The following is a 237,864-nucleotide window of genomic DNA, read 5'->3' on the forward strand; positions in this document are numbered from 1 at the left end:
GTGCTTGCATATTTGTACAGCTGTGTATGTTTATACCCACCAATGTATGTGTGCCCACGCATTCTCAACATAAAAGTGTGTGTGTGTGTGTGTGTGTGTGTGTGTGTGTGTGTGTGTGTGTGTGTGTGTGTGTGTGTGTGTGTGTGTGTGTGTGTGTGTGTGTGTGTGTGTGTGTGTGTGTGTGTGTGTGTGTGTGTGTGTGTGTGTGTGTGTGTGAGAGAGACAGAGAAAAAGCAGGAGGAAGAGAGAGGGAATAGGTTTGTGAGAGTGTGTGCATGTGAGCGTGTCAGAATCAGGGAGAGAGAGACATTGTGTGGGTGGGACACGTTTTGACAAAGTTCCCCATTTTTCAGAAATAATCACTTGTTCCCGTTACAGAGACAGAGGCGTGTGACTCTGGGGCTGCTGAGAAGGCAAAGCCATAAAAAAAAAAAAACAACTCTCTCTCTATCTCTCTCTGTTTCTGTATCCCTCTCTCACTCCTGGAGCATCCAACCCTTGTCCTTGTGGCTGCTAACGAGGGGGTGCGGCTGTCACTGGAGGCGTCGGGGCTAAATTACCATATTAATTAGCTCATCCTTTGACCGACAAACACAGAGCTGAAATGTCACCACACTCACATTGGCCATAGGAAACACAATTAGTGGAAGTCATTATTGTTTTAGCAATGCCCTGTGTTTCTCACTCCATTTCCTGCATCCTCCGTTCCTCCCACTCGTCAGCTCCTTCTGCTCTCTCACTCTCTCTCCTGTCTCTGTTGTTGACCCGTACAAGTCTTCCGTCTTGTTTGCACTGCAAAGCTTACATAGGAACTATGTAAGCATATGGGGTCATTTGGTGGAAGCGTTTGTGTCAGTCATGAACGTGCCGCTCAGGCGTGACACCAAGCTGCAGTAGTTGACTTCACTCACAAAACTCTAGAACATCAGTTTCGCTTCCACATACTAATGATGTCACGCTGAACAAAACTGCAGGGATTTCTATTATGATGGTCATGGGTTAACCAGGCAGTCTGACCGCTCCCTGAGCGTCCTCACATCTCTGCATCATTCATGCGTTTTAGTTCTTTAGTATGCAAGGCCTATAATACTTGTATTATAGATCCTGTTTCTATATGAAAATGTTGCTTTGTAGCTCCCAGAAATTGACACTGATCAACTTATAAACCGAAATCTCTTAGAAATATGACTTTGCACTCAGATAGACATGGTTGATCTGTTCATGCCACCTCGAACAATTCATATTTTGTGGCGTCTACCCATTGATTCAAAGCTATCAACTATGCAAAACTGTAAGGGGCGAATGGTAAATATGCAAGGTAGTGATCCAATATTTTGCATGTTCTCCCTTTGCCTGTGTGAGTTCCCTTCAGGTCCTCCAACTTCCTCCAACTTCCTCCAACAGTCCAAATGCATGTTAAGGTTATTTGGTGACTCTTAATAGCCCACAGGTGAGAGTCCTTGCCCAGTGTATCAGATGAGTTACATCGCTTTCATACTCTCTCATAATTCTGTGAAATGTATGGATGGGAAAGTTTTTGTGTTGTCTCTCCATCCATTTATTGGGATTTTCTTTTGTCCGTCAACCACGCACATAAGAAATATAAGGGGTAAAAAGACAAAATGAAGATCTGTATGCTCTCTGTATTTTAGTGAACCCGAATAACTTGCAGAGACAATACCATGTGTGCGCCATATGTATATTCCTTTTGATCCAGAAAACTGTATCATACTGCAGCACACATGCTCAGCACTACTCCTCCTTTGAATCGCTATTCATGTCTTTGTGTAATCTTTGTGCACACATCTGATGAATAAATAAAAGTAGAGGGGACTGAACGACCCAGACACCCTTCTGCATAGATGTGACCCTGGACTGCTGCCTTTGTGTTCTTGCATGCTCTAAGATTGCTTCAATGCTGTCCAGATATCAGTGCCTTCGCATGCATGATATCTTAAGGTAACCTTGGAGCTTCCCATGCATGCCTGCAGGCATGTCAGGGTACATGTGTGGATGCATTTATGTTGTATGTATGTGCTATATGGTATATAAAAGATTAGGTAGTCTAGATGGAACTACAGTCTGAATGAAGTAGTTTGTCTGTAGTTCCAGTTTAATCTCCTACAGCCAGACCAGAACTCTCATTTAAGTAATGGATCTGTGGAGCAATTCAGACACAAAAAAGGTGGGTAGACACAAGTGGTGCCGCAGTGGGCTGCCATTGTGATGTGGACAAATTTAATAACTCGATGGAGAATTTGTTGATACTCACAGGTGCCATTCCCAGAGATGGGTGACTTTTTGGCTCCCGACTGGTTTTAAAAAGATGTCCTCAAGTAAGCTGGATGTAAAGGAGGTGGAACTTGTCCTGCCCTTTTTTCTGTCGCTATGTACTGTGCTGTCTCCTCCAGTTATCAGCAATGTGATCTCCTGCTCCGCTTAGGTGAGTTTCATCTCTCAGAAGCAGCAACAGTTGAAATAAACTCTCTTGGCGGAACTCATCTCACCTTTATCAACATATTATCATATACAACTGATTTAGGTTAGAATTTTTTTTTTTTTTTTTTTTTTTTTTTTTCAAAACCACATGACATTGAACTTGATGTTCTGCTATCTAATTATGCACAACATTGTTGTTTGTGATAACTGATAATCTTGTTAGGAAAAGACTAAAGAATAAGCATTGTCTAAATTTATCACAAAAAAAACAAAGGTAAGGGTGTTTCTTTACTTTGTAAAATGAACCTGCCTTTTCATAATGTTAGCCTACTCGCTCACACTAATGAGGCCGCCAAGGCACCGCAGTAACTTTGTCTAACCTGGCACTTTGTTTATCACTTGTCTACTTTTAGGCTGCTTGCATTTCATACCCATTATGACCCTAACCCTTTAATTTAGCAACGTTCTGTGTGTTCCCAGATCGCAGCAATTACTTTGACAGGAGCAACGGTATTATTAGGAATGACAGATGAATCTATGAATATAAGACCCAGGTTACACTAAACTAGAATTAGGCCAACGCTCCCAGTTGCTGTTGCTTTGGAAAATCCAGAACTGTAGATGCTACGGTTCATTGATGAAATTAATAGGTACTGATAATGAATGTTTAATTCATGAGTGAATCTCATCATATGTAGGCAGTCATGTATAATGTGATGTGTTTATGCCGGTTTGTGTGTGAGATTGCGCTCCGGCTCTCCTGGGGCCCGTCACTTGGGGGCCCACCAGCGTAAGAAGTGGGTCAGTCCCTTTGCGCTGAGCGGCAAGACTCAAGCAGTGACAGGTCTATGAGAAGCGCAGAGACAGAGTATCAGTAAAGGGGCCCCCTGTGATTCGGAGGCTGCAGTGCATGTAGCAGTCTAGGCTTCCACCAGAAATGTACAGCTTGTGTGCAGCATATCCACGCCGTGCGCTGCGTACATGGGTGGACTGTGCAGCAAGATAATCAGATGTGTTATTTGTATGGGGTGACAGCGAGGCATCTCACATAATATCTGAGAAAGCCATCTTTGACCTTGAATCTCGCTTTCATGCTGCTGCACTTGATGACTTGTCACATGTGGTCTGATTTAGATGTGTTTTGAAGGGCAGGCCAGGGCTGAGGGAGAGTGAACTCCTCAAAACAACAGACAGTGATGTATCAAAATGAGAAATATTTTATGAGGCAATAAAAGTTAATTGTGTGCCTGGTTTGCCAATCATATTGAACCTATTTAGATTTGTTAATATGCACACAAACATACAATTTCATATTGTAGTCTATGCCGATTTGTCACCTAAAAAACTCGTTTGTTTGTTTGTTTGTTTGTTTGGTTTTTTTTTTTTTAAGGTTACCGGATACAGAGTGATTTCACTTAGAGTAAATACAAAGCAAATCTGATACCACAGTTCTGTAAAGCTCTGAGTTTTGGTGCTTGCTTTGATTTCGTTTGCACAGTGGGGGTGTTCTTCTTTTCTTCTCTTCTTTCCTCTCCATCCCTAATAGTAGATGCCGTTAGAAGTCTTCTCCCATGGGAAAAATGCGACAGATCCCACATTGTTCATTGTTGTTTTTCTCTTCAAAAAAAAAAATCATCATGATGTGGGCTGATGGGAGAAAATGGAATTACAAAGATCACATTTTCTTCTCTGTGATCTGAGGTGCTAGTAGCGAGTTTTGGCAAGTTGGTGTGCGATGTGGTGGTGGTGGTGGTGGGGTGACAGGGTTTGCATGAATGTGAGAGCATGGGAGGGGGAGACGTAAAAAGTAGTCTATATAAGAAAAGGGGACAGAGAGAACAACACGGATAAAAGAGAGGGATACATTGATGTGACGCTTGAGGGTTTGAGATGCATAAAGGGAGGAGTTGCTCCGTGCCGGGAGAGTGGGCTGTATATTTACCGCAAAGAAGCTCCCTCCAGGGCTTTCCAGGGCTTGTCCCCATCACTACCTCAGCTCCTGCGCGTACCCTCCAGCTAAGCGCCCCAGTTACGCTCCACCCATCCAGGGAAGACAGCAGAGATACAGAAAAACAGAGACAGAGAGGGACTCTCCTCGGATAGCCCTTGGCCATGTTCTCTTCTGCCTCTGTCTGGAGCCAAAAATGGGGGGGGGGGGAACCACGTAGCACTACTGCCTCAGCACCAAAGGAAAATAAGCAGACTCCTAATGCCACAGAAGTGCTTATTAAATCCCAGGCAGCCTTGCAATTGTGCCGCGCAGCCAGTAGCAATAAGAAATTGTTTGCTGTTGGTTTATTCACCCTGCCTCCCTCTTATTCCACATGCTTTCTTAACCTCCTCCAAATCAGCCTGGACTTTTTGTTTTCTCCCTCTCGTTCTCCCCCTCCCTCTTTTTATCTTGCTGTTTGCGAGAAATGACGTGTGGCTGAGGCAAAAACACGGGACATGACAGCCAAGCAGCAAAAACATGCAGATGTGACAGTACGAGAGGGCCACTGGAGGGCACAAAGAAGGAGGGAGTATTAGGGAGAGAAAATGACAGGCACAAACAGAAAATCTGATAGAACCAAGACAAGACATTGCAGAAAAAAATATTGTGCAGGAGGGAAAGCGAGAGAGCCTGAGGGATGAAATATTTGAAATGGTGAAGGAGATTGTTAGTGTAGAGAGTGTGAGGGAGGGAGGGAGGGTTGGGGTACACTGTGAACAGCAGATTGTGGGGGCGCATGTTGTCGAGGTGGCCCCGGTCCCTGGTGCCCTCCTGTTTCATGGCTCTCACAGCCTGTCAGTGAAAACAGCCCAGCCATGTAGACAGCTGTGCTCAGGAGGCTGCGGGGGCGAGAGGAGAGAGCAGAGGAGAGGACCTTTGTTTTCCATTTTGCTCCTCATCTCCATCAATGTCCTCATTTTTATCCCAGCTCACTCCCTATGCCTTCCACCCAAAATCTCTGGCTTCTGCCATGTTTATCCTCCTTATCCAAAAAAAGTACCAGAAAAAGCACCTGAACGCTTGGTTAATGTTCAACAGCCTATTTGTTTAGTGAGTGTTTTGCCATTGTCTGTCAAATCAAACCATGTTGACTAAAATGTCTTCCTTCTTTTTCTGTGCCCCAAATTAATCCTGTTTATTGATACAGTAGTACATTTTGGAGAAATTAATATGTGTGTGTGTGTGTGTGTGTGTGTGTGTGTGTTCATATTCATATTGTCACATTAGAGAAGAAATTGTGCAGAGGGGTAAACGGACAGAACAACTGAGCTGCCATCTCCACTTGCTTGAAATCAATCACAGGTTTGCTCAAGTGATTTTTATTGGCCCTAAAAAGTCCTAGCCCACAGGCTAATGGGAAAGAATCATCTTCACTCCCACAAACAATACATCTCCCAATGTGGGGACTTAAAAGAATTTGACAGCTTGTCATCCAGAATGTCTCTGCGTTAGTCCCTGTTTGTGTTCATGTCCTCTACATCAGAGGGATCGCACAGATCAATGCCTCTCCTTTTCCTTTGAAGGGACAAGGACTGTTCCTAAGGTTGCACCCCCCCCCCCCCAATACCCTCTTCATCCCTCACGAAGGCCTCCATTCACCTCCCCGTCTCCCTCCGCCTCCTCCACGGCTCCCCCCTGCCCTTCCTGCCATCATGGCCTTGTTTATGAGCCTCTCCCCTGGAAGGACAGGTTAATAAAGGACCTAGCTCAGCTCAGGCCCGCCTGTTTCCTATTCGCTCCCTAATAAGACATATCATCTGCTGCCTTACTGGCTGCTTGCCAGTGGCAAAGCTCTCCCCAAAAGGTAGTCTGGTCCGCTGTGTGAGTGTGTATGTACTTTGAGTGTCGGCCCTATGGTAGCCTTGATGTATCAAAAAGCTGAATAAACATGTATTTCAGGAAACAGTTCTTATTATTCTTATTCTTATTTTTTATCATTTAAAAATAGTCATCATCTGTGATTGCATTGGTTAATATAACCAAACCTGCCAATGCCATAAGAGAGAGCATGTGTCCAGGGTGAGGGGAGGGTTTCTTAGCTTTTAACTTCACTTCTTGTGATTTCCAATCAGATTATTTAGAGGTGTATAGCCTTTCTAGTTATGTCTTTTATTGTGTACGTGCATGTGATTGCTTTTTCTGATCAGTTTCTGTTTTATTCTGTTTGTTTCTCATGTTTTCTGATACATTGTGTCTTTTGCCTCAGAGCCACCACACTGATGCCGACAATTAAAGACAGAAGAAGAAAACCAATGAAAGTAGCTCCCAGTGCACAAGGTTACCCTGTAAATCAGCTCCCAAGGACAACATAACAACCTCCTGAAAACACTGAAACACAAGGACTGTGATCTTTTTACTGGGGGACAAATGAAAGGCAGGAACTGGAGGAATGAGGAGCCAGGCCTGGTCCGTAATGCAGCGGCTTTGGGTTGTTTAAATCACCTTGACTGGACCGAGCTCTAAAAATGAGCCAGCTCCATCCTGTCCGGAGGGAGACCAAGGAGACTTGGTATCCAGTAAACAATGTCCGCCTCGCCCTCAGGAACCCTACCAGGGAGAGGAAACTGCAGGTCCTTTGGGGCTTTAACTCTGACCCCCCCTCCCTGATGAAATATGGGCCCTGCCCTGTGGTGTAAACTTGTTTGAACTTGAGTCCCTTATGGGCAAGGGCGTGTGTACGTTTTTCATCATGCCTTTGTGTGCGTTTCTGTGCACTTGCATCACTTGGGACTCATGGAGTACAGCTATGTGATCGCAAATAACTCCGAAAAATAATGACTCTTGCCGAAAAACATGTTTTTGAGAGAACGAGGTGTTTTGAATGAGGTTCTGCACCATTTGAAATAATAGCCTTAATATGGTTTAGGTTCCAAACTCATTACGTGCATAAGGATAAATTATTAACACCCAAGTTTATGGATTTTGCAACTAAGGGAATTAAATTGAAAATTTCAGAAAAACAGAGAGCTCGTGTTACTTTTGTTCTCTCCTGTGTTAATTATTAATCTATGCAATTACGAGTCTGCTAAGAGACTTTTATTAATAATTGTACTTTATTTATAATCTTCCCATCTGTGTGTTTTTGCTAAAGAAATGAGTGAAAAGCAGAGGGTGTGAGGAGTTGTGAGAAATGTTTACACAATATGTCGTTGATACTTTAATGAACGTGGTAGGAAATGGTCAGTGTGTAACACCGACTTGTGCTTTATGTTTGATGTGATCCAGGGTGGGGGTGGGTGGGGGTGGGTGGGGGTGATGGATCGCGTGTGCTAAATGATCTTTACCATACAGCCCAAGATGTTTCTACTCGGTGGAAAGATTTATTCCCTTTGAACAGCTGTGTATGGAGGTGAATTGTGAAATTTTGCAAGGACTCTAAGGGTAAATTGTGCTCCGTGATTGTGTGAACAGCATGAATAATGTATAAGCAAGCCTTCATTTCCTCTCATTTCCTACTTTCCCAGAGATATTCTGGGATACTCTAAGAAAGTAGGTAGGTAAAATAGGTTGCCACTTCGTGCCTAAGCATGGTGTCTATGTTTTTACCTCGTGAAGAAAGTGACTTTTGGAAGGAAACGTTTCTCCATCCGAATATACAACTAGTAATGAGGTATTTCTACATGTTGTGATGCCTCAATAATGGACAGCAGTACAGAAGTGGCGTTGGTGTTCAGTATAAATAAACAGATCCACATGAACACACAGGCAGGATTTAAATTTCTCCTCTTCCCTTCAATTCCTCCTGCTGCGGCTGTTAGTTGAGGTAATTTAGTGTCGTCTCTGTTTCCATGGCACATCAGAAATGCACGCTGTCTTTGTACAAATTGATCTGTAGAATGTCCCTCACGCTGTGCCTGGTGTTCCCCTAATTGACAATGCATGCGTTTCCATTTCTGCTCTTTTAAATTTCAAATGATGGATGAGGAAGAAGGCTGCCTCTCTGAGAATGCAAAAAGCACCTTTAGTCTGCGGATGACGGCGACAAGTGTCGTAACCTAGCAACCAGGGAGTCGCTGAGCGAGAGGGCACATGCACAAAAAGAGAGAGAGAGAAAGCCCTTATACTGATTCTAGTTTATTCATGCCTTTGTTTGACCAGCTATTTCAGGACCTTTTGAGCATTTCCCTCTCACCCAAGGATTCATTTATTTTTAGCAGCATTCCCAGCTTCCTGCCTTTTCTCTGTGCTTGCCTCATGGGTGAACACTGCTTAACCCTTTTTCTATTTCTGATGTGCTGCCTGCATCTGCTGCTCAGAACCACATGGGAGGATGGATTTGTGGGGAAAAGGGGAAAGGGAGGATGGTCATGGTGTGTGTGTGTGTGTGTGAGCTTAGGAAGCGGGGAGGAGAGATGGGAGGAAAGAGGATGCGGGAGGAGAAGAGACAGAGGGAGTGTTTTCCATCTGTTTTTTTGGCTGAATGTGTTCTTTTTGTTTGAGGCCATCATGCCGGGCAACATGTTTTGTTTTGTTTTTTTGTTTTTTTTTTGTTTTGTTTGTTTTTTGTTTTTTTGTGTGTGTGTGTTTTTTTTAACCATCTGGACTATTGCCTATTACAGATCATTTCCTTTGTTTTTACTAAATTTGTGCGAGCTGTGCACCCACAGCCGTATTGAACTTCACAACTCTAATGTGTATCGTCCTGTTTTTCGCAAACACACTGATTGTCGTTGTCAGTTACTTTACTTCGACGAAAGCCACTCGTTTAGTTTTCAGTCATATTGCAGTGGTTTGTGCAATTCTGAGTAACTCCACTAAATCAATAAAATTGAAGACATCATTCCAACTTTCCCCACTTTGTCTTTGGGACGGATCCATGAGCCCATTTGCTCTTATAAATCTTTAAAAGGCTCCTGTGCACTGTCACTCATAGGCTTGGCATTTTAAAAACACAAAATCATGCCAAATCTGTGATGTAATTTTTTTATGCCCCATGTCCCGACTTTTCATCCTCCGTCTCTTATATTGCATTACATTACCCACGATCACCTGACAGCTTTATTATTAGGTGTGATATGCTACTATTGATTAATGTTCCCTGGGGCTGATGACCTGAGATGAGGAGAGAGCTACAGCAGTTTGATAAACTCACTTATTTCTAAAATCATTGCCCCCGTAGTTGTTTTCAGAATAGATGCCCCCCCCCACCAACACTGACTAATGTGACATACTTTCCAAGACTGATATTAATAGACAATCTAGACACTAACCCTTTAAAAGCAGGCCACAAAAACTACTGCAGTTTAAAAAACATCATTTACTCCAAATGCGGGTGGCTATTTTTTAAGTTTATGGCAAATGTGAAATGTATTGGTGAGTATTTTTAGCAATGCATGTGGGAAAGAATAACAACATACAGTACGAGTGTCCCCTGGTGCAAAACAAACAAGGCTCACTATGATTTTTTTGGACAACAATGGAAGTCTGAAGCTTTTGTTGACACAGTTTGGTAGTTTTGTTTTTTTTTTTTAATCTTTAATCTTGTTTACATATGTTAATTTTCAGTGTGTCCAAAACTAAATATGAGGGTCACGGAAGCCATCAAATACACTAAAAACATTAAGTTTAGAAGCTATATACTCTACAACTGCATGTATTTGACTTAGTAGTCATATTTTCCTGCTCGTTGTGTTTATACAAGGAATTATCTTGCCCTGATGTCTCCTCTTAATCACCCTTCTCTCATGGCTGTGCCTCGTTCTCTCTGCTCCTGAATTTACATAGTCAAAGCTGTGATCATTTCCATGAGGGTGGAGGTATGGCTCATCTCAGTCTGAAGCACTGCACCGCTGCAGTCTGTGGGAAACGATAGGGGAAAAATAAATGAGGAAATCATACAGGGGTGCTCAGTGGCTGACATGTAGCTCTCTAGTGGCAATGTGATTTTACTGTCATTGGCTGGAGAAAGGTCAAAGCAAAGGCGCATTGAAATGGGGGAATAAATAGGCAAGCATACTGCAGTGCATTGGGAGAGCAGGCCTGCCAATGAAGTCCCAATCTATTCCCCTCACGCTCCCTCTTCACTCCCATTACAGACCTCATCAGCATCAAATCCCCACTAGCAGCAGCAGCAGCAGCAGCAGCAGCATGCCCTCCCCGACATATACAATATGGTACTGTGCACACACACACACACACACACACACACACACACACACACACAACCCATTTGCAGGCTGTGCTAAAAGGAGGCTATTTGTTTAAATCTTCTGGGCACTCTGTGAAACACTGTATATGCATTTGTGGGTGCATGTCAACAATCACCTCTAACTCTAACCTACAAACATCCAGTCAGATTGTCCACCACTTTCCATGGTGATCATTACCGACAGGCTGCAATCAACAATCTGAGCTGAGCTGACAGACTGGCATCATCCTCCAAACTACCATCCTTTTTAGTTTAACGTTTATTATTTGTCATGTATGTTTTTAGTGCGCATCATTGTAGCAGACTTCACACTGGCATTTTTGAACAAAGTGTGTATTTAAAGGGGACACGACAGGAAGGAAAAGCCGCTTTTCCGAAAATGTAATTGTTGGATGTTTGCCATGTGATGATGAGTTGCAAGGGGGTCGTTGTTTATTAACCACTACATCACTGCCCTCTCTCTGCCCCCCCCCCATGCTCTCCTCCTCCGCACAACGCCCCATTTCCAGGGCTGATACCTTTGCTACATCCACCCCCACCAGCACCACCTCCTCCACCTCGCAGTTTCTAAAACCCTTCTCTGTCCACCTCAGCTCAGCTCAGCTAACATGACAGGCCAGGCAGATGATGATAAATGCAGAGGAGGAAAAGCAATTACTGGATCAGTTAGGTGTAGTAGGGAGTGCTCAGGGCACTCATTACCAGCAGACTGTAGAGTTCAGGATGCGCACACTCACACACTCTCACACAATCACACACACACACCTTTACAGGATTAGATGCATCAACAGTAAGCATTAGTGTCCGAGTTACATATGTCAAACTGTTTCTTTTTGTTTGATACCTTCATTCATCAAGATGTATAAAATCAACAGATCTTTCATTTTTCATTGAACGCTGCAGCCGCAAACCTAAAGAACATGTTCTAATGATAACAAAAATATGACCGAGAGTGGAAAGCAAACGACAAGTACACTGTTACACATGCACATCATGAATAGGTTAATATCTTTCCGGCCGTAATGTGGCGTGCATTTGTTGACGTGAGCTATAGAGCAGTGTGACGTGCCATCTGCACACCTGTCAAAGCAGAGGAAGACATGTATAGAATATAAGACAACAAGGATAAGGTAGTCCTGGTGATTGACAGTTTCACTGAGGTTGTCATAGGGACAGCTGCAGTCCTTGCTGTCCCCTGAGGAGCATGTAGAAACACTAATAATAAGGGAGAGACATATACACACATAGTGGGAAAGAGAGAGAGACTGAGGAAAAAGGAAGGGATGATTTTGTATTTACCCTGAACACACAGACACACACACACACAAGCACACACTCAGCAGCAGTTGCCCAGGCTGTGTGTGTATGTGAGTGGTGGGCGGTGAGATCGCAGGTCAGGCCCACGCAGTCCCCATTCAGCTGTACAGTGAGCAGCACACACTATCTACACAGGGGCCAGAATGGCAGACGGAACAAAGAGGAGCTCATTTGTGCACGCGCAACAGAAACGTGCACACACACAGATTTACACATGCATCAACTCGCACATGCAACCAGGCTCCTCCCTGTGCCAAAAAATCCACCCCGGTGCCCAGCAGCTTCGCAGCACTGCTGCCCCCTCTCAGTCAAACACATGACCATTAGAGCTTCATCACAAAATCTCATCTCTAAATGTTAGTAAAGTCAATAAAGGTACAAAACAGGATGTTATAAATGAAGTCCTTTTCACTCTGTAACTGTAAAGTTTTTATTAACCTATGATTTTTGCAAGGGGAGGAAGAAATTAAACACTAGCTCACTTTATGAAGAGTTACTGCTCAAGGGCATATTCATTCATTCATTCGAGGGATGCTGGAGCCAATCCCAGCTCGCACTGGGCAAAGAGTGGGGTCACCCTGGACAGGTCAGCAGTCCATCACACAGAAAGACAGATGAACAACCGCTCACACCCTACAGAACCTCAATGTGATGTCTTTGGATTGGGGGGAGGAAACCAATGCAAGCACGGGGAGAACATGCAAACAGCACACAGAAGGGCCCCAGGCCCGGGAACCGAACCCGCAACGTTCTTGTTGTGAGGCAACAGCGTTAGCCACTATGCCGCCTTGCTGCCCAGGCCATATTCCCCAAAAAAAAAAAAAAAAAAAAAAAAGAAAATTCCAGCCACAATTACATAAGAGTCCATGGGTCATAATTGTGGGTTTCCTTTACCACTTCACACAGTAAACATGTGATTATGAAAACGGCTTGATTCTGTTGGACATCTAATCACTGGTTGCATTGTGGTTCACCGTGATATCACTTTCCTTAACCTTAACTGTCAGGCGAGGTGTGTGTTTGACTTTGATAATGGGCATGTTTGGTTATTCGGCTTGCAGGGGCATTTTGTCACATGTCTGACCACATTTAGACTGGACAGGATGTTCTAAACAAGTTCATGCTTGAGTGCCGCTGGGAGAGGATGATGTAGTGGCACTGTAGGTGGCAGAGATACACAAAGTCTCAAAGTGTGTTTGTGTGTGTGTGTGTGTGTGTGTGTGTGTGTGTGTGTGTGTGTGTGTGTGTGTGTGTTTTTTTTCTTCTTCTTCTTCTTCTTTTTTTTTTTTTATGCGTGTGTGTGCATCAGCACCAGAGTGAATGTTTGTGTATATGGGCGAGTGGGGGTGGCAGGGCTATAATCTGCTCCAAACTGCTTGCGGGCAGAGGCGAGGTGGGCGAGACAGTGATACAGAAAGAGAGCAAGGGAAGGAAAGAGCGAGGTGGGGGTTGGGGAGTTGGGGGGGGGGGGGGGTGTTGAGGACAAGCAAGGAAGAAATGAGTTGGCAAGAGAGAAAGAAGAAGTACAAAAGAGATGAGAAATAAGGAAAGATGGAAGGAGAAGTTGAGGTGACTTGAGAGCAGCGTGGCTTTGTAGGGCTCACGGATGCTCTACAGCTACTGTACCAACTGTCCTCACTCCTCTCCCACCCATTGTCAGGCCCGGGCTCCGTGGGCGCTGGCAAGGCAGCTAATTCCTCTGACATTTATGCCGCTTTCTCAGCCCTCCGGTGACGCAAGCCTGGACGCAGCCTCAGTCAGTGCGCACAATGGCCTCAGGTGGAAGAGAGATGGTGGATGGTGCGGACCAATGAGGTGCCAAAGAGCAGGCCTTTAAAAACAGTCTCTGTGCCAAGGTCCTGCATATTATGTTATATTATACAGTATGTTTTGAATAAAATAGGATTAGTGTGGGTGGAGGAGTACGAAAAGAAAACAGTGTGGAGGAAAAGAGCAAAAGAAACTCAAGAAGAAGAAGAAGAAGAAGAAGAAGAAGAGGTGGAGAGGGAAAGATAAATTTGGTAAGAATCGGATAATGTGAGGAATTTTGAATTTTTCTCTCTTCACTGCCAAAATGCGCTCTTGGGATTCAAAGAAAGAATTTCATGAATTCTGTTACCAACATCAATGTCGAATTTCAGAAATACCCTAGCAACTTTTTTTTTTTTTTTTTTTTAGGAGTTTGGCTTGTTGTTCACCTTAACTGACATCACTACGCAGCTCCGAATCCCTCGCTGCTTTGTAACCTCCTCACTGATGTACATGACTTCTAGCGGCTTTGATAAAACTACAATTTATCCATCGCTTTTGTTCTTGACCCTGAGACTCACTGCTGATGTCAAGGTTACAAACATGCCAACAACTACAAGGCAAACTATCAACAGCTGCTGCTCATATGTGGATATGGGCAAAACGACAGTGATGGAAGCAGAATTAAGGTGCAGAGAATGTAGTAAGTTTAAACTTGATCAGTAGTGGGGAAAAAAAATCAATTAAAGTGGATCCAGATATCCGAGATAAACTTTTCACATTAATGAGGCCTTATCTAATATAGCCAGAAACACTGAAACTGCACTACGCTCCTTCTCCAGACACATTTTAATCTATGTCTTTTTTTTTTTGTCTAACATGGTTTCCCCATATTAAATCTATCCGGGTTGACAAACAACTTTCATGATGTTTTGCTTGAAGACATGTCAGCACAGTTAACAGTTATTTGTACATATTGTTTGTTCGGTTGTGACTGGCAGCAGCTGACACAGTGTCGCTACATATAATGCAAACTCTCACTCGGGTTTATTTTGCCCCAATGCCCGTTACTGCAAGTTGACAGGGTTAGTTTCTGAATTTACAGAAGTTCCTAAGTTTTGGTGATTCGGATTCACAGTCGTGGTGATGGCTTCGTTTGGTCACATGGGAAAAAAAAAAAAAAAAAAATCATATATACAACAAATCAGCCAATCGACAAAATGTAAAGAATCTTTATCAATTAGAAAATGTGCTGCAAATACTCGAACAAAAATACAAATACTTTACTTTTATTGTTAACTGGAAACACTCCTGCTGTGTTGTGGGTTCTGTATTTTTGTGTTGTTTGATTGCGTTGTGAGAACTTGCAATGCATGTGTGCATGCTTCCACGCTAAGGTACAGCGGGGTAGCTGGTTAAATAAATCCCTTTCTAGGTTGTGCTATAAATCCCGTCCTTGTGATTAAAAAAAAAAAAGGGGTATCATTCAGCAGAAATCCAAAACACACTGGCTTTTCCATGATACTGTGAGAGTGAAATTTCAGCCAGGAAGTGTAGCACCCAGCTAGCAAAAGATCAGAGGGGTGGCAGCTCACCATCTGTGGGCAGATCACTTGGTCATTAGCAGGTCCTGGTCGGCCCTTTATTGGCATGCCGCTCAGAAAGTGGTTGAAACGTGATTATTGGAGTTTCATGACAGTAAATTTACTTCATAGAGCATAAGCTTGTGGTATTTTAAAAGTTTGTTTTTGTTTGTTTGTTTGTTTGTTTGTTTTTTCCCCCCAAATTCATTTTAATTTGGTTCCTCTAGAGCTTCAGGACAGACTACTCGGTAAAAACCCTTGAAAAGTGAAATGACTTTACAGTGTTGTACATCAATTTAATAGCAAGGTGCTACGGTGGCAATGATAGCTTGTCCACTTTAGCAATATTATTGGAAATGATAGGGCTCCTGCGAGTTTCGATGTATTTGCGTACGTGCGTATTGTGCATTTGTTTATGTATTTCACAGGATGTGCATCAGGACAGCTGTGATACCGGATACTTTCACTATGCGCTGTGCGTGCGCTGCTCCTGTGGGCAATGTGCTGGACATAAACACATTTACATGCTACGTGGGTTGGTAGCCTGTTCCACAGTAGCTATGAAGGCAGCGTTTGCAGACGTGCTTTGACAGGATGTAAACACCAGATGCCAGGTCTGGTCTTACTTTAACTATTTCCCATGAAGAGAGCTGGAAACACGAGGTCATCACATTTAAGTCCGCTGTAAACTATTAAACATGACTTCATCATAGTGATATTGCCTTCCGTTGTTAGCGTGCAGGTGTCAACACATAAATGGAGTCATAATCTGTCCCCTCATATGTCAGAAGGAGCAAATAGCAGGAATATTGTTTAACTGTGTTTCTGCTCAGTGCACTCTCTCATAGTCATATAACAGGCAGAGCCCTGTCTCTTTAGATAGCAGCCTGGGGCTCACACTCTGTTGACTTTTTCAACAGTGCCTCATCTTAGCCTCCATTTGCTCCCCCCCCCCCCCCCCTTCACATCTGAGCTTCTCTCTCTGCATCCCTCCTTGTACTCTGCAGGGACACGCTGATAGATATAATTGTCAGGATACTCACATAGCCCGAGGGAACAAACTAATGCACACACAAACAGAGACACTCATTACTTCCTTACATAACTCACGTAACATGTACTTCACATTAAACAAAGTGGAATGCACGTCAGTGGCATGGTGGCACCAAACGTGACGTGTGAATCCATCTACTGATATGACGGCCCCAAGAAAAATCCAAACCTCCTGTCATTCCTGAATTGCCTTTGCAAATGACTGTAAAGTAAATGCAAATATCTCTTTGTGGGTTTTAACGCTTGCAGCTTCGGCATGCAAATGATAGATGGGATCCATTCTTGAGCAGTGGGCTGCTTTGTTGATATTCAGTTCTCTCTTTTTCTCCCTTTTCATTCAGACCTGCATTGAACACAGTTCAGAAAGGCAAGTGTCTCTCCCTTCACTTGTCACCAAGTAAAATGTTGTTGTTGTTGTTTGTTTTTTTTTTTTTTAATCCTTCTCTCTGATGTTATATCTTTGTTTCTGCTAAGGGTTTGGTTCAAAGAGAGTTCATGGTTGTAGCAGAAAAGACCTGCACGGATCGTATCTCCGGTTGGAGGAGGCTGACATTCACCAGAGAGCTCACAGCGAGATGTAAGATTGATCGACCATCATTTTAGCCCTGTCACTGATGTCTACTCCAAATAAGCGTGGTGTTTTGTGTTTTGTTGCTTTATGGCCCACTTGTATGAAATGAAATGTCATTTGTATGTCTAATGCTTACTCTCTGCCTGCTCTCTCTGTCTGTCTCTGTCCCCACCTCACACATGCTGTAGATAAAAAACATACACACACGCTGACTGGATATAGGCGCGGCTTCCGCATTAAAGAAGTGAAGATTGAAGACAAAGTCATTATGACTGAGGTGCAATCTGTGAGCCCCCCCCACACACACACACACACACACTACCATCACCACCACCCTTGCAGCCTCCAGTGCTCACCCGGATAGATCTAAATGATATTGACAGTTGAATAAATTTTCTGCATGAAATCATGTCAGCTCGAGCATGCTGTCCCTGTACTCCACACCCCTCACCCTCCTCTCCTCTCTCCTCTATAGCCCACTGGAGTGCTAAATAATTACATTACTTTCCAGAGGCTAATTTGACTGAAAGCAGTGATTCTGGTCCCATAGCACCATAGCTGTTTTCATATATTAAATATTGGTATTGGTTACTCTTGTACCGATATTGTGTGTGTTTGACATTGATAATCAAGCTTTTGGACTGTGCTGCTTCAGGGTTAATAGCGCGGTGGGTGATGACTGTCATCATCAGATATTAAGATAATTATCAAGTGACCTTGCCCATATGGATGTGTGATTTGCAACCAGTATTGAAGGAATCATCAAACACGGAAAAAGAGCCAATGTGGGAGTTCATTAATAAAACTTTATCTGGGTAAAAATACTGGTGATGCCATCGAATAGAGCAAAAGCCGACAGGACATGTAGTTCAAAATTGGAGTTCCCAGGGTCTAAATACAGAATCAACACACTGAAAGTCTATAACGTTTGTCACAAAAAAAAAACAAAACAAAACATGGACATATCAAAGCATGTAGCAAATAAGAAAAACTCCCTAGAACAACAGCAATACACACTGAAAGTAGTAACAGTAAACACAAAGCCATCTGGAAAGCAAGTAAATGGGGCAATGTTATAACTATTTCCTAAAATGACAATGCTATATTCATGGTGATGCTTAATGTCTCATCCCTACTGAATGTACACTTATAAGAAATCCATTCATCATGATCTGCCTGCAAATAGAGATACTTATGCGGCATATAGCCTTTATGTCTGTTCTGATCCTCTAATACTCTATTTAATCCTCAAGACCTGTTGCCCATAAAGCTACAGTCATTTATCACTTCATCAAGTCTTTTATGTGTTTAATGACATTACAATTACAGAATTAACACGTTGTGTAATCGTGTTTGTTTGCTGTTGATTAATGCTTTGACCTTTACATGTCTACTGACTACAGTTCAATGGAGAGCTTGGCCGCAGTTTCTTAAGACGGGTTTATGGCCGTTTTGGTGGAGGACACGCTGCCGTCTGCGAGTGATGTTGTGTAACTGTGCTGGGACTGACTGCTCTTTCCACTGCTGGATTTTCTGCCCCCTGGTATTTGAAACAGCGAATGTCTGACTTCTATGACTACAAGACTTTATTCTCTTGATTGTGTGTGTGTGTGTGTGTGCGGAGGGGTGGGATCTAACAGAATAATAAAAGAGCAGTTACATCATGTAAGAAAAAGACAGAATGCTTTCTCTTCGCCTGCAGACTTTCAGTCAAAACAAGGCACTATTGGACTGCTTTGTCTGTGTCTCACAATTCATGGCTGTCTCAATGTGTTTCCCATTTAAGAGTGGCTGTGTCCCTTTTCACTGTTAGGTCATTATCACATCAAAATTAAACTCTACCCCAAGTTTTTTTTTTCTAGTATATTGTCTTATCTTCTGGGAAGAGTTGTGTTGTGTGAGACAGGAAGTACAAGGATCAGAGAACAGACAAAGGTCATTGGCTGCAGGGTTAAGGCAACATGGGTTAAGTAGTGTTAAAGCTTCCTCTCCCTGAAAAGCCCTTTAATCATGAAGAGGACAAACAACTCACTTAAACGCACACACATTCAGTAAGACTCACACAAACACACACAAACAGAGTTTGCTGATGACACAGTCATGGGTCACCCTGAGGGATAAATGCTGATAATGATAAAAACAGTGCTTCCTCAACACTATTCTGGAAAAGCACACACACACACACATATGTTACCACAGATATAAATAAGGTCTTCGTCTGTGTGGCGCATAAGTCGTATTTTTAGGAACCAAAATCGTGTTCTCAGAATCTAATGTGTTTTCCAGTTTGAAGCGCAGACACACATTTCCACTTCCCCCATCGCTCAACATTGTTCCATCTCGCTGCCATTACCCCTGACCCCGGCACTCAAAGTAGTTTTACCCAAATTTCTCTGTCTCCCTCATCTCATCTCCGCTCCCTTGGCAGCTGTGTCAACACCCACAGGCCTCTAGCCTTAAACAAACCTTCCACACAGCCATTGTACGCTGTGCCACTCCCCTCGCACAGCTCCAGGAAGGCTGCGCTGACAACTCTATAAATGCTGGCAGTCAGTCCCTGAACAACATTGATTTTGTTCCAATCAATCCAGAGAGATTGCAACGCATGGTAAATGACACAGCCTGTGTGCGATAGCATACGTCCCAGTTTTAATTGTTGCTGGGCAGACTCGACTGGCCCCGATGCTGGGTTAGTCCCGTGAGAGTTACGACGTCCGTTCGCCGGAGCTCCGTGGGAGGCCCAGCTGTTGGCCATACCTCAGCTCCGACTGGACAAACTTGATCTCTAGCCAACAAACTTGGCCTATCACCATTATTATTCAATCACAGTCCAGTGCTAATTCTGAGAAAAAAACGTCTACTCTCTCTTCCTGCAAATGAAATGAGATTATCAGTAGCACTCTTGCATCTGTCTGTTAAATTAAGAAAGGCACAAACAGAGTTGAGCTAGTTTAAAGGCTGGAGACGGGGGAATGCAGCTATCTGCCCTAAGAAAGGCAAAAATCTGCCTTTCAGTAGCTAAAAAGGTCACTCATTAAAATATATCAAGTTGGCTACAGCTTGATATTTAACAGATGCAAGAGTGCATCGATCAATGTTTTCATCTAACTCTCAGCCAGATAGGATATATCCTAAAGTGTCAGTCTTTTCCTTTAATTGTTACATACGTCATTTTTCAAGGCACCACCGTTTCCGTCTCCACCTATGAGCTTTTGATTGCTAACATAAATTGATTTTGCAGGCTCTTGTTGGTTGAGGATATGCACGGTCAAGGAACTGCTGTGACTGTTATTCTAGCTGTCAGGCTTTGTTTACCTTTCATTTGAACATTTTCCTGTCTCTCATTCCTAAGTTTTGTATGTTTTCCCTTCACCCCGCCTGTTATTTTGTGTCATAACAAAGTAAGTTATATTCCCTCCTCCGATATTCTTCTCATCCTCCCTCCTTCTGGTTGATTTTGCTGTTTATGTTTCCACTCTATCATTCTCTTCCCCTCAGATGAAACAGAGATGGGACAAGGCCTGCTACTCTGTGCTGTAAGTCTGGTGTGTGAAGGTGTGTTTCAGCGTGTGGTTTGATTTTTGGCCCTGGCATGTTTCACGAAATATGTCAGGAGAAGTGTGAACTAGTTGCGTGACGTCTGCTGATGCAGGTCTGTGTGTTTGCGTCTACACACGGGCTGCATCATGCTGCATTTTATCAGTCTTAATCTTTATGGACACAGATTGTGAGAGGGTGGGTGGTTAGGGGGAGTCTTGTGCTGACAGGCAGCCTGCTGCCTCCTGACTGTAGAAAAATATTAATGTACCAGCAAGCAAGAGCACTGCCAGCGCTCTCTCTCTCACTCTGTGTCAGTCCATGCCTGATTGCTGGGAAAGACTTCTAGACTTTTATGAGTTTTGCTGCTGGACCTGCCGCAGGCTTGGCTTAAGGCCCTGCTAGTGATCAGAGTAGCATAGCAGCACTCACACTGGGGCACGCACACACACACACACACTTACTCAGTGGTGTAAATGTATCTGCTAAAAAAATTAAAATAAAAAGGTGAATCGTGTGTACTTGTCCACGTTTTCCTCACTGGGAATTCTCAGTGACTGGGGTGATGATGTGCTGTGCCGTTGACTCTCTACAGGAGGTCACCGGACACTGGAGCGGTGAGACCGAGTGAGAGAAATCCTGCAGGCGGCCTGAACAGCCTCGGGCCAGCAGACTGGGGATTTTGCCACACGTGAGTGGGCTGCCTGGTGCAGCAAAGGCCACTGGGAGCAGGTGTGACGTACTGCTGAGAATCCAGTACGTAATCATATACGACAGCAGACCCGGTCAGGGATAATAAAGATAAACATTTGCTCTTCAGGTTACTTCCTGAGCCTGGTGCTAAATTTGGACTGCTGACTGGCAAGAAGCGTCTCAGCCAACCTAACCAACCTGTGGCTTCGGGCCATTTCCTATTAGCTTTGACCTTTTCTCCTGCACTCCCTCACTCCCTCGCTCTCTCTCTCTCTCTCTCTCTCTCTCTCTCTCTCTCTCTCACTCCGTCTCGATTTTATGTTGCATTACCAGAGAAAATACAGACGGAGCCATACTTTATTAAAACAATGCGTGCACACGATTGAATTGAAAATGTGGAGAAGAAAAGATCAAGAGAAGATATCATAAGAAAGGCGTGAGAAAAGGCTGGTTTGATGTGACGGTTGTGTTGTAACAGCAGCAGAACAGGAAGAGGAGACAGGTACTGTCCCCACTGGTAAAGAGCGCTCACTGCCCTTTTGTGTTTGGTTCAGAGGAGTAGAAGTAACTGCTGACCACATCAACCACAGCCCTTTAACTCATAGCGCAAGCACTTTCTGTTTGACCTTCACATTAGAGTGGTTTTAAACTGATGTCTGGAGTCCAGACAAGAAAAGGGAGGAGAGAAGAAAAAGGTAGACTACAATTGTACTTTTCAGAGGACAAAAGCTTGACTTGGTGACAGTATTCTTTTAAAGTATGATACAGTATAATTTCCCACAGAGTCGTTTTTCTCGTGCTTCCATTTGGACTAAGTGACTGAAAATAACTTTTAAACATATACACAATTATGAGGGAATCTAAAGAAAATCTAAATCCAATTTCGGCTACTTTGGGTGTCCCACTAGAAGGGGTCAAGCTAAAACTACTGTGACATTACCACTATGTCAACAACTGCCTATGTGCAAAGGTTAAAAAAGCAAGGCAGCCAGCAGAGACTCCAGGATGTTTCTGCTTACAGCGGAGAAATTGTCCAGTTTGGTTTTTTTTTTTTACTTACCAGACTATACCAAGCGAACTAAATTCGCTACCACTAACTCTTCAACTTAAATGGTTTCGTATTTAGAATCGTCATTTTTGCACTTAAATAAAAATACCATATTAGCTAATCATCTTGTCTCCACTACTTCCTGTCTTTATGCTAAGCTATGTTAACAGATGGCAGTAACTTGATATTTGCCATGTAGACATGAAAGCAGTGTCCACCTAACTCAGCATGAAACTGCTCATTTCCTAAAAAGGTGAACTTTAAGCAAGTTTCAACTTGCACAGAGTAAAACCTAAAGGTGAAATCTAAGTTTCATTTCATTTCCTTTGTTGAGTATTTTTATGACTCCCTCGGACACTTTAAGTAATTTATTTCTGCCTATCTAGTTTCTGTGTTGGCTCAATCCTCAGTCCTGGAGATTTAAATAACAGACCCTAAATTCATTCACAACTGACAGACTGACAGAAACACAAGAAACTTTTCTGATGTCTTTCTTTTTCAGTTGAACCAAAAACATTTTGCAACTTAGTGACGAGGCGAAATTTGAACCTTTTAAGTTTTATTTAACTATAATCATCAAATTGATTTAAGATTGATACTAACTTCAATCACCACACACTGTGGCACGTATACACATGAGACACACATGCACATACATGTATACTTCACTAGAGGTAAATCTTTAATGATCCCTGGAATTAATGCTGCAATAAATGACTCTGGCCTGGTCATAAAAATGTATAAATGGCCAATTTAAATTAGCCTTGCTCTGACTGTTTAGCTCACGTGATGCTTGTCTGGTCTTTCCTACGGTGCACCTTGTCCTTCTGTGGTGTTTTAATGTCCCGCTGGCTTTGACAGGGCTGCCTCTCCTCACCTCTGACTGTGTGCATTTGCTAAACACTGGCCTGGGACTGATTAGCTTCCCTTCCTCTGCTCTGGCTGTCTCTGTATATGTCTGCTGATGTTGTTTAGAAGAGTACAGACCACTTCAAATTATCCTCAGTGTGGAATAGAGTGCTGCAACACATTCTTACTTGTCACTTTTTAGCAAAACACACAAGCAGAGTGCCTATTCTCTGTCTCCACATGGAGTTTGCAGTGTGGGCAGAGGGTGATGAATACAATGGAGATAAAATATAGGAGAGGAGAGAGGGGGAGTGGGGATGAAGGAGAGTGCGTGGGTGAGCAGATAGGACTGGAGATGAGGGGGAGGGGGGCAGGTTAAGTTGGTGCCTACACAGGGCTCTATCCCACAGGCTCTCTCCTGTCTCCCACGCCTGGCCCCTCTAACCTGGTCTAGCTTCTGTTTAATGTCTGGCTCTGTCACACCTCAGCCCACTCCCTAGAGATCTGCATGTCTGTGGAGTAAAGTACATTTCAAACTGTTTCTCCAAAGAAAAAAACATGAGAGAAGATGTCAGCGTGGATTTTTTTTTTTTGGGGGGGGCGGGGGCTTTCATCTCTCAAGCAACTTTTGCTTGGTTTCAGCCTATGGGCTGGCTTTTTTTTTTTTTTTAGATCTTGCATTTGAAAATATCACTTTAGCTCAGCTCATTTAACTTAACCTCTTGCGTGGTCAAAGTATTCACAAATAGTCACAGGATTGTTCTTTTAATTAACTTTAATTATCTTTAATGGTGTGTGAATGAATGTGAAGTTACATTTAATGCAGAAAGGGAATGTGTGATTGTGTGGTTGACCACATTAAAGCAATGTAACAGGAAAAATGTTCTATTTTATTTTTTTCGTTCTCTCCACGAAAGGTCAGAGTGCAGCACCAAACGAACATCTGAAAAGCCTTCAGGGATACAATCAATGCTCATACTTATACGGCCTAATAAATTAGTCAGAAACACTCGCATCAAGGAATTCACCATTCATAGAAAATGATTATGTAATTGCATTTGTTGGACAGGAAGCTCTCAAAGTATTAGCAGGAGAGTTACCATGGTTCCGATGAAAAGAGTCATAATCACAAACACAAAATCTTAAATTATTCCATCCATTTTATGTACTGTTAACTAAGCAGGGTTTTTGGGGGTCAACTGATACTGGTTCAAGCCCCAGTCCATCTCAGGGCTGACAAACAGAGACAAGTAATTATTCAAACTCATATGAACGCCACTCAAAAGGGGGTTCAAACCCAGAACTGAACAGTACACCAAATGCAGCGCCATGTTACAGCTTTTGATACAGAGGATTTCAACATGACGGCAGCATGAACATTTTATGTTCCAGTTGTCACTGACAGTATTGTCTTTTTACGGTGGTCTCATCTGTAAAATGTCCTGAAAATGAATTATAGTTGTTACGTTGATACAAATGTACATCTTGTAAACCGGTTAAAACTCTGGGTTGAGGTGCTTGCATTGCAGTTTCAATAAGTACAGTCTGCCTCATCTCACCTGTAGGCCTGCTGAATGTCTGTAAACCCGCTGAACGCTAACACAGCGGCCTGGACGGGATTTTCAGTCTAAATGGTGCGTTCCCTCCTCCCTGCTCATTATTTCCTTGCGTTGGCCAAGAAACAGGTAATACTTTATCAGCTGCTGGTCTACATAATCACTGAGATATTCAGATCCACATGAGGGCTGAATGAGCAGATTAATAATATTGACAAATCCTAATTAGCGTCATGCTGAATCAAATGATTAATGTGAACAGTTGTTAAGGAGGCAGTGTGTCTCCAAATAGACCCAGAGGCTAGATAATACAGTAATAGCCTATGACTCACGCTTTCACCGTTTTAGAAGAAGACAGAGAGAGAAATAAAGAAGGAATGACAGAAAAGTAAGAAAGTGGGGGAACGAGAGAGAGAGTATGGGCTTTGTGTCACTTGACTGTTGTCTGCCTGCCTTCCTGCCTGACTCCCCCCAATGTTTTTACACCTTGAGTTTTAAGCAGCGATGGGATTAGTTTGTAGGATTGTTGGCTCGCATTGTGTGCTGAGAGGATAGGCAGTGAAATCCCTTTTTCAGGCACCACTACTTATCCTTGTCCCTGTGTTGTCTCTTTCAAACAGAAGCGCCTTGCTCTACATGCATGTAATCTAGGTGACAAGAGAGAGTGAAAGGAGAATTGAATGTGTACGAAGGGAGTGAAAATGGGACAGCTGACAGGGGGGCGAACACAGAGGGGTTTGAGAAATAGAGTTGGGAAGGAAAGGGGGGAAGGAGCAGGGCTTAATGTGGGCTGACTTTGGTATACAGGTAGCCCCCCTTTTCTTTGGTTCATTTGAAAGTGGGGTACAGGCCCATAACATGAGCACAGTGCATTTATGTCTGACATCAGCATGTGAATAATTCATCCTCAACTTCATGCCTGAATTATTGACGTCTTAAAGAATACAGAAAGAGGCTGCAGAAAACAGCAGTCTAGAGGGAAGGAGCATGATGCAAGCTGCAGAAAAGAATTATGGTTTCATCACTATTTACTGTTTAATTTCCAAAGCAGTTATTCTGCAAATGAAAAATGTGACACTGAATAAGATAAAAAAAAAAAGTGCTTACTAGCATAAAAACAAAAGTGGTGGTTTAATATATTTTGTAATTAAGTGGCTAAATTGCAAAGCAATAACATTTCAGGCGATGTACATGTGCTAAATGAATACTGCATATGTCTGGCGCAGGAGAAGCTTTAGTATCTGAGAGAGCAGAAAGAAAAGCTGGCCTTGATACAGCATACACAAGCAATGTCAATACCACTACTAAACTACTGCATACTAACATAGTATTGCTCATATATTTAATATAGCTATTAAATTAGAAATTTTACAACTGTAATACCGCTGTCAGCAGTGTTTGGAAACGACAGGATGGTTTCCTTTTGGATTGATTTGCTGCAGATATCAGTGAAAAACCGATGAAATCCCACTCTGTCATACTTTGTCCTGAACAAACGTTAACCTTCTATGGGGACGAAACAAGCAGAAAAAAAATGGTAAACCACCTAAATATAAGCATGTTAATGTCATTATGAGCATGTTTCCATTTTGACATTAGCTTCTTTTTTCTTAGTCACAGTACTGGAGCTGTCTCAATATCATCACCAAAGTGTTTTCATATTTGCTGCATCTCCTTGAATTGAGCTACAGGACAAAAGTGTATTTAGATAGTATACTCAGATCAATAACATTTTTCAGACACCCTCATTGAATTGAACGCTGAGAAATTGGGATACTACGGTTGAAAATATAGAAACTGGTAAAACGATAAATGGATGGCTGGGATCTACCAAAAGTCAGTGATTCTTATTACAGAACTGAATAGAACTGAGTAAAAAGACCACCCATTTCTCTCTCTGTGTCTTTTGTTTACTTTGTTATCCCCCTTCTGCAGCACCCTGAATGATAACGTGTGAGTGCTTACGTACATCTTTCTGTGGGTGTAACTGTGTGTATATATGTGTGTGTGTGTGTGTGTGTGTGATGGCTGTGCAGCTTTCTCGGGGAGGCACGGGGCCCAGACACTTGGAATCATTTAGTGAGAATTTCGAGTGTGGGAGGAGAGGAATGTTTGCCCAGATAAAAGAAAGAAAAGTGAAAGAAAAACAGAGCAAAGAGAGGGGGTGGAGAGTGCAAGAGATAGACACAGATATAGACAGAGAGAGGGCAGGCTTGGAGAGTGTGGCAGGTGAGGAAGGGGTGGAAGGAAGATAGGGTGGTGGTGGATGGGGGGGGTCGATCTCAGATGTTCCACCTGAGAGAGAGAGAGATTTGGAGTGGAGGAAGACAGGCTCGAGTCGAAGACGGGGGTGAAAACGATGGCACAGAGTGGGAAACAAAACGCAGGAAGGGAGGCAAAAGGCAGCGATCTAAACCGAATGACAGACAGTGGGAGCAGCAGAGAAAGACACAGAAGAGAAAGGCTGAGAAAAAAGTACAGGCTGCCCACTCCTTACCTACTGTTCTCCATTAAGCTGATTCTTTCAAATGGCTCTTGCAGGTCTCGCTTAGGGGGAACATCTATTCCTATCACAATGCTGCCTACACACACCTCGCAGTGACAGGAAGAGCGGTAGAGAGAGAAGAAAGGGGGGATGGGGGGGTGATACGAGTAGAAATCAAGGATGACTTTAAAAAAAAAAAAAAAAGAAGTAGTACAAAAAGAATGGAGGGGGCGTGTCAAGGTAGAAGCCAACAGCACCATGTATCTCTTTTCTTATTGGTGATAAAGAAGGAAATCGGTACACAGATGAGTGACAAATTACAGGAAAGATCTGTGTAAATGAATGGAATAACCAACAAATGCACATACAGCAGCACTATATGGTGCAATTAAGCATTTAACATTCAATCTGGCTCTCTTTGGCATGTGTAAAAATGCTGAGCCGGCACGGATATTTCCCGTTTTTCATGAAAACGGCAAGAGAAAGAGATCTAAGGGTCTTTGAAACAGGGTTCATTCTTAAAGCGCAGATGGCAAGAGAGTCACACAGACTCAGCTGGCTGGTGTTTTAATAGGTGACACCTGCATTTAGATCTACAGAGGTGACTTGAATGCTCTTACATTAGTGAAATGCGTGAGGAAAAAGGGAAAAAAAAAATAAAGTGTTCTTCGAGTGGCTGAGAATGGCGATGCATTTTGCTGCTATGGTTTATTTCCTCTTATCCGCCCCCCTGACACACACACACACACAAACAGAAAAAAAGTATCTTTCCAAGCAGGAGTGGTCTAATCGAGAATGACAACACCCCGTTTATGAACCAAAAGGGCGTCATTAAAGAGTTCGATGAACATGAAAATGATATGAATCATATGTGAAAGCTACCAGATCACAACCTAACCAAACAACTTTGGGAGTTTTTAGTCACCAAATGAGGAAATGTCTTTTAGAAGAATGGTGTCCATCCGTCCGCCACCACGTGGAGAAGTAATGCTAAGGGACACTCAAGCGTTGCTGGCGGCAGTCGGTCGTCAAACGCTTTCACATGTCCTTTGTTCTCATTACATTTGTCGTCTGTCTGTAGATGCTATAAGCTTGTTTTCCTACTGCAGTGACTCTGTGCTGATAAAACAGCTACCATAAACACTCCTCCCTTTTGATTTATATTGTTTTCCAGCCAGTTGCACACCAATTTTTATTACTTTTTTTTTTTTTTTTGTTATATCCATGTATACAAACTTTTGTAACCTCTGTCTTTATTTTTTCACTGTTCACAAATATACCCTCCCACATTCCCTCCTCGTGCTTCCGGTCTCTGTTCCTTTGCCTGATCTGTGCCAAAGCTATCAGCCCTGTGTGAGCATTCTTCACTGTGTGTGTGTGTGTGTGTGTGTGTGTGTGAGAGTGAGAGAGAGGGAGGGAAAGAGAGAGAGGACGATTGAGAGTCTATGTGCATCTGTAGGTGTGTGTTTGGGTGTGCATGGTTGTGTGTCTGCAGAGTAGTCCGACAATTCCCACGGAATACAAATGACTTTCCAGTCATTTTGAGGGAAGTTGGATTGCCAGTGACAGCCTGGAGGATGGGTGTCAAGATGGCACTTTCAATAATCAGAATGATAGAAAACATAAGCCTTCAAGTCAATTTAAATTCTGATTTAGTTTAGTTCGTTTTGTTTTTCTGTCAACACAAAGACAACAAAACTGGATATATATATAAAAAAAAAAAAAAACAAAAAAAAAAACATTTCCTCCGGCTCTGCCTACATGCAAGTTGAAAAAGCAAAACGATTTGATGAAAAGTGTCTATCCATGCAAATCTGCAATTGGCCTCCTGACCCAGTTGATGAGCTATGTAGTTTAGTTGGAAGGGGTATGCACTGAAAACAACACCAAATCAGCAACAATTGTTCACTATCGACAAGGACCAATCCCTTGCCAGCCCCATGCCTGCAGGTCAAGACGATTGCCATCCAAAATCAATCCCAGAGAGCAACACGGGCATCTGTACGCCCGTTCCTCGATCTTCAAGGGAATAATATGCGCAGCTACGAATTAAAAAATTTAATGGCAAATGAGAGTTCAGCTGATGGACGTGAGGAGCTATTGACCAGCTGAGGTCACAGAATGAACTGGGCCAAGCTGACCCCCACGGTTCCTGGCGATGAGGCGGGCACGTTCAATCTCACTTGACCCACTCAGCTTTGACCCTTGGCCCTTCGCATAGCTTCCCCCCAGTGCGCGCCCTCACCTTCCAGGATCAATAGCTCTTGACCATCGCCTCAGGCCTTTGGTGAGAGTGCTGAGGGCAATGGAGGACGGTGGAAGCTGACCTCCAAAGACAGGGCCACTAACCAAAGATGATGTCAGAGATTTGTACTGAAATTAGATCTGATGGTGGTGAGGGGGGGGGATTGAAATGTAAATGGCTATTTAAATTTGGAGTGCATCAAAGCAAAGCAAATATAATCCTTTTTCTGAATATCACCCCCAACTATTCACGAGATAGCAGGGACATTTTTGACTGCAGACTGCCAAACTTCCAACGAGAAACCTGAACTCAATGAAAAGAATCCTCTCAAACCCTCCCAATCTATTTGTGTCATACATGGATACTTCCCGCTTCACTTCAAACTAGTTTGCCCCATTTTGAGCCTTATTTATTGTGGTTTTGTTGTGTAGTTTAACAAGTCAGATCACTAATCCTCTTATGCTAGAATGGTGTAGCAGTGTGGCATCTCCAAGTTGAGCTTCCCTGCATTCTAATCAGCAAGGTAAAGTTCTTTGATCTCGAGTTGAAAAAGCTTCCCTAGTTTCTGCTTTAGAGATGATACTGTGCATGGTAGCGGCTTTGGGGTCTAAAATCCCCCCTCGCATTTGCTTTGCTGTTGCCACAGACTGGTATTAGGCTACTTACAAAAACAGCCTCCTCAATCCTTATTCCCCATATGACTATTTCCAGCCTCATTTTAAAGTTAGGCTCAAACCTCTGGATTTCGACACACAGAGGATCACACTGGCGAAAAACGCACACACACGAGCAACTACATAGTCAGCCCCAGTGGGTGTTAGAGAGATATGCTGAGGGTGTTATAATAGCAGTGAGTCATCAGCAACATAGCACAACAGAACACCAAAGGCCTTCTTCCTTTTGAATGCATTGTGTCTGTGCAAGTAAGCTAAACAATAAAAGAACTAAAGCAACTCATAGCAGGTGGTGTAAGTGAGTCTAGCTTTGAAAGCACAAGTAGCACATGAATGGTCTTGAAAAGTTGAATTGAGCCGCATTCACGACACACTCGGGAGTTTTACTCCTATGGCCTGACGTCTGGTAAGACCACTAGCTTCTAGAGTTAACAAACGATAACAAATTACAGGCAGATATTCAAAGCACTGAATATCAGACACATGGACGGCAACTGAACTCACCCTGAAACAACACTGGTGAATCAAGCAGACCCTCCCCCCGACATCACTTTGAGCAAAATGCAGCAAGTAAGTGAAACATAACTTGCCAATCCTTCAATGGCATAAAGAAATCTGTGTCAAATACAGAGATGTTGCAAGTTCTGCACAATATTCTAAAAAAATTCTCCAGACTACAGTAAAACGGATGGAGACAATCACACAAAAATTTCCTCAAGGCGTCTCTTTTAAAACAATTTCATTCTCATTACTGAAGGCAGTGACTACAGATAAGCTTCTTGCTGACTACAAATTTTAGAAATTGAGTTACTGCAGTGTTTCCTGGTGTAAGACCATCTGTGTAACTATATCTATATCTATATATATATATAAAAAAAAAAAAAAAACACAGTTAGTTTTCAGTGTTAAAGCAGTAAATGTCTTCGGTATTTCCTACAAATGTATGTTGTATTGCGCCTGGCAGACTTGCAGTTTTTATATCAGCTTCTGTCTTTGGACGCATTTTATTTGCTGTGCATATGTTGTCATGTTGGCAAATGTGCGCTTTTGAATTTCTTGTGTTGACATTAAGTTGAGTTGACAAAATATTAAAGCGACTGCCTTAGTTTGCGTGTTCTTACGTTGCAGTGCATGAAGCTTGCTCCACCACGATACTGATTTCTTATTTTTCGACTATGTTTTAGCATTTTATGCCCTGACTGTCGCCTACCGTAAAGCCTCGGTGATTTCTGGTCTATAGCACTGGTTTCATGCACTCATTGTAATGTAAATGCAGTTTTATTCTGCTGAATCTGTCTCAGGGCTGATATATAATACTGATAGTCATACAGTCTGTAGTTTTCGGGAGCAGATGTGATAATCATAATCATAATATCTGTCTACTAACTTTACTTATGAGGTACCCATGGAGCTACTTGTGTAGTTTATAGGCTGCAATTATCCCTCAATGTTGGTTTATTGGATTCCCTGTACCTGTCATGTTGCTAAGATTAGCACAAGAAATCAAAGTCCAAAAGATAATGAGCTTGCCCCCATTGAATACTGTCAGACAACAAAAGCCTCAACTGTCACACATAAAGACCGCTTATGCACACAGTTACAACTGATTGTGAGTTGTGTATAGTCTTATAAAACTTGTGTCCAACAAAGCCAGATCACTCTGTTGCAACAGCCAACGATTATTGTGAAAGACGGGTGCTAAAGTCTGGCCGGGAGCCGATTCATCCCTGACGGTTCCAGGTACAAGTGTATAACCTTCTGTGTGCGTTTGTGTAAGCGAGCATGCATGTCTGTTCACTCATTTCCCATTTCTCATATCGCACGTCTGTGGTTTCACAGACAGCAGGGCCCATCTCACAAGAGCTGAGGCATGACTCAGACCTACGCATACTTGTGGCTGGCAGCTGTGACTCAGAAAGGAAGGCGAAGGGAGGGGAGGGAAGGGAAGAGGAAAAGGGAAGGGATTCGACTTGTTTGCAGAAACAGAAAGAAGTGGAGGGTTGTCAGAGATCCCACTCACCCGGGGATGCAGAGATGAGCAGCTGGCCATGAATACATGAGTGGCAGCATCACTTGACATGCGCGATGCATGCACGCAATCCACTCATACGCATATGCAGACGCACAGGAGCAGCTGAAAATAGCAAAACAGAGGCCTTCCACAACATCTGCTAATTATCTAGCAGAAAGCAGGCCTGGGCCCAGGATCAGAGTAGTCCCAGCTGTGGTCTTGGACTCGAGGATGGCACTGATAGAAATGGAAAGTGAGCGAGAGAAATAGAGAGAGAATGGTGAGAAAATTTGTCAATAACAGACAAAGGGCTTCAAAACAAGCAAACTGGCTCCCAGTGTGACAGGCACATAGATCAGTCTGTCATAAACACATAGATTTATTTTATCCATATGTGCCGCAGAGAAACAACCAGGCCCCCAGCCTTCCAACAGCATTGGCAGGAATCACAATATCCTTGACAGTCAGTCAGTTTGCCCACCTTCCCTCCATCTCTGCGCCTCTCTCCCTCCCTTTGGTCTCCTCTACACTCAGAAAAAGAAAGACAAACTCATTTCCATACAAATGGAGTGAGAGCCTGCAGCCCAGGGACCCTGTGGAATTGCAAATTTTTCATCTTTGCCTGGGAGCCTCGCGCTATTACTCCTTGTCCATTATCCCCTCTCTTTCATTCTTTCTCTACTTTCACTTTCTTTCTCTTCTTTGCTCTCATACATACTCACCCCTGCTATCCACCCCCACCATCTAGCTATCATTTGGTCTTCTAAATCATCCATCTGACATGAAAAAACATCCTCTCACAATTTATTTTTTACAGCATGACAGCTATTCACTTCTCCAACTGTACAGTCAAAAAAAATAACTTCACTATAGAGCCACACTTAAGTCTCAGGTCGAGACGACGGCGCTGTTTTTTTTTTTTTTTTTTTTTTTTTTACGTGATTTTCAGTGAATACTGTCCCGACTTTCAAGCGCTGTAGCTCAGCCAGAAAGCAACTGCTGTTTTTCTTTCAACTTCTACTTCTGTCTTCCTCTTCCTGCAGCATCCCTCCATCCTTACCTCCTTCAGAGCATCTGCCCGGTGCCCACATTCTTGGGCACACATGGTGTCCAGCAGCTGCCAGGTCAGCATAGGTGCTGGAACGCAGATTGCCTGGCGCTGGCCTCCTACCCAGGCGAGCTGCCAGTTGTGGACACGGAGACAGCAGGGAGGAGCTGCAGAGGGTAGAGGATTTGACAGACTTTATATGGCGCACTGTGCTCGCTGCATTCTCCAATTCTTCCCCCGGTGATCAAAAGTGAGGGAAAGCATGCGGAGCTGAATTGCCAGATATATCGTCTGTACATGGATGGTAATTGCCAAATGAGTGTCACGTTGCCGGATTGGAATCATTCAATTAACATTAAAATTTAAATTTGACATTTTAGCTGCCATGGAGATATTGATGCGGGCACTGAACCTGCAAATCTCCAAAGCATTTAATATTCCATTTCTGTTCGAGCTTGCCAAATTTTCATCTAGCATAGAAAACTTATAGTTGCTGTCTGGTATTTTCTGCCTGCTCTACATTTTATTCTCCAGAAGAACATCCTGGCTGGGAAATAGGGAGTCCTTTACTTGGCGGATATCTACAAGTATACAAAGGAGAGCTGAGGGAGGACAGGCTAGGCCCCAGATGGACAGTGTGTAATGTTGTTAGCTATAGTTAGCCAATTTAGTCACACTGCCAGCAGCTCTCATTACATGATCTAATTCTCTATCTCTAGCTCCCTTCCCCTCATATTTCTCCAGCACACACACATACACGCCCACGCAGGCCAGAGAAGATGGAGGGAGACCCAGGAGGTGAAAGACAGACAGACAAGTGTGTGTGTGTGTGTGGATGCAGACAGAGGTGGTGGACCTGCAGCAGCACCAGTGTGCATTTAGGAGGTTACACAGGGAACTTCTACTTTTTCAGCAAGAGAAAGGACTCAAACTTGAATGAAGATATTAATAATTCAATATCAGATTTCTCAAAGAAAACTGGTTTTCTGAAACGAAAAAGCAAAAATCAATGCCGCCTCTCTCTCTCGCTCTCTCTCTCTCTCTGTGTCCATCTTTCCACATCCCTTCATGCATGCATGGAGGAGAAAGCAAAAGCAGGGGGAAGGAGAGGATCAGCGTATGTGTGCACCCCAGTGTGTGGGAGCTTCTGTTGGTTCTCCTCTGTCTGTCGTTCTAGCAGGGTGGACATCAGCTTCGTGACCGCCATCCCGTGCTGTTACTCAGAGAATCCCCTGGAGGCAAGAGCGCCGCCTCAGCCTCGCCACCTCCAGACTGGGTCAAAGTAAGAGGAGACACCGTGCTGAAGGAGGCGCAAATCCCAGCAGGGGTACTGGGGGGGGGGGGCACTCATGCACAAGTGCAGGTTCGTGCACACCCATCTGAGTACACTGTCACTTAACAAAAGCCCTTGCTGTGAGGCAAACAGGCTGCTCATGCCGTCGAACAAAGCGGTTCTGTTTATGTGGTCATGTGTCCATTATAAGGCTGCTGCCTTGAGTTTACCAGCGTACAGCACGAGCTAATTACCACCTCAGTTTGAAACTGTGACTGTGTCTGTTTAAGAATGCCAGATATGCCACTGTGTCTGTGCTTGTAGTTGTTGTTTTTCTAATACACACATATATATATATATATATCCAGAACACCAACCTGTCTTAGTTCATTGCCTCTCCCACTTAACCCACAGAGACACAAATGTAAAAATAAAACCAAAATCTGTCATCTCCCTCTTCATTTTTACTCAGCGGTCACATGGATGGCTTGTCAGACTTTTCTCCTCAGTAATTTTCAGCTGGGGAGTTTGGAGCGAGACTGTGTGGGCAGCCGAGTTTACTAATGTTTTTAGAAACACTTGCCTCGCAAGGGTAGTTGGTCGGGACAATTTTGGCTCCATTGGGGAATCTGCAAATCAGGCAAACAAATCAGAGGATAATTTTATACATTTATTGAGGATATATATATACAAGTTTAAAAAGAAATTTGACTGAGCCTTATGGAAATTGTCATCCAAAGTCTGATGGACATTTTGCATTTTGCCCGAGAGGTGTTAATTAAACTCATACAGTGGTTTCATTGTGACTACAAAAACAAATTAACAGTTGTACAGGATGCAGAATAAGTCAGAGACAAGTTACATCAAAGCTCATACTTTAAGTTCATTTGGTTTTGTAATGTATACAACTAGAGGTTTACACTGTAAATGTGTGTGCTTTAACTCACATAACCTTCATATGTATATCATACTGCCATTGCATTGCTTATTATTATTGTATACATTACTTTAACTGTGTATCTTGTTTTATGTCTGTCCATTGTTTTTTACATTGCAAAACTTGTTTTAGGATGGCCTTGCTCTAAATAGCATTTCCTTCAGAAACAAAGGTTTAAATGAATGAATATTTATAAATCCCATTTCATATTAGAAAGCACCTGATGACTAATTGAAATACTTAGCCTTGCACAGGAAAATGGGTTACATTAGGTGTCCTTCATTGATGAGTTCAATGAGTTGCTTCTGAATATTTAGAAGAGTTGAACTGTAGTTAAAAATGTGTAGACAAGCTTATGCCCATAAAAACATCAAGGTTGAGGTTGACTCGCGTGCCCAAGGTGAATTTTTGCAATAACCATCTAATCACTGGGTTTAAAAACTAAATACATCCTCCAGTATCCTGTGTTTCTATATTTCTTTATTAAGCAACTTTAAGGTTCAAAGACAATCTAAAATAGGAATACAGAGCAGAACGGACCTCTGGAAGCAGGAGCTCCTCCTTCCTGTTATTTATTCCACTGCTCAGATAAACGAGGAGAGAGAAGAGAGAGTTTTGTTGTTTCAAACAGCTATGGTGACAAATTAACTTTTTTCTTTACTCTGTGTGGTGCTGACTTGTCCTTATTTGGTGGAACACCAATCCTCGGGGAGATAAGAAGCCGCACAAACCGACTTCCTGTGATTGTAGAGGACAAATGATGGGGCCTTGCGTGTTTGTGTGTGGGTGGCACATCTGGCACTGGAAGCTAATAGTCTGTGTGCCTGTGTGTTTCTGTCTTTTTGCACATGCCAACAGGGACATGGAGCTGCTTCTTTGCATCACATTGTCTTTTAGACTATATCTCCTAGGAAATATCTATATTAGCACTCTTTTACAAAAACGCGAACATTCCTGCGCACACACAACTCCAAAATTTGTTCCATGTGTGTGCTTGACATGTTGTGAGCCATGGAGGAGGTTCTGCTACCCTGCCACAGCCGCCGTGTCATGCAGACATATTCAGAATAGAACAAATCATTACACTATATTCTCTGTAATAAATTAATGGGTTGAGGTAACCCAAGGCAAGGTAATACAAGGTTAATAATGTGCTGTTATTCCCCACTGGCAGAAATAAACAATCTCCTCTGTTTATTTGCCTTCGCTACACTCCCACGAGAAGCCAGAAACAGCAGGACAGAGGCGTCGAAAGAGGGAAATGGAGGGAGAAAAAAAAAAAAAAGGATAGTGAGATGAGGATATATGACAAATAGATGATGCTCCATTCCCAATCTGACACCCACCTACCCCCTCCTGCCATGTCCTTCTTTGCGCTGCAGAGGAAAATTAAAACATGTTGACCCACGTGCTCTCCCTTCCCTTTTTCCGTCCCCCACATCGGGCCGTCTCTCTCTGTTTATCTGTCCTCCTTTCTCTCTCTTCTTCCCACTCTCCTGGTCATCGCAGGGGTCAGGGTGGGAGTCACGACGCGCTCTGAGATGAACCCCCCATCACTATCTGTCATTCATCACATCCCACAATTGACAGCTGCCTCTACCCACTCACACTTTCACCTCTGCATTATTCAGGGAAAACAATGTGTTGCGTGTGACTGTGATATACCAAAAACGCTCATTCTTCAAAGACTATTAAAGCAACTCCTCGCTGTGTTCACCGTAACACATAATGTTTGTACGGAAATAAAAGCTACAGACAATTTTTTTTCTGATACACACAGCTGCCGACAGTGACTGTCAAGCCAGTATTTAAAATCAATAGCATTTCATCTATTGGGTCTGAGGAGTGGAGGAAAAAGGTGTTTTTAAAAAGGCCAATAATAGAGTCCAGTGTATTGATGTTAACACTCATTTATCTGCATTGTGAGTATAGCTTAAACTAGGTAGTTGTGCCCATTTGACGATCTCCTTGGTTGCCATGTGGTAACCATGTAGAAGTGAGCTCCAGCGCTTGACCACAACAACTCTGCGGATGCATTTTTGTACGTGTGAGTGTGTGAGGATCCAACATATAGTTCTTAATTAGCAACCTCTCCAGAGTTAATTACACAAACAGGAAGGCAACCTGCTGATAGAGCACATAGCTTTCTATCTTCTTGATGGGAGAAGGTTTAAAAAAAAAAAAAAAAAGAGAGAGAGAGAGAGAGAGAGAGAAAGAGCCGTTGTCCTTGTTTTCCTGTGAGGATGTACAGTATTTCGTAACTTCTGTGGGAGCCGTGTGTGTCCTCATTATCATGCAGCAACACACCAAGAGCAGAGAGGGGAGATGGATTACAAACTTGTCACGTTTTATTGCGAGAGATGGTGTTCCTTCATCGTGACAGTTCTCCCTGCGGTGACATTCAGGCCCCCACAGCCATCATCCAATGATCTCACCGACCACACACACACACACACACACACACACACTTTCTCACCTGCCATGTCAAAACCTCAATGCTCTTCCTGAATAGACAATTCTTAGAATAATGCGTACTTTAAGCAGAAACCTGGTATGCATGAAAAGCCCACACATAAATGCTAAGACCTGCCCGCACACACACACACACACACACACACACACAAACACACACGCAAATACTCAGCCGAAAGGGGGACTGATCACTGCACATGCAACCCCTGTCACCTGTACCGCGGAACAGGACTGATAATGTGAGAGTAGGAGGTAGAGGCCGGAGATATAGAGCAGAGTGAGCAGCTGTGCAAGAGCCAGATAGGAGGTGAAGTAGCTAAAAACAGAGTTCACATGCGAGGCGAGCCTGTCAGAAGAACTACTAAAGCCCACCACAGGGACTTACTAACTAGGTCACCCAGGACCTTTGGGGGTCTGCGTGAGCACTGCACTTTTCAAAGAGAGGCCAACTTCTCTCCATTAAGGTAGAATAGAGGAGTTTGGGATCCATCATGTCCACCTTAATCTCCACCAGGGGAATGCTCATTATGCGATATCTACCGCCATGATTTATTTATTTATTTATTTTTTCATTTCCCCAGGTAAATATTTATTTTCACCCCGGACCGCTCTTTTGTGCTGCGTGTGCAACGCTAAAATGAGGTCAACATATCCCTATTGATTCCTTTCAAAGGGCTACACTTCTCTGTACAAGCCATTACAACGCTGTGTGTTTAAACTGAAGCAACCTATATTCATGAAAATGTGCATTAAGTCGTTAGTAATTAATACTAATTGTTTCGCTATGAACAAATTGTGTGTCCCATTTTTCAAGACTATTCCAGTAATGGATGAAATGGGAGGGAAAAATAGTTAAAGAAGATTATTGTCTTTGCTACATGAACGCTGGGTTCTTGTTTTTATTTCAAGTCCTTTTCTTTGTTTTGGTTAGACAGCTGTGGCTCTCCAACTGTCACAGCAAATCATCACAGGTTTTCTCAAGCGTAGATAAAGCGAGACGATATGCAAGTTGGAGATTTGTAGTTTAAAGCAATATTATGTCATAAATCTGCTGAAAATGTCATTTATCTTGATTTCAAAGACGGTTTTGCATCACAAGATAGATCATTTAACCAGCTTTCAGTTTAGCAACACTAAAATCCAAAACATAAAAAAGTCTTTGAACCAATAGCATATCTCATTTTGGACACTTTACCCTCCCACAAGAAAATATCAGGGATCATGGTGTTTTATTAGTCCAATGATGATAAAAAGACCACATATCTGCTGAATTATTGGCCCATTGGTCACAAGCAATATAAATTTCTAAGATCGTGAGAACATTCTTCCCATAGTTATACCATTATTCACATGGTGCATAATAGTTTTCCACTTGATGTATGTATTTTTCCTCATTTGATATTTAAGGGTATTTAGAAGTATTTAATTCTTCTGATTCTAAATTCCCATGAGCTGAGGTTGTCGTTTCTAAGGGTAGTGAGACTAGATGAATTAGGTAGCATGTATCACGGATTTATATATATAGATAAACACTCTTTTGAGCAGTGATAGCTTGTGCCTTTCTTGTAGGAAACATGATCTAATAACTGAAAACTGTTTTTCTGATGTGCAACTGAAACCTTTGCTCTGGCCTGTGAAAGGCCTGACAGACGCCGTTGGATGGTCCTGGTTCTGGGCAACGTCATCAACATAAAAGCGTATTGGGATTGACCAGATGGTGATTACGGTGTCTGGCTCCATCGCGGTGTTTTATTGACAACTGCATATTTTGTTTCTTTTCTTTTTTGTATGTGTGTATCCTGCGCATTCAATGCAAGTTAACACGTCGTACACTTCATTCTGCATTTGTCTAATGCCGTGATACAACATTTCAAAGATCATGATTGTGGCACTTGCATTGCAATCTCTACTTCAAATTAGATCTAACACGTGTTATGCTATGCTGAGTATGTATGAATCAATAACGTGACAAAAACGAGACACGGACTTGACAGGGTTGCATACCAACTGATAAAGTGGCAAGGAAATAAAGACTAAAGACCGTTATCAGCGCTGAGGAGGAAAGAGAAAGCATGTGTGTGTGTGTGTGTGTGTGTGTGGATAAATGCAGTTTTGCTTCTCATACCTATGTGCACACATCAGTGGTGCTTCAGCTTTGGCTCACAGTTGTGACAGAAGTGCTTAAAGTTCTTGGCTGAGAGACACTGTAATCAAACCAACACCCAAAGCCCACACAAAGTAAGTAGAGGGGCCAGCAGGCCGCACACGCATGCTTGTGCATGTGATTGCACACATCTTCATACAAAAGTTCATACCAACACTCGCTTCCTCATGCAGGGTAACCTATGATCTCAGATGGCTCCGAGCACTTTCCGGCAGCCTTTAATTGTGCTCCCTGTTTTTCTCAGTTCACAAAACTCCAGACACCCACAGCCTCTTTGCTGCCTACCTTATTAATAATCCCTTTTCTCCACTTTAAGACATCATGCAGCCGCTTTATCAGCTATAGCGCTTGTGAGTCAATTCATTACGTCTTCCTTTTGTCTCGGGCTCATTATCTCAGCACTGCGTGTCCAACGTCCAGCCTGTTTGCATACACACCGCGCACAGGTCAGTTCCATATGGGGGTTAGGATTAGGGTTAGCCAAGGACATGAATTAGATCCATGATGAATCCAGGATGATTCATTCGTCATGGCTTTTCATCACACACTCATAAGTGTATGTGCACAAACACGCACGCACACATTAAATACATAAAAGGAATACATGTATGTATGTATTCATTCGGTGCACCCACACACATTTCAGGACTCAAAGACTTCTTGCCAGATGTCAAATGCCTTTTATGCTTTTAATATGTAGGCTGTGGCTGTTGATGTTTTTATTCAATTTGACTACACTTGGACTCTACAGTTGACACTCGGTCCATTCAAAGGCTAGTACAGGGTGCAGAAGCGTCGTCACAAGAGAGTCCCCTTTCACGAAGCCTACCCGAATTTTACGGTTTTCTGTCATTTTGTGTGGTCTGGAGCCAGTACAGTAATTCCATATGTGTCAGCAAAGAAGGAATTCAGTGTGGGTGATTGTAAAACATAATTGCTTGAGCATAAAACCTCAACTTCCCTCAATTCCCTGAATGTGAATACTGGATGACACATGACATCCAGTATTCAAACACCACCCCCCCCCTTACAACCCCAACCTCCTTTAACCACCTTGTCAATTAGACTCAGTTTTGGATGGAGAGGCATCTGTTTTGATCATTTCAATTTCTGTACCAGAGCCAATTAGAATGTAAAGACACACCCATATGATTCGTTTCATGGAAACACGACTCGTAAGAGTTATTCATGTTGGCACACGAGAAAGGCATTTTTAGAAGAGCGATAATATGCATAATTCATCTAAACAACAGACCCTATATCCCCTGAGAAGAAGAGCGTCTGTTTATATTAATATGCATGATCCTGAACATTTTCAATGGCTAGTAAAAACATGCATAGATTTGTATGACAAAACTGTGCGTATGCGCACTGGAGGCAAGTCAGGGCCAGTAAAAGTAGTCTATCCTGTTATGTGTGTCCGAGCTTTTCTCTGCCTGGAGGCCTCTGCACTTTGTCACTCACAGCTCCTCTGGTTACGACCTGGCCCCTCACGGAGGTCTCTGGGCCCCACTGGCTAAATTAGTTTCAGCAGCACCAGGAACCAGAACTGCAGGCCCCTAACCTCTCTTTGGATTACAGAACTCTAACCCTTGTTTCTGTCATGGCCTCCCAAGGCCTTTGAAGTTGTTCATGGCTTTTCCTTCCTCACGTCACCTAACTCTGAATGAATTATCTACCCCCACCTCTGCCCTTTACCAGCCTTCTCTCCTACTCACCCTCTTTTTCTGCTATCTCACCACTCCTCCTCGTCCTCTTTTCCATCTCTCTGCCTCCAGGGTGAGGTCCCCCCCCTCCTGTTTTGCTCTCTCCCTTGGCTTCCTCCCACTCCTCTGGCCTCTATCCCTCTCCCTCTGACTTTGCTCCTCATCCTTTGTCTCTTCAACCCTAAAGGCACCTCTCCTGTCGTCTCCCAATCCACCTCCTGTCTCCATCTTCATCGTTTTTTTCCTCCAGTCTTCTTTTTGATCCTCCTTTAGCACTCTAACATCACTCCTGTTCTCCTCAAAATCCGTCTCCTCTCCCACTCTTTTTCCCAGCCTCTCACATCATCTTATTTCCATCTTCTTCCCCTCTTCACCTAATTTTCTTTTTACCCACTCTCTTTTCTTCTCTTTTCCATATTCCTCCCCCTTCCTTCCTTTCTTCACCCCTCCCATCCTCCTTTGGACTTTGTCCCCAGGGCTTTTTGCGTGCCTTACACATTCCTTTGCACTGACTGGCTGTGTTTACATTGACATCTCCTATTCTGTGTGTGTGGACCACAGCACCACAAACTGAACAGCACAGAAGCACACACGGATGCACGATAACCAAGTTCATTAACCCTCTTTTCTCCCCCTCCACAGAAAATAAATGAAAGTAAGAGCAAATAAAGCGTGTGAATAAATCAGATGGGAGGGAAGAGAAATAAATGCTTCACAATAAGTATCACATAAATAGCGCCCTGTTTTACTTCTTTTGTTCTGGGACCCTTTGACTTCTTCCTCCACTAATTACACTTGCAGGAGGCAGTGGGCATTTTTCATCAACGCCCAACCCCATCAGGCCACAGCTGCAAATAAGAAATTGTTCTTAATCTATTTTGCCTGATTAAATAAAGGTTAAATAAAAATAAAATAAAAATCAACATGCAAGGGACAACAGCATAGTTGGAAGTTTAAATGGAATTGAAACACATTAAAGTAGATTATGCCAGCAGAGGTTACAGAGTAAAGTCAAGAGCTGCCAAACTGTAATAGCGCCCTTAATCATATACCACCTGATCCTGCAAAGTGAGAGCACGGGAGGCACAGCCCAGATTCATTGATAAATAAATGCAGCCAAGTGGATCTTTTTATAGCCACGACAGCCAGAGGACAATATGTAGCCATGTGAGCTATGTTTATTTTATTAAACAGAGCATGAGGGAGAACAAGGTAGCTTGGACCGGGGGTGTGGAATAGAACGAGACAAAGGACAATGACGAGCCAAGAGAACGAGGGAGAGGTAAAGAGGGAGTGAACAGGAGGGAGCATTAACAGTTGATCTATCATAAGGTCATCTTTTTCCGCTGCGTGCACGTCACCTGTGCATTGCCTGCCAAAGGACAGTCAGTACATTCAAATGTCACTGTCGACTGCTTGTAATGTGTAACGCCACATTCGCCCAACCGCAAACACATGCTTATGTGTCATGTAAAAACACAAGTGTAGCAGAGAGCGATTGCGCGTTCTTTCCAAGCCCTGCCCAGTCCGTTTCAGGTATGGAGTTATGCAAGATGCTCCTAGCCGATCCACCTCCTCTTTCTAAGTGCAGCCATATTAGGATGTTATTTCTCCTTCATGACATTCTCTACTCTGTGTGTGTCACCATATTCTGCCCCGCATTATTCTTGTATTCACATGTCAGTCTGGCTTAATGTGACTTATTATTTGCTGAAATAATACTCCATTGTGGACAAGTCTCAGATATTGAATGGGATGACACATTAACAACTGGCTTTATCGCTAATCTGCTATTGTTTATTGTGTTAGAATAGACGACATTCATGATTCAGAGCAGCTTGATTAAACCCAGTGTGTATGGGTTAAACACAGGCGGGACCAATCAACGGCCCTTCCTCAGAGTGCCCTGTTTCATCTTGTGTTGCTCCTTCCTTTGCTGACTGATCCTCCAGTGTATCTATGTGAACGCATGTGTGCTGACATGTCCGGCCTTCATGCCAGGTCACAGTTATTTGCCAGGCGGATTGGAAGGTGTTGCAAATGGATAAAGAACATTCAAGTGGTGAATCATTTCGACTTTACCGGCACATACGCCTTCACTTCCAGTAAGGATCTGTAGCAGCACGCCCGCCTCTTCCTCAGGCCTCCATGAAAATCGACGTCCGTGCCAATGGCTCTAGAACTGCCCAACAAGGAGTTAACACCTCAGATGGAGAGACAGAGTGGTGGGAGGAGTGGGAGGAGAGGGAAGAGGATGGTGTGAAGGAGAAAAGGAGTGGCTGGCAGTCGCAAAGGTGGTGAGCTCAGGACTGTGGAATCAGGAACTGCTCTTTGCTCTTTACTCTGCAACGCCCCTGCACTGCCGCCACCGCAACACCCACACCTCCACCCATGCTCTCCTTCCAAACAACCTCTGCCCCACTCTGGTCTAGCTGGAATGCCGACGTTCACCCCCACCCACTTACCCTCCGTGCTTCTCACCCCTCCTTCTCTTGCAAAAGATTGGGAGTAATAAAGGGAAAGCAGCGTCCCCTGTTACAAGATGTGGCTTTGTTTGACCAGCAGTCTTTCTGTAAACGTGAATCACGCCTGTATCAAAAGTCTTTAGAAAAAATAAAAGAAAAATAAATAAAAGAAAACACAGCTATCTACAAATTTACCCTCTGTGCTGTCTTGGTGTACTTGAGCAGAAGTGCCCCAGTCAACTAAAAATATCTCTCCAAGCAGCAAAAGGAAAGTCTGATTCTGCACAAGGCTCTATTAAAGCCCACGGATTCAGAAGCACAGACCTCTGTCTGATTCCAGTGAGGATCATTTCTGCCTCTAGATTTGGAGTTTTTACTGATTGAGAACAGAAAAAAAAAAAATCATGCTCTCTGTTAGGGCAGAGTCCAGTAAAAGCAATTTGTGCAAATTTGTATCCAGGGAAAATGGCTTCGTGGTGGGCGTCTTGAAAAATATGACTCTTTAGCTTCAAAAGAACGAAATGTGTTCCTGCTCTTACATGAACACATGGTCAAATTGTTGTAATATCTGAGTCATACATTCTCTCTATATGGTTCAGGAAAAAGGCATCATGCATCTTTCATCTGTCAGTTTCCTTTTGCAGCTTAGCTCTCACACAAGGTCGGTCCAGTTAACCTCCCCCCCCGAGTTCAGACACTTCAGGCATGGCTGGCATGAAGTACTCATCAACAAATTTGTCACAATCTATCTTTGGTGATAACAGAGCATAGACACTGTCTGTCTCCTGTTCCAGAATATGAGTCACTCGGCCATACTGTATGAATAAAAGCCTTGTGTTTTTCTGATAGCAGAACATTTCCAGTTGGCTTTTTAAAGTGTGAGGTGGCAAATGTTTCTGATAAAGATGAAGATAAAGATGTTTATTTGATGGAGTAGCTTATTAACAAAAAAAAAAAAAAGAAAGAAAAAAAAAAGCCTTTCCTTTGAAAGAAGTTCAGGGCTTGTTTGTTGTAGCTAGGTCAACAGAAAGAGGAATGGTTTGGGGCTTAGAGGAGGATGAAAGGAAGAAATAGGGCGGTAGCTGGCACATCTGTCATCCATTTGGGGTGGGAAGGAGAGGAGAGGCTTTCCGCTTACCTGTGCACCGTCAGCCCAGGAGGGGCGGCGAGGACATTTGTCATGGACCCGGGGAGTAAATAGTCAGGAAACAAACCACCATCTGTCTGGACCCATTGATTTTCACATGAAAAGCAAATACATCCATTCTGTTTGTGCTGCCTTCGAGCCCTGTGTCTGCCTGTTGGGCGGGCGAAGGGTTCAAGTTTACCTTTCGACATCAACGTTCATTTGATAATGCTTATATATGACTGAACCTCCAGCCTGGTGACTCCCTTCTGTTAGGTGCCACCGGCTTCAAAGAGGAGCACACAAAAACAGTTTGAGCCATAGTGAGTCACCATAGAGAGATTTGGCCTTGTCAGAATGGCGACATGTAGGCGAAGTAAGCAGTTAGCATGTCTGCTCTTTATAACAATGAACAATAGAAAGTGGTAGCTGCGGGTAGACAGCATGACACGAACGGGGGGACATAACAGCGATGGTCAAGGATGCAGCTGCTCACATCCTGCATTTTCTGTGGCCCCTTTTGAAAGGGCCGGCTTCCTTTCATCTCAAAGCAACGTCCATTCACATCTGCAACATGCCTGCAAGTGCATTTGGAGGAGAAAAGACAGAAAGAGCAAGATGCAGCAATTGATCCCGTGGCAGAGAGAGAGGGAGCTTTAATGTCTTGTGTCACCACCACCTGCCTCCTCTTATGAAATCTCTTCATGTTCCACCCACTGAGTTTCCAATCCTCCATTCTGCCCTTGAACAGACACTAATTCAACCACCGAATCTAATCCCTAATGTAAAGACCTGATAAATTCCTTTCACTGCTACCGTGTAAATGTTTATCATTAAATGTGGGGTATTCACCAAATTATCACTGAGGGGCGTAATGACTTTTTATGAGGTCTGACTAAGGTTTGTGGGTAGATAACCTCACAAAGAGCACCTAGGTGCTCACTGTGTGTATTATACTCCCTATTTGGCTTTGATCGTTTTGGCATTTTGCTGCAGACACTTTAGATATACAGCTGCTGAAACCAAAATGTCATCCCTCTTTCTGTACAACCGCTGGAGAGAGGGCCTTTTCATTTAGGGGGTGAATTTGAAACAGCTCTAACCTTTCATCAACAATGCTGCCACTTTAAGCTGTGGAATTCCTAATTCAATGAAAGGCGTACCAAGGCACCTGCTTTCATCAGAGCGAAGGTCCTTTGAGAAAGTCTCTCCGGAAAGAAAGAGGAGAGACAGAGACATTGCAACTTGTTGACAATACTGGGACGTCATCCAAAAAAAAAAAAAAAAAAAGAAAAAAACAAAAAAAGAGAAACAAACACCTAAAGGTTTGCAATGTCATGTGGCAGAAACAGGTTTCTATTCAGAGTGATTACAAAACATATAACACAGCGACAAAGACAAACACATGAACGTACAAAATATTCGGATCACGGTGCTGTTATGGGGATAATAATAATGACAAAGCGCGCCATCCCATTAGATAATCATATTCATGTTACACATGTGGGTGCATGTGTCCACGTGTGTCTACTCTTGTTTTGTTCCCATGCCCTTTCCTGATTCCATGTCAGACCCCACCTGTTCCAAGTAAAAGACAGAGAGAAAAACCCTCCGCCACACAGTCAACCCCCCCCCCCCCACTCTTCAAATGGCCTCCTCTGCATCGTGGGCCAGCATGATGTATCTGTGCTGGCTTTTGTTGTTGTGTTCCCGTCCCTGCTCATGCCTTGTCTTATTGTTACACACGCTGTCTGGGGACAAAACCCTCAAGGTCTATTTATTATTACCATCCCACTTAAAGATTTTTTTTTTTTTGTTTGTTTTAGTCTTTCCTCGTCTCTTTTGATTGTCTTCATTCGGTTCCCCACCCCTCCCCTCCCTCTGTATACCCCATTTCTGCCTCTTACAGCCTCCTCCTTCTCCTCCCTCTCACCGCATTCCTTGGTGAGTGGGTGGAAAGTTCAATGGGGATGTGGGATCCCAGAACGGGGGGGGGGTGGTTGCCGCTCACCAGACCACTGTATGTGTGCAAACCAGGGGTTTCTTATCACCCAGTCTGATCTCCTTCCCTGCGGAGCCAAAAGTCAGCAGGACCCTTTTCTCCCACATAGTGTCAGCAGTGTAAGAGACAGCTTGGTGGTGTGGAGTCTGTTGAGAGGGTCCAAAATATCCATCAAGTTATCACATTTAAAGGACTACGACTCTCAGCATTTACAATAAACAGGAGAAACCTTGTGCTCCCTGTTATATTGTTATAGCTCGAATACTAGAATTGTTATGGTTCCTCTTTATCACCTACTCACTGCTGATCCCCTCATCAACACGGGCTTCAGACACAGTCCTGACAACGCTTAGTGAGAGAAGGACCTCTGCTGGATTTGTCTCAATACTACAGTCCTCTAGTTATTTGAAGAGGGGGAGGGGGTTGAGTGTCAGTTTTGTTGAATGCACTCTCAGACTGACTATAAAACTAAAAAATAAAAAATAAAACAAAATATTTTGGACTTTGGCGTAGGACAGGACGAAGTAGACAGACAGCTCATCCTTTTAAATGCTGTTTATTTTGTCACTGTAACACTTGATTGCTTCACTTCATGCACTTTGAAAGCAGAAACCGAAACGGTTGGGCAGTGTTGACAAGTCAATCCCAGCGACTTACATAACCTTTCGGTGGTGACAAACCCATAACTATTTTGTTTGTGGCCTTCTCTACCCTTTCGTGTCAATATTTACCTGACGTTCCGTCTTATCTTTGTTGTGCTGCAAGCAGACAAACTGGTTATAGAAGCGGCTCTGAGCCGTGGGCTGCAAGTGTAGGAGACACACAGGAAGTGGTGGGCGACCAGCAAACTGTATTTCCCCTTCCTGTCTATGTCCTCCCTCCCTGCTTGCCTGGCCTTTGGCTATTAATGTAACTCCGAGCTACCCACCATACACCCACATAGCTACTGGGAGCTGTTGTGCACAAGATACCACAAACATACATGGATACACACACGCATGCACGAACCAACAACGTATGCAGGCCCAGCAGCAGATGCCCAGTGATATCAGTGTAAATAATTAGTAGTTAAACAGGCAAGCAGCATATTAGCCTGCAAAGAAAGCCACACAAAGCGTATAGTACGTAGAATGCAACCTCATCACTGGGTGTGATGTAAAACCGTCCTCCTCCCCCCCCCCCCCCCCCCGCCACCGCCACCAGGTGCATAGACAACAGACAGCAGGGTGCAATTAGATACGTTCCCATCACTCAATCATGATGTCTGTTGCAGCCAAGGAGGAGCTGACGTACAGTGGGAAAATATCGGCCGTGTGATAACAGGGTTGCCCATACAAACAGCCAGTCGCATTACAGATGTACTGTCACAGTTCACTGTGAAGGAAAATATTGCTCATTCCCGTTTGTTACTCCACCCCCCCCTCCTTCGCGTTGGTCTGATTACTCTGAAAGTGGGTTCAAAAGTGGGCTGACACATTTGGTGCTTCATTTGTGCACTTTCAATCTCTCCATCTTTTCCTGTCTTTCTTCAATTTACCACTTACCCACATGGCACAGCCTACACACGCACACACACACGCAAACACACACACATACCCATGATCCATGTTTCCATTACAGTCCTTATCTCCTCCCCCTGGTCATCCAACTCATCTGTGAGAACAGAAAGAACACACACTGGCATGAATCACAGTGAATCATGCAGCCCAAATAGCATCCAAAGAGAGGTGTTGCATTTAACCAGGACACAGGCTATTTATTATGGCCTGGGCGTGCACGTTCTCATTATAGGCCATGGAGGATCCTGACAATGGTCAGGCAGATGAGGGGGTAGTGACTCTCTTTAAATGTCACCGGCAATGTATCGTCTTATCTACAGTCAGTGTCAGACTGTTTGAATACAATATTTAGAGCAGGGTGAATAAACTGGAATAGAAGGTAAGAAAAGATCTTTTATGCAGCACAATGATGTGCAGACGACGGCACATAGAGACTCACGGGCATAACTGTGTAGATTTTTTTTTTTTTGATTCAGTTCTGTAGTCAAGGGCTTCATGGTGAGTCCACTAAAGTGATCAGCAGCTACCGTGCTGATTTAAAGTCGTCTTCAGAAGGTTTAGAATTCAGCGTTTTGATTGAGAAAAAAAAAAACACTAATAACATCAGCATGACGAGAACACATCTTTCCAATGCAGACCTCTGCTAATAAGCTTGTTAAAGTCTGATTAGTAATAACAATTAGGCTGAAAATAAATCAACATAATTATCATATTAAATACATTAGCTGCTGGGGAATAATGGATTCATTTGACAAACACTGAATTCTTCTGCTTTTTTTTTTTTTTTTTGGCTTGTTCTCTCTCCCCATATGTCAATCATGCTCCGTCCATCGATCAGGACAGGGTTGGGTGCAGGCTCTTGAGTCTGTGGAAAGCCAACATTCAGATAACACTGTGCCTGCACTGGACGCTGTGAGACTGGTAACACGCTGAACCCTGCCCTCAACATGGCCAAGCAGCAAGGCTGAAACAGCTTCGGGGAGCAATAAGCAGCTCAACAGTTCCACCAGCCAGGCAGCTGACCAGAATCCGGAGCTCCTCAAAACCTTGGTTGCAAATCAACGCTGGCCTTTACAAGCCCCCATGAAACACACAAAGTGTGAGTATAGGATGCAAAACAGTCTTTCTTCTCTTGCAGTGGAAGAGGGAGAGGAGAAGAAAGGAGGGGCAATTTCATTATCAACCAACATGTAGGCTCATGCCACACGGCTTTACCCAATCAACCGTTGTCATGGTAGCAACTTGTCACGTCATCCGCGTCTCACCTTGAATGAATGGAGACCTGTGGGTGTTACGAGCAGCTGGGGACACACCCACAGCAACCTGGGTTTCTGTTTTGTGACTGTGTGTTTGATGCAAATGTGACTGCGTTCTTACGGTGATGACAAGCAAAGCTGGCCTTCTCTTAGACCTTGTTGTCAACACGGGGATAGCAACGACAGCAATCAACAGCTGCTCCTTCATCTGAAAACCTCTGTGCTTATCCCTCCTTTTATCAAGGAGCCCTTTCAGTGGTTAGTCAAATGCAGTCACACATCTTGGCCTGCAGGTTATCACCATTCATTTGTGTGTAAGTTCATTAATAGAATCTGCATTTACAAACTCTTAGCAGTAGGGTCAAAATTGCTGCTGAAAAAGACCCTTGGTGTCTGCGCTGCTTTTGTGTAATCCTGTTCAATAGCCATTGACATGAGCACACGGGTAATTTATACTACTTTCCTATGGGAACAAAAAAAAAAAACTGTCTTTATTTATTTTATAGTTTCCAAACCAGAAGGCCTGGATAAACAGTCAGGAACGTCACATGCGGCGCGCTCGGTCTCTTACATTCTGTTCAGGCAATGAGACAGTACAAAGATGTGAAGTACGGACTGAGGAAAGCCATCACAACCCTAACGCAGGCAGATGTGGCAAAGCCTCCAGCACATCACAGACTACAGGCCCGTCAGCTCTACAGGCAGCCTACCGGATGACCTCAACACTTTTTACACACGCTTTGAGACCTCCAGCCACAGCACAGACAGGCCGGAGGAACAGAAGTGTGTGAAATGCAGGACTCTGTCTTTCCCAATGCCATCACACTCCTAAACAAGAGTTAATAACTGCATTGACTGCCTCGCGTAAGAGTCAGGCAACTAACCCTACACTACATTTCGCACACGCCATAATCTTGGATGTTTCATTTTGCACACAGAGCTGATAGCTTATATGTCAGCTTGTTCCATTTAATCTATTGTATTTTAGTACTATTGCTGTTTTTGAGATTTCCTGTTTTTATTCTTTTTTTTTTTTTTTAATCTGTTTATTAAATTTTTTTTTATTCTATTTATCTATTTTCTACATATGGGCACATTCATTGTGGACAAAAAAAAAAAAAAAAATCCAAAAATGTTTGTACAGGAAAACGTGTTTCTTTATTGTACATGTGACAATAAATACTTTGAATCTTGACTCGTTATTGTGACGGTTCTCTGCCACGGTTCAGTTAGACATCTTTTTCATGCTTTGCCCCCTGAAGTGCTCTGTGTCTCTTGAGTGTTTATAGAATAGATTCAAAATAATTTTGTGTGAATGTGAATGTGTGTGTGTGTGTGTGTGTGCACGCACATCTGTCTACACATTTAAGTGTGCTGAGGTGATGATGAAGGGAGCGGAGGAAAGAAAGGCATAGCAGGTTTCCATGACAACAGCTTTTTATTTTCACTTCCTCAATGATGTTGAAGAATATGGATAGACAGATAGATAGATGGATAGATGGATAGATTTTGAATTATTCGAACAGACAGACTTGCAGGCTGGGAAGTCTGGGCAGATGGAGGTGGAAGAAGGCACTAGAGTCTCATGCCTGCTTGCTTTGTCTAGAACAGAATGTCCTCTTTGTATACACCCCCCCCCCCCCCTTGTTGGATGACAAGTAACCAACAACTTGCTCGCAGTCATCGTGAAACACCTTATGAATAATAATAATTCATTTTATTTACACAGCGTTTTCAGCGAGTACTCAGAGAGATTCTTCATAAATTAAAAATGATTACAGAAAACAACACAACAAAGCACATGGCACACAACATTAATCACTGGTAGATATGTGCAGTCTTGGTTGTGTTTGGGGAGAGGGTGCAGGAGGGAGCGGGCGGCTATGGAAAGTGCTCTGAAGAGCAGGTTGGAAAAATAAGAGGGGGGCCTGGCTATGGAGGACTTGGTGAGGGAAGGGGGTGGGACCTTGGAGTCATTGAAGGTTTTGGAAGACCAAATATACTGGAAGTGTTCAGACTTTAGACTATGGATACAAAGAATACAATGGCAGTGTCACGGTCAGGATAGTCTGTTCTCTGAGATGAAAAAGTACACCACAGTTTCAGCAGAGGAAAAGAGTGATAGATAGTTTTACAGGTGGAGAAAGAAAGTTGCAGTGATTTGATTGGCATGACGTTTGATGGAGACAGGATGCAGATGTGATGTGGTGCATTGGAGACGATGTAGTTTGAGGTACTCTGCCTGCATCTGTGATTTCATGTAGTTGGTCTGGCCTTTTTTAATGCTGTTGCCTGTTTGGGAGATATGAAAAAGGATGGTTGGGGCTGATAGGGTTAAAAGCTGCAGGTATACGGAGGATGAGGATGCTCAGATGACCAGTTTTTGAGGAGAAAGAAAACGGTATGTCTAAACTATCTGGTAAGACGCTCAAGTGCAAATGGAACAACAGGAAACTCATGCATGCCTAAACAAGCACAGTGGGTTGGTGTTGGTGTGATTGCATGCTTCAGATGTAAATGATCTGCCAGCCTGTCCATGACTTTTGCAAAAAAAAAAAAAAAAGGAGACGAGACGGTGCTGCTGAGGTGAAACATAAGTAAATATATCACACGCACACAGTAGTTATTGAAATGATCTGGTTTCCTGATCATGAGAACATCACAGGACCTGTGACTGAAACCTGTTGTTGCCCTTTTTTAGCTCGATACGGAGGCTACACGAATCTGACGCCCACCTGTGACAGCGGAGCAAGGTAGCCTAAAAATACAGTTACTATGCATCTGCAACAAACCAAAATGTGACTGATGCGTGCATGGTTGCACCCGATGAAAAGCGTCTCATTTTAATCAAAGCCCCTATATGCTTCATTATTTTAGAATACTTTCTCAAATAGTTATTATGTAGTGCTGAAACTCCATTCCAATCCCACATCCTCTGTGGGAGTTGGAGTAGAGACGATCGATATAGTCACTACTCATCCTCAGGATACTCAGATTAACCAGATATCCAATGTAATCAGAACACAAAATCACAAAGACAAACACAGCGACGCACAATGAATACAGTGACATGCATTCTTTATCACTTCGCTCACAGCACCGTTTTACTCCCTCAGCAACAATTTTGGCAACGTTCACATGCACACATCCGTGCGCGCACACTGATAGACTGTCTATCTGTGTGGGGAATGACTCACCTCCTCCACCTGGAGTAGAGCCAAGCCTTTCTCGCCTCCTCCCCCTTCATCTGTGTGAGCCCTTCACTTCACTCACTCCAGCTCCACTATGGAAGCATTTCAATCATTCAAATTAGCTGTAATCACAGCCAAAGGCATAGAGTGGGAATGGCAGCACGTCACTCTGCATACTTGAGAACACTTAATACATCGATTTTATATTGAGCACGCTGTGTTTGAAAAAGGGGAGCTGGGGAGGAAATAAATAAGCTCTCAAGGCCAAGCCTTGTCTGCCATGCATGCTTCTGAGGCAAAGGATGGAAGCAGGGATGAGAGGACTAGCTTTATAATGAGCAGTGCAAAGACTCCTTTCAGTCTTCAGCTCTGACATGTGAGGAGCAGCGCATCAGTGGCACCAGCTGCAGTCTTCACATAAAGACACAAATTATCGGCCCGTTAATGGGCAGCTTAGCCTTGAGTATTCAGCCTCCAACACCATCCTCTAAAAGAGGGGAGCACGGGATCAATCGCTGCCTCCTCGGACATGCAGTAAAACACGGGATGCATCTCATCTTCATCTCAGCCTCTTACTCTCCCTATTTTTTTTTATTTTTTATTTTTTTTCTTTCAATCCATACTGGTCCCTGGCGACTCATACTAGGAGACTCCTACACACGCTCCTCCCACACCTTTTCTCTCCCCCACACACCGCCCTCAGAACCACTATCTGTCCACCTCCACAGTCGGCTTGTGGACAAACCCAGAATAACAATGTGATCTTGCCTCTTAAAGGCACACAGGCAGCATTTTGCATCATAATGTTTCAGTCCAGGACGTGCAACATTACCTGTGTGGTATGTCCAACACTGATATCGGGGGAGAGTGAATGACACCAGCCCCTCATAGACATCACCTGTGCACATACTTGTTCTGGAATATATTCCAATGAGCAATAATTGATATTATGCACAAAAATGAATAATTATAGATGAATAATCATCTGAGACAGACAAAGCAGGCGTCACAGTCTCATTCCACCAGTAAAGCATCAAAAACACAGAGCCTTTGCAAAGCTGTTGCTCTGAAATCGCAATTAACACCGAACGGAGAGTCAAGTGCAGGACACAGCACTTGCATGCTGCAAGTCAATGAACCTCTCAGAGGAGGTGCTGGTCCAGACTTGCATGAGGAAGCCTGCTGTAGGTTTGTTTAGAGCACCCCCCTCTGTCTTTTCAACTGCTTTTATCAATTAAAATGCTACTCCTCAAAGACAAGGCCAAAAGAAAAAGGAAAAAGAAAAAACTAAGACATTAACTGTCTGGGAAATATAGAGAAGTAAGTCTATACAGAAGTACCTACCAGACAAATTATTCCTGAATTGACTAATGAATAGATTTTTTTTTTTTTTTTTTGGCTTGTCAGGCTGACAGATGCACAAACAGGTCAAATCAACAGGTCTGCAGCAGAAATACAATACAGTAGACACAATGCATTTTTTTTCTACTTGACATAAACAACATTTGCACTTTCTTCTATTTATGTTTATGCTTTTCAAATCTCTCAGCAGGTTCTCACCTGACTGAAGCTTTCAGTGAAGCTTACCACAATGGAAAATGGTGGTGTTGCACAGGAAGCCAGGGGGTGCATTTGTGTGTGGGAGGTGCTGAGGCAGAAAAAGGATAGTTCAGAAGTTAAAGTGCTTACTGCAGCAGTATCTTTGTCTATTTTTAACCTGATAGTAGTAACTTTCCAGTCATAATTGCCTCCAGCATGCACATTTGGTCTGGAGATAGTCCAGGAAGACAGTTTCAAAACAGCATATTGAAAATATCTGTCATCAAACTTTTCTTCTGTAATAAACATAGATAAGAAGAAATTCTCATAATCTTCGGGGTCGATGCGCCTTTCTAGCTTTAAATTCTTGACAATTTACCTTTCATTAAATTCATCCTATTTCTCCACTAATATTCCTGCCCTTACTTCTTCAATACTGAAAGTGAATATTATAAGCTTTGCTGCACCTGGTTTAGGCAAAACTGAATCGGTAAACAGTGTTGACTAATAGAACACTATTTGACCTCAACTACCCTGCAAACTGCATGCAAGAGCAAAGGGCGTAATGACTGATTATGTCAAGATTCAGTGCTGCCATCTAGTGAACCAGAGTGGCATAAGCCATTTGGTGCAGTTCATCTTCAAAAACTCCTCTCATACCCCAGATTAACTTCTGCAACAAGCCCAAACAATCAAAACCTTGTTCTTACATGTCAAAACATGCAGTCAGTCATTTCAAAAACGGTCACCAGTGTATGAAAGGTATTTGAATAAAAACCTTACTGGAAAATTGGGGAATATAAATCAAATCTGACAAGACAATGAAATGTGATTAATGTCTTTGGAAATCTAAATAATAATTCAAATAATGCTATGAAGTAATTAGCACTAACTAAGGGAAACAAAATGATAAATGTGGAATGAGGCACTTGAAAAAAAGACACTTTATGGTGAAAGTATTATGAACTATAAGAAGATACGGGTCAGTGGCCAACGCCCTGCGGCAGCATTTTCACGTTGTTCAGACATTAGGACAAAAAGGAACCCCAAAGTAAAATAGGCTTGCATGTTTCTTGCAGACAATCAAGAGACAGATAAATGAAACGGTAAATAAATAATAGCAGAAGTCACAGACGTCTCATGAACTTCACAGAAATTAAACCAGTAGCAGCTCTGTGTAAAAAAAAATCTATCCTATCCTATCCCGGGAATGCTTCATGAAAATTTACCAAAGTGAGTTTCTAGAAAGTTACCTGTAGAAATGCTCAGTTAAGGTCTAACCTTTTTGGTGGGAAAAAACTTTGGAACAAAACCCAGATGTGCTGGGAATCAAACCAACGGCCTTTCTATTGTAACGCTAGAGTACTTACTATTTTACCAGCCTCTCTAACATTTAAATTGTGTCACCAGAAAGTTCCTCAATGTAACAAAAGTAAAAGCACTTTTTATGGCACAATCACCCAATAAAGAGCTTTATGCTTCCCACGGACCAGTTTAGCACATCACTGCAAGTGCTTAAACGATCTGCCATATAGTACTTGCTCAATAAATGCAGTAAAAAGCGCAAAATTCCCCTCTGAACCGTGGTGCAGTTCAGGTGTACAAGATGGAACAGCTGATGATTGAATGCACTTTGTTATATCTGCAGTGCTTGTGCCTCTGGGCCTTTTTCCATGAACTCAAAACTTGTCACAGCAGGATGAGTGCAGGTGTAACAAATAACGTTAATTATGGTTGTATTCCATTTTAGGTGAGCTACTTTCATGGTGTGCGTGCATGTGTGTGTGTGTGTCTGTGTGTAGGCCCAGAGGCGCAGCTTATCAGGACACCACACAATGAAATGGAACAGAGCCATCTCTAAGATTACTACCTCCACCTGCGCCCATGACTGCCAAGACAAGACAAAATGTCTGCTGGGAAAAACAGGCTGGTGACATATAAATTCAGTCTATTCCGTGTAAGAGAAGAAGTTGTGGATTTTATTTATGCTATCAAGGCTGCAAGGCAGCTTAATGGCCGTATGGTTCAAATGGTGTTTGGTATTTTTTAAGTCTACATTTGGAGTTTTACGGGAAACATAAAACTATAGTTCTTGTATCTATATTACACATACCTTCTTTTTTCTCACTTCTCTGTGCCTCCTTTCATTTCTATGTGTGAAATCGTGAGGTGAGACTGTACAGAAATGAGGTACAAAAACGGTAGGAGGAGGATACAGGAGTTGCGGAGGAGGGGGATGGAAGGAAAACCAAGTGTAATAGCAATTAGTAACATTTTCAATGGAGGCATGTTATATATAATGTATATTGGTTTGTTTTTGGGTTGTTTGTTTTTTTTTTTTTTTTGCCCTACATGGTTTGTTCCCTCCCTTTGTCTTCACCATACCCACATTGGAAGTTCCCCGAAAACACTGCCACTGTCAGAGGGGGGACGAGCAGAAGCACAGGAAGGTCATCACTGACTTTGTGGACTGCTGTGAGTGTAACCACCTCCAGCTTCCTTTACAATAAACAAACAGAGATTGTGCCAGTGAATATCCAGGGTTTGGATATTGAAATGGTTGAATCATACAAACAGTGTTCGCCTCAGCAATGAACTGGGCTGGTCTCCAGTCCATCCAATCACATCACATCACTACTGAGCTCCTTTTCTCCTTATTTCTGTATGAATCCACGTTAAATGTGTTAGTCTGCTCTTTTTACCTTTTGTTTCGGGAAAGCAAAATGACCTTATTTAATGCCAACATTTATTAAACGAACATGGAAAGTAAATACTTGATTGAGTTTTGAACTTGCAGTTGAAGCCCTGAGAAAAGAATCATTTTATGTATGAAAACAAGGCCTGAGAGGTGAGCGACCCCCTTTGATGGGCTGTTTTCACGGATTTCGTCACGTTTGCTTTTGTAATACTTTTATCCACATGAGGCTAAAATGCATCGGCGCCTGAGAATTAAAAAGACTGAAAGCATTCCTGAATTTCCTCGGTCTTGAACACATGCTGAAATCAAGTTAGATATTAAAAAGATCAGAAATAGTGAAACTGGAAAAAAAAAGAAAAAAAAAGTAATCTTGCCAGAAATATTAAGTCTTTCAGGACTCGTATCGATTAATAGACATTTGAAGCAGCAAACATCTTAATACACTTTGGCAACAAGAAGGCATTGCTGTCTTTTTTGTAGGTTGGTCATTTTCAAATAGAGAAGAAGCAACAATTTATTGTTTCAAAAAATAGTACAGGACAAAATTATTTGATTTAGTCTGAAAGAGGAGATGCATGAAGCACTCATGCATTAAAACATGTAATAATGTCTTTGCTTCCTCCTGACACCATCAAAGTAAAGCACGTTTTGATTAACCCTGTCTAAAGCATTTGGTAACTCAGCCTGCAATGCAATGTTGTACAACAGCTGTGGGGGGGAAAAAAAAAAAAAAAAAAAATCATTCATGAATCATATATTTTCTGCGCTCTCCAATGTCGAAGTGATCCACTCCTCATACGGAGGTATTTTAGTGAAGCAGTAGATTTTTGATCCATCCAGGTTCAGTTCACCAGAGGCAGACACCACCCCGTAGGCCTTTCCATCTTCACACACCAACGGGCCGCCGGAGTCTCCCTGCAAGCACAGACACAGCTCGCAGTCCTCGAGATGACACAGTGCAGGCTCGTGTGTGTCATGTTTCATAAATACACATACCTCAGCCGGCCCGCTCTCTCCTTTAGAGCAGTACAACTTTTCCGTAACGCACCACTCGTTGTGAATGAGCGTTACATTGACTTCCATGAGTTGAAGGGTCATCAGCCTGCTGTTTTTGTCGCTTCTACCCCAGCCAGAAACTGAACAGGCTTGTGGCAGAGATCCATCGTCTTGGTCTGCGAAGGTGATGGGTCTCACATTTTTGCTGAATTGGGCCTTGGACTTCAACTTCAGAGACAGAGAGAGATTAAAATATACTAAATATAAATATATAGTATTTATGTATACGCAGGAACGTACTGGTCCTTTTGAAGACATTCATTAGTTTTTATTCACAAATTGAGACATGATTAAAGATGAACAAAAACAGGCAAATATCTACCACAAATGCACACTGTTCTGTGTTACCTTGATAAGCATTATGTCATTTTTCAAATCAGTTGCACTATAGTCTTCATGTGGAAATGCCTGTTCTGCAGATATCTTTTGGATAGCTTTGCCACGGACATTGTGAAGTCCTAGTGAGACTGTATAGGACCTGAGATGACAAAATTGAAAGTGAAGTTACATGGGAGCTAATGTGGTGTCCATTAAAATGTGAACCTTGAAAATAAAAAAAAAAACAAAACAAAACACAGCAAAATTCAATTTATAGTATATTATATTCAATTTAAAGCTTATCAATACATCAGGAAGTCTATCTTTCAAAGTATGAGCCCAACTTAACATGTTCACAATTCCTGAAATTTCAGTTAACACTGTGCTACCTACTCGGCCTGGCAGTGGGCTGCAGTCATGACAAAATTCTCGTTCAGAAGGAAGCCACCACAGTGTCTTGTTCTCCCATCCTTCGAGTGTTGCTCCAAAAGCACCATGTACGGTCTGCTGTGGGGCGTGACCTCATGGCCTCCGAAGATTTTCCCTGTGTACACTTGGAAAAAAATCCTTCCAGATCAATTATTATAAATGTGTACTGTGATTTTCAATTTCAAATGAACGCCTTCATATGGACATGGAGACTTACCTTGACAATCAAGAGTCAGTGCAAGTATCAATATCACCAAGTTACAGTGGAAGAGCATGGTGAGATGGAGGTCACGGTTCAGCTGAAGAACGGTGGCACATATCGCCAACAAGCTCGGGTTTTATAGACTTCTGTGTATTCAGCGGAAAAGGAAATGCTCTGTGACTCACTTGGGGCCTCTGCATTTAATTCTGAATCTCCTATCTCTGATGGGGATCTGTAGTTATTCTGTTTTTCTGTTTTAATAGACCTACCTCACATAAAAAAAATAGGGTCAGGGATCCAAATAACGTTTTGAGTTAGCTCTGTTCATATGAGCAGAGCTTTAACTACCTAAGCTCTAAAAAGCAGGTACTCCAGTACTTCACCTGAAAAAAAAAAAGATGACTTTTGGTCGTAATGGGGTGATATTTACAATTTTAGCCAAATAATGGAGTATTTTGTTAAGCTGGGTTTGTGACAGGTGCTTTGCAGCCTGTAGAAATCTCCTGTTCGTAATACTGATGTGCAGTGGCAGAAGACAAAAAAAACCAACTTGACTGCAGCCAATCAGTATCCTCACTGTATACACAGCAATGATGAATTCGCGACCGATTTAGCTGCATACTATAACTGCTCCCACCCAAACCCTTTACCTCCCTAGCCTACCTGCCCCTGCGTGAGCCACATCGTCTTTATCCACCTCCTCTACAATCCTTTCACATGCATCCAACAGCCGTGCACGTTTTTACTTCTCCCAGTATAACTTATTTTAATTCTCTGTCTTGGTCCTGCAGTTCTGCCTTAGACCTTTAATTTCCATTCAAATGATTGTAATTTAATTGTCGGTATTTCCTGAGACGATCTTGAATTTCTGTTCACTTTGTGGTTCAGCACATCACTTTGAACTGATCTTGCACTGTTAATCTTGTTTTTAATTAACAGGAAGTGCTGATTATATCTCACACCATTTCCTCTGTCTGAGCTGTGAAACAGCAGCATATCGAGCCCATGGCTATCTCTATGTGAGATCTAGTTTTCAGTGAAATGTATTCAGGGAACAAAATTAACCCTCTTTGCTTCAACACTAAGAAGCAGAACACCTTTTAAATGGGAAAACTGACTCAATGTAGGCTTGCATTGCTCACAGTAAGTGCTTCATATAAAAAGTTGAGAAGTTTTGCCAACTTTTTCGACAGAGGTTCATTGATATTTTTATATATTTATTTATTTTTGTTATATTGTTGATATGGAAAGACCGGCCATAGAATTATGTCATGCTTATTAGAAACATTCATGTGTGAAGTTTGTACAATTTCTTAATTTCTCCCAATTTTGGCTCAAATTAGCCAAAGACAAGAACTTGTGAAGAAATATGGAGAGTTGTTTATTTAATTATTGTGAGAATGGAACGAGATCGACTCTTCGACTCTAGTTAACCTTGCGGGATGATGTGGAAGGTGTGATTAAGTTGGCCAGACAAGGAGCGGCATCAGCGGACAAAGATGCACAAGTAAATTTAGAGGGAAATGTCATGTAAGGATGGGAATCGAGGGTGATGCTTAGAAATTCAGGCTGGATCATGAAGGCTCGAGGTCCCATGAAGGTGCTGAATGGCTGACACCTCCATTTCCTGGGGATATGAATGTGAAGGTTTGTCTCCATGTGGCAGCTCTGTGATAGACCTACTGAGCAATGAGCTCTGCTTTGGGTCCTGGCATCCTTTTCTGTGAAGGGAAAAAAAAATGAGGCTCCTGTAAAAATAATTTTCAAGTATTACCTACTCATTTCCATTTGATTTAACATCTTGTTTGAGGGTTTTGCATACCTTTCATTTGCCAGACGGTGCGAATGCGCCGTGTGTGACAGTGGAGAAACATCACATCTGGAAGTGTCAAGTTGTGGGTGTAGACTCAGAGCACAGGGCCGTTTCTTATCAGGAATTATTCTCAGAAGAGACTGATATTAGCTTCAAGTGCAGATGCTTGAAAGACAGATGATATTCATTTCATTACGTACTTTGGTGTAACGCAATGAGGAACCTGGATGAGGGATTTAGCTGTTTTTACGGGATTTTGACGGACCCTGGAAGCAAAGTCTGTCTTCTTGCCAAAGAGCTTCCCGGTTGCAGAATAAATTTGATGTGAAGTGAGCAGACATCACGCTGCAGTTTCGTATTATTTTATACAGCTTGTGCTGAAGCACGTCTGTCACATCTGTCTCCATTTGGGTTGTCTTGTCCTTATGAATTTTTTGTCATTGTCTAATTTAGAAAAAAATTATGTATATATATTATCCACATCCTCTGCAGAATTTTTGTTTTGTTTGGGAGCAACCACTTGACCTTTGGCTGTCTTAATGTGACTATGTTGGTAAAACATCTTCAATCTGATGTTGTGGGACACTGACTTTGATGCTCCTTGCTCAAAGGGGGAAAAAAAAAAAAAAAAAAATCAGGGAGACAAAAGAAGAGAATCAAATCCACAACTTATTCCAAGGTTGTTTGCTCCTGCCCTGCACCAAGTTACCATACATGGAGGACAAAAAGGTTTTTGAATTCCAGCTAGATTTCGTCAGACAAGTGTGGTTAAAAAAAAAAAAATGCTCACTGCATCAAATTACCACCCCCAGAAATTTGCCCAGAAGTGATAGGTGGTGGGTTTGTTGACTAAATTATTCATTTCATAAATGATAGTGAGGCACTAATGCTCCAGGCCTTTTCTGATTACCTCTCCTGAGCACAGACCACCTCCCTCTCCCACACAAGCATGAACCACTTGTTGCATAAACACAATTTACTCACAAGGAGCCAGTGTGGTGTGGGTTATTTTTTATTTTTTTTTTGGGGGGGGGGTTGTTTAAATTCATATTCAAACTGACTGCAGAGACAGAAATTGGTTAGAGGCCAAGAATTTGTTTCAAACGATGACACAAAAAAAACAAACAAAAACAAAAGCTGTGAAAAGCCACAATTTTATTCAGGAGCGAATAGCATATTGTTATATTCCAGATTTCAAGTCATACCTACTGAATGGCTTCTTTAAAGGTTTACAAACTAAACATAATTTCCATCTTCCATGATGTTATCAATCCACTCTCTGTACTGGGGAATCATTGTGTAACAATAAGTGAAATGGGTGGGGATGTCTGTGCGGTTGGATTCGCGGATTCGAGCAGCAGCCACCACGCCGTACGCCCTTCCATCTTCACAGACCAACGGACCACCAGAGTCTCCCTGGATGAGCACATGCAGCTTTTGGTTTCAACAACAGTGGTTCAATCATCAATAATGGCCAACGTGCTTTCGTACGTACCCTGCCTGGTCCAGCTTCTCCCTCAGAGCAGTACAACCTTTTCCCTGGACACTCCTCACTCTCAATGAGTGTTACATCGGCTTCCATGAGCACAAGAGTCATAAGATTACTGTTTCTATTACTTCTCCCCCAGCCAGAAACTGTACACGACTTTGGGAGAAAGTCTTCTTGACCTGCGAGACTAATGGGTCCCACTTTGTCATTGAAATGGGCCTTGGACTTCAACTTGAGGAACAGGGGGGAAAGAAAAAAAGGATATCAATCCACTAATTGTCCAGTGTTTACATTTGCCTGTTTAAGACAATTCTTGCTCACTTGTTGACCAACATTTATAAATCGAATATTTCAGGTGTCATTTTGAGCAATACATTCACAGGTTAATGCAAATAATAATAAAAACAGACAGTTGGGTTTTGTTACCTTGAGGAGCATTATGTCATTTTTTAATTTGTCCTGCTGATAATTATAATGTGGAATTTTTTTTTCCACATGTCTGTGCTGCACTTCTTCACTTCTCCGGATGTTGTGAAGTCCTAAAAGCACTGTGTAGTTCCTGAAATGACGAGGAAAAAAAAAAAAAAAAGATGAGGGAGAGGGGGTAAACCACATCTTGGTCAGAGCGTCGCATCCACAAAAATAATGAAAACATCTTGAGGTCCATCCACCATTGCCAAGTTACAAGTCTCGTAAGAACTAGATAACATAAGGTGTGCTAAACTTACTCGGCTTGGCAGTGGGCTGCAGTCATCACATAATCCTCATTTAGAAGGAATCCACCACAGTGTTGTTCTTTACCACCCTCCATGTGCATCTTCAAAAGCACCATGTAGGGCCTGCTGTGGGGAAGAACCTCATGGCCTCCAATGATGTTTGCTGCATACACTGGTTGCATTACATTCAAACAATATTATCATTCTGCACGATCACGTCTAAGATTACTTTTGTTCAAGTTGTTTTTGGTGCATTTACATTATTGAGTATCTACAAAATTCAGGCATTCCATTTTTTACCCACCACTTCTTTGTCATCAGGTGCTGCCAGCTTTTTAATTTTGATAAATTTATATCAAGATACTTCATTGTTGTAATTATCAGCTGTATCAACAGACAGCAACATGTGTGACTTGAATTTACTGGTTGATCCTCCAATAATTTAATAGTTTTTTTATGCATTACTAGTTTCACCATTTTTACCTATCTATAAAAGTATAAAAAGAGTAAAACTTACCTTGACTGTCAAGAATCAGTGCAAGCATTAAAATGGCCAGTTCACGTTGGAAAAACATGGTGAGGTGGAGATCACAGCCCAGCTGAATGAGCAATGAGCAGTGGTTCTGCACGCGGGCAAGTTCTGCCTTTAAAGCATCTCGCAGTGAAAAGGAAGTATTTGTACAGCATACATATGCAAATTAGGTGGCTTTGCAGCACTTTCATGAGGAGGGGCATCAATCACATATATCCAGGAAATCAGAAATTTGACATATTCCTGAAATTTGACTATGAAATATGAAATTATTGGCAGTTATTGGCACTTATTTCTGTGAACATTCTTGTCCTCGGCGAGTCCTGTGAGAATGATGTTGCACAGCAATGCTGCCATTTACTCAGCTGGTGATAGCGACGTTTGCTGAAATATTTCCCAATATTAACATCAGCAAATCGCCTCACTGTTTGTCATTTGTAACTGTCACTGATGAAAACAAGATATGCAGCGTTTTGTAAGATTAATGCACCCCCCCCTCCTTGGTTGGTTGGCCAGAGCTACACTGTTTTCAACCGCAGACTGAATATAAAAAAAAAAATTGACTGCAGGACTGAAAAATGAATCAGAAAAACTTTCGACTAATTCACAGGGGAAAGAAAAAACAACAACAACAACAAAAAAAAACAAACAAACTCCACTGGCTGTGAAAATTATCGAACTCATTAGGAGAAGAGCAGCATCACAATCGGGTCAAATTCTTTGCTCAGCTCCACTTTCTAGTCCCAATTTAGTTTCTACAGGATCCTTCATTTGCAGCAGTTTATTCCTCTGCTTCACTAAATTCCTGACTAATCTCCTGATGTGCATGCTTTTTCATCAACTTGCAAATAGTGCATGAGTGCAATAGTGCTTTCACTACTGTAATGTCAGCGCAACAGCAGTGGATGCATGGTTAACTTTAAATCAGGGCCCAGAGTCCATCACACACTTACGATTCAGAGTTATCTTTCATGTTTTCTTGTCCTTTGTGAAACGTAGCAAAAGCAAGTGTTTAATTAAAGAAAATAATTTCTCACCATTACTTAGATGTAACGTGGTTTCCTTCTCCCTGAAAATGATGACACGGAGCCTGCAAGGAAAGCCTAATAAATGGTCCTAATCTATTCTAATCATCTCGGCTGCTCTGTGTATGAGATCAATATGTGGGTGCATCCTGCAGAGGCAGGAGCTAACAGCACTACTGAAGATTATTAAAATATGTTAAATAATATAACCCAAAAGACACAATAAAATGTAAAAAAAAAAAACAAAAAAAAAACACACACACACAACAAACAAACAGTTGGTTCAATTGTAAACAGTTAAAGGCCAGTTCAAAGCCACAAACTCAAGACAAAACAGAAGTTTGCCATGCAGGGGCATTAGGGCAACTCAAACGACAAGAATAAACCTCAGACACCAGGACAACAGGCTCAGCCACAGACACCAGTATGACCAAGCAGACCAGCAAACAACAAACAAACCACAGCAAATGTGCACCAAACAGTTGCAAAGCCCTTCAATCAAGCATCAGTTTTCCTCAAACAACCTTTTCAAAGCACCACCTACCTCAGAGTCCGAGGGAGAGGGGACCGTGTAGCAGCCAGCAAGCACAGAAAGCAAGAAGGGAGCCATCTTGCCACAGGTGCTTCAATTACCCTCCGACTCACCGGGGGGCGGGGCCAGGGAGGAGCTGACCTGGTTCTGCGGGGGTACGTTCACAGGCAACCTGAACAGTGTTCCTACTACATGTGGTCTGACCAAACACCTAATGATTTTCGTTGTGGTGAAACTGTGTCCTGATTGGACCTCACTGTGTGGTCAGGAACTCCACGTTGAAGAGGTAAGCCATGGATGAGGGATTTGTTTGTTCAGCTGCGGCCTTCCCACCTCTTGCCACCTCAACCTTAACTTGGCACGAACTGTTCACCATTTGTATTTCGTTGACAGCTGCTAGTATAATGTTTGAGGTGATTCAAAGAACGCCTTGTGCATTGACTCTGTCTTGTTTCTTTATTTTAAATTTTTTCTGTTCTTCGCCTCAGGATAAGCTGCAGAGTGTAATTGTGGGCTCCACTTCCCCCCCGTGTAGTGTGGTAGGCCGACTGGTGGTGGTCCCTGAGTGTTTGTGTGTTGTGTGTTGCAGGGTAAGTTGCAGTGACGATTGCACTGTAGGTTGCGAAGTTAAAAATAACAGGCTGCTCATGGGGGGGGGGGGGGTTGTGAGAGAATCTCCCCATTATAAGCACCCTGCTTATTTATTCTGCGCCACTCCACTAGAGTGTCATACTTTTAAATAAACATTTATTGCTGCGAGTTGAGTACGCACTTCTTCCCTTCCTGCCCTCCTTCAACCTGTAAATTTGTGCTGTGTCCTCACGTATTATGTTTGGGTCGATGAGGATCCCTGTGTTTACACTGTTACTGGCCTCCCATTCTGTGTCTGGTCATGCTCATATTGGGGGGGGTTTGTGTGTTTTTTAAATATGTTTTTTTTATTCCACAACCTTGATGTGGCTAAAACCCAAGTTTCCAAAATTTTGGCGCTCCTTAGTTCGATCTTTTACTTTAAATTGGTCGAGGGATAGGATCACCACAATCACACGAGCTGCTGGTTAGGGACTCAATTCTTTTGTAAGGTTTTTTTGTTGCATGCAACTTGAGGGAGACATTAGCCGAGCCTTGTCTGTGTTTAATGCTTTCTATCACACTCGCTGCAGGTCATCTCTTAACAACTGATGATTAAGATCACAAATGCAGATCTGATGAGTATTCCTACAGTTTTCCGAGGTTGCAAAAGCATCAGATTGACACTGTCTTCATCGCTTCATTTTTGCTTTCACGTCTGCAGCACTCACCGACAAAAATGGAGCGCTGCACATTATGATCACGTCTTAAATCTTGCAGTTGTGGGGAAAGCTTTTCATTTTAATTCTCTACAACGCACATAAAAACCACACCACCAGAAGTCTGCCTAAAAACACTCATGCAGAAGCGACTGAACCAGTAAGAATCATAACAACCACAACCTCAGAGACCACGGAAACTTTGATCCAGTAGTTTCCTGACAGTAACAAAGATTATCATGCTGCCTGTGTTCAAGAAGGCTTTTCAGTGGTTTATTGGCTGAAAACTACATTTTATGATGAAATGTCAATATGTGGATCTGTTATAGTGGCTATGTGTTCCATCCGCACAGTCAGTATTTTCAACAGCGGGTGATTGTTCTGGGTGTTGTCTGAGTGGATATCGCTTGTTCACATCTGTCTGAATTGCTCTTGTATCGTTTAACTTGTTTGTACTTGTACAGATTGTATCACAAATCATTTCCTTTGGCTTAGTCCTGAAACAGCAATTTATCACAGCTCGGTCTTCTCTCATTCTGTAAGATCACATTTTCTGTTCAATATGTGCAGGGAACAAAGTGTACAGATTTAGGTTTGGGTCGTACCAAACAAACTTAGAGGAGGCTTCATTCGAAACGGATCATTTCTAAAAGAAAATACAAGATGGGAATGCATTAGTACATGATATGTTCGTCATATATGAACAGCCTCAAGTCTACAATTCAAATTTTTATTTTGCACTTTAAGTTGTCATAACAGACTTATTCAAATTCACTGTGTTTGTCTTAGCTTGCAGAGAGAGAAGATTTACTGGATTTACTAAAATGACTACATAGAAACAGAAGTTAATCTAAAGAGAAAATACGTCACAAACACAACATATGAACAAAAAGTGTCAGATTGATCGGTGCAGATTGATATAAGATAAATTGCTTCAATTTTCATCTATAACATATATGAGACATACAAGCATAATCCAGTTTCTATGTTTTGGAATCCTAATATATGAATGTCGAAGCCGTCCACCTTGAAACAGTCTCAAACTGGAAAACAGCACCCTGTTTCCTTTTTCGCAGACTAACGGACAACCAAAGTCTTCCTGGAGGGACATACACAATTTGTAGTGACTGCTTGAGCAACAAATGTTCTTACGTGTAACTGCATCAGCTGGTACGGTCCCTCCCTCAGTGCAGTACAAATTTTTCTTGGTCACGGTCAGTGAGTGTTGCATTGACATCCATAAGCACAGGAGACATATAATTAATGTGTGAATGAATTCCTCCTCAACTAGAGATTATACATGATTTTGGCAGAGAGCCTACATCATCTTGGCCTCCGAGAGCAATGGGCCTCCCATTTTTGTTGAAGTGGGCCTTAGATTTCAGCCGGAGGATCAAGGAGAGAGATATGAAACTATAATATCAGATCACATGCATTTATTGTCAAGTGATATGAATGCATATATTTCCAGTCATATAGATATTCATATACTTCATATTCATATTCTTCATATTCAGTGAGTTCAGTATTATTGAGCGTAACTCTTAATTGCACCCCTTTTCTTACCTTAAGGATCATTAAGCTCTCTTCCAATATATTACAGCATTGCAGTCTTTTTGGGAGAGTTTTTCATCCACCGCTAGAAGCTGTATGTCTTCACCTCCAAATACTTGATCAAGCCCTAGTAAGACTATGTAGGACCTGAAAATATGAGAGGAAGGAGAAGAGTTTGTTGCAGTCAGCAGGAAGGAAATGTTTGTGTAACCTACATATACGCACCATGTGAACCTCATTTTTAGAATATGAGAAATCCTAGATGATACCAAGTTTTTCATTCTTCAGATAGTGTGTGTGTGGGTGGGGGGTCCCGTCTCTGTAGCAGGGTCTGGTCTCTGGGGGGGGCTCCGGCCTCTGTCTAGTCTCTTCTTTAGACGGGTCCCATCTCTGTAGAAGGGTTCGGTCTCTGGGGGGGGGGGCTCGGGCTCTGTCTAGTCTTGTAAATTTTATGGATGCCTTTTGATAGAGCAAAAATAACAATAATTTAATACAGTTGCACAGTCTTTATGAGTCTCATGACTCATCTTTCATTTTTAGAGAGATTAATAAAAAAAAAAATTCAAAGACACATTCTTCAGTGTCGTATTACCATCTGACCTGTACTTATGCTGTTTATCTTGTTTTTAATTAACAGGAAGGGCAAATGATATCACAAGTTGTGTTGAGTTGTGAAACAGGAGTCTGTCACCTCTTGGCTATCTTACTTTTTTTGTTTGTTTGTTTGTTTTTTTTTTAATGTCATACTGAGGTGAAAGCTTATTCCCAAACCAAAACTACACCATATAAGAAGAGCAATGTGCTTACTGAAAATGCAGGTAACACTGGGAGAAATGATGTTGAAGGTCGAGAGCGGATTCGATGAGTTGTGTTGAATCGGGACCAAATATGTGAGTGAGACTCGGAGCGAGTGACCTGTCTCAGAGAAGCTTTATTACTTCCTCAGGGTGCTAAAACAACAGCTGGGCCGTGGGTTAGTACCACCACTGCGCTAAAGCGTATGAAGCTGAAGCTTCTCTGTGCTCTCCCCCTCCCTGTCAATTCATTCATTCAATCATCTTCCAACGTCTACCCGTTTTCGTGGGGGGTGTTGAAAGGCGGGGTACGCCCTGGACAGGTCGCCATCGCAGGGGCCAACGTGCATGTCTTTGGACGGTGGGAGGAAACTGGAGTACCCAGCGGAAACCCACGCAAGCACGTCAAAACTCTGCGTGCTGATATTCCTTTGGTGGAGGTAAATTTGTCAGTTGATTTGAATTTGGACTGAACTGTGAATCCATTTGCTTTTCTACAACCTCTTAATGGAAAACAAAGGCAGCGTCAGGAGTCTCAGTGGCTTTTATCGCTATAGTGGATTTAACGCCTAATCAATCTGGAAACTGGAACTGAACCGTGCTTTGATAAGTGCAAGGCGACGAGAGATGCAGAGCTGTAACATCAGAGGTTTCTAAAATTGCACTGACAGGGCCTGTTGAGCAACAGTGAACAGTGAACCTCTTGTCGTTGCATTAATACACTCTGTTCACGGGGAGGCGATGTTGTCCATTTTCTTTGGTTTGACTCATGTGAAAACTGTTCATGGGCACTGTGAAAACATGATGAGAGAGCAACAGTTTGTCGCTTCAAATAGCAGAGAATACACCTGGAACTTGGTTTGCCTACAAAAACTGGGATATTTTGAGAATCGGTACAGAAAATAATTATGTTTAGTAGGAGACTTTCATCAGTTACCATCTTACCATCCTGTTGTTGCATTAATAAACTGTGCTCACAAGGAGGCAGTGTTGTCCTTTTATTTTGCTTTATTTTATTCAATCCTAAACTGAGATGTGCATTCATTTGCGAGGCTTTCCATTTATTTGATTAAAAACGTATTTTAATTAAAGCTGTCATTAGCATCAGAAGCATTTCAATCATCAAAATTCTGCTGTCGTATGCAAATAAAATTGAAATACATGTACAGAAGTTTAACGTTGGGTCCTGTAATTTTTCATGTTTTTGTTTCCATCAAAAACTTTATCCAGCTTTTCTCTGCAGATATTTTAGCATAGCAGTATCGTATTGGTTGTGTTTGGTGGTAGTTGTGGGACACCACCCCATACGCCTTCCCATCTTCACAGACCAATGGACTGCCAGAGTCTCCCTGGAGGACACAAAGACAGTGTGCAGTGATGTTTCGACCACAGTGATTCAGTTTGTTAGCGCATTCTTACGAACTATGTTCCAGAAATGTACGTACTTTACCAGGTCCAGCCTCTCCCTCAGAGCAGTACAACTTCCTCATGGCACACTCCTTATTTTCAATGAGTGTTACATTGGTTTCCAGGAGACAAGGAGACATATAGTTACTGCTTTTCTTAAATCTCCCCCAGCCGGAGACAATACATGATTTTGGCAAAGAGCCATCGTCTTCGTCTGCGAGATCAATGGGTTTCACGTGTTCATTGAATTGGGCCTTGGTCTTTAACTTCAGGAAGAAGGAAGAGAAACAAAAGCAATACTGAAATATCTATTCACTCAGTGATGTGAATGTGTGCAATTCAAATGAGCATTGAGGAGGGAAATAATGATAAAAAGAATTCTATGAATAAATTAATAGAAGCCAGTCTTGTTTATAACGTTGAAGGTTTCTTACCCTAAGCAGCATCAAATCATTAATTAACTCGTCTTCATCATAGTCTTTGTGGGGGAACTTTTCTTCCACAGATATGCGCTGTATGTTGGTTTGGTTGTGGAAGTTGTGAAGTCCCAGTAAGACTGTATAGGACCTGAAACATCAAAATTTAATGTAACAGAGAAAAAACAAAGCTGTACGGGCGTAAACTGTTTAATTTATTGGTCATAGCATTGCGTTCATTAACATTAACAATATTTCAATATTTAAATATTAAGTAGTAAACTTACTTGGCTTGGCAGTGTGCTGCAGTCATCACAAAATTCTCATTCAGAAGGAATCCACCACAGTGTTGTTTCGTCCCATCCTTCATGTGCTCCTCCAAAAGCACCATGTATGGCCTGCTGTGGGGCACGGCCTCATGGCCTCCAAAGATGTGTGCTGCATCCGCTGGGGGGAAAAAAAAGATAACCATTGATCTCATTGAGATTCTTTAATGTAAACGCCCCAACTGATCACAAACTAATACCTGGTGTATTGCAGTCTCATATTTGTTCTGTAACGATGTGGATAAAAAGGTAAATGCGAAAATGCTGCTTACCTTGGCCCTGAAAATTCAGCGCAAGTATTAGTACGGCCAGTTGGAAAAACATGGTGAGATCAGAATCCAGAGATGAGATGCTGAAGAGAGAATGACATCTGTCACCTACAAGTCAAGTCTTTAAATGCTTCCTTTGCAGAGGGAAGGAGGGGTTTGTGTACTTTGCTTATGCAGATAACTTTGAACCAGACTTAGAGGGGTGGGGGCTCTTTGGCTTTCAGAGCAGTAGTAAAATTTACATTTTCATTCTCTTAAGTCTACATAATATGCAATGAAACATTATAGTTGAGCTCAGAATTGTGCACCAATGACACCAACTCACTGAGTAGATGAGTAAGAGCAGTTTATCATACCTTGCAGATATTTCATGTCACTGAAAATGCCTTTTTATCAAAGATGTTCGGCTCTAATTGACATATCTGTAAATTTTGATGGAACTATTGCAAGCTTGAGCATTAGCCAGTGCAGTTTAGATACAAATAAAGAAAGGCAGCACACAGGGCTGTCCTTGTGGTTAGTGTTTGCAGCTTTGAAGATCTCTTGGTGTTTCGCGTTGTGACTTTCGCAGAGGAGCCCCTGTGTCTGTCACGCAGCTGCAGAGGTTACATTGTTGGGCTGTTATCACTTCGTAAGGCAAAGCGTTAAAACAGGATGTGCTTGAAAATGTGGCTCACGGAGCGCTGAAATGTGAACATTATGCTACTCAAGGAATGAAGAAGTCATCAGGATTTTGTTGGATGGAGTAAGAGATCAGGCGGGCAAGCACACTGCGTTTTTATAAACCTGCCTTATGGTGAAAATAATATTCCACTCATTCTTCTTTTGTTCTTCTGCTTCTTCTTTTAAGTCGGGAACCCAAATACAAGATTTTTTTTTTATTTTATTAGAGAAATGTAAAACACATCAAATGCACTGATAACATTAATACATGCCTCGTGATTTCTGCAGACCTATTTGTTCCAGTTTGGCAAAGAATTAAGGAAAATACACCTGTGAGGTGCCGACCGCTGGATTATTTTACCGACCAATAAGGGATAAGGAGGGAATCTGGAGGTTCGCTCAGGACAACGAAAAGGCAAATAGTTGTGGCTATAACCTGTTCCCCGTTTTACAGTCAAGGGTGAAAGTATGCAGCTTACAGACTACGAGCAGAGATATGTCCGTTACATAATTTCCTCAGTCTAGACTTAAGAATGTCCCCCTAACAGCTTAAGCTTTAGTCTTGTTGCGATTGTTTTGAATGATGCACAAACAGAGTCATCATGCGTGAAAGAAAGGAAGAACATGAGGTGTGGAAGGATGGAGCGGGGATGGAAAAGAGGACCTTCTGGTTGAACACCTTTACCTTTCGTCTGTCATGAGGACTACCAGGCTGAAAGAACCAATTAGTTCGGCCAACAAAGAAAGAGATAATGTCACACAAATACGTAATAAGAATCGCATCCCACAATATTCAAAAATTTGACGTAACATGGGTCCATAGTGGAAGCCCGCCTCAATCAGTAGTATAATGCAAATGACGTGGTGCAAAAATGAGCATGAATAACAGTCAGTGAGAGTTCAGTGCAGTGCAGGCCTGGAGGAGGAAACAGTTTCTGAGTCTTCATGGACCGAAAGCTTCAGCCTGAGGGGAGCAGCTAGTGAGTTATGCAGTCTCATGTCATCTCTGTTCTTGCAGAATCACATTTTGACACATATATGACTAATGAGTTGATTCGTATCACAATCATGTGAGAAATGTGACTTTCCATTTTAAACAATTATTCATTTATACTTTTTCCAGATGTGTATACATACACTGCTTATGTGCTCCTTCTGTTGGATTGAGGCCCAAAGTGTGTGTATGTGTGTGTTGTGGTCCAGCGTTCTGGATGTCGAAGCTGCCCACAGGAAGGGACAAGTCTCGATTCCAGGACAGCATCTCAGTTTCTGTGATGCTAAAACGTCAACACTGTCAGGAAATATTACTCTGTTTCCCGATAAAAGTACAACAGCAAGACGGCCTTCTCCCCGTACATGATTTAGGGGAACTGCTCAGACAGCAAAGTTCACTGGCGTCAAAGGATTATTGTGAACTTCCACAAAAACACACCATGTGTCTTCATTAACACTCTTCCTCTTTGGTTTTTATATATGAATCCTGATAATGCCTGATCTTAAAACTGCTTTTATGAGTTCAGTGTTGCACAATAACTCAAGCTACTGCCCGCAGAGCTCAATCACACTGCACGCATGTACTTAGAAAGCAGATTTTGCTGCGTGAATTCTATTTGCTCTTTATCTTCACTTTAATTCAGAGGAAACATTTTCATTTTGTAATTTTGGCTGCACCAAGTCAAAATACAACTTTTTTTTCCTTTTCTTGATGCAAATTTCCTCAATTTTTTTTCTTCATAGCTTTAATCAGGAGGTCTGAGGACTGTGGGTTTGTTCAACTAGTGCCATGACTCAATACTTAGATTTAATCAAACAATTAATCAGTATTAGTGTAGCTGATAAATAGGCAACAACATCCTCCCAAGGTTTATAATCAGACCTCCTGCTGTATGCTCTAAGGCCTCATTATTTAAACATTCATTCAAGATTTCAAGCATTATTTTCACAGTTGGAAATATTATATGACACAGATAGGCAGAGCTGGAAGTTGGTGTCTGGAGAGATTTTACAAGAAGTCTGAAAGTATTCTCGGACGCACCTGTTATTTCAATAAAAGATTTTTCTTCCAAAGCTGGCTGTGAGTGTTTCTGCTCATTTAAAGTTGCTTATGTGCTATTCAAATTAACTGTGACAGACATTGCATAATGAAAACATCCAACAAACCGGAGGAGGATGTAGAATTCAGGGGTCATGTTTAGTTTGCCGGGATCTCAAATGACTCGACATACGGTCTGTAAATGTATTTTGGGTTGAGTGCAGCTTTCACCATACTGACAAATCAGAAATAAAGAAGTGCGGTGAAGGACCTGATTACAAACAGCCTCGTTTCATGCTTTCTTTTCACTTTGTCTAAATTAACCCACACAAAGCTGTGGTTTCTAATGTGTGCTACCTTCAGTCATAACCTGCAGTTTATTTGACTTTATTGGCACAAGCTAAGAGAAAAGTGTTGTTACCCAACCTGATAGTTTTCATATGCATGTGTGTTAGTGCTGTTGGTGGCCACGGGACACATTTCTTGTCTTGGGATCTTACTTAATCTCTGTGGCAGATTTATACACATTTATATTATTAGATGAAGAAGAGGAAAATAAGAAAACGCCCATCTCTGTAATGCAAACACATTTCTCAGAAAAGACTTCTGACGTGTGAGTCTTACCGCTTTTATGAAAGCGAAAAAGATTAGACCTTGTCACTCAGATTTACATGTCCTTATGTCGCTTTATCATGCATCAGCTCATCTGACAGCCTGCTCCGTGGTCTATATATATATATATATACATGTTCTTCTCAAGCAGCCTTTAGCCAGCCAATACACTTTTAGTTTTCTCCTCAGTTTTAAAGTCATGCATAGTTTGTTCCATACTTCTTTCCCAGACTGAAATTCTGTTCATATATCAAAGCCGGCCAGTGTGGCTGCGTAGTCCAGTCACAATATTGACCTAAACAATGAAAATGGGAACAGGCAGACAGTTAATGACTATATGTAATTGCCACGGCAAGCCATGTGTTCTTCTTGTGAACATTGAGCTCCTGCTCAAGTAACGTGGACTGTAAAAAAAAAACGAGAAAGAAAGGAGACCAATCATTTCACTGAGCCTCAAATGACATAAATTATGTCAGCTCTACGGGTGTTTTTCTGCTCCGCTTGACCCGTTTCAATCCAAAAAACATATGGTGACTCTTCTCATCAGCCATGGGATTCATATTTAGATGTATCAGATTTAAACTAAAATAATAAGAGGATGGGAATTTTTCTCCTTCCCCAACTTTTTCTCTGTTGAAGAATGACGTTTTCCCAATAAAACTGTTTTGGCCTCGCTTTTTACGCAAGACAAACAATATCAGTGGCTCGCTAAACAGCCTCACAAAAATTATGAACTTGTGAAGAGGACACAGGACAGTCAATATCGACGAGGAGTCTAATCAATGGGCAGTTATTACATGGCATTGGGTGCCAATTGTCCCTCACACACCTACTGTGCAAACACACAGCACACACTTTGTATGCATGCAAACAGAAAACCTTTGTCTCGCCATCAGTTTATCCGTCTCAGATCCCATGTTCTGACCACAGAGCGTTTCTGGAAGACAAACGTGTCGGCTGAATATTGTGGAAACAAAAACAAACCTTTGAAATGGTGCTGTATAGGTTTTCAGTGCGGTGCAAAATAGCTCTGTAAGCAGGCAACATAATGACTAATACATCAGCCCTTTTTACTGAGGGCACACTAGGGGTCAGATGCAATTAAAAGGAATAGTAAGCTGATATTAGACATCCCCTTTAGCACGATACGACTGCAGGAAAAGTACAGGATTGAAGTGCCAGATGTGGACATCAGGGGTCTGAGGATGTCATATTGGGTCATGGTATTCACTATATTTCACTTCAGCATTTCTATTTTTATGTTGTTTCATGAGCAGATTTTTTCTTGTCTCTCTCCTTCTGTGTTCCGTATCTAACAGTGAAGCGAGAAAACACTTGGAAAAGTTGGCATTACGGGGAAGACTGCTGTGTGGAGGAACTGGATGACAGCTTCCTCCTTTGATCTTAAGTGTCATCATCCTCTAAGCCAAAAATCTCCGTCAGTGAAATTAACAAGATGCCTTTTTGCTTGTTTCTCACCGCTTCTGATTTCAAGTGCAAGAATGAATTCAAGCAGTGTGTTTCGAACGTGAGATTAGATGTTCCCACCGTACCAGATGTGTTTTCCTTCTTATCTGTAGTTTAGACGTGACTCAGTTGGTGCACTTGACGTGTTGCTCAGTCCTCCCCTGCAATGTTTTTTTAGACAGACTATTCAGGAATGTTGCCCCATATCTCCCATCATCTAGTTGTGCGAAGCCAGAATACCTGTGAGTGAAGCTCAGTCACCAAAATTTTCAGTGCCAAGGCTCCCTTTTATACAGGAAACCCTAAAAGAGACTGGGCCCACCAAGATGGAAAAGGACGCTGGAATTCTGTGTATTTAGCAGTCATTGTGTGGCTAAAAGAAAAGCAGGAATCTAGATATATAGTGGACAGAAACGATGAGAGAGAGAGAACAATGGACTGCGTATCTTCAAAGTGGCCTGCCTTGGGGTGGAAGAAGAGTCAGACAGTCTGTGTTTGTCATTAAGTTCGGTTGGGGTTTTTGTTGTCTTTTTTTTTTTTATATATATTCTGATGGAGAAAACAGATGAGCACTCCTTATCTGACGCGCTCTGACAGCAGTGAGGAGACGGGAGGGGGGATCAGTGTGCTTGTGGGTGCTTTGTTTTTTTCTTTCACGTGTTGTTTTGATACTAACATTTGGCTCATTTTCTCCCATAGACCACCCTGGCCTGCGAGAAATATGCTCAAATGTTTTCTGCTTCATTGGTCTGCAGAACAATAACACAGTAATGGGCTTCTGTGTACATTGCATACATTGCCAGATCTGCATCCCTCTAACCTACTGCAGAAATTTGGCCTGCTCAATAGCGGAGCCATGAATAATTTTACTGTCTTCATATCAGAATGACCTGTATTCTTGTTTTACTTTGTTTTACTTCTGTACAGCAAAGCCAATGTAACTGCTTTCTTTTTGATTTAAGAGCTGGCTGCCGTGACATGAACATTTCAGTCCCTCACTAATGGCTCCTCTATGTCACGGTCACACCTGCTGGTTGCTGACCCAGCTCTGACTCCTTGGGGTTCGCTAAATCAAAGCCGTTTGGAGCAACTGTTGAAAACGCAAAGAGGAATAATCAGGAGGGTGCACGGTGACGATGATGAAGAGCCTTCATCTGATGGAGAGACAGGTAATGGTTTGGGACACCTGAGGTGCTGGAGATGACCGTTACAGCAGGTATCGCATTCCCATCATTCCCAAGACACGGGGCCCTGTTTGCCTTTTAGCTCACATTTCAACGTACATTGACGATTGTGAAGTTGTTGATCACATCTCACGGTTGTGATCTTTCTCTCTAATCTGACTATTTAGGTAACATTTTGCTGCGATGGCGGATTGTCAAGATTACTGATACAGTTGGGGAAAGAGCAATAAGCCACAGGGTGTTGACACATATCTTTGTTTTGTTTTCTTTTTTTGCAGACACAGCTAGTATTCTGCAGGGGCGGAAGTTATGCCTAACTTTGTTTTTATGTAATGTGTGAGAAATTGTACCTGTATGATTTTGTGTGTGTGTGTGTGTGTTGAGATAAATTGTTACTTTTCTAAATATAACCGACACTCAATGAGTATGTTCCAACTATTCACAAGTTACGAGAACTACAACATCTGAAAAGATTTATTTTGTCCTCCTGTATTTCTTGGGTTTCACGTGCTTAAAGGATGAACAACAACTTGTTTTGCCACAGTGATTCATGTCTGAAATTTTTGGTTTTCCTTTCAAGGTGTCTGAGATTTCGTACTCAAGGCCACTCGTGGTCTAGCAGGACCTGTTGTGAAATAAAGCAAGTTATGGCTGAGATCAGATCCAACACCAGTGAGGGAGGAATCGTGAATGTATTATTGTTAAACTCCTCAAACGAACACATAGAAAAGTCATGATAATGTGTCAAAATGAAGGAAAACAATCTTAATACCCAACTGCACAGTTTTTGAACACTGTAGGATTTTTATGACTCTTGCATGCTGCTCCACAGTGTTTTCTTAAAAAAAAAAAGTTCATTTTGTACCATTTCAGCTGCATAAGAAGCAGACTCTGTGGAACAGAAGAGGAAGCAGTCAGGACTGCAATGTAGCATTTTGAGAAAAGCAGACAAGCTTGAATTCACCTCTTTTAAATTATGCATAGTTGCAAAAATCTTCAAAAATTAGACGAGATTCAGCAAAACCATACAGGAATTCCTTTTTAACCTGGGTGAAATGGAAATCTCTTATAACTCACATTTGCTGAAGTAATTTCAGTGTTTTGCATTTAGCTCAGGTCTTTTTCATCCACTCACATTTTACCCCTCTGAATACTTCCGAGAAATTGAACTAAAGAGAGTTTAAGATGAGCATGCATGAAGCCAAGTATCAAGGTCAGATGCTGCAGTCAACTGTAACTGTGATCAAGGACTCCAGCAACAAAAAAGTTGTTGTATAAAAAACCTCATGTCACTTTGAATTGCTTTCATATCTATTCACTGCGTTCATTAAAGGAAGTATTGATGAATATCATAAACCACTTCCTCTCCTGAGTTGGTGAGATGGAGTATAGGTGCCCTTTTTATCTTTCTGTTGTTGAGACATTGATATCAACTTTCTATATTTAGGGACCAGAATGGCTGTTCTTTTGTTCTCTTCAGTTACTTTCGAAGTTTTGAGCAGGCCAATCACCGGATCGCTGGCCCTCCAGATATCAGACTGGAAACACACTCAGCACCTCATCAAGTATTCCACTGTGGCTCTAACGCTCCCAGCTCACACTGAAAGGAAAGTCAGAAAGACATGGAGGACTCCCTGGGTAATACACAGGTTATTCCAGCCAGCTAGCTCCTGCCCTGACCTAGTTTTTTAGCGAGTGCAATTTATTGTGGTCGGTAGATCTGAAGTGAAACATAGGAACATGTGGATGACAAGAGGTGTCCAAGATCGGAGCAGATTGTGAGGCTCCAGATGTTGAGTAAATTCAGCAAAACAGTGCAAATCACTGTTTTACCAGCTGCTCCGTGCAATGAATAAGGGCTAATTGAAGAAGCCAGTCATTTAATGTCTGAAAACTCGTTACATCCATGACACGTTTACACAGCAGTGCATTAGGAATCTGATCAGGTTTGTTTCCAAGGAGACGATTTTGCACCACAGTGACAACCATGGTCTTATCTGCCCAGATGAAATATAGTTGAATGCTGGAGTGTTTATTAAGAATGAGATATTCTATATTCGTTGTAAAGTTGTCATACATCAAAATGCTCTCAGCTGCGTTTATGGAAAATTATACACATAAAAAGCAAGACCAATAGCAGGAGGAGAGTGAAAGAAAAGTGGCCCAACGAAGGTCACATCATCGTTTGTTGTGATTGCAACAAAGAAATGGATTCTCATACATCAGTGCATTCAGTCAGGGTCTAACAAATGCTGCACTCTACAAATGTAGCGCAGAATAAACAAAGGATGATCAACAAAAAGTGGCTTTCAGTGCACATTTTCTATTCTATTCTGTGGAAATAACTTTGATAGGATTGGAGTTGGATTAAGGCATCTGTATTTTCTTCAGTATGATGTAGGAGTATGGGGGCTAGCTATGGCTACACATGGTATTGGACACACTGAAGATTTGACTCAGTTCAGTGACTTCCAACTGGTGGGCCAGAGCCAGAGAAGACATATTTATCAAAGTACCAAAAGGGAGTATTTGGCCTCCATATTATGGGCTGGATATAGAGTCCAAAAATCTTTAAAATGTTTGAAAGAGTTAGAAATGGTTGGGTACTTGACCGCGAAGTTATCTGATGCTAACCTCTATCGCAATGTACCAGAGGGTTGCTTGAGATGCATGGATGTGATCTTAGCATACAATGCTGCATTTCAACGCTACCGCAAAGATGTGAGTGATAAGAATGCTTACGTTTTGCAAAAGCAGCATTGCTTGCACATTTGGAGAGTTGCAGATGCATTTGATGACTGGTTATTTGGAAAGTAGAAAACTGGTTTGATATTGAGCTGCTGATGTCATATACAGTCACAAGAGCAAACAATTTTTCAATTGATGCAGCTATTTTCTGTTGTTATGAAGGAGGAAAGTTCGCATGCTTACATAATATGACAAGTTTAAGAAGGTTTGAGCTTCTTAAACTAGCATGTGGTTTTGAAGATTATTAAACTTGAGTGCAGTGTTGCAGTCGTATGTGTGATTGCGCCGATACGGGATATTGCTGTGATCAGCAACCTTTCAGTTCATAAAACCGAAAGTAGATGCATTCAGGATTCATTTAGCAGGGAAAAGAATGTATTTGTCAAACGTATTCCTCTTCGTGTGAAGACTAAGATGCAGCAAAAACCATTAACATGTGTAATTTCACTTCATGAGGCCTTTCTGGATGTTCACTTTACCAGATGGATGGGTTCCCCTTTACAAATCAATCCCTCCCCTCCCTGTACCATAAGTCCTATGTGCTTTTATACCCACTGAGGCGGCCTGGCTGGAGAGGCCGTTAGCCTGAGCGCTGTGATGTGGTCTGGAGCTGGAGGCCAATGCAAATTTCATCTTTCCTTTCATGGTCTATCAAATGGCCTTTTTATAGAGCTGAACTTTCTTTTCTTAAATCCATACATTCATCTTAAACATAAGATTGATAGACGTGTCCAGTTTTGTGTTGTTTCCCTGACCTTTTTATCGTCTCCTCTGGCCGTGACCACCCTCTCTGGTGGAAACTGGGGAACTCGTTAGATCTACTGATGCAGGCCTATAATTATAGCACAATTTCTTTGCTCCTGTTGATCTCTGGAGCAAGGTCACAACGTGGGAGGTATCTTTCAGCAAATACTTTTTTCTTTTTTTGTAATCTGTCCCTAACATAACACAGGACAAGCACACATGAATTAAATTTTTGTTTACTTTGCTAGAAAGCCTTTGGCCTCCATCTGTCTTGTTCCAGACTGTAATACTCTTTCAAAAAACTGAGTGTCTGCTTCTGAGGGCCAGGGAGTACAGTGTGTCTCTTTAAGAGCGCTGCTATGGATCATGCAGATCAGTGAGGCTTGAAGTAAAACTGAGACTTAGTTTGATTCAGAGATTGAATCTGCAGCAATGGTCAGTCCTGTCGATGGAAACAGTTGGGAACAGACTTAATGGCTCCATGGGCCACTTTCAAAAGCAATGTTCCATGGGCCCTGGTTACCAATATTTTCTGGTCCAAACTTTGATCCAAATGTGTTTTTGAGCTTGAATCCGTGCATCAGTGAATGTGCCAGCTCTGCTTCTTTTGCAAACTGCCATCACTCGGAAGATTGTGTTTTTGTGGGCTTATTTTTGAAGTGCCTTTTATTTGCCTCAAAACTAAAAAAATATTTTACTTTACATTTCATTTGGCTAATTGACCGCCATGGCTCTCACAGCATGACAAATAGTGGGTTTTCAGCTTGGTGGAGTCCGACTTTGTCTATCGTTGGTCTTTGTGTGACTGAGGAGTGAGTGTGTAGTAGTTGATGTTGTTCAATGGGTTTGGTATGTACACATCTGCAGACTTCTTTTGTCAGTGTTGTAAGGCGGTCAGGTTTGCATGCTTCTTCTTTCTTTCCACTATCATCTTCTCTATGTGTGTGTGCACGCTAAGTCTTTGTGGCTCAGTAATCACTCAGGAGGCCGCTACGCTAATGGAATCAGTCCACCACTTTGGTCCAGATGTCTATATCTCAGCCAGAATTGGCTGGATTGTCATGAAATTTGATTCCCAGTAGGTCCGTCCAACTGACTTTGTTTCCTTCAGCACTCTCTTGAGATTTAGGTTTTTGCCTTGAAATAAAACATTTCCAGAATTATTGACGTTGCAAAATACTCTGCAAGACCAGATATTTTGGTTAAAATGGTTACCCAACGTAAAAAGTAATCAATTAAAAACCCAAACTCACATGAGTAGAATCTGAGATCATTGAAGCTCTGTCAAGTACTGTTTTTACGACACTGCTACTGGTTCACCGCACTTCGCCACTTTGTGGCAACCTGACAGCTGCTTTTAGTTCCTCCAGTCAACACAATACTGTATATCAACATAAACCATATGGCATACTGTAAAAACATCATCTTAGGCACATCTTGATGGGTCGAGCCTGCATTTTCAGATTGTGAACTCTTGCCTCCTCGGTCCTCAGATGCTGCCTCCTGTAACAGTCCGTCTGCTGAGCTGGGAACCTTGAGGACCAAGACGTATTGTGTCTGGATATAATCAGGACTGAAGACATGAAGGAAGGAATGTCTGATCTCTCCTGCAGACATGTATGCCGTGGAGGTGAGGGGTGGGGGGGGGGGTGGACTTTACAGAGAGTGACTCAGTGACCTTTGCTCTCTCCTGAGCACAATTAAATGATGTATTTCCTCAACAAAGTAGCTAGAGGAAAACATTCTAAGGTTTAAAATGTGTGCAGGTCAAATAAGGTGCAGTTCAGTCTCAGTCTCGCTCAGCTCTGCCCCCCTGCAAGTCAGACTGTTTCCAAATACCTCACCTCACCAGAAATTACAGTGGCTGTACAAAATCACTGCAGATCGCATGTATTCTGTCAGATTACTTCTCCAGAACAGCTCCCTGCATCTAAATGGGAGTACTAACCTTTATCCATGAGAAATGACCTGAGCGAGAAACATTAAGAATGACAAAGTGAATTTGGAGAGAGATCTGTGTTGAGAAATTGAAAAAGCAGAATTCATTCATCCATCCATTCATCTTCTACCACTTATTCATTTATGGTTAGCAGGTGGTGCTGGAGCCAATCCCAGCTCGAGGCGAGGACGGGGTACACCCTGGACAGGTCGCCAGTCCATCACAGGGCCAACACACAGAGGTAGATAGAGACCAACAACCACTCACACTCAGAGCTACAGACAATTTAGAGTCAACAATAAACCTCCCAGGAAGGAAGGAAGGAAGGAGGAAACCCGTTAACATTGTGATACAAAGCAAAGAGTGATCTCAACTACACTTAACAAGATCCTGCTGCGGCCTCCTTTGTAACCAAGTTTAAAGATCATCAGATTGTGGGCAGACTACGGACTTGGCTCTGTAGTGTGAGGCTAACCCCCCAGTTGATGAAAAAAATTGCCAACAATGCCAGCTGGGGAATCTCAACCCAGGAAGTGAACAGCAAAAACCCAACAACCAGCGTCACACAAAAGTTCTTACTGTCTCAGTTCAAGGAATAATTTCATTTACCAAAGAGCATACATGGATACAAGAATACATGTCATATTTGTTCTTTTAACATTTTTTTTTTTTTTCAGTTTCAGATTTTTATGAGATTGAATTTTGTAAATGCAAAATATATACTGCTATTTTCACTTTCCATATATATGATATACAAAAATCATTATTAGCGACATATAGCAAGAACAGGCCAGCCGCTTGCTGCTATACATAATCTTGCTCAACTTGTCATCTCCATTTTTTTTTTACATAAGAGGGATGTGAATTATGGGTTATTCCCAAAAGCAAAGTCAGCAGCATTGCAGACTTACATAAAATGCACATAAAGAGCTAAAGAGGTTTATGAAAGCATTCTGGACCACTTATCGTTTTCACAGTGGGACAGCACTGAGCCTTATGAGCTTATGGGGAATCCAGGTCTGCTAGTCTGCGAGGGCAGACGCTGGGACTGGACTGAGGAGCCAGTTGTGGCTTTAGTTTCCTGTCCACTAAACATCAAAGTTGGGTCTGGATTTGCATTTGAAATGACATAACTACATCACAGCTGTCCATGTTCCGCAGTTATAGAAGCACATCAAGCCACAAGCAATCAATAGTGTTGCCTTCAGATTTGGAGCTCATATTAATTAGGCCATTTATATCAGCGCACTAAAAGAAGAAGCACCTGATCCACAACATTTGTCAGAAGAAGGAGCAAAGCGAGCAGGTAGGGGTGTTTTGAGTTTGGCTGAAGTATTTGGTGAGCTAATATAACCACACTTGCTGGAGAGCAGGTCCTCCATCCATCCTTGGCGGATGAGTTAAGAGACTTTTGAGGGTGGTTGTTGGGTTGTGGACAAGATGAGGCCTATGATGGATGGTTCCACTCTCAGCCTACAGTAAGATCTCATCTGAGCCAGACTTTCTCCACACCAGAATTTGCCCCATACAAATAGTAACACTGTCCACTGTTTGGAGTACACACCAGTAAGTCAACGAAATTTATGGACAGCGCAATACTCCTGTGATCACTTTGGCCCCCTCATCACTGGCTACAGCTTTGTTTATTAATCCCATCCAGTCTGCTGATTCAAATGTTCCACAATACATCATTTCTGTAATGATTTGTTTTCCTCTAATAGCTAAAATCACCTGGAGCTCATTTTGTGAGATCCGAAGTATATGCACAGCAGGTTTTCTCACCTTTCAGCGAGCCAAAGCTAAGCTGTTGGTGATGACTGTCATGTTGCTGGTGCTACCTCAAACGTGCGGGCTGCCCATTTTACTGTACGGCTCTTTGGCGGATCTATTTCGCAACATCAGGACTCCACCCTGGAATAAAGTAATACTTGGCGTCATTGTTGAAAATAAACACCTTTGGGGATTTTCCAGTCCAAGCAGGCTGTGTGAGCAGAGGCTGCATGACTCAAACCTACCTGTGATAATCAACATGCTGAAATATTCCCAGCTGTGTTTCACTGCTAGTTGTTAGGGTCAGGTTATCCTGGTATTTCTATAGAAATGCTGTAATGGTTCAAATCTGTTAAACTGTTGCTGACGGGAACTCAAAGTCATTAATTGTTTAATCGTTCATGTTCAATAGATGTTATTTGGTAGAGGTGAAAAAGTTATGCTTTGATTGAAAACTACGTTTGAGTATTATTTTATGAGATTAGACAATAGTCTCATTTGGGCCAGCTTTGAGATACACTGAGATTTTGCTGAGGTTTCATTTTGTCAGATAAGCAGAAAAAACATATTTCAGAATTCGGTCAATTATCTCCAGTTTCTTTACACTGGCGTTCATTATTTTTCAGTTTAGTTTTGCTGACACCCAACATCAGACAAGCCGCAGTAGCATTCTTTCTCCCTGTCCATGACACATTTTCACAGCGTTAGTCCTCACATCTGCGCTCACGCTGCAGCCTTACATGAGTCGGTAACTCAGAGTCAGGAATCAGAACAAGTGGCCTCTGTTATGCATCAGTCCAGTCTAGACAACCCGAATTACTTGCAGGCTCAACTGCCAGCAGCATTATTAATGGCACAACAAAGCGATGGAGACAAAGTGAATAAAGTTGAAAAAAATAAAAATCATCATATAGGCATTTTTGTTTTTTGCAATTTGTTAAATTGACAAATTTGCAAATGCTGCGCAACTCAACTTTAATGCCACCAGAAAGATCTGTTTTATGCCATTGTGATAAGTCTAGTAATTCATCGTTGATCATGACAGAATGCTGACTTTTATATAAATGCATCAGTTATGAGATAGATAGGATTATCTATGTTTATAAGACTTGAAGTTATATCTCTCTCTCAGCTTTTGTCATGATTAGGTGCTGCTGACTTAAAGGGAAACTTGAGTGAGACACAAAAGAACCCAGTTGCTCTGCAGGCTCAATATCTAAAATGCTGGCAGAGATACGGAGTTCACAAACAATTTGTAATAATGCTAAGGAACTGCACTGTGGAAAAAAAATAAAACCTCAGCCTGACAAAATGGAGCCAAATACCTGTCTGGAGCTCTGAGCAGTATGGACTCCGCCATGAAAGAACAATAAAGGGCTTTATAACTGATAATTGAGAAATCGTTTTGAACTATTTGCACTGAGCATAAAAAAAGCAATGTTCCACATTCACTCCACGCTTCAGGGGTCAGCACTCTGCAGTTTAAGTTCAGCCGGCCACCATAATAGCTCAGAGAAAGGGCAGAGTTCATGTCAGAGACTGACCCCTAATCACGGAAGAGGAAGGCATTTTCTGGGTTTATTCATCACGAAGCAGATATTAATGACGAGCAGCAGCCAGTGTGGGCTCAACGAATCTGCGGGGAGGTGTAAAAGGATAGATGTTTGCTATGAATCACCGTGTTGTTTCTGGGAGTAATATCCGCTCATTTATTATCTGATGACAATCAGTCATTAGGCTGTACGGGAGCCCGGAGGCAGAGCGCGCCGCTCGGCGTTACGACGTCCGCGTCCGGCTGCAGCTGTGACTCCGGGAATATTTTCACAGATCGGAAAAGAAGTAAATTGAAACGCAATCCGAACAGCACTTCATCTCTCTCTATATATATATCTCTTTAATGGCTACTGGCTCCGGGGATGGAGAGGGAAACGCGGCAGGCGCTTCATGGAGACTCATCGGTCCGGCCTCGGAGCTTTCCAAGAAGCGCTGCCGCCTCATGTACTCCTCCCTCGGCTACGACTCCGATGTCTGCCTCTTCTTTGTCAAGGGGGAGTTTTTCGCCATGGATGCCCGCTGCTCGCACTCCGGTAAAGCCACAACCTCTCCACAACCCCAAATCCAGCGTCTGCTGGATTCACCCCTTTGGCTGAAATCACGCACAGTCCAATCGTGTTTGGCACGAATGATAAATAAGGCTGCAAGACGCAGCGGCGGAAGGATGCTAAGGGAAAATAGATCCGGTCGTAATTACATCTGTCGGTGTAAACAAACCAAAGTGGGACGATCTGAGTGATGATGTTGGCCAAACATGAAAAAATAAAAAGCATAATCATGTTATGCTAAGTTAAAAAAAAAAAAAAAACATTTTCCTAAAGGAAACACAAAACGAAGTCATTTATTTGGAGAAATAACAGTGGTTTTCTTACCCCCCCACATCAGGCGGTCCACTGTGTGAAGGGGACATTGAGGAGGCTGATGGAGTCCTACAGGTTTTCTGTCCCTGGCACGACTACGACTTTGACCTCAGGACTGGAAAGTCGGCGACCTCATTGCAGGTTAGTCCTGAAACACTGTGTGTTGTTTTTTGTTTCGTTACACCGTTCAGTATTAAAATGTCTCTCTGTGTTGATTCAGATGATACAAATTTTTGTATGTGCTCGTTGAAAAACATTCACACCCGTCTTCTGCAATTCTGCTCTAAAGACATCCATTGAAGACATTTTTTTCTGGGTCCGCCTGACTTTAAATGATGGCTTTATAATATGTGATATGAAAACGTAATTGTGCACCCAATCTGTGGACTACAGCTCAGCGTTGATGTGAACAATCGCCAAATCGTCTACGTTTATGGGCTCAGACGTGTTTCTTTCCTCTTCTGCTGTTTGAATGAACGCATCAATGAACAGTCCAAAGAAGAGCTTCACTTTCCACCGACATAACACAACATCATCCTCTTCTCCATTAATCCTTTTTCAGTCGCAGTTTGTGTTTTTTGAAGATCGCTATGGTGAAACACAAAAAACATTTAGCCATTTAAGTCTTTACAGGATGATTTAGCGTCCTTTTCAGCGTGCACAACGTATGCTTATAATTTGTACGTTGATTTCTCACTGTTTACGCAGCAGGCCTCTTCTCAGACCTCCACCTCTTCTGTATTTGTTTGATTGTTCCAGCAACAAGTGTATGAAGTCAAACTGGAGGACGGCAATGTGTTCGTGAAACACGCCAACCACCTCTCCTTATTGCCTTTTCCAGCAGATCAGAGACACTAAAACACTCGGCTGCTTCATTCTTCGGCCCATGGTAAGACCTCAGATCGCTTGATTATGGCACTTCCTGTCTGTAGTGAGCTCACTTGGACAATTTTTTAGGCTTGGTCTACAAAGCCCAGGCTATCGAATACATTCCTGAGCCGTCATTTTCTCAGAGTTGTTTCTGCTTTGATAGCTGTGAACTCAGGTTCATATCAAGACGACTGTCTGAAAAAGCCATGACATCATGAAATAGTTTTTACTTGTTGCCTTGCCAGGTAGAGACTCATCACACTGAGCTTAGAGGGCTGTCGGTTCCACCAGACAGTGGTAAATATGCAAAGTCTCAGCAGATGTTATAAAACCCACCAGCATATTTTATTGTTGGCAGTTTAAAGTTATTGTCTATTCATAATTTTTTACATTTGTGAACTCCTAAACATAATGTCATTAAATATGATGGAATGATTACAAAGTGAATTTTCCTCTCAACCCACAGCCAGGTTTGCAGCATCTTCCATCCCACCATCACATCTTTTGTTGAAAGTTAGTTTCTTAGGTTGATCTGAACATTTTTCTTCTCGTACTTATGGGATGAATATGCAAAATAAAGTCTCAGATGTCATGTAATATGCTCAGTCCAGTGCTGCTGAAGTGGTACAATTGAAACAGCATATAAATAAAAGAAATAGTAGAGTGCAGTTGGAGTTGAAGCGAGCTATCTTAATGTTTTAAAAAGACGAAGAGAACTTTAGTATGTGGTGTAGTATCCACTTCCAAAAATGAAAACTACTGACTAAGCAATTCATGTCTCATATTAAAGTATAAAGCTCCTACTTTTTTCATGTGAGGACTCAGCATGTATCAATAAAGAGGTGAGGTTAAATGACAGTGTATTTTAACCACTGCTAAACTAAACCATCTTGTATTCATAAGTACTTTTGGTAGTTTTAGTTGCCCTCAACAACCATTTCCTGCTGTCTGAAACTTTTTAACCCACAGACAAGAAATAACACTTGCTGAGTTTTGGTCTTTGGATAAATTTAGACACTTATTCCAGTGATGTCATGCAACAGAAACTCCTGTTGAGGATTTAAGTTTCTGGATGGATTTTTAACCTAAATGGAATTCCAGCAAAAAGGAACATCCATGAATGGCACTGCAGTTAGGACCGGTGGCAGTCGCGGTGCTAGAACGTCTCCATCAGCATTTTTCTCAATTCATGGCCTGGGCACAGACGGGTTTGTCCGCTGCTGACGCAATGGGATTTAAAAGACATGGTTAGCAAGGCGCCGGAGGAAGGTTCGCAACATGAAATGCACCATTGACTGAAGAAAAATGTGTTTTTCTAACTCTGTGTGTGCACTGATGCAAGCATGTTTTCTTTCTTCTTTAATGGTGAGAGCGGTCACTCGCTGTATTTTCTGTCAGCTCCACTTTTTGGCAGGCTCACAGAGCCCGGTCCAGAAGGTGTCGGTGACAGTGTGGCACAACAGTGCTGTGTTCCCTGTTGTGCAACTTTATTACAACAATCACTCCTCTGCCAAAAAAAAAAAAAAAAAATCTGTTAGGAGCTGCAGAGGTCTCACTGTGTGCATTATAACTCATCACCTGCAGGGAAATGCGGACACGTAATGGCGACGCAGCTATTTTGTGTCAGTAGAAAAGTTAAAGTAAATATTGTTCAGGATTCCAAAGAAGCCAGGAATGGTCTGTACAATTTTACATGGTGCCATAACATCCTCATGTCCCAAATCTGATTTAAAAAAAAAAAAAAAAAAACATCCACATCAGACTTCTCTTTACATTTTTTCCCTATGATCAGCCAATTTTAATCCATTGTTTATCCATCTGGTCATTTAGTCATTTTTTGAAGAGCGCTGTGGTGAAAAAATGTTGAAAATATCAGAAAAATGCAGACATTGTAGCTATTGGTTGGGCTAGTATAAGTTGTAAGCAGTATTACTGCTGTACACTGTACATTGTGATTTTATTCAAGCACGAAAAGTCTGTTTGTATAAATTATTTTGTAATTTATGAATCATAAAAAATTTATTTTGGCACCTTCGTAAATGTGTAACTGCATTTTTTTTTCAGTGTCTGTTGGGTGTTTGATACTACTCAGGAAAGAACATAAATCAAAACTTTACACAAAATCGTTTATTTACAGTTTCTTGTTCATCCAGTTATAGTAGATTTCACAAAATACACAATTTACACATTAAAAACTTAATTCAGAGATCGGCATCACCATGCAATAGTTATGCTTTCAGAAGGAAGTATCAAGAGTTTGTGTATGTAATTTCACAGGAGCACAATGGCAAATATACAACTGTCTTCTTAAACTCCAACAAGCGATGGAAAAACACAAGGAGGACCTCTTGAATAAATTATAATCTCCCAGAGACCAGCTGGACTGTGCAGAGGAGAAAATGTATGAATCTGTTCATGCTTGTATTATTATAAAATTCCTTGTGGCGCCTTTTGGATTGAGAGTTTTGTGCTCTTATGCCCTGAAGTTAAACGGTGCCAGCTACTGAAATTCTGTTACAGAGAGACAAGCGTTTTCCAAAAGACATTGACTTCAGATTACTTTTTCAATTTTCAGCCACTGCGAAAGCACAGTTTTCCCTTGAGAGTGCCATTTGTCATGCAAGCCACTCATTCACTTTCTGACTAAGAACTAATTGAAAAAAATCGATAACACTCAACCTGTCTGCAAAATCAAAGTGAAGCCGCTGCTCCCAGTCCCATATGCCAAGCCAAGCTTGCAAGTGTTGATAGTAGCTTTATACTTATCAGGCAAGAATTAGAGTGGTGTTATTAACCCCATCTAACTACTGGCAAAAAAGTGTTTCCAAAATGTCGAACTGTTCCTTTAAAGGTCTAGCATAAACATTTCTAATGCTCCATTAATCTCTGTTTGTGATATAATTCTTGCGATGACTACTTTTCCCTCAGCGCTTCGATAAGATAAATATTTTCTTTCCACTGAAAATGAATCACTGTGTTTTTTCTCTTAGATTTAGTCTGAAACTACCCTTTGCTGATTCCTAAACGTTTCTCAAGTAATTAAACCAAACATTGCACAGGTTCTTTAATCTTCTCTGGAGTTCCCCAGAAGACAAAGAAGCTGTTTGGAGAGCCCAGCTTAGTCTCCCATGCAAAGTCTTACATAATGAAATTTACTGAGCCTGTTATTGTTACCTTGTCCTTCAAGCCCCCCTTAAACTTCTCCTCTTGAAACAGCCAACTCTCCAGTCAGAGCGTTCTCCTCTGAAATCCTGCATTCTTCCATGTGCAACCACTTTCGAATCCTGAGATTCTGTAAGTGATGGACTGTGAGGCCAAAAGCCACTATTTTCCCCTCCCTTCTTTTCCTCTTACCAAACAGTACCCCAAAATGATTAAACCTGTCACTAGATTATCTTGCTCCTCTCTCTTTTCATGTCTCAGGTCTAACATTTCCTCCAGTTGCTCTACAGCTGTCAGGCCTCCTCAGCTGACCTCACACACCATCGCATTTTTATAGCGCTTATCTCTTTTCGCACCTGGGTTCAATCATCGTCCTTTCTTATGGGATGGATACCGCATCTGCTGCAGGGAGATATTTGTTTTCGTCCGGAGATCTGGGCTGTTCAGCCTGTGCGCAGCCCACATGCCGATGATTAGAAAGGTCCCTGGTAATAGCGAAGGTATCAGAAGCTGTCACTGCATTCGGAGAGCGCATTTTACAAAATAGAAAGGAATTGCTCTCCGAGGAAGGGCCAAGTTGAAGTGCAAGGTTTTAATTTTCACAGTTTCACACTAGCACATGAATAAACTGTGAGAGATATAAACATAATCAGACTTAAATTGATCGGTGGGGCTGAGCGCAGTTTGGTGGTATATATCTTTGATAGTAATCCTCTTGGGTTAGGTATGTTTTTGAGTGCTTGACTACTTTAAATTGTTTTGCTGTTTAGAAAATTCAGGGTCAAACTGTTTAAATAGGTCTCGAGAGAATGTGTAATTTATTTTCCAATTAGAAGTGAGCATATATTTACGTATCAGCCTCTTCTAGTTTCTTCATGGTTGGGCCTGCCTTAATTGTTTTAAGATTAGTGTAGTTTGAAAGCTTCTCCCCGGGGTCCCCAAGAGCCTATTATGCAGATAAACAAGTTTGGAAATTTCATAGAGTGAGCTCTATTCCTGCTGCTGAATTCACTCCAAACACCAGCATGTTCTAATGTGGAAGTCTGATAATGTATTTGTCTAAAAATCTCTCAAAATGATACTTGAAATGCTTGCACATGTCAAATCGGCATCATTCACGGAAACCTGCCAAGTTAATTCATTAGTGTGTCACTTCTTAATTATTGCTAAGAATCCTGCATTGGGTTTCGATAATGAGGAGGAGGCTCCGCTGAGAGCTTTAACAGCCACTAAGAAGACGATTCTGCTCTGCGAAGTCGAATAGATTGCGGTAATGTACAAATTGTAAAATCAATGGAATCATGCAGCAAAGCATGAAAAGGTTAATAAGTGCAATATAAAGTTCAGAAAGCTGAAGGATGATTATAGTTAAATTGCTGAAAATTGCAAACAGTCAGTTCTGTTCAAGATCTCACAACCACATTACCTCCTGAAGGAGTTGTTTCATTCACCAGCAGTATTTTCCATGCACTGTAATAGTTTGTTAAATGCTTTTAATAGTTATCAAGTTAAATTATACTGCATATTGTTATTGCACATCATAATATAAAGGCAGGCCACAAACACATTCCCCAACAACAAAATCGATGCAAATTAGAACTTGAGTGAACCGCTCTGAACAGTTTCTGAGAAAATGTCATATGGGCGAATAGATCGGTTTTAGTAACATTTTGCTTGGCGATGTACTAATTTGGAATTTGCAGAAGACAAAAGGACAGTACGTCATACCTTGCAATTAATTACAGTTCCATCTACTACTGAGATCCATGCTCTTCCTGGCAAAGGCCTTGGTCTTGTAAATATTTGACAGGTGTGGAAGGACGTATGGCTGAATCGCAGTGTTAGTGAAAACCCTTGAAAAGCATGACTGAAAACATCTACTGTCCCCAAGGTGGCATGCCTCACCCCGCTGTCTATTTCACGTGCCTCCCATTCATGGAGTTTCCTAATTCGTAGAAGTAGATGGCGTCTGTCTGCTGCACAAACCATGAAGAAAGATACGAGTTTAATGGAAAGCAATAGTCGGTTATGAAGTGTTTGAGGGATGGATAAGTATTTACAGTTTTTAAAGGCTTAGTTTCAACCCAAGTATTGAGAGAATCGGCAAAAAAAAAAAAAAAAAAAAAAAAAGAAAGAAAGAAAAAAGGGGGAAAGTGAAATGCCAGAAGTTGGATCCATAAAAGCTGCTTTCTTAAATGTCAATGAAGTGTATTCATTCCTAAAATTAGACCAAAGCCAATCAAATAAATGTCGGTCACATGTAGACAAACGATGCCAACGTCTTCAAGTATAAGGCTAATGAATATATTCAATAACACATAAGTTTGCTGAATTGCTGTCTGCCTTGCTTTGTGGATTTCGTAGTCAAGAAGGAGTTCATACTCAGACAGAAGGTCAACTCATGCTTCCTTGACTTGAAGCCGTCGTATCAGTCTCAATTGAATGTCTATAAATGAAAAGGGAGGAACACATAAGTCATTGTGATATCGCTGTCAGTGTAAATGAGCATCAGACTATATTATCTAAACCCACCTGTTAGCACCTCTACTGGCGCTGCTGTGTGCGCGTGGACATCCTCCTCCTGCTTGTAGAGCTAACTCTGCGACTCTGGGTCCTGCCCTGCTGCTCTGAAGCGTAGGCCACCACCTGGGTGGATGATCTCCGCACCTGCAGTCCCTCCAGCTCCCTCATTTCTCTGGCCATCTGAGACAGCGTCTGACCTGGATTAGTCTGCAGGCGCTGGAAGAGGCTTTCTCTGTTAATTTTTCTCTCGGGACAGCTGAAGGTCAGTGCTACTCCGGAGTCAGACTTCATCTCCCTTGAGAAACCGTCTGAGGTGCCGTCAAAGCAGCGTCCGATGGCGATCTCCTTGGCGACCCTGGGATTCTGGTCTGTGACTGTGTAAATGCCATAGTTATGTCCCAAAGGATCAACGGGAGCTAGCATAGTAAAACCGTGGGATTCGTTGTTTTGGGCAACCGGCGGATGCTTGATGAGGTACTCATGTAGGAGGTTGTTGGTGCCGACCTTGCGACAGTTCCCCTGCGGTAGGATCGATATGAGCGATCTGTCCACCTGTGCTTGATCGAACAGCATGCCGCTGCATTTGAACTCCACACAAGCTGCCGAGGTGTTGGCCTCTCGCATATCCCGAGTGCTGCGAATGTCTCTAATGCCGTAAAGTTTACCTTTAGTTGCTCTGTGTGTCCCTCCCAGATTCCTCGACCTGACCATCACCTCCTTTTGTCCGTGGATCTTAACTTTGATGAAGCATGCTCTGAACTCCTGGGGATTCGGCCACCAGGACAGGTAGTCTCTTGTCCAGGTCGTCAAATCATTTTCCTCAAAGGGGACAACGTTATATTCATATTTGTCCTTTTCCACTCGAAAGAATCTGAAATGATTTGCATCAACAGGCGCATTTTCACAACCTATTAAATTCTGATATGGATATATCGGCCCATTGGTCTCGTCAAAATTATTTTGGTTTGGTTTTGCCAAGTTTATTCTGAAGGCTGTCTTCTTCAAAGCTGGATCCTCGTGGTCTGAACGCTGGTAGTCTATTTTATCTAGATATGGCTGAGACACTCCAATGATATTTGGATTCAGTTTTGGGGAAGAAGGCGCTGCCTCAAGTTCTTCACCCCCCATCATTGCAGTGACATAAGCTGTGTAAGCATCAGGCCTCTGCATGTCACAGAAAGCTGGTAAACAGGCCCCGTTGGGTCCAGTTATGACACTGTCGAAGCGGCCCCATGCCCTAGGATTAGATGAATATCCAGGTTTGGGCTCCAAGTTTATCAAGCTGATCACAACACCTTCCAGCTGTTCAGTGGGAAGGAACTTGTCACTCATGTAGGCCCGGACTTTGACGTAACAGCGTCTGTTTTCAGGCACATCTAAGTTAAAGAGTCTACGCTCTCGGATCTCCATGTTGCCGATGAGGAACGTGCGCTCCTCTCGTTTGCTCCGTCCGTGGCCGCCGCTAGTTGTTGTGGTGTACGCAAAGTCGCTCTCCTCCTCCCAGACGCCAGTGTCCGGGTTCAAAGACCACAGTTTCATCTTAGGAATATGCTCTTGCATTTTTACGTGCTGTGTGTCAAGAAGGACTTGAACTGCTCCAGCTCCAAGCACTTCTTTGTTGGTCTTGTCTCTGAAGTCTACAGAAAACATGCCATAGGTCCTCAAAGGGAGCATGTCACCCTCATCGTCCACAAAGTTTAGATCGCCAGGTGTCGCAGCAGCTGTCGTGATGTTTCTAGGGTCAATGAACGTGACGCTGGCTTTTACAGTTCCTTCATAGACGTCTCCATTTTCCTTATGGAAGGAGTTGGGAGGAATAACCAGCTGCCCTATTGGGTCCTCTCCTTTAATTTCTCCCAGATTAATCGAGTTAGTCTCTCCTGCGTTGATGTCAATTGGTGCTTGCTTTCTCATCACCTTCACATCGTGGTAGATGGAGCCACCTTTCTTATCAAAGATGAACACCTTAGGAGTGTCGAGAAACCTCTCAGTGGGGTCAACAAAATTTACCACTAATCTCTGTGTATCAGGAGTAATTTGTAATGTGAAGCCTCCCTGGTAGCCTGTGGTGCCCACCCTCTCTTTACCAATATAGATGTGCCCAAATCGCAGAGGCTCATCATTGTCAGCCGTGACCACTCTGCCGCGAACAAGCACAGTCGGCTGCAGACACTTCTGGCAGCTGCACTCTTTCACAGCCCGGATGGGGAGATTGTAGCTACCGCAGTCGATGACTCGGCTTTCCATACTTCCAACCCCGCAGCAGAATCCAGCTCCATCTCTGCAGCGTGTATCAAAGTCTAAGGAACCAGCACATTTGTTGTGGGGGCAGCGACCGGCATTGTACAAATTGGAGTTCGTCCCAGGCTGAACACAGTCCACTGGCAGTCTGATGAGGTGCATTTCTGGTGTCGAATTGCATGCCGGCGTTCCTTTTGCTGTGAATTAGACGATAAAATACATAAATGTAATCAGCAAAAGAAAAATCCATACACGAAATGTTGCCGTGAAGAAAAACTGTGCAAATGACTTTCTTGCTGCTATTTTGGATTAGTAATGTAACATAAATAAACCCTACCTACTCTTGGAAGCTGCACAATACATCAATTAAAAAAATTGTTGGGTGTCGCACGGTAATGCCTGCGTGTTTGAGTTTGAGCAAGAATGTAATGAAAACGTGTAATTGGAGTTTTGGAGTGAACAAGTACAACTTTTTCCTTTACGTTTTCATACATGGACCCACACAAATACATATGTGCGCACACACAATGTCTACATGGCTTGAAAAAAACGACGGGTGGCCAAGTTGGACGGTGAAATGTGCATGAAAGGGTAATTAGACATGGAGTTGAAGAGAATGTATTTACCAAACACGCAGGTGGGAGCCAAAAGAGAAAGAACGAATGTTCACCCAGACATTGGCAGAATAATTCATGTGCATGATATCATGGTTGAGCTTATAGTCAAGTATCCTCGTTACGCTCCCCATCTCCCAAGTAGGTCGATAATTGCAGACACATGGAGCATGATGCCTATGAAATATCATGACCGTGTGCATGCTGATGGTTTTACCAAAACACTTTGAGGTTCCTTTGATAGTAAATTAGGAGGCTTTTTATTCACTAAATGAATTGTGGTTAACGCATTTTATGGGAAATCAAATGAAACTGGTGCTTAAAGTAAAATGAGAGTCTGAAGTATGTCGGCCTGAGAGAGCGAGGCATGTTTGTAATCCTACTCTAAGACACAGGTGTTGTCCTGCACACAGACAGTGTCCTCTGTCTGTCCTGTCTTGACTTGATTTTTCAGGCAGCCTGGGATAGATTGCTTTAGCACTCGTCCATGCAAGTCGCGTTTTTTTTTTTTTTTTAAACCGCTGTCTTGGCTAATAAGGCCCTGGGGAATAAAAGCGAAAAGTGCATCTCTTCCACATGGATGTGGAACTGCATACGTGTCTGACTCCGAGAGTGCGAAGAAGCAGTATTTATTCTCAACTTTTGGATATCAGCTCAGCGCAATGGGTGTTCTGGAGAAACTGAGTCTGAGGTTTTACAGTGTCCAGATCTGTCTCGCACAATAAAGAATCTCTCTTAAGAAAGCTGTAGTTTATCCACAATTTTAAAAAAAAAAAGGAGGTTTTGTGACCTCTGTTTTTTGTTTTCCAATTTTCTTCGCATGTAATGTTTTTTTTTTCCCCCCAGTGACAATTAATAGTGTTAACATGTCTCCCCCCCTCAGTTGTAGGACACTGTGGTTTTGTCTGAGTCCTTTTTATGCATGGACGTGGTCTGTGGATGACTTAGTTCGATTTCAGCGCTGACATTTCCCTCTAAAGTGTGTATTCAATTTCCAAGGCAGCTGTTCTTCATACAGGGGAATGAGTTTGCGGTTCTTTTCTTTTTGTCAGCGGTTTTACTTGAATCTGTGTGTAGCTGTGACTAAATACGTCACTGTCAAATGCACCGGGGTAGCAGCCGCGCTGAGCTATAATCCCTGTGTGCTGCTTGCTATCATCATTTTCAATTATTTTCACCATGACTGATGATGATGAATTACAGTTCATATTGCATCACTGTGACATTTAATAAAAGGGAGTTTTTGTCATTGTTGGACCATGAGAACTTTGTTGTGTGCAGGACTTTACGGTACAGCAGCCTCCAAACCCGCTGCTTAATGTGGAAGTCCTTTCGTACTGTATGACTGGGCTCATGTGAAGCGTCTGTGTGCATGATTTATCGGTTAGAAGTGCTGGATTATACACACCGATCACAGTGAGGGAGGCTGGAGAAGACTTGATGCTGCCTGCAGGACTGCTGGTCTTGCAGTAGTACTGTCCTGCCTGCTCCAGCTTCAGGTCCCGCAGTACAAGGTCCTCTTCGTACTTGTACACCTTCCGGTCCAGCAGGGTCCCATTGTGGTACCTGTTTGTGTGTTGATTATTATATATATATATTTTTTTTTTCTTTTTTTTTTTTAAGATTTCTGACAATATATTGTCAAAATTTTTCTAGTGGCTGTGAAATATATATGTAAAATCTTTTAATAAGGCCCAGTTTAATAAGCTACTTGCACAGTGAAATATTAAGCAGCGTAATAGACTTCTTTTTTCTTTTAGTACCAGTTGGAGACCAAAGCAGAGTTTTCATTAATAATGAAAGAAAGCTGCTGCCATTTTGGGGAGTTTCCACATACAAATCCCACCATATGGCAAAGTAGCTTGTCCGATTCAAATTATTTCTGGATATTTTCTGTAAAAAATGTGCTAATGCTACAGCGTAGTGCTCACCAGTAGTATTTGTCAGGTGTTGGTGATCCTGTTGCCTTGCAGCAGAACAGCACCCGTCCTCCCTCGTAACGCACTTTGTCCTCCGGGTGCTTCACAATGTATGGCTTTTCTGCAGGGAGCAGAAAGAAGCAAACAATCAGGATCCCCTTCTGACAGTTCTCCAGAACATTCAGAGTCCTCATTTAAAATTATTTCTAATTTAATTTGGTTTCCATGCAACCAACTGAGCGAGGGATCCAGTGCAATGGGCTGTGGACTGTAATTTAGTCAGTATCCTGTCTGAGCAGGCAGTCTGAGAACATCTTTGTGAAATGATACGGCTGTGGAATGATAGTAATGAGGAAGGAGAACAATAGCTCTTCTAAATATAAGTCAACTGTATCTAATAACTGCACTTTTACTAATCAGCACTCACCTGCTGATTTGAGGACAGCCTGGACCCAGGACAACCCCGTGATGTTACTGGAGGTGGAGACCGTGATCGGGGCAAACTTCTCCTTCGTGATGGCGATCAAGGTTGGGCTGGAGGAACAGACTCCGGGAAGCCTGAACTGACCTTTGGCATCTGTACGGACGTGGACTTTAGCCTGGCTGGCTAGTGCCACCCCCGCTCCTGCCACAGGGACCCCGGTCACACTGTGGACCTCTCCATGCAGCACATGACCATCACACACGCAACGGCTGCAGTCGTCACTGGGACGACCCTCGCTGCAAACACGCTGACATTTGGCTGTGGGGACGGAGGCAAAGAGACGTGGGCATGGAAAGGTACTTGCACCAAAGAAAGGCATTTGCACCAAACACTTAATCGTACCTGGGCATGCCATCTTCCCGCATTTCTGTACTTCAACAGGACGGCCGGTGCACTGCGCTCTCACTGAGGTCCTCACACAGGTCCTCCTCCTAATCCTGCGACCTCCACCACAGGTCACTGAACACGACCCCCATTGGCCCCACGGACTCCAGTTGGCTGATCACACAGGAGGAGTTTGAAATACATCATTTATATTTTATATTTCTGTAAAATGAGTGATCAACTTGTTCAATCTTCTTATTTAAATCATCCAAACTTTATGAAGCATCTTTTAATGAGTTTTTTTAAGCCTCTGGTGTTGAGCGCGCCACGTCCAAAAGACAATAAGTGAGTTATTTAATAACCAAATGATAGAAAACAAGTTGATTAAATAACTGCAATTAAAAACTGTTTATTACAAATAACTCGGGCAAAGACTCTTCAACTAAGTCTCAAAGGTTTTTCGAGCTGATGAAGTTTTGCTCTGGATGTTGCTCCCTGAAAACTGCAGGAAATGATCATGATAAAACGACCTTATCTGACATCGATATCAACAACATTCTTTACTCTGTAATAGATGTGTTCCATTACCCACTCTATTACCGCTGAGGGTGCACTGAGGTTTGGATTATGAATCATCAATAATGGATTCATTTTGCTTCATTCAAAGATGTGCTCACCAGCAGCACTCTAGCTAGTGCCTCAGTAAGTCAACTCATCACCGGCTTCACATTTGGCGCTCATTCTGATGGCCTTTGGTTAAGTGGTTAATTTAATCCAAGCTACGGGAGCTTCAACTTTTCTCCTCTGTTTGAAAGAGAGCCGCCCAACTTACTATGGCACCCAAATGCTTGTTGTTTCAAATGTGATCCTGCTGAGTGCATAACTTCCTATACTTCCCTATACTTCCATAGATAATATGTGTGGTTACTTCTCACACCTGTACATGGAGGGGTGGAGCACTCCCTCCTGTCCGTATGGTGTCCAGGGCACGCCGGCACCAACAGGAGAGGCATGGGCTGCATATTAATGCATTTCCTCTGACGAACCTGGATGCCTACATCATCACAAGCTGTGGCTGAACAGGGACCCCATTCACTCCAATTAGTCCAATAGCTCTGCACTGAAAGTGTAAATTGAAAAACGGGATATAAACAAGTAAGTAGTCAAGCATGACCGACACTAAGTGGCCATGAGGATTTATCGCTGTTGAGTCCTTGCAGCCTTTGCTTACAAGCTTTGGAAATGTGTATTCATGCATTTGTTTGTCTACGTGTTCAGAGATGTGAAGCGACAGCTTGCGCAGCTCTGAGCTGCTCTCGTCACAGCTACCTGGGGGACACTGAAATCGGACATGGTAGTTGGAGCAGACGCGTCCACGGGGCTGCTCCTTGTTAATGCACCAGAAGCCCTTCTCCAGACTGGAGTGCACAACTTCCCCAGTGTCTGCCGCAGCGACCCAATCTGTAGTGCGAGCCTCCATGGCTATGGGCCGCGCACAGACTCTCTCTCTGTAATAGAAACGGATGGCCTCCAGGCGCTCGTAGTCTCCATTCCCCCCAGGATGGTCAATGTTGAACCAAGAAGTCCACTCTGTCACGCCTGGAGGCACACAGGGAGGGTAGACATGGATGGAAATGCAAAAAAAAAGAAAAAATTGATCAGGATCCAGGGATAATAAAGGAGGGAGCTTGGAACTGGTCTTACACGGAGAGGAGGCATGGGTCACAACCAAGAGAAACCGATCAGTAGGGAAAACAGCAGGGATGCGTTACAAACTTTTTAAGAGGAAGTCTGCTACTGCCATTTGACTGTGACTTCATACAGCCCTGGGAGCTTTGCAGTGTCCAGGTTCTTTCCAAACCTCCTGGCTTGACTGATGAGGCATATCGTCTAGTTATTTAGTCTGCTACATGTTCTGAAACCTGAGAATTTCCTCAGGAGAAATATGAGTAATTAAAAATATAAGGCATGTCTTTTACAACATACAGAGTATTATTCTTTCTTTCTTCTTTTATGAATAAACATGGGAGGTGATGCAAGGGACTGAATTCTGGAAACAGGCTAATACTGGTGCTTTAATGTTTTTTTTGTTGTTGTTGTTTTTGTTTTTTAATCTGAGCCATCCAAACGCTTTTCAGCTGCACCATGGAAAGACAAACTACGGTGACACTCAAAAGAATTATATATATAAAAATATGTGCATCATATCTGTCAGGATATCAAAGTACCTGAACTGCTTCAGTGAGTTGTGTCTTACGGCTGCTGCAGTTGTTGATTGGGTTGTCAAACATATTTTTTTGTGGGCCACTGATAGACCTGTCCATGTCCATTTCACCTCATACAATATGTTTGCCTCAACGCTCTCCCTCTCAGCTGTCACAGTCTGAAAACCCCCAAAATAAATTGGAAATTATATTGTGGTGGGATTCGCAAACAATTCATTCAAAAGAAAAAAATCCTTTGTGTGAACAAAGTGAGCTGAACTGATCCATGCAAGTTGTTTCATTCGCAGGAAAAATGGGGTATGTTGAAGTCTAGGTACTGTACTTTACTGATCCTGGGGGTTGTGGGGGGGGGGGGGGGGGTGACTTTTCCTCAGCAGGAAAGCACACAATCCAACACAAGATGCTTCAACCAGCATGTAATAGAACTAAATCAGAGTGAATGAGAAATGGCAGTACAAAAATAAATGTATATATATATATATATATATATATGTGTGAAAGCCGACTAATCATCTATATTTTTCAGTTTTCATGACATAATATGTGGACTGCTTGATCAAGTAGCTGAGGGGAACTGAATATTATTTTATATCAGGCAGCTCTGGCTGAAGACTGTCCCAGATTCCTTCATTTTACATTATGTCTTAGATGGACATGCTGGAGCTGAGAGAGTCACCGGAGCTACTGACTCTGATCACTCACTGATTCATGAACATGAACATGAGCCTGCTATAAAAATATTATTCAAGAAGTTATTCAAATGAAGCCTTCAAACTTTTTAATACATCACTAACCAAACATTTGGGTCAACACTTCCAGTTCCAGAATAAATCTTTTGAACAAGGACACGGGAAAGGACGTGGCTTTTGGACATGACATCTAAATATGACGGTTTGGACTCGTTACCTGCTGTCTGTGAGTCAGCAAAAGAATTGAGGGCCAATCTCCTGCTCCTGTCTGACTGGCTCCTGGTCCTCACAGATCCTGCAAGAAGAAAACAGCAAATACAGGTATCACACACGGAGTTGACATGTTTGGTAGCCTCATAAGTTTCTCCCCTCGTGCTCTCAGATGTATAGTTTCACTTAAGTTAATCAAACTTGATTGTGCGCTCAGTTAATTTGGTACACATAATTTGCCAGTTAACGGAAAACTCCTCAATGAAGTGACTCACAAAAAGTCTAAACTACGGTTTACTGACATTCATCCAAGTGTGTGTGTGTGTGCGGGTTTTGATAGCAAATAAGCTGTAAACACAGCATTTGTTCTTTCCACACAAACACACACGGATGCAATTTGTTCTTTCTTCACGGCTAGAAGACTCTTAATGACATGTCTTTTCTCTGCTCCTTGAATTCTTATTCTCTCCAGTTTTTCCACTTTTTTTTTTTAATCACAGACATTCTGTCCTTTTGTGCTGAAAAAATTACTAGACTTCTGGGGCTACAAAAAACAATTGCACCAGAAATCTTTTCCTCTTTTATTCCTTTCTACATTTTGCCTGCTTAAATCCCCGCTCACTCTTCCTCTCCTGTCTTTTCCATTTCCATCTCCCACTGTTCTTACTGCCGCTCCTCCAGCTTCATTAGTGAAGCTTCCTCTCCGTCATCTCATTCATTCATTCATCTTCTACTGCTTATCCATTTCCAGTGTTTCAGCCAAGCCGAGGGCGGGGTGAACCCTGGACCGGTCGCCAGTCCGTAGCAGGGCCAACACACAGAGACAGACCGACAACCACTCACACTCGCACTCAGACCTACGGACAACTTAGAGTCACCAACCAGCCCAAACATGATGTCTTTGGACGGTGGGAGGAAACCCACACAGGCACGGGGAGAACATGCAAACTTCGCACAGAAAGGCTCCAGGCTGGGAACCAAACCGGTGACCACTATGCGGCCGTGCAGCCCTTCTCCATCATCTCCCCCATGCCACTCATCCTCCCTCTCTTCTCCTCCTTCCCGTCCTCCATCTTGATCCATTAACAAGTACCCACTGTTGAGGATGGTAATCAAGCAGCAGCTGAGACAAATCAGTGCCGCTCATCCAGGAGACTTCACTTTAACTTGCTCCATCACCTCTCAGACACAACACACACACACACACACACACACACACACGCACTGCACGCCGGTATGACTGAGTCATTCCTAAAGCCCATTCATTTTACATGCATGTGCAGCACACACAAAACAACAGTGACTTTAAGATGCGAGCCAACGTTGCCTTATAAGAAAAAGAACGCTATTAAGCCTGACATTCGCTCTCATATTTATGAAACATGCCCCATGACGTCTTCTTCTTCGTGCTTTGAAGTGCACTGATTCACTTCCCCGCGGTGCTAATTTTGTTGTTTCCAAAACTGTCTGTTTTTCTTCACTTGACATTTCATCTGAGCTTGACGTGAGCTGTGTGAGGAAAAAGTCGAAGTCATGACCCATGGTAGAAATAAAAAGTAGCTTATGTAGCTCGAGTGTGTGTGTGTGTGTGTGTGTGTGTGTGATATATGTTCAAGCATTTAGCACTTTGAGAGAGACACTGCTGACTCTGAGAACAGAGACTTCCAGCACCGTTCCCAGTCCCTGCTGGCTTTGGGTTGACTTCAAGTCTTTAATGTCATGCCAGCACATTTCTTTTTATCCTTTAACATTGGCTAGATTTAGCTAAGGAAGCATAGTGGCTCAATAGAGATGAGATCAACCGTATCCAAATGTATTTCTAATTTTTTGGGCTACAATGTAGACAGTCAGCTGATTTTCGTGGTGATTGCTTTTTTATGATCCTGGCTTTAAAAACCAGCGCTGGGTATCCAGATTGGCTGTATTTTTTGTGGTACTATAAGACGGAGAAGCAAATGCTTTCTCATGATCTGCCGAGCAGATGTATCTCCAGTTGCAGGTTTCATTTAGTAAATCAAAACTTCTTTTCTCTCCTGAACTCTGCCTGTCTTGATTACTTACCATATTCTTTCTGTTAATACGATTTCGTCACCGTACTTTATGGTACTGTAACTTTGTGCAACAACACATCAAGAGGAAACAAACAAGCTTGTGCTTCACTTTATCAAGTGAGTTCTAAACTTGGGGCAAATTAGTCACATTCCCAACTCTGAAGCGCAGCTCTGGATTTAGTAGAAGTAATCATGAAAGACTTTTTCTGGTCCCATTACATAACATTTCTTCTGCACTCAGACCAAAACAAAGGGAATTCACAGCAGAATAGTTTAGCTCCTAATAATCATTTCAAGATGCTTAGTAGCTTGGAAAGAAATAAAAAAAAAACATTTCTGAGAGTTTTATGGGATGACTAATGGTTTTTTCAAAAAGTTGAAAAGGCTAACCCAGATTAGCTACATCAGGGGATGAAGGCTCTGGTGGCGACTTTGGTTGCAGCAGGTATGAAAAGACTCGACTCCTGTTGCAATATTCATAAAGCTTATTAAGCTTTTGAGTGGCATGTTAACACTTTGGGAATTTTAAAAGTACTGGGCACTGGGCACTGTTATGCTGCTGGTATGTGAGGGAATTTAGCTAACTGAGAAAATCAAGTGCACATTTGTCGAGTCAAAAGAAACAGGATTCGATCATTTGATTTCCTGTTCAGTGCTAAAAATCTATCTTTATGTGCCCCACTGGAGCCTTATGTCTTCTTCGTCCTTGTTCATGTGCTCCTAATGGCATGTTACTTATTTTTGCTCTTCGGCTTTTCACAAAACAGAAGTCCTCCAACCAGAACACCAAAATGTATTGTTTGTCTCCCTTTAGAACAATGACGCTCTTATCCAAAGGATGTCTGTTCTTTCTTTAACGCAAAATTTAATCAAGTCAAGCCAGTCTAAAGTGATGATATTTTTCTTTTAAGCTATTTTACTATGTCTCAATGGTGTTTCTTTGTTTTGTGCGTGTGTGTTTGTAATGTAAGACGTATCATTAGCTAACTACGCGGTCAAGGTCATGGCTCCATGAAGAACTACAGTCTAAGAAAAACAGCCAAAGATTCATATGTCAAGAAATCAATCGTGTCAACCAAGAATATACCATCTTACAAAGAGCATGAGTTTGCTTTAATACGATCCCTGTGTCAGCCATTTCCCGTTATGAGCAAGATAGCACACAACCTAAACAAATAGAAGGTACTGAAGTCAGCTAACTACTCGCTGACTTCAGTACGGCAAACTCTTGAATCTGGGGCTGGCTAAGGCTCAAACATGCCTGAGTCTTCCTCCACTAACCTTTCACCTGTCAGCCTCACTCAGCTGGAGCCAGTGGACACTACACAAGAACTGAATTTCTCATTGCGGCTGGAGGCGCATCAAGACGTGCTTCCAGTTTTTATGTGGAGAAAACCGTGTTAAATGAAAAACTCATTACAGCAGAGTGTTTTCAAATGGTTTATAGCATGTTTAGATAGGAAATTTAATATGCCGACAATTAAACTCATGTGCCAAGGCCCTCCAGTTTCCTCAAAGATGATAGCCAGCAAGTCAGATGATGTTAATCGGACTTTACGCTTGTTTATTTCCTATTTCCAAATTTTATTTTAGAAAAAGTATGACAGTGACAGTGAAGAAAATGTGTCCTAACCTAAACAAAGTGCCTTTTTTAACCCAAACCATGATTTTTCCCAAAACCCAACAAGAAGAAAAACATCTCTGTTTTTCAGTTGGGGGATGAAAATCTACTTTGGAAAGAACAGGCGGGTGAAAACATCTTGTTGAAAAGGGTCTCAGATCAGAAAGAGACTCTTCCTTTTTGAGGACATGGACAAATTTTCTATGAAAAATTGCACTCTGTAAAAGTTTGGCAATCTTTGTCATCACGGCAAGAAAAGGTAAAGGAATGTCTGTGGCCACACTGTTGAAAACTATGTCTGACTTTCAGTTTGAAATGGGAAACTCCAACCCCTTCATGGACTTTGTCGTTATATAATTGCTTGACTTGGCTTCCTACTTTGCTCCGATGACAATCCCTAAAGCCAACGTGAGGATTTTCTTCCCTAAATGTAACCATGTGTTTTTTCAGTCACCTTTGACACGAACTATGCCACATGACTTATATAATAAACGTCAGCCTCAGTGTGACCCTCATAAACCATAAACAACCAGGTGATATAATGGGGAACCATTACATTTGGGAAGACTTCCATCACGTTTGTCAGTATCTAGTTCCACAGTGGGCCACATGGCAAGCACCTGAACTCCGGTCTATGCCAATTTCATGCCTGGAGCATAGTTCTTGGATTACTCTTCATCCCCCGCATTGCAGTCATTGTCCTTTTTACCCACTCTGAGCTTGTTGTGACAACTGCCAGTCTTATTTTAGAGGACTTTGGATTTAACAATTTACGTCACAGTGGTTCTTTCGAAAATATAGCCGTTGCACTTGGAGCCAGGATACACAAAGGCAAACTTTCTATTAATAATTAACAGTGTCTTTGCAAAGGACAGCCTATCCTTCACTGCCTGAGTGGGTTTGCTGCCTTTGCCAGACTCTAATAAAAAAATCTGCCAAAGAGAATGAAGTTGCACCCAGAATGGCTTCAGACATCTTAGAGGGATAAGGTTGTGCCAGATGTACGTTGACAGAGAGACAGGGCTTAAATAGAAGGCCTAGATCCTGTTTGTAATATTCCAGAGCAAGAAAGAGAGCGTGAAACCTTCCACCCAATGTTATATAACTTTCTGGACCAAATTAGGTAAACTGGACAAAATTAACCAATCTATTCAAGAGACAGATCAGGTGTGCGCATCATGGATATGAGTGTGTGTATTGGTGTGTATGGGCCCTTGCATGTGATGATTCGTTTGCCATGTCATATGGAAGCTGTTTATGTGTTTGGCTAGCTTCTCAGTTGAGGTGTTTGTGGTTTCAGAGGAGTCTGCTCTTTCTCTCGATGTCCATCTCCATCATTGCACCGACGCTCCTTATTCCCAAAAATCAAGGTCTGATCCCCAACACATCTGCAGCTCATTAAAATCAGCAGCGTTGTCTCTGACATTAACTAATGATGCAAATCAAATGCATGAGAAAGAGATTAATTGAGGTATAACAAAGGCTTTGTGTTCTCGGGTATTTTCTCATAGATACTATTAAAACAATGCAATTGAGGAGTGCTGAATTTTTGCATGAGAAAAATCTGAAAGTCTTCCTTGGAAAGTCTGCACCTGTGCACAGGTACAGCGCCAGGAGCTGGAAATGGCTGAATTGAAAGCAGCTGATGTGTCCTGTGTCAACATAGGCATGTACATATAAATATACAGACAGCAGGGAAGAAAAGAAAAGAAAAGCTTGGACGTTGTCATTAATGGAAATTTATGCCTTTCCCTTTGATCCATTGTAATCCCCGCCTCGGTCATTAAAGTCAGCTGGCCAGACAGCTCTGTGTTTGGAGCAGACAGTGGTCAGCATCTGGAGAACTAGCAACTCCGTCTCCTTCGCAATGGTCCCCCCAGCTGCTCACACACACCACGTTGCTTTCACCAAAAGATTATGCAACAAAGAGAAGAGAAGACTGAAAGTTTCAGACAATGCGCTTCACCACTCGGTTAAACAGGCCTGATTACCGTAGCTTAAAAAAGCCACGGAGCTGGACTCGTATTAAGAGGTGGTGATGCCAAAGTGTTCCCTTCTGAGTTCGAATGGGCATCCGGCAACAGCTGCCACCTCCAAATAGGATAACAGCTCGTAAATATTTATGCTCTAAGGTGCGTGGAGAGAGTGAGCAAGAACAAGGTGAAGATGAAGTGTTTGATGAGGAAGGGCAGAGAGTAAAAGGTGGAGAAAAGGAGGGCAGTTTGATGGTGTGAGGGGGAGACAGATGGGGAAATTATTCCTGTAGACGTATCTGGGAAACAAAAAGGTCAAAGGAGGGGAGAAAGAGCTAGAATAGAGCGCTGAGGGCTGAATTAGAAAAACTGAACGAGGGACCGAGTTGGCTCCGGTTGACAGGTGGAAAACAAAATGTTAAAGTCATTTTACCTGTCTGATTCCACTTTCTCACTTCTTCCACCTCAAACCGAGCAGGTGGGAAAGTGGGTCAGTTGGTTTGTGATTTATTTATTTATTTATTTATTAATTAATTTTTTTTTTTTTTTTTTTGGACAGCTGACACGTTTGAGGGTGAAATGAGGACAAAATACACAACACTACTACAAGACGTGAATGCAGCAAGGCACAGAACATAAAATTTTACAATCTATGGTGTTCATTCGTGGCTGTAACTGTTCTCTGTGTCGGTCTGAATCGTCTCGTCAAATACTCTCCTCGTGAAACGCTCATCTTATGTTAAAATATAACCATTCATAAACAGCACAAAGCCTGATCTTGACATTTACGGCTCTGAGGCCTTTGAGTCTAGCGAGGTATGGCGAGCATTAAGGTGCGTTCAAACGTTTTCTTTTATTACCTGCCAGGTCCTATACTAAAAAAAACAAAAAACAAAACAAAAAAAAACTAATAGGGAGCAGCTGTAAGGCAGAAAGTGACAGATCTGGAAAAAATAAATATCTTTTTGGTGTCATTCAAACACCAGAAAAAGTTTTTAAAGAGACATTTAGGGGAAGATGTTGCAGCCTGGAGGAGATAAAGAAGTTCAGCTGCATTGATATTGTAAAAGCAGGCCTTCTGGTTGCTGATGACGGCGACTGGTGATGCAGCTCGTCATTATGAAAACATTTTGTCATCAACAGCATTGTTCGCTACGTATGACCCGCACCTGTTGACCTCCATCTTTTATCATCACACAGCTGATTAGCCCCGGTGGTGAAACCTGCTGCCGACCTAACATCAGAGATTAGGAGCTATCAGGGTGGTCGATTAAATAAAGCACACACAAAACCTTATCACATGAGCTCACCAGCAGACTTTTCTCCTGCCACCCCTGACAGCCTGAAGGAAATGCCGTCAACTTTGAAAGCTCTGCAGTTATTTCAGTCGTAGTGCACATGTGCGAGTCGCACGCTGACTTCTGTTCATACATTTCATTCCAAATGACGAGAGAGAGAGAAAAAAAAACGATTTTTAAATCGAAGTAATTTAGCTTTGCTTCATGCTTTGTTCTGGTGGGAACTTATTCATTCTGGTGTCCGCGTATGAAAATAGAAAAGATCTTCACTTACCTTGGCCCAGAGCCACTGAAGCCAGGAAAGATAGCAGGAGTGCCACCTTAGTCAATCCCAACATGGTGCCACACTTTCAGTCACAGATTACTTTTGTTTTTCTACTACACTGACATGAACCTAAGAAAGTTAAAAACAAAACAAACAAACAAACAAACAAACAAAAACAAAACAACTTGATTCTTCCTTTCGGACACAGCTCAGTATAATAACCAGGTGTGATGATGATGATGCTGGTCGAGCAGAGCAGAGCCACTGCTCTTCCTCATGTAAGTTGAGTTGCTGAGTTGGAGACAGGAGCTCAGGGGTTTTTAAAAGAAGGGGCATCAGGCGAACACACCAATCCGGCCCCTCTCTCTTCACCATTGGCCAGTGAAGTGTAACATCTGGGTCCCCCATATCATCTTCTCCCCCCAAAAAAAGGTGAGGGTACGGTGGGGGCAGAAAGGGAGAGAGACACACTCACAGAGGGAGGGAGAGTTTGTCTGTAGGTGCTGTAAAAATAACTCTTTCCTCTTCTTCCAGCCAAGTTCAGTCTCATTTTCATATATATTTATACTTTCTGGCTTTCTAGTCTTATTTTAATGCTTTATAACCACAGAGCAGGTGGGAGTGCGTGTTCTTCTGAAATTATATCTATGCGTGTCACAAATTAAGTAGTATACAGTGGTTTGATCTTATGAACACATGAGAGAACGGTTTGAAACAAGACTTTCTTATAATTCAGACGAAAGACTTAAGGCTTTGTTCACTGTTTACTCTGTTAAATGGAGGAAGACATTTTTACACATCTTCTATCTCTGTTCCAGATGCTCTTCTCCCTCTGGTTCAGTTTTGTAACTTTCTAAGAGTCACTGATTGCCGGCCGATGCACTGCCAAGGAGTGGAAGTGGCGTCATATGGCATGCCATTCAGGAAAAACTCCTCAGACATGAGACATGCTTATGAAGTGCAAAGTACTTGTACTTGTTGCTGTTTAGTTTAGACGCTTGTAAAGTCCTCGGAAATTAAAAAACATTGAGGATACACTTTTATAAATCCCCCTAGATTGGGGAAAAAGTTTTGGTTTGGTTTGTTTTTTGGTTTGTCTTGATCTTTATAAATGTTGGTTTGACAATGATAGAAAAACTGTGGAATTGTGTCTAAAATATTGTATAAACACTAAACACTATATTGTATTGGTACATTTTTTTTCTGCTAAGAAATTAGATTCAAAAGACATTAAGTTTTGTACGGCAACACAGTCTTTTGGGGTTTTTTTTTTTTTTCATGAACGTGAACAATCTATGTGTTCACAATTCTGAAAAAACAAGCTTTAATAAACGTACTATTGCCATCTCCTGTAATGGTTGACAAAAAAAGGAAACCGAATTCTGGGTAAATGTTGCCGGACGTGCTGTGAATAAAATTCGCTCATATTTCAGCACAATATAAGAATCAGATTCATCTTCGTATCTCGCAGGAAATCCTTTGACCACACTTGTTCAACTGCTCAAGAGATGAATACATGACAAAGTGGTGACAGGTCGTCTTTTCCTGACACGGATTGGACAGGCATGAATGACAGGACCTCCATGTACTCTGACATATTTTGACAATTCTTCTCCTGAAAGATGAAATAATCCAGAGTGACATTCCTTTTCACTGACTTTACTACACCCACCTACACATGTGCACACAAACTGGGCATTGACACATTAGCATTCACAAGAAGCTCCTGTGCATCATATAAATAAATATTACCTCATTTATAAACACCACAGCAGCCTTTCTTAGTCATTGTCTTTGGAGCCTGCAGGATTTAACTCAATAATGAGAGACCTCTCGGTTGATTATAGTCTGATCACATCTGTTTATTGCTTTCATTACCGAAACAAATCCAGTTGGGACCCAATAAACAGAAGTAACAGTGTGGGCTCATCGAAGAAGCACAACGCTAATTGCATGTGATGTGCATATAACACAGCTTGGTGGCTTGTGATTAGTAACCTCCACTAAACTAAACAAGCTGTGCTTAAATTAGATCCTTGAGTAAGTCGTGGTGAGTAAATAAATTATAATAAAAGAAATATTTTTGTTTGCCAGTACATCGTTTTGTGTTGAGGTATGCAGTATTTTATTGTCTGAAAACACGCACTAAATCTGTTTGTGTGTGTGGCAGGCAGCCATTTTCGGCGCCAATCGGAAAAGATCCATTAACACCTCTCAATACGCTGTCGCTGAAGTGGTTTGAGGGCAAAATAGACGTCAGCACCTTGTGGCTTTGTTTTCGGACTTTCCAATATCCAGCCTGTAAGAGGAGACTTTGGCCAATCACAGGCTTTTTTGTTTTGTTTTGTTTTTTTGCGAGACAGCGTGATTGTATTTTCTTCGGACAGGTAACTTCCCTTTCCTGAAATCTTAAATGTGTTCTTGTGGTTGGTTCTGCAGGTGGATTCATTTCAAAGAAAAGGAAAAACGGGTGGCAAGTTTTATGCTAAGCCCCACACCTGCATGCGTTCGCTCATTTTGAGGAAGATGTTTAGCTGTGAGCCGAGAAATGCAAGAAGGCAGCAGTATTTTCAAGATGTAGTTTTGTAGTTTTAGTTATTTTAGATAGTCGATTGTCGCTGCTTTAAGTCAAAGAAAACAGAAAAAAAAATTAATTGAAGTTTTTTTTTTTTTTATTACCGGACAAGAACTGTCTTAGCCTTTTATAAATAAATAAAAAACAATACATAACTCATCTCAGCAGCACACTTGATTAGAAAGTTAAATATAATAACATAAAATTATCAGAATATGAACATTTGAAGAAAAAAAAAAAAAACCTGTTGAAATAAAATTTAAGTCTTGGCCAAAATTCATCTTTCTCTTCTGACTGTTGAAAGATAAATTTCTACCCTTCAAAAAATAATCAGTGAACAGTGTAATGCTACAGCTTTTACAAGTCGATTTACACAAAAAGTCATCATGCTATTCCCTAAAAAGACATGACCGGAACAACAATTTCTAAATATTATCTTCTACTGTAGCTCAACATGACATTTGGCCAATCTGTAAAATGCAACAGAATTGATTAACTGGATGTTTTTTCGAAATGAAGATTGGCTCTTGTGTTTGCCGTGTGTTACAGTTCTATGAGACAGTCTGTGCCGGGGTAGTCCGGGAGGTTAAGCTCGTACTTTTTCTGGATGTCATAGGGCAGGAAGCGTCCAGCCAAGAAATGCTTCCCTGAAAAACTCACAGCGCACTTCTTTGGTGCTGTAAGCGAGATGAGAACCTCGGGGTTTATTCCATCCTGGCTCGGTTCTTCTACGTCCCAACCTGAAAAAGACAAGAAAAGTATTTTGGTAACTCCAGCCTGGTGCGTTCATGCCCAGCAGGTAGTGTATTTGAGGCTTGATGAGGTCACGCTGTGCTGACTTGAGCGCAAGATTTATCTTTCGCGTACGCCTCCAAACCTGGAAAGCTCCTGCCTGAGAGCCAAGGCTCCTCTGGAGCTGCCTGGAGGCTCATTTATCACGGTGTGTTTCCGTCTAATATTCACCGTCTGTACACGAATATTCACCTGAGGGGACATCCACGCTGATGATGGGAATCTTGACTTGCTTCAGACTGACCAGAATCCCAGAGTAAGGCTCCTTAATGTTGGAGCAGTCCGCCTCTGGGCCCAGCATGGCGTCAATCACTACGTTGTAGGCATCATTTATGAGCTGCACCTGAACGCAACACGTCAGTCATTTTTAAACAGACTGTTCAATTAGTGGATCCCGACCTGGGCGACAGCTCCAGTGGGACAGGATTATTAAAGGAAAGGTTCAACTTTTTTCAAGTCAATCTAAAAACAGTAACTAAAATGCATTATTTGCAGTAACTGCTCGAATGGAAGTGCCCCTAAAAAAAAAACAAAACAAAAAAAAAACAGCGGCACGGTAAAATGTCAGGCCCAAAATCTCAGTAGAGTAATAATTCTGTCCAAAAGTACATTACGATGTTCAGCAAAATATCTGACATAGCCCCAAAAAAAAGTGTGTCCTCCTTTCCTCCTCTTTGTTCCTGGTGATTAGACCATCTCTGGAGCTAAACTGTTAAATCCTGCTGCCATTTTTTTTTTTTTTTTGCAGTGATAGAGGGCTTTGGGTTTCGTCCAGGCTTTCTCGTTGGAATCGCTTGGGGAAAGATTCGTTTTCACAGCCAGTATAGAGAGGGCCCTTTACAGTGACTAATAACTTTTGTAGCACAAATTTGTGCCTGAGTCTTTTTTTTTTAAGACTTGAGAACGTGAACCTATCCTTTAGCAGCACAGTTTAGACAAACTGGTCAAATCAAATTAGACATTTCTTCAATTTCACTTGCAACAGGCTCAAAAGGTTAGGAAGCAATGGTCTATATATAAAGTGGGCTATTTTGTAAAAATATAGCTGACCTCGGTGGGGAGGTAGGAGAGGAATGGGATGTCCATCTTCTCACACTGGACTGTGAAATCCTGGTGTAAACTGTGAGAGGAGCGTTTAGGGTGGTAGATGGTCGGCTCGTATTCCTACAAAAGATTTGGCAGCAGGGAAAATGAAGAAAAGGACACAAGGGGGGATAGAGGGTCAGTGATTTCAGAAAAGAGAGGTTGGGATGATTGAGTGAGGCTGATGTACGTACATAAAGTTGTCATCAACTTAAAGACAAGTCAAAATGGTGTTATCCGGCGCAGAGGAGGTGTGGTTTTCTGCCGTCAGCTTCCAGAAGGAACAGTGGAAGCTAAGAGGAGTAGAAGCCGGACTCCTACAGTTTGAAAGGTCCCTGATGCTCAGCAGGATGCGGCTTTGATCGATGGCTTTCACACTCGCACACAGATAAATCTTAAAACCTGGGACCTGCTGTCAGCTATGTGTGTCTGTGTGTTCATGTGCATATGTTTGTTAGTGCTTTGTTTTGTGGTTTTTTTTTTAATAGTCACATAGATTACTTAACCTTTAAAAGCCAGAGTTAGGTTTCGTCGTGTAGTCGGAGTTATGAATAGAGCAATACAGTCCACATCAGGAGCAGTTTGGGGTCGACAATACACATTCCCATTCTAACGTATCTGTGCTGTTCTTGCTATGTTGATGAAGCGCAAACATTTCCTAAAGTGCTTTTTGTGCCATGGCAACAATGATTAGGTACGCCCCTCTCGGTACATTTGGCATGTTTAAATGTTCATTATTGTAAACAGGACAATAAAAAAAAAAAAAAAAAGGACAAAAGGAAAACCATCTGTACGATTTTCCAGGTTGTCGTCCAATCTGGATGTTGATCCATCCCTGTAGAGCGGAGCTGAGCGGTGGTGCTCAAAAAAATAAATAAATAAATTTAAAGTCAAGTCATTTAAAATGTTATTGCTCTGACTCAGTGAAAGAATGTAACTAAATGCATTTACGCCACAAATTTAATGCGTTTGCTCCACTGCCGTTCAAATGAAAGTATTAATAGGTTACAGGAGCAATACATGTGGATTTTGGAAAAAAAAAAAAAAAAAACCCCACTAATGATCATACAGCGATTCAACTTCCTATCTTTATGAAACGTAATTCAACTAAACAGCTAAACAAATAAACAGTAATTTAAAAGAAATAAACAGCACCTGTTCTTTTAAATTTGTGTAAGCTGATGTGATCAATCAGGCCGGGGAGCGTGCTGCCTCCTCAGGGATGCTGAACCAGTGAAAGCACCACAGTGACTGACTAATTGAGACTCAAATAATATCTGCCATGTGTGTGTCTCTGGTTTTGTCCTTGACCTCACCAGCAGTTATACATCAGATGGTGTGAATCTTAAGAAGAGCTCGTAATGGCACAACTGAAATCTACCGTGAATTGCAAACAAGTGAGGGCGCTGACAGGGCTGTTTCCAAATCAGGGTTACACCTCCTCACCTTGTCGGCTGATACAGTTGTAGGATTTCAGACACAGCCCATTACAAGTGAAGGTATGAGGCCTGCATCAAACTGATGAAAAACGAACTTTTTTGAAAGATGACAACACAACACACGGCTAGCAACAGAGCTATGACGTTTCCATGCAGTGAGTTTCAAAAGAGCCCGTGTAATGCGCCAAACATCACATCATGTCCACTTGTTTTACAGTCATGTGTGTAATACACCAAAACGAATGTGCAGAGGGGTTCTTTTCTTTTTATACTCCAGCTTTGATCGAAAGGTACCTGTGTCTTCTGCTACGCTGCATGATGTTATTCCATAGCAGTCGAAATAATTTAAGATGGACAACAGATTCAGGCACGACTTGATTCTGTGAACATGGACATCTAGGAGTGGCGTGAGAGGGGCGCTGGCCTGTTCTCCTGCAGCTGATCATTCATTTATATGCTCTGTCTAATCACAGCTGTGCATCATGGGCTCAAGGCTGTGCGTGCACATGCGTGGGTGTGCACATGCATGTCTGTGTGTGTGTTCATGTCTCACGTGTATGCCTGCATGGCTCCTTGCTGACAGGAAAAACATACACTTGCAGTCCAAAGTAAGTACTCAAGTTTCTGGATGTAGAGCGGACACAGACAAGTGTCGCCCCGATCTGTGCTGTAGTGTGCAATCACTGCAATAATAAAGTTTTATTTATAGTACATTTCAAAAATGCACAAGAAATAACAGATACAGAAGGTAAAAACATTAGAAACCCTAACCAGCAGCAGACAAAATGCATAAACGATGCAATAAAAAAAAAAAAAGAGAGAATCAATATCCAAGTGGTTTGTTTTTTTTTTCCCCCAGGTTAAGTTTTTAAGTTGCCCTTTATTAATTTCTCAACTGTTAACACCATGTATAACCCTCAGACCTGACCTTTGACCTCGGACATGGCCTTAGGAGGGGAACCGACGGAGTGGGAAGTGAGAGGGGGGCAGAGATAGACTCCACGGGGAATCTTCAACGAAGTCTGTCTAACATGGTTTTAATCAGACCTGTAAATCTAACGTGTCAGGCACATATGGTAAAGTGCATAGATGCATTCCTTTCTAAACTATAGACCACAACTTTTGTTTGCCTTCCAATAAAGTCATTGACTGGGGCGTGACTATCGACCTGGGCACTTGCACTGCAGTACAAAAGATTATGGAGACTGTCGCAGGCTGGGAGAAGATGAATCTTTCCTTGGGGAAATAAAAAAAATAAAAAAATAAATAAAAAATACAATACCAAAATAACTAAAAACTAGAATATTTGTCCTGATCTGTCAGTCAACATGTGGTTTGAGAAGCAGACATCATGATTATGACATCATATGATGGCAGCCGAGCGTAAGACACAGACAGATTTAATGAGAGTTACAATAGCATGATATCATGGTTGTCTGAGTGCCCTCGCAGAGAAGGTAATAATAGGATAACTGCTCTGAGCCATTTACAGGAGCTGGAACACAATTCTCTCTCGCACAGAAGGGCTGTATAGGGGATCCCCTGTTAGTCCTGATCAGAGTTAAGGCTGTTTCTTTGGTTGTGATATCATCTAAATGACAAAATGACTGATATATCACTGATGTGTTGTTAAATATAATAAGGACTCACTGATGAAAATGAGCTTTATTATGCGCTACGTTAATGCACTTCGTTCAGTAGTTTACTCACAAACATGCGCAGGTGTCGGGCGCACACCAGGCCGATGGAGCCATTTTGATCTGGACCGCAGATTACCAGCACTGTTGGCTGCTTCTTTGCTAGGGAGCTGAGAGGGTAGGCCTGGTGGAGACACACATATAAGACACATATAAGAGACAGGGATAGAAGGAAGATCGATAGTCATCAGGATTCAGCAGTATCCGTCAGACTTCTGGCTGCTTTTTTAGAGCCGGACATCCGATCTGTGCCTCACTGCAGCATACCAGGCATGCCAGACAGGAATGGCCAGTGAACTACCTCCATTGTCTCTTCTGCCTATAAGAAAGGGGTCCATTCTCATTAAAATAACCCTGGCAGCAGTGGAAAAATACCAGTGTCCTCACTGCGGGATGCTTCCGTATATATAACATATTTTCCGTCACAGCCCCTTTCCCTTGTAAATCACCCTGCACCTTCTTAAATACAGCAGGTATTTGCCTGTGTAGCTAATCTTCCATCTCCATCTGTGACTATTTGTGTGTGATTATATGGGTGTACACACACATTGCAGTTATGATTACGGAAAGCCCCGAAATATGCTTCAGTTTCCACAGATTTCCTTAAAGCACAAAACAAATTTTTTCCCACATTGAGGATTGTCAGCAGATGCTTTCAGGAGGTTTTGTTCAGCCGGGACATTATTGCATGACAAAAGAATGATTGTTAATCATTTTAAAAGGTCACAGCATCATTTCCAAAGTGAGAAAAAGAAGAACGTGAAATTCAGGAGACACAGACTTGTGGAAATCATGTCTAATTAGAACCCAATAAATGTGTGTCAGACAGACAGGCTCTAAGAGGAATTAGCCTAGTTTTATCACGTTCACGAGAAATCGTTCACATTTGAGTTTACAGCCTAAAGATTGTAAGCATTTTGTAATTACACAACCCGAATAACATTTCTTACAAAATAGCAATGAATATTTGCAGCTAGTGTATTTCTCAGTAATGCATAAATGAATCTGATAACTTCTAACTTTTTACATGGATGCTCCATCGTTAGCGTTGTTCCAAACAATGTCATGCATCATTTAGTCCATTTTCCCTTAACTTCTTATCATCTATCCCAGCTCAACCTTCTGTTCTGTTTTTTTGTTTTCTATACGTATGAATAGATAAGAAACCTCCTCAAAATAAAATCAGGACATTTACCAGCGTTGTGTAACTCACACAGTGGTTGTCGCCCTGTTATTAAAATCGCTATCCTTCCAAAACCTTTTTTTACACTCTGTTATTTCAATTGTTGTAAGTTATTGTTTATTATTACTGTTATAAGTGCGCAATAATTACAAATGACCAACGCTGTAATTTAGGCTGTAGTTACATAATTGATGCTAATGAAAACTTTTTGTGCCAGTTCATCCACTGTTGATCCGTGACGAGCTGGAAATAGCCAACGCATAAAGCCCATTAACTTCCACCCTCACCACTTTCACAACGAGGGAAAGTTCATAAGGAGAAATAGGCCATTCCCTACACTGTATAATTGGTTATAATAAGACTCACAGCACATTAATTAGAGCAATGAATCTAGGAGAAGAGATGGTGGCCATTATCTCCATCATAACAGCTCAGATGAGAAATCATCGTCCGCAGTCAGATGGGGGAGTGTTAAAGTCACGGATGGGTAATACTGGGAAAGAGAAGCAGGGAGTGATTGAATATATATTTAAAAAAAAAAAAAAAAAGACAGACACTGACGTGGAAAGTAAAACTTAATAGAAGTGTCTTTCATTTTAATATATAATGAGGGAGTTTCACACCGGGTAACCTGATCTTTATGGCACTTAATGGAACATGTTACTCTTAATTCACTGTGGCACTCAGTCAATATGGCCATGTCGGGCTTTCTTTGCCGGGCTGCTCTCTTAGTGCAAAAGCCATTAAAAACGAACCGTATCTGATAGTGCTGACCCGTCCTGCTGTGAACTCACCCATATACAGTAAGCGTGACTAAAGAAGCAGTGAGGTGTGACTTCAAGCTGCACCAGTCAATGTATTTTTATGTTTAACAAGCGCTCAAATAACTTTGTGAGCGCTAATGGAGTCTATTGAATTGTTAGAGAATTATCACCTGACTCTGCAGATTTACAGAGCATGTTTTTGATCATTGGTTTGGTTTTTCAGGCCCACAGCACCATACGTTCCACATGCAGCAGGAAGCAATTTTCAGCAAATTTCCCCCTGGCAAAGCCGCCTTGCCAAGTGTCAGGCAGCGACAGTTAAAGTAAAGAGTGAAGTAAAAGGTTGTTTTCCTCAGCTAAAAGTGGAACGAATGCTGGACTCCAAGTCATCTGGTGGACCCAAAAAAGCAACATTTTATGTCTGAGCGTAAACAAGTTCACATGAGAAGGCTTAATGACCTCTAAGTGCTGAGGGCCAGTGAGGAGGAGTGAGGAGGAGCAGTGATATCAGTGCTGGAGCTATTTGATGACGGAGGAGCCATTAAAGCCACACAACGGTGGAGGTGAGCAGCCATAAAGGGAGCAGGCAGCGCTCTCATATGCATTCATGCATTTGTCTCATCTCACTTGGCACAGAGGCTTAATACACGGCGAACACCTTCCAGTCATTTGGTCTGACAGTGTACTTTAAGAACTGATTAGTACGTGGGTGAAGTCAATTAGCAGAAGAGGACACAGAGACTATTTCTAATGGGCTCTTGTTTATGAGGTCTGTTCTGTTGAATATGCTCCTTTGTTTGTTCTTGAATAGTGAACTGCCAGGGCAATCTTCAAGCAAATGTTGAGTTCCATGACAACTTTAATCACCATATTAAAATCAACTTGCAAGTATGATCTAATTCTTCGTGCTTTTAGACGTATTACACACTTATTATGAACAAAAAGTAGATGGCACAGCCAAAACACACCAAAGTCATCTTGATTTCTGGCCAATAGCGATAATGCCCTCACTCCTTTCTATTCATTTATATATATTTATTTTAAAAAAAGTCAACTAATAAAATTGTTCAAATGTTTGATTTTTTTTATGATATTTTGGATGCGTATGAGGTTTGTGCAAGTGCAGACAGATGTTTTGTTGGATCTGTCGAGCACATTTACGATCTGGTCTTTTGCTCTTCTGTAAACTTTGGACATTTTCTCTTTAGTTTGCTGAAGGTGCAGTCCAAACAGCAATGTCAAAAACAAATAATTTCTTCTAACTCAAAACCACATCATAAATGGGTTGTACGTATAATATTCAGGAATAAGCGTGGGGTCAGGAGCAGAGCTCTGCTAGGACCCCCACACACACAGTCTCTCCCACACACACCTAAAAAAAAGAAAAAGAAATGTCTGATTGCAATAAAGTCTCTATGGGAATACCTCTTTGAAATAAATGCTAAAGACACATGTGCCTTCACCTCCAATCAATCTGAAACACACATGGAGCCTGAGAAAACATGATCAGGGTCCTAAATACACAAATATAGTCACATGCAACACAATTCTGCCTTTAATATCACATATAAAGGCTAAACTAGGGTCCCTGGTCTCCTCTTAACTACAGGCTAATTTATTGCAGTGAAGTAACAGTAACGTCTCTTGTCTCCACTCAGGTGATGAAAAGCCTCAGACTGATACGGAGACACACACACAGTCTGGAGCTGGTGGCTGTGGATGCTGGAACAGCAGCAGGATACCTTCCAAAAAAAAACAACAACCCAAAACCGGAGGTGTGGGCGTATGTGTGTGTGTGTGTGTGTGTGTGTGTGTGTGACTGAGGACATGATTGTTTGTGTGGTATATGTGGAAGCCAGCAGCAGCAGCAGCAGTGGGCCTGCAGTGAAATCAGTGAAATCAGACCGTCTGCATCTCTTTCTACTGTAATTTCCTTTAAATAGCAGTGATGTCATGTAAGCGGTAGCGCGCTGCTGGCGGCTGCGGGCAGCAGCCGTCCAGGCCATGTTTTTCTAGAAAGGCTATGCTGACGGGGGCTGAAGGTGGAGGGCCCGGGCATGAGTCCAGCAGCGGCTGATGATAATAGAGGGGAAGTAGATGTGGTGGGTTTAATCACTATGAGGGGAGAGCGCTTTTGAGTGATGCTGCCACTTTGCCTGTCTCAAGTTTTATTCCTCTTCTTCCCTTTTTTTTTCCCCTTTCCCACAGTTCCTCATTTTTCATTTCACACCCTTTAAACTGCTGCTGTTTTGTCTGTCCGTCACCCCCCAGGAATGTAACTGCTGTCTTCAGTTCAACATTAATGAACTTTAACATTTACAGCTATTCATGAGACTTTCTATAAAACCAAAGCAATTAAAACACTCAATTCAGCGCCAAGCATGAAAGTAGGAGTGACTAATATTTGAGACTGTGAGAGACGTACTTGTATTTAATGTTTGTTTGTTTGTTTTGGCCGAGTAACGAGCCCTGATGGCAGCATTGGAATAGTAACACTGACATTAAACTGGCTGAAGGGTGTCTTATTTTACACATTTTACAGACAAGGCAACATTTTAAACACCAGTTTGGTCACTGCCAGACATGTTTCTCAGAGGAAACTATCTGGCCTTTAAATTGCTAAATGTTCAATTAGCTAATTGACTTTGTCTCTTGATTGACATTTTTCTTCTCTCTCTCTCTCACTGAGAAGGAAGCGTATAATTCTAACTGGAAACAGTTTGCATATTTAGCCAGAATGAAGTGACAATGGCAATAATGGAACGCAACGGTGAAGCTCATCAGGAAACCAAAAGTAATGAGCAAAAATGCTAAAATGCTCCATCTAGATGAGAGGAACGGCGTAATAGGGTGACAAGCCCGAGTGGGTTTGTCATTACAAGTAGCACCTTTCACATCAACACCATTATTAAGGAGACAAAGTGATGGTTTCAGTCCCACAAATCAACTAGATTTTCCTTAGAAAACTCTGACATCGTGTCATTGAAAACATTGTAAAAAAAAGCTGAAGCTATTTTGAAGGTATCTCATTAAAGCTGCTGTTTGTTGTTCGTGTATGTGTCATTATGTCTTCGTCTCGTCACTCTTTTCCTCATCATCCCTCATCTTGACAGTAGCATGAGGTTTCACGTGTCTTGTAGCTCAGACTGTTATTCGTCACAGCTTGCTGAAGAGCCCACTAAGAAAACCAGCGGGGCACTAAATCAAGTCGGCGGTCTGGTCCAAGGGAACCACACGTGTTCCCATCAGCCCTCCACGCACGCACTCAGACACATAATGACACGGCAACCGCACAGCAAAAGGAGGAGAGTCGTGCTTCTGGACCGGCGTGGACGAGGAGCACAAAGTGAGCTCAGGTGTTCTGCCCCAAGGTGAGCTGCCCGAATGTTTGGAAGTAAAGGTCACAGAAGGTTAAAACATTTCCTCCACATAATGATCAGGCATTTTGTATGGCATTTGATGCAAATTAGGAGAGTCTAAGTAACAGCAGCTGTGACTTTTTGCCTCTCTCCTAAGTCAGACAGTCACACCAGAATTTCTCTTGGTTTTGTGATAATTAGTGTAGGCAGACAGACTGTGCAGTGGCTTCAATAAAAAAATAAATAAATAAATAAAAAATTGAAATGGTTTGCCGAATGATACGCCATGTAGTCTATTAAATGGTTTTGCACAGGATTTGGTAGATTTTTTTGACAGATTTTATTTGAGTTGAGCTTGGAATAGGGGTTTTGTACTGGAAGGTTTTACACAGAAAAGGGACACAATTGGAAAAATTTGCTCGACCATCTTTGATTTTTGGCCTTTTTCTTTGTATTCAGAAACATTTTGCAGATGTGGGGGGAAATTGCAAGCTATCGCAAAGCAAAGGATTGACTGAATGTGAAACCACACAAAATGTGTGAAAGGAACTAATTACTTGAAAAAAGAAAAAAGAAAAGAAAAAAAAAACCTGACATTTTCAAACACTAACTAAACATTTGTGGTATTGAACTTTCCTGCGGCACAGAAGAAAATTTCAACTCTTCAATTCATGGAAAACATGACTAAATACATGAAAATCGCTGGAGTTTACAGAAACGTGGTGCTGCCACGTCAGTAAAAGAAAAAAAAAAAAAAAAAATCAATATCACGTTATGACAAGATACGTTTATTGTTACAACAATAAACTTATCACATTATAAAGTGATAATTCATATTGTTATAACATGAAAGGTTTCGTGTTTGAATGTGGAAACGGAGAAGGAAAATGGTTGATTTACACCATTTGATCTAGTTCTTCTTCATGCTTGGGTTGAGACATGGCGAGATTCCACTATTTCTGCGCATGGTGGATGATGATGAAGTATGCGCACACTACGAAGGTTTTAAAAAAGCATGGGGCTGTACAGAAGGAAGAATGGGTCCGACCCTCTGGAGGTATATTACTCTAACAATAAATTATCACGTTATAACGTGATAAACATGCATTTTGTAATAAGGTGAAACTTATCCCGTTATAACATGATAAGTTTGTATATTGTAATAACGTCAAACGTTTATTGTTCTAACAATAAGATGCATCTAAAAAAAATGTAACTGGCAATATGCCCTTTAACAATCCAAAGAAGCTTTGAGTGTGACACCACGGTCCTGCAGTGGCCCCTTTCACAATAAAACAGCTATACAATCTCACTGGAATGACTTTATTGCTCTAAATCTTTGATTTAAATTGATAGCATGCGACTGGTTCAGACAACACAAATATGGATAAGTAGAGATTTTTGTATGGCTTTTGAAAGAGAGAAAAAGTTTGCCTCATGCAATGCTCTGCTTCATATGCTCATGTTCACTCTGTTGGCCTCTGAAAGGAGGCACCATAATGGTCAGGGTTTATTATTTATATTCAAAATATTGCAGTTGGAGAACATTCAATAATTAATAATCTTCAACCTCTTATCTGTTTCCAGGTCACGAGAGTGCTGGAGCCAATCCCAGCTCCCATTGGGCGAGGGGCGGGGTACACCCTGGACATGTCACCAGTCCGTCGCAGGGCCACAGTTGGAGACCATATAAACCATATAAAATTTCATTCACGTGCACTCCAGTGTATATTTGAATGGCAGACTAATAATAAAGAGAGATGTGAGAAGCAGAAGTTGCACAGACCTTGGTGATGGCAAGGGCGCATGCTTGTCCCCAGATCTCTATCAGCTGCTGTTGTCCGAACCTGTAGTCCTTCATCAGCTCTGTCTCGATAGCAGCTGCCTCCCCTTTACTGTCGGGCACAGAATGACATATGGTTAGTAGGAGTAGTATCCTGATTGTTTATCAGGGTCATCCTTAAAACTATCAGCAGCATAGCTGTAGTGGTGTTGCTCCTCGGGGAGAAAGGTCAGACTGTGTTTAGCATTTAGCTTCAGCCCATTCCGAGAAGTACTTGCTGTGTAACTCATCATCTTAGCCGCCAGCAGAAATGCGCTTGATGCAAAGAACTGAAAGTTGGAATCAAAGTCATTTCTGCCTGAATGTTAAGTGATGACATAACAAGAGCCAGACAAACATTTGGTCGTAGAAATTCTGTTTGCTTCTGTTCATATTTAACGTTTTTACTTATCAACCATCCCTGTTAGACTCGAAGTTCATTTCTGACATACAGAAGCATCCAAACATCTGAGTCACTTCAATGGGACATCATTTCTCCATGAGCAGTGGTGCGATTTTGTCAACAAGTATTGTCAGCTCTCAAGCTTTACAATCTAATTGTGCACAGCAGCATGCTACGCTATGAATGTGAAGCGCAGCTTAACAGATCTGCTCACAGGCGCGCCTAAGTGGTTGTCGCATACTGTGTGTCGTACATGTGAATGAGTCAAGGTCTTCTCATAGCAAACTTTTACGGCGTCATTAAACTGGAGACAGAAAAAGTCAGTGGCAAACTGAACTGTGGCCTTTACAGCAGCGTGCATGTGCCCATATGTTTGCGTCCACTTGTTTTCTGCCGTTATATCAGTAATGGTCCGTTCACATATGTTTGATCTGCAGTGATTGCCGCTTTGCTTCCTCCGGCTGCTCATAACATGATGGCACTGTGACTAATGCTGCTGTATTAAAAGCTGCTGCTGCACTTTTAGCCACAGATTTGCGTGCGCGCGTGCGTGTGTGTGTGTGTGTACGTGTAATATGTGTGACAAATGCAATCAGGACAGCACACCAGCAGGCAGGTGACAAGGCCACAGTGCTGTCACCTTTTATTCTTTAATTCAGAGCATGAAGAGAAACTGGTCAAACCAAATCTATCGGCCTTCCTCATTTGAAACCTGCCTGTGTAATCCACATTACTCTACAGACACCTGGTGGGCCCGATCAGTACTGCAACTCTAAAATCTGGACGATAAAAAAAAAAAAAAGGCACTTTCAGTCCAATACTCCATGTTATTCACTTCACTTCAAAATCCCTCCCACCCCAGAGATGCAAGATAACATTGCACTTGCTGAATTATAACACAAGGGTCAGTCAGTGAGGGTAGATATTTGTGTCTCAACTAAATTCATTTGTCAGACTATTGTTGGGCAGTAAGTGCAGATGAGCAAGCAATCAATGCAGAAAAATCAATATTGCGCTCCAAATCAACACAGACCTGGCAGGGTCACTTCATTCTGCCTCAAAGCTCTGCCTATTATCGAAGATCAGGAGCTCTTTCTCACACTATGATTGAGCGTGTGTGTGTTTCTCTGCAGGTTACATCATCACTCCCATTATGTGTCGACATTATCAAAATAAACGTCAATGGATTCACAATATTCGAACATCGAGTTTCAAAAGACAAAGATAAAGATGAACTTTCCAACAGGTTTCTTTTAAATTGGGTCTGCAGTCATGTGAGCAGTAATAATACTGTACGGATTAGGCTGCTGCCTCACAAAAGATTCGTTCATTGTTCACGAAGAAAAACAAATGCCACTAATTCTGTTCTTTCTGTGCCAACAATTACGTGAAGGACTGTTTCTGAAACTCGAAATGTTGTTTTTTCAAATCTATTAGTTTGTGTGTGTGTGTGTGAGAGAGAGAGAGAGAGAGAGAGAGAGAGAGAGAGAGAGAGAGAGAGAGAGAGGCACTTTTCGCTCTTCTTTGTGGCATCAGTGTGACTGATACACAGCTAGTTGCTGTTCCTTGCTTTCTTTTAAGAAAGATGCATGTGTACGTGTGTGTGTGTGTACGTGTGTGTGTGTGTGTGTGTCAGCAAGCCGGTGGTTCCAAATGGGGGCTTCTGGCATTTACCTGTGGCAGTGGAGCGACAGCAGCTGTCACCCACAGCTCACCTCAGGGATGTTTCCTGAGTCACTGTGACAAATTGATCTTTGGAAAGTTCACCTCAGTCCACAGTGCTCGCCCCGGGTTTTGCTGCACCACAGCTTCCTGCAGCAGTCCAAAGAATTTCTCAAGATTTTTATAGAAGTTAAAAAAAAAAGAGACATAAAAAAATATTTCACACAATTATGCATTGTTTTCAAATAAAGACCCAGCAGAGATATTGATTATTGAGGCTTAATGTTTTTGACAAAACAAAATGTGAGTCTGCTTGCGTTTGCCAAGAGGCCCGGCCACAAGAGAGCAGCAGAGTGTTTGGACAGGCCACAGCCAGATAATGATTTCGTGATAAATTTCATGTCTTTGTATTTACTTGGCATCTTCGGTGATGAGGAATGCTAATTTTTAATTGAGCATTTTATTACCTGAAGCAATACTGAGGGACACTGGAGAAACTCCATAAAATCAGTTATGTTTGCTTTTAGAGGCGCTAGAAACTGACTGAAAGCGTCGATTAAGTAAACGCCCAGTCCTGTTGTTGTCGGGGTGTTGTATAAAACAACATGGAGTCTTATGAACAGCAGGTGGTGTTGCACCTGAAGCCACGGTGGTGCGGCAGCCAGCAGCTTCACCCATCGCCCCTCCCCAGAGGTAGAGATGATTTCCCCATGCTGGGTGTGTGCTTCTGCAATGTATCACCTTTAGTGTAGCACTGCTCAACTGGGATCATAACTCAACTCAGCGCGCCTGTTTACCTTACACATGAGATACAGCGAAATGAAACTTTAATGGTCCCTTTGGGGACATCGGGACACTCCTGCAGTAACTGTCAGACGCAAACATGGAATATTAGAAGACTTAAAATAACAACAGAAGTCGGGGAGTGAAAAAAAAGTGTGGAAATAGGGTGTACAAAACATGATACTAATTATTTCTTCCTATTGTTTCTCTACAACTTGGACATATTTGTGGTTACATTAACAGAAAAATTGTTTTGCAACTGTACTTACAGGAAAGGTAGCAAAACAGTCTGAGCAGCACACAAAGAAATGAAACACTCACACAACAGCCATATGTTACAGAATTAATTTACTGGAGCTGTGAAGCCTCCAGTAAAATGGCACATGAAAACCCTGTTTTTCTAACACTGGAAGACTGAAATAGCCTCGTTTTGCCACCCCACCTCTCTCAGTTTTCCTAATTTCCACCTTTCCAGTGTAATCTGCTGATGGGATATAGTGCATGACTAAAATAACTGAAAGAAAGTGGCCAACAATCTCCAATTTCATATTTGCTAGGGGGCTCTACATGTGAAAAAGCAAAATAAGACGGACACCATTTTGTTTTATAGAGATAAAGCTATATGCTGTATCAGGAGAGATTCTGAAAACGTTTCATGGTTTAAGCACCATTAACAAGTGTAATTATAATTGATTCAGCGTTTTAGTTGATGTCAAAAATGCTTCACATCCATATTTACTGTAAATATTCCTGGTTCAACATTATTAGCATATTATAAGACATCATTTCAGTTTAGTAATGTTATTAAATGTTTTTTTCCTGCAGCCCTGTTGCAACATGCTCCAGATTTACTGTTGTGTAATCAGCTAAACTGCACTCAAAAGTAAAAGGCCATACGCATGATGGGAACTGCTCTGGTCTCTCAAGGAGCGGGTAATTATTAGTCAGACCTCTACAGCAGAGGTGACGGACAGATTAAAGACAGTCCTCTCCTGTGTCCTCCTCTCTGCCTGCCCTCTCTCCCATTATCCAGCCACCTCTCGCTCCATTTCACACAACATTTGTTGATGATACTTCAAGCCTTTTAAACACAAATAAAGGGCCACATCAAATAACTTGTTGATAAAGAATCCGTGACATTTCTGCATACATTAGCATTTTGTAGCCGTCAGTCACAATGAGATATACATAGACAGATATATAAATAGAGTGCATAATACAATGAAAGGTTTTGTGCTTATTTGAAACTGTTGTTTCAGTGAATAAGTCATTGTGTGCTTGAAGCCTCTCTTCAGTGAGTGATGTGTTCCCAATGAGAGGACAAAGAGCAAGAAGTCCATCTGTGGAAGAATAAACATCCTCAACGTGAAATCTCGCATCAACGCATCAAACGCATCAAAATTTATCGTCAAATATGTCATTGTCACATCAATATATGCAAACTTTACCTGCTGTATTTTAAATAATTGTTGAGCTATTTTAGTTAAAAGCGAAATAATTATTTGAGCAGCATTGCCCTGATGCCAGTATTCTCACTAATGCAGTGGACATTTCATAAATATATTTAAATGAAAAGTGTCTGCAACACAACTTTGTCCAGACGCTGAATCTGAAAGACAGACTATGACTGCTGAGGTATTTATAACTCAGGTTACTGCAAAGCTGCATGAAGAGAGGGCTGAACTGTGTGGGTAGATGAATGGTATGGAGTTTGTTTTTTTGATTGGGGAGTTGTCTGTCTTTTTAAATTCTTTCCATATTTTTCCCTTCAACTATCTGTCAAACAGATGTGTTCTTATACAAAAAAAATAAATAAATAAATAAAAGATATTCTTCATATTAATTAATAAATAAACAGCAGGAAATATGTCAAGGAGCTTTTCCAACTGCGATTCAAAAATACCTTGAATGAACAGTTTGACCTGGATGTGCATCATATTTCTGGTGCGCCACACAGAACCAGAATGATGGCAGATGGAGGGGTGACAGCGAGGAAACAGGCACACAAAGAGAGAAAACAGAGCCCGACAGCGCACATGACGGCACAAATAACTCACCCTGGTTGATTAAATCAGCTGTTTTATCTTTTTTTAATACGCATTTTTAACCTGAGGAATTTCCTTCAGCGGAAAAGTGCAGACAGTAAATGGAACGGCACATCGCTGTATAAACAGAGAGGTGAGGCTGCAGCCCAATCATTACTCAGTTCAGGCCTCACTTTCATCACTAACCTGGAGATAATTTTATTACACACAGTCAGCCTTGTTCCAGCTAAAAGGTTTTGGTCATAATTTGGCATCGTCTATTATGCATTAAAGTGTTTACTCTATTGCTGAGGGATGGATCCCTTGCTATCATAACCAGATTACCTGTGGGTTTTTTTTTTTTTAAGATGTGAGTGGATCTAATTTAACACGTGTCATCTCAGGACACCTTTCATCATCAGTCAAGTATCATGGAGCGCACCTCCAGGAGCTCCCGCAGCATCCAGTTAGGAGGTGATGTAAAGGGGAAAGGTTGAGGAGGGACGACAGCAGGGAAATTCAGGCTGGTTCAGTGCGGAGAGGAAAAGATTCATCTGCTTTTAAAAAGGCAACAATGGGAACAGCAGCAGCCAAGTGACACGTCAGAGAAGGATTTTCCGAAAAATGAACACTTCCAATGACACGAACGGGCGCTGCTTTTGTTCTCCACAGAAAAACAGTAATAATCATAATAACTGGTGCAATACAAACATCAGCATATCTCAAATGGAAATCAGTGCCCTACGTCTGAATGTACGAGTGTGTAGGTGGGTATGCATGTGTTTCTGCACAGTCCAAGCATTCCAGTTTAGCTGATGGTTTTTCCTAAGGCACCTTGCCAGATGTCCAGCATCAACATTTTCTGTTTGGACATACAACAATGTGTGTAAACAACGAGCAAAAAACACAAATGAGTCCAAGTCATTAGGAGTTGTTGACGGAGTCTGACTATTCACCCATTCATTTGTAGACTGCCAGAGGCATAAAGATGCATATTACATTTCCGTCTGGATAATTTGAGTATGGGCAGGAGAGTCAGGTGCCACAGCGGTAGGGGCGTCTCATAAACAGCCTCAGCTGGCAGATACGAGATGGCCCTGTGCTTCCATATGGTCCCATTCAAGCTGTCCACCATGAGCCCCATCATGCTGCTCAATTCTTATCAAATCAGGATGACATGATCCACTTTGTTTCAAGTTTCCTTGGGCAATAATTTAGGAGTGGCTATATGTAGCATGTGCACGAGAGGCAGAGAGAGAAACAACCACATCCATACGACTGTCTGCACCAGCATCGTTCTTTCAGATCAGCCTTAATCACATTAGTTGTCCGCTCATGTTCCTCATATCCGGAACAAGAAGACAGACATTCTTTCGATAATCTCAATCACTGGCTCCTGCATTTCGCTCCCATAATTCATCTTATCATCGAGCGGATACACACACCTGAGACACATAGAAGATGCTCATGGATCATCTTTAGCCGGAGCCACAGGTGTTGGCCGGCCCATTTCATTATCATTTCATCTGTGTGCATCTTCTTGATGCTAAAAACTGTCCATCCGTGAAGCAGATCTACTTATCCCTCGTTTTGTGATGTCATGTGACTACTAAAGGATCCAAATAGAGGAGCAAGCACCCACCCACTCACACACACGCACGCACACAATCTCACACACACATGCACAAATAGACACTGAGTGCGCAGGACATTCATGAGTGCAAGCACACCCACGGGTTACATCATCCACATGGCCTTAAACCATTCCACCTAGCACGGAGAGTAACCATGGATAACCTTCTCGGCTTTAAACCCAGCTCCCTCAGTTCGGGGCCAGGGGCCATCAACATCAAATCACGAGGCCTATGTTGTCACATCCTATTCGATTCCACTGTCATAGGGTCTCGTCCTGCAGGTTCTGCAGGCAACAAATAAAGCCCAACATCATTTCAAAGGCTGCTGGTCAGAAGAAAGGGCAATGACATGTGTGTCACTCAGTGACCTGAAGTTTTAATAACAAAAATATATCAGCTGCCGTGTGCTGTAGGAGGAGCAGCTTGTCTTTGGAGAGCACTTCAGCTACAGATGACTCTCTGTTGGTCTTGGTCAGGCACTGTGTAATCACATTAAATCAGAGACTGAGTGCACTCACACATCCCATCAACAATTGTCAAAATCTAGAGATCTCTTTTCTACTCTATACAAACTGTGCATTATTCCGTCAAGGTTCTTCGAGAACAAATTACCTGATTTTGCACAGCACTGGTGCCATAGTAACAAAATTGCCATGCCTATTTATATCTTAAAAAAATTATTCATTCATATGGTATCCAAGTGATAGTTTCTTCTGTCCCTCAGCTACTCACATGGCCAGTGATAAACAGACTATTTCCTCCTCTTCACCTGATGATATGTTTCACAGGGAGTGTTCATGCTGTAACACATTTGAGTACAATGGGAAGGATACAATCCCTCAGTGGCTTCCCACCCACAAAAACATTCAGATTGTGTTGGTCGCAGCAAATAGAAATGTAAACAAAGAACACAAAATGGTGTGTATCGTCTCTATTGAAGAAATTCTTCTCAGTACAACTGAATGATCCACAATTGTTTCATTGCATTGCACAAATAAACTTGTCAGTTAACATTGCCAGATCAACTGAACAAGGCCCCGAAATCTAAAAGATGTTAAAATGCTTAAATAGCAAAGAGTCTTTATTGTTGTGCCAGCTTGTTGTGTGGTAGCATCAGACCTCAAACACGCAACAGTCACCCTCAGCACTGACTGTTCTAGCCAACACTGAACTTGTTGGCACACTTCACTGTTGGCAGACAAAACTGTGTTTTCCTAACTGTAACTGTTGTATTCAGATTAATAGTGTAACTCTGCATCATGTATCCCCGAACACAAAGTGATGAAGCAAAGACTGACGTTAAAATAAATGTAATAAAATCACTTTTAACGTGAGACTGCAATTACACTGAAAAATGAAAGAAGCAGCTGTATGAGAGAAGTCAAAACTATCGTGGCAACATTATGAAAGTAAGTGAGGGATAGATGAGGAAGGTGGAGAGGCAACGGAAACAGAGGAGGAGAATGTGGCGCAGCATAATTAGAACCGCTGCTAGCAGCATGAGCGAGGTACAAAGGGACAAGCCACACTAATAAAGCCCTGTCATGATGAGGGCAGTCTTCCTGCAGCCTTCTCTGCTGGATGTGCTTAATGAATACTTTTCTCCCAACCTGCAAACTAAGAGATCGATGCTTTTATGTTGCTGCATGAGACAGTGTTTAATCAGTGTCAGTGATCTATCATTATGTGTTTAATGTTAGCTTGGAATTGATAGAACCACAGAAACCAACCAGCGAGTAGCAATCTGTTCACAGTTTTTCAGTCCGGTCTATCCCACCAGGCCCCTGTCTGCAGCTTTTACACCCATTTGGCTCCAGATGTCATGGCTGGTTAGCTACGGGACGTAGTGTAACAGAAAGAAATATATAGCAGGTGGACAAACATGGAGGAGGAAAGGAAATGGTAGAAAATAAGCAGAGAACACAGAATTCACAAGCAAAATGGCAATTTAAAAATGTGTCAGATAGCTGAATGAATTCCAACATGCAATGCCCCACTAATTAGGCTCAAGAACTGGCTTCTCCACAGGAGGGCATTTATTTTATTATTATTTTTCCCTATAGTGGAAGCTCTGGCAGTTTATTAGCACTGCATATTTTGTGGGTTTATTCATCCATTCATTCATTTTCTACCTCTCGTTTCAGGGTTGCAGGGGGTGCTGGAGCCAATCTCAGCTCCCATTGGGCGAGAGCGGGGTACACCCTGGACAGGTCACCAGTCCATCGCAGGGCCAACACTCAGAGCCAGACAGAGACCAACAACAGCCGCTCAGGAAACCCACGCAAGCACGGGAAGAACATACAAACCCCACACAGAAAGGCCCCAGGCCCAGGAACCGAACCCAACAACTTTCTTGCTGTGAGGCAACCGCTCTGCCGCTGCGTTGCCCTGATGCATTGCAAGAATCAAGTATATCTTGTGAGGCTCAAAACTTCATGCTGATAAGTCCAATGGAAATTTCACGTATAAAGTCTTTTATGGCTCCAGAGGGATTTTTGTTTTGGAGCTTAAGAATCCAAGCTTGAAAATGAAAGAAATGAGTTTGCCAGTACATTCCCTATCATCACTTGAAGCGCTGATAATCCAAGGCTACATTAACTGCTAATAGCTTGGCTTACCCAGATATCAAATCAAAATGTTAGTGAATGAGTTGAATTGCGGGTAATGCAGACACTAGGTTTTAAGAACGAACTGGATATTAAAATGGGTGTAGACTCCAAGTCTGAAGCCAATAAGGAATTTAAACTTACACTCTATTTAATGACCATCAAGAGGCAACTCAAAAAAGTCTAATTTTATTGAAGTCCATGGGAAAACGGCCCATTTTCTTCACATTGCCTGAGAAAATGTATCTCAAATAAGTTTCAATTCCCTAAAGTATTATCCTATTTATAGGAAGATAAATGAAAAAGTAGGGTAGGTATTGGGCATAGCTCCTGTGTGAGAATAAGGATAGAAGACAGAGCAGATCAGATCCAACAGCCAAACGACAATCTCACAAATCAATAGGCGATGTTTGTCGTTAGGTGGAAACAAACATATGGATGTTAGTGTTGCCCTGAGTCTGTCAGAATGCAATGAAGTAGCGGTTTGCAAATATATTCACAATATCTAACTCAGAGTTAATATTGTGACAATGTTGTCCACTCTCCGCAAGCAATAAACACTGCAGGTTTTAGTCCAAACTAAAATATATCAAATGCATTCACCAGCTAATAAAGAAATACAGGTTGAGGTTCAAAATGATTGCAAGAGTTCAAAGTGTGAATGCAAACCCACAGTCCGATTTAGACTAGAAATATTTAGAAGTTGGAAGTACCTGAAGTACAACATTTGAGAGCAATTCAGCCATCAGAACCAGCAGCATCAGTAGTGCGGCCGTCCTCAGACTAGTTTCAGCAGAATGTTAACATGCAACAAGATCATTGTCGTCATTTTGGAGTGGAGGGTGACTTTGGTGTTTATGCCTAAAGATTCCAAACGAGGTGTTTACAACTTCTGTGCATGCAATGTTGTTTTTGCATCACGGCAGAAATAGAAAAAGGTGGAGGTGTTATGAGCCTGCAGGGCATCTAAGCAGCTCTCTCTCTCTCTCTCTCTCTCTCTCCCTCCCTCCCCCTCTCCCCCTCCCCCTCATCCCCTGACAGTTCCTCCTTGGAGGAGGGACAGCGGGGCAGGTTCAGCTGTCAAATAAAGGACTCACAGTGGGCCCACCAAAAAGCCTGCATGTAGTTCTATCAGCTCAGTAATTATTCCGTCTTATTTCACATGAAAGCTAAAATATCTGCAAAATGCCTCAAATTATGCTTTCTGCTGCATTAAAAGGATAAAAATAATCACGACTCTACTCCCAAAAAACCTTACGCACACACGCACTAGCTAGCTAGCTAGCTAGCTGAATTTTGTCCATCTCAAACTGGAAATATCTTTCTGGCAGGTGGGTTAACACGGAGGACACACTTTACACGTAAATAACAGATTGCACATTAATGAACCCACAATGCCACTGTCTCAGTTACTCCAAGCCTGTTTGTAAGCAAGGCTTTGTTTTTGTGACTGAACTAAAGCCTTACCCAAGTGTACTTGCACATACAAGTGCACACGCGCGCATGCACGCACGCACACACACACACACACACACACACACACACAAACAATGCACAGGATGTGTATAATTGATGAGCACACCAGTAGGGGGAACGATGAGAGGGGCCAGAGAGCCATCACATCGAAAGTGACATTCGGGCCGACCTTTTGTATCTATGCTGCCATGTATGTATGCATATGTGTGTGTGTGTGTGTGTGTGTGTGTGTTTGCAGGGAGAAATGTTTAATGAGAGGTGTTAAGAGATCGAGGCTGCTCCCAGTGATGATATGGACAACATTCTTCAGGGACGCTTTGAATAAAAATCAGTGAACATTACAGGTCAGTTGAAAATAATGCTGAGGAAAGAGGAGTTTCTATGATGAGTCGTGTCTTTGTTTAACAGTTCATTCTCTGGGCTTTAATTCTGTTTTCAGAAATCTGTGATGAAATGTGACCGACTTAGGAAAATGAAAATGCTAACATGATATGAAAAGTCCTGTTGAGGGAAAAAAAAAAAAAAAAACACAAAAAAAAAAACCAAACAAACAAACAAACACTGAAAACAGAAAACGCACGACAGAATAAAGAAAAGGCAACATAAAACCCAGAAGAGAATCTGTACAGTAGACCAAGCTCCTACCTATAGTTTATTTGTTTTGTTTTTTTAAGACCATGGTTGTCCATTTGCCAAAAGAACATAGTGTTTACCAAATGGGAAGAACCCATGAACTGTCCACATGCTGGACAGCCACGGATGAACACAGGTCCAGTTTCAGCAGTCGTGGAGAAGAAAGAAACATCAAGCCACATCTGGATTTCATTGCGCAATGTTTTCACTTTTTTCTTTTAACCATATTTCATTAGCATTAATCTAGTTAGAGAGTCTACTCTGAAAGCACGTAATTATGTGCATGATTCCTAGTAATTGTGCTTTCACACCTCTAATGGAAGCAAAGCATCCAAGCCTGATAACAACAGCGGGACAAAAGAGACACTACCAAAAAAAAATAAATAAAAATCTGAGAATATGAATGCAACGTCTGTCACACAATCATGAAAACCCTGTCATAGTCAAGTGGTGTTTCACGAACATTGTTAGCCTGCACCGGTGGCATTTTGTCATTGACACAAAACTCACACAACAAATTTTACTCCAGCTGCCACTCAACCATGTTCCTGACTCCAGACTCGCCTTTGGCATCATCCCTAAGTGACAGACAGGTTTGTTTAAGGTCCACATGGGCTGCTGGGACTGCAGGCGACCAGCTGCTTTTGCACTGAAAGACCTAGCTGTAATGTATGCACGTGGCATTTCCCATACATTGGGAACTGGATTACACACAAACTGTGCAGCCTGGAAAGCTGATCGGGGGGGGGGGGGGGGCAGTATATGAAAACTGGTGGGTTTGTGTGCGTGCCTGCGTCAGTCCTGGGACATACACACAATGCTCATATGAGTGTGTCAGTCAATGTGTTGAGTCAATCTTCCTCACCTCCCTCTAAGATGGTTATGAGGTGAAAGAGCAACAGCAGCAGGGGGAGAAGGAAATATAGATGTCCCTGCATACTGCAGAGGTGTGATGGGGAGAAGGAACTGTCACACAAAGCCTGCTGTCACTGCTGCCTACACAAACACCTCTGCTGAAGTTTTATTCCACTGGTTTGTATCGCTATAGCCAACTGACACGTATTAGACTAATGACCGACCATTAGCTCTGATTTGCAGACTCTTATTTATACAGCAGTGTTGAAAAATTGGTTAAACTTGCGCACATTTAGAGGTCGTGAGGATAACCACTGATGCACTACAGCTTCAACTGGTATCCACCTTATCTCCTGGAAACGTATATCTATATAAGACACAGCCTCAGAAACCCTCTCCTCTGGGCACAACTGGTCAAGGCAATTATCCAAAGTCTAGAGTTACTGCCCAAAGAACCGTAGATTATAAATATTCTTATTCAGAATTAATTGGATGGCCATTATTAAATCTCAATGCTCGCTTATGTCATCACTTTGATCTTGACTGTGTGTCGTGGAAATGAACTTGACCAAGGAACTTTGTCAATTTCAATCAATCACTCTTCTAACTCTGCTCTGGGTCTGGATCTTTTCTTCCTAACTTTGGTGCATGTTTTAAAATTTTATAGATAACACTTCTGACAAACAAATAGACAGACACGGTCAGAGGTAATTACAGCAAGCTGATTTCATACTTTCATTTTTGGTTCTGGGAGCAAGACAAAGTTGGCACAGATAGATGAGGATTCATAAAAACCATTATAGAAAAGCATATCTCCAAAAAAACATAAAAGGCCAAACAACAGAGCCCCATTCATCTCCTCTGTGCTTTTCTCTTTTCAGTTTCATTCATTTTCTCTCCCTGTCCTTGTCTTCTCTCAGGGGTCTTGATCCACTCTGGGTAAATATTTAAGTGATTGTTCTGCTCAGTCTTCCGTCTGCCTCGCTGTGTTTCCCACTGCATGCCTCTCTGCATCACAATTAGTCCCTGAGCTGACGGGCCAAAGGGGAGTCTAAACCGTAACAACTGTCCATCACATCTGCACCCTGCACCTCTACTCATTGTCCTGGAAATGGACCAAACAAATATGAAACCCAAACCATCAGTTTTATGACGACGACACACGCTTTCCTAGGTGCTTTCATGTACGTCATCGGCAAACCTGTAAAACGAACATGAAGCTAATTAAATGCCGTTTCTCGTTGGTCTATCTCTGACTTTCAAAAGCCAACTTTCATTTCTAATTATAATCATCATTCAGTGAACAGGGAGGACACAGTAAAAAACAACAGGGCTACAATATATCCAGCCCCATGAAGACAACTCATTTACATAACCAGAATTCAGGGACAGAGTTAATCCGAAGAAAAACACAGCCACAATGGGGACCCAGCAGAGCCAAACAGTGAACCCAATTACTGAAAATTGGGTGAGCCTCCTTGGCTGCAGGCACAAGCACACATTTAGACGCCGAAATGCTCAAATGCACACATGTTAAAGCCTACACAGTTGGAGACACGATATGAGGCCAAACAAACTGTTCCTTCCGCAAACTCACATGGACATTTTCAGAGCGATTCAAAATTTGGATTTACTCGATTCTCTTCTTTTTTTGTACTGAAATTGTTTCATTTTCAGAGACTATTGGAACTGCAGGAAACTAACGGCGTATCCAGATTTAACTCGCCATGGCGTTTTGCAAAAAGACCACTTTGTGCACCTCTCAGTGAGCCCGGCAACATCTCTCATCGGGGTGTAGCTGGGGTTGGTTTCTATGGCAACTGGTGCAAAGGTAAAGTGAGTGACAAGTGGTAATAGCTGGGAAAAAAGACCCCACCCCTCCGTTTGATCTTATTATCAGTTTTATTATCTTCTCCCACTCTTCTGTCTTTCCCCTCTATTTCGATTCTGCCTCCCCGTTGGTCTATGTGCATCTCTCAATTTGTCTCTCCGTCTCCCCAGATTGATTTTCCCGTGGAGGCAACATAAGGCCGGCTGCTAGTGGGCATCACTCCCATTCTGTCACCATGAGAACACTCCTCTTTCTGGTCACATTCCTCAGAACAGCTCTGACCCCTGTCAGCAAGTCGCCCACAGGGTCCAGGAGAAAAAACACTGCAGGGAAAAGAAATTAAAAGACTAGAAAGAGTATCTATCATCTGCAGAAAAACAACAATGCCAATTCTGGGAAAGTAGATTGTATAGCATTAAATGATTCTGAAGGAATGATAATTAAACTCCAGCTGTGATTTTAATACTCATCCCAGGTTGATACTTAAATGAGAGAAGATAGTCCAAGAGTCTGGAGACGGTCCAAGCATAATCAACTGAAAGGACACCCCAAGGCCTGCCTTTGTATGTCCTGAAAGAATCTGCCAGGAAGTTGTGTGGGTGGACATTAAGGGACCTTTAAACCATTGGTCCTCTGAATCACATAGCAGATGCCGAGATGTCTAAGTCATGTCCTCTATGGTGCCGTAAAACAGGATTTGGCCCAAAGGTCAGACTGGCTGGAGTTTCATGAAACAAGAAAGTAGAGTCAGCAACAAGTAAGTAGTCAAAGTAAACCAAATAGCGGAGGCTGATTTGATCCTTGAATTCAAACTTAAAACCTTGATAACTTCATAAGACTATTGATAGGCCACCTATATTTACAAGATGAGAGTCACAGGAAGAGTTAACACCAGAGTCAAATCTGAGGTGGTTCCAGACCAGTACCAGTTCCTTTCCTCTCTTGATATCAGAGTAAGCTCTTTCCTTTTGAGAACATTATTTTCTATTAGTTCCTTTTTAGATTTTATAATATTTTTCCTCCAAACCCTCACACAACTGCTGCGGTCAGGTTCAAAAGGTTCAAAATTCAAAAATCTTATTTATGTCATATTTTGGAGTGTCTTTGGTTTGCTAGATGACATTTGTTTCATTATTATTTATTTTATTTTTTTTACATTTTAGTATGTTTGCTTTTTTGTGATATCCCTGTCACAGTAAAGCTCACAGTCAAACTAGCCCAGATGTCAAAAAGTAGCTCAGTGGCCATCATGAAACATCCACCTGGCAAATTAGAGGTCCATTGAGAGTCTGCAGCTGAGCAGCTTAATATTAGACAAGGCTAATTGGGAGGGAATGAGGATTGGTTGAGTGGCGTGAAAGAAACAGCTGGTGTGACTGAACGACAGAAGCTGGAATGGCAGGTAAGTTAATGGCTGGCAGGCAAAATGGACTGGGGAGTTTAAAAAAAAAAAAACAAAAACCTGGAGGCAGGAGGTGCTAAGCGATTTGTGCCAAGTGATGAAGTCTAAAATCCCATGCAATGCTTAATGTAAAAATCGGCTCATGACTCATTTCAAGGACTCATCTCAACAACGTTATCTGTGGAAATACCTGCCTCCCTCTGTCACTCCCCACCACCACTGCAGGAATCTCAGAACAAAGCTTGTGTCACAATAATCTCTTGCAATCGAATGTTCTTTCTTCATGCGCCAAACAAGACTTGATCGACTGTTGTTGCGTGGAAATGCCACTCGAAGCCAAATGCTCACGTTCATCTATACACACCTCAGCCCGGGTTTGTGAACAAAGCCAGATGGCAACTACAATAGTTAATTCCTCACACCGTCCTTCACTTGAATTCAATGATGCAAAACAACAGTGGATCTCATGTTGAATATGGGGCCCTAATGACGAGGTGCGACAACAAAGATTATTTTCCTCTCGATCAGCTCGATAAAGCACATATGTTTGCTTTTAATTACAGAATTGATCCACCACGTGTTTTGTTTTGGGTTTTTTTTTTCCCTACTCAGGCTTCACAGACATGAGTCATTATTTAAGACTGTGATTGGGTCTGAACCTTTGGAGAGCTTAGAGGAATTACAATGGAGCCAGCTCAGATGCCCTTCTTGGAATCTGAGCCCTATTATTTGTAATGAAAACATAAGTGTTGGGGGGACATCTTTTAAAATCCTCTACTACCCACCACCAACTCATCTACACACATCTACATAATAATACAAACTCCCACAACCCCTCATTCTTTCTTTTGGCTTTTGTGTAATTCCTTTGAGTTTTGTAAATAAAGTATCCAACCACAAACCTAAATAGCACACAGCGGCAGCGTTTCCTGTCTCCACATGTTAAAACCTTTAGGGTCCACAAACATCCTCAAAGTAAACATACAAACAAACATGCACATTTTCATTTTACACATGCACAAACGCTCGCACATGCCATGACTTTATGACTTTCCTTGGTAGTCTCTCCAAGTAAAATTGAAACTGCGTAACCATGTACATGTCAAAATTGATAATGATGGATTCCTCCAGATTTAGGAAAAAGTCATTCATACTAAGAGCACACTATGTTGATGGGAACACATACTGTATGTGCAAAAGGATAATTCAAGAAAAACATTTTTTCTTAGAACAGATATTTCCACTGTTCATCACTTTCTGTATGAACTTTTGCTGTCAATGTCTCGGGAGCAGACATCAAGAGCATCACAGCAATGTGGTTTCTTGTCAGAACTTCAGTGATTTTTGCATTTAAAAGACAAGAGGTTGTAATATGTTGTCTAAGCACAGCCATGGCATCAAAATGTCATAAGCGAAGCCAGAAAGTAACTGTGGAGCGTTAAATGGATCTTTCTAAGAAACATTTTAGATGTTACTTTTACAGTTCTTTTTCATATAGAAGTCTGGTGAATAAAAAAAAAAAAAAAAAAAAAAAAAAAAAATATATATATATATATATATATATATATAAAATGACTGAAATGTCACTTGAATAGATTATATTAAAGCAGCCGAATAGTTTAATTAACAGAAGTTAATTGAAGTAAGGTTTGGACCTGTCAAATTAAATAATAGGGTGTCTCTATTAATAACTTGGTGTTCCATCTCACTGAGTCAAATGAAAACCTCTGTCATTACGGCAAGTTTTAAATGTTTTTATATCTTTAAAAAGAACAAGTGATCTAAAGGTCCAAGTCACATCACCTGTCACATGCCAGAACAATTGGAGCAGTCACAGCGAGTTAGCAAAGTCAAATCTCTGAACTTGAAATTTCGAAGTTAAAAATGCACTTTTCTTAAACTGCTTGTCTCTTTTAGTATAAGTGAAAGGCAGTCCCACACTTTTCTGAGTCAATATGGCACAGGTTACTTTTTTTTTTGGCATATTTAATCCATACTGACACTTTGTAAATAAAAAAAAAAAAATCTAAGTATTACACTTAAAGACAAACCACGACAGTTTTTATCAGAAAAACCAGCCCTTGCCTTTTTCCGCAGGTGACGTGTCAGACTCTCGCTAGCTAGCAGGCTACAGACAGCTAACTCGAGCCGCCGCCGCACTTCTGGTCACGTGACATGGATGGACGATTTCAATTTTATATTAACGCGGGGGGGGGGGGGGGGTTCGGCACACAACTCTGGAGTAAGCTATGCTAAAAAAAAAATGGAGGCGACACATGCCCTTTTGTTTCGTATTTATTAATCAGCTTCGATACTTTCCCGGGGTAATAGAAACTAAAATGTGTGGTGAGCCAGTATCGATATATCGATACAGCGGAATCGATCTCCCACATCGCTCGTAACTAACAGGAAATAAGACGCGTCTGAGCTGGAGCGCATTTTGGCGGCCACGTCTGTTGATGGGTCAGAGACGGAATGCTGTAATTAGGTGGTGCGACCGAATTGTTTATTAATTTGTTTGCTTTTTAACACAGCTCATACTACACTACCCAGCAGTATAAGACATTGATATTGATACTGTCATCTTAGCTGCTACATTACAAAAAAAAAACTGACAGCTTCCATTTCAGTTTTAAAATCATTGCTGAATCTGAATTTTACACCAATAAAGAATCATTAATAAAAGATCTGTAAAAATCTGTATATATATATATAATAAATAAATAAATCATTGTAACAGCTGCATATTGAGAAAGTGACATTCATGTGAAATTTCTGGGGAAAAAAAATAAATCAGGAATACATTTGTAATTGGAATGAATTCACTGTGTGTGTGTGTGTGTTTTAGAAGGGATAGTGTACATTAAATCATATGAAGGTATATAATGTATTGCAAAAGATTTTAGCTAATAAATAATTTGCTAAACTAGCCAGCAAAAGCTATGTAGAAAAATGAGTTTGCAGAAATAGCAGCAGCACGACAGAGACACAGCAGACATGTTCTCGTCAGGTTCACGTCTGCTTCTTCTGCCAAACACAGGAGAGGTGCGGCACCCGCCCGCATGTCACACAACAAATCTGTGCCAGCATAATATTGGCATTGCTTTCCACCACCGGAGACAGAACAGTATGATGCTGATGTTTCTTCTAGACTGGTAAGTAAAAATGCTGTTCATGTTAACAACTGTGTAGAAATGGCAAAAAATAAAAAATATTGAAGTCTCTGTTAATATTGCAGACCCACACTACATGAGATTCTTTACCTCAATAAAGTTGTTTTCATGTCATCCAAACAGCTGCTGTACGTCAGTGTGACTATTTGATGCGAATTTAGCAGTGAGGGGTCTGGAGGAATTTAAATGAAACACTCTCTCCAGAAACTGAATATGAATGCATTTAGCTGCCCCCGAAGAGACATTAGATTCTATTAAATCAACCGCACACATGAACATAAACACACACACAGACTCTCGCTAGGCTGATTTACTGTTACATTTCTCCATATGAATTATTGTGGTTTTATGCGGCTCCGGGCTTCTGTCTCAATAACTGTGCCTAATGGTGATAATAAAAGAAGAATAATGTATGAGCACTGTTTCTCTGTTGACACACCATAAGGAGGATCAATCCGCTGTAACCTCCATCATTTTTGTATGTGTTCTGGTGCTCTAGAGGGGAGAGATGAACCGAGTAGAGAGGTGGCAATAATGTCATGCCATAAAGATGAGGGATAAAAAAAGATGGGGAATTTTTTTAAGGTCATTTTCTTTAAGGATGAGACGTACCGAGCTGCCCTTTATTGTTACTATTATGCAATGAGTGTGGGAGCAGGACAAACTAGCCATTAAACTTTGCACAGACTGCTCTCTAGTTCTGTCATCGTTATTTAGGCCAATGTAAAGGGAACACTTTTACACATTAAAGCTGTGGGCGATGGAAGAAACACACATGCATCAAAGTGCCCTGCTGTGTCCCTCTACACATACTCAACGATATAACTCACACGCAGACGGTTGTGAACAAGTGACATGAAAGCACTTCAGAAACATTCTGCACCACAGCATCTTACCAACGTAAGGCAGGGATGATTTGAAACTAACTCGGCAGAAAAGAAATTCTAGATAGTCTCTTTCTCTTTTTGCCTTTGCTCTCTGCCATGTTTATAAAAGCAAGAAAAACACATACCACCACAATCCGTGTGCAAATGTTGCCGTTATAGGGCAAACTGTTGCATGTGACTTGTCGGAGCAAACACTAGAAGAAGGCACACAAGCCAAACTCAAACTTTCATTCATGTGGTCTGTAATAAGTGCTAAACCTGTTTACTCTGCTCTCCTCACCCCGCAAAACAAATTTTGCGGAAACAGGATTAAGAGTTGTTTTTTTTTCCCTATCATCGTGTCATATGAAACAAACTGGAGCACCTTGGGGAGAATACTGTTTTCTCTCATGTGTCCCCTACACTGAAATCACTTAAATGATTCACAAAAGACATAATGTGAAGGATGGAAGCTTGGCTCAGCTTTCCTAAAATGGCACTCTTGTGTTCTTCTCTAACAAAAGGCTGCTGCCTGGAGACCAATTTAAATCTGAATCAGCAGGGTTTTGTGCTGTGGGGTGGTCAGGAATGAGAAGAGCCGTCATTCCAGAGGTGACACAGAAAATGTGTGAATTCATTAAGATGAAAAAGTTTCTGCTTTTGCAATCATCAATTCCCAGAAGCCTGCAGGTGTCCGTCCATACATGATCTGTTGTGTTGAAAATCTAATCTAAGTCCACTTCTTTGGTGCAGACTGAAATGTGTAAAGAATCCAACCAAATGGCCAGTAATTCCGCGATAATTAGGGAAGTGTTAACTTGTTAACATAATAAAATAACATTAACACGATCATGCTAGCATTTCTGGGAGTTAATGTGTTGCTAATAGCATTTTGTCTCAAAGAGCTACCAGCATTTACAAACTCCTTTTACAAACGATTGATTTTAAAATATAAGAACAGCACAATATAGCAGAACAACATCATAATCTAACTCATAATCTACCTCAAGAGGATTCACTCATCTTTGATTGTGTTATCTCGCAGTTTACTGTCATTCGCTGCTCGTGAAGCTAAGCAGATTAGAAAAAAGCAGAGCTGCAGTAGATCCTTTATCCATCCTAATCCAGTTTCCCAATCGACGACCCCCCGCCAACCACCACCCTGTTACTCTCTCAAGCAAAGTAAAAGAGAACTCTAATAGCTAATCTGACTTTAATAGAGTGGGGAAATTATGGTCAAACACCACAATAGAAGCAAATAACTACTCACCCCTTAATCATTAGATGTGAACTATAAATACATGCCTGAGCAGCCACACAGACAAACGGAAGTACCAACACAGGAATTGGTGGCAAGGATCTAAAAGCAGGGAAGCAAGCCATGGAAATAAAACTAAGCCCAACGTTTATTGTTGCCAAGGTAAAAGACACATGACGGCAAAACAGGTATAAGCAAACAGCTTTGCACACCGACAGGCGAGCTAACAAACAGCTAGGCCAGCAAATGTGAAGACAGAGGGAAGCATCTCAGATCGGGGAGACACGTCTTTGTGTGACTGATCCCTGATCCCAGGTGAGATGGGGAAGAGGGGAAAGGTGGTTAAAGAGCCAAAACATTCATCTCTGGCAGCCTGAAGACCGGTGGAGGAAGGGAAAAGAGCAGCAGAGAGATCCAGGGGGAGAAAAGCCTCCAATTGCCTTCAAAAGAGCATCTCAAAAATACACAGTGCAACGCTTTGAATGTGGGGCACTGTGCTGGCAGATGTTTGTTGATTCACTCCTGAAAGAGAAAAACCACACTCTAAATTCAGAGCTTTTCAGAAAATATTCAAGCTTTTGCAGGCAGCTATTTTCAAGCCTTCCCCGCTGCTAAGATATTACTGGCTATTTGTTGTTGCAGCTGCCGTATGACGGGAAAGAACAGACACCATCGCAATAGCTTGCGGCGGTGAGACGTAGACAACAGGGAGTGTCGACCTTTCGGAAAAAGAGGTAGAGACACTTTATTTGTCAGAACAAATCACACAGCCGATCTAAGAGCAGGTCATCAGCAGCTCAGATCCACTGCCAGTGCTGACAGGTTATCTACCTCTTCAGGCAGCTCTTCAAATGTCTCTACAATACCTGCAATTTACAGGGCACTCACATTGGTGCCAATTTTTCTCCTTTTTTTGAGCGTTCGTTACTATATTTTATCATACAAATGAAGTGCGTTGGATACGCAGTTTGATAAAAGCGTCAACGTTCAAGACGAGTTTGATCTTTCTTTTGCAGTCACGGCAGTAATCACACTCAAAGAGCGGGGTCACCAAGTGTTTATATTTTTGTGTATAACTGAAAGGTTTCTGCTCGCCTCGGCCAAATACATTGCTTTCAATTTCCACATAATTGTATCACATTCTTGAGCAACTTTAGCATCTGAGCTTATAATATCTCAATTTTTGTTGTTGTTGTTGGGTTTTGTTTTTTTTTTACACAAATCATGGAGCCAGATTAATTCAGTCCTAAATTTACTGTTCAGAAATCATCGCTAAGCTTTTCCTCAGACCGGTTTCTATGACAGCTGCTGTGGCAAAAATCACACATGTATATCTATATATCATTTTAGAATAAATTATCACCCTGACCACAGGACGAGCACATACGAAAGCACATGCACAGACATAGTCCCTGGAGATGATGGGAGCTGTATAATTATTTATCCCTGCAGTATTACGTCGGGGATTCAAATGACTTCCAGACAGCCCAAATGAAGCTGCAGAGATCAGCCAGTCTTCAGACTGGGATCAAGCCTCTCTGGTGATGGTTAATCTGCCAGCCTCAGCTGCTCTGACTGTGACAAGAACGAAGAAGAATTTCAATGAGGCCAAGAATATTGTAATTGTTGAGCCGATATAATATAAAAGGTACATGGACTGACTGACGTGGCAATTACTATGAGGTGAGTCAGACAGGCGTCAGGAGTTTCCAGATGAGAGCCTAGTTTTGACTGTGTTATTTTGTCATTATGATGTTTTTCGAATATATAATATTCAGGTCTGCATGTTTGAGACTTTTGACAGTGAGAATTTCATAAAAACAGAATCGGAGAGCCGGGGTTTCATCCATCATATCACCTAAACAACCAATCCTGTCGGCATTACAACCCACTAATACTGTGTCAGCCCCCGCCAGATACAAGTTAGCAAATAACTACATCGAAACAATCCGACACATCTTTTAGTTCCCAATTTAGTCACTGCAATGTTTTCTCCACTAACCACCTTCATATGCTACCGTCATACAAGCAAAAAAAAACCTCCAGAGGAAGCGTAGATGTGTTGCTAGCCCCAGTCCTTCTTTTTTTCCACTCTTTATGCAGCAAAACAAACAGACACCGACAAAATATTAATCAGAGGAATGATTTACATTGTTTAAAACATGTCCGGAGAAGAAATGTAAAGCTGTCAAAAGGTTTATATCTGTGAGCATTATTTTGGATACATGTGTCTAAGCAGAGCCAGTGCTCCATATGATGTTGTCTTTAGGCTCCATATGTCCACACAGTCTGTAAAATCAACCGGAGGCTCAGACAGTGATTTGTTTTCGAAATGATAAACAGAACAGGAAAGTCATCTGTCTCGGCCATGTTATGAGCGTGATTTACAGTGGACTGCAGAGATAAAGGCAGGCAAAAATCATTAAGCCATTCACAGTCTAATCATGTCATCACACAACAATATAAAAGACATTTCATTGTGTTTAAAAAAAAGGTTTGGTATCTGCCACTGTCTGTGGCTTTTCAATGCTTATCATACAACTAATGTTGCCTTCAGGGGAGACACACAGTTTGCAGACTGCTCCACGTATTCACCATCATGGATTCACACTCCTGTAACTGTTGGGCTTATTTGCTGGCTTGGTTTTTGTTTAAGTGGATGAAACTGAATGGAGCAGAACCAGAGATATCATCTTTTGTGTTCCTCTCCTTCCTTCTGTGGTGCCTGCTGACTATAATAAGGACAAGATACTTCGAGTGCTAACATAAGGTGACCAGCTTTCAGAAATGACAAATGCAGAAATAGAGACGGCCCTTGGCGTTGGTGCATTTTGAACCTGTTAACTGGTTTACTGTAATAAACTGCGATGAAAGCCGACACAGAGGATTAGATGAGCAACTCTCCTGCTTTCCTTCAGACGGATTGTCATTCATGCTTTATTCAACAACCCAAACATGTAGGAGGAGCCAATATTTTTGTTGTTGGTCATGCTATTTTACATCAAGCTTAAAAGGATGGAACAAAACATATTCGAGGGAACAGAGCCATCAGACCACTGCTGACAATTTAAAGCTCCATCAAAGCTGCACCAGCAGTGCATAAAACTCAATATGGACACGGTGCACATCAGCATGGATAAATTCTACAGAATTCAACTGCTTGGATTATTTTATCCAAAAAAGAAATACAAGGTATAAACAACGGCAGTAATTCTGGTTTACTGACATCATAAACTGTTGGCAGCTCTCTACCTTTGAAGTCTAACAGTCTATGCTGACCCTATGCTGACAGTATGGCGAGAGATTCAAGTGATTAACTACTTAAGCATCAAATTGAAGAGCAGGCTGCAGAGGTTTGGTGATCTATTGCATACGCTCAGATTTTTTATATTTTTTACTTTCTGTTTTTTGTTTTTTTTTTTGTCTTCTTCTTCCTGTCTTTTTTTTTTTTTTGCGTAGGGTTAGGGTTAGGGTTGAATTTTTGCACTGTGATGATGATGATGTATGTCCCTTAATGGCAACAGACTGCCATTTGGACTCTAAAGTGGAACCCAAGGGAGTGATCAATATGAGCATGTGCAGTTTGAGGGGGATTTTATGGTTCTGGATCCAATGTTGGAAAAACAACTTACCTGCTTCATTAGCTGTCTGTCTGCAAACACCAGCTCAGAGAGATTCAGTATTTTAGTGCATCAGCTCTGTTTTTGTTTCTTAAATCCAAAATTGTGGTTTCTTTCTGTCCCTCTGAAAGTAAAACTGCTTCAGGGTGAACACATAACACACACTATTCTTCTGTTGCATAACAAACTGCACATTTTGATCCACAATGACAGTGAACCATTGAATGATTGGCTTGGTTGGTAATAGGAGCCTCTTAAAGGACATTTCTTTCTTTGTCATTGTTATTTGATGTGTATTGTTTGGTACCGACCTGCTCTATATGTAAAGCGCCATGAACTAATGTTGTGACTTGGTGCTATATAAATTATTTTGATTTGATTTGAATTATTATGAGGCTGGATGTTGCCAATTGAACATACATCTAACTCAATCTGAGGCACAGTGGAGTGGAAGGAGAGTAGTGAAATTAAAAATCAAGACAAGCAGAGCAGAGTAAGAGTTTCAGAGACGCTAAAATTGCCCCCTCTTCCTGGACATCGGCTGACAATCTGACTAATTGGTGGCTCATATTTGGTTCAGATCATCGTCAGCAGCAGAACAGATGACTTAAATAATTGACCTTTAAATATTCCCTTGCATTTCATTATCTTATAACAGCTTGCTCTGGTTCAAACAGCAACAGTGAAGATTTTTCCTGGGTCATGCGCCTTTTATCATTTTACCCAGCACTGTTAATCACTTTTTCCCACCGTGCATTGGTTTAAAAACAATCATGTGAATCCACACGGCTAAAAAAACAACAGAGGTGAAGGACGAGCAGAAAAGGAATTGGGCAGAATAACGGGGAGACTGGAAGAGAGAGAAATGAACAGGTGCCTACCTGATGTATCGCAGTGGTTCTATGGTTTCAGCATCTGCCTCCACTGAGCTGTGGTTCATCTTGTCCATCGCTTTTCACCCAGCACGTTTTGGGAAATCTAAGAAAAGAGGAGCTGTGCCGTTCCAGAGGAAACTCTTCTGTTCCTTCCCTCTCTCTCACTCTGATTCAACAAATACCCCGTCTGCCTCTCCTCCTGAGTACAGAACAAGAAAATGAACAGTCTGTGGGCTCTTGATTAGCTCAGACAGAGGAGGATAATTGCTGGCTGTTACACACACACACACTCTCTTTGAATCTTGCCTCTGTTTCTCTGGCGCTCTCCTCCCGCTGTGGCCCCGGCTCATTCTCTGATAAAACCAGCTGGCTCTGTGGATCAGCTGCGCTCACCAGGAGAGCCAGCCAATTAAGAATCAGGAGGCATGGTGCTCGCCGGCTGATTGGCTCTGGATGCCGCAATCAGAGCAGTTCAGTCATCCAGGGTGCACCCCCAACCCCACCCCCCCCTCCCCCCCACCCCCACCTCCTACTTTCCCTCCCTCAGATTCACACAAATATGCACACACACGTTCACACATATTCCTAAGTGACTGAAGGATTCCCAGAATGTGGGATCTAGAGCAAGGATCAGAATGAGGAAACACCATGAGATGATATAATGAGAGCAGGTGGGTGAATCCTATTACCTAAACTGAGATAATAATGCTTTAGTAGCTGCACTAAACAGCAAATTCAGCTCCAGCTAATGTGAAAGACACCCCAGATGGATTGGCACATTAATAATCATATGAATTTAGGGGAGCAGATGAAAACACTATCTATCACTAACATGTCAGTATCACTTGTACACCATGTCACAGGGAGAAACTGCAGCTGCCCATAAGTGGGCCATGGTCGTAAACGATGGCTGACCTTCCTCTTTAAAGGTCTCTTTTTGTCTTTTTTTCCACCAGTATAATCAATTCCACTCTTTACTGCTCAACACTCTGCTTTAATTACAGGTTAGGGCGTAAATTCTTGTTTTTATGCTCGGTTGCACAAATGCACCTGATTTAACGGGATAACTGAAGGCTGGTGTAGTCTGCCAGCTAGGGGTGAATAAAGGTACTGCTATTTGAGCCATTCAAGTCTGGGACATCTCATATTTACCATAAAAGCCATTCTATTCCACGTCTAGTTGGAAAAAAAGTGAAGCACAAATCCGAAGTGAACTGACACCAGAGCTTCGACCATGCTTTTTGTCTCCCCATTATTTCTTTTTTGCGATGCGCTCCTGTTTGTGATGTTAATTTGTTCTGCTCTCTATTGTCCACTGACTTATGTTGGACAGACGCTTAAGAGCACAAGAGAAACAAAAGCAACTCTCCTTAGAATGAAATCCTGCACAAAGGTCATGCACCGAGGCCATCAACATGCCTACATGATGGCAGACATCCTCCCTCTGCATTGCATGGATGTTTTGCTGTGCCCAGCTACACAACGCCCGGCTCTGTCTGTTATGTGTGCTTTTCAGTGTCTTAAATGCCAGTGAAATGTCACTATACTAAATCAGTCAGAAACAGGAACAGCAGTCACGAAAGAGGGGTTAAAATTAGTTTTATTATTTGATAGCAGAGGAAAAAAAATAAAAATAAAATCAAAAAAAATAAAATAAAATCATACATTGTTTTCTTTTCCATTAGGGCTGCACTGCCTTTTAGCAGCAATTCAACCCCAAACACATGGAATGCTGATAATGTTGTCAAACAGCAGCAGCAGCAGCAGGCAGTAGTCAGGACAGCACAGGGTTACACTTAGCAGGGCACATAATGATGGACTCCTTCCAGGTTTATTTCTGCATCCACAAGCTGCTACCTTCTGCCTGTCAGGAATGTGAGCACAACCTGGAAGGTTTTCACTGCTACTTTGAGACAGAAACACAACATCTCAAGCGACTTAAATTAAACTTCTTGTGTTTGCATTTCTATCAAACAGTGCACATACGGCGTGTGGCGCCATCCTAAATGAAACCCACATGTACAGTGATGATACCCCAGCACAGAGGGGTAAGCTTCAACTGATACCCATTTACCTAATGCAGTGCACCATCCTTGAGAATGGAGCTTGACAATGATCAGTGAGCTAATGAGGGTGCTCAGAATACAGGACACAAAACCTTACAAAGTCACATTAGATTATCACATCGTGGATGTTATTGGGAAACCAAGACTGAGACAAGAACAGCAGAACTCTGGGTTTGTAACGACATAGCGGTGAGATATTCAGCACAAATGTTTTAATATGAAAAAGTTTTTTTTTTTTGTTTTTTTTTTTTAAATGGACAGATACAAGGTATTGCGAAAACATTTCCAGAGGGATGAAGAGGGCCGGGCAGCTTCTTTTGTCAGTTGGCTTTTCATTTTTGAACATATGGCTTGCAAAATTGATTTAAGATTTCCCCCCTCCCCCACTGCTTAAAAACAAACATGTCAACAATCTTAATCCCCCCCCCCTCCAATCTTTCATTTGACAACACTTCCCAAAAAGTCACATTAATTCATTCACCAGTGATAGGCATTAGCAGTGGGGTAAAAGAAACTGGGACCACGCCGTTGATTGAAATGAAAGAAGACAGCACATTGTTGTGAATTAACTCAACTTCTTTAACAATGAGGATTCCCCCTGTTTAAATGCAGGACATCACTAGCTTATCCTGTGCTGCTGCAACCTGATGAAAATGCACTATAGCTCACATGAAAAGGCATAGTTAGCTCAATTCGAGGACCCGACAGGAATCATACACACCTTAATGTTAAAGACTAAGAAGATCATGTCAGTTGTTGCTATAGGGGTTTTTGCATAACTACATTCTGAAAGCTGTCCACCTTCTCTCAGACCAATTGCGGGGGAAGAGTGGGAGTCACTCGACACACAAGAGAAAACCTTTTTATGTGGAGATCCATTCAAACTTAGGGCTTAATATACCTTTACTAACATGACCCTATAAATAAACCCAGAGACAGTTTGTCTATAGAAGAAAAATAATGCACCACAACCTATGACTAAAAGCAAAACAATGTCAAAAAATTTGACATTCCTTACACCCCCTCAGTGTAGCATGAATTCATGTTTATATCCAGAGAGGGTTCAAATAAACTAGAAACCTTCTAGCAGAAGGGATTCCATTTGGGCTCCACTAGTTCTTTGGAAGTTTTTTTTTTGTTGTTGTTTTTTTGTTTTGTTTTATGTGTTTTCTTTTTTTTTTTTTTTTTACAATATTCGATAAGAACAGTCCTCCCAAACATATGCTCCGTGTTTTTACATGAGTTGGTGAAACCTTGAATTTTTATTCTTCCTCATCATCTTAGGAAAAAAAAAAAAAAATCTTAAAAGTAGGCCACTACATGGAACCCAGCAGATGTAAAACCACCTCAACAGTAACATTAGCCTGTAAATTCAGACCTCAACAAGAGGCCACTTCCAAAGTATCAGGGAGCACAATATTCCAAACACAGTATATGACTTACAGAAGACAAAATCCTAACATTCAGCCATACAAAATAACCCAACACACATCAACTTCTCTACAATACACAGCGTGGTTTAGAGAGAAGAGGCAGTCTGTGTGCAGATAGAGATCAGTTTTCCAGTCCTTTTTTAATTTTATTTATTTTTGCAAAGCTGAAGCAGTTATTTTGTGGATGGTCCTTGAAGCTCAACCACAATCCCTGTGATGAGGTCTTCAGATAAGTTCAGTTCGGTTTGGCCACCACATGGGCCTGTCTGACTGGCTCAGACTAGACAGGGACAGGACGTAAGGCGAATATTTCGTGTATAAGAGTGAATATTATTGTTTTCCTGCCTAATCCAGAGGCAGGGGGGAGCTCAGGAATTGCTTGACAACTTCCTCTTTGTACAACTATGAGGATCAAACAATATACAGGGAGGGAGAGGGAACACCACTGGAATAATTTGTAAAATTGTATGCACCTATGTTAACCCAATCCCTCACAAATCCCAAATTCCGTTGGACAAATTCCTTGTATCCTAGAGGCCCAAGCCGTCGCAGCACAACTCCAATTAAGGATGAAGGACCCAGGTAAAGTTGATGGTAGGAGAGAGCTCTGAGGATGAGACTGAAGAACACTTCCATCCAACAGAATAAGAGGCCGTTTCTCCCCTGTACCATTTTGGCCAGAGGCATAGAAGTCCATAAAAACAATTAGGATGATAATGTGAATGGCTGTTATTGATATTAAGAGCAGTGATAGTTATGATGTCAGAAGAGAGTTAGACTGCATTATTTCCATGTGTTGGCTGCTTGGGAGATAGAACGGGAGGGAATCATATCCAGCAGGTACTCTCGCTGACGCTCCACAGCAGAGGTGGTCTTATGGGCAGACAAGCTGGGGTTCACATAAGCCATAGTCACACCTGTAGGGAAACGAGTAACATCAGTGATCAATGTAACAAACATCTTTACCAATAGACTGTTACATTTACTTTGTGATGAAATATTACATTATCAGAGTCCATGGAAAAAGTAGGAAGAAGGCAAACACAAAGGATATATTGGCATAAGGTCAGATGAGTCAGGATGAAAACTATTTTGCCAGCTTTAAGTACCACTGGAACGTTGAAGATTTTCATTTCTAAGTAGACAGACAAAAAAAGGCTAACAACATAAGGACCGCAAAGGGTTAGTAAAATGCTTAAAGGAAGTGAGGGCGGGGGGGCTAATTTGAAACGTTTAGCCCAAGAAAATGGGGTGAATGAACGATGAGTGACTGCGCCAGAGAGGAATCCACCTGTAAAGAGAGCAATTTACTCCAAAGAAGGGCAGATAACGAGAGTGGGTCAAGCCCGTTCTCGGTCTAAAACCATGTTTATCTACCTGTGTTGCCACTGCTCTGCTTCCTCCAGGTCACGTTTCCCTGGTTACTGCTGCTGCTGGCGCTGACCTTTGCCCCCTGCTGCAGCGGGCGTGCTGCAGCATGCTTACCTGGCCTGCTGCCCAGTGCTGCTGCTGTCACCGCACTCTGCAGCTGAGAGGAGGAGGTGAACGAGTGGACCACACCACGAGACCTCACTGCGGACTCAATGTTGTGTGACAGTTGACTCTGTGCAGAGAGACGGGCCTATTGGTGAGCCATTGTTTAAAAAAAAAAAAAAAAAAAAAAAAATGTTTTTAAACTTGAATGGCAATATTAATTCAACTCAATGAATAGCCATTCTAACCTGCTTAATGGAGGAGTGGTGGGCAGACACAGGTCTGTGCTGCATGGCAGCCCTGACCTTGTACTGCTGAGACACCACCTCACTCTTGGACAGGGAGGGAGAGGAGGACGAGGTGGTTTTAGAGACAGGAGAGGCAGAGGAAGAGGCCGCCTGCTGGAGGATACGCTGTTCAATCTCTTGCTCCTGTTGGAGTGCCTTAACGAAGGCAGCCTTCAAGCGACTGGTGTGTTCAGCCTTCAGGGCCTTCTTCTGATTGGATGACATGCATTGGTCACAGAGGATGGTCCCAACCTTCTCCTTTCTCCAGCGGGAGGTAAAGTCCGTCTTACACTGAGCACAGGTGTATGGCTCTTTAGGATTTGAGCTGGCCATTGCAGTCGCTGGGCCCAGATTACCTGTGAGATGATAAAACAAAACACAGACCTTAAAACTACATGCATACCTCTATGTTCAACAGATGGAGCCGTCATTGCACAAAAACAATCACCCAACAAACTACCAGAGTGTAAAGATCTACCCACCCCTGCCGTGCATCTCCAGAAGTTTTTGCACCACCTCTTCCAATCCCAACAAGTAGATGAATTCATTGTTGGCTGCTGAAGGAAGAAAGTTAAACTCTGGGGCAGGAGGTTTGGGTGGAGGTATCTCCAGTAGCGTCTTCTCCAACTGCTTACGCAGTGCAAGCTTGGCAGCTGCCTGCCGACTGGCTGGGGAGTCATTGATACTTGAGTTGGGTGACACAGAAGAGCCCTTTAGGCTGGTCGGAGAGGCCTGGATACAAATAATAAATTAGAATTAATAAGAGTAACACACCAATGTTATTCTTATGGTTGACAAGGCAGTGATGAGGTGTAGGCCAGCCATGAGAAAGTATACTGCATTCTTATCCTTTGCTTATCACCTGAGGGATGTTGACCATGATGTTACTGTTGGCCACATTAGCCACCCGGATGAGTCCCTGCTGAATGATTCTCTGGCCCTGGACCTGGACATTGGGCACTGAAGCCCTGGGAGCAAGCAAGAGTGGAGGGGGGCCTGAGCCACTGTGCTGCTGCTGCTGCTGACGTAGACTGGCTATCTGTTGAGGAGTGACTGCAATAGGCTGATAACAGAAGGTAGAAACAGCCATCACAGAAAATACAGGGCACATGGAGAAGAGGTGAGACAGAGAGCTACTCAAATGACTTCACTTTGAACGTGAGATGATGATGTGTAACACTAACCTGGGCTCCTCTGACCAGAGGTGGCATGACAATCTGAGAGTTGTGTTTGGACGTGACATGTTGCCCACCCCTCACCAATGGAGGAGGGATCACCGTGCCTGAGCTACGACCTGTCACCTGATGATACAAGAATAGTATTATAAAACAAATGATTTTGAACAATATCTTTCAAAGGCAGCTGAAGGACATAATTCTATACCTATACTTTTTTATACTACTCAGAAAGAAAAACTCAGCTGTCCTCCTCTGTATAATGTACCAAAAGAAGGCAATGTAGAGGCAGAATGCAGTTAAATCCGAGCACTGGCAAGTGGCTCTAATCAAGCGTTTTAACTACCTGGAGGGGCCCTTTGTTTGATGTGATACTTCCTCTCACCAAAGGAGGTGGAGTGGCTACAGAGCCTGATGCCTAGAAATGAATGAGATACAGTGTTGATCCATTAAGCTGTATGTTGCAGGAAATATTTTAAATTCTTCATTAGATATGTTAATATGACAACAAGATGAAAATATAGGGAGGAATAAAGCATTCTGATAAATAACCAAACGTGTTGTTAAAACCTGAAATACTTTTCCCATCATTATTGCATCTTCTGACTAAGACAAAGCCTCTACAGATTTTAATGTTTTACCTTTTGCACAGTGCTCTCCTTCTGTATCTGGCTCTGTCGTAGTTTCTTAAGCAGTACCAGTTTGGCCTCTTGGAGTCGCAGTTCTTCCTTCAGCTGCTTGATGACACGCTCCCTCTCCTCTGGAGAACTCTTCTGTATGAACCACAAAATGACAATGTTCAATCCAAGATCTCATTCACATTCTGCACACCTGTTTAATAAGCAGGGAAAACAAGAAGATGAAGCTGGCAAATTTAACTCACAACAGTCAGTTTAAGATAATGGCTGCAGTTAGCACTAATGCAAAATCATGCATTCAAAAAATGTAGAATTGAGACTATGCAGAAATGTCTGTTTGGGAGTGTGGTCTCATCTAGTCCAGCAGCTGTAGTTCAGGCTTTGAGACAACTGGTTAAAAGCACACTGATTTGAATGCAACAGTTCTTTCCTACCATTAGTTTATCTGTGTCAGTCTTTGTGAAGCAGTGACCATTCATGACAGGACTGGATGGCTCGTTGTCTGATAACACAATCACATCATCTGGTGATGGTGGCTGCCGCTCCTTCTTAATATCACTGAAAGAAAACAAATTAAAAGTAATAAAACCATTGATACAATATTACAACTGACTGATTTATCAAGTTTCATCATACAACTTTATAATACACATTTAAGTCTCAATTACAATTACCATCAACTACCACCAATATATAGTTTTGTGTGATGTCCAGTAGATGGCGATATATAGTTATGATTTTGTCTTTCCTGTTGCAGCGCAAACGTGCACTAGGAGACACAAGCAGATGAGAACCAAGAGATCAATAATGGAGTAATGGCGACGGGAAGATCGCAACAACCCATTATCACCAGCGAAAGGTAACACTGACGAACATCCTGCTCCCTTCCTACCAGGCACAGTCGGTCACAAACAACATGAAAACAAAGGGAAAATTAACTGCCTCATTTGTATAGAAGGAAAAGGCCTAAATCCTTTGATAAAATAATAACAAGCGGCATTTTCTGAGGCCTAAGGAGAACAAAGGCGACTAGTGGCAGGCTACATGTAGATCATTCTGGGGAGGGCTGGACATAAGAAATGGGGGATGGTTTTATTTTGCGGGGCATGGACTTTGGGGAAGAATAAATCCGCCTGTATCACAGCAGGGATTCAGTCAGGTCTTAAGGGTTGAGGAGTTTGAAAATGTCCGAGTAATAGGGGAAACTGGTGGAGTAGGAAGCAAGGTAACGATACGACAGAATGTCACATGTAGAGGTTCGAGTCAAAATGTTGAGATATGCATGCACACATGCACTGAAGTTATATAATTGTTCAGGCACTGTCGAGCAAGAGGCTTCAGGGCTTCAAGCTTAGGCCCAGTTTATCACCCAGACAGGGCCTCACCCCTCCCCTACCTCTGTGGCAAGGCCTGTGGCCTAGCCAGATCGGCACAGCCTGGGCCTCAGCTCTCCCCTCCCTCCCAGCTGCCGACACCAGAGTCACAAGCTGAGAAGAGCAGAGGTCCGCTGGAGACACTGGAGAGGGTGACAGTGAAGGGGGAGGGGAATACATGGCCAGAAGCCAACCTATTGTGTACACTCACTCTCACTCAGTCACTCACCAAGTCACTTCTTCACACACCCCTCCCCCAACCTTACTTCTTCATCTTTTATACTCCCAACTCACTGAATCAGTTCTTCATACTCTTTCTTCCTTTGGCACACGCCTGTCTTCAGTCATACTTCTCTGCCGTCTTCTCCTTCGGCACAACAGCTGTGTAACTGCCCCCCTCAACAAACACTGCATTCAACAAGGTCAGCTGCATAATACCCAAGTTGTATATACTTGCATTATAAGATGAACAGACTATCACGACCCAAACAACAAACTTTATTTTTGTCATAACTTTGTTGCTAAGAGCTGCTAAGAAAATCAATCTGTGTTATACAATATTCATACGATATGATATAAACAATATGCTGCTACTTCCTGGAATTTACTTGCCCAATGTGTTTTTCTATTCAAATTTAGAACGATGTCTGACATCCTGGTAGTTTGAGAACATGGCTATTCTGAGAGAGAATATGCTCCTAAAGCACAGCTGAAGCCTGAGGGGGCAGCAGTTTTCCTCTGCAGCCCGGTTTACATTCTGCATGTATGAAATGATAAACTAAGGAAGACACAGGTAGCATTAATGAGAAATCTAAATCTTCATCATCTCTCACAAAAGCTTAATGGCGACTCTGATGTTTTGAATGCCTTGGCATGACATGAACTGGCTTGTGGTGGTTGCTGCTACTCAATTGAGAACAGCTTACACAATCATTACAACACACAACAGTGTGCTTATGTAAGGTCCTGCATTTCTGCATGTTTCCCCGATAATGACTTCACACTGACCCCACTGTGAGACTGCTGAAACAGGCATTCTCAGAGGTGCAGGTCACGCAGTTCAAAATGCAGAGAAACCCTGCGTTTCCATTTTTAGCTAAACCAGCCTCTTAACATGAATAAAAGAGCTGAGCTACAAATACCCAACAGGCCTTGCAAAGTCATACATGTTTAAAGCATGTACACAGTAGCACAAAACTTGACACCTAGAAAAAGATGGAAGGGAGCATGCCACATGTACTCATTCAAGACATGTTGGTTGCTATACTGCTGTTTGGATTGACAGATGTGGTTTGTGGGAAATGTCACCAATAGTTTTACAAAGTTGGACTACACAAATGAAATCTTTTGCACATCAAGGTAATCACCTTGCAGCACACACCGATGCATGCTGACAGTGAAACAGAGGCCAAAATGTGACATTTGTTGAACTTTTGATATGCCAGAGGTGAAGCCAACACATCATCTTTCTGTTCCACTTTAACTGCCATCACATCACTGTGTGTATTTATCGCTCTATCAAACATCACATGACATCAGGCATTTCTCTGCGTGGTCATGTGACACACCCACCACCCCTCATGGCCCCTCCTTCCTCCAACTGCTCCTTCCAATGTGGAAACCATGGCAACGGCCAGTTGGAACCAGTTTGTGACACATAGCCTTCATTTTGTGTGAAGTGCGAGGCAGAGTTCAGGTGCCGCTGTGGGAGAAAATGGAGCCCAGGCCTCAGGAGCCTCAAAGTTTTCAAAATGGGGGCAGGCTGCTGGTAACCACACAGCGACTTCCTGTATGACTCCTGTCAGACCACTTGCTGAGCAAAGTTAAGAGAGAAACCTGAAACTCCAATCGTGTCGTCTTAACGCCTGATTACTAACGGCATGCATGCATGCAATCCATTAATAATCTGAAACAATTTTTAAGACAAACTGACATACTAGGTCACACCATCTGTGTTAAACATCTATGATGACTCAACATCAAGGAATCATTACAGAAACACAGCAGCAAACTATTCTTTGTACCTTCTACCCTTGCAGTCACAAACCAGTTTGTAAGCAGATTATGATGATTTTTTTTCCAGCTGGAAATACTTACAAAGGGTTTACTGTGGACAAAGTTGGCTGACTGCAATCGGGAAGCTCAATGTGGAGTAGGGTTAGAGACTTTAACACAAAAAGTGTTTATAGTATTTATTCAATGTTGTTCACAGACTAATGGCTGTGACACTAATTTGTATATAGAACAATAATATGTTCCTTATGAGCTCCCAGCTGCTATGAACGGACACCACTCAGCACTGTTCATATTACTGCACGAAAATAAGGGGACTCCATGACATAATGTGGGAATTTTATCTTGTCTAACCTTTTAGATGTGCTCATATCGACGGGCTCGTCTCCAGTCTGAACCTCCACCTTGATGGTGGCCTTCACCTCCCCGGATTTTAGGATGCTGTCTGCGACCTTTGCAGCCTGATCGCTCTTCAGTTTGACACCTTCTCCAGCATCTCCCCTCTCCAGCTTAACCCGTTTACCATCCATGTCCCCCAGGGAACCACCCAGGGCTGCATGGTCCCTCTCCAGAGCCCGCTTCTGGCTGCGTGTTTGTCGCACTGCCTCCTCTGACATGGCTGCTCTCACCCTGAGGAGAGGGGAAGAAAACAGTTATGGCAATCTCAATACAGGTCACGAAAAAAAACGTAGCATACAATCAGACATTATGCACTGCCACACTGACCATGCACCGCAGTCACTCTAGGTAGGTGCTTTTGGTACATGTTTTGCATGTGAACAAAGACTGGTGGTTTCCCACAAAGATTTTCTAAGTGTTCAAGGCATTTACAAAAGAATGAGCTTGACCTGACCCCCCACGACCCTTACAGATGAGCGTGAGAAAAATGACTTGAAATTTGATTTGCAAACAGAAGATGCATATAGGTCGAAAGACAAAGAAGTTGTCCTGTACATCTTTACAAGTAAAGTTTGACTGGCACTTATCACAGGCCATATAGAAAATTTCAGCTGTCTCAATTCAATTTCAAATTAAATTTATGGATTAAACAGCGGTTCCAGGTCTACACGCTACAGTGATAACTGACCATCAGTCACAAGGCTGCCTTTGTCTCAGAGGGAACAGACTGAATGTTAAACAAAATCTACAAATCTGAAATCTGTAATATCACACAGGTGAGGATGCAATTTTATGACAAGTTATAAAAAATAAAATAAAAACCACATTAAAAAACATAATTGAAAAACCTTGAAACACTTTTACCAGCACATTAATGACAAAGAAAGGAAAGAAACCCTCGCATCTATCAAAATAAGCATTTTTGTTTGGAGAAAATAGAAATTGTTCCAACTCCAGTTCTAACTGCATGAAAGGGAACAACCCAGGGGTGTATAAGCATCTCCTGCCCTACTGCCAGTACCCCAGATGCTGATCCAAATCTCATCCAGTAGAGTAAGAGCAGACACACTTTGCTCTCTCGTAAAAAGCTATTACACAGCAGAAAGATAGCACTACTGTGCAACAGCCACACCAATGTAGGCCAGGTTGTCATTATGGGAGAGACATTAGCCTTGAATTAATGTTAAAATATTGTGAACATCATTTTGTACAAGGACAAACGCATGAAGATCTGTGCATCTTAACAGATTCTGACCCAACTGCCTAAATTGTTACTAAGACTCCATGTATGCATACAAGATGTAATTTTCAATTTCTGATTCACAATCCCCATTCAGGGTCTTTGCGGCCCAATGGGACATAATGGTAGCTCCACATGACCCTATCCCAAGATTCCACAAGAAACAAAAAGCACTTCCCTTAAAAAACTAGTTCAAACCGGTCTTCAATTAGTGAAGGCGGAGGTTTAACCCCTGGAGAGACAGAGTGGCAAAAAGGGTGGGAAACAGCCGAGGACAATCCCAAACATGTCTACTGTCCAACAGCGGGGCAGACACAACACCAACATGTCTTCAAAGTCAATGGTGTCTGACAAACGAATAGTCCACTATCGCAAACCAACCTTTTATATTTAAAACTCTTATAATTAGGTAACTTCAATTTCAGTACTGTTCCACAGATCTCATCTTGGGATACATGCTATACCATCCAAGACTGCAAAGGTTTAAATAATACATAAATAAATAAATAAAAAAGCAAAAAAGGGATAATCGTTATTCCCACAATGTATTAAACGTATAAAGTAGTCCTGTAGTTCACATCTGTTAGTTAAGCCAAGTTTTATTTTTTACTGGAGATAAGACACTGATAACACCTTGCATTTGAATGTTTGCAATAACCAAACACATTAAAAACAACTTCAACACAGCTTAACAGTTCTGCATTTGTGAGGCCTAACATTCAGCCTGCTCTGGTAACACAGAGACAGATGTGTCCTGCTGTACAATCCCTGAATACAAAGGATATCTATCTAAAAGAGATGACAGCTTGTGTGTGGGTGTATGTTTGTGTTTAGTGTTTGAGAAACTACTTTAGCCTGTAAGACTGTACAAATGGTGGGTGTACATTCTTACTGCAACACTGTGGTGGTGAACCGTGTCAGTTATAAAATGACTGTAACCCTTTGCCTGCGTGGTGATGTTAAGTCACAGTAGAGCGCTCCACCTGCCGTGGTTGCTACTTCAGGACTGAAGATGTAGCTACTTTTCTCCCAGATAAGACAGACATCACAATTTGTTTGATGCTAACTAACAAGGGGGTGGGGTTGTAAAACAAAATAAAACAGTAATTGACGAATATGTTGTGATTATTTCAAGAATTATTTTGACATCCGAGACAGACTCAGGGTTGCATGTGTCTGTTTCATCACTGTATCACATTCATCTTAAGTAAAGCACCACTACTGAAACTGTTTTCAATGCATCTCTTGATTTCTGTATGAGCCCTGAATGCCTCCTGTGTCATCGGAGGTCATTTACTACCTCCACTAAGAGCGACTGAAGATGACAAAAGCTGTTGGGAGATTCATCATCCACCTGGTCTGATCTTAGCCATCAAACAGAGTAGAGTGTATCTAGGCTATTCAGGGTGAATCCTCTGAGGAGTTACAGAGCAGAAAAACATGGCATCAATAGCTCAAGCTACTGAGACAGTAGAGTTTTTGTGATGGCAAAAGTATAACAAAAAGTTTAAATAATTCTGACAATACCATTTCTCTTTCCGTGTTGAGTCAGTCAAATTAAAATTGCTGACTCTCCGGTCTGATGTTTATACTGTTGCTAAAACTTACATAGACCAATACAGTTTAAACGAGGACAGTAATTGATATTTTATAGCATGACAATCAATGACAAAGGGACCCTGATTCAATTAGGGCTACTAGCATTCTTGGCTGTTGCAACATCCCATGAGCTCCATCCATGAAGGGTGTCTCTCAAAAAAAATCTGACAAACAAATTAGACTTCATTATGGACACGTCAGTCAGGAAAAGCCAGCACATAGCGTCCACACACTGGAGGACAGGCTCAGATTACAGTACGAAATGATTACTGATTTTGAAAAACAGGTTCAGTTACGACTCAATACAACTCTATAAATACCAATGCACAAATCTATTTAATAAGAAACCATGAATTTTGCACTCTCCACAACAGACATTGCGAAATATTATTGTTTATATATGAGTAACTAGCTACATTATATGGCATATTCGAAAACTGGTTGACAATCAAATTTGTTGAGGATAAATACAAAGAAAAAAAAAAGCAACATTAAAGGTCTTAGAAAGGTGTTGGGCCAACACATGCTGCTTTTAATTTGCCCTAGAGTCTCCAGCAGGGATGGAAACCAGCCATCAAAGAGATTATTTCTCCATTTGGTGGCAGAGATGGGTGGTGATAGTGGCGCAGAGGGCTGCCTAACAAATCAGTCCCAAATCTGACATAGGTGCTCTGTTATGTTAAAGTCTATGAAGGCCATAGAGTTGCATTATCTTAATACTCATCAGTGCAACCCCTCCTCACATCACAATAAAAATGTTCTATCATTGGATAAAAGAAGATCATTAAGAGCAACTTAGTAATGATTTGTGGTGAACCTTTCCTGTAAGAGATCAAAAGGACCTAAACCATGTCAGCAGCACTGTCCTCACTACAACGCTAAAGAACTCAAGCCTGGACTAGTCTCTTCTCAAAAGTGTGGTGAAAGATGACTCATCTGATCATATCTCTTTTTTCCCATGTCCCAGTAGACCAGTGTCCATGGTTTTTCTTTCATTGCAATCATCTTAGTAATATGGGGTTGATGCACAGCAAACCTACTATTATATCCTTCTGTGTGCAGTTGTTGATGGACTGATCTTGCTGACACAGTATGATTGCGTCCTGCACTGTCATTCTCAGTCACCTAAGGACGACTAGTTCCTTTTTTCTTCACATATTTCACAAATGTATGAGCTTTGCAGTCAAGTGCACTGTTGACCACAGTGTCCATTCACGGCTTTAGATTTTTTTGCGTCTAAATGCACGTCACCTACTGAAACACTAGCTGGAGGAGCCAGGCTGATTGAAGCCCTTGTCATCTGCACCCCTACAATGAACCCTGTCCCTTAGGGTCCTCCTCTTGCCATTTTGATACAAATTCTGAATTGGCCAATTGCACCAAGCAGTACCGCTGTGTGTGCATTTGTTACATTTCCCCATTCGTTTATTCAGGTTGTTTATTCTCTACATCACGTTGACATAAAAATGCAGCAGCCATGAAAAAGATATAAGACGACAGCAGCCAGTGATTAGTGATCTGTGCTTCTTCCTCTCGGGAGACTATGAGAGAGGAGAAAATGCATGTCCCCCTCATTTCCCTTCCGTTGCTCAGAATAATAAGGCCTAAGGGCAGAGCAGATCTTAAGATGGAGGGAGGGAGGGGGTGAAGGAGTAAGGGACCACAAAAAGATGAGACATCTCTACTACCCTTTCATATTAAGATGTGCGAAAAGATATGTACCAAGCCTTTGACTTCCTTTGTCGCAGTAGGCTATCAATATATTCAATAAGTTAGCATTTCTTTGTGAAAGCTATAAAGGGTAGCATCAGTTCTCTTGTCTATAAATTAAGGTGTATGAGGCAAATCAGCTATACCACTGTCTAATGTAGCATGACAAGAAGCACTTCCCTAAAAGAAAATGGAAATCTTGTGACCAAGACTGAAATCACACATTGCATTCTCAATAGTCAGTCTCCTATTGTGTCCACTGGTTTATAGGGAGCTGATCGATGGCTAGGGCTCATCCTCTCAGGTAGTGTGTTATCCTCTCATGCCCAGCACTATAATGATCTCTCCACTGGGAGTGGAAACAGCCAGCTAACATAAAATAAACCCTGCAGCCTTTTCAAATGTGTTCTTGGGGTTGAAAACAAGGGAAAACAACAATTATGTCCAATAAAAGCAATATAGGTGCAGATTATTACTGCCCAATAAAAGACTGCTCTTGTTCTTAAGGGTAAGGGGTCCTGGCCCTTATAGTATTGAATTATTTGCTCAAACTGGCAATTACCAGGTAGTTATGACCTGGTGATCCTAAAGCCAGGGTGACTCCTTTTTGCTTAATATAAAAAGGTATTCCTGCAGCTAAATTTATCTCATTACATAATCAGAAAATGTTCTTTCACTAACTAAAACCTTTCAGGTTGTCAATGGGATCTGTTCTTTTTCTTTGGGATGTTATCTAAATAGCAGAACAAGAGCCAACTACCTATGCTAATCTGTGATCACCAGACTAGGAGAGGGGGCAGGGACCAGCTGTGGTGGTGCCATGGTTGGGGGAGGGAAAGGGGTGTAGAGCGTATGTGGTTAACTGAGCCATAATCAAACTGTACTCAAGTGAAAAATACTCTTCCTTGTCTTCTCTTTCTCATTTGCTCACTCAATGTCCTTCCCTCCACCCCTCCCTGCCTCACACGCTCCCCCCTCCTACTCCTCCTCAGTTGTTCTGTTGTTGGCTCGGCCAGCTCAGAAGTGTGTGCCCCTACTGGCTGAGTCCCGAACGCCAAGGGTTAAGCCCCTGCCATTTTAACGCCAGTGACAGATCAGACCATTAGGGTGTTACCTAACAAAATGGAAGCCTTTAACCCTGAATCTGCCAGACTGCCTCTGTGTGTGTGTGTGTGTGTGTGTGTGTGTGTGTGTGTGTGTGTGTGTGTGTGTGTGTGTGTGTTTTTGAGAGTGAGAGAGCACCAGAGTCTCACAGAGTGTATGTATGTGTGCGCATGTCTCCACCTGGATTCTCCCTCAGCAATGTGACAACGACAAAAGCAGTAAGTCCAGGGAGCGCAAAACAGACTTTGGTGCGTGATCACACAAGAATGTATAAACACAAAGCCAGACTAAGAAACATACAACTATGACTATTTTTAAAACTCATATATGAAAAACACTTATGTACCTGCTAATGTACATACAGAACTAATGAAGCAAAAAATTAAGAAACCTTTGAAGATCGCATCCTGATTTTGACGAGCATATACAAATACATGTGTGTAATGCACATAAGCTTTGTGTAGTATTTTGAGGAACTGATTCACAGTATAAACATAACAAAACTCTCCAACATATCAGGGCAACCTTCTCTAGTACCTTCCTTGTGCTTATTAAAAAAAAAAAAAAAAAAGCTGGCTATATTGTCAACCACAGATGTTTACTAGCTATAATAAAAAGGAACAGCTAAATGTTTTCAAAAATCCTAGACAGGGATAATCCAATTTCAGCCAAATTGCTTCCAAATGGTTACTCCATAATCCTGTAAAACCAGAAGCCCATACCCACGTATAAACCAGTGTGCCAGGACACACACAGACTACTATCACATTACATTTCTCAGAAATGGGTGGTAGCAGGAAGTGATCAGGGCAGAAGGGGAAGAGGAGTTCAGATTTTGATTAAAAAAAAAAAAAAATCAAAGGCATGACAGCTGTGAGTTAAGCACGTCATCAGTGCGCGTTACCGAAAAACATCAAGTGAGTCATCTTGTATTTTTGAGTTAAGTCAGGGCTCATAAGTTTTAAAAGATTTCCATGCATGAGTGACATGACAAAAGCCACTGAAATGGAGATTTCTGATAATGACAAATTTAAGTAGCAAATTAATTAGTGGATGAAGCAATATGAATGAGTGTAATGGTAAAATACAGACAGAACAAGCTTGTTGTTCCATCCCAAAGCAGAAAACCGTACCATTCAATATTATTAAACAGTCCGTCAGACTGTCAAACATTTTCCAGGAGCAATAGTAAAGCAAAATTATATTGGAGTCAATGGCTGGCTGGTTAAGCTGGATGATGTGCCATAACTTGCCAGGCTTGTTTTAGCAACTGATAGGTGAAAAAAAACCCAAAGACAAAACTTAAGACCTTTTTCCACAACACTTCCCACAAATCTCATCTGATACACAAGTAAGCTTCATTTCTTGTTTGGCATTTTACAGGCCAATAAGTACAAGTGTTACATTTAAGAATGGTTAGTGCTCACAATGCAGATGTTGGACATGTCTAGAAAATCCAATCAAGTCTACATACAAATAGACATAGAAAGAGCAAGATTCATTCATCACTATTAGGTGTGGTGTTCCCACACCTAATAGTGATGTCACAGCTTGGTATTGAACTACGCTACTGTTGCGTGCCAGAATAGGTGGTTTATATCCTATTTTAATTAAGATGTATATTCTATCATGAAACCCTTCTAAACACATAGGCACTACTTTGAGCTACACAACCAACTATATGGTGACCTATACCATTTCATCCAAACAAAATTGCCAATTTGAAGAGTTGCTCCACCCACATTGTTAAGTTGATAGAACTTAAACATGGGGCTTTTGTGAACTTGAGAGGCTGTTAAAGGTTTACCCTCTGTACTATCTTCAACATAAATTCTATCAATTACGATCACGACCAGCTGTCAGAATAGTAAAATCTCCAAACAAATCCACAGATCTCAACTTCCTTTTGCCCTCCCATATACTCAGTAGGGTTCATACAGTTACGGCTGCACCAAATTAATTGGAAAGAGTGATTGAAGAAGTGCTTCATGTTCTTCTGCCATAATTAACTTGAAATTTAAAAATATAACTGGCAAATAACAGCAGATCTTGCTCAATTGCCATCAATCTACAAAATTTCTCATTCCTGCAGAGGGGTGAATGGTCTTTAAAACAGATTACAGGAAACAGATTACTAAAAATCCCACTTTCAGTCATTTACTCTATTTTTAATATTGTAAACCACCATAATTATGTACCAGGTGTATTTCTTATGAGCATAAAACAATGGTACAGTACCATTGTAACTGGGACATCTGAGGAGACTGTATGCCTAACGAAGAGTAGGATTCAGTCATCGAGGTGATGCTAAAAATACAATTTGTAACCTGAGTCCTTTCTCTCTAATAATGACCTGATCCAACAGAGGGCAGTGGTATTACTGTTGTCAGGAATGATAATCTGGTCTTTTTTTCTGTGTACTGTGTTGGACAAGGTGGAAGACAATGCAATGTGTGACATTGGTAAGAGATTTCCCTTTAACAGAGGATATATCCCTGCCACAGCATTAACGTAAAATATTTCCAATTTCCAATACTATGACTACTAAAAATAATAATGCACAGCACTGACCATGTCAAGTATGACCACGATATAATTCAATCATCACTCATGCATTAGTTGAGATCCCCTTACAGTAGTGTGTCTCCAAAAGCAACCAATTATTTTAATTATGTATGCACTAATTCTTTGCCTGGCCAATTATCAAATGAAATATATTTCTAATTATCAGAGTTCACGAAGGAAGCTGCTTCTTCCTGTCTGTACTCATCCCCCTGTGGCCTAAAGCCACGTCCCGCCCATGACACCATCTTAGTGGTTTGACTTCAAATGTTCTGGTCCAACAACAATGAAGGCGACTGTGTACACTGTACAACTGTCAAAAACTATAAGCAGCCCAGGTTAGTGAGTGGCATGTCAAAAGGAGGTGGACAGATATTCCTGAAGTATCAATACACATGTGGATCCTCTATATTTAAGTAATGACAACACCACAAGCTTATAACCCAGTTCATTTTAGTTAGCCACTGTAGATTTAATTCAGTAATTAATTAATGGGAGACATTTTTATATGAACATCTGCAGAAGATCTGGATAGCCCCCAGTGCATGAAGCATTATTGAATCTGACAGGTGTTAAAGGAAAGAAGATCAGGTGAGATCTTCTATTTGGTTGCATTTCTTTCAATACCAGTATGATAACTATCAATTTTCATACCATAGTACATCATGAAACGAATACACAGTTATTAAAATTTCATTACGATTTGATCCTGCCTTTTTCCACCAACCCCATTCCCGTCCATGATTTTACAAGTTATTCTGCCTACTGGTGTTTACATGCAATGAGAGCAATTGAGGGGTTTGTTCATCAAAATGGATCCAGTATCTTAAACCTCATGTCAGTTCAGTTAGCCCTTGTTTTAAAGACTTTTTAGGCCGAGGATGAAGAAACATGGACATACTAGCTGCACTAAACAGCCATGTGGAATGGAGTCAGACAGGACAGTTTGTCCACTTATGGACATATGCTTCCATGCTGCATGTATCGAAGTTGCTGCTCTGCCTGTTTGCTGCACTGAGTTTGACAGTTGCCATGTCAGCACTAGCCACACAGTGGGAGCAATTGTTAAAGGAGGAATGGGAGGGGGGTGTAGAAATGTGTGTTCCATAAAGTGAAAAGTGCAATTAGTCTTGTTCTCATTGGATGAGATGCCATTTTAGGCAATGCTGGATATGCATGTTGTCACTTGAAAGCAAAAATGCTGGTGGAATCAAGTAAAAGCAAAATTGATATTTACATTATCTAAGTCAACATTGGGTTAATTACCATCCAAGTACCATGTGGTGGTTATAGCTTTGAAATTGTGAGGATATGCCTTGTGGCAAAACTATATAAGCAGTTCTTCCTCCTACCCAAATTAAAAAGACGTTAAATTGTATAAACGGCCAGTTGAACAGAGGCGAGTAAGCAGTTGACTAACCTGTGTTAAAAATTTGGAAATCCCCTGTGAAGGGATGTTATTGTACGTGCTGGACTTTTTTTTTTTTAAGAGTTATGTTTCCGTATCCATACCATACAACTAGACAGATGAAAATACACAAGACGGTTTTGCAACGAATTTGATCAATATGGTTTTGTCTAATTAGTGTGTGGTATGGTTTTTGGACGGGGATACATTTTGAGCCTGCAAATACCTGTGGCAGCAGGCCTGGAGTTATTTGTACCTGCCGTCATTGGTTTTGGTCTGGTGCACTTTCTACTTTTATAAAATAATCACTGTGAAATTAAATCTGTTTGGGTTTCAGTTGTGCTTGTCTCACTCTCTCCTCTTTCCAAACATCTCTTAGTTTTGTGATTGTACACTATGTGTATACAAAGACATCCTTATCAAACACAACATAACCATCTTTACTATGGCATTCAACGTTAAAAACAACCCCCCCCCCAAAAAAAAATAAGTATTTTGCATTTTTTCCTGCCTATATAGCACCTCTACCAGTTTGGAGAGCGATCTCTGAACAAAAAAAAATCTTATTTATTTAAAGGGGAAATTGCTGAATTGGTCAGCACGCACACTTAATGCAGGTATAACATCAGCCTTCTCGATTGATACATGTCCAGTCTAAACTGAAATGCTGTATTTCATTGGGCGCTAATCATGTAAATAGCAGACAATGAGTACATTTCCTGTTTAGCATATAGTTAAAAATATAGGAAATATGATGAGGCAAAAAACTCATGACTGTAAGCTTTTGTTTGTAGTAGTGCCAAAATTTCATACATACGCTTTTAACTGTCTAAGACAGGTTGAGCCCACTGTAAACACACATGCTTAAGTCAATATAAAGTCCAATAGGGTAAACAAAAAATTGCTCGGTCAGCCAAACATTGGACGATTCATCTTCTCCTGCTCCAAGAATTGCCCAAGATTTGGGTGTGACCCTATGACTAGTAGCTACTGCAATGTAATGATACAAACAGGGCAATTGTTGGTAAAAGTTAGTAATAGTACAACATCTAATAGTACGTACGTCAACTCAGGTAGCAAGCAATACATAGAACAATACTGAAAGTAAAGCGATGCTAAAACATAAACTACATCTAATGATTTCCACTTGAAGCAGCATCTTTCGCTTTTGTATCTGACTTGATAATCATAGCACGACTGCATAAAAGAGGCCAGGACTCTCACAGTCAGTCTTTCTCTTTTGATGTCGCTATGGTTGACAACTTGTCCTAAAATTTAAAGTACAAGTATCACTTACCTACCACACTTTGGAGTGTCGGTATGATTTTAGCAGCATTTCCTGTTAACCTTTTTACAATGACTGTGCTCACACTCAGACTGCTGTGTTAAACTGTGCCTCACAGAAAGTTCCTGAGATACTGTTATTGTTAAGCCTCAGCCAGATGTTAATGGGAACAATAAGAGTAATACCACTATACAGAAGGTGACCATTACAGTAACATAAAAAGCTATTTTCTTTTCATTCAAAGACATTAAAAAGGAAAATTGCTGTAAAATCCTTCAAAAAAATAAAAATAAATAAATAATCAAGGTTCACCTTTAAGCTGAAAATGTAAAGTTGCAGCTCAGCACAACTGAAACCAACTTATGGTAAGGTTTATTTCCCCCAAAACTGACCTGTTAATATAACTAAAATAACAATAGTACACTTCACAACGCCACCAGTGAGCAAGGTTAATTTGAGTTTTACATATGACCCCCCCCCCAAAAAAGTCTAGCGGGTGGTGGAAAATAGAGATACATCTTTTAAAAGTTTCTGTCCTGATGCAGCAGTATAAGAGTGGATCTGAAGACATGCCTGTCTGGTCACATCACTCTCAGGAGGGTTTTTCATAAGAGGCACCCCTCCTCAGGCAAATCCAAGGCCCATCATAAAATGCAAAGCGACATGTGTCACCAATCAATAGCCAAGGGTGCCAACTGTCTGCTACGTCTAAAAGGAGGGTACTTGCTCATCAGATGTAAAGATATAAACACCGCAGTTCACTTTAAACACACCTCAAAGAAAGTCAAGCACTGCCTTTGGGTACCCACCCAAACAACATAACCCATGGTTCACGGCTCACTGTAGATTAAGGTGACTGTCTAAACTGACATTCAAATGCTGATCTCCTGTCCGGTAATTACAAGGTCTAGCAGTTCTGCCATATCTTACCAACAGAAAACCATGCCAATCCCATGAAACGACTAATACTACAGGAATGCCTTCAAATGGTTGAGAAATCACAAATGTGGTAGTTGCCGGACGTACCTTAAGACTGTAAAAACTAGACATCTCATTATATCCATTAAGTGCTGGATTTTGTATTTCACTGAATAAACGCTGATATTCTGGTACAAACCACAAAGTGTGTATTTGGTCGTCCGGTGTCTGATTCGGGTGCCCGTGGTGGACAGACAGGCAGACAGGCAGGCCGGCAGGCAGACAGACAGACAGACAGACAGACAGACACTCCGACGGAGGCACGACCGTCCACCATTACGCCTCCATAAAAAGGCTTTTCACGGCTGAGCTAATCTGACAAAGTTGTGAGATCAGTGAGCTCACGGAGCCACAATCATACCCATCTGCGGCTTGAGATCAGATGCCGGCTTTACAATATACCCCGGCGATGGTGTTTACGCCGCTGATAAACTTTAGTGGCCCAACTTTACCGAGAAGAATTGCTAGCCATTTCCAACTTGCCCATCAAAAACAGCAGGCTACCTAATGCTAACGTTAACTTGCCAACAACAACCTGTCCATCTGTCCGGCTACCAAAAAAAAAAAAAAAAAAAAAAAAAAGCCAAGGGGCTATCTCATACGAGCTAACAGTCAACGGTGGCCATCGCCGATTACACTGATTAAACGACAGTCCTCTTACAATATGGGACATCCTCCTTTCAGATGTGACAGTGCGGATTGTCGCAGTTAACCTAGATGTCGGTGCGAGTCCAAATAGCGACACACAGACAATGAAACCGACCTCATCTCACCGAGCCGCTAATGTTAACAGGCTAGCTAGCTAGCGAGCTAAAGTTAGCCTGCTATGGCTAACTCCACGGACACTCGTCTGCCCAGACAGACAGCCGCTAAATTTATTCACAAATAATTCATCGTTAATTCCGCACACAAACACGCTTTTTTTTTAAACTCGGCGTTGCACCGCGTTGGTATAAACAAATAAACAACTCACATTATATCTTACTATTGGAGCGCCCTTTCCCAAGTTTGTGTGTATGTGGGGGGGGGAGTTAGTTTCAATTTTGCTGGACTTTTTCAGGCGGTTTGTTCCCGGCAGCCAATGCTCGGTAGGTGTATGTGTGCAGCCGAGCGACACACAAACCTTGCACGTTAGCCACGACCAGGCTATGCTAGCTAGCTTAACTTAAGTTAGCCGTGCTAACGCCGACCGGAGAAACTTCCTTCGTCGTCATAATTTCATTGAAGGAAAAAAAACAACAACAACAACAAAAAAACCAAAGAAAATAATGGATTAGTTGATCGGATGAGTGAAATTACGTTAACTTACGGAGTCTAGGAGGGGCTTTGCCGAGTCTCCCCCCCGGTGATTTGGAGTTGTTTGGTGTCGGTATTTAGCTGGCTTCGGTGTAAAATCCCGGGGATCCCCTCTCTTCTGTCCGCTGCCACTCCGGTTGCCAGATAATGTAATGAGCCGCCACAGGCGGCGTCATGCTGCGTTCATACACACCTCGGAAATGTTAAGTTTCCATCCGCCGAAATCGAGGCAAATGCTGCGTTTGGAAAAAATACACGCTTACAGTACAGAAACGGGGATGGGAACACCAGCTACTGAATTGGAACCCAAAATTTGGATTAAGTAGTTAATAATATGGCCTTATTGTGTGATAACCTTTTGAAAATATAGTCTGATCCTGTGGTAAACTGCCTGTGGGTTAATGTGACAATTGTGGGCTTTTTGTAATGAAATTGTGTCTGTTTATGTGTAATAGGCCAAATCTAAAAACATAAAAATTATGCTGCGAAAGGGTGAAAGTGAGATCGTGCAGTTTGGTTTGGTGTTTTAGTTATACTAAGCAAGCACACATCATGCACACATTTATATATATATATATATATATTTACCAGGAATGTAAGTGAAATGTTACAAACATGTTATATTAAAATGTGTTTATTCAGACACAGTATTGTGTTCGTCTTGGGGCCTACATGTAGAATGTGGATATGATTTGTGTGGGAGTGATGCGCTTACTTTGCGTTATTCCTTTCCATCATGTGCCACTGCATCCAAATCGTCTTAAATGAATTAAACAAAACAAACAAACAAACAAACACTGGTCTGTGATTATTCTCACTGACTAAAACCCCCAGTTTCTTGGATAATAGCAGAGTGGTTCAGACTGCTCTAATAATTTTCTCATCTGTTTCAGTTTAACACCAGTCAGTCTCAAAGAGGTTTAACCCAGGTAGTTAGGAAGGCAGAAGACTCGGGCAGTTTTAAACTGAAACATGGAGGAAGTGCTCTGAGTACTGAGTATCTATTTAAGCCTGTCAACTTTGACAAAGGAGGCATGTGAGCAGCAGCTCCCTGCCCAGTTTTCACTTCTCTACTGATGAAGGAGAAGGGTAGTTATGTAGTGGATCACAGTAGTCAAGGTCCCTCTTTGTATTGGTACTATTAATCCCAGGGAATACATAAAATACTTAGTGTAGAGTATTTTACTATCCCACAATGCACTTTTGAGTGGTGCAAATTAATGCCTTCATGTCTCTGTCCTGTCTCTTATATGGCAAGACAAACAAAAGGAAGGAGAAGAGGGGCACTTGAGATAATAGGATATTTTTTTCATGCTTTGACAAAGGTGGGATGAGTTGGCCAAAGTGCTGAAGCCAAAACTGGCATAATCGATATGAAATCCTCTAATAACGTCCCAAAGGAGCAAAGCAGACTTTTAGACAAAAATAAATGCAAGAGAATGGGACTGGTCAACAGTAATGTTTAGATTCAACAGAGACATTATCAGCACTCTCAAATAAAGCAACCAAGCTGCTACTTTCTGATGCTTTTTAAAATAATTTAATGATAACTGACCATTTTTCTTAAATTTTTGAAGTAAACTACTGAAAAAGTAATAAAAAGGGATTATTTTGATGGATATTTTTGCAGAGCCTTCAGATTTATATCAATTGTCAATAGTTTCTTCTACAAGTGTTCCTCCAACAGCCTGACATTTAAATTTTAATAGAGTGGGTGGTTTTTAAAATTCAAAGCAACATATTAGAAATGCTTATCATTAACTCCTAGTTTTTCTGGCTCTGGAACGAATGATTTAAGCATCATGCAGCTACTGGCATCACTCACTTTCTTTCCCATTGGTTTGCATCATCCACCATGTTGGGACATCATGAGTAGGACAAATGGCTCAGCTTGGCTTGCTAGTATTTGCAGCCTTGTATGTACTTTGTGTAGATAAAACATATCTCTTAACAGAATCAATACATAAAACTTATACCTTAAAAAACAAATCAGAAATCGGTTAATTACAAACTTTCAATCATAATTTTTATTGGAAAATTATTGAAAACAATGTAAGGATTAAAAACATAGGCATCGGATAGAATATGGCTAGTACTCAAGCTTAAACTGTGTCTTTACAGAGTGCCTTAAATACCAAGCATTGAGATTTCTACATAAGATAGCTAAAAATACATATCACACTTTACTAAATTGACTTTATAAAAAGTCACTGTACAATAAAGGTTCAACAAGTGGTGAATCTATACAAACATACTGTAAAGAAACCATTTAGTAGATCTATTAAGACAAATTAAAATATAACAAAATAAAATAAATTCACTTTGAATATCTGATGATTATTGTAAGTTTCAAAAGTCTAAACACGATTTTGTAAAAATTAATACATCAACAGGGATTCATATATTATGGAGCTTCAAAAAAAAAAAAAAAAATTCAGGTAAATGTGTTATTTTTGAAGATGTGTGGCAAACCTCACAGCCACCAAATGATATAAAATCCAGAAGTAATTAAACGTTGCTTATTAGCAGACCCAACAGAGCCATCTTCTGGTCAAACGAAGAGCTGCACACAGTTGATCGTGCACTGTCCCAACGTAATGTACAATGCTGACTGATTATTCTGTGAAAATATATTACAAGAGGTCTCTATTTCTTTTTTAATATGGATTTTGTGCAAAAATTATCTACCAAGATTTTATTGTTAGAACCCCAGGTCAGAAATTATTGTACAGGGAGTCCACATCAGTAACTTCCATGCATGAAAAGAAAACAGCATTCATACAAAAAACAAAACAAAAAAAAAGGCAAGATGTAAAATATATACCAACAGTTACAAAAATATCAACATGAATAAATTAATTTCTTCTACATTTCTTTACTGCCCACCTATCTACCCCATTGTTTTTCCAACAAATGGAAAAGAAACCTGTCAAATGTAGAGAAGGATTCTCTATATCGGAGGCAAAGAAGCCCTTTTACAAGTTGCTGCACCATCCTTCACTACTCTAATCAAGAGTCAGACCCTGCCCCTATGCCCTGTAAGCATCTGTGCCATCAGGGAAGATGAAAACAACATGTACAACAGTAGTTGTAATTGAAAATGTAGTAGAGGACAAACTGGAAGCAATTGTGAAAAACTGATAAGGAGAAGGCTCAAAGTATGTCACCTGTTATAATCCTCAAACCTTGGCTACAGTGGTCTGATGGAAGGTTGTTAGGCATAAATCTGTTGCTTGTGATAATGCACTAGCTACAGTGATATGCGAGACAGACAGTCCCTCATAGCAGGCTTGCGAGGCTGGTGGTGGGGCCATTCTGGGCTTGGATCTGGACAGGAGGGGGACCATCAGTCCACTGGAAAACAGAAAAACAAAGTCATTACGGCACTACAGCCCATAGTCACAGAAAACAGACACACTAATAAAGTCTAAATCTATAAATAAATACACTGTGCTATAGTGAAGCGATATAATGTCATATGGTGACATACACTAATGAGGTTATGCTCAGGGAGGCTGCAGGCAGCAATGTGGTCCTGCAGCAGCTGCTGGGAGAAGTTCTGATGCATCTGGGCTGCTTCATGGGCATCCATAGTGTTTCCAAGGGCTTTGTTCAAGTCTGCAATCACAGCACCTCGTCAAAAACAAAAAACACACCTTTGACCCCAGTTTGTATCTTGAGAACAGAGATTTTGTACGTCAAGTGTGATGGCAAAGTCAAGTATTCTCAAAAGTAAAATGCCTACCAAGTTTGTGCTTTTAGTCAAGTGCTTCAAAGTGTCAGAACATTAACAAAGGTGAGAGTGTACCTTTCAACAGCGCTGAAGACCAGAGCTGAACAGACATGTCAGGGATCTTGCTGGCCAGTTGCATGGCAGGTACAACCATGTTGTTACTTTCCTTAAGGAGAAGAGAATAGAGCGATTTATCAAACAGCACAGATGGAAACACTGACTGATAAATGCTGGGAACATTACAAGAGTTCTGCATTTGTATGATGCTTTATACAGAACCCCACAGGGTAAAATGCCTGTGTTTTTGACTTCAGCAGGACTCAAAAGGCCCCCCTCAAATTCCACTCATTGCCTTGTTGTTGTTGTTGTTTTTTTTTTCTCAATTTGGCTTTTTCTGTATTCACCAGCAGATGTAGATTAAGTGCACAAGACATGAGACCAGTATAAGTCTGTGATTTATTATAAAAAGTGATTATACAGACAATGCTGCAAAACATAATCTATCAGTGTAAAATGCTTCTATTTATGACAGAATATACAAATGGCTTGGCAAAATTAGGCCCCTGTTGCACATCAAGAGGATAAACAAGATCAGATTGGATGAGTATTTTGTCTTACCTCATTACCTGTCCAGTTAATGAGATAAGGAAAATTGTTCTGCTTTGGTGACATGGTGGTATAACACCAGAAATTTAAATCAGCGTCAATGCAAACATTAGATCCGCTTGAAGTGGATTTAGTCTTACTCTGTGGTTGCCCAGTACGTAGAAGATGTGGCCTAGTAGGACCAGAGAGCAGGCAGTCAGTCTGTTCAGGTCCTCAGCATTAGACATCTTCAGGGTTTCCCTTAGGAATCGTCTGCAACAAAAATAATATACATAAACATCCATGGAAGCAGTTTGGACATGTAGGTATGTTTGAATGTGTTCATTAAAATGTTTTCATACTTGGCCTCATTGTAGCGTCCTTGAAAGAAAGAGAGGAGTCCCCTGATGTAGAAGGCTGCAGCACGGAGGCAGTGGGAGCTGAATCAAAGGCAAATACGAAGGTTTTTTTTAATATATATATATGTAAAGCATTTCTTAAATCTACTATCTATGTAGCTATGTATACCAATTTAACCCTTGTGCTTCTTACCTTACTGGGAAGTTGTGGTCTGGGTTTATTCTCTCCAGGAGGCTGTACAGCTGAAGAATAAAAATAAAGAAAATATGTTTGAATAATTTCTACTTAGTGCTACAGGATTTCAGGATGGAAGAATGGCAGCATGGGGGTTGGTGCTCTTGCCCCACGACGATAAGGTCTAGGACTGTGCCTGAGGCCTTTCTGTCTGGAGTTTGTATGTTCTCCCAATGCTTGTGTGTGTTTTCTGTGGGAACTCCGGTCTCCCCCCATCGTCCAAAAACATGCATGTTTAGGTTGATTGGTTACTCTAAATTGTCCGTATGTCTGAGTCTGAGTGGTTGTTGTTCTCCGTCTCTGTATGCTGGCCCTGATGGACTGGTGACCTGTCTGGAGTGTACCCCGCCCTCGCCCAATGTGAGCTGGGATTTTCTTATCAAACCACTGTGTGGTGTGAAACATTTTTCAAATGAAAAGTAAACACACGTGGTCTATGATGGGCAAACGACATGCCACTCACCGTGCTGATACAAACTTAATATAATATAACCTAACAATTTTTTTTCTGGAACTGACTGCTTTACACTGTTTAATACTAAGATGCAAAACAGTATTACTTCACTGACCTCTTGGTGTCGGTTTCCTTCTCTTATGTAGACACTTGCCAAGTTGGTTACAATGTATGTCCACAGTTCCTGGTGTGTTGTAAGCTGCAAAAAAAAAAAAGTGTTTGAAATGAAGGAGGAAAAAAACATGATATAGTGGTGTCAGCATCAAATGTGCCAAAATCACCACCTACTCACCCGCAAGGCTGTAGTGAATTGAGCCTCTGCATTGTCCATACAATTCACTGAGATACAGTACAGACCCTACAAGACAGCAATTATGAAAATAATGAAAATGTGATGAAACTGTCACTGTATTTTTTTTTTGTCAATATTATAGGTCCTTCAAACCATGCCCACAAACTTTTTCACTTTCTGACAACCAATGGTGGTGCGCACACAGATGTAGAAGCAGGGTTTGGGTGTGAAATACTCACTAAAAGCGTGTGAAGCTGAGCGGCGTGGTTGGTGAATAACCTGGGGGACTGTTGGCACAGCTGACACACCTGTGAGATCTGGACAAACAGAACAGAGAGCCAGTGTTCACTCCCACATGCTCATTCAAGCAAACCAGAGCCTCTTTTTTGACATGTTTGACATGACAAGCCCATGTTTGTCATGGAGCTGTTGGATTTGCTGGACTGTATCTTTGCTACGAACTAAATCCAAAACCCAATAACTGACCACGAAAACAGAAATAATGTACCTCTTGTAATGCAGTGGCCTTGTGGCCTGTGACGAGTCGACACATGATGATGTGCTCCAGTAGAATGACTTGAAAGGTAGAGAGGATGGGGCTGCAGTCCAACACTGAAACGTGTAGATAAAGTATTTAGAAATATCCACAAGCAAAATGGAAACAAGTATTTCATTGTTCAAAATCATTAGTTGTTATGTAATCATAACAACATTTGTTGAAGAACAAGTGGAATAACTCACTTTTTAGTTTCTCTAGTTGCATAAGAGCCTTGTCTGTGTACTTCTGGGCTTTTTCCAAATAGCCAGCTTGCATGGAGTGCATGACTGTCACCTGAAAAATAACCAGAAAAAGTTCATTTCAAACCAATGTCTGCTGCTTTGTGGGAAAAAGAAAAGTTTTCTAAGCCGTACACTGTAAATACACCTGTGCAATATCACAAAATAAAAAAAAATATTCAAATTAAAAACTGAACTAATATTTTTTCACAACAAACTCGATTTCGTTTTGATCGAGTGGGGGGGGGGGGGGGGCAAAGTTCCCTTTTTGGAGAATTTAAGTGATAAGTTCTAAAAAGTTCTTATTTCTCGTTTCTTCACAAAATCTGCTCTTCTCTCCCCCAAGTCTAAGTGGATTTGCCACACGGAGTTGTCCAAGATAGCGAACCCAACTGCTCATCACTGTGCTTGTGTGAACCCCATCGAATAATGACAAGCTCAGCCCACTCTCAGATATGGGGAACCCAAGGGCAGTGTTGCGGTAGAAGTCAAAGAGAACACAGAATTTTACTTTTTAAAAATCCTCCTAAACTACAAATTCAGTCAATTAATCGATTGCCCAGCACAAAGAAATACACAGCTTACGATTTACAAGTGAGAGGCAAGGTTTTATTTAAAGAGGCTGTCTGTACATTTTCTCTGTTGCTGAACGTGGATGTTTGCCAAGAGCTTCAGCCTTTGTTGCATTTACAAAATAAGAGTAAATACATCCTCTGAGCAGCTCTGCTACTTCAGGGAAGACTGCAGATAGTGGCTTGCTGTCAGAAAATGACAAGACAGGCCAGCTTGACTAGACTAGTTAAGTAATAATTATAATAAATAATAAAGATTGAATTTTTATTTTCTTTTTTTTTATTATTAATGAACTATCTAACAAAATGCAGTATGAGCTAACAGAGAGGTAAAATTCTTTTGTCTGTGGTATAGAGAGAGCGAGTAGTGGCAGTACCAAATAGACGAGGACACACATGTGCTCCTTGGGCAGCCAGTGGAAGAGGTCAGCTGGGTTGCTGGGCAGAATCTCATCATCATGGAGTGTAGAGATGGTCTGGATACACTGCTGTAGCTGTTTCAGACATGGTTTCACACTCTTGACCTGGGGACACATAGACACACAAACTTATTTTTTACCTCCTGAAAGCTTTTTTTGGGAGATATTCTCCTATTTTCCCAAAATCCATATAAACATATGTATGTCTATCTATTTGCAAATAAACACATTATAATACCTTTTCTAAATCTTACAGACTGGATTCCCTACCTGTCCAGCGTCCAGGTAGTGTGTGACCTGTAGAACCAAGAAAAAGACCCTGAGGGACTCCTTCTGGATCGGGTTTCCCTGCCAGTTTTCTACAATAGTTCCACACAGTGTGAGCAGAGGATGCACCTCCCCAAGTTTCCTCTCCATTAGCAGCAACTAAAGAAAGAGATGTCACCACAAAACATTTATAGCATTTGATGATGTTTTTGTTATTTGGTTGCACTAATACTGGCATATATGTATATCACACATCATGCTGTAACAGCACATATGAATTGAAGAGAAGTGGACTCACCATTCCTTTACTAAGGAGAAACAACGCCCTACAAAAAAAGCAAAAAAGAAAAAAGGTCAGAAAATGGTTAGCGCTGTTAACGTTGCGGGTTTGGTTCCTGGCCTGGGGCCTTTCTGTGTGGAGTTTGCATGTTCTCCGCACATCTGCGTGGGTTTCCTCCCACCGTCCAAAGACATGAATGTTTGGGTTAGCGGGTGTCTGTAGGTCTGAGTGTGAGTGTGAATGCTTTTTTTGTCTCTGTGTCTCTCTGTGTGCTGACAGGTCGCCAGTCCATCACAGGGCCTGCAACCTGTCCAAGCTGTACCTCGCCCCGAGTGAGCTCCGATTGGCTCCAGCACCCCCCGTGACCCAGACACAGAAAAGTTGTAGAAGACGGATGTTTTCTGCAGTCTGTGACAAGTGCACTTCTGTACAGGTATACTTAGATTAAGTACCCTGCAACATTTCACAATCCCCTTGCCTATCTGGTTTGAGATATCCTTCTAAAATGCCAAATGCTCCACATGAAAATAGTGAGAAAAAAATGGAACTTGAATGTTCACTGGACAGACTGAAAAATAACAAATTACAGATCCTTTCACTTACACTATGAGAACCTTTTGTATGTTCCAGTTTAACATTGATGTGTCGATGGAATCGAAGGTGCCATATGCTTACCACTAAAACCCTTACATATGCAATCAGCAGTGAATTGAGCGACATTTACCTGGTGTATTCTGAGCCCACCACACGAGCATACTCAGCTCCGACCCCCAGAAGGTCACACGCTGACACCAAATCTTTCTCCAGTGTATGAAGTTGCTGCAAGGCAAATAAAAACATTAGTGTGACCACTTTGGACCCATTTATGTTTTGGACACAAAACCCAGACAAGCCGAAAAAACAAAAAACAAAACCATACAAAGTGAAAGTGAGAGCAAACTGAGCACAGACCGATTACTGTATTTTAATCAAGGCTGCTGTGAGTCTGCTCTGTTAAGTTCAAATGCTCTGGGATCATCATTAGAAAATAACTTTAATAAGAAACTATGTGTCATCCCAACACAGACACATTCCTGCTCATACATACCGCCAACTGGAACAACAATCTGCAGTGCCAGTATGGTGTTTGTTGTGAAATCTGAATGGCTTTGCGCAGTAGGGGTTTTGCAGAATCCACCAAATTCTTAAGGACAAAAAAAAATGTATAGGAAGGATAAATAGTAAATTAATCATCAACAACAAATATGACACAATCAAATCCCCAGTGCTCAGTCGATATCACTCAAAGGAAAGAAGTGATGAATGCATGTAGCTAAGCTAACATCGCGGAAATAAATTCACGTTATTGTTATTGGGAGTTATTTTTATTTTACCTGCTGGCAGAAGAGTTCCGACAAAATGCTGGCAGCCTCAAATTTGACATCTTCAAACTGCGGCACTTGTTGCGATATAAACCACTGCAGAGAAATAAAACAAGTCGAATGAAAAAATAAAGGTGGAAGATGTTAGCGGCGTCACGGCAGTGTTTGCTATCCTTATGTAGCAGCAATAATCCCGCACAGCGGCTTATTTGATCGGCACCGGAGAACCGACCAAAGCGGCCGAGTGGAGGCGAAGGCCGAACAATACAGCTGGCGAATCAAACAATAAATAATTAACAATTCAACTCCTCTAAAAGGGGGAAAAAATGTAGCTTTGCTGAATGAACTGCTATTTAACAGACTTCCGTCGTCCGCCTCTCGCTGGCTGCGGCCTACAACCGACCCCCTCTCCACCGCATCCCCGCTCTTTCCCAAATCAAACGTCCCCTCACCGCCTTCTCCAGGTGGCTGCGGGCCAGCTCGCTGTTCTTGGTGTGGTGGTAGAGAACCGAGCCCAGCTGGAGATGTGTCCGGGCCTCGATCCTCTGCGGAGGCTTGAACTGAAACACGGCCTGTAGGCAGTGCACGCAGAGCCGGATTTTGGGCGGACTGGAGGTTCGGAAATGCTCCGCAAAGCCGAGCAGGGCGAGGTACCAGCGCTCCGGGGCCTCAACGTTTGACGCCATTTTCCCCGACAACAACAAGTTTTTCAGCGCTATAGCCAGACTCCCGGGTTGCCAGGTTCGGTCAGTCAGGTAAAAACAGTCATTCAAAAGCACATGAAGACCCCAACCAAATCCTTTTGTTTGTTTCTATTCTTTATTTCTTACAAAAATAAAACTGCGTTATTTGAGTCGTCATGAGTCGTTAATTAGTTTAGTTAATTGGTTCCACAAGGATAATTTCTTTTGATTCAATTTTTTGCAAGTAGCCAAAGGGGCTAATCTGTATCTATTGATCTGAGCACAAAATGGATAAATTATCTTCAAGTTAGAGTGATTTTTACAGAGAAACCACAGTCATGTAAAACGACTCCCTCACTGGTGCAGTTTTAGTGTGGGGCACATTAATTTGTGATTTGTGAAATAATTCAACACACACAATAACCCAATATTTGCTGAGTCACAGATAACTAACTAACTAATCAAATGCTTGAACAATTGCTGAATAAGAGGATGTCATTTCACAGAAAACTAATTGGATTATGGTTAAGTCTTTTAGGTACTTATCAAGTTGAAATGCTAGACTGTTTATTGATCAAACAAGAGACAGCTCATTACAAATCCTCTCTAAAATATTATTCTAATGTAGTGGATTTTTTTTTGTACAGACTATGCTCTCTTGCTATCAGAATTGATTAAATATTTTTAGTGTCCTACTTATCATGACATGAAAAGGCATTTACAGGCATTTTCAACCAAAGAAAGGCACATTTACTTAGATTTCACCATTTATTCACATCACAGTTTTCAATGTTGTATATTCATTTTAAAATAGATATTTTTTTTTTTAGAAAAAGAATGAAAACAAATATATTAATTTAACCGTGACATTTATTTGTGGGGTCGCCCAAGTTTTAAAAGATTGGCAGTCTAAAACCAAACATAAATCATGTTGCCCACGACCAACAAACCTGGCAACCCAATGTTGTAGCTAAACACGCGAGATTTCGTCCGACTGACCTGACGAACACATGGGAATTGTAGTCCAAAACACAAAACACGGTGTCCCAGTTACTTGAAGTCCTTGTAGAGCCAAAACAACCCTGCCCGCAGGACAACACTGCAGTCCAACGCAGGAGCTCCTTGAAGGCGCCGTCCATAAATACACAGCTGAGCCCGCAGCAGCTCGACACCTGTCCCGCACAATCATCCTTACAGTCGGCCCCGACGAGAAAAGACGTGCGGACGCGCAGAGCAGCGTGTTTCAACTTCATAACAGAGCCTCCAGCCTCCAGCCAGCAAACAAGAAATGTGTGCAAGAATCTGCAGGTCAGGCTGCTGACTGGTCCAACACAACGAAGACCTGCAAACAAGGGGCCTTTCCCCCCCCACACACACAAACCAAGGTAACAACATGGAGACAGTTTATTCGAAATAACGGTGAACTAGTCTGTGGACTCATTTGTTTTCAACACGGATCAAACGCAGTTTATTTATTAGAGGTGTGGCTGCTAAGTTAGGAGCTCCCCCAGTTTAGGGAACTGAAATGGATCTTTGTAAGGAAAGATCATTTTGTGTTTTCTTGTCCGTTTGGTTGTTTCCTGCAGAAATCCAGAGGTGTGAAGATGTTTTTGTAGCGCGATGACCCCGTTTACAAACCAGGCTGTTTGTGAGCGTGCCAGTAATCACGTACCATCGCTGCCGGATCTTTATTTTGTTCAGCGAAGTGTTTGCTGCTTTTGGTTTTAGCATTTGCACATTTTCTGTATTTGCAGTGTGCATCCCTGGATGAGCGGCTGAGTGCCCGGCAGCCTCGGCACCCCCTGAAGGGCACACATGGCCCACAGTGTGCGCGACCACCAGAGCCGGATCCCTGTGGCCCAGACCGCCGTGCTGGCCCTGCCTCCCTCCGGCCAAGCCAAGGCGAGTGCCGTCTCTGGACGATGGTTTCATGATGATGTTTGGACACGGAGGAGCGTGTTTTAGTCACGTTGTTGTTGGTGCACAATTTTCCCTCACTTTGGCCAAAAAAGCTTGAGGTAAAATTGATAAATAAAACCAGATCAGTTTACGGTGAGAGTGCTTTTAAGGCTGTGTGCATTAACACAGTGTATGAAAAGCGAATCTAACTTCTTGTGGCATTTGAAAGTATTGAAATCATTCGTAAAACAAACCAGGGTGGTTTGTGGCCAAGGCCTGTTGGCATGTTGTGGCATGCAGAGGAGCTTCCCGTGTATACATACTTTACAAGGACATGCTTCTGTCAGTTCATTGCTGTAAATAGCTGGGAGGTGGCTGCTAATCTAAAGCTGGCCTTAGTTTCCAAAGTAAGTAGCACTGAATAATAACAAACCTGATCCACGGTCGCACTAGTTTATATGTTTAATTCAACATTTGTGCATAAATAGTATAATACTTTACTGCCAATGCTAGCAAAAATTTTTCATCATAAATGTGAAATGAAGTTGATTTTAAGATATGAGCAGGGCTCAAATAAGTTTTGATTTTGCAATAAAGTTGGTTTCAGATGGCCCCAAGCAAGATTGTGCAGATAGGTCATAATTATAGTTATATGATTTCCAGAATTATATATCCATACATGATTGAAGTAAGTCGTCCACGTGCCTTCTCTCCTATCATATAAATTGTGAAACATGTTTGTTTTCCATGTGAAAAGTCCTTCTTATCAGTCAGTTAGATTGTTTATTGGGTCCAGCTGTCCTTTCAAGCTGAGCAAGTGCTCATGTGTGCACACAAACACACACGCAGGTTGGTGTTATCTCCTGTGATTCCGTCACAGGCGTTAATCCAGGTGCGGATTTCAATCCTCTGTTTTGTTGCCGTTTGCAGTGTGATAGACAAAGTGGGTGACCGTGCGGGTGAACATGCATGATGTGTGTCGTGCTTGCTCCTGAAAATCAAACGGGCAAAGAGACATAAATGATTAAACTGCCAGTCTCGTCCACACTACTGTAACAAAACGTCTCCTCGTGTAATATGATCACGTCTGTCTGTACAAACAGGACTTGGGGCCGAGATGGACGGCCCTGGACTCCCTGTTGTGTGGCGCGTTTGCTGGAGCTGTGGCCAAAACGGTCATCGCCCCTCTGGATCGCACCAAGATCATTTTCCAAGGCAAGAATGACTCTAAAACAACCTTTTCAAATGATACACACACGAGGAATATTTAAGTTGCTTTTCTTGTGTTTAGCTCTCCATATAAAATGTCGGTACAAACTGTTTTTCAGTTTGTATCAGTTTTCAGTGACTTTTGTTACTAAACTCTAAGTAATGGCCAATCCTCTTAGTAGATGTTTAGCCTACATGGGGGAATGTGTTGTTTAACTGTGAGACTCACTGTGTGTTGTTATTCTTTCAGTGTCCTCTAACAGATTCTCTGCTAAGGTGAGTTCAGTCGTCTAATGTATCAAAAACCAGTTGTTGACTTATTCCGTGTATAGCCAAGTTACTGCTTGAATACAATCAGAGGCAATATAAAGTGGAAAGGTAACTGATTCCAGCTTTGATAACTGATTTCATTTATCAAGTATATAAACCCAAACATTTATGGCTGCAACCTCCCAAATGTCTGTTTGCTCCCTTTAATCATAAATTGAGTACAAGAAAAATACATAAATAGATAAATGCTAGTTAATTTTCATTGTTTTGGTCAGTTTTTTTTATCCAAAAAATGTTGTGAATTAAAAAAAAAAAAAATCAGCAAAAATGTACTTTAGTTCAACTGCACATATGTGTTTTAATCACTGCTGTAATATTATCCCACATTCTTCTTCAAACACTTGAAAACAAATCGAATAAGCCATCGCACACTTCACTAGAAATGGAAATATCCTGCGCGTGTTCTGATTATTAGACGGAGAAACTCCTAACTTACATACTGTTTTGTATTTACTGTTCCCAGGAGGCCTTAAGGCTCATTTACTGTACGTACATGAAGGATGGGCTCCTCAGCCTGTGGAGGGGAAACTCTGCCACCATGGTGAGGGTCATGCCTTACGCTGCCATCCAGTTCTGCTCCCATGAACAGTACAAAAATCTACTGGGGAGTCACTTTGGCTGCCAAGGAAAGTGAGTAAAGCTTTTTTTTGGTCAGAGCAATTTGACTGATGTATTTCTATTTTTAGAAACATCAGAGGTTTCAGTTTTACACATATCAATGTAGGTCAGTCAGTAGGTCAGTCAGTTTTCAATTTCAACTGAAACAACTCAGACTGGATACATTACCCTGAAATGTCCTGCAAACATTCATGCACCCTGGAGGATGAAACTTTGATCCTCAGAGTTCTCATCCAGTAACATCATTTGGTTAAAATTTACTTTGGTCCGACACTTTGGTTTAAGACCAGATCTCATAAAAACTTATCGTACTTTGCGCCCCTTTGGACTTTAGACTAAAGCTTTATTTTCCTTGCATAGCCTCCTAGTTTAATGTTGCACATGAGCAAAAGGATTTTGTTTTCATCATCAGCTGTTTGTTCTTTGTTTCAGAGTGTTGCCTCCTTTCCCACGCTTTCTGGCTGGTTCCCTGGCTGGCACGACCGCTGCCATGCTAACCTACCCTTTGGACATGGTGCGAGCCCGAATGGCCGTCACCGCCAAAGAAATGTAAGCTTCCGACCCATTCGCATCACACGTTTTAGTCCAGCCACATGGACCGATGCAGTGCGTTCCTCAGTCCCACGGCACCGTGCTGTCAGCTGAAATAGGATCCTGCTCCCTGTATTTTGCCTTGTTGTATTCACAGTCACTGTTGGCAAAACTACACCCATCTGTAGGATAATGTTTTTGATACAGCTGAATGGATTTTAAAAGGGCAGATACTTATCTGAGCTGAGAATGGACCCAATAGTTTCAGCTTGTTCAACATTTGAAACAATGCCTTTGTGTTATCTGACGCTTCTTTTTCCAATAGGTACAGCAACATCGTGCACGTCTTCATGTGCATATCTCAGGAGGAAGGTGTGAAGACTCTTTACAGAGGGTTCACCCCGACCATTCTGGGTGTCATCCCATACGCAGGGATCACCTTTTTCACATATGAGACCCTGAAGAAGCTGCATACAGGTAACATACAAGAAGAGAGTAAAAGATTTCAGTAAAGGGACATTTTAGATATTTAACTGAAGGTGTCATGTATACATACGTGTGTCTCTATTGTTTTCTTTATCTCATTAGAAAAAACCAAGCGATCTCAACCGTACCCTCACGAGCGCTTGGCCTTCGGTGCGTGTGCAGGCCTGATTGGACAGTCTGCTTCGTACCCCCTGGACGTGGTGCGAAGGCGCATGCAGACAGCCGGCGTCACCGGCTCGACCTGCAGCAGCATTTTGCAGACCATGCGTGAGATTGTGGCACAAGAGGGAGTTGTGCGCGGACTTTACAAAGGCCTGAGCATGAACTGGGTTAAAGGCCCCGTTGCAGTGGGGATTAGCTTCACCACGTTTGACGTCACGCACAGCCTTTTGCTCAAATTGCATCAGATGGGATACTTCACCCACTGAATCAGCCAGGAGCGACGGAGAGGATGCAAAAAGCACAGAGGGAGGCGGTCCAGTCTGTCATATGGCAATAACACGTCTGCACTCAGTGCGGGGCGTCCCGCTACACTGTTGCCTTCAAACACAGGACTGGACAAGAGCGGACAGGAGATCTGTTGTGCACACAGGAACAAAGTGTCTCACATTATACAGAACACACTGTCGACTGTGTGAGGAGACAAAAGTCTCTTTAAATGTTTCTTAACGCAATCGCAACTTTAATTTAGAAAGTCCTGGTACAGCACGGTGAGGATGGAGATGGTTTTTCCTCATAGATGACTATTGCTGTTTGTGTTTCTAATTTTAAGCTTGCACTTTGTTAGACTTACAGTGTTTATTTCAACGTGATTGTGTATCGATTGAGAAAACTCTGGTTTTAATCGCTTGCATTGCTTTGATGGTGGATTTAATTTTTTTTTTATCGCAACTTTTTTTCTTTTTTTTCCTTTTTGATTCTTTCAAATATGCCGCTCATGCAAGATGTATTTGATTTGTATCCAATAACAAAAGGAATATGTTTAATTCTAATTTAAATGTTTTAATGACGGTGCCAATATTAATTTAACTGAAATTGAATGAACAAATGATTGTAGGTGGGTGAACATGTCAGCAGGACTGCACAGCTCCACTGTCCACCCAGCACTGCAGTAGTCTGGTGTCTAATTTATGGAAGCTAATATAACATGAAGGATAAAGATATATAGATATATAAACGCATATTTGGGCTTTTGTTTGTTGTCTGTCATCACTTTCAGTTGATTGTAAGGCACTTAAAATATTTAATTATGCCAAAGCATTCGATATCGTTCCTGAGATTCCTGTTCCTGTTCAGCTAACAGTTATCAGGGCTTAACTCTTGTATTCTTCATCATATAGTATTTCCAAAGATGTAAGTTTACAGTTGTTTCAATCATACCTGACCATGCAATAAAGTGTCTATACAAAACAAACACGAGCAATGAATCCTTTTGTCCACTTGGAGGCAGCATGTGATAAGCAAAGGCAACCATTAGGGTGGACTAAATGTTTAAAGGAATTTAAATGGGTTGTGTGTCTAGAATAAGGGTTTTTTTTTTTTTGTATTTTTGGAGGGGGTGGGGTTGTTTTTGTTTTTAATACCACCCTACAAATGTACAAATACAAAGGTTTTTCTTTTTCTTTTAGCCCACAACTTCTCTAATGTTTTGTGAACTGGATCTTTGCAACTTTTCTACAGCTGGACTTGAAATGACTAATGTTCATAAAGTCATGTCTGTTTAGGTAAATCTTTACATTTTATCACTTTGATTGACATCCTCTGACCCCGGGATGTGACTCCACACCTTCTTCACTCTACAGTAGGTGGCAGCCTCGAGTAGCTCCTCCTGTCTCTGCCTGCTGGACAGTTATGAGCGTTAGTTAGAGTCTGATCACTTCATGGCCTGAACTTGACCTGCCCTCTGCTCACTGAAACACTTCACCCTCATTTCACTTTTCTGTGCAAAGGAGTTGTTATTTTGTGAGTGATGCAAATGCTGCTTTTTTTTTATGTAGTCGTATAAAAATTATGTGAAAAGAAAACGAGTGAATTAATACTGCAAAACACAACATTGACTAATTAGTAAGTAAAATATGGCTTAAGAGTTTTGTGTGTTTCTAATTTAAATGTGTACATTCATACATGGATTCTATGTTTAAAAGGATAATGAAACCGTGGTTGAAAGAGAATTGAAAATGGAGATAAGAGATATAGTTATTTATTTAAACTATTAAGTGATTGCGAAGAAAAAAAGACATTCTAGTTGCACACAAAAATGAGCCAAAAATTCAATCAGTAACAGATTAAATGAGAATTTTCATTTCATAGTTTTTCTTTATTCAGACCGTAAACTGCATTGTCAATATTTTTATAAGATAGATTAAATATGACTGGGCAAGCCATTCACACCTTAAGTTATTTTTTGCTGCTTTATATCAAACATCACATTATACCATATATTTTAGATATTTAACCCTAACCCTCATTAATTACTGACTGATTATTGTTTCAAATACAGTTAATATGATTTGGTGTGCTGCATTCAAAGGAAGGTATTTTTTTTTTTTTTTGTTTATTCTGGCTCTGTTTTGCTGCACTAGTTTGCGCGCATGAGCTGTGATTAAGACTGAATAGGTGTGTGTGTGTGTGTGTGTGTGCCCTGTGTGTTGCATTAGTGATAACATCATTCACCAGCTCAAACCGCTTTTTCATCTTCACCAGCTACTGAGTGTTGTCTCCGGAACTTCAGGACGGAGGTATCGTGGCCTCCTTCCTTCTGCCCATCCTTCCGTCTCACATCCTCTCTGCCTATATGACCTTGACAGTGAATTATGGGATATCCTGCCACCCTACAGTGTGCAGCCACCCAGCCTGGTATTGCAACAATCGAAACAATACCACTGGGTGGATAACATGGTCGGAGGGCGGCTGCCTGAGAGAGGCAGGAGGAGTGGGGGGGTGGAGGGGTGGAGGTGGGGTGGAAAGATGCTTCTTGAAGGCGCTGTTGCCATAGGTAACCTGGATCCGTGCCAGGAGAGGGGAGTGAACAATTTGCATGTATTCAAATCTCGCATGAATAATTCACTTTGAAGCCCCTGCTGGAGCACCGGCAGACAATAGCTGTTCGTACACACAGTATACGGACGAAAACGCACACAAACCCGGGCTGACGCTGTGTGAGAAAGGTGAGAAGGTTAACTCGGGAAGCACGGGGGAATAAAGCCTTGTTTTTTTTTTTAGTAAATCAGTAAAGTAGTAAATCAGACTAGGATGTGTTGAGATAGTGGCTGCAACTGTAACACGATTTTGCTTGTATTTCAGCGCGCTTCAAAACTGTCCTGCCGAGGCTGGATGAGGCCTTCTCCGCCGAAAAACACCACAGACAGAGAGCATAACCAGCCACAGGAGCTGTTTAACTTTGAGCTAATACTGTAGGTGTCACAGCACAGGAGGATTAAGGGGGGGTGTGTGGTAAACATATGCATATACACACATGTTCACACCCCTCTTGGTGCTCTGGGATTACAGTTCAAAGGCCTGCTCTGGGTTGGCTTCTCCGGCACCTGACGCTCTCGGCTGCTTTCATAAATTCAGCAGCATTAGAACGACTTGGCAGACGATTTATCTAACATGAACGGGCCCGTAAAGGTTCCCCTATAAATGTCCCTTAAAAAAATCTGAGAAATGAGTGAGAAAATATCAAGTCATGGCGCTGTGACTATAAAACTCAGTCGAGAAGAGCTATAATATAGCATGGATGCAGAATTTTACAAGTTCTATAGGGGTGTCAGCCTCTCCTGTTGCCACCCTCTGAGCTCCCTCCCCTCATAGCTGAGTCTTGTTAATTTTATAAGATCCAGCATATTGCCACTTATCGGCTGGCAGCGTTGTAAAAGCTCTGGGGTCAGTGCATTACTGATCTGCTGGGCTCCACTCTTCCATTAGAGGGAGTGTTCAGGCTGCGTACGCCTTCACTCAATCAAATACTGGCTCCTAACGGCGGCTCCGAGTGCAGGCGAGGAGGCACAAACACACACATATTTTCACACTTACACACGCATGCACTCACACAAATGGAGACTCCTTCAATGCCTAGTTGTGAAACTGTGGTATGCATAAATCTGAGCACATAAATCTGGTCACACACACACAGAGTACTACTCCTCAGTGGTGGAGGGGGTGGGGGGGCAGCATATTAATTTGCATGGAGTGGTTGCATTTTAAGAGAGTAAATGTATAGGTGTATGCGCTTGTGCTGCGGCTGACATTTTAACCACTTGGCATTTGAACAGATTTAACACTAAATGAGTTGTAGCTTCCCCCTCTGGTCTCTGCAGCAGGTGACACACACGAGAGGTGAAGAGTGGAGATGACTGTAGCAGGCAGAAATCAGAATAAGGCACCTGATTGAACAGACATGCCAAAATGGGGAATTTAAATAGAATTTGTGTTTGTCAGAACTTTAATTACTTTTCATAATCAGTCAGGAAATGACTGAAGGTGGTGTCGAGATCACACAAAGCCCCCCCCCCCCTCCACGGTTAGCGGCTATGATGGTAATGTATATACACATCTGCTTTGAGATTCTTTCCTTCTGCAGCCTCTCTGACTTTCACATCTTCTCAGTTTCAGGACCTGTTGTTCATTTCTGTTGCTTTGTGTTTGAATTATAACTCACATTGTAAGATTCGTTCATTTTAAATTCTGTGACTGGGTCAGATTTTTTTTTTTTTTCAGTTGTGTAAAGAAAGGGTGGCCCTGCCCCGGTTTTAGTTAGTTTGCATCCATTTATAAACATGTATGTATTTCTTGGACCGGGGTAAAGGCTGGGGGCGGGTGGGTGGACGTACGAAGGAGAAGGCTCTGACAGACTTTGCATAAGAAAGGCCGGGGTCCTGTGAACCTTCTGCTCCCTGTGTCCACATTCAATGGCATCGCTGCAGTTAGCATGACAAACTAGGCTCCAAGTTCTTGGACATTTCAATGCAACCCCCCCCCCCCCCCCCCCCCCCGCCCCCCCTCCACCCCTGTTTTCCCAGCTCCCTGTACCCATCGACCCCATCCATCCATGTCCTGTCTGACTCCTCCACCATAACCGGGTCGCTGTTTGACAAACCAACTTACCCACAACTTGCTGGGGTGCAGGTTGGGTTTGCTACCAAGTTCAGGGGAAGCAGGGAGACAGCTCTTACACGCTCACACAGATATAACAAATGTCAACGTACAACACCGATTTTTACTTAAATGTGACTTCTTTTTTTTTTTTTTTTTTTTTTTAAGTTTTGCTTTCCTGCTGTCTCGGATCACACCAACACTTTCTTAAGTCGGCCTTTCACTCCTCCGAAGTGTGAGTGCAGTAGTTGGGGTGGGGTCTGGAAATAGAACACTTACATAAGAATTACATTTTGTGTGTGTGTGTATGCTGAGCTGGCATATCGGCAGTTTACAGCTGAACACACTTTCATTGGATGCTAACGCATTAATATTAAGCTAAAAAAAAAAAAAAGCTGCAACACTGTTTGAATGACAGTGTGATATAAATGTACGTATAATTGCATGCTGTTAATCAGAATTGTATGTTCTTGCAGCGTATATCATCTGAGTGCAGAAATACTCCAGAGTAGCTGTTTAATGAGACACGTTTTGAAAACTTGTCACTGTATTTTGCAGTATATTAGTATCTATTCCAAAAAATAAAAAAAAGAAAAGAAAAGAAAATCCACATTCTCATTTTTAATGTAAATATTTTACAAGATGCAAAAACATCCACCAACTAAGGAATCAAAATTACAAAGACAATCTATGATATTAAAAGAAAAATGAAGAAATATACATTTTTAAAAGCATCATGAAAAAGTAGGGGCTATTGTGATGGCCAGTTGTTTCTGCTTATCTGAACCAATGTCATAATTTGATATAATTATGATACAATAATTTAATCTGCACGCTTAATTTGCTTCGCCTTCTCTCTATGTGAAATTAATTCAAGGTCTTTGTCTTGCTTTGTTTATGTGACTTGCCTTGGGAGCAAATTTAACCAATCAGAGAATGTGTGTGCTAAAATAAAAAAACAAACAAACAAACAAACAAACAAAAAACAAAAGCCAGACAACAAAAGGCCAACATTCATTTCAGGAAAATGATGGAAAAATGTTTTATTCTTCACATCAAAGAAATAACATGGTATAAATTATTTTGTACTTGTTTATGAGGAATAAATAATCTTGTCATTGGGATTTCCAGCCTGTTCATTTCAACACATTTAGCTTGTCATGGTAAAATAAATCAAAACACAGAAGGAAAAAGTGAAATAAGATTATTTCTATTGCTTTCTTGTGATGCTCTTAATGCCGTGGTTAACATGATGTGAAAAATAAAAAAAACAAAACAAAAACACACACATGCGCCTTCCAATAAATTTTCTTATTTGTTTTTATTGCTAATGAGCTTTGTGCAGCTCTGTCCTGCTGTTAAAGGCCTTTTGTGTTGTTAACGGACTGCATGTTAGAGTTTCTCCATTAAAAAACAAGCAACAGAGCAATTAAAAGACAATTAGCTGACCCCTGATGTTTTGTTTAGGTCAATGAGGGGCCATTTTTACAACTCAAGGAGCTGTTAGAAATCAGTGCAGTTGACAGGTCAGACCTTTAATAAACGCTGAGAGGCTGGTTTTGTCATTATTTACCCATGTCTTTGGAATCTAAAAGCTTCAAAGGTTTCATTAACAGAAAAAAAATATCAGGTATTAATTTTTTTATTGTATTTACTGCATTTCCAAATGTATAAGAGGCACTGTCGCTATATCTACTGTTAAGAGGCAAAATCAGGGGGAAAATTACAATTGCTTACAAAAGTCATTTTACGGTCATCAAAATTATGTTCAAGGGACATGCAACAGCACAAAGAATGAATATAGATGAGTAACTTGTGGAAACAAAAAGGAAAAAAAAACAAGTAATTCTATCACACATCACAAGCTGCATTTTCTTATGCTTGGCTTCACCATCAGCCGTGAGCAGGCCGCTTGTGCACTGAATACACACTGTATGTGACATGATCCGTAACTCTATCTATAGGTGTTATGGCATCATTCCCACCATTAAAGAGGTTTTCCACCTTCCCAATGACCTCCGCCTCGCCTCACAGGACACAGAAAACGACCTGATAGCAATGTCTTTCACAGTACAGAAGGAAATGCTGAAATGTGTGTGTGTGTGTGTGCGTGCAGAGGGCTGGTCACTGTGTGTGTACTGACTCTGGTGTCTTTAGAAAGCGTCCAGCCTGTAGGGTTCGACCTTCTCCCTGGTGAGAGCGGGGGAATCTAGCACGGCCAGTAAGCATGTATATCAGGCCATCTCACGGCTGGCTGGATGCTCCCTGGGTGGCCCGGCGTGGTCAATACTGCACTGGTGACTGGACACACAGAATGGGATAATCTTCTACTGTCTTTCAGGGCCACGCTGCACACACGCAAACACACACACACAGACCTCCTTTTATGCCTGGCCAGGCCAAGGAGACTTGCCTGGCCCTAATTTCAGGTCAGGACCAGTCAGGAACAGCCCCCCCCCACAGTGAGGGGACAGTGTTGTTGGTGGGAGGGGGGCAGGGAGCACATTTCAGCCAGAGCAGTGGAGCACACTGAGGGCACTGGGGCATTGCCTCTACTGGCTATTTGGGGAAAACAAAAGGAGGTGTGATCCCTACAAAACATAGGGCCAATGTATGTGTGTGTGTGTGTGTGTGTGTGGGATTATGAATGTGTATCATTGTCCGGAGTTTCCTTCAGCTCCAGCAACTCGCTTCAACACCCCTGCTGCTCACACACAAAGGTGCCTAATTGACACCACAGATTTAGGCCACTAGGTTTAACTGTTCCCCTTCCAACCCTTCAGCCACTGCTGAAAAAAACCAGAGTAATCAAAGTGAGCCGGCTCTGACCGCCTCCTGGTAGCTGACACTGAACATCAATCGCTGGAAATAGTCTGTATTTTTGTTATTGGAAAAAAAAACAACATAGAAATGTGTTAGTTCTTCCCTTCCTGTGGCCTGTCAGCCCCAAGCTCATTGGTTCCCTCTGAAGACTTAAAAGCTGGTCGGAAACATTTTGCCACACTTTAACGAAAGGCTAAATAATTCCAGAAAAAAAAACTAGGCCACTGTAGTTTCTCTTTCTGAAACAGCGGTAAGTGGCACGTTTGCTGGAGACGATTTTCACTTGCAAATGAGTACACATTTGGATCTCACCTAAGTATTTGCAGCAACAGGACAGTAAGTGAAAGATTGATTTGTAATAAACTACAGTATCAATGTTGGTTATAATGTAGGAATATTCCACCTAGTATGATAATGTGGCTCACTGATGCATTTATTTTTTCATTTATGTATTTTTTTTTTTTTTTTAACACAAACTGAGCTCTATGGAACAGGCAGTTATCACGCTTTGGATATGTAGTCAATACTTAAGATAGGTATGATCAGATTTCTTGCCGGATATTATAAGGAAGTGCAGAGTATGATCAGATGCTGTCATTTTAATCAAACAGACAAGCCAACCTGTAGAGACACCAGAGTTAAACAGGAGGAGAAGAAGAAGAAGAAGGAAAAAAAAAAACAACCACGGCAGGTTTTCATTTCACAAATTGTTCATTTTTATTGAAAAAATATATCATATCAGGACAATACTTTCAGGATTCGGTAATGTCATTTAATGATAAATTAGTTCATTGCAGTTTGAAAAAGATTGTATTAATGTATGTGTATATAACGTCTCAGAAAAGAGGAAAGTAATTTAACAGCAACAAACTCTTTTCAAACGATTTTCCAGTCAAATACTTGAATGTAAATTACCAAGTAAAAAGAAGGACCCCTTGGGGTCTCATCCAATCTCCAACCTAAAATTGGTCTCAAATATAGTAATACATATCTAATGAAACTAATTTTGGAAAATATTGCTCGGCAGCTCTACTTTACACTTCAGACAGTTTTTAAATTGATTCAACCCCTAAACATACCTTTTAGAAGCGGCTCCAACTTACCTGTCCACATCCATAGACCGCAACTGATCATCACAGTCTCAGGACGTGTGCCTGTGATTCTGCAGGTGGAAGAGGAGGCCTTTTTCCACGTGGCCAAACATGCAGTGAAACGGGCCACTGAAAGCCTGTGCTCTGTCGGAGCCAGGCCTTGATGGCTGAAGCTCGTCCGCAGCTTTTCACGGTGCCATTTCCAACCGCCTCTGTGGAGACATGATTAAACAGAAGAGAGTGATTAGGAAAAAAGAAGGCCACAGAAAATGATGAATTTACAACTGAGATATTCTCTTCATTTTGTGTGCTCTTGATTTGAATGAAAGGTTTAATACACAAAAGGTTGATCTTAAAATGTCTAAGCTCAAGTAGATGGGTATTAGCTGAGCGTGAAGCTAATACACATAAGGAATCGCTGTCTGTGCTTAAATCACACGCACACAAGCTCTCGACATACAGCTGGCAGTGATGACGCTGCCTGTGTCATCGTCTCACAAGGCACACCATACCGGTTTGTCGCTGGCGGGGGGGGGGCTGTGCAGGTCGTGCGTGTGACATGCGTGCATGTGTGTTTGTTTGTGCGTCTATCAGCTGTCTGTATCAATGGTGAGCATGACCTCTGAGCTCCCAGACAGTCAGGGGTCAAGGGTCACAGCAGAGCCTGTCTGGGCTTCCTGGCTGACCCCAACGCCTGCAGCTCATATACACATACAGGGGGGAGGATGGTCTACCCCTTCACCAGACTAATATCACCTCTGGGATTAGGAGCCAGACAGAAATGCATTGACCCTAAGCGTGCACACACACACACAAACACACAGTGTTTCAGACGCTGGTTCTGCTTGGTCATAAAACTGGACTTGGTTGGACTGCATGACGCAGAGGAGCAGCAGAGATGCTGAGTCTGAGAAGGTCATCTAATTATCTTTTGGTGCTGAGTTAAAGAGGAGGCAGGGGACGTTCGAGTGCCGCAAAGGTTAGCAGAGAATGTAGCTAACACTGTGCTAGCTAGCTAGTTTGAATGTCGGCAAAGCAGTGGACGACACAGATGCACAGAATAACAATCAGTTAGGCAGCTATGGAGTTAAAATATCAAAACAAACGTGAATGACAAACAGCTGCTGAGAACAGAACGCATTAAAGCTACGTACGCCCCGTCATACGTCAAGCAGTTTGCATTTACCCAAGCACTGACGTAGCTGTGGGAAGTAAGAGCCCAGAGCACCAGTCTGGATAAAACAGCATCAGCATGTCAAACGTTTGTAAAACAACTAAATAAATAAATAAAAATAAACCACAAATCAAAGAGAAACACGACGGCAGGATCTCAGCACGGAGTGTAACCAAAAAAAGGTCAAATTCAGACGAGATGATGGGCTTCAGCGCCAGGCCATCGGGAAAACTCCCCAAATAAGCCCGGAGTGTTAAGCCTGCTAATCCCCTGTATTATTGCAACATCTGTGAGGTCTAGCGAGGCTCCGACAGTGATTAGCAAGACAGATGTAAACAATATCCTGGAGAGGAGAGGAGAGGAGAGAGTGCTTGGTTGATCTGAGTGACACACTGCTAGAAGGATAAGAAAAGCAGAGATAGATAGAGAGAATGTGGAGAATATAAAGCAGGTAAGGTGGGACTGAGTGTATCGAGGGATTTAGGGGGAAAAAGGAGGGGAAGTGGAGGTTTGAGGAAAAAGAAGCAGGAGGGGAAGCAATCGTGTTTCTAGAAGAAATTACATGCATAAGAGAGGAGAGGAGATGGAAGAAAGCCGAGGATTGATAGAATACAGTAAATGGGGCAGGTGGAGGGAGACAGAAGGTGACAGCATGAGGGGAGAAGGAGCAGCAGATTGGGAGACGCCAGACCTGGGGCCAGGCATGCCCCGACCGGCTGACGAGACACCAGGGAGACTAATTTATGCAGAGTTAGGCTGAGGGGCTGAGGAGCGGAGGGTGTCTGGGACCCCCTCAATAGCCCTGAGAACTGAGGGGAGCAGCTATGGGTGCTAGCAGTGTGAGAGAGGAAGAGGGGCATGGAGGAAAGGAGGGGGATGGGGGAGCCTCTGTTTTTTTTTTGGGGGGGCGGCAGCTCTCCTTGTTCAATTCAGACGAGGCTGTCCGTTTGACGTGCCATTAAGGTTTGGGACGGGGCATGGGGAATGAAGTGATAAAGGAGAGAGGGAACGGGAGCAGGAGAAGTGAGGGAGAGGCCATACTTAACCCCCTCTCTGCTAGAGATGCTCTTTCCCCCCACTCCAGTCCTCATCGCCAGTCTGCCTACCTATTAGATTCACAGGGCCATCCGTCTGCTTCTCTGCATACTAATTTCTACCACGGCCCTGAACGTGAGCAAAAAACAGAGACTGACTGAATGGGGACAAGTAACCTGGCTCATGTGCCGGCTGTATAAGAGCTCAGAAGAGTGCTTTTAACAGACAAGCAGGCCAGACTAGTGTGCTGAAGTGTTAGCCTAATACTGGCCTTTGGTGAAAACTGGTCATACAAGGGGGACTTTATAACAGATCGCTGCTTGGCAATTATTTCATACTTGAATGGGTTCATAGCTTCCTTCCTTTCATTGAATGTAAAATTGTAAAATAATGTATACTGTAATCCATTGTGGCATAGAATGAATTAATCTCATCTATAAATCTTTTTTTTTTTTTTTTTTTAACTCCTATCACATATCTTTGCCCTTACATAAATAATTAAAATCTTAGACTTTTGTCTCAAATAACGAAAAAGAAAATAAGATTATTGCACCATGAGGTATGTGTTTCTTTAATATGAAAATATCCTTGCAAATGTCAGCTTTTCAAAACTTGAATGAGATGGAGTAAGGAGACATATTAAAAGGTTTGTGTATGAGGGTGGTGGATGACGGCCAAGTGTTTGTGTATGTGTTGGCCCAGGGAGGAGCGGGAAGGACAGCCAGCCAGGGTGATGGTTGAGTCTGCAAATGCAGGCGGACAGTTTAATGACAGTCCTCACCCCTGAACATGCAAGCCAGAGAGCACCTGGCACGCTCACAGATGTACACACACCGTGTGACACACGCACGTATGTGTGTAATATATGGTGTGAGGTGTTCCTGAAAAAGACACCGGTGCTGGTGTATGACCCTTGAAAAAAATAACAGGAGGGGAAAGAAATGACTAAAAGGTGCCACTTTGTTCTGTAAAAACAAAACAAAACAAAATAAAACCCAACAACATTTACAACATATTTACACTTTTGTCCTACATTTTTCTCTAAGTCAAGGTTAGAGAAAATGCCAGAGAGAAAAACTAAAACTGCATAAAACTGTTATTAGCAATACACAATGAGACTTAACATTGTAGAATGATAATGGCTCCTGGAGATGCACAGAAACAATGCAAAGTAGAGAGCTATTCAGGGGCTGAACAGAAGCCTGGCTCTTTGTGCCTTTTTTCTAGGTTGTGCCTGGCCATGGCCTCGCATCGTATTCACCAGCACTTGCTCAGGTCTGGACTTGAATTTGGTGCCCAAACAAAGACATAGAGCCACCTCATTAAAAAAACATGTCATTGGATCAGACCCGGGCTGAATTGTGTGATTTTCCCTCCTACCATAAGTGACCGTGACTGAGCGTTAGGCTGAATGAGAGGCCAGATAGAGGCCTACCAATGGAGTGCCACGCTACATCCCTATGGGAACCACCCCCTCACAGAGGGGGACAAGTTTAAAGCTTTGTTGGTCTGTTAACACAGCTTTTTAAAACGCCTCTTTATGGACTCAGCTAAGCAAACTGTAGCCCCTGGATTTCTTACGCCAGAAGGAGAAATTAAAAAAAAAAAAAAAAAAAAAAAGTAGGAAGAGGTGGGAAAGACATAACGAAGGGCAACAGAAAACAAGGGGAACGTATGACAACGTGTTTTCATTGTCATACATTTCTGGCTATAGCAAAAACTGACAGGGAGACAAGTCACACATGTGCAACACACAACTGAGTCCCAGTGGTGAAAAAATAAAACCAAGTCCAGCTCAGCTCCTACTGTGGAGTTAAGTCAATGTTCAGATCAGACAGTTAGTCAAAATATGCACATCGAAGTCATCCACAGTTAAATCAACAAAAAGAAAATACTCATGTTTTACAAGCTCAGTTTTACATTCATGAGAACTCTTCACACCTTGTAAATCTGTTTGACATTTTGCGATCCCAATGTAGAGCTGGGATCTGTGTCTGCAAGACAGCCCCTGCTCCATTATTAGCTTAACTCTCATTGTTATTCATTACTATTGTTATTTATGCTGTCACTCGTTTCTATTTATTTGAACAAAGAGTACTCACATGATTTGCACCAAATCTGGTGGAGGTACGGGGACTTAAGTCAGGTCATCAATTAAAGTCCCCCCTGCCTCTGCTTTAAAGTAATGATAATAGGAAATGATATCTTGTAAGCTGACAGGTTTAATGTAATATACGATTAACACAGGTGAAAAATATTTGCAGTCAAAACTAAAATCATTTCATAAATAAACTAAAGATGATCGAATCCTTTGCAGGCATTATGTACATCTGCTCTTGCTGTATCTAATCACCTGAGAAGTGAACTTTTCAGCAGTTGAGCGCAGCAGAACAAGGTCATTGACAAACTGCACTGTCTCAGTGTCCTCTGAACAGTCAGCATACACATTTACCCAGAGGACTACAGATACGCTGGTGCTGAAACAATGGCTTTATGTGGGCATGTGTGTCTGTGCATGTGTGTGTGGGACCAAGACGTTCTTGCCTGGGAAAGCTGGACTGGAGACTTAGTCAGTCTCATAGGGCGCCCAGGATGACAGTGAAATGAATAACAATGAACTTGCTGGGAGTCAAGCTCAGAACATTAGAGATGAACCAGAGCTGAGGAGCACAGCTGTACACAGAGTAACAGTGTGTGTGTGTGTGTGTGTGTGTGTGTGTGTGTGTGTGTGTGTGTGTGTGCATGCGTGGATAATTGCGTCAGCATGCTCGGGAAATATCTCAATATGAGCAGAGCACTGGGCTTCAGAGAAAAGCACCCACTAAGATGAAAATGCACATACACACATCGCCTCTTCTTGCTTTCTGCCTCCCCTCCCCTTCCCATTTCGCTAGGACCCCGTCCTTGCTTTTCTATTGCTGTCTGCTGCGTGCCTGATGAAAAAGCAATACAACATAGGGGGTACACATGCCTAAAGGCAAGAAAACGCACATAGGTAAATCACAGCCACAATTTAAACATTGCGTTTAATAGGGGTTTCTCAGGCGCGCTGGCAGGGGCCCACCTCGCAGTGTGCGTCGTGGGTCACTGTCGCACGTTTTTCAGCCCGATAGTCTGCACCAGGAGAAAATGTGACTGAACAGCCGCCACCACCACCCAGCAGAGACGGCAGTCTACGTGGCCGAGAATGCATCTGAATATATTTACATAAAGACTGTGCTACGCTGGCAGAGCCACTGCCGAGGGTAGACTGTGCTCGTCATTGTCCCCAAAAATCAGAGTAATGAATTAAATTGGCTCAGAGGAGGAGGAGGGAGGGGGGGTAAAAACGGGAAATGGTCAGTTTATTCTGAGAAGAAACAGGGGATTTGTGTGTTTTTTAAAGTCTGCTGGGAGCTCAGTGTTTCCTGTGTTTCTCTGTTAATGCTATCAGCTGTGCAAATGAACCAGAAAAACATGCAGGGGAATAATACGGAGGATAAAAACTTAATGCAGCACTATGAGGGCAGAATAAACAAAGTACATAAATCCTTTTTACAGCTCATGAGACTGAGACGCAGGTTGGTAGGAGATTAGATCAAGAATAAGTTTGTGACAGTTTAGATGAAAAAGAGAATCACTTTGCCTTAGCTGAGATGCTAAAATAAACAATTGTAGACTGATGTGCACACTTCAGCGCCCATGTAAATCCGATCCCTTATCATAATAAATATCTTGATCACAATGTAATATTCCTTTATTGTGAAATATTAGCATCTATTACCAGAACATGCTGTTCTGGTAAAAATGATGTTATAACTGGGGTAAATGATGCATAAGAATGAAAGGATATTGCAAACACAATATTTCTTGGGAAAAAAATGAAAGAAGAAAATATTAAACTTGTGTTAAAGAACATAACTGGGTGATTTTTTCATCTCCCGCCCACCAAAAAAAAAAACAAAAAAACAAAAAAAAAAACACAAACCCGCAAGGATATTTGGTCGTGGACTGACTTCAAAATACCGGAGATATGAGACCTTATTTCATGACACAGATATTTCAACTGCAGATTGTATTGAAGATAAAACCGACTAGATTTAACTGTAACCAATTTTGAGGATAGGATTCCGCCAACCTTTTAATCAAATGGATGGGATGTAAAGGTGAGCATGACCAAAAAGCAGAGCAAAGCTTTTTGGAGAAAGCACTTTAATTTTGAAAATAAAAGCAGGTAGGCAACAGGAGCGCAGCGATAAACCTCTTGCAGATATAGTCAACTAGTCAAACCATCCTGTCAGATCAGTGCCTGAGGAGAAGCAGAGGGAGAAAGAGAGGCAGCGAGAAGGGGAAGAGAGCAAAACACGGGTGAAAAGGGTCAGCAGGGAGGAAGGCTAAACCCCAGAAGCAAGCAAAAGATTGTGTGTGCAGTGCATTTATATTTCAGCATGAGTGTGAGTGCGAGTGTGTGTGTGTGTGTGTGTGTGTGTGTGTGTGTGTGTGTGTGTGTGTGTGTCAACCCCAGCTGGGCAGACATTTACTTGACATGCTGATAGGGATTTAAGCAGTGGGTGGGTTGTGTGTCTGACCAAGGTGAGTGAATGTGCAGAGAAGGGGAGCTGGTAGGGATTGGAGGATGATAGAAGGTAGGAGTGGGGGGGGGGGCGGGCTCACAAAACTGCCGTTACTAAGCTTGATTTCAGCGTGAGTTGAGACGATTAAGAAACAGGAGCAGAAATGAGGAGGCAAACAGGGGGTAAGGGAGGTGGGTTTTTGGAGGAGAACACTCCAGGCTATGGAAGGGAAGGGGGACTGGTCTATTGAGGTGATGAGAGAGAGCGGGTCTTTCTTTCAGACAGTCTAATGAAGCATAAGTCCCCAATGGAGAAAGGAGGAAAGCTACCGCAGGCTGGGTTAGTTTGTGCCATTGCTCCTCTCCATTTCTCCCCTTTCTCCTCTCCTCTTCTGGCTCCTCTGCTCGTTTCCTTATCTCCCTCCACATCCCCTTTTCATCCTTTCCCTCCCTCTGTCCTGCAGTCCCTCCTCTTAAAGGGCTTACACTCTTTATTTCAAAGTGGCGTAAAGTGACGCATGCTCGCGCACTCCCCTCTCTGATGATTTGATGAAATGGCAATGATACAGTGACCAAGTGCGTTTCAGCCATAAAGAGGATTGCTATCGATGGGCGGCTTCATCTAGAAAATGTGACACACGGCAACGCGGCTTATGAAATTATCAAACGGCCCAGACCAAGAGACAGCACAGTGCATCAGGGCAGAAATTATACAGAAATCTTATAGCGTGGTGATTTCAAATGGTTTTAAAGTGGATCCATCCAGAGCATTCGAAACAGCTACATGTAATGAATGACGTATATTTTTCATTGTGGTGCACATACGATGAACCCTGGCCGACATGTTAAATTACAGGAGGCAGCAGACTGAGACAGAAAAGGGAGGGGGGGTGCTGTCAAAGTGTCTGACTGGGTTTGAATGCGTTTGGTTGGGGGGTTGTTTGACCAGGGGGTTGACTGGGCTGCAGGACTGATTTCTGGCTCGATTTGGCTCAGGGCCGGTTGGAGACTGACCAGAGGCTGACTGAAGGGGGTTGGGTTCCACTGCCTCTCAGCACAAGTCGTCCCTGGAGCGAAGTAATAAGAAGCAGCTTATAAAATAAGCAAACACAGAGGCAGCTTACAGACAAGTAAGCCAGTCAGCCAGGGATGAATGTCAGATGCACAAGACATGCACATATGTACACACATGCTCTCTTAGCTGCACTGATACAGCTCCCACCCCCCACACACCCCTGACCTTGACCCCTGAGGTCCGTCCTAACCTGTTTCTGAATGGAAGTCAGTGCAGCTGGGGTGTCTGGCCATGAACTAACGGCAACCCCCTCCACTACACAGACCCCGAGTCGTCTAATCATTTAGCCCGTTCCCACGCCTGATGACTGGGATGCTGTGTCTTCATCTGAATGGTGCAGTTGAATATTTATGTGGCTGCTGTGGTCTGTTTCTAAGGGCAACAACAATTTCCAGGATTTGCAAAGATTTTTATTGATTACTTGCTTAAAGCTTAAACTCAGTGTTTTATTTTTGAATCAGGGAGTTTTTCTTTGCACCCAGTATAATTCCTCTCTGCTTCATGTCTCAAATTGCATCTGCAGTCTAACTCAATGGCTCCATCCTATAAAGCATTCAAGCTGAACACATACATACGTGATATAATGCATGTGTGTGTGTGTGCGTGTGCGCGCGTGCATGCTCGTAAACGTCATTCAGGAGGTTCAAACCCCTCCACCTTCACATTTTCATTATGGCCAAATCGCAGGCCTGTGCAACACCAGCGTGGCCTTTTGCTGGCGAGAAGGCAGTTTAATCACACATACAGTACAACTCCATTTTCATTTCCTTTTCATACAGCTTCCATTCCACTCTGGCTTCATAATTCTCCCCTCAGAGCTGTCTAGCCCGTCTGAGTGTTTGCAGCCTGTTGAAATGACATAATCAGTGAGTTGGATAAATGCCTGAGTCTATAATCAGACTTGGAGCTCAGCGTTGCAGTGTTGGAGAAACAGCAGCAACACTTGACTCAGGAGTTACTTCCTAAGGAGGGTAGTTTTACATAAGGAATTTGCTTGAGTATAATCTAAATGAATTTATTTTGGTCTGCTTGGTCTGAGTCCATTTTGACAAATGAAATGGCTATGTAGTAAAAAAACAGCAGAAAATTGTTTTACACTTAAAAGACTGTCAAACAATCGTTTAAACAAGTTGATCCTTTAATTTGCATGATTACTGGATGACTGTAAAATTGAAACAAAAAATTCCAAATGGCTCAATGTGGTGGAAATAATGTTTTTAACATGTGTGTTTGTAGAAACTATAATAGATGTGTGCTTACATGCATTTCCGATTGTTTAAGGATAGCATTCACTTCAAAATACTGAAATAGTATAACTAATATTACAAGCAAATAATGGTAGTGCTGAATTTTAAATGTGTAATCATATGACAGATACCTAACAAAGGTGAATAAAAAAGGACCAAGGTACTGTTTGTGAAACGTTTTAAAGATCTATAAACTTATTTCAAATGTCTGTTTTCATTTCAGTGATAAGCTGGAATAAAAAAGTTTATCATTTATTTGTTTGGTTACGAGAAAAAAGGAATAGTCCAGAATGAATTGAGTCATGGCTCTAAATGCTTTCAGCGACTATTACTTCAGTGGGTGGGACATATTCCATCAATACCTAAGCAAATAAAAATAAAATATATATATAAAATTGCTAGCAGACTGGAGGATAGTCTCTCTCTCACACACACACACACACACACAATTTGTATGCATGTGTATGTGTCGACTAGTGTAGGTCAAAATACAAAGTTTACATTAATAAGTAAATCTGATTTGCTGGGTTGGGGATCTATACAGAGTTCATTTTTTCTGGTATGGTTTAATTGTTGATGATGATGGTCTTGCATTGCACTCCAAACCAAATATATAATTTTGATATTTCATAAAATTATCTAATAAGAATGTGTTTTGGCTTTTTTCATATTCCTAATAGCAAGAGAGTTACACAGATTTTATATGATGCAAATGTCCATCATTTATGTCATTAAGGAAACCATGCAGCAGCATACTAAAGAACATAGCTATAACCATCATTAGCATAAAAGCTTTTTGTAAGATGTGGTGTTGAAGACAGGGAGTGTGTGTGTGTGTGTGTGTGTGTGTGTGCGTGCATGAGCACACGTGTAACAGCAATTGTGGTTGACAAGCATACTTGATCTGGTTTTACGTTCATCTGGTGCTTCAGAAAACATATGGTCCCACTTTTTGTTTTCATTATTCAAATGAGGAATAAAAAGGCCCCACTCTTGTTTAGCCCCCCATGATCCAGACAGACTACTCGTTCCTTTTATAAAGACTTAGCACCCACCTTCCTGGGCTAACCCTCAGACAACCTTCTCCCTCTAGCAAGAGAGCCCCACCCTCCTTTTGTGTGCGCGCACACACACACACACACACACTGAAGAGGATTTGCCAGAGTACAATACTTTACATATGACTGGATTTTACTGTAAATATATTTATCTTGTTGTTGCCCCGCAACAAGAAGGTTGCGGGTTCAGTTACCAGCCTGGGGCCTTTCTGAGTGGAATTTACATGTTCTCCCCTTGCGTTGGTTTCCTCTCATCGTCCAAAGACATCATGTTTGGGTTAATTGGTGACTCTAAATTGTCCGTAGGTGTGAGTGTGAGTGGTTGTTGGTCTCTGTCTGTTTCTGTGTGTTGGCCCTGTGATGGATTGGCGACCTGTCCAGGGTGACCCCGCCCTTGCCCAGTGTGAGCTGGGATTGGCTCCAGCACCCCCCCCATGATGCGGAAACAGATAAGCAGTAGAAGATGAACGAATTAATGAAAATATCATCCAGCTTTGATTCTTACATTAACCTGCTCAGCACCAATTCAGCTCTCAGCTTCAGTGTCACGATGGGTTGATTAAAAAGTTCGTGATTGAAACTATACGATTCCTGCTTCTGATGGAAAAACAAACAAAAAAACAAAACAAAACAAACAAACAAAAAAAAAAAGATGACAACTAATGTGTACCAGTCTTTTGTGGAAGGGCAAAGAATAGCAAAGGTTACAACTTGAAGATACCCTAACTTAATGCCCAGCCTCTCCGAATATAACACAGTGACAAAATATAGCACACATCGCATTGCTGGACAAAAAAAATCTATATTGTAATTGTTGAATACAACAATACAATGCAAGTGTTACCGTTGCATAGTGGTGCAAATTATGAGGTTTGGTATGTTATTATATCATTATTATATTATTATGTAAAAAAGATGGATAACAGTTTACTTATCAAAGTTACCTAATGGCCTCTTTCACAGTTACACAAATATACAAATTTTTATGTGACATGTACAAGAAAGACACACAAGTGAGAAATAGATATGCATTCAAGGCATAACTTCTTTCTTGCCTGAAAATATTCCAGTATTCTTCTTTCATGGTTTCACATTTTAGTTTATGCAATTCAGTAGTGCTGCTGGTTCTAACTACTTTTCCTGGCGTTCAAGTTAATTACCACTCAGTAAGCACCATCAACATGAAAACGTATGGGGGTCGATTTCTATGTTCAACTGTGTGCCTTTGTTGTGTTTGTACACCTATTTTATTCAAAGAGCTCTATGTTCAATTTACACAATGGAAGCTAACACAAGAGACCTCATAGCTTCGCTCCGGCTGTGATTATCAGTCATTTGCATTATGTGCCGTGCAGAGCGTTAATTTTATAATTTTACCACTGATTTCATGTGCCAGGAGAATTCAGTTGAAAGCATATGTGTATCATATTCTTTATTTATTTTTTATTTACAAGGATAGCCCCTTGAGATGGTCGATCTCATTTTCGAGGGGATTCTTACGAATAATTCAAAGAGAACCATTTCATATGTCATGAAATAATTTTGCCCAAATTTGCTGTCAACAGAAGAAGGGAGCTGTTTTTTTTTTTTTTGTTTTGTTTAAAAAAACATTTACACACCAATTACTTACTTACACAGATACAACTACACAACAGGAACCGTTTGAAATATGTAAGGTTAAGTTACATTAATATAAGTTTCAGGGCTGCTGTTCCTAAGCTAAAACAGGTTAATTTCACCTTTAGTTCTCTGTGTGATGGTTCTTCCTGAGGGAGGAGACTATGAACATGTGTGTTTGTGTGATATCCTCCAGTCCTTGCTCTGAAGTTCAAGGCTACACCACTACAAACTGACCACAGATACCAAACCCCAATCCTCAGATTGGATGATATCCTATTTCTAGGACGCAGGCAATTCACCAAAATGCTCTCTCCAGTAATTAGCAATGACAGGTGAAAACAGCCACGGATGCCATGGGACTTCACAATGAACCGGCCACATACAAAACACACACAACCACTGACCACACAGACACACACACACAAACATAAACACATGTCAATGCACAACAGTAGCAACAGAGGATCCATCAGCTCTGCTAACACCACATTAAGACCATAAAGCACCAATACATCTCCTGTTCCACGTACACAGCCTGTATCCTGCTGCTTTTGCACTGATACCCCTGATCCCTGTGCGCTTTGACAAGGCGTAATAAAGCCTGTATGAAGCGCTGCATTGTGTGGGGAGAACACAATGTTGCATGCTGAGTGCTGTGAGAAGGGCGTACACCGGTGGGTCCCACGGCGCAGCAGCGCACATGGGCCTATAGCAGGGAGTGCTGAGCATGCTAATGAGGTCATTATGTTATGCCTCTCCCTCACTCCTGCTCTCCTTTACAGTGTGGGCTTTGCCTGTCAGAGGAAGCAGGGTACCCTGGTAATGCAGCCAACCACAGATGTCACATATGGCACAAAGAGAAGACACATGAGCGTCTCCGAATGAGTGGCTGAGAGAAAGACGAGGTGACGCTCCATTTTTCAGCTAGCATCAAAAGCAAGAACATGGCATCAGTGATTTGCATACAGAATAAGGTGAGCTTAAAGAGAAGTAAAGAGGAGGGCAACAACAGGCAACATTCATTTGCTAATTGTTCCTGCTGTGTATTCAATCAGCAACTGTGCAGGGTTGTGTTTCCATTTTTTTTTCTTTTTACACAAGCTATTATTTACAACCAAGGAGGAGGGGTTAAGTATCGAGCACATGCAAATGCAATTACAAGATATTTGCATAGCCGTTAACAATTAGAGGGCAGATGGCAAACAGCGGGCATTTAAAAGCGACCGAGCGCCATCTTGGCTGAGGGAGACAGCTGGTAGACAGGAATCGGCCATTTTGTAAGGATGGGTAGCTGCCAGGCTGAGGCACGGAGAAGCACCAGTCTCTCTCTGTGTGCCAGGAGATTGGCAGGCGAGGGGTAATCGCGCTTTAATACCCTCCCTGGTACAGGCAACAACAACAGACCCCTTCAACAGTCAGTGACAGGATGATCACAGCCCAGGGCTCCTGTTGAGAGCTGACTGAGGAGATCAACTGCGCAATGTGGCTGTGTTCACTTTAAAAAACACACATACACCTCTGAGCAAAGATGATTTCTAACTACTTATATACTTATAGACATATATATACACAATTTATATATACACACACATATATACATACACACACACACATACATACACACACCTTATGTCTTAGTCTGGAAATAAATACCAGCCTGAATTGTGGAAATTAGGTACTTTAACTCTAAATTCATCTTTAAATTCTAATATTGTACTTACCAAGAGGTATCTGTTCTGCTGTCGTCACTGTATGTTTTCATGTTTTGCAAACTCGCCTTCTGTCCTTTAAAGTCCTCAAATCACGTCTTCTTGAATGACCTCTGAATTCAAGTCTCTCTTCTCTTTTTTTCTTCTGAGGGCTTTCACCTTTACACTGATGTCAAGCAAGGTATATTCATTCCTGAGGATTTGACCAATTTTCTTAAGTCACCAGCAATTTTGTTAAAACATCTGAAGAGCAGGTTTCTTTGTGTGGAGAAGGACTTTTTTTTAATGTAAAGGAGAGGAAAAAGTCAGATGAAAGTAGTATCAGAAGGAGGAGGGCACTGAACAGGTGCACTACTGTCCTTTTCATCTCTCATTCAATTAGCAGCCATTCACTTGTGCTGCCATGGGATCCCTGCTGCACAGCAGTAAGTGGACTTCAGGTGCTATTTCCACACTGAGAGAGAGAGCAAGTATGAAAGCCCAGGCCCGCCTTCCTCTCTTCCACCTTATAGATCAATACTGTACTGCCATATCCTCTGATGGGAGCTGCTATAGTGAGAGGAGGAAAATCTAAGGCAAAAAGACAGGTTGTGTCTGATACAGTGGATGAGAGAAAAAGTTCAAATTGTCCTTTTATCCAAGCTCATGAGATCTTATGTTGTATGCTACGTGCTTGGAAGTGGGACTGAGCAGAAACATCCTGTGCACCGTCTCAGATGGATCCTTATTCAAACAGTTAAGGTGGAATGAGTAATAAGAGGGAGTAAGCTGGAAGAAAAGAGTTTCAATGTGCCGTCTCATTCTTCTTAGATTTTTTTTTTCCTCCCTCCCTTGCTGTTTCCATGTCTCTCTGACAAAGTTTTATCAAGTGGTGTTGGACGCACTAAAAGCCCCTCTGGCTGAACCACACACAAAGACTCTCTGTGTCTCTCCCCTCTCTCTTTTTCTCTCTGCTGCACGCACACATGTGCACATTCTGACACACAAACTACATGTGGGGTGGTAGCAAGGTTAGGGCCCTGGCCCTCGCTGGTGCTGGGACTGTTGGAGAAAGATAGAAAGAGAAATGGAGAGAGGAGCTGGGAGCATTGGTGGTGGTTGGTCCCTGGGCTCCGAGGCCTGCAGGCAGTGCTGGGCAACCTCTGCTAGCCTCTCTCCTCTGTATTGATTTCTGCTGCTCCATACTGCTCCGCTCCGCCGTGGAAGCTCCTAGCCGGCGGGGATGAGAGCTCGGCTCACCCGCCTCACCTGCCTCTCTCCTGGCTTGGCTGGCCTAGCCTGCCCACTCTGCCGCAGCTTTGGCTGGCCTCTGTCAGCACCTTGGGACCCCTGTATGCAGCACCAGGGCCACAGGAGGAAGGCAGCCAGAGAGCCCATGGCAATCCACAGCTGTGTTCACCTGCTCCGGGTTCATCTGCTTCGAACCACCTCCTCGAACTGCTTCTATCCTTCTCTCCTTCCATCCTTCCACCCACTCTGCTTCTCTTTTTCGTCCTCCACTGCCTCCTCCTACTCCTCCTCCTCCTCTTCCTGCTGTACACATACAACCAGAGACAGAGATGGAGAAAAAAAAAAAAAACAAGTTAATCTTAACTTTCAGCATTTTACCCACTCTGAATGTCAATCCTGGTCTTTGATCATCGAGAAGTCAGGGGTGAGGATTCTGGCATTCTCTCTCAGTCGGTAATATGAACCTGCTAACCTTAGAGAGCAGAAACTGCAGGGACTGGAGGCTTGAGAGTTAAGCGTGTCAGGCAGAGCGATACTGCCTGCCAAAGGTACTCCCAGCTATTAGATTCTGATGTGCTGCAGATAGCAAAATATAGCGAGAGTGGGCCCATTATAAAAATCACCACTGCATCAATAGAATACATTAAAAATATTTACAGGAAAAGGTTTTCTTTTGCTCTCCCTTAGCAGCGCAAGTGTACAGAGTTTTATATTTATTTGCCCTTAATGGTTATAAATAAAGAAAAATAACATTTAAAACTGACTGGATATTTCAAACTACCCTTCCCTCACCCTTCTGTGCACTGCAGTCAGTGTGAAGGAATGGAAATGTTTTGGCCAGACTAGTGCTGCTCTATAGAAACTTTGTCAAAAAGAAAACATCTCAGCTTTTGTATCATCTAAAATTATTCAAATAGGTTCAGCAGGCCTCTTCTTATGATAATAGCAGTTGGGGGGGCATTTCTTTGAGGATTCATGGTCCCATTGTGTTCCTCAACAGAGAAAGGGCCATGGCCAAATTCAACCCCCCACCATCCAAGATTGCACTGCGCCACACCATCTCCAAAACGTCCTTGATACAGCCACTGCAGAGCTGTGACAGCCCTTCTGTCCACCTCTCTCCACTCCTCTACAGGCCTGAAAAAGAGACTAAAACCCACGGGCCGACTGCCAGGGGAATAGAGAAGTAAAGTGCAGAGGTTTAGAGTCGGCAGGCCAGCAAGGGCTTTGGAAGTTAGAGCTGTCTGTTAAATAAAGAGCAGAGGGGGTGTATGCGGTGTGGGGGGTTACACTGTTGGGACAAGAGAAGCAAGTTTGGGAAAAAGGGGGGTGGGAGGGGGCAAGTTGAGTTAGGGGGACATGGATGGGGACCAGGGGTGCGGTGCATGTCTCAGACACAATAATACTATTCATTGGGCTCAGACATGGGTGTTAACTCCCCTCTGACAGAGCACAATGGGACTCGGTGGCATTCAGGCAGCCTTGGTGATATTGTTAGTTCAGGGCTGCATTCTCCCTGCCGCAGGATAGAGCGCCTGCATTGTACCCGTCCAGCAGGATGGATGGAGGGAGGTTTTGAGAGGTGAAAGGCAAAGAAAGAGAGAACAGTACGTTTGTCTATCTGTCACTGCTGAAGGAGAGAAGGCAAAGGGAACAGGCGGCAGCAGAGAGGGCGGGGAGGGGCAGTGGAGGTGGAGATGGTGGTGGTGGTGGTGTTGGGGGTGTTTTGCCCTATGGCATTGAACTTGTTTGTTTCAAGGGGTGAAAATAAAAAAGAGAATCTGAGAATAAAAGAGACTGTGCAATAAATATTACTCAAGCAGCCAAGCACAAGACTAAAGAGGTATTAAAGAGGGTGAGGGCACAGATGGAGCAGGGAAGGCATGGTGGTATTTTATGGGGGGAAAAGTAGCAAGTTTGTATGGGATTTTAGAGGGTATATCATTTTTGTTCAAACCTCTCAAAAAAGGGGTAGAAATGAAATGATGCAACATGAAAACGAGACCTGTGGTGATTGTTGCTGTTTATTACTTAGATGATGTGACACCCAACTGCTACAAGGCCTATTTGTCTAAAGAGGAGATAAATTCAGACTGAGGCCAAGACACTGACACAAGTTATGATTTGACAAAATGTAACACAAATTTTGACCATATTTGAAGAAATGTTTTGGATGTTGAACCTTTTCTGAAATCATTCCTTTCAGGATCTAGGAAATCGTGACAGGCATTATTTTATGTCGACGAAATAATTATTAAATGAAAACACTTGGTCATGTCATAGACACAAGGAAACACACATTGTGCAACATGGCATAGACTTCGCATTGAATTCCTCTGAAAGCTTCAGTCCTTGAACGTCTGCCTTCAACTGAGCAAACATTTTGTGACGGCACTGCAAAGGACAGCGGAGGCGCTCTAGTATGGCATTAAGAAGGATAAATATATCAAAGGTTGCAGAATGCGCACTTTCCTGCACTTTTGTACACAAGTATCTAATCACTTACTCACCACACATGACACACAGCCCACATTTGCACAGAGTATCACTGCTCCTTCTGCACAGAACAACCTGCTTTCATGAAACAGTACTTTGTTTCCCCTCTGGTAAACTCTAACCAACCGTTCCCATGGAAACCTTACCTACTCGTTCACAGTGTGTGTGTCCATGTGTGTGTGTGTGCGTCTGTGTGTAAAAGAGAAATGGAGAGGTATGTGGGGTTGTGTAGAGATTGAGTAGGACTTCATGATATTATTACAACAGATGTGCCTCTGTGTGCTTTTGTGAGTTTTGGTTTGGGATGGGTATGTGTGTGTGTGTGTTGGGGGGGGTGGGGGGGTAATTGAGATGTACAGTTAATGTGCTTGCATACAGCTGAACTTTCACACAGCACAGGGGCATCTAATACAAACAGGTTTTAAAAAAATAGAGTAGACATTGTCATACATAGGTGCACACATACTGCTGTTGTTGACATTGACTGTCAGCTGTCTGTAGTCTCACAGGCCTTCCCAGATAAGGAAAGTGCCAGTGGTGTGATGCTGGGTTGTCAGGCAGGCAAGGGCAGGCCAGGGCATGACTCTCGTCAGGGGGCTAATGCCCTTCAGGGGTGGCTGAGGTAGTGAGGGTATTGCCCTTTGTGCCTGGTTGAGGGATTACACTGGTCAACCAGCACAGACAATGTTCCCCCCTTCTGAGATGGGAGGACCAACCTGCTCTCTACCAATGCTAGGGGCAGTCAACTGATCACTAACTTAATTAAGAACAGGAAAAAAGTAAGAGAGAAGGAGGAAGGGTGACGCAGAACACAGAGAGAGAGGCTGAGAGGAGGTAAAGGATGAGGTGATAAAAGGGGGATAAAGAATAAAAAGAGAGGAGAAGAAAGCAGTGCAAGAAGCAGAGGGATACGCTAAAATAAGAAGAGGCATGGCATTAAAAAGAGAGCAATGGGAAGCAGAGGAGGGGTGAAGAGTAGGCTTCTCTAGCAGAGGATTAGGAGAGAGAAGATGAAAGGATCAGGTCTAACAGAGGAACAGAGGACAGGAAAAAGGCCAGGGGAGATGGCCAGAGGAGGGAGACCGGCGACTGAAACTCCTAGCAAGGAAATCAAGAAGGAAAAGGGGAGGGGGCAAAAAGAGGGAAAGAGCTCAGGTGTTCGTGACCTGGAGGGACTACTGGTAGTCAATTGTGACCCTTTTTTAACATATATCTATATAACAGGTGTGCAATTTGAAAACTCCACTCTCTTCCCTATTTATGCCGCAGTGCAAAGGCAAATGTAGCCAAGAAGTATATTACTGATGACTTTAATAGAGAATATTTAGGGGACAGTTGGGAAGCCCAGCATAGCTCAGGCCTGCTGCGGACAGATATGGCTCTGCAACACTTAACAACATGGATATTGCAGCACTGCTGATTGAACATGCCAAATTCCATTTATCGGGAGGTTGTGCAAGTTTGTACCAACACTCTGTAACCTTGTGGCTCTGTTAAAGGAGACCCCAATGTGTGTGTGTGTTTTCCTGGCAGGCAGGTAGGTGGCATGGTTCAGCTGAATAGGTGTAATGGTAAGCTCCCGTCCACCTTCCATCTATGTTCCTCTCCTCTGATTCATCCTTCCATCTATACATTGCTGTCTGCCCTGATTATCTCTCTTTGCAAAAAGGGTGACAAACTGGAGATAGAGAGGCTTTTTCAACAGTCTTTTTCTGCTCTCGCTACTGTCCTCCCCCTTCCTCCATTCCTACCATCCCCTATGGTAGAGCTGCCAGACAGAAGTGCTCAGCAGCTCTCCGAACGTTATTGATCCTGAGAGCGAGCTGGCCAGGGAGTTGGTGTCTCTCTCTCTATCTCTCCTCCCTCCATCCCACCCTCATCCCCCAACACAGCCCACAACTTTTTCCTCCCACCCTCCCTCCCTCGTTCCTTCCCGCCTCTACTTCATTTATCAAGGTTAAAGAACTCTTATAAAAAAGGGAAGAGGGGGTCGCCTGGATGTTATCTGACTTCATGAAAGAAATCCCCTCAGGCCACTCCACTAGAGGAGGATGCTCTTCGCCAGACCCAACTACACACACACACACACATACACACAGTGGTGGCAACAAGCAGCAGCCCACTCATAGCCAGTCAGAAATAAAAAGTAGCATGTCCAGTTTGGTGCACAGCAACAGGACAATCTGTAATAGAAATGAGTAGGTTGGATGGGTGAACATAGCAAAAGGAAACTGAAAAAATTCACTGTGTGTTGGCCAACAAGGTTAAACATGAACATTACAGTTCCACTTTCTGTTGGCTGAATTTACAGAAGAGAAAATTGTAACTTGTGCTTTTAGTTTCTGAGTCTTCACTGATTATAATGAACCATTAATACAAGAATGGAAGTGGTTTATAAATCACTGGACCAGAACTACAGTAGTTAAGAAGACCAACCACAATCTGTTAACACCGTTAACAGGAAAATCTTCAGCTGATTCATCTTTCGGTTGACTGAAAGAAAAGGAATCAGCAGAAATTACGATAATTAGTTAAGTATATGTGATGACAAGCACTGTCAATCACCATTAACCATTAATCACAGTAGCTACGTCAATTTAGCTTATTCTTGTGTACGACAAAAAACAAAAAGTGGCAAATTCAACAGTTTAATTTTAATATTTACAAAATGTTTTTCAAAACAATGACTGATTTCAGGCAGACAGATTAACATCAGTGGGTCTAATCTCTAGCTCAGTATGTTGACTACAATTAAAATAATTCTCATTGGCAGATGCTAAACGCTGGAGCTCATTAGCTAGCTTTTTTTTTTTTTTAAGCTAATGTTAACTTCAAGAACTGCCTCATTTTTATTTTTGTTTTATTTTTTATAGTTTTCTGTTAACTCATTATTAAACAAGAAAATCATAATTTATTGTTTAATTCATTACTTACTACAACTCCTGATCTATGCTCAGTTTTTTAATGTGGAGAAATCCATGGCTGAACGCTGGATCATAAGAAAAAAGCTAGTTGCATTTGCTAAATAATTAGGTTTGATTCTTTTTTGGGGGGAGTGGATGCGGTGACTTTTCCCTATTGTTTTTTTTATATTCTGACTTAAGTAGACATTTAAATAAAAAAAATACTTTATTTTGATTTCCAATGAGACTGAAAAAAAAGGTTTATCTATGCATTTAAGGAAAGAGTTCGATATCTATGATCAATAATTCCTGAGTGATTTATTAAAGTTGAGAAATTACCGTTTAGAATGAATATTCTTTCAGCAAAAGATGCCTTATTAGAGAAGTGGTGCCAAAATGTTCTCAACAAAACTATACAGTCAAGTACACCTGGAAAGTTAGTTTGCACAAAGCCACCACACCTGTAAATTCCCATCCGCAGTGAGAATACAGCGTCTGCAATCCTAGCCTTTAAGGGACCTTAGCAGTTATTGTCCCTGTTTGTAAAAGGGCTGGAAATGGCTCTACATGTGGAGTACATCCTGTCTTCCATTGTTACTGCTTTCACTCTCCCCTATAAAGGCCTGCCTGTACTCCAGGCTACAACAGCCAGGCAAACACACACAGCTGCACATTACAGCCATACCTTCCCCTCCCTTTGTGCTCAGTAATTGCCACAATGCATCTTCTCGTCCAGCTAATTAAGTGAGTCCTTCCCATTGTCTCGCTGTACCATCACCTCTTCACATAGCCAGAGAGACAGAGAGAGAAAGAACACTGAGGGAGAACACATTAAAGCAAGAGATGGAAAGAGCAAAGAGGTGGAAGAAATACAAAGGCAGGAGTCCAGATAGAGAGTGGTTGTAAGACAAAGGCATGCGTTTGTGTCCTGGTAAATGTTTACCAGTTGAAAAAGGGGCCTGTTGGCCGTGTTTGCTGGTGGGCACATTACCACTGTCAGGTGAAAAACTTCAGTCTCCATATTGTTATTTCATCCTCATTGTTTAGACTTAAAGAGATACAATTTTATAAAATGTTAACATGGGTATTAAAAGGGACAGAAGACTTTTACAAATGTTAGATGCATACAAAGCCTTAAAGTATCTAAAACTGGAGTGTTTCAATGTCTGTGCCTGAGAACTGTGACAGAGTTGTGATTGTGGTTTGTGATATTACAACGATAAGCCATAAGATATTTAACTTACATGAGTAACATGACAATTTGTCACCTGGAGCTCACATATACTGAGAACTGGCATGCTTTATTGACTTTATTCATTTCAATTCATATTTGCATTTTCATAGATTCATTTTTAGACAAGGAATACATTTTTAAGAGACTTTTAATCATTTTGAATGTGTTTATGGACTTAATGAGATTTGTGGGTAAATACCATATCACAAATGCATATTCAAGATGGTATTATATATTTTTTTCATGTTAATTTAGTCTTTCGTGAAGACAGTCTAGTTTAGTTGTGTCACAATATCAGATATCATCAGAATAGAAATAAATTCATTCGTATAATAACAACAAGAAGTGATCCTGGAACAGGTTTGAGAGAAAAACAGTTATTTGGACTAAATTTATTCTCACTTCCCACATGAGAGAAAAAAACAAATAATAATAAAAAAAAAAACAACAACAACAACAATGGAAATTATTGTTAATTAAATGTGGCAACTTCACAAAGCCCTGAATTCATTCAAGGAGAGCAACCTCCACCTTTACTGTGTGGATAAATATATATATTTCACGGCATTTTTGGGCCGCTGCAACACTTGAAATATCTTGATTTACTACATCTGTGCAGGATAGTGAACTTGACACATCCATAATGAACAAACAGAGAAAAAACATGTGCTTGTCTTTCCTACAGTTCAGACCCTTTGTGATGCTGCTAACTGAGGACTTAGAACTGAATTAATAGAGGACAGAGACCAACAGTCATCTAAATTCCCCTTCTTGCTAGGGAACCCCCCCTGAAAGGAACGCACGCCCACAGACCCTTTCCATGCTCAAGTCCACTTGCTGACCTCTCAGGCCAGACAGCCACCCCCCCCTCACTCCCAAACACCTCCTTGAACCTCTACCCCAATCGCCTCTCTCTTCCCATCCTGAACACTGATCCTTCCCACACTCGAGTTCTTGTCACAGCCTTGACAGATACACAGACAGACAAGTAGGGTGACATCATGGTGCACAGGGAAGGTGAGTGACGGAGGAAGGGGGCTGCCTCCCTGTCTGCCCCTGGTACCCACACAATACAGCAGGGCATCTGGCAGTGGGGTAGGGTGGGGTTGGGGTGTTTTGTTTTTTTTTTTTACTTGGGGGAGGTGGGGGGGCGGGGGTATCAGGACAAAGCGCTTACATCCCCCTCATTGGACTATGATTTTAATTTGTCAATGGTGGTGGATACTTAAACTTATGAGACTTAAAAAAAAACATATGAAGAGGACTGAGATGTTCATGAAAGTGTCACATGACAACCATGAAGTGAGAGAAAAATGGAGGATCAAGTGGAAGAAATGTGTGTTATACCTTAAAATCTCCTTTTTAATTTTCACACAATTTTTTGCAGATATTTTTCCCTGAGTGACAAGCTGAAACTCAAACTGCAGGATAGGTAAGTGTAGAAATTAAATCTGTGCCTGTGTGTGTGCATGTGTTTGTGTGTTTAGGCATGATACTGCCAGCTTGTTAATTTGCAGGATCCAAGAAGAAACAACGGTATCAATGGGATAGAAATCAGTGTCATAATTCTCTCTCTCTCGGCAACAGCCCCCACCTCTGTCTCTGTCTGAGAGACTGTCTACTCTCCATGTGCATACAAGTGTGTGTCTGTCTGTGTGCATACATAAAATAAATGAGCTGTGCATATGCATTGTGCAAGTCCACAGGCCCAGTGTATATATTAGAAATGTGACTTGACCCTGGCAGACTGAAGCAAGGTTTCTGCGTCGTACTGGGCGTGGGAAAAAGGGTAGACCTCTTTTCACAGCTGCTCTGGCCGTTGCATTGAACCAATGGAGGCCCCCACCACCACCCCCAACGTGCCTCTGCCGTTAATGCCCCCCACCTCCTCCCTTCTCTCCCTCCCTCCCTCTCTCCCCATTTCCCATTCACTCTGCAGCCTGCTCCCTTTTCAGGGGACCCCCCACCACCCACTCACCCACCCTTGTCCCTCCCCCCATGCTCTGTTTGTTGCCCTGACGCACCCCACCATCACTGCCACCACCAACCTTTAATACAGCCACCCCACCATTCAGCCAGCGTGCATTGAGATGCCAGAGGCCTCTGTGCTTTAGCGAGGTAAGTAAAACAATACGACGCAACTGACAAGTGACATAAAGCAACTAATACCAATGGAAATTAATTAGTTAACAAAATGTATTTGCTTGTACTGACACACTAAATGTTGTCCTCAAATCAGTTTATTGAGTTAATTCTACTTTTCTCACACTCTTTTCGATTTTTCTATCTCGGTTCTATTTTTCCTCACTTTCACATTCTCTTCTTGCTTTCCTGCTCCGAGCCTTTCTGCAGATAGACTTTAATTTATGTTAACATACCCTACCACTCTACGCTCAGTGCCCACCCCCTTACACACACACACACACACACGCGCGCACACACATTCACCCCCTTTCACAGCCTCCCTCCATCTAGTGTTTTCATTTGAAGAGATTTATTTCCTACCAAGCCGCATAATGCAGGGGGTATAATTTAAATCAACTTTTAAGGACAGACAAGCTGCACAGTTTATGCATACAAATCTAGAAAGCCTTGTAAAAAAATTCCCAGCAAACAGCAGGCTGTTAAAAGCAGATTGCCAACTTTAAGAAGCCATGGGTGGGCATGGGGGTGTTTAGTTTTGCTATTAAAGATAGCCTATTACTGATAAACCTCACAATGAGTGTGTTTAAAAACATAATTCAAGCTTCATTTGTTTCAGATACTCTCATTAATCTGACAGTATAACCACGCCATGGCGGGCTTAGAGCGGAATCATAAAACACAAACCCACAAGCAATTTTGCAGGAACTTTAAAAGGTCACATAATGTGCAGAATAACTCCAACAGATTCTTGGGAGCAGTCCTGTCGTGCTTGCCTTTGCTACCCCGCTGATACACCAGGCATGTAGAGGAAATGTTGAGAGGCAGAGAAGGGGCAGCGATAGGGGGAGAAGGGAGGGAGAGGGGAGGGAGTTTGTAGCAGAGAACCTGAAAGGACTCCATCTCCCTTGGCCAACATGCCATGACGGTGTGGAGCAGCCGTCTGAATTGGTTTCTCTGGGGTAGTAGAGCTGGAGAGGTGATGGCAAGATGAGCCAGAATGGGGATGTAGAGGGGTGGGGTGGTGTGGGGGTGGTGGGGGTGGGGGGGGTACGGTACACTGTGGTATGCGTGTTTGTCTGTTTGGGAGAGACAGAGTATATGAGAATAAGAGAGAGAGAGAGAGAGAGAGAGATGGCAGACGAGATCTGAGGTACTGTAAATGAGCGGATTACTGCTTCCCTCTCTGCAAGTCTTTCCATATACATGAGAGTGCTCAGCTGTGGAGGAAATACTGCTATGTGTGAAATCACACATCCTCCGCCTTCCTATAGGAACAATGGCAGCAAGGGCACTTACTGTATACAGGTCTTATGAGGCTAAAATAAGGTGTGAAGACAGACCTGTGTGTTGTAGTACTTAACTGCTGTTATGAATACATAGATGACACACAGAGTGTCATTTCTGGATTGATGTGTCGGCATCAAATTTTGCCTGTAGCTATGCCTCCACTTCTGAAGTCTGAGTCCAACCAAAGCTTGTTTGCATCGATTTATCTAGTTTGTGTATATGATATTGACTAAGTAGACCGGCAGCCCTCATCGAGTTGAAGCAAAGCGAAAGAGGTTTAAGAGGTGGTCGAACGCATTGGAGGAGGATAGCCACAGGCTGTGAAATCTCCTCTGATCTTCCCTTGTCTGATTCTGAAACGCAACCTCTTCTCTGGGGGAGTGGTTGGTGGTGGTGGTGGGGGGGTTGATATAGAACTAGGCCAATGTCACAGAACGCTCATCTACCCCTGGAGGGAATTTTAAAAAAAAAAAAAATCATTTCTGTTTCTCCCCAATGACGGACCTCAATCTCTGCGGACAGAGCTTCATCTCCCTCTCCTCCACTTTCCAACACTGCCTCCATCACACCATCTACTTTGTTCTCCACAGGAGGTTGAACATGCACGAGCTGAGTGGCGTCCTCGGCCTTGATGGCCCGCCATAGCAGCTGTTAGGATAGCAAAAGCTAATCTTTAGTCGTGTCACTCAACATTGAAATGGAAGCTACAAGGAAAGTGAGTGAGTCACTCGCTTCTAGATTCACCCTCCATCATCTTCAATATTATACACTGTTACAATAACACACAGACTTAAAGGTTTTCGCTGACTAGTTAGCAGAACAAGTATGATGGCTTGCTATATGGATACTATTTTATAATAATGTCTACTATGATAAGTTGAACAGTATCAATTTTTGAAAACAGCCAATTTGCTATATTCCAACAATAAAACAAAAAAATGGGCAGAAATAATAGTTCTTCACAATGTGAGAAAAAATTGGGATGCCTGAAATGATATGTGTTGGGAAAAGATGTGCAGTCCCCCCCCCCCAGACTGTTCGACACTACACGTGTCCCTCGAGAACTGCAGCAATATTCACACAATATTCACACAAGAGCAGCAACTTGAGACTTTTCCTTCAAACTTAAAAAAAAAAAAAAAAAAAAGTAGAGAAAGTGGCTGAAACAAACTAAAAAAAAATAAATGTTTCTCTGTGTGTTAGATGAGGGTAAAAGGTCTGACCACAGTGCAGAGCACAGAAAAGCTAGAAGTTGGGGAGGAGGGAGGGGGACTGAGGTCCAAAAAGAGGGAATTAGAAGTGTGAGGGACTGAGCCACCCTAGCAGACTTTCCACATGAGCACACCTTGTACAAACATCAGGTCACACCCCTCCACCTTCCCCTTCCCTGTATCACTGAAAGGATTTAAAAAAATACACAGACAAAGGAATTAATATATAGATTAGACAAAGTGGCTACTCTTAGTGTAACAGTTTGGATCGGACATTCTAAAACTGAGGTGAACCAAGAGGTATGATAGCTTCACCACTGATGAATTTCTTTAGGAGATCATGACTTTTAAATGTTGTGTTACTTCCCAGCCCTCATAATAAAAAAAAACAAAACAAAAAAACGTCCTTCTGTCATTACTTGAAAGCCGCGTACGAATAGTTCAAGTTCAAGTGTGTTTACAAATCATTAGCAAATCATTGTTATGACTGGGTTTTAAAGGCTTACCTGTAATGTTGATATAATGAAGCCTCGCTCTGACCCAGTGGGTGACTTCGGTTCTTTGGAGTTGGACTTCTACTGCATTACTGCCTCCACTCAAAAGGTTCCTGCAAAACAGAAAGCACTCAGTTAGGAGATGGAAAGAGGTTAATTCCAGCAGAAGGTCATGACCTCACTGCCCAGCCGATGACCTCTCTTAAAGGTGACAGATTCATCTTTAAAAGGGAATACACATTTTTAAAATAAACTTTTGCTTTTAGATTTTAATATAGTTGAGACTTTAATAGCTGACATTCTTTAGACAAAGATGATATTTTAACTTGATAAGACAAATCTAATAAACATTGAATTAAATGTGTACATTTTTACTTTTAATTACGTTTGTCGCTTCCTTGACCTATTGACAAAGAAATACTATGAGCTGTAAATACACTACATGACAAACATGAAGGATTAAGCCAATCAACTTTAACATTTAAACTGTAATCTACAATAATGAATGCATAATGATAATAGTTTGATCATGTGTTTGATTGAGAGTAATAATACATCGTGTCATATCTGAAACTTGAAAATTTCGCAGTATTATATTCTTAGATCTAAGTGGAAAGTTTGTTATATTTCTTATTTCAACTGTCAGTGGTAGCCTAAATGACCGACAATACCAATCTCTCCAAGACACACACACACACACACAGACACAAACACACACACACACACACACACAGACACACACACACACTTCACAAGCAATTACACAAAATACTGAAAGATAACATCCACTGAAAACCTTTACGGGTTTAAAGCCTGCATGTCAGCCTTTCAATTTTTTTTTCCTCTTTTCCTTGCATGGGTCAGAGGCTGTTGCTAGGCTACCAAACCCAGAATTCATAAGTTCAGAGAAGAGCTTTATATAGGCCACTGCAATTCAAGGTAAAATGATAATAGAAAATTGATAACACTGGAATATGGATTTGGATGATATGGAATCAAATGGACCACAGAGTATGAATTATGAACTGTGATATAAAAAAAATTATGATACTTTTTTTTTTTTTTTTTTTTAGAGAAAAACCTGTTTCCAAGCATTATAAAATAAAGACATCCACGAGAAAACACTTTCCTGGATGCACTTTGAATCAGAAATTCTTGCTGGGATCTTAAGAACTGTTTCTAGGGCAAGTAAAAAAGCACAACTATACAGGCTGATGACAAAACTGTTAAAAAAAGGCTTATTCTGTAATCAGTGGTAAACTGTCATGTTTATGCTACAGAGGCACATGTACAAACGCACAATAGCATGTCCACACACACAGTCATACACACAGACCACTGCAATCTGGAAGCCGAGTGTGACACTAAACAAGATAACATCTATAGGATGGTAGCTTGGAAAAGCAGCGGGGTTATAAACCTGAAACAATGGCTCTGCTTTGTGTAGGACAGTGTATAAGGCTGCTGCTTTGTTCAAACATCTTTGTCAACAAGCAACAGTCACCCTTATGCAACATCCAAAGGTAAACCATGAAAATATTATCAATACAGTGCAGAGAAAGCGAGATTGGTGAAGGAAGACAGAGAGATGGGGGGGAACGCACTGACATCTAGGCTTCAGCAGGAAAGGCTACAGACATGACAGGTTGGTTAGAGAGGCATGCTGTGCATGCATAAACATCTCTCACACTTTCCTGTTCTCACCTCATTCCCTCTATGCCATTTTTTAACCCTATTTTCTCCACTCATACTACTTTTTGGCTTGTTAATTTGTCTACTCTAACAGCTCACACACACACACACACACACACACACACACACACACACACACCCCAAAAAAAAAAAAAAAAAAAAAAAAAAATCACAGGAGCTGGCAAAACAATAACATTTCAAATAGAAGTGTAAATGAGGAAATCGCTGTGCAAGACAATGGAAAATATAATGCAGTCTTATGGCAGGTGCTGGTAGGCTAGACCTAGACTAGACTAGACTGGGCTCCATCTGGTGTTGAGGGCCTCCTCCTGATGGAAGAGAGGGCCCAGACAGACACATATTAATGTGGGAAAACCAATGTCTAGCCTGCCTCTCACTCACTCTGCTCACTCGCCAGACTGCATTTCAATCTCAAAGGGCTCGCCCCATATCCTCCGTTTATTACCCCTCAGCAATGCATTCATTTCTATTGCACCTAGCAGGAAAGATGGGTGGATGGTAGCCCAAACCTCACACTTATATATATATATTACAAGAAATCTGTATTACAATACCTTTAGGTAAATACTGTGCACAAATAACCATAAAATTCAAGCTGCTTTATCAAATCTCAGCAGGGTGTGTGCTAACACACAATGCTTTAAGTTTGTGCGCTAGACAATTTAAATGTCCCATTGGGGCAATATATTTTGTTGTTTTGTTTCACTTTAAAGGTGAGACATGGGTAACCCGGCACTCCTGCAGTGTCTTCTCAATGAAAAAAAAAAAAACAAACTCTCTCAAACTACCTTGCATAACTAGACAACCCAATATTTTCATAATTACAGTTGCATACAACTATTTAAACCTGATATTGCCTGTCAGACGTGGACATAGTATACATTTGCACACTAATAAATGACACATAAATCAAAGTGGCTCAACTACGGCACACCCTCGATGGGAAAGGAAATATATTTCCTAGCTAGCTCCATACTAGCTCCTTCTCCATCGTGCCCTGGCCAGTGACGCAGTAAGCTGGTGCCTACTAACAGCAGCACCAACCTCCATGGTGTTACACACTCACATATTCTGCACCATGAAAGAGCACACAGACACCACACAGTGCAGATTCAGCTTTAGCAGCTAACACAGAAATGGCTTGTTTAAAATTCAGCAGGGTTCAGGATACATCCTATCACTCAGCCAGTCCAAGAAAAGACAGGTGTTCCTCTCTGACTCGGTTGGAGAGGGGGAAAGAACGGCTGATGAGCAGCCCAAACAGCATTATCGAGAAGACTTGAAAATCAGCCAGGTCTCTGGATGACCCGGCATCTCCATGCTGGAAACACTCTTATCAGCAAAACCTGGCATATGAGTATGGCGACCCAATAGCGACAGATGAGGATATCTTTAAAAGAAAAAGACGATTTAGTGGCAGAAAACAACTTGTAACAACATCTGTGAAAACCTGTGTGCTGTTCCCAGCAGGGTCAGCCGTCGTTTTGTACTGTCCTTCAAATGCACAAAGTCTGAAGCTGCTCTTAATCAGGGCATCAATCAAACCAAATCCAGGGATATAAGGTGATCCCTTTGACAAACACCCACTGAATCACAATGGTGTCTTCTAAACTCCATAACCTGTGGCATATTACTTTGATGAACTTCTAGTTATTCTGATCTTTGCCACAAGGTGACAGTTATGTCAAGTCATGAGAGTGCACCTAATCCTGGGATTATTTACTAATGCATCCAGAAGTAACACAATATGGAGAAAATTGCTTTAAAAGCTCTCATACTGGAAACAAACCCATTCTGTGTGGCGTAACGTGGCACAGTAAAGCTTCCAGCATCAACCTTTTAGACAAAATGAAGCAACATGCGATTACAGAGGTACGTCCCCTTGGAAATATGACAGCTGGCTGTGTAGATATATTTAGGATTGTTAAAATCCTCTTCCATGCCACCACATAGAAAAGAGAAGCTACTGAAGGGGCTATTGGTAGAACACGTGACTGCCTGGACCTGACCAATCAGATGTCTCTTCCACCTCCAAGCCATGATCATTCCCCCTCCTCGTTATCAGCATTCAACTAACTATACAATCACCAGAAAAGCATCTAAAACATCCCGGTTTTAAGCCACAATCTTGCAACTGACAGGCTGGCAGTTATGTTCCATTAAGAGAGACGGCAGAAGCCCCCGCCGCCGAGTCGCTCGCCTCCTCTTCCTCCTCATCACTCTGTGAATGGAGCCTGAATCTGATTGCTAACTACTGTCACTCCTCGCATCCCATCATGAAAGAAACCTAGCGTTGTGTTTTTTTTAGGGGAGGGGGTGGGGTGGTGGTTGGTTGGGGGCGGGGGGGGGGGCGGCCATCTCCTCTGCGCTCCAAGGAAGCAGGGGGCGTTTGGCGGTGCGATGCACGGACGCTGCCGCGGGCTTCCAGTCCTCCAGTGTAGGCTGCATCCATCCATCCATTCGCTACTCGAGCCCCCCCCCCCCCCCCCATGCACACACTCATTCTCTCTCGCCCTCTCACACACACACACACACACACACACACACACACACACACACACACACACACACACACACACACACACTCCCTCTTTCTCCCCCTGTTGGTCCCGGTTCCGACTCGCTCTGCCGTGACGACTGCAGGATTAGTTTATACATTCGGTTCTCTAGCTTTATGATATTACATAAACTCATACAGCTAGATAACCAAAGAGAAAAACTAACCCACGTCTCTTAAAGGGGCCGCCGCCTGCTGGAGCTGCTTGTGTTGTGGTCACATGGAGCCATTGCATTCCGCCTTCATGCGCACCTCTCTCCCCCCCCCCCCTCCTTTCCTTCCTCCCTCTCTCTCTTCCCCTCCCTCCTCTGTCTCTCTCTCTCCCTCCTTCTTCTGCTCCCCCTGTACTACTGTCTCTCCGTCTGTATCATACGCACGTAACTGCGCGCATGCACAGAGCAGCTTATATCCTGTTTTTCTTTTATTTTTTTTTTATTGCCTTATACATAAGCTTTCTTTCGTGAGCTGGGAGAGATCGGACCTGCACAGGCAAAGTTTAAAAATAAAATAAAATAAAATAAACAAAAAGGAAAAGATGTGCCAACCAAAGGCTCCACCAACATGAAATCATCAGCAGCTTGTCATTTCCAACACCCACCCTTTTAGGTAATTATAACCCCATTACAGCCTCAGATGGTGACGGATTTTCGGTCCAAGATAGCCTACAAGCGGGAGTTCTGACGAGCATCTGCAGGGTGAAGTCATCCACCTGCAGGAAAGATGACACATCCACCTGTCATCCATGGACTGGCGGTCTTAACAGGAATAACCAGGCCCCTTGCCACCAGTAACCTTAATGCAACCTCTATGCACCTTTACTAACAACAGCATAAGTCATAAGTTCAGACAAAACCACATTGTTACCTCCACCGTTTCCTTAAAAGTACACAGCCTCTCTCACAAACAACCAGCTTACTGTTGTTTGAAATGCCATCTCACATCGACCCATTTCATACCATAGACCATAGTTTCCGCGTTGAGTGAATTAATCTATGAATTGTTTGAAAGCATGACAAACTACCAAAAGGCCCATATATCGCCCAGTACAGTAGAGGGGCTTCCAGCTAAATGTCACCGACATGATCTAGTGAAAAGTCCAGCCACACTGTATGTCACTGTGCACTTTGGATTAGTTGGTGACATGCTGACAACTGGAAGCAGGACAAACTACCCTCTCCCTTCGTAATCACAAAAACACGATCATTATACTCCATCAAATATATATATTTTCAAGACAATTATAATGCCAGCCTTCCAATGTAAATTACAGTATAATTAATAATAATAATAATAATAATAATAACAATAATAACAATAAAAACTGCAGACCAAGAGGTTAGGGTGAGACAATTGCCAGAATAAAATACTGCAATTTGACATCTTTTTAAAACATTTCTGTCGGTTTGTCTTGGTACAATAACTACATTAACAGGTTCGTTTTGGGCCAATCTCAGAAAAGATAAAGTGGATTAAAAGAAGATTATTTAACCTGCAGTGTACGTTTTATCCAAGAAATATTCTAGTATGATGCTGAAATTACGCAGCCTTTTTCTATCAAACACCCTCGGTGACAAATTATTTGAATTGAGAATAAACGTACAGCATACTAACTTATTCAGTCTATTTGAAACCACAGTTTCCATAACTGGACAGTCAGAGTGTGTTTTGTAATTAAATCGGACAAATGAATTAACAATCCAGCAGTCTAGCGATTTTCCTCTGCACTCAGTCCGGGATGGGAGCCTCTCTCCAGCCGCTCTGCTCTCCGTCTTCGACCACATGGAATACCGGCACACAGCGGAGACAAAGCCCGCTTTTACGCACAGCGATGTCGGTGAGTGTGTTGTGTATCCACGTTGAACATGCCGGGGATAACGTCCATTGTCGGTTTGTCAAAAAACACAGTGCAGCTAAACCAGAGCAGGAGAAAAATAAAACTGAGGAAAAAGCGCGCCGGCTCTCAAAGTGCCAGATGTGGGGCGCAGGAGGTGGAGGGCCGCCCGGGGGGCCTCAGGGTCAGACTGCCAAGGGAAGCGCGCGTCCTCAGAATTAGGCATGCTCATTGGCACACACATGGGTGAACACCATGGGAAGGTTGGGAAGGTTAGAAAGGAAATGCAACGTCAATTTAGAGATAGTGTACAAACGACGAGACTAAAAGAAGAAACGCACACGCGCGCACACACACACACACACACTCATCCATACAAACACACACAAACGCACCCAGTCCAAAAGACATGGCAACAGAGGTTTTAAAACGCCATCCAACTTGTCCACCATCGTACAGGTAAAAGGACTCCTGGATCTTAAAATGAGCTCCCTACCAAAATCCGCCGGGAGGATCCTCAGACCCTTCAACAAAGTGGGGAATAATTACATTTCTATGTCCTCCATCCGAATCACCAGCAGCGCCACACAGGAGCCCCCACAGCGGCTAACAATATGCAGACCAACAATAACCACAACGCAGAGTCCAACAGTGTGTGCAACACCATGCAGCACGATCACCTGACTGGATAGGCCTCGGGCAATGCATCACATAACTAGTCATGTTTGATGACAATGACCCATCCATCTTGCAGCCACACCCTGTCTAACTAAATAAGGACACAAAGTTTGCTCCCGTAAAGAAACAAAGACAAACAATGGCTTCTCCAAGCCAACCACAGGTTAGTGCAGGACGTGGATACGATGAACGTTATTATAATGCACTCTCTCTTCAGGGTATCACTATTTTACATAGCTATGTTTTGGTGATCCCTATTATTTGATTAATCAAATCAAAGTGCTCCGTGATTTTCTTTTATGAAGTGACTTCAAGGAGAATTTATCTGCAGTTCTCATTAGGGGAATAAGCATTGCAGCACACTAAACGTGAGTGACATCAGCCAACAGCCTTCCCTGTTCATTTAGCAGAAGCCCGTGCTGTGTTAGCTTCTCATCTTCAGCAGCAGAGTGCTGCACGATTCACACTGTGTTAACATTTTATTCTAAATTACGAAGTGTAGTTGAAATTGCACATGGCGAAAAGAGGAACCAGTCTATGTTTATTTCCACTTTAGCTTAAGTCAGTCATGGTTATGTCTGCGTGTGTGTGTGTGTGTGTGAGAGAGAGAGAGAGAGATGGAGAGACTGTATACTTCCTGCATTTTATTTAATTTTGCATTTGTATTTTAGCCCTGTGCGGGAATGAGATGCTTTGCAATGGGCAGAGGAGCAACAATTAGAGGAAATTCTTTGAGACAAGATGCAGGATTTTTCATTGCTAGCATTTCTCTACCCGTTCAATAACAAGGGGAAGTTCCCGTGATAAATATATGAAAACCCTGTCCTGTATAAACCAATAGGATTATTCTGAAGTGTTTGAGTCGAATTTTAGAAGCTAAAATATATGTGTTGGGTTAAAAAAAAAAAATCTGCACATTTCCTTTCCACTTCCCATCAAATGCAAAAACTCTTGTAAATCAGATATTCGAGAATTGTTTTTGTTTTACAATAATTACAATTTTTGAAAGATGTATGTGTGTGTCTACATTAATATTTTAAGCTCAAAGACAATTAATTGAACCTATGAACAATGTACCAAAGTGTGTGTGTGTGTGTGTTACTCTGCCTCTCTTAACAAATGACTGTGCTATACATTAATACTGATTAACTCGTTTCATCAGCCTCACGTGTGACCACGCCCCCTACCTGCGTCACGTCCTGGCAGACCAAGAGTACAGTAAGGTGTGTGGTGACAACGAGCTGAAAAGCCTCACCTTGATCTATTCTATTCTGCTTTATTGTATTCTATTCACGTTTTCCTTTCCACGCCCCTCTTTCTTACACAGCAGAGGCTTTTCATCATCAGCATCTAAAAAAAAAAATAAATAATATAATATCAAACATCCTGTCATTCTCTCACCTCACATCTTGTTTTGTTTATGCTGATGCTGAACAAGGTAGACTGTGTGTGCGGATCAGAGGACGTCAACGAGAGAAATAAATAAATAAATAAATCAGGATTGTTTCCTTCGCTTATGTGTCTGTCTTCATTTAAAAAAAAATAAAAAATAAAAAAATACATAAACAGTGACTTTGGATGAAAATAAGATTTAAAGTGATTTAAATATCTGTGATGGAAGGAGCGGCTCAGCTTCTCTGCTGAAAAGTACAGTCACTGTCCCTGGTGCTGAAATGAATTCACGGCGCTGCTGTGGAATAAATGAGGGTGGAGAGAAAGACGCTGGTGTAGTTTGAGTTTGTTCAGGCAAATCCAATAACATCTCATACAATGAACTGAAATGCGTTTAAAAATTACCAACAAACGACCGTATAAATATGTAGCCAAAAAATCTTTTACTATTTTGTTGAGGGGAAGGTCAAATAAATTCAACAGTGTGCATGTAACGAAGCAGATTTTTTTAGGTTTTTTTGTGTATTTTTTTTTAAGAAAGAATTAAAATAAATGTTTTATATATATATATATATATATATATATATATATATATATATATATATATATATATATATAAATCTGAAGTTAAACTTCGTGCGAAGCTAACACTCCTCTCTGCCATTACTAACAGAGGCCTGACGTTATAGCCTAAATAAATTTAAATATTAAATTTATATCCGTCGAAGTTTCCATCTTATTCTATTGCTTTTTTTATGTTGATTACTGAGTTTATAGCGAAATGGTGATTACCCAAATTAATTCAAATTACGTCTTACTACAGATTCCATTATAATCGCTCTAAAATAAATACAACTCCAGAGCTGTATGTTTGATCATTTGTGACGTGAGAAAAATCGTTTTTAAGTCTAAGAGCATACAACTTATTGTTAGGCTACAGTGATGGCAACACCATTTTCTCTAGGCCTACACCTGTTGCACTAAAGCAGTGTATAGTAAAAGAAAGAAAGAAATCTTTCGGTCGAAATCATTTATTTGTATCTATTAAGGGCTTTATATCATTTTGTTAAATTCTGCTTATCAGTCATATTTCAGATCGTTATGTTGACAGAACTTCTTCTATGTCTGAATATTAGCATCAAATTTGACACTAAAATATCAGCCTGCAAACGTGAATAGATAATTCTTAATTCTGCCTCGTGTATAACAACAACAATAATAATAATAATAATAATAATAATAACAATAATAACAACAACAATAATAACAATAACACCAACAATAAAACTATTTAAATCTTACAAAATAATCCCACTGAGCTGTGTCTGTGGTAAAGTAAACTTCACCAAAAAAATCGAATCAAAGTGACTTTCAAAGTTTATAAGAATTATCTAGTTCTCTATTGTGGCCAGCTTGCAAAGGCCTGATTAATTAATTTCACACTGTAGCTCCGGAGAAGATTTTTCCCACAAACAAGTGACCAAAAAAAAAAAAAAAAAAGAGAATGGGGGTGGAGGGGGGTGGGGGGTTAGGGAGGGAGGTGGGGCGGTCGTCCGAGGGAAGAAAGAAAAAAAGTCAACATCAAGTTCAACAACTTGCTGGTGCTCATTAGCATCACAATGATGTCTGGGAGCACACAAGTCTTCTTAACAAGAGGCTCTGGCGTCAAGTCCCTCCACCTCCCAGCCAAAGGGACATTTTCCCAGGCTCTGCTGACAATCACACAACTGTTTGCTTTATAAACGCTGGCTCTGGGGCCACTCAGCCCGCCTCATAACCTCAATAGATGCTCCCACTAATATGGGACGGAGCAGCCTGCTGCCACTCAACACTTTGGACTGAAAAATGAATTTTGATGTCGCCTTCACTGAACGTTTAATTATTAATTTACACGTCTCATTATTGGTGATATTATCACTATTACTAATAACATTACTGTTGTGATTATTATGTTACAACTACAATAGGTAAGCCAAGCATTCACGTCCCATCGACAGTCCATCTCAAATTCATAAATAAACATAAAAAAACACTACTTACAAGCCATAAACTTGAGTAAATCCCACATCACCGCTTCAGGTCCACTCAGTATTTTTACGCAACTTTCTATCAATCGTCTCTTTGATAGAATCGGAGCAGCTTAACTAGTAAGAGTCCAAGATCCAAGGAGAAAGCCAAGGGACACAGTCTCACTGGCCGAGAGGAAGCCTGCACAGTGAGCCTGCACAGTGAGACGATCCCAGCCCCAGAAGTGTGCTCTCCGAACACCGAAGCGTTACTTCGGCTTCAGCGACCCGACAGAAGAAGCCGAGGCCGAGGCGGTACAGCTGCAAGCATCCGGTCCCGCATCCCGGCATCTCCTCGGAGGGCTCGGATGACAGTGTGCGGAGCTGCTGCGTTGTTGGTCCCCTGCTACCCATCTACCCACCCACACCCCTCTGCCCCCTCCAACACCCTGCCTCTCTCTCTCTTTCTCCCTCCCTCCCTCCCACACACACACACACACTGCACACTGTGGACAACGTGTCCCGAAATCTCAACATTTTTGGTTAAACCGGTGACGCGGTGACCACCGCTCTCTGTGAGTGAAACGCCTCTCCTTCTACAGTTTCCCTGCCTACAGCATCATGTTTGACAAAGGGACGCACGGCGGGAGGGAGCAGAAAGGGGCGGAGGAAATCTACCTTAGGGAAATAAATGCAGCAGACCCAAAACTTGGTCTCATCGGATGGAGGGCAAGAACACATCAGAAAGATTTTTTTGCCACATGATGCTGTGGCACGTCATGGCATCGCGCCACTAGGCATAGAGTCTGATGACATGTGTGTCACATAAGACAGGCTACCTGCACTCCTCATCCTCAGCTTACTCCATCATCCGCACGTCTCCTTGTAGGCAGCTGCACACGCGCGCGCACATACACACGCGCACGCACACACACACGATGCCTTGGGATAGAGTCAGGTTTGTGCAGGAGAGGAATCTCAGCTGAAGAGCGATCTCCAAACCCGCACCTTGCTTCACTGAGGCACCTGTGTCGCCCACCAGTCTGCGGGAAGACACCCAGCCAGAACCAAACACGATCGTGAAATAGCTGCTGCGGATCTCAGGGTTGTAGTTTCCATTTACAGGTTGTGACTGCGCGGGAAAAAAATAAAATAAAATAAAATAAAAAATAAATAAATGGTGAGAGCGGAGACGATCGAAGCGCATCCCGTCGCGGCAGCAGCGGTGAGAAGGATGCTGCTGCCGCAGCCTCAGCAGCGCCAACAGAGGCTGAGGATCTCCGAAGCTCCTGCGAGTCACGTCGGCTTACGTGCGGTGGCTCGTCCTTCCTTCCTGTGCGTAACGGAGCGCACGGTGACACTCTGCACAGTCCGGAGCCAGAAGTCAATCTCGGAGGAGGTTGAAACTGCTGAATTAGATCTGCACAAATCAGAAATAACGACTGAAGATGTACACAGACGAGAGACAACGCGGCGGGCTGCAAAACTAGACTGTCTAATGAACGTGATTGCTTGCGTGATGACGTCAAGCGCGGGGATAGGTTAGTGCCGAAAGCCAGTGCTATCCAATGCGGCCGAGGGAGAGCTCCACGAATTACAGGACTGACCGAGGCTCTGATTTGTGTTATAGGTCGTGTCTTCTGAACATTTCCGCTGCTTCTACATTTAGAGTCAGATCTCTGTTTTGTGACATTATTTTTAAGAGAAAGAAGCATAAAAATGAGAAAGAGAAGACAGAATAAAAATCTCCCTATTTGTGTGTGTGTGTGTCTTCGCGTGTATCAGAACTGAAATGAGCAAAAACTGGATTGTGATAAAAATGTGTAACAGATTATGAAAGTTATTGATGGCCAAAAAAGTGACATAACATTCAAATATATTATAGGTTATCATATTCCCACTATCTATCATTATTATTTTATTATTCTTCTGATTATTAATATTGTACATTAATCATAATGGATTGTTCTGTGAGGTTCAGATTGCATTTTCCTCTTCACTGATGTATGACGGAATCAAAAGCGAAAATAAAAAAGGAATAAAGACAAGATAACTATATAGAAAGCTAAAAAAATTCTTTAAAAATGTTCATGTCTACAAAATCACACGTCTTCTTATTCTTTATGAGTGAAGAGAGCCAGCGATCCGACCAGTCAGCTGTTTTATGGTTGAGCTTTAAATAAACTGACTCTGTCACAGATTTCTGTTATACGTCCGCACGCCAACTCTATAAGACCATCATCTTTTTATACAAGGTCATAAATAAAAAAGGCACCTTCCTGGGCCTTCTGGGGCCTGAGCGTTCAAACAGCCTGCAGAGGCAGAATTCATTTGGCCGCAAAGCCTTTTCTCAAACATAACACAGAACAGACTATTATGGGAAATTACAACTGAATATTCGGTTTATCATGTGTATCGTAAGTCAATATTAGAGAAAACAGTATATTGACGATCAGTCAGTGTCAGAACTATTCGAGCTCAACAGTGACATCTATTGGCTGAGAGCTGGAGTTCAGGCCTTTTCCTGCTCCGCTTGGCCTAAATCCACATCATGTAGAAATCCTATAACGCACTCTAAACGCCCTGAACAGCAACGTTACAGAAACACAGCCTGTCAACTTATACAGCCGAGTATACTTATAATGTAAAATATTTTCCAACTTGGCAGATAAAGTGAGTTTGATGAAGGGGACGACAGGCCTGTTTTTTTTTTATTTCTTTTTAGCTATTAATTCAAACAAAAACGATTACACGATGGTAGCAATGGTACCATGTATATGAGTAAATCTATATATATATATATTTATTATTTTTATCGAGATGAAGATCTCTGTATACACAGTAACCCGGTGTACAGGCTTATATGATGTAGCGGAGAAGACATCGTTTTCTGTAATAATACAAATTTAACATGAAGCGTGTGATCCACCTTGAAATAATGATCGTCAGGACAGTGAGCTTCAAAGTAATATAGTCAAATATTATAATCATTCAAGTATTACTAAAAGAATGCACTGTGATCATGGATGCTCTGTCAAAGCTTTAAAATGACATACAGAATATGTGATGACATTATGACAAGTTTTGTTTGTATTAAATTAGAGAAGGGCTGTTGTGGCGTCTCCTTTCTTGTTTTTATGTCCAGAGTAGGCTACAGGAAAAACGGGGACACAAGCTGAATAAATTTCATTCCAGTTCTAAATAAATAAATAATTAAAAAACAGCAACTGAGTTTTAGATTAAGCTGAAATGTCGTTTTGAGAATTTCAGGTTCAGAGTAGATTCGCAAAAAAGTCCTGTCGTTTGACTTAAAAGTCACGGAAAAACGTGCATTCTTTATCATTATATGTTTTGAGATTATTTATCAGATTAATGTATAATTCTACGTGTCTGGACATTCAGTAAGAAATAGCTTGCATGCGTACGTGTACATATTTTGTACAGGGATTATTACACGATGAATACACATCAATGTAACTGCACGTAGGGGTCTGTCCTGCAGCAGAAAAACGAGAATGTTTAACTAAATTCGGGAGGATTGTAAAGTGTTTTTCTTGTTAGAAATGCATTACTCTATTTTAAATATATAAGGAATTTAAATGGTGGTGATATTTTATCTTTTAAAGGTTAGTAATCGCACAAATATACGTTGCATCCTCAACGAGGTAT

At 42.0% G+C, this 237,864-nt stretch overlaps 8 protein-coding genes and 1 long non-coding RNA gene across 17 annotated transcripts; 3 read left to right on the forward strand and 6 right to left on the reverse strand.

The window, feature by feature from the left end:
- The first annotated feature begins 16,740 nt into the window (after positions 1-16,740).
- On the forward strand, positions 16,741-18,353 carry LOC115042644 (uncharacterized). Its single transcript, XR_003840694.1, has 3 exons — positions 16,741-16,859; positions 17,042-17,130; positions 18,257-18,353. It is a non-coding gene; the product is annotated as an uncharacterized LOC115042644 (long non-coding RNA).
- A 38,805-nt stretch (positions 18,354-57,158) lies between these two features.
- LOC115042078 (salivary plasminogen activator gamma-like) lies at positions 57,159-71,689 on the reverse strand. The gene is made up of 10 exons (XM_029500108.1): positions 71,558-71,689; positions 71,247-71,406; positions 70,978-71,110; positions 70,582-70,809; positions 70,339-70,485; positions 59,408-59,489; positions 59,155-59,314; positions 58,792-58,921; positions 58,384-58,611; positions 57,159-58,302 (listed from the first exon to the last, which is right to left on the reverse strand). Exons 1-10 carry the CDS (start codon positions 71,607-71,609, stop codon positions 58,138-58,140), a joined length of 1,485 nt encoding a protein of 494 aa, XP_029355968.1. The 5' UTR covers positions 71,610-71,689; the 3' UTR covers positions 57,159-58,137.
- LOC115041865 (granzyme G-like) lies at positions 62,346-64,078 on the reverse strand. The gene is made up of 5 exons (XM_029499714.1): positions 63,928-64,078; positions 63,423-63,582; positions 63,121-63,253; positions 62,701-62,925; positions 62,346-62,621 (listed from the first exon to the last, which is right to left on the reverse strand). The coding sequence occupies exons 1-5, from the start codon at positions 63,983-63,985 to the stop codon at positions 62,442-62,444; spliced, it is 756 nt and encodes a 251-aa protein (XP_029355574.1). The 5' UTR covers positions 63,986-64,078; the 3' UTR covers positions 62,346-62,441.
- Positions 71,690-86,391: 14,702 nt separating the features above from the next.
- On the forward strand, positions 86,392-121,619 carry LOC115041993 (Rieske domain-containing protein). Of its 5 annotated transcripts, XR_003840656.1 has the most exons (5): positions 86,393-86,800; positions 87,153-87,268; positions 87,887-88,016; positions 88,243-88,294; positions 88,464-89,811. XR_003840656.1 is itself a non-coding variant. In XM_029499966.1 (4 exons), the coding sequence occupies exons 1-3, from the start codon at positions 86,611-86,613 to the stop codon at positions 87,983-87,985; spliced, it is 405 nt and encodes a 134-aa protein (XP_029355826.1). In that variant the 5' UTR covers positions 86,392-86,610; the 3' UTR covers positions 87,986-88,016; positions 120,788-121,619. The 5 variants fall into 5 exon arrangements, 4 of the variants coding, with proteins under 4 accessions (XP_029355826.1, XP_029355827.1, XP_029355828.1 ...); XM_029499966.1 differs by lacking the exons at positions 88,243-88,294; positions 88,464-89,811 and adding an exon at positions 120,788-121,619 and having other exon boundaries at positions 86,392-86,800; XM_029499967.1 differs by lacking the exons at positions 88,243-88,294; positions 88,464-89,811 and adding an exon at positions 102,309-102,362 and having other exon boundaries at positions 86,392-86,800.
- On the reverse strand, positions 93,313-109,846 carry cilp2 (cartilage intermediate layer protein 2). Its single transcript, XM_029499963.1, has 10 exons — positions 109,606-109,846; positions 102,396-102,473; positions 100,594-100,863; positions 100,202-100,384; positions 99,283-99,438; positions 98,884-99,198; positions 98,469-98,577; positions 97,946-98,103; positions 93,692-96,120; positions 93,313-93,605 (listed from the first exon to the last, which is right to left on the reverse strand). The coding sequence occupies exons 1-9, from the start codon at positions 109,667-109,669 to the stop codon at positions 93,704-93,706; spliced, it is 3,750 nt and encodes a 1,249-aa protein (XP_029355823.1). The 5' UTR covers positions 109,670-109,846; the 3' UTR covers positions 93,313-93,605; positions 93,692-93,703.
- Positions 112,715-149,534, reverse strand: yjefn3 (YjeF N-terminal domain containing 3). Its single transcript, XM_029499964.1, has 6 exons — positions 149,418-149,534; positions 124,275-124,383; positions 117,196-117,306; positions 114,014-114,127; positions 113,156-113,306; positions 112,715-112,911 (listed from the first exon to the last, which is right to left on the reverse strand). Exons 1-6 carry the CDS (start codon positions 149,483-149,485, stop codon positions 112,715-112,717), a joined length of 750 nt encoding a protein of 249 aa, XP_029355824.1. The 5' UTR covers positions 149,486-149,534.
- A 2,131-nt stretch (positions 149,535-151,665) lies between these two features.
- On the reverse strand, positions 151,666-173,593 carry gatad2ab (GATA zinc finger domain containing 2Ab). 3 transcript variants are annotated; one of them, XM_029500295.1, is made up of 11 exons: positions 173,464-173,593; positions 160,224-160,499; positions 156,918-157,041; positions 156,487-156,618; positions 156,192-156,263; positions 155,855-155,971; positions 155,533-155,733; positions 155,153-155,402; positions 154,632-155,026; positions 154,288-154,531; positions 151,666-153,827 (listed from the first exon to the last, which is right to left on the reverse strand). In XM_029500295.1, the coding sequence occupies exons 2-11, from the start codon at positions 160,484-160,486 to the stop codon at positions 153,694-153,696; spliced, it is 1,932 nt and encodes a 643-aa protein (XP_029356155.1). In that variant the 5' UTR covers positions 160,487-160,499; positions 173,464-173,593; the 3' UTR covers positions 151,666-153,693. The 3 variants fall into 3 exon arrangements, with proteins under 3 accessions (XP_029356155.1, XP_029356154.1, XP_029356153.1); XM_029500294.1 differs by lacking the exon at positions 173,464-173,593 and adding an exon at positions 173,128-173,218; XM_029500293.1 differs by lacking the exon at positions 173,464-173,593 and adding an exon at positions 171,193-171,227 and having other exon boundaries at positions 154,288-154,513.
- Positions 173,594-175,456: 1,863 nt separating this feature from the next.
- LOC115041910 (MAU2 chromatid cohesion factor homolog) lies at positions 175,457-183,487 on the reverse strand. Of its 2 annotated transcripts, none has more exons than XM_029499802.1 (18): positions 183,237-183,487; positions 182,797-182,880; positions 182,511-182,606; positions 182,148-182,242; positions 181,442-181,469; positions 181,147-181,302; positions 180,835-180,981; positions 179,850-179,940; positions 179,617-179,720; positions 179,348-179,425; positions 179,109-179,174; positions 178,932-179,015; positions 178,321-178,370; positions 178,131-178,208; positions 177,930-178,041; positions 177,259-177,349; positions 176,941-177,068; positions 175,457-176,804 (listed from the first exon to the last, which is right to left on the reverse strand). In XM_029499802.1, exons 1-18 carry the CDS (start codon positions 183,468-183,470, stop codon positions 176,730-176,732), a joined length of 1,797 nt encoding a protein of 598 aa, XP_029355662.1. In that variant the 5' UTR covers positions 183,471-183,487; the 3' UTR covers positions 175,457-176,729. The 2 variants fall into 2 exon arrangements, with proteins under 2 accessions (XP_029355662.1, XP_029355663.1); XM_029499803.1 differs by having other exon boundaries at positions 178,923-179,015.
- A 1,035-nt stretch (positions 183,488-184,522) lies between these two features.
- On the forward strand, positions 184,523-189,950 carry LOC115041965 (mitochondrial coenzyme A transporter SLC25A42-like). Of its 2 annotated transcripts, none has more exons than XM_029499904.1 (8): positions 184,523-184,852; positions 185,054-185,369; positions 186,470-186,581; positions 186,826-186,851; positions 187,369-187,535; positions 187,956-188,072; positions 188,380-188,531; positions 188,643-189,950. In XM_029499904.1, exons 2-8 carry the CDS (start codon positions 185,283-185,285, stop codon positions 188,966-188,968), a joined length of 987 nt encoding a protein of 328 aa, XP_029355764.1. In that variant the 5' UTR covers positions 184,523-184,852; positions 185,054-185,282; the 3' UTR covers positions 188,969-189,950. The 2 variants fall into 2 exon arrangements, with proteins under 2 accessions (XP_029355764.1, XP_029355763.1); XM_029499903.1 differs by having other exon boundaries at positions 185,222-185,369.
- The last annotated feature ends 47,914 nt before the right edge of the window (positions 189,951-237,864 follow it).

The sequence above is a fragment of the Echeneis naucrates genome, chromosome 4 (assembly GCF_900963305.1).
Source record: "Echeneis naucrates chromosome 4, fEcheNa1.1, whole genome shotgun sequence".
Classification (NCBI taxonomy): domain Eukaryota; kingdom Metazoa; phylum Chordata; class Actinopteri; order Carangiformes; family Echeneidae; genus Echeneis; species Echeneis naucrates.

Coding starts and splice junctions, on each gene's coding strand:
- LOC115041865 (XM_029499714.1), bottom strand. CDS start 63,985: ATGTTTTTCCAACGTGAACTGGCCATTTTAATGCTTGCACTGATTCTT. Junction 62,926..63,120: donor ATGACATAATGCTCCTCAAG/GTAACAAAACCC, acceptor CTGTTCCTCAAG/TTGAAGTCCAAGGCCCATTT. Junction 62,622..62,700: donor GAGAAGCTGGACCAGGCAGG/GTACGTACGAAA, acceptor GTGCTCATCCAG/GGAGACTCTGGTGGTCCGTT.
- LOC115042078 (XM_029500108.1), bottom strand. CDS start 71,609: ATGTTTTTCCAACTGGCCGTACTAATACTTGCGCTGAATTTTCAGGGC. Junction 58,922..59,154: donor GCAGCCCACTGCCAGGCCGA/GTAGGTAGCACA, acceptor TTGTCATCTCAG/GTCCTATACAGTCTCACTAG. Junction 58,303..58,383: donor GAGAGAGCGGGCCGGCTGAG/GTATGTGTATTT, acceptor CTGTGCTTGCAG/GGAGACTCCGGCGGCCCGTT.
- LOC115041993 (XM_029499966.1), top strand. CDS start 86,611: ATGGCTACTGGCTCCGGGGATGGAGAGGGAAACGCGGCAGGCGCTTCA. Junction 86,801..87,152: donor TGCCCGCTGCTCGCACTCCG/GTAAAGCCACAA, acceptor CCCCCACATCAG/GCGGTCCACTGTGTGAAGGG. Junction 87,269..87,886: donor AGTCGGCGACCTCATTGCAG/GTTAGTCCTGAA, acceptor TGATTGTTCCAG/CAACAAGTGTATGAAGTCAA.
- cilp2 (XM_029499963.1), bottom strand. CDS start 109,669: ATGTTGGGATTGACTAAGGTGGCACTCCTGCTATCTTTCCTGGCTTCA. Junction 100,385..100,593: donor CCGATTTCAGTGTCCCCCAG/GTAGCTGTGACG, acceptor TTACACTTTCAG/TGCAGAGCTATTGGACTAAT. Junction 96,121..97,945: donor AGCCTCCCTCACTGTGATCG/GTGTGTATAATC, acceptor TCTAATTCACAG/CAAAAGGAACGCCGGCATGC.
- yjefn3 (XM_029499964.1), bottom strand. CDS start 149,485: ATGGACAAGATGAACCACAGCTCAGTGGAGGCAGATGCTGAAACCATA. Junction 117,307..124,274: donor GCGCCCTTGCCATCACCAAG/GTCTGTGCAACT, acceptor TGTCTCCACCAG/GCCTACCCTCTCAGCTCCCT. Junction 114,128..117,195: donor CCCGACACCTGCGCATGTTT/GTGAGTAAACTA, acceptor AATCTTTTGTAG/GAATACGAGCCGACCATCTA.
- gatad2ab (XM_029500293.1), bottom strand. CDS start 171,227: ATGCTGCTAAAATCATACCGACACTCCAAAGTGTG. Junction 156,619..156,917: donor CTGACACAGATAAACTAATG/GTAGGAAAGAAC, acceptor TGGTTCATACAG/AAGAGTTCTCCAGAGGAGAG. Junction 156,264..156,486: donor AGGAGAGCACTGTGCAAAAG/GTAAAACATTAA, acceptor ATTCATTTCTAG/GCATCAGGCTCTGTAGCCAC.
- LOC115041910 (XM_029499803.1), bottom strand. CDS start 183,470: ATGGCGTCAAACGTTGAGGCCCCGGAGCGCTGGTACCTCGCCCTGCTC. Junction 179,175..179,347: donor CTCAGCTTCACACGCTTTTA/GTGAGTATTTCA, acceptor GCTGTCTTGTAG/GGTCTGTACTGTATCTCAGT. Junction 178,209..178,320: donor GACCACAACTTCCCAGTAAG/GTAAGAAGCACA, acceptor CCTTTGATTCAG/CTCCCACTGCCTCCGTGCTG.
- LOC115041965 (XM_029499904.1), top strand. CDS start 185,283: ATGGCCCACAGTGTGCGCGACCACCAGAGCCGGATCCCTGTGGCCCAG. Junction 186,582..186,825: donor CACCAAGATCATTTTCCAAG/GCAAGAATGACT, acceptor TTATTCTTTCAG/TGTCCTCTAACAGATTCTCT. Junction 187,536..187,955: donor CACTTTGGCTGCCAAGGAAA/GTGAGTAAAGCT, acceptor TCTTTGTTTCAG/AGTGTTGCCTCCTTTCCCAC.